The 288,358-nt window shown below is 40.8% G+C and overlaps 14 protein-coding genes, 1 long non-coding RNA gene and 1 other non-coding gene across 20 annotated transcripts; 9 read left to right on the top strand and 7 right to left on the bottom strand.

Annotated features, from left to right (window-relative positions):
- Positions 1–11,805: 11,805 nt before the first annotated feature.
- eme1 (essential meiotic structure-specific endonuclease 1) lies at positions 11,806–21,079 on the bottom strand. Of its 3 annotated transcripts, none has more exons than XM_051416801.1 (9): positions 20,963–21,079; positions 19,603–20,355; positions 19,274–19,401; positions 19,031–19,120; positions 16,718–16,839; positions 15,780–15,918; positions 15,115–15,230; positions 14,851–15,040; positions 11,806–13,601 (listed from the first exon to the last, which is right to left on the bottom strand). In XM_051416801.1, exons 2-9 carry the CDS (start codon positions 20,327–20,329, stop codon positions 13,425–13,427), a joined length of 1,689 nt encoding a protein of 562 aa, XP_051272761.1. In that variant the 5' UTR covers positions 20,330–20,355; positions 20,963–21,079; the 3' UTR covers positions 11,806–13,424. The 3 variants fall into 3 exon arrangements, with proteins under 3 accessions (XP_051272761.1, XP_051272763.1, XP_051272764.1); XM_051416803.1 differs by having other exon boundaries at positions 20,826–20,978; XM_051416804.1 differs by lacking the exon at positions 20,963–21,079 and adding an exon at positions 20,813–20,955.
- Positions 21,080–21,458: 379 nt separating this feature from the next.
- On the top strand, positions 21,459–24,075 carry mrpl27 (mitochondrial ribosomal protein L27). Its single transcript, XM_051416860.1, has 4 exons — positions 21,459–21,553; positions 22,419–22,547; positions 23,369–23,436; positions 23,529–24,075. The coding sequence occupies exons 1-4, from the start codon at positions 21,514–21,516 to the stop codon at positions 23,733–23,735; spliced, it is 444 nt and encodes a 147-aa protein (XP_051272820.1). The 5' UTR covers positions 21,459–21,513; the 3' UTR covers positions 23,736–24,075.
- Positions 24,076–27,940: 3,865 nt separating this feature from the next.
- LOC127372921 (uncharacterized) lies at positions 27,941–32,767 on the bottom strand. The gene is made up of 5 exons (XM_051416856.1): positions 32,526–32,767; positions 31,177–31,283; positions 30,617–30,712; positions 30,341–30,502; positions 27,941–28,762 (listed from the first exon to the last, which is right to left on the bottom strand). Exons 1-5 carry the CDS (start codon positions 32,560–32,562, stop codon positions 28,550–28,552), a joined length of 615 nt encoding a protein of 204 aa, XP_051272816.1. The 5' UTR covers positions 32,563–32,767; the 3' UTR covers positions 27,941–28,549.
- Positions 32,768–36,822: 4,055 nt separating this feature from the next.
- Positions 36,823–55,987, top strand: LOC127372917 (ras-related protein Rab-37-like). Its single transcript, XM_051416852.1, has 9 exons — positions 36,823–37,164; positions 46,629–46,739; positions 48,202–48,243; positions 48,422–48,488; positions 48,615–48,667; positions 49,582–49,647; positions 50,796–50,852; positions 50,940–51,016; positions 52,058–55,987. Exons 1-9 carry the CDS (start codon positions 37,009–37,011, stop codon positions 52,161–52,163), a joined length of 735 nt encoding a protein of 244 aa, XP_051272812.1. The 5' UTR covers positions 36,823–37,008; the 3' UTR covers positions 52,164–55,987.
- A 1,121-nt stretch (positions 55,988–57,108) lies between these two features.
- Positions 57,109–81,171, top strand: nherf1a (NHERF family PDZ scaffold protein 1a). Its single transcript, XM_051416829.1, has 6 exons — positions 57,109–57,808; positions 71,727–71,897; positions 74,873–75,026; positions 75,208–75,248; positions 78,739–78,843; positions 80,343–81,171. Exons 1-6 carry the CDS (start codon positions 57,338–57,340, stop codon positions 80,496–80,498), a joined length of 1,098 nt encoding a protein of 365 aa, XP_051272789.1. The 5' UTR covers positions 57,109–57,337; the 3' UTR covers positions 80,499–81,171.
- A 503-nt stretch (positions 81,172–81,674) lies between these two features.
- On the bottom strand, positions 81,675–138,846 carry LOC127372860 (caskin-2-like). The gene is given in 23 exon segments (XM_051416735.1): positions 81,675–84,201; positions 85,271–85,508; positions 85,640–86,213; positions 86,215–87,872; positions 88,275–88,413; positions 88,644–88,745; positions 89,735–89,845; positions 89,952–90,025; positions 93,807–93,888; positions 94,201–94,322; positions 95,493–95,579; positions 96,276–96,404; positions 98,298–98,415; positions 100,662–100,756; positions 100,933–101,041; positions 101,376–101,484; positions 104,308–104,441; positions 106,684–106,779; positions 107,309–107,454; positions 109,238–109,335; positions 113,390–113,441; positions 134,456–134,897; positions 138,757–138,846. Coding segments are annotated over 22 exon segments (4,464 nt in total). The 5' UTR covers positions 134,550–134,897; positions 138,757–138,846; the 3' UTR covers positions 81,675–84,104.
- Positions 138,847–143,085: 4,239 nt separating this feature from the next.
- Positions 143,086–147,686, top strand: wu:fb74b10 (uncharacterized). The gene is made up of 5 exons (XM_051416809.1): positions 143,086–143,283; positions 144,212–144,381; positions 145,516–145,798; positions 146,519–146,688; positions 146,785–147,686. Exons 1-5 carry the CDS (start codon positions 143,106–143,108, stop codon positions 147,247–147,249), a joined length of 1,266 nt encoding a protein of 421 aa, XP_051272769.1. The 5' UTR covers positions 143,086–143,105; the 3' UTR covers positions 147,250–147,686.
- Positions 147,687–148,296: 610 nt separating this feature from the next.
- On the bottom strand, positions 148,297–153,239 carry LOC127372873 (zinc finger protein 91-like). Its single transcript, XM_051416775.1, has 7 exons — positions 153,099–153,239; positions 151,710–151,912; positions 151,490–151,582; positions 151,312–151,407; positions 151,105–151,215; positions 150,683–150,806; positions 148,297–150,555 (listed from the first exon to the last, which is right to left on the bottom strand). The coding sequence occupies exons 1-7, from the start codon at positions 153,121–153,123 to the stop codon at positions 148,397–148,399; spliced, it is 2,811 nt and encodes a 936-aa protein (XP_051272735.1). The 5' UTR covers positions 153,124–153,239; the 3' UTR covers positions 148,297–148,396.
- Positions 151,840–157,186, top strand: mettl9 (methyltransferase like 9). 2 transcript variants are annotated; one of them, XM_051416834.1, is made up of 6 exons: positions 151,840–151,956; positions 153,612–153,773; positions 154,460–154,650; positions 154,725–154,934; positions 155,079–155,263; positions 155,356–157,186. In XM_051416834.1, exons 1-6 carry the CDS (start codon positions 151,951–151,953, stop codon positions 155,583–155,585), a joined length of 984 nt encoding a protein of 327 aa, XP_051272794.1. In that variant the 5' UTR covers positions 151,840–151,950; the 3' UTR covers positions 155,586–157,186. The 2 variants fall into 2 exon arrangements, with proteins under 2 accessions (XP_051272794.1, XP_051272792.1); XM_051416832.1 differs by lacking the exon at positions 151,840–151,956 and having other exon boundaries at positions 153,597–153,773.
- Positions 157,187–157,728: 542 nt separating this feature from the next.
- kdelr2b (KDEL endoplasmic reticulum protein retention receptor 2b) lies at positions 157,729–164,754 on the top strand. Its single transcript, XM_051416853.1, has 5 exons — positions 157,729–157,996; positions 159,622–159,722; positions 159,946–160,104; positions 161,625–161,877; positions 163,382–164,754. The coding sequence occupies exons 1-5, from the start codon at positions 157,906–157,908 to the stop codon at positions 163,414–163,416; spliced, it is 639 nt and encodes a 212-aa protein (XP_051272813.1). The 5' UTR covers positions 157,729–157,905; the 3' UTR covers positions 163,417–164,754.
- Positions 164,755–166,948: 2,194 nt separating this feature from the next.
- On the top strand, positions 166,949–173,023 carry LOC127372875 (zinc finger protein 665-like). The gene is made up of 7 exons (XM_051416779.1): positions 166,949–167,137; positions 167,740–167,942; positions 169,134–169,235; positions 169,373–169,468; positions 169,557–169,667; positions 169,779–169,902; positions 170,131–173,023. Exons 1-7 carry the CDS (start codon positions 167,110–167,112, stop codon positions 172,089–172,091), a joined length of 2,625 nt encoding a protein of 874 aa, XP_051272739.1. The 5' UTR covers positions 166,949–167,109; the 3' UTR covers positions 172,092–173,023.
- Positions 173,024–173,599: 576 nt separating this feature from the next.
- LOC127372874 (zinc finger protein 271) lies at positions 173,600–181,582 on the top strand. 2 transcript variants are annotated; one of them, XM_051416777.1, is made up of 7 exons: positions 173,600–173,794; positions 175,115–175,317; positions 177,962–178,063; positions 178,270–178,365; positions 178,474–178,584; positions 178,835–178,958; positions 179,142–181,582. In XM_051416777.1, the coding sequence occupies exons 1-7, from the start codon at positions 173,767–173,769 to the stop codon at positions 181,208–181,210; spliced, it is 2,733 nt and encodes a 910-aa protein (XP_051272737.1). In that variant the 5' UTR covers positions 173,600–173,766; the 3' UTR covers positions 181,211–181,582. The 2 variants fall into 2 exon arrangements, with proteins under 2 accessions (XP_051272737.1, XP_051272738.1); XM_051416778.1 differs by lacking the exon at positions 175,115–175,317.
- A 1,216-nt stretch (positions 181,583–182,798) lies between these two features.
- trnar-ccu (transfer RNA arginine (anticodon CCU)) lies at positions 182,799–182,871 on the bottom strand. Its single transcript has one exon. It is a non-coding gene; the product is annotated as a tRNA-Arg (tRNA).
- A 207-nt stretch (positions 182,872–183,078) lies between these two features.
- wdr45b (WD repeat domain 45B) lies at positions 183,079–194,549 on the top strand. Its single transcript, XM_051416830.1, has 10 exons — positions 183,079–183,463; positions 184,668–184,742; positions 187,438–187,539; positions 188,283–188,370; positions 188,778–188,872; positions 189,563–189,753; positions 189,864–189,949; positions 190,714–190,815; positions 190,961–191,082; positions 191,982–194,549. Exons 1-10 carry the CDS (start codon positions 183,397–183,399, stop codon positions 192,086–192,088), a joined length of 1,035 nt encoding a protein of 344 aa, XP_051272790.1. The 5' UTR covers positions 183,079–183,396; the 3' UTR covers positions 192,089–194,549.
- A 1,057-nt stretch (positions 194,550–195,606) lies between these two features.
- Positions 195,607–205,262, bottom strand: foxk2a (forkhead box K2a). The gene is made up of 9 exons (XM_051416800.1): positions 204,767–205,262; positions 203,331–203,525; positions 203,071–203,212; positions 202,530–202,676; positions 200,676–200,869; positions 200,361–200,563; positions 199,940–200,197; positions 199,632–199,829; positions 195,607–197,261 (listed from the first exon to the last, which is right to left on the bottom strand). The coding sequence occupies exons 1-9, from the start codon at positions 205,060–205,062 to the stop codon at positions 197,023–197,025; spliced, it is 1,872 nt and encodes a 623-aa protein (XP_051272760.1). The 5' UTR covers positions 205,063–205,262; the 3' UTR covers positions 195,607–197,022.
- Positions 205,263–210,280: 5,018 nt separating this feature from the next.
- On the bottom strand, positions 210,281–213,200 carry LOC127372928 (uncharacterized). The gene is made up of 2 exons (XR_007886752.1): positions 212,742–213,200; positions 210,281–212,648 (listed from the first exon to the last, which is right to left on the bottom strand). It is a non-coding gene; the product is annotated as an uncharacterized LOC127372928 (long non-coding RNA).
- Between the last annotated feature and the right edge of the window lie 75,158 nt (positions 213,201–288,358).

Below are 288,358 nucleotides of genomic sequence, written 5' to 3' on the forward strand. Positions count from 1 at the left end.
TGTAGTGAGTTCTTTCTACTGTTGACCTATAAAACTTAACTATTGGGTATTAGATAAATGAATGCTAAAGGTTAATTGTTATCTTAATTGTTGCATCCTGTGGTGGGAGGAGCTACCGCACATATAAGCAGGAGTTGAGGGTTCTCCAGGGGGAGACTACTTTTGAGGATGTTGGTGAGCAGGCCACACGGTTTGTTAGCTGCCAGGGGCCCAAGATTAAAAGGAGCATAGCCCTGAGCAGAGTGGAGGTTATTGTTGATACCTCTAGTTACTTTTTTCCTAAGTTGTGTCGATTCGTTTTCATTTCTATTTAGTTTGTTGTTTTCTTCGGTTTGGGCCAAGCTGATCCTCACTGTGAATAAGGCTGCACTGAGCCACTGCTTGGAAAAAAGGGAAATAAAGAAATTTGGACTGACTGAAGAGTTTCAAGGTCCCTTCCTTCCTGCCTTCGCCGCTCGAGCAATCTTACAGTTAAACTCACAGCAAGTTCAGCACCCTATGATCCAAATCACAAAACTCCATGAAGCTGCAGATAAACGTGATAATTCTCTGTAGGTTCATCAATAAAAGTGGCCCAAATGTTTTCCTGTTCTGAATTGATACATTGTTACTGTAGAAATCAATCAGCAGCTGGAACTGAAGTAATATTACAAACTATTTTTTGTGTTCGCCCACACAGATTTTGCACCTATTAAATTACACTTCTCACACTGTAAAATATCAAAAAGTCTCACTCCTAATTCATTAATTTATTAATTTTAATATCAATTTGGCTTTAAGCTCACTTCCCCTGGCAGTCCAGCCATAAAGAGCTCAAGAAGTAAAGGAACCAGGGTGAGTTGGAGTGAAAGGCCCAATTCAGTCACACCTGAGCAGAGGTAGCCTCTCAAACACCAGACTGCCATCTCTTTTCCATCAGGGTCATTTCGAAAGTGCCACTGAAGCCTGAATTTATCTGGCAGCCCACATCAGTCTTTCTAGTTACACATAGCACTTTGCCAATCCTGGCAGAAGAAAATGACTTAGCACTTTTATTTCCACACACTTGAGACTGCAGCCCGGCTCAGCGGCAGAAGGCATTATTTGCAGGCAAAAGAATTCTTGTAACTGTTTGAGATATTTCTGATGCTGCCTTTTGTTGTTTTTAAAGAGAGGAAAAATTAGCAAATCAAATCCACAGGGACAACAGCAACATTACCCAACTTAATAGCAGTTACATCCGAGTCTATATTTGATAATCACCTCATTATCTTGTTATCAGCCAACATAAGGGTTCAGTAAAGTATATGAAGTGTATGAATTCCCTAACTGATTCCTAACATGACTTTTTTTGCGCAATATCTACCAGTGTCTGTCAGCTGATGGCTGAATGGAGCAGCCAGTTGGAGTGATGGATCTTCCACTCCATCATGGGTAATAGGGTAGAGACGGGGGAGTAAACAGGGGCTGAAGTAGAAATAGGTCTGAACAAGAGCAATGCCGGGGGCCAAGGTTGCGTTCAATACCATTTATTCAAGTTTTTATGAAGCGGAAATCTTGTGCGAAGGTGCTTGACAGGAGTCATTGCTTGGTTTTCAATCACAGGGGCTAAATGGGGGGGCATAAAGACCCGATGTGCAGTCAGATGCTCCTTAATCAATATATTTTTGTATTAACAATGGATCCAATGTGCATTATGAAAGGTGTTGCTCATAGTGACAATCACTCAACTCTCTCAGATCTACGGTGCCTTTTAGCCTCTTTTAGCTTCTTGTTTTTCCTTTCTGGCCCTCTAACTCTGCTCATTGCTCTTTTTTAACAGCAGCAGGTAGCTGATACACCCACTGTACTACTCAGCACCAAACAACAGACAAAGTAACTAGCAGATGAACACAGTGGAACATTTAGCAGCTAAACAACCAGATATTTATAAAGAGGTGGTGGAGACCAAAACAAAGTGTAAAGAAGAGTGAACAACATTCATCCAGCGGACACAAACACGACACTAAATTCATTCTAATGTTGCTCCTTGTCAGCTCACACATGCGATTACGATTTTCCTGGTAAACTTAGGTTTTTCATTCCCCTTTCACAGTTTTTCTCCTGTATTTCTCCTTATCTCTAACAAAGTTTCACTGTGAAGTGTGTATCAGTGCCAAAATATATAGGCCCTGACACATCATGTAGGTGGAGTGGAGCAGGCTTTTTTTTACGCAGACTATGTCCATGTTTGCAGCTTTAGTTTATTATATGGACAAAAAATTAGAGCAAAATATAATGAAAACTGATGAATATTAGTTCATGCCAGAGGGCCGAATTATTTCCTGAGAATTAAAAGTATTCCATGGTCCAGTGTGTAGGATTCAGTGGCATCTAGCGGGGTAGTTGCAAATCGCAACTCCATGCTTCACCCTTCCCTTCCAAGTGCGTAAGAGAAACTACGGTGGCCACAAAACATGCGCAAAATGTGAATGCCTCTATCTAGAGCCAGTGTTTGGTTTGTCCATTATGGGCTACTGTAGAAACATGGCGGCTTGTCATGGCGGACTCAATGGAAGGCTAAGGTAACAAAAACACAACAATTCTTATTTTCAGGTGATTATACACTAATGAAAACATACCTTTACATATTAAATTCCATTTCTGATAATAGATCCTTCTAGATGTTACACACTGGATCTTTAACATAAAAATCCTGTTATATATAAAAAAAAAAAACAATTAGAGTTGACAAAGATATAAAGACACTTTGTGTTGGAGGCTTGATGATAGTTGATTTTTGAGTCTCATTCCCAGGGACCCAAAGTGTCAGTGTTTGATGACATGGGAATGAAACAAGAATCAACAATCAACATTTCTTTTTTTTCTTCCAGGCCCACTAGATTCTTGCAAATGTCATTAGGAGCACTAGGCGGAGCCAGAAGAACCAGGATATAGTAAAAATTTCACCAAATATGAAAAAGTTGTTTTTATAAAAATGACCTACTGCAGCTTTAAACCTTTACAAGGAGTTTTTAACTGGTTATGAAAGAGATCACCTGTCTCAGAAAATATGACAAAAATGCTTATTTCAACTTTCAAATATTTTTGTTGGCTTAAAAAATCCAGTATCTGGCTCTAAAGCTAATGTTCCTCTGTTTCACTGGATGTGTACATCTCGGATTGTTTGCCAACACAATTAGCAATGCACACAAATATCATAAGGTGATAATGCGATATTGTTTTTTTAGCTTTCAACATTCATCTGCCTCTGAGCGGGCAAAAAAAACACTATTAATACAGCTTTAAAGCTGTAGTTCAAAGATAATCTCCTCAGTGCTTACATGTAATAAGAACAAGCTTATTTTAACATATTTCTATCAGGCCCTTCAAACCATACATCACTGCAGGGCATTGATCACAACACTCCCCTTTCCCACCATGTGTCTGTGTTATCCTGTGTTTGTCCCTCTGTATGTTGCTGAGCTCCTTCGGGTATGTGTGTGTGATATTTTTTTTTTGCCCATGCTTTATCTTTCTGCTGCTCAGTTTACAGAGGCTCGCTAGGGAGGGAGGCAGACCAGTGGAAAAGAGGCGATGATGAATGACACAACACACATTCTCTCACTCCTTTCTCTTTCTCTCTCTCTCAGTCCACCTTTCTTTGTCCGCCTTCATCTCTTTATCTCCCCCGGTCTCCCTGTGAGGAGGAAGAGGCCTTGTCTTCTTCCTGTCGTGCGCGGCGGATGTCGCTGTGTAGCTGCATAAAGAGAGGAGGACGCTGTCTAGCGGCAGTAGAGCCAGACATGATGGTGCTGGCAGCCGGATAGAAAGAAAGACCTTACACATCACTTCAAGGGTCTGTCACTCTCTGCCATGCATCTCAAGGACTATGGGGAGCAGGCCACTTCATGTCCAAGGAGCTGTGGTGTCTTATTTGAATAGAGCTCTCTGAATGGCGCTCTGTCTGCTGAAGGCAAGCCAGGGGTTGACATATAACAACCAGTGTGGCAGTCATAGTGCATCTCCTCTCAACCGGGGCTTGTGCATGTAAAATACATGCATCTTTGTACTTTTTACCATTTATTTGCGCCTGCCCTTGTGCGATTAGGCAGCTGTGCTTCTTGTGTCTCTGTGAACTCCCTGGGAGTGTTTTCAACTCCTGTATCAAAGGCTATTCCCAATTTGTTTCTGTGGATCAAGCAACCAGGACGGCAGCTGAGTGGAATGTTAATAAAAAAAGATTGCCCTGCGGGAGCACCCCGGCCGCTGTCGTTACCGGTGCGGAGTGAATACTGAGTGCTGAGGCTGCAGACAGCAGCGGGGCGGGGTGTCCGGTTTGATTTTTCCACTCGCCTCTTCAGGGATATGCCAAAACCCCTGAGAGGGGCTCTGTTTGTGTATTTTTGATGAGATGAAAAGTTCTATTTCTCCACCGGGGCCTCACATTGTTAATTTCTGAGTAAACAAGCACAAGAGTATCTGACAGCATGCTGATAAAGAATGAGGAGACGGCTACTGATTGGGTGGGACAGGAGATCAATGGAAATGTGATGGGTGTAGTTTGTAGCTCCCAGTGTCTGAGGCAGGATGCGTGGTTGATAATAGATCTGCTGTTCCAAAGGCAGATTTCAAACGCCCCCGCCCCGCCACCGCTGCTGGTAAAATTAGGATTTAGGAATGTATGCTGCCTGAGGGCAACTTCCACCATGACTTTCCAACAGTCCTGGTCCTGGTGTGTTGAAAAGCTAACGGAGTAAGCTTGGCTGTTAGCACTCGGTCATGACTTCTCCAACAGCAAAGAAAGAACAGTAGACACTAACACACTCCTAATGCTGACCAGAAGAGCTTTCCCTCCATTTTGCATTTCCGTTAGCCTCAGCATGCTTATTCTTACTACTCTGCTGTAGCTGCATACTGTTCGCTCTGTTCAAACTGAAAGTTTTCACATTACCATCAGCATTAGCATGCTATAGCTATAATATATAGCTAAAAATGCCTCACGACCCCCTGAGAAACTTTGGCGGCCCCTGGTGCGGGGTCTCTTGCTATTATAGCTAATATCACAACAACAGCACATCTTGGCAAACTAGAACAAATGGATTTGAATCGCATTACCCAGAATCCCTTACCGCATCTTTAAGTCTGAACACACCTTTACACACTGAGACACAGTCTGGTGGAACAGTTCTTAGGCCTTCAAAACACTGAAGCGATTAGCCGATAATTGATTCAATTTAATCAGCAGCTAGTTTGACAACTAGTCAATTCTTAAAAGAATTTTTCAAGGATTATTATTACTGTGAGGATTTGCCACTTCTCTTTCTCTACTGTAAGAGTAAACTGAATGTTTTGGGGGTTTTGGACTGTCGACTGTTTGATGACCTTGGGCTTTAGGACTGAATAGAATTTTCTGACATTCAGTGAACCAGACTTTAATCAATCAATTATAGTCTGTGAACAGCAAAAATATTTATGATTAAGAAAATACTCAACAGGTTAATGTGTCTCTGCTGTGGGTTGTATCTGACATTTTGCCAAAATAATGTCAGTTAAACCTCATAATAAGCATGGTTTATAGTTACACAGATAAAAGATGTAAAGTAGATGGGTAGGGGGAAAGTTGTAATGGCATCTTAATTCCAAATAAGGGAAATGTTGATGTGGAAACATACAGTGATACTGGAGACAGTAGTGTTCTTCCAACTGGGTGGCAATAGTCCTGCACAAAGCCAGGTCCATAAAGAAAATGTTTTCCCACTTTGGTGTTAAAAAACACAAAACTCTGACAGATCGGTCCAGCAGTGTGTGGGGGTCTTGCATGTTACTTGACTCGCATCTGAGGCACAGAAGATGAAAATCCTCCAAATGTAGTACAGATCGATGGCTTTTACTTCCATTAAGGGTCCTCGATTGGTAAATTTTAAGATTAAGATTAGGGGTTATAATCCCTGTAATTATAATAAAAGCCAGAACTGTCAAGCAGCCAAGTGGCTAAACTTATGTTAAGGCTTATGTGTGTAAAGGGTAATGTCATGCAGGGAAAAAAACTGAAATGTTCACCACAGGTTGAATATATCTAGCATGTCGCACATCTGGCCACATGTCAAGCAGTGATGTCACAGCGAGTATTTTCCATCAGTTGTCAATGGCAATATACACGCTGTGACATCACTGATAAGTGCATGGAGTGAATGTAGTCTGGAAAGAATGAATGGATGCAAAAGAGGACAAATAAATCTGAGAGAGTTAATGTTTTCCATTTCAGGTTTGTCTTTACATGCAGCCACACAAACACATTGACTGTGCATGTACACGCTGAGACAGCCCAATCCCCTTGATAGCCTGACAGTATATCACACTCTATGATCATACATCTTTAATGGGGCAGACAGCTAGGTTGAAGAACCTCTTTCACCTTTATTCCGCGCTGGTACCTCCTCCTCATTCCACACTGAGCCCTGGAAAACATGAATGAGCCTCTCTTAAAAGGCCCCATGCTGAAAAAGCGAGGCAAGCTGCGAGACATTACGCATCCCGTGTAGAAATAAAACACTAGCTGACACGCCCTTCACTTTGCAATCTTATCTTAGCATATAGGAAATCCTCCCAAACTTATCTGAGCCATTTATCAAAATCTTCAGCAGTTTTTTCTGTGCATATTTATCTTTCCCCGTCCTTCAGTTTACAGGATCCATTTTCTGCCTGCCTGATAATTTTTCCAGCCTCCAAAATCCTGACACATGCTGATGTTTTTCTATCTCCCTCATCTGACTCTGTAGTCTAAACCAGGTTATTTATGTAGCGCAAGCCTGCCCCCTAGTGGCTACACATCTGTGAAGCTGGCACAGCCACTCACACAGTTCCCCATATGTCTAAACATGATAATGTGTAGATCCATTTACACATTCATCTAATTAGTTGGTATGCTTTTATGTTCTGCAACATTCATTCACACAAAGTGCTTCAGATGGGAAAGCTGTCAGGAGACAAGAAGAAATAACATACTGTAAGTGCATGATTCATACAGGGGATAGTAACATGTAATTAGGCATGTCATGTTTAACATACAACACATTCTGCTAATTAAACATCATCAGGGGTTTACTTAGAAACAAGGCTGGATTTCCAATCAGGCAAAGTAAGAAACTGCCCCAGGGCCTCAGGACCCCCAGGGACCCGAAAAGGTTCTAGGTTAACCATCAGTTTGTGGAAAGTGTCTCTGTTGTTGTGCAGATTTGATCACTGGAACTTTTTGTGCTGTCCGTCAACCCAAACAGCCGATGTACTACGCTAGCTGTGAGCTAGGTAGCAGGCCGTGAGCCTTTGTGTGCGTTCTGCTCTGGCTGAACTCTCCAGAAACCCCAGTTCTATCTGTTATTTCCCTCTTATGTCTGCATGTTTATGAAGCACACTCTTAAAGACTCGGGATACTCACACAGTTTTCACTTAAGTGGAAGCATTTTTAATTTGCCAGGATGCGTCTTTGTCAGGGGTGTGTCCAAGCTTTTTTGACTGGGGTGGCACAAGTGAGGAACTTATGCAGGGGTGGGATGAAGTATGTGTCTCAGCATGCAATTTATGCAATTCTAATACTGTTTATGGACCCCAGTATGCAGGAATATTCAAATACACTTGGAGAAAATAACACTTTTATATCACATGCAAAAAAAAAACTGTAAGGTTTTTGCCCAAAACTGGATGGGATTAGCATAGTGTTATGTCTGCAAAGGGGAGACTCATGGGTACATAGAACACATATTTCATTCAGATTCAGTTGGTCCGCCCCTGATCTTTGTCTCAATGTTTGTGAATGTGTATGAATTTCTGTCATTTCACTGACCTTCAAAGGATCAGTGTGTAGGATTTAGTGGCATCTAGTGGTGAAGTTGCATATTGCAACCAACTGAATACTGCTCAGCCAAAAACTACGGTGACACAACAATTCATATATTCAGGTGATTATACACTAATGAAAACATACCCATGAATATTATATTCCATTTCTGACAATAGCCTCCTAAATGTTACACACTGGACCTTTAACATTTGCTTCATGTTCTGTCTGAACACAGTGACACAGCACATATGTTGAGGTCCAATCTGCTGTTAAAATCTAGTATAGAAACCATTATTATTTCCGTTTATATTGTGCTTACATAGTACACATTCCTAAATAAATGAGTATTTAATCAAGTTACCACAAACTACATACCATTAGTAACAAATGACATTGCTGCCTTCATTTATCTATTAAAGTGACAGCTTTTTGTTATTAAGACACACTGTAGGCATATTTTATATTAGCTACAGCTTCATTCACACGTGACAGCTCATTTACAGTAAGAGACACAATTGTAGCATGATATTTGGTGCACAGAAGGGAGCGATGGTAGACCATTAGTTATGATATCACAGAAGAAGAGTTCTCTCAAAAGTGATGAATTTTAAAACATATTTTACTGTGAGAGCCTTAAAGTCGCCCTCCAGTCAGAAATGTGTTTCTTGTTCCAACAGTGTGGTGTTTGATCTTCACTGTGCAGAATGCTGTCAGTGCAGAGTTTGACACTAGAAGGATGTTTTCACATTCATCTGCTGAAAGTGGAAAGTTTCTCTGTGCTCATTGAACATCTGATTTTAAGGGGTGTGACCTAATAGCAGGATTTGTGACATCACAAATAGTTAGGAAGTCAGTCCTGGTCCAGTATCAACTTGTACAGTGTGATGTAGAAACTTGAAGCCACCAGTGCACATCCACTGAGAATGGACTTTACAGTGAAGTAGGAGACATCTTGTGTCCAACAGCAAAACTTTAGAAATGAACAACATTTACATATTCAGAGATTCTGGAGTTTTTAATGAAGTAGAAGGAATAGATGACATTTTAAGGGTGTTAATGTGGAAATTAAATATATCAGACACACATTATTGTTCCAAGCAGATTATTTGTATGTATGTCTTGATACTGGAGGGGATCTTTAATTAATGACCATCGCAAGCACAAGGGACACTCATCACTCTCACAGTGAAGCCCCTAATGAACGTTCTCAACCAGGCTGTAAACATATTTATTTCTGCTGTAAAGTTGGGCATTTTAATATGGGCCTTTATAGAGACGGACTCACATCTGGAGCCAGCCTCAAGTGGCCATTAGAGGAACTGGAGTTTTTGTTATGTCCGTGTTGGCTTTAATTGCCTCAATCTGTCAGTTCAGACCTGAACCGTGTTAAAATGCTACTTTGTTTGACCTAAGAGTGCTGTCAGGATGACGAATATGTAAAAGACATTGCATGTCTGAAAAGCGTGTAATACAAGGGCCCACAGTCCATGAGTCAGTTAATGAGACCCTGCCCAGAACCCCTGCATTTGTGTATTTTGTGTTCTAAAATTGATGAAAGTATTCCTTTATGAGCCTGTTATGTCAGTGGAATAATGGTAGAATATGATGGTGCAGTTGCCCTGTATAAGGCTAAAATGTTGCCTTTTTAAGTGCAGTCTTATCACTAAGTGTGCTGTGCCATACATAAATGCCACGTTTACATGTTTTCGTGTGCATCAAACAGAATCTTAAAGTGAATATGTGCCCGTTGTAGATAAACTGACAGTGAAGCTCTGAAGCATTGCTCTCAATATTTCTCAATTTTTAAAGATGAAACCATCTTTCCTTTTGAGGTGAGGTCAAAGAGACACACACATCTCCTGCTTTTTGCCCCGCACCATCCCTTTTTCTGTTTTCACTCTGTACCACTGGCATCTTTGAAGTCTCCCCCACCTCAAAGCAAACAAGAAAGGATGAGAAGCCTGTCCTGAGGTAGGGCAAAGCTGTGTATCTTTCACTGTAATTGCCAAGTTCTGTGTCCTGAACTCAGGGTATCTGGAGAAAGCGCACTGCTCCTCCTGCATGACTACATGGACTAAAAGCTACTGAATCATGTAATGTAACAATAGCTTTGGGGCAGTGATGCCAAAACCCATTATAGATCACACTCAGTTGCCATACACAGCTGATGTTGCAGTACAGTATCCTCTACAGCAGTGCCGTGTGTATTCAGTTCAACAGAAATGACTGAAAAAACAAATTTTTCCCTGGCGGTAGTCATGAAGATGGTTTTATGGTTTTATTAGCCTAGGTTTTTGAGATGTGAGGTTTCTGGCTTCATCCCCATACAGTATGGTGGTGAATGTACTAAGCTGATATGTCTCTAAAGATCCTTGGGCAGAGGTCTCTTGCCTGATCCAGTCAAACTGCCAGAAATAAGCCTTGCTGAATCATGATTGTAGTGGAGACTGTAAACTTAAATTTAGTTTACTTATTTTATGGTGTTTTACTGAAATTTGTTATATCACTTGCATTGTGATCCTGCTTGAAGCTGCACTCATCTTTTTTGGGGGACTTTGGACTTTGTATTACAGGCAAAGAGGGAAAACATCTTTTCCATGAATAAAAGCCTTCAGCACCGTTCTTTGCTCTTCTTTCCATGAGAAAATACTCTCCAGTTCTAATAGAACTGATGCTAGCAGCATCTCCGCTAACCTCTTTAGCAGTTGCCATTGTTGTATTCCAGCAAACACACGTTAGGCATTAAACCATGGCCGTAGCTCGTGCCTTAGCTAATAGTAGTTCCATATAGGATGCTGATTGGTCCCAGCTTGCTTCTGGTGACTCAGTGAATCACTATACTTTAAGCTTTGTTTTGGTTTCCAGAAAGGAAAATAACTGACAGATTAAATCAAAACCATTTTTTGTAATTTGGTAAACCAGCCCTTTAAAGCTGCAGTAGGTCATTTTTATGAAAATAATTGTCGTTCATTTTTGTCATTTCACTATATCCTGACTGTAGTACATGAGACAGATAATCTGTGAAAAAATGTGGTTCCTCTGGTTCGTTCTAGTGCTCCTAATGGTATTTGCAAGAATCCACCAGGCCTGAACAAAAACAACCAATCAGAGCCAAGAACAGTAATTGAGTCTCATTCCCAGGTCGTCAGATACATATGCTTTGGGACCCTGGGAATTAGACAACTATCTTCAAGCCTCCAACCCAGATCCTCTCTATATCTTTTGGGGCTCTGATTGGTTGTTTTTGTTCAGGCTCGGTGGATTCTTTCAAATACCATTAGGACCTCTATGAGGAGCCAGAGGAACCTGATGTGATTTTTTTTACAGATTATCTTTCTCATGTACTACTGTCAGAATATAGTGAAAGTTTCAGCAAATATGAAAAGTAATGTTTTTAATAAGAAATAACCTACTGCAGCTTTAAGTCCCCCTGCAAAATAGCTCTGCTTTCTTTTTATTTAGAAATAACTCCAATGTGGAGTGTAAAATCTTGTGTGCTAAGATCACACTATTACCTTGCTACATATAAAAGAAAGTCTACCTTTAAGGGATCACTGGAACAAAATTGGGGTTCATTACGGGAATGAGGGTCTATGTGGTCTATGTACTGTACGTTCTATTCATTTCCCAGCTTATTTCAGTCCTTTCCCTTCTCTGAACCTCACTAGTCACCATGGACTGTTGTACCTCTCAATGTCTCTCTGTATGCAGGACCTGGGGTGAGACATGTTGCTCATCTCTTAAGCCCATTTAACAGCTCGTTACCCATTCGTCTCTTTTGCCCTCTTTTCCTCTGTTCCAGGCACTCATCACTTCTTGGTCAGGTTCCATTTTTGCTAATGCGGCGGAAATGAGCCGTGGGCACTGCAAAGCAGAGTAGAGCAGATTTGTGGCGGCATTTTACCGTTGCACTCCATGAAAACACAAACAGGGCCAGGTGAAACAAGGCTCGACACACACAGGCGGTGAAGACACGGGAGCACCCAATGACACAGAAAGCCCAGAGGTTGGCCACATGTAATTTAATTGGACAGCAGTTAAAACACATAAGGGGTGAGGTGTTACACTGAACATAATGCTTCATTAAACCAGATTAGAGGTGAACAACAGAGATACTGTTCCACACAGAGGTGAGTGTCTTTATTAGTGTGAATGACACTGGTTCGGCCATTCTTGCCTAAATACTGAAAATAAAGATACTAAAATATAAAAAGAAACATACTTGTTAAAGGTACAACTTCAAACATTATTAAATATACCAGAACATAGTTTTGAAAAATGACTCTTTGATGGGAAAGTCTTCTCATACAATGCTGAAGGGATAACGCATTTTTATAGTTCAAACTGGAAGTTAGCATTGCTCTGGGTTCTTCAACAGAAAGTAAATGGGATTTTCCCTTTGGATTTTGGATTTTGGATTATTGCGGAAAATAAGCTGTTAAAAACCAAGGTTTCAGATCTCTTCAAACTTCAAACTAAATTACATTTACTGACATGCAGTGTGACTTCAGGGCATCTAACCAGAAACGCCTCCAAAACAGTCCCTGACTGAGGCGAGGGAACTGGAAGTGGAAACATGCAAACTCATTTCTAGATTTTGGGACTCATGCAGCGCTCCGGCTGAGCTAACTGTGAGCCATGCTCAAACTTGTTACCTACATCTCGGCTCGTAGCAGAGTCTGCTAAAACCTTCCCAAGAACTTTCAATTTCACATAAAACATCCAAACTGAAGTAAACTGAAATGTCTAACTGCATAGTGCTCCAACTAGCTTAACAGCAGTGCAAAGCTATAGCAATATAGCGGGTGAACATGCTAGAGTAAAGTTGTAGCAAATTAGATTTTTGTAATATATTTTTATCTTCATTGAAGTAATTTATATATATGAAGGAATATGTCATACATTTGTATTACTCCAGCTCTGGAAATAGATCCCTTAATAATTGTAATTGTTCATTCAGGAGGCTTTGTTTTTCTTCAACCATAGCCATGCTACCTAAAGCTAATGATGCTAAATCAACAGCATATCACAACCTCACGGGTTAACAAGTGAGAAGCTAGTTCGGTTAGCCACAACGTTACCCTAGAAGTAGATCCCTTAATGATTGCAATCGCTAATTCAGGAGGCTAATTTCTATGTTTACTTCCTTTAGCATGGCCACATTAACGTAGCATGAGGCTGGGATATCCTGGTGATTTAGCTCATTAGCTCTAAACTAACTGACAGATAGCTAGCATGTTAGGAAGTAGATTCCAATGGTGTTAGCCGTTATTCTCTTTAGGAGAGACTCTGAGACAGGTGTTGGAAACAATTTAGAAAACGTGAACATTTATATAAATGCTTCCCCTGGTGTATGCTACAAGAAAGATGGCGAGTGTAAAGTTAGCATGAACAACAGCCAGCATGAGAATAAAACCCACATTGAAAAAAATGAAACTTTCCCTTTATTAACTGTGTATGAGGTTTCCTAGAAATTATTCCTTAATGATAATGTTCTTAAAAGATTTCATAAAACTTAAATATATACAATACATGAAAAACAGAATTCTAACTACTTTGTATCACATTCAGTGTGAACAGTCCGAAGCTGTTGGGAACATGATTAGAAACAAACAGATTTCAGAGGTCAGACGGTGGAGTCCAGAGTCTGTTCGGGGTCAGGACAGTTCATCATGAGGAAGAGGCGTTTGGAAAGCTCCGGACCGACCCGTCGAGACGTGGAGGTGACGCCTTCTCCTCTGCGGATCAGAAGGTCAGACAGCAGGGAGATCTTCTCGCGGTCCGTCTTGCACAGTTTATAAGCCTGTGGAGAGACAAGGAAATATTCAATATAACGAAAAAGAAAAAAAAGTTGCATTATTCGAATATGTTCGCAGATGTTCCTCTTTAGATAGGACTGAAAATGTTTGCCTTGACATTTAAGGACTCATCCCCTTGTGGGCTTAATGGACACCCTGATTCAAAAGTGTACCAAAGTGTGTTATTTATAAGATGCATTTACAATAGGAGGGACGTGGCACTTGCCTCGAAGCTGCTTTTAAAAATGCAGCTATGATGCTTTTAACGAGGAGAAAAAGCAGTTAATAACGAACATGTACTCAACAGAAAACGCAGGACAGTTTAAAGTGCTTGAATTTGAACAGATTTGCTTTCCTGCCAAGGTTGTCAGACTGAAGTTGAGGTCTGGACACAGTTGTACAGTCTATATGTTAGCAGTTTGAGGCCAGTAATAAACACAGGAATTACAAATAACATGTAAAATGGGTCTGAACTAAGGCTGCACTCTTACTCAGTTTAAAAGCAATGATGAAACAAAAGGGAACCGCAGTATATTGCTACCATCCTAACAAAAGAAATCAATTCAATGAATCATTACACAACAAAACAAGATATTTGTATATTACAATAAGGTATTTTTAGTCATTACTGCACACCAAATCATTCATTTTTAATAATAGTAAACAAAAATGTTAACTTCCTATATTCTTATATTTTCTTGTCCCCCCAATGTAAATATGATTGTCTATGTCAGCCACGGAGGTCATTTTATTTTCCATCATCAATTGACAGAAAAATCTGAAGGTTGTCCGTCATTATGACTGATTAACACTGATGGGGGTTCTACTGAAACGTTAAGTAATTCACATCATATAGACCATTGGTTCCCAACCTTTTTCATTAAGGAACCCCTTTTCTATCACTGAGTAAACTGACCCCTGACTGAGCTTTTTTAGTTTTTTTGATATTTTGGGAACTTTTTATACAATTCTCTTTATTGTGAACAATCATACACTCTCAATAGACTCCTTTTTTTGACAAATTCACTGTTTTCTTTGCCCTGATGCTTGCCATTGCTCTATTAGCTGAATACTTTTCAAATGCTTAAATAATAATATAAACTTTTCTTCACAGAAATGAATGAAATGCTGAGATATAGGCTTACTGTGTATGTTTTTTAAACAGGAGAACACCAAGCTGATTACCTGGTCTGGGGCTTTGCGACCAAGCATGAAATAAAACATCGTAGCATTGGGCTGCAGTGATTAGCGTACCTTCTTGAGCAGCTGTGGGGAGGGATACGCTGCCAGGATGGCGGAGGCCATGTCTGGACTGACTCGGTTCAGCTGCTGGATCTGTCTCTTCCACACCTGCAGTAGCCCCTTCCCGGCTTTATCCACTCGCTGCCCCCCCGCCCACTCACTCTCCAGGTAGAAGGAGAAGCCCGTCTTCTCCCTCTCTCGCCTGAAAACACGGGAGGATGAGTGTTTGATCTGACAGGGAAAAGAGACGGGCGGAGTTGTAAAGAGCTCACTCACTTGAAAGGGGCTTCTGCGACTGCTTTGGTTGTCATGGCGATGTGATCCGAGAAGTCCTTCCAGGTGGACAAGAAGCGGACCGAGGCGCCAGTGTGAAGCTGGAGGTGCACCACTGCCTGATGGGATATTGAAGGAAGCAATGTGAGTCACTATGAAACACTAATTTACTCCTAAATCTAAATCCTTAAAGCCGCAGTAGGTAACTTCTATAAAAAGAACCTTTTCTCATTATTGCTGAAATTTTCCATGTTCTGACAGTAGTACATGAGACAGATTAAAAAGTCTAGTTTTTTTAGATTATATTAGGGGGTTTTAATGGATAACCTGTGTGTAGGATTTAGTGCCATCTCACATATGTGAGATGGCACTAAATCCTACACACTGCACCTTCAAGGGATGGTTTTATTTTACTTTTTGGGTCAATCTTAAAGGATTTATACCCTTTATAAAGCCCATTAAAAATACATTCATATCTTAAAATTCCATTTGCTTTCCATTGATTATTGTCCCTCGTTAGTTAAAGGTAAATTAATGGAACTTTAAGCTACAAAATCTAGTGAATACTTTAAATATATATTAAAATATAAAGTGTTTTCACATTAAAAACATTTTTTGTCTCTACATAGTGAAAAATGGGGATGTACTTCCTGCAGCAACTGACCTACCTCCTCCACTTCAACTCGTGACACCTCAGGTAGTGCCTCAGCTCCGCCATTCTTCCGCGTCTTCTTCGCTTTCCCTCCCCCTCGCCCCTCGCCCACGACTGCATCTCGGAACCTCTTCTGGGTTTGTGACTTGTGGGATCTGAGGACATAAAGTTGATGAGTACTTTCACTCCGGACATCGTCTGTTTCTCAGAGTGTGTCCATTTCCTTCTCTTCACACATATTTCCCCTTTCTGACGACTCTCTGCCGATGCCGATAGGTGACATGTTCCCACATGCTAAGGTGGCAGTACACACGGTACACAGTGTCTGAGTGCTATTCCTTGTTGTTTTTTTAACATGTCATTGAGTGCTATACTTCACACTATTGTGCACATTCACACCGAGAGCCACTTGTCTCCTCTGCCCTCTCCACCCAATCAATCAGTCAAACACTGCAGCAGCTTTTAAGAGACTGGACTCCAATCTGACTGCAGAAGGATTGCTGAAATGATTGGTCAATTATTGATCAACAGAAAATATGTTTTGATAGCTGTTTAATCGGGTCAGCAAAGACTGACTGGGGGTGGGGGTGCTCATCAGTTTACTCAATGATAGAAAAGGGCTCCCTTAGGGAAAGAAGGTTGGGAATCACTGGTTTATGATGGTTTAAATGGTTAAAATCTCTGATTCCCAGTTCTCTAATGTGAAGATTTGTTGCTTTTGTCAGTTTTCAATCATTGTAAACTTATATGTATGAGTTGATCTGTTGGTCAGACAAAAAGATACATGTAAAGATGGATATTTCATTGTTTTCAGACATTTTATAGACTAAATAATGCATTTCTGAAAAGTCAAAAATCAATCAAGTAATTGCTACTTGCAGCCTTAAAATGAAATATTGCTGAATTTAAATGTCCAGCAGCTCCAAATCCAGGTCCTAATAGATCCTTCCCTACCTGAAGTATTTCTCCATGTCGATGACCACCAGGCTGAGGGTCTTCCCGGGGTTACGCCTCTGCTGCTCCTGCACCCAGGAGGTCAGAGTGGGGCCGGAGCCAGGCCCGCCGTGCCTCTCCTCCTGCATAACATGGTATGTTGGTGTAGCAGGAAATGTATTGATGTATGAAACAGCTGCAATGCAGCTATAATCACAATATTAAAAATTCAAAATAATGTTGAGTGCAGTGAACCGTTTTTATGCACTGCAGAAAACAAAACTACGTGTACAACTAAAATGTTAATAACACAGTCTGTAAATACAATTTGCATGGAATCACTGACTTGGACAAGAGAATTTAATAAAGCAATAAATAAATAAAACTTAATATGAACAGAATTGTGTATATGAAACTATTGCATTTCTAATTTATAGCGTACTGCCCCTGCTTAAAGGACCTGATGATATTCTGTGTTTGTCTTACTTTCAACAAATGATTTCTTTACTTAATCAGAACCAGTAGTTTTTATAAGAAATAACAGGTGTATGTTTATCAGTTCCATATACCTTTTTGAGGAAATTAACTGTGTAGTGAAAAGACCTGGTTTGATCTGTTTCTCCCCTAAACAGCTCTCATTTCATTGGTTCATTTAGCCAACAATTTGTGCCACCTGATTGTATTTTCCTGCTCATTTTAAGCAGCTCAGGGTTCACTGACTTTTACCCCTATTTTTAATTTAGTCTTTTCATTAATTTCATCAAAATAGTATACAATAGAATACTAATTGTTCACACTGTATCTACAGTAGGGCTGTGCGATATGGGTATGCAGAGTCTGAGACGGACCAGAAAACCGTACTGTAGGAGCCATTTTAGTTTGTTTATTAAAAGAACTACAAGGTGTTGCATTTTGAATTAAAAATGGCTGCACGTTCAGAATGAGATAAAAGCAGACTCGAGTTGTTTTGCTTTACTTTTTGAACATATATATTTATTTCTATACTTTTGAATCCATATATGACAGTTTTGAAGCGTTCATCCAGTCTTTTTTTCTATACAAGGTTAACACACAGCACAGTTGCACGCACTTCATTCATTCAGTCACACATTGGCTCTGCTGCAACCGAAATACAGACCTTCAATCAAATCATCTCTTCAGGTAAGTTCCAGATATTGTGGATATAAAAGAAACCTGTTGAAATCAAGTCTGCCCCTATAGGTGTCCATTAAAGGGATGAGACGATATACGATATTATCATGCATCATGATAACATTTGTGGTGAATTTCCATTATCGTGATAACCATGAATATCCTCACATGGCTTGAATTCAAAAAACTGCAGACCGGTCCCCACGGCAGACTCAAACAGCTACATGTGCATGTAGTACCCTTCATTTGTCAAGTATGTAATTAAAAAAGTAATAAGATTGGCCATTTCATGTGGTCATTTATTTTACAGAAACTATTTATTCATTGAATTTACAGAAAATGGGATTAGCTGACAGTTAGAGAAGAGAACAGTTTTGATATTTTTTTTCTATAATAACACAAATCTCAAGCTCATCTCAAACATTACTCCTTTATATTTGCCTTTCCGTACTGTAAAGGATGAGGAAAATGATCTCGGATGCCACTCGTGAGTTCTGCCTGTTGTAGCTGCTGCCATGTGGGAGACGCTATAAATCACTGCTCACCAAGACAAAGTCTTTCAACAGCAGCAGGTTTATTCCGGCTGCAATATGGGCTCTCTCTAACCCCTCCTCCTGCTGCCCTCTGAGAGCTGCTGGATATGTAATATGTTGTTGTTTGAAGCTGATGTATATTATGGCCATTTGTTTTTTGCTGTTTCACACTTTACAGGAAACAAATACCATCTGCTCAGCATTAAAGTGAATTTAGTTCTATTTATTTATTATATTTATCATATTTTTAATTAACATACTTCTACTTATTACTTTATTACTATACTCTGATGTCATGTTTGCATTAAAATTTGTATATACACCAGAGCTATGTTCTATATGTATATGAAATCTGTAATTTTATTCAGGTAACGCTGCGTTTCACCGGTCGCCTGTCACTGGCGTCATATCCCCTTTGTGCCTGCGTCAGCGTTGTGGTTGTCTGCCAGAAGCTGTCATACATTGACTGTTTATCCAGTGTGAAGCCACATTGTTACCATCCACTGTTTAGATCTTGGTGCTTTTTAACTCTAAATTTGAACTGGATGAAGGATTTTAGTCATCAGACGTCTGGATCTTAAGTTATCAGAGGAACAAGCTGTGTTTAAAGCAGCGAGGTCAGTCGCTCTGTTAAACTGTGACCACCAACCTGAATGTAGCTGTGGATCAGAGTGATGATGTCGTCAACTGTCATCTGCATCACAACGTGGTCCTCTGGCACACACGCTCCATCATCTGGCTGAGGCACACAGGGAACAGATAGGACTTCAGCTGCTTCTCGTTTGTTTAAGGCAATTACAGCAAGGAGTCACAAGAAATATGACAAGTGTATATTCATGCTTCACCTTGAACAGAACACAGCGGCGGGTAAACGATGTGTGTGTGTTATCACCTGTGCACAGGGAGCCCTCCTCATCCAGCTGACACTGCGTGGGAGGGGCTGTTTCTCGATGGCGCAGCTGCAACCCAGAGCCTGCACTGTCGCCAGCAGAGTCCCACCTCCTTCCAGCTGCAAGAGAGCTGCAAACACACACACCGTTAGCAAACAAATCAAGCCCACAATAAAGCCACGACACAGCTTCAATAAGCACAAAACAATAAGCACACAGGATTTATTTGCAATATAAAATCATCTTCGATAAATCTGCAGACACCACCAGGGCACGACTGGCTTCAAACTGATTTTGTTATCCACTTGTGCACAGTGCCAAGTATCCTCACCTGGGTCCACAGCCACCACCATGTGCTTGATGCACTCCTCAGGCCTCAGGGCCTTGGCAGCCTCAGCCAGAGCTTTCTTCTCTGCTTTCTGTCTCTCTTGTTCCTGCCTGAGCGCCTCCTTGCCCTTTTGCTGTCTCTCCCTGGCCTGCCTCTTACTCAGAGCCTCCTCCCTGGAGGCCTGGATCTCCTCCGCTGTCCGCTTGGAAGGTTTCTTCTTGGCAGGAGACGCGCCGGTGCTTCCTGTGCCGGAGAGAGGGTTCAGAGGGAGAGCGGCCACCTCCACTGAGCCGTCTGGGACCCCGTGGCTCGCTGTTCTCAGCTGATGGAAGCTGAGCGGGCGCTTTGGCTCTGGAAAGTCGTTCTGGCAAGAGAGATGCAAGCCGGCCAGATTGGATGGCAAATACGGCTCAGCATCTTTCCCATTAGTGACAGCGGAGGAGGCACTAATCACATTGTCTTGCCTCTGTTTGAGTCTCTGTGCCAGAGGGACATAAGGTGCATCGTCATCAGAATCGCTGCTGATCATCATTACATCAGCCGTTCCCGTACGTGCGCCCGCACTGCCCTTTGCCGAGAATATGGCTGCCATTTCCGCGTCAGAGCCATTCCGGTGTGGTTTCTCTGTGTGGTTCTGGGAGGATTGGCTGAGGCGTCGACCCCGCTGGAGGAAGTCAAACACGGGCAACTCCTCGTCAAGGTCACTGGTGGAGTCACTGTAGCTGTTCATGTTCTGTCATGTCCCAGCAAAAGTTACTGTGTATGAGATATGAGACCAGAATGATTAGAGCATCAATAAAAACAGGCCTTCTCGTAACCTCAGAAATTCCAGCCCACCAAACTTCATTCAGAAATCAGTCAAATTTATTTTTCTTAGTGTTAGTAAGTTATTGTGTTATCTGCCAGATCATAACATATAACCCACCAAGGAGAACGTATTTCAGTTCAACTGTGTTTTTATATTTGGTACATTATATATAGCTTTGGCCAAATCAGCAGAACTTTCCGACAAGAAATAAATTACTTTTTTATCGCAGTTTGGCACAGAAACAAATGTTCCCTTAAAAAGAAAAGGCGAAACACCACAAAGGGCAAGCCGAGCTGAATACACCTGACTACGGACATCCAAAACATGAAGTAACGTTAGCTAACAGCTACCACTAGCAAACGCTGTGTCAGCTGGAAGTGGCTTTATAACCTAACGTTAACTTACTTTGTGTACTCACTTTGAACGAAACCTTGCATACAGACGTGAGTTAATTCATTAGTAACGTTAAGCTATTTCGGTTAAAAAAATAAAAACAACTGCTACTTGTACTAGCTGCTAGCTCTAGTTTGTAATGATGTAATGTAATAAACACACCGTAACGTTACATCACGTTGTGTCTTTCTGTTGAGCTCGTTTGATTTCCCCGGGTTGTGAGGTAATGGTGCATTCACGTACATGGGACGACCCTAAACTTCCGTTCCAAAGGCCAGTCTTTTAACATTTAACCTCATTCGCATAGCGTACTGTTCCGGAAAGTAAAGACAAATAATAACATTAAAACAGATAAAACATTTAAAAACATTCAAAAACATTCAAACAATTAAAATGACACAAAATTAAAAAAAGAAAATACTCAACACTAGTATTACATTAAAAGCAATCATTGTAATAAATACGAAATTAAATATAAGTGTCATCTCGGCTCGCCCACAAATATCCATGCGTTTAAAATACTATTTGTAGTCTTTTTTATCAAGCAGACGCACTTTTAATGGCATTTGGCTACAATTTGGGTCTAATAATAGTGAACAGATTCTCAATGTGTTGTTTCCATACAGTCACAATGTTGTTCCAAGGGAGCCCTGAATGCAACCAAACGTATCCGGATGTGACGCAAACGCGCAAAGGACGTAACGTTTTTCAAGATGGCAGCGCTGGCGTCCTTGATGCTCAAGTCCAGAGCAGGTATCAAAAACACTTAAATAAGTATTTCCTAACGTTACATTGTTCCGGTTTACAAATAGCTCGAGAGAACGAGAGAAGTTTGTGTATTTTTTCCCAGCAGCCCCGTGCTTCCTGTGAACGTGCGTTTTAAACGCGGGAGGGTCGCCATGCTAACGTCACTAGCTGCGCTGCTAGGTGTGAATGAATGATAATAGCTTCAGTAACAGTATTACAGTTACCGCCACGAAACTGATGTAGTTAAAGCCTTACTTCCTTATAGACACATTTGTAAAAGAAAAAAATCTCTTTATAGCGTACATGAACTATTATTCTGTTGTTTCAGTTGGTGTTATATCTTGTATATTTCTGTTCTGTTTGTTATTGAATTGAATAATTTTGTTGTATCTGAAGTTGTTGCAGCGAGTGAATTTCCCTGTGTGGAATCAATAAAGTCTTATTTTATCTTCGGTTGTCACCCCCTACTCATTTGAAATCCAACAATCCAATCCCATTGTTGGATTCGTTTTTGTAGTCATAGAGGAACCAGGTTTGGAAGATGGAATCATTCAGCAGCTCCAAATACTCCATTACTTAGATCTTAACAAACTACAGTGGATTTTAATTGTCTTTAATTGAGAGGAGACAATTACCAATTTTGTGGGGAATAGCAGTAATATAACTGGTAGTGTAACTAATTACTCTTGGCAGGAAGTAATAAGTAAAGTAATAATAGTACTTTTGAAAAGAGTAATGAGTAATAAATTCCATTTTGTTTGAGTAACTAGCCCAACACTGGTCATTAGTTACATTGAGTGAGCGCCTGCTAGATATCAGGGCTGAAACTGAACGTGTGTGACGTCCCATTCATTGTCTGTGCTGCTTTCAGGCCTGCTGGTGCCCGGTCAGTGTGCTCTTCTGGACTCTGTGAGGTTCGCCTCTAAGAAGTCTGGCGGAAGCAGCAAGAACTTTGGAGGAAGGAGCGCTGGCCGAAGATACGGCTTCAAGAAACAGGATGGTAATAACAAATGATGTCAAACCATTTCAAAGTGACAACCATGTGCTGCCCGGATAAATGTACTACAGTAGCTGCTGATTACTCAGTACCTCTTCATCGTCTTCCTCTGTGCCATAGAGCTCCATTGTTGTCCAAAAATAATTAAAATCTCATTAGAGACTCATTATTTTTCTGAGAAAAAGTAGGCGGATGCAGGTTTTCATTGTCAACGCAACTGTTCTATTCTGTGTGTGTCTGAACACGGTGGAGAAACAGAGTGGAAGAAAGGCATCTGGTGGAGCAGACACTTTGGATTTAGATTCCCATCCCTAACTATATATTTGTGAGAAATGGTCTTTAGGGCTGACAGCCATAGACAGGGTAGGGAAGTCAGAAAGTACTTATTATGGGATTTGTTAACAATATAGATTAACGGGCGCCCGGTTAGCTCAGTCGGTAGAGCTGGCGACCCATATATAGAGTTGCTGCAGCGTCCTGGGTTTGAATCCGACCTGCGGCCCTTTGCTGCGTGTCATCCCCTCTCTCTCTACCCACCTTTCCTGTCTGTTTTCGGTTGTCACTATCTAATAAAGGCATGAAAAAGCCCCCCCCCCCCAAAAAAAAAGCACGGGCCTTCTAATTTAAAGCACCAGTGTGTGGGATTTAGTGTCATCTAGTAGCAAAGTTGTAGAAACATGGGGGTTTAACATGGCGAACTTCACTTAAAGAAGATCACCAGAATGGTCCTTTATATTGGGTTAGCTGTGAGAGTGTCTAACATGTTGTCTGAATAGTGAGCTTGTAATGCTGTAACGAGAGATCTCCTTTCATTCGCTCACAAGGTAACTTCGTCCATGCCGGTAACATCCTTGCAACACAGAGGCTCCTGAGGTACCACCCTGGAGCTTACGTAAGTCCCACTTCCTAACATCCAGAAATGGTCGCTCTGACGCAGTGAAAACACACACGTTCTCATCGCGTCCCCCACTTTCTCTCCCGCAGGTCGGCCTGGGAACCAACAACACGCTCTACGCTCTGGAGGACGGCCTTGTCAGGTTCACCAAGGATGTGTACATCCCGCACCCCCGCAGCCGCGAGTCCACCAAGATCATCACCAAGCTGCCGAGAGGAGCCGTTCTCTACAAGACCTTCATCAACGTCCTGCCAGTCAAACAGGAGGGCAAGTTTAAACTGGTGGACATGGTCTAAAACTAACAGGACTAGACTGAGAGCTCATTATTTCCCAGGTGTTATTGCGGTGGTCCAGGATAAAGAGGGACTGGCTGACATTTTGGCTCGCGGTCTGGAAATCAGCCAGTCAGTGAAATCTCCTCAGCTTCCTGTGTCCATTATTATGTGACACTCTGTATTGGACACATGGACAGGGTAGAAGTGTGTAACTATGTGCTGGTGTCATTCATTACAGTTCATGTTCACTGACATCCTTCATGTTCACCCAGGACTTCCCACCTTAAAGAACTGAGGTGCCATTGCCGTAATACTGAATATGTACATTATTTACTGTATTAAAGTTTTATATGTAAAAGTATCATCTGATGACTTTTGTGTTATCTGTTATATTGGAAGTACATAAAGAACCAGAAAACTATGCTGTAGTGAGTCCTTAAAAAGAATCAGAATTTTAGGCCTTTTAAAATGTCTTAAATATGATTTCACAGGTCTTAAAGTCTCAATGAAACAAGATCTGAGTGCTATTTCTGTATTTCCTGTAAAAACAGGCAGTAATGGAGGGGCTTGTCGCAGTAGCCATGCTGTTGCTAGCTCACTAACCAATAAATGACTAATAAGTTGAAGAATGATTGACCGGTTGAGATTGGTTAGATCATGCTTACATAGGCATGTGTCACATTTTGTTTTACAGGAAGAAAAAATGATTGGATCTCTACATAAAAATACAAAGAAATGTGCACATTTTCCCAGACTTTAAAAATGAATTGGATTATGAAGTTAACATTTGTTTTTAAATTAAGTAAAAGTAAATGTTTTTGGTAAAAATGTGTGTTCATGCTGTAACTAGGATTAGGAATAAGGAACTTTGGCTGTAAAGACATTAGAGTTGCATTGGAAGTCAGAAATGTTCAGTTGAAACAGTAGTTCCAGGACTCTTTTTTTCCACCACTATGGATATGAGGTAGGTCTTAAATTGTTTTCATAATGGTCTTAAAAAGGCCTTATCTAACTGTAGCAACCCTGTCCTTGCATAGCCCACAAACCATGAAATACTTCTTTAATGCCTAATAGTCATTTCCTTATTTTCTCACATTCATCAAAGTTGCAGGCTGGTTTGTAGCACAGGGGAGACTTCTTATTACATAGATATTTAAACAAAGGTTATTGGTTCATTTTGCAAGATTAATGGGTACATAGATTTTAGTTTTTCAGTCTTAGACTAATAGTAATTTATCAGAGGATGGGTCTTTCAACTTTAACTACAACTGTTGCTAATTTAACCACAAATATTAAATATAATTGAAGAGAGTCAAATGAGATTTGAAACAAACTTATGTTATTAAACTTAGTATTAGAACAGTGCAGTACCAGAAAGTAAACACTAGATGTCATACAACCACTACTGCATTATGTGCTCCCTTGATTTTACCCTTACACTATATGCATCAGGGTTGGAGTCATAATTGCAAACGTCACTGTCCTACAAAAAACAGCAGTGAAGTCTTCGGTGCATGCAGATGGACAGAGGGGACGCTCAGATTCAACATCAGGCTGTTCCATTCTTCTCAACTTTTCACTTCCATTATGAGCTAAGTATGAGCAAACCACATCTCCACAGTCCTTTTAAAGCAGGTTTTTTTAGTGTTTAAACATTATTGATTTTGATTGTTGCTCATTTTGATCACAAACATTTAATGTTACAGAAAAGAGAAATTCCCTTTACTTGGGCCTTCCCCGCTTTTCATTAAGTAAATGGTAAATGGCCTAGCCTCTTTTCATTGGTTCCCTGTTCATTTTAGACCTCTGATTACCTTCAAGGCTCTTAATGGTCAGGCCCCATCCTGTATCACAGCCCTTACTCAGTGGCACTCAGCTCCTAGCTCTCTGAGATCTGACATGATCTCTTCTGAATGTCCCACATGTAACAGAGTTACAGAAAATACTTGTAATGAGAGTACTGTTACATTTAGTAAAAATAGGGATTATTTAGCAGATTACAATTTTAAAATACTTGAGTTTTTCTTTAAACATAGAGGAGCAGAGGACGCATTATTGATTCAGATCTTTCCATTTTCCATTTTTTCTTTTCTAAAGTTACATTGTTCTGTTGTCTTATAGAATACACTTGCATCAATAGTTATTATTGTTTTCTCTTGTTTTTATTCACATATTTAGTGTTGAGGTAATCCAAAAGTAACAGAAAGTAAACCTTAATATTACTTGGACTAGGTTACTGACAAATCTTTCAAAAGGTATTTAATAATTTGAACCGGTTAGCATTTACATTACATTAACCCTCCCAACCCTGACCAAAGGCCCTGACACACCAGGCCGATGGTCGGGCCAATGTTGGGCCGTCGGTGGGGGTCTGTAGCTTTTGTGGTGGCGGTACGAGATATCAGTCTGATCGGCTTTTTAGCTCTAAAACTAAAAGGGGATTCTTTGCAGTTGCTGCTCTACAACTGTGGAACCAGTTGCTGTTAGATATTAAACTGTCTCTCTCTCTCTCTTTGTTTTAAAACACATTTCTATTCTTTGGCCTTTTTGACCTACTAATCTTTTAATCAGTTAGTCGGTTGTCATTTCTATGACCTTGTCATTTATTGTTGTTTGTTACCTTTTTACTGTATATGTTAATGGACTTTGTACAGCACTTTGGTCAGTTTAAGCTGTGTTCAAATGTGCTTTATAATTAACCTTAATTAAGATTTGACAGCAAGTTTTCAAGTGCTTCATATTGTTGGAAAGATGCAATACCAATACTGACCACAAGATGTTGAACAGTCACTGCTGGAGTAATGCATGAGCTCCTCAGCTTGATTTTATCCCAGTGTGCAGTCCATAATGCACATTGATAATGACTGAATTTACAGAAAAAATAAGTAATAGTAAGAAAAATAAGGTTTATGATGACTCAGTGACTGGGGTGATTATCAGTCTCCCTTTATCAGCCTATGTTCTTCTAATGAACTTTCCCTGTATAAAATGTGTTGTGAATGGTACGAGCTTATCAGCCAGATATTTTGTCAGCATTTCTTTGAGAGAGCTTTCAGCAGGAACAGTTGTATTTCAGAGGCTTGTGGTATGCTGAGGGAGTGTGGGTAACGCCTGGTACACTGTATGGGAGTGGAAACGCTGTCACGAAGCAGAACCAATGATGGATGTGAGGAGTTTGCAGACATGGCGCTTTAACTCCTAGATGGCGGGGGGTAAATCGCTGTTTATGGGTCAACGTGCATTCCGCTGGCTGATTGGATGATGTGTCAGGGAGAAACTACTGAGGAGTATTTCTATAAATAAGTGTAAGCATATAGATTCTTTGATATCTGCTACTTCGTGCGTGTTTTTCCAAAGAACAAATGAGTCGTGAAGTTACTGAATAGCCAATGGCCATTGTTTGAGAGCCGCATTCTTGGTTCAGGCCAGTATCAGGGCAGGTCATCCTCAGTGGATGCACAACAGAAAGTACGTGCAATCTAGTCCTCCCAGATACTTCCTGGTTGAGGTGGGTTTGTGTTTTCTGTGGTTAGTGTTTGATCTGGGTTAAAGAGTAACCTTGCACAGTCGTACTTTACCTCTCAAACTCAAACTAACAGTCATTAGTGATGAGTACAGGCCAAACAGAGTTACTGTTTAAGCAATGCCTGGTCTTACCTAAGAGACCTCTTTGAGAGTGAAACATAGTATTAGTACTTAGTGTTTTTTAGTTAACCAATAAAGATAACAATTTTACATTTGCTGTCTGGAAATTTGTGTAAAAAGTCCGTACAAAAGACAACACTGACCTTAAAGGAAGAAATGGAATATAATATTCATAGGTATGTCTTCATTAGTGTATAATCACCTTAATGTAAGCATCATTGCGTTTTTGTTGTCTTAGAATGAGCAGTTGTTATCTGAAGAGGGAGCGGGTCCTCTTCTACAGGGTGCCCCGTGTTTCTACAATAAACCAAGCACTGACTCTGGTTGGGGCTTTTTGTGTTTTTTTCGAGTTTTACTGCCACCGTAGTTTTTCCTACACGTGTGGAAATCCAGTGGTATTTAGTTGGTTGCAATCTGCAAGTTAGTCTCTATTGATAAAAATGTCAGTCTGTCTGTCTAAGAGTCAGTTGGTTGACCACTTTGGTCCAGACTACTACTGGATAGTTTGCATTGAAAGTTTGTTCAAACTTTGATGGTTCCCAGAGGCTGAGTTATGGAATAAATGCACAGAAATACGGTACTATGTTTAGATATAGACAGATGCTGTCCATATCCAAAAGATTATTTCAGTTTTTATTTTTATTTTAATATGATATGATATGATACACTGATCTGGATACATTTCAATACCATTGAATCTTTCTGGATGCAGGTCCTTTTTGTCCACTCAGTACAACTAATGGAATGAATGGACTTATTGTCTAGTGCAATCGGCAGGTCAAAGCTTTTGTATATCCACTGAAATATCTTGACATCTACTTAACAGATTGGTGCAAATGTTGATTGAAATTGAATAAAAGACTTCAGTACAAAAATATCTTGATCAGTATCAAAGGAATCATATTTTTCAAACCTTTAAATCCAACCTTCCATTAGACCATTTAAAAAAAATAAAAAGTAAAACCTTCCAGTATTTGCATGGACAATGCAAAGATATATAATTCTCAGCTTGAGTCACACTCATTATCACAATATCTTCAAGCAGAATCGCCTATCAACAGCTCTGCCTCAAAGCACAAGCATTCCCTTCCCAAAAACTCTCTTCTTGTCCCTGTTGACGTCAGTCTCTTGGCACTAACAACAGTAGTCCTTTTCCTCATGCTGTGGCTTGGCAGCGAAATCTAGGACCATCAGATAGACAGAAACACATTGCTCTGTGCTGGGCAGTAGGAGGAAGACGGCCCCTGGAGTGCTGTGGACGGTTGATGGGGGTTGGTTGTGTCTTCACTGACGTATGAAGAGTCATCTTGGGTGTGGATTGACAGGTGAACATCCAGAGTGTGCAGATGTACAGGTGAAACTTCATAGGACTGGCGAAGGGTTTCCTCATACGTTGGTGGTGGCTAGAGTGGAATGTGACAAAGGAAATATTATCATTACTTTATAGGGGAACTCTAACTGATTTACAAATACAGCCAGTGCAAACAGTTATGAATAGAGTGCTGATGGGTTGATCCATTTTTGTAGGCCAACCTGGAAGTTAGCATTGTCCTGGTTCCTAAGGCATAATTGTGTTGCCCGCAGAAAAAAGATAACGTTAGGATATAAAGAAACTGCACCACAGTTGCAGGACTTCAACGTCACCACTGCTTCCAAATGTAATTCAATCTTGTAATTAAAATCGATCTCCTCATTTAGCCACTTCTTAGCAACCGCCTTTTTTAAGATACGTAATAGCTTCAAAATTCAAGTATGGGGTGTATACTGACATATTTTATGGCGTAGAACAAAACATGAAAATCTTCTGTTAACCACAGATCTTATTTCAGGCTTCTAACCAAAAACCCATTGACTTTGAGACAAGGGAACTGGAAGTGCTAATTGCTCTCTCAGTTCCAGGTTTTTGGATTCCTGCAGCACTCTATAACTACTGTGGCTGTGGAGACTACAACAGAAAAGCTGTGTTACAAACTGGAAGCAAAGAACTTGTACGACATGAGCATTTCCCAGTCGGGGAGGATCTAACTAAAAAAGATGCGATTCATAGCATTATAGGAAATGTTAGCCAATTTCTTTTGAATGACACCAACATCTCTGACTTGTTTAGCAATTGAAAGTGTATTGATGTGTCTGGTGGACTTTTTGATGAATTGTCTCCTATTTAGTCTTCCCAAATAGCTCGCTAGCTACCTAGCTACATACTTGAAAAATAGAGACAGAAAACTGGCCACGAAAATGTCAACAAGCGTGAATGAGATCGACACAGCTGTGCAGTTAAGTTGACTTAGAGAAATAACACATATTTGTTCAATCATCCTGAAAAACGTTGTCCGGCTTACAGAGCTGGAGATTGAATATGATTAGCATAGCATAAAGACTAGCCTGACTGTGTCCAATGTTAAAACACTATGCCCAACGCCTCTAAAACGAACTAACATTTTGAATCTTGTTTGTTTAATCTGTACTTCTGTGAAAATGAACATTTGTGGTTTTGGGGAAGTGAAATCAAACTATATTTACTAGAACTCTTTATTGGTATACACCAGCTCCTTCCCAACGTCTTCACAGTGAGGTTGCCAGGTTTGGTACCATCTTTCTTAAATATAAACTGTTCTTCAAGAAAGTAGTTACATCATGTATCTTTAAAATGACAAATTATCATTGCTTGTTTTAGAGGGCCTGTTCTAGAGTGCGTATTCTTAAACATTAAAGGGGGCTAGGCTGGCTGTTACGCTCTGCTTCTAGCCTTTATGCTAAGCTAGGCTAATCGCCTCCAGCTCCATAGCCCACAGACACAAGAGTGGTATCTATCTTTTCACATCACTCTTGGAAAGAAAGCAAATAAGTGTATTTTCCAAAATGATGAACCACCTTTTTCACATCAAGGTGAAGTGTATTAGAAAGTCTTTTTAAAGGCATTTGTCTGGGGAAACTACCTGGAACCTCCTGAATGACCATACAGTAGGGTTCTGTCTGCTCACCTCCTCCTGGCAGCCACTAAGGCCGAAGCGCTGGGAGATCATGCTGTGGATCTGTCTCTGCCGGTCTTTCTTGCGGACGCTCTCATAGGAAGGCAGCCTCGGCAGAGCCTCATTCAGGTGGTAGTCATTTGGCTTCCCTATTATAAACAGCCTTCCAGGATGCTAGATTACACACACACACACAAATATGTGATATGAAACTTCTGGCAGCTGCAAATAATCCATTTCAAATATTTGCAGGAATCAGTTCTCTGTAAAGTCTGACAAGTCTTTTACCTGTAGTCCAACAGCTCCCTGGTTCATGGCCACCCTGTGCTCATTACGGCCGATGCCAATCAAAGAGTGCCGGCTGTGGTAATGGGGAGGATCATCCTGGAAAGAGAGATCATCAGGGATTAGTTCTGATTTTAGAGTTCATCATTCTGCTGAGTTACACAAAGGGGACTTTTAGAAGTAATCATTTTTGTAAACCAGCTCAACATTTCATAGTGAACGCTGAGCAGTGTTAATATTGAAATAATTCAATTCAATTCAATTTTATTTGTATAGCGCCAATTCATAACAGAAGTTATCTCAGGACACTTTTCAAATAGAGCAGGTCTAGACCGAACTCCTTAAGAGGAAATAGAATCAGATAGAATTCAGAAAGTATAAACTTTATTAGGTTATTTCACAGTCCAGGGTTACGTTGTCTTATTTTTAAAAAAGTTACAATAAAGATAAATATATAGAACTCGAGCACCTAGAGACAATCTCATCCATAGAAGCTACAGTAGTATGAAGGGGTCGTAGTTGATGTCTGAAGTCTTTCTGTGGTTACTGTAGTGGATTCTTACTGTATAGTGATCTGTCCTGTGGGGTCTGAATCTGCAGCACAGAGGATCTTTTCTGTAGAAGACCACCACCAGCATCAGTATCACTAAACAAAAAGCTACACAGGACACTGAGGTAGAGGAGAGAGACACACTGTTACTGCTTCAGAATAGATTACACAGCAGGCTACATGAGGAGACAGAAATGGTAGATGGGTAATATTCATTTATCTCCGTCTGGACACCAAGTGCCAGTTAAGTTCATGTCTATGTGACGCCAATGTACGTGAGGTGGCTGCCATTTGTCCTCTATAGTTTCTGTTTTGCAAAAAAACAATTTTGGGGGTATTTAAGGATCTGTGTGTTTTGGTCTATGTGGAGAACAATTCATTATTATGAAACAATGTACATTAATGTTAATAAAAATGTAAAAAGATCCCCCTCATTGGTTTGGGGCAAAATCCTCCCAGCACTGACAAAATTAGAAGCTGGAAATGTTGAACTTCTATATGTAATAACTTAAAAATGTCAACACGTACAGTACAATATTTGTAAAGTTACTAAGTTGTTACACCTCATATTAATAATCATAAAAATAAACATTCAAATATCTTTTAAATCATATAGGCTGTATGTTCCTTGTTGATATAATTCCTCTATAATGTTCAAAAAGCACAAATGATTCCTGCTGACAGAAATGCCCAGTCATGTGACACATTTATGTTGTCAGGTTGCTTTTATGTTGTGTACGAGCTGCTTCCAGTAAACGTTTGACTAGAGGAAGCAAATAAAAAATGTAAGTCAAGTGCAACTAGAGAGCTTGCTTACAGCAAAACCTGCAAAGCATTTGTGAAAAGCATAACTGCACAGCAAAACTTGTTACTAAAAATTAGTTACAAAAATGTTACTACCATAGTTTACTTGATGAGTTTTGCTCAATTCCTGGATGCTGGTGGGATCATGATTATGTTATTTGATCCCACAGACAATTGAGCCAACATAGCCAAATATTGCTGTTTGACAACTTTAGACTACACCAGATACATAAGAAACGTCTGTAATCTTTTTTCACTTCCATTAACTGAGCCTCTGAAACAGATTGCTTCCTCCCACTTTGAAAACCTCTGATCTATGCACCTTATTAAAGCAGACTTTAAAAAGACTTGAAAATAACAAATACATTACCCCCAAACTAGGCTACCCCTGTGTCATTACTGATGTAATGTAATGGTAAATAAATCAACTCCTAATGGTGGTCATCAGCCACTAAGGAAATATTAGTATAAAAATAAGCAGAAAAACATGATGCCTTTCCTCACTTGTTGAGCCAGTGGAACATGAAGGTAAAGAGAAATAAAAGGAGCTGAACTCACCTGACGCCACAATGACAGTCAGCAGCTCTGGGGCCATCGCAGGAGAAGATATGAAACTTGAATCTTTCTTCAATCAGTTGCACACATTATCTTCCAAACAAATCACTCCTTTGCCCTCCAGCTGGAGGAAAACAGCTGATTCTCTGGCTTTCTCCAAACTCCTAAAGACGACAGCAGATTCCCCAGAATCAACCAGCAGCTAAACATTAACACCATGTCAGGAGAGTGGTGGAGCTTCCAGCAGAGATAACTAATCTCAGACAGTCTTGGAAACACTCTGCAAAGCTGACTCTTGTGCAAACTCTAGTGGAAGTTGTTGGAGACGCGCCCAAAATCGACCTTTTCAAAAAGAATATAGTGCATCCACTCACTAAAATCACTGCTAGATACAATAAATAAATAAATACATACTATCACATTTTCACAGTTAGGGTTGTACAGAATGGCCACAGACTTGAGATTCAGACTTAAGTTGTTGTGAAATATTCAGATTAGTAAAAGTAGCAATCTCACACTGTAAAAACAACTCTATTAGTCTTGCTTAATTAAAAGTAGGCTACATACAGTAATAATTATCAGCAAAACATTTTAAGTTTTTTGAAGTATCATAAAGTATTAATCATGCAGCAGGATTAGTCCTATCAGAGTTGTATTGGTATATCATATCATATCATATTATTGATGCACAAACATGTAAGAAGGGTGTGTAACAGGTTGAGGTGGAGCTCATTTGTACTGTTGGACATGTTTCATCTGTAAAAATGCATCAAATGATCAAATATCACTTTGATAGCAAAATGTTTAAAAAACTTTTGAAAGCATTCTTTAATGATATTTTGAGTGGTTTTCAGCAAAGATTTATAATTGTAATTGTTATTGTATTAAGGGTTTCTAGCAGATTTATACTGTGATACTAGTTTGTGAAAGAAGGACAGTACGTGGGGGGAGGAAGAGTCAAAGTTGAAAAGGTTCAAAGACAATATGCATAAAATGTTGACAAAAAGAACAGAATAAACAACAAAGTCACAATAAAGAGATGTTTAATAATGTGGAGATTAATAATAATGAAAATAGAGTGTCCTAAAAGTATGAGGTAGACTTGGATTTGACTGCTCAGACCAGACCCCTTTAAGACATTTGAAACAATCAGGTTCCTCTAGCTCCTCATAATGCTCCTAATGGCATTTGCAAGCAATCAGAGCTGAGAAAGATAGCTGATTGTTGAGTGTCATTCCCAGTGTCAGTATTTGTCAACCTTCCTCTACTCTGATGGCATTCTTACAAATACCATTAGGATCAATTCAATTCAATTTTATTTGTATAGCACCAATTCATAACAGAAGTTATCTCAGGACACTTTTCAAATAGAGCAGGTCTAGACTGAACTCCTTATAACATTTATAGAGACCGAACAGTACCACCATGAGCAAGCACTTGGCGACAAGGGCAAGGAAAATTGCCTGTTAAGCGGCAGAAACCTAGGACAGATCCTTCGGCTCTAGGTGGGTGGTCGTCTGTCTCGACCAGTTGGGGTGAAAAGAGTGAGAGAGAGAGAGAGAGAGAGAGAGAGAGAGAAAGAGAGAGAGACAGGTGCACAGCAACAACAGTAACAACAACTACACTAATAGTAGTGACTGATGATGATGAACATGACAACAGCAACGATGGGGGACAATGAGCAGTGACAACAGCAACAACAGTAACCGTAGCTATAATAATACTTATAATAATAATAACAATAATATCAGTGATATTAGCAATGGCAGTCAAGCAGGACCATGGCAGGAGGCTCCACCAGGATCCATGAGAACCTGCGAGACGAGAAAGCACAAGAACTCCGGGGAAGAAGTGAAGTTAGTAACATGCATTAATGAATGAGTGCAGAAAGAGAGAGGAAGAGAGGAGCTCAGTGCACCATGGGAAATCCCCCGATAGGTCTATAGCAGCATAACTAAGGGATGGTTCAGGACTCATCTGATCCAGCCCTAACTGTAAGCTTTATCAAAGAGGAATGTCTTAAGCCTACTCTTGAATATGGTGAGGGTGTCTGCCTCCAGAACCACAACTGGAAGCTGGTTCCACAGGAGAGGAGCTTGGTAACTGAAGGCTCTGGCTCCTGTTCTACTTTTAGAGACTATAGGAACCACAAGTAGCCCAGCATTCAGAGAACGTAGTGTTCTAGTGGGGTAATAGGGTACTATGAGCTCTTTAAGATATGAAGGGGCCTGACCATGAAGAGCTTTATAGGTGAGGAGGAGGATTTTAAATTCTATTCTACATTTTACAGGGAGCCAGTGCAGAGAAGCTAGTACAGGAGAGATGTGATCTCTTTTTCTAGTTCCTGTCAGTACTCGTGCTGCAGTGTTCTGAATTAATTGGAGCGTTTTAATGGACTTATTGGGGCAGCCTGATAATAAAGAGTTGCAGTAATCCAGCCTAGAAGTAACAAATGCATGGATTATTTTTTCTGCATCTGTCTATGACAGGATGTGTCTAATTTTTGTAATATTACGTAAATGAAAGAAGGCAGTCCTGGAGGTCTGCTTTATGTGGGAATTAAATAACGAAACCTGATCAAAGATAACTCCAAGATTCCTGACAGTGGTGCTAGAGGCCAAGGTAATGCCATCTAGAGTAACTATATCTTTAGACAGTGAGTCTCTAAGGTTTTTGGGGCCAAGTACAAGAATTTCGTTTTTTTCTGAGTTTAACATCAGAAAATTGCAGCTCATCCAGGATGTTATGTCCTTAAGACATGTTTGTAATTTAGATAATTGATTAATTTCATCGGGCTTGATCGATAGATATAACTGCGTATCATCTGCATAACAGTGAAAGTTAATGGAGTGATTCCTAATAATGTTGCCTAAAGGGAGCATATATAAAGTAAATAGTATTGGTCCAAGTACAGAACCTTGTGGAACTCCATGACTAACTATAGTATTTATTGAAGATTCATCGTTAACATGTACAAACTGCGAACGATCTGATAAATATGACTTAAACCAGCTTAGTGCGGTTCCTTTAATGCCAATTTGATTTGCTCAAGTCTCTGTAAAAGAATAACATGGTCAATGGTGTCAAATGCAGCACTAAGATCTAATAATACAGATCTTAGTGCTGCAACTATAGCAGCACTAAGTTTTTATTTTAGTTTATTAATCATCATAAGACCAATATGCATCTAAATAATTCTTAATGATCCCCCAAAGTGTAAAGATTTGATGTTAGTCACATAAAAAATCACAGAAAATGAATAGGCTACCATTTTGATAATCAATTAATTATAAATAATTTTTATCATACGTCAGCTCTTTTGACAGGTAATAATTGATCATGAATAATAATAATAAAGAGAAAAAGTACATTTAACATCTGTAACATCTGTATAAAGAAGATGCTTAACATTTCACCACTCCTTACTCACTCTGGAATATGAAATATTAGACCTCTGCATTGAAAAAACCTGGTCTCAACTATTTAAAACAATCTATTGCCACAGTATAGAAAGCAAAGTATTAAATGCTGCGGTGTCATCAGGTTTAACAGTGTAACTGTACACTGTAAAACCTGAGGAGTTAGTTCAACTCAAATTGTTAGTGGAAACCGATTGCCTTAAACCATTTAAATACATTACCTCCAACAATTTGATCATGAAAAAATTTTCAATTTGAGTAACTAAGATATGTATTGTTAAGGTAACATGGATAAATAAAGTTAATTATAACAATTTCATTTTCAATCATATAAAGTCAACTAAAAGAAAATTCGATGGAACAAACTGAAACTATATCACCAATACTTAAAACACTATAATAATACACATATGTAAGAACAAAACAACTGAGTTATTACTTCATTCATTTTTGAGTTGGGTCTAATTCATCGGAATTAGTTAGCTTACTTCTTTTATTAAGATATGTAAAATATATGAAAAAAACAGACTCATGTACCTCAAATTAAAAACAGTATTGAAGTAAATGTACTTAAAATTCCTCCTTCCTTCCACAGCCAGAATGTATGAAACATTAGACCTCTGCCCTGAAAGTAAAGCAATCTATTGACATAGAGAGCGAAGTTTTTATATGCTGCAGTGTCATATTATTACTCAGCACTCAAAGACCTGGAAGACTTCAAATATCAAGACTCCTGACATGACACATCCTCCACATCCTCATCCCCTCATCTTCCTCACATCCTCCCCGTCCTCTTAGTAGCTGCCGCTCAGCTCAGTCTCATCATCATCAACCCTCCATCCTTTTCACCCTCACCTCCCCCACCGTTCCTACTGTTTTCTGCGTGTCGTGGGTGAACGATCACGACGCGCCTTTTAAATGTTAAGTGATGTGGGAAGAAGACTGTGATTCACTGCACGGGAAGGAGGGAGGAGCCTGTGGAGGAGCGAGAGAGAGAGAGAGAGAGAGAGAGAGAGAGAGAGCTTTTATTCTCCTCTCCGGGCTCCGCCGTGGTGAGAGCGCACAGGATGGAGCGGATGGAGTCGATGGAGCCGATCTCGGCGCACTACACCACAGCTTACCCGGAGATCCAGCCCGATAGCGGCTACGAATCCAGAGAGACCACTGACAGCCAGGCAAAGACCCCACCAGCTCCCACCTATGATGAGGAATTAGTGCACAAGGTAAGGTGGTACTGATACCATCATACTGTAGCTTGTACATCCAGGAAGTGGCTCGTTTTGTGGCAGCAAATTTTAAACTTTGCAAGATTGGGTTCTGTTCCACTACAAAACAACAAGAAAATGACTTTAAATGTGTGTGCTTTCTTAAAATGTATTTTATTTATCTGTTTATTTGCTGGCGTTTACGACATGTACCCTAAACCTGAAAGTACCCGGGTCCTCCAGCCGGGTGTACGCCCCCGCTCTGGGCAGGTTCTTGCGCTCTCCGTGGTGCTGATCTTCTCTTGGACGCGTTTCAGTTGGTCCGCTTCCCTCTTGTTGCGTGTCAAATCTGCCTAAAACACATAATTCCAATTCCAGTAATGAACAGTCAGCTTTTAAGAGTGCTGCCTCAGAGGAGAACAAGGCTGTAAGAGAGCACACTTTCTTCTAAAGTGCTCCCCAGCAAGACACACAATCCCTCCATCCAGGAGCAGATCTACAGAAAATTGATGGGGTGGCAAGAGGGTGGCACTGACACTTTAAGTGGTCTTAGAAATATATGCTGATTTAACCACAAATAATCAGGTATGTCAAAATGTGCTTGGACCCTAACCCTAACCCTAACCCCCAAATGAAGATATTTGAACTAAAAAACATAAAATGATTGTGGCACATTAGTAAAGCACTGAATAGAAAGGTGGCATTAGTTTTATTTCCAAATCCAAATCAAACATTTTCACTTATTGAATTTAATGCATCAAATCTGTTAGCATTTGTCACCAAAGTGAGGTCTATTCCCAGCTCCTACAATCCAGCCAAAGTGTTCTTTTTTTTAAGTATTTGTTGGGGGCTTTTATTGCCTTTATGATAGTGACAGCTGAAGACAGGAAAGGGGGGCAGAGAGAGAGGGGATGACACGCAGCAAAGGGCCGTAGATCGGATTCAAACCCTGGGCTGCTGCAGCCTCAGTACATAGGTCGCCGGCTCTACCCACTGACCTATCCAGGCACCCCTAAGTGTCCTTGAGCAAGATACTGAACGCCAAGTGTGTGTGTATGGGTGAGCTTTTGAGCACTGTGGATAGGAAGCACTGTATCACTCCTGATGAGCAGTTGGCACCTTGCATGGCATCCTCTGCTGTCAGTGTGAGAATGGGTGAATGTGGCAATTGTGGTAAAGTGCTCTGAGTGCTTTACAACATTTGCCAGAGAAAAACACAACCAGAGAAGTGCTGTATTAATACGAGTCCATATAAAATATAATGTGCTCCAAAGTGACAACTATTTTTAATAATAACTGTATTTGTATTGCGCTTTACAAGCAAGGAGCATAAAGTGCTTTCCAGTGGTCAGACAAGCAGGCGAGCCTATAAATGTGTATTAAGAGAGGATTTGAAAGCTGAGAGAGTCAGCAGACGGAATTGCAAAGCCAAGATGTCAGTACAGCAAAGATCCATCGTCTTTAACCCTGGAACAGCTAAAAGACCTAAGCCAGCAGATCTAAGGCTACATTCACACTGAAGGCTTTCCTTTGAAGGATTTCCCCCTGGGATTATTAAAGTATTTCTGATTCTGATTCTGATTCTGAAGGCACAAGTGACCCAAATCGGATTTTTGTTTGCTCATATGTGAGTGTGAAGAGCACAAATCCCATGGAATCTGATGTTTTTAATTCTGATTCAGGCCACTACCATATGTGGTTACAGGTCAGTGGGACTTCAGTGTGGACAGTCATATAAGAATTCACATGACTTTTAGAACACTGAAGACCGACATTCGTCATGCAGGTCAATTCAGGACCATGACCTGTTCACAATGGAGTCTGATATGGGCCACATTTAAAAAAAATAATGTAAACCGCAAAGAAAAAACAAGCCAGACGTGATGCTACAACTTAGTAATGTGTAGGATTTAAAAAATTGACTGAGATGAAGTTGAACATTGATACGGGCAAACAAAGCATTACAATAGACCAGGGAAGAATCATTTATCTGGTATTGCAGACATTGGAAATATTCCAGAGTTGGTAAAAACATGATTGTACAATTTTTTTGTTGAAAGTTTAGTTAAAAAATGTCACCCAAATTCTCAGCAATACCCTACTTGGAATAAAGGGACAGAGCAGAGGCAGGATTGCAAGATACAGCTGGAAGATAAGGAAGGGTGTAAGTGTGCCTTTGGATGTTCTGTTACACATATTCAGTTGCAGTAATATGAGTGTTTGTAGAAGCTTTGGGCTCATTTTTTTGGAACAGTGAGTCAAAACAAGCCGGCTTGTTTAGAGTCCAGACCACAGTGACCCTCCGTACTGCTCAGGAGGACTGGCCTTTGACCTGACTGTAGATGGAACAGAGAGAGAAGAGACACTCCCTTTGGGCTTCAGTGAAATGTCACTTGATATTATGAAGCTGTATTGTAGGAACAGCTTCCAGTTCAGCGTGAGGCAGCTGGGTCAGTGTACTTCATGGCCAATGGATTTTCATTTTGAAATGAGAAAACCTGAATATACCAATCTATCGTTTATAAATAGGAATAACATAACATTTTTAGTTTTGAATAAAAATAGAAAAAGAAAAATAACCCAGTTTTGTTTTGAAAAAAAAAACAACAATTCTAAAAATAGAAACCGAATAAATGACCTAAAAAATTTTAAAACTGCCATTTCCATTTTTTTGTTTTGAAGAAATTACCACTGTTTTGTTCCCCGAATTATAAATGGTAGTCCGAATGAAAAATCAGTTGGCCATAAAGTACACTGACCCAGCTGCAGTCAGTCAAAGCTTTCTTATCCACTTGGCCTTCAGTATGCATTGCCCTACTTTTAAATATGTGAGAACTGAGTAACCTTTTCATTTCTATACTAAAGTGAACATGATATGTAGTAAATCACATCCTACTTAAGACATTTCCCATTTGTCTGATGGTGTTAAAAGAAAATATCATCACTGCTCTTGTCATTTAGATGACACAATCTGCTATAATGTCATTGCATTTGAAGTAATTCTTTTAAAGAGTGATTTTGGTTATCAGGACTGCACACTAAGTGAATTTATGTCATTAGTGGGAATTTAGTGAGAGTTTTCCCAAAGGCTAATGATCCAATGAGACATGGACCGGGGTTAGCCTAATGCAGCCATTATGCACTTTGACCAGCTGCCTTTAATTGCCTTGGAAGCAGTATGCGAGCGCGTGTGTGAGGCTTGTATTGTAAGGGGGGTGGGCAGGTGCTCTGCAGAAGGGCGAATTAGAGCAATACAAGCCGTTCTTTCAAACATCACAGACAGTTCTTTCAGGTAAACACGAGTGAGCCAGTCGGTCCGCTCTGCCCTTTGTCTCACTAATGCAGTATTTCTTTTTACATTGTCTCTTTTTTCTGGGGCATGTGGTAGCTTTTCTTTCACTCTATCTCACCTGCTCCCACCCCCCCTGAGGGATCATGATTACACAACAAAAAAGAGGTGGTGCTTTGAGTGCTCTTTGGCTAGGGTAGAGCTTGTGGTAGGGTAGTGGAACTCCTCCTACATCTTAACACAATGGTGACACTTCCAAAATCAATAACAATAATGTTATAATAATACTACTTTGTTTATGTAGCACCCTTAAAAACAGTGCCTTGACAGACAAAGCCAGAACAGGCCATATAACAACATACAGCCAGACAAAGCAAGACAAAATTAAGATACATAAAAAAAAATACATAAAACAAATAAATTAATGAATTAAAAAAAAATGAAAAGATGGTATCAAGTCTCTGAGGCAGGCTGTTCCAATATAACACTGATATTGTATATACCATTCAATATCTTATGGAATTTGGGTTTAATAATCATGATATAGTTTATTTTAATGATAGGCTGGTGTTCTTATTGTCAACAATTCCTATTGAAAGACCAAAACCAACATGTCTACTGTATCTACTCTCCCCAAGCCCATTGGTTCCTACTGAAGGCTGATCTTTAAAGCTGCACTAATCTATATTGTTATGTGAACACTGGATTAAATGACTATATGTAATGTGAAAATGGTCACTCAGTGATACAACCACAGAGAATTATCACCCAACCATGCAGTTCCCCTCAGCTCTATACAGCAATTTAGTGTCTTTTAACTCATTATTTTGGTTTCACTCTCAACACTCTCAATATTTGCTCCAGCAGCAGCAGGCAGCTGTTTTCAGTATAAAGTCGTCTAATAAACCCTACTGTACACCACCTGTCCAGCACTAAACAGCAGACAGACACTGTTAGCCACTAGCTGGCTGCTAGTAGTTGGTGGAGAACAAAACAGAGCCAGCAGGAGACATAATATTGGATTTTCATTTGTCAGGTGAACAGACACAAGACTCCAAATGAATGGTAATGTTTAAACATGTCTGATGGATGTGCCATAAAAAAAATGTAAGGCCATAATATGTCAAACTTGGGTGCCAATGTTTTTGGTAAACATTACTCAAACAATATGTCATAGCTTAGAAAAAACTGGATTGGACTCAAATGCAACACAGTACATGCAGCAGGATGTCTTCTGTGATTTAATGAAAGTAACTTACAAGCATCTTAGGCAGGCAGGCAGGCAGATAGATAAGTGTAAGTCTATGAAAAGCTAAAAGTCCAACATGAGAAAACAGGTAAAATGCAACCAGAGACAAAGTAACCAAGGATGAAAAAACCCAGGAGAATACCAAGAGCATGTTATCCACAGACGAAACCAAAATAAACTGACAACTGACACAAGGGGACACAAAGACTGAATACACAGGTGACGGGGAAGGACAATGAGACATGTGAATGTGAGAATAATCAAGGCGTGGCAAAGGAAAACCAGCCTATTTTCAGCCACACACTGAAGGTCAAGTCTTTTTACCACTAACACCGCAAAGGAGTTTTTTAAAAAGGGTCTCCATTTTGTTTGTATTTTGAGCATGTGCATGAGGCACCATGTGCACAAGCATGGGGTTCTGCACTATTGCTTCGGTTTATGCACCAAGGAACACAGCGATGCATTGGACGCAATGCATTGGACAGGTATTAGATGTTGAGATTTCCAGTGTGTAGGGTTTAGTGGCAAAGTTGCAGATTACAACCAACTGAATACAGCTCAGCCTCAAGAAGAAACTACGATGGTCACGACAAACAATCTAGAGCCAGTGTTTTGTTTGTCTGTTCCTGGCTACAGTAGAAACATGGTGGTTCAACGTAGTGGCCCGCTCCCTCTGTAGCTATAAACAGCTCATTCTAAGGTAACAAAAACAAAATGATAATTATTATATATACTGGACTTTTAAGATTTTAACATTTTCAAAGAATTAGCTTTGCAAATATGTGGCTCCTTGATGTGTTTTTAATAGTTTTATAGCACAGAGGAATAAGATATACCAGGCTTTTGACACATGGGCACTACTATACTTATTTCTAGAAGATTAATTAATAGTTGGTTTTGGTCTTTCATGGTATTTGTTAACAATAAGAAATAAGTATCACCAAACACAAGCTTTAAGAACTTTAAGTGTTTTACACTAATTTCCTGAGCTTATTTGAGTGTTCTAACCCATTATGTTTATATTACAAATTATTTTGAAAGTACTTCTAAAGCCCTAGTTGTCATCCACACACATATACATCCATATATATATTGTGTTACACTGATATTAAGGCTTTTCAGTAACACAGAGTAATTCCCATCTGGTTATTCTATCTATATTTTTTATATTTATATTTGCGTCAAGCATCAGATCGACTTTTAATATTGGAAGCTACAGTAATCTGCTACCGCTCTGTGGTTTCAACTCCCAGCTGTGCAGAATATTGCACAGTTTAAATTAATGCCAATATGAAAACTGTCAAGCTAAATTACATTCTAGCCTGTGTGACGCAGACTTCACACTCTGCAGATAGATAAAAGTGACATTTCCCATTGCTCAGGCAGAGGAGATCAGCACATCCTTACGACTCCAACTTCCCATACAGTAAACATGTTTATCACCACGATGGCCTTCATGGAGGCTCTTATACTGAAGCTTCTTGGGCTCAGAGAGAAAGAATGGCACTTAACAATCGGTGTATTAGCTCTGGAAATGAATAATCAAATTCTCTCTCTTTCTTTATAATTCTCTCTCTCTCTCTCTCTCTCTCTCTCTCTCTCTCTCTCTCTCTCTCTCTCTCTCTCTCTCCACACCACACATACACACAATATACTGCATGCATCATCCACAGCATCCATGTCTTCTTCCCGAACATCTGCGGTTCTTTCACCTAATTGCCTCCAGTGAGGTTTTATGAGACAGACTCTCTTCCCAGCTAACCTCTGTTACCACGGAAACAGCGTCATATACCCCTCACCCACCTCAAACACACATACATCCTCATCACCATCACGTGTACATGTGCATGTATAATTCTACAACTATGGTTGTTTCACTCCACTGGTTGTGTCCTCACATACACACATGCATGCATTAAGTAACATGCTTTCAGTGATGTACAGTAAACAGGAAACAGATGCCATGAAGTCCCAGGAGGATCAGATGAAATATGATATTGCTCTTGGTTTGTACTCTACATGTTTGTTAAAGCTACTCTGTGTTTACTTTCTGATTTTTTTTTCCATTTTGAAGGCATTCATAGTATGTAAAATACCCAAAACCCTAAACCTAAGTGTGATGTTTTAAAAATGTGTTTGCAAGGTGTTTTTTGCCTTTTCCAAAACACAAACACAATAGTGTAAGGCAGTGGTTCCCAACCTTTTTTCTTAAGGGACCCCTTTTCTGTCATTTAGTACACTGACAACCACTGACTGTATTTTAATATATTTCATGGATATGTTATGATACTACAAATAGTGAACTCAGTAACTGCAAACTGCAGTTTGTGTAAAAAGTGATTTGGATTAGTTTTGAGCAGATTATTTCCTTTCTAGGGGACATTTTGTACAATTCTCTGTCTGTATTTTGTGTTTTTAACAAACTTAATTGGCTTCTTTTTCTGATTTCTTGTCCCTGGCGCTTGGCCATTGTTCACTGTAATGTGATTTTAACTCAAAAAAAAATCTTGATTCCCCTAGAGACACAAACTTGGTTTAGTAAGTTACAGAAGTATTTTGTTTTCACAAAATTACAAATGAAGTCAGTGTCACTTGGATGGATTAAACAGTGTGATTATCTGCTCTAATGTAGGCTGCTAACGTAAGCAATGCATGCACGGCTAATATACAATCTGACAGTATTAACTAAGTGCATTGTTTTGTGGGGTTAGTATGCTAAAATGTGCTAATTAGCACTAAAGACCAAGTACAAGTGAGGCTGAAAAGAATAAAGGTTTATTAGTAAGTGGTATCCATATTATATCCATGTTAGAATGTCACCAGCAAGATATGTAACTACCTGTTCACTGCTAGTCACATCTCCTATGCTGCGCATCGTCTTTCATTATTTCAGCATGCACAAACACTTTTTGTGGTTAGGGGTTAGAAATAATAGATATAAAAAATATTAGATAGTTAGCTTTTTTTTCGAGAACATTTTTAAGGTGGTAGCAGGTTCAAGGTTTTCATTCATTAAAACCCTGTTGAGTCCCCCATTGTTTTCATACAGGCTCCAACAAGCCTTGAACATCACAGTGCTCTACCTTTTTATCACTGACTAAACATTAGGATCTCTTAAGCATCATTTTTCTTTCCAATGCTGCACCGACTTTCCGACGAGAGAGAGTAACACAATGAAGTTATTACTGACGCCTGAGTAGAGTTGATATGAAAATTCAGAGGATGATGCAGTATCCATATTTTATCCACAACTGAGCTGTGACACATTTCCAAGAGTTTCTGCAATCCTTCTAAATAGTAATACTGAGATCAAAGGCAGGCTATAAAACCTGTAACTGTTGAGAAAAGCTGCTCCAGCTTCTTAACTATAATCCTTTCCTCTTTCTCCCTGCTTCCACTTCTTTCAGCCTTTATCCTTCTTTCATTCTTTGTCTTGCTTGTAGAAAAAGGGTCAATATACATTTTTTGCCTACATAGCAAATGGTGGAGAGTTGACAGAAAATGGAGTGTGAATGACATGCAATATTTAATGCATTGTGGTTCATGGTTGGTTCATTCACCCATAGGCAACCGGGGTGCCCCTGCATTTGAAATTCAATGGAAATTTAATACAAGCCCACATCTAGATGTCTAGCCAAGACCACTTCTCATAGTCTACTGACATCAAATACCATCAAAATCTCCTTGACAAGACCCCCTTTGAGCCACAATGATCATGACAGAATGAGGTCAAAATTTTGACCAAGACACAGACATATCATCTATGGAAATTTTAAACAGCAGCAATATGTAAAGGTCTTTGTAAGATGACTTTTGAGCATCAATAAATATTCATTTGATGCTCACAGTTAGACATCTTGTTAAAACAACCTCTGAATATCAGAAGACGTTCGCAACAATTAACAGGTCAAAATGTATGTTTTTTAAAGGCCACTTTTGAATGTCAATGTTGAGTTCACAACAAGTTTACTATTAGATATTCAGCCCAGACCACTTCGAACATACAGAAATCCATTTCACTCCAGTGACAGGATAAACAAACAATTACAAACATGGATTTATAAAAGTAAACCCCAATTTACATTGTTGCCCAGCACTGTCCAGAAATGTACACCTATTCTCTGCCTTTTTTGGGAATTTGGGAGGTGTGCATCCACTCTAACACTGTTCTCTGAGAGTGATGTCATTATATGTCTTGTTTTGTCAGTCTAAAATCCAAAGATGTTCAGATAGAAGCAGGAGCATTTTCTGCCATTTTTGCATGAAAAATTACTTTAACAAGTAATCAGTTCTCAAAGTATCCCCCAGTATTTTATTAATCACTGCAGCTCTAATCATCCAATACTGATGTTCTTGTCTGACGGCAAGGTTGAACGGGCTCACAAGTACACGTCTTGTTAAGACCAATTCTGAACATCATCAGACATTCACAACACGATCAAAATTGAATGGTTTGGTCAAGCCCACTAAAATGACCCATAATAGCCACTCAGACTGGATTTCAGCATGAAAACTTCTTTCTTGAGAGGACAGAGAACAGCTCGGCTCTGGCTCATTAACTATGTGTCACAGTTGGAGGACATTGTGTGCGTGGAGACGGTGGGTACCTCAGTGTGACTTTTCTAAGTGGGTTTACAAATGAAAGACCATGGCCTATAGAAGATGAAGTATTGACTCATGGACCTGCTGACTAAATTGGATGCTTCTGAATGCTGCCTTTCATTCATTTCATTGTCTTGAAGGTTATCTCCTCCAGCTTGTGAGTCACACCATAATAGCAGAACACTGCCAAGCTCTTGTTAAAAGATAATATTATTTGTGCTGTTTGGAAGCAGAAATGTCCACCGTGACGCAGGCACTGACTCACAACTCAAAATTATAAAATGACTGCGAGGGCTGATTCTGATACCAATATAGTTTGTATTAAACCTGACTTTCCTGCAGACAATCCTGGTCGGAGACAGCGGAGTGGGGAAGACGTCTCTGTTGGTGCAGTTCGATCAAGGAAAGTTCATCCCCGGCTCCTTCTCTGCTACAGTGGGCATTGGATTCACGGTGTGTGTGCATGCACAATCAGTGTGTGCATATCTTTCACATACAGGACATTCTCTTGTTGAAATTAAGTAGGACAAATCACACATGTCAGTTCAGCCAAAATAAAGCCATGTTTTCTCATTTACCTCAAGTGATATGTTACATGATATGTTTTTTTGCTTTAAGTGGCCCAGTTTTTGAACTATCTGTATGAGATTTCTGCCTCCACTCCTCTACAATGGAAGTATGGAAGTAATTCCACAACACTGCTAAATCTCAACAGCAACAGGCCTTTACAGATATAGTTTGCCCTGTTATAGATGATTCACAGAACACTTGGGAAACAGAAGTACATCAACTTAATTACGTTATTAAGTCCTTCAAGCTAAATATAGGACAAGCTGACGTCACGATCACTGGCCAACTGCCAACCTGTTCTCTATGATGTAAATCTAATGAGCTATTGGTATTACCAAAGAACAATGGATGCTCTGGAAATAAACTACTTTGTTGTGCACCAGCATAGTGGCTAATGAGAGGTGAGCCTGTCACTTATTGCCCCTTGAGAGTGAGTTCTATTTCCGTGGCCCAGAGGTAACATGTTTGACTCTTAGCCCATGTACCGGACTCTTTAACTCCCAGTAACACAATGTCCTGGTGGTAATAGTAGCTGCCAGCCAGCTCTTCTCTTGATGGGAAGTTCAGGTTTTATTTTAGATGCAAAATGGTAGATAGCGTAGTTCAGATTTGTTTCACAGTCCAAAACAACAAATGTTTAATCGTCAAACATAACTCTGGTTGCTCTCTTGGCGTCAGCATGCCGAACATGGAGGCTTACCTTCTCTCTAGTCCGCCTTTACCCCTTTTACTTGTTGTAACTCAACTTTACAACAAGTGGTGGTGATGTTGAAATCATGTGCCCAAGGTGTAGTTTGTAGTAGTTCTGCCATAATCCTGAACAGAAAAAGAAAAAAGTAACCAGGGCGATGCTAACTTCCAGGTTGGCCTACAAAAAAAAAAAATCCCTGCAGCACTCTACTTCCTCAGAGGCGGTTAGATAAAAGTGGATGTTGACACACAGATAATGAGCTATGATAGCTTCCTTGATTATTAATGAACACTGCAATTTCCAATTTTAGAGTTCACAGAAGTTTAACTTAATGCAAAAGATTCAGAAGGATTGCAGTGATTCCACTGAAATTACTTGATACTGCCATCATTTTGCATTCCAAATGCTGATGTGACCGGGCCGAACAAACTAAAAGACTTGAGTAGTAGTTCCAAAGATGACAGTGAGGTGTGTGGATTAGTAACAAGGACACTGATTCTTGTATTGGAGTGGAGGCAGAATTCTCACAACCTGGACAAATACAGGAAAATCATGTTTGTTTTTTGTAATTCTGACAAATTGTTCCTTTAATCAGCCTTTAATATGAGTAGCTAGTGGCTTTTCCAACATCAGTTGTGTTTCTCCTCCTCTCAGAATAAAGTGGTGACTGTTGACGACGTAAAGGTCAAACTACAGGTCAGTAAGTGAATCAGTTCAAGAGAAAACTTGGATGTGCTTTCACAATAGAAGACCTATTTTTAGAGCACAGGCTGGTTTCCTCTTGGGCACCAGTGTTATAACTGAAAATTAGAGTTAGCCAAGTGGAACCAGGCCAAGTCTCCATGTACAGCTTCTTTTTCCTTCTCTGCTTCAGATTTGGGACACGGCGGGACAGGAAAGGTTCAGAAGTGTGACACATGCTTATTACAGAGATGCACATGGTAAGGCAAATATACTACGTCATCAACAGCGGACTCTACTTTTATCCACAAATGTTACTGCAGTAGAGATGTGCAGCAATGGAACCGTGTGTTCATTCATCTTTTTTATTGGTTCTATCTCCACAGCTTTGCTCCTCCTGTATGACATCACAAGCAAAACCTCCTTTGACAACATTCGGGTAAGTCTGGGATATGTCTCATGCCAAAGTATGTAATAGACCAGCCAATCCACTAGAGCAGGGCTGTCCAAAGTGGAGCCCATTGGCCAGTGCCTGAATTGGACCAAAAGAGGTACCAGTACCCTAATTCAGCATAACCCTAAACACAACATAACCCTAATCCTAACTCTTTTGGCATTTTTTATTCTTTTTAACAAGGCCATTTTCAGTGCTGTTTTCTTAGCATAAAGCTATCTGCATGTTTACACAGCGACAACAAATACTGTGTCAGCGCCACATTTTGCCTCACCTAGTCATGAAAAGCACTTGTGTATGAAGGTGCAGTATAGGTCAGACAAGCACAGGACTTTCACCCATGAGACCGCTGTTTGTGTCCTGTGTGAGACCAAAATCTTATTTTAAGTTATACGTATTTGTGTTAACTTACATAATGTACTTAACTTACGTCAGATATATTATCTTTTCCTAAACATAACCAAGCAGTTTGGCACTAATGCTAATCAAACAGCAAGCTTTATTTTGGAAGTGTAACAGGATGTTGCATATTTATTATTGCTCATTTGACCATGGAACAAGAACGCCTTGAAAACGTGACACTGCCACGCCTAGGTGAGGCAAAACATTACACTGCCATGGTGGACCAGTGTGTGTATTACATGCTTTGGCTTGATACATGGTTGGATATGTCTATTGCCTGGAGAGATATGGAATAAAGCTCCTGGATCAGTTATACAAGTGTTGGCACTCATGTATGTCTGTGTGTGTGTGTGTGTGTGTGTGTGTGTGTGTGTGTGTGTGTGTGTGTGTGTGTTATTAACCTGCCTTCAGGTTTCAGCCTAATGCAAACACACTTTCTCTCAGTTATTGTTGGACTGTCTGTGTATTTATGCATCTGTCTGTCTATCTGGTTTCAGGCATGGTTAACAGAAGTCCATGAGTATGCACAGAGCGATGTAGTCATCATGTTGCTGGGCAACAAGGTGAGTGGAAATAGACTGTGCAGCTCAGCAAGTGAAAAGAGAAAGTATGAAGAAAAAGAAAAGGGATGTGATCTTTAGTGAAACCTGTTACTGTTTTGATTCATTCTCAATGCTTTCATCAACCTGGCCAACTGCAGCAGCAGCTGTTTCCAGAAAAAAGGCTTTTATAAACCCACCGTACACTACCTGCTCAGCTACCTGCTCAGCAGACACAGTTAGTGACTAGCTGGTTGACTTAGTGGAGCTTTTAACAGCCAGATATTTCTCTGTTTCTCAGGAGATCAGATCCAAACTAGAGGGAGAGTGACTATTGGACAAATAAAAGCTGACGTTGCTCAGTGTCTGCTGGGTGTGTTCAAGCATTCTTTCCCAACATGTGGCTTGTTCCACTGCCCCCAGGTTGCTTATAAAATCTATCTGGACTGCTTTAGCTAACATTATTTGTCATTTTCATCTTGGCTACAATCAGCTGCTACCTACAGGCCTCCACTTCAAACTCCCCCATGTGATGATAAATGAAACTTCTGTTTAGCTCAAGGACTGGCTCCTCAATTCTAAAGTTTCCTGCTGGACACAAGATTCCTCCTACCTCACTGTAATAATGTAAATCATGCTGGTAGGCCTCGCCCCTTAAAATCAGCTTTTCAACGAGCACAGAGAAACTTTCCACTTTCAGCAGATGAATGTGAAAACATCCTTCTAGAGTCAAACTCTGCACATACAGCATTCAAACAGCACGCTGCAGGGACAAGGAGAAACTGATTTCTGACTGGAGGGGGGCTTTAAGTAACATAGCAATGTGCCAGCAATAGGCAAGGAAGATGTAAAGGCCGATGTATGAATGTAAACAGTGCAGGTTTGAATAATATTCCAAAAGAGATGTATTATGAGGAATTATAATAAATGAATACTGTTTACAAGAAAACTCCACAGGTACACTTTGAAATGTATGTTAAAAAGTGACACCATGTTTATTTGTACACTAATCATCCTGTACGAATTCTGTGGCTAAAAATAAGGATAGGATAGGATGCCACAAAGTATACAGAAGCCACATTTTTCAAGCAAAGTAAATAGTATATTAATGATGATGGCATTTGTTAGCTAGCATCCTATTCTAACCATACTGCACTGTGTCTCTCTGTCAGGCTGACATGAGCAGTGACAGAGCGATCAGGAGAGATGAAGGAGAGAGGCTGGCCAGAGTGAGTATTTCATTCACTGCTCTACAACCACAGCTGATGTGCTGTACTCTGCTGCTCACTGTTGTTTGCTCGTCTTCACGTCTTTAGGAGTATTCAGTTCCGTTCATGGAGACGAGTGCCAAGACTGGAGTCAACGTAGAGCTGGCCTTCACTGCTGTGGCCAAGTATAAAACAATTATTATTATACCGGTATGGTAGGGTATGGTATGGTATTGTTAATTTAGGTAATAACTCATAAGTGATCGATTTAATTAAATAATAAAATATTAAAATAATAAATTTCTTGTACGTTAGATCTAGATCCAGAAAGAATAAACCCTTACAAAAATATCACCAAAGCCATCCGATAATTTATTTCTTGAAAGGCCCTTCAACTTTTCAATTCATGCTGTAATGCTATAATGCGATTTTGTACATTTTAAGTGGATATAATTCATAAATTGACCTCAAATTTGGAGTGAACCCTTGAATTTGCATTTTGTCCTTATTTTAATTAGATTTTTCAATAATAAAGTACAAATGAAGGGCTATTTTAAATGGGCTATATACACCAAAATAATGATTATGAAAATATCAATATATCACACTTGAAAATATTTCAGACCTCTATTTTGAACCCCAGTCCCAATCATAACATTTATTTCTTTAAGTAAAACATAAAAATTGTATTGATACAGTTAATATGAAGAATATTATGCAAAAAAGCGCCATACGTGACCATTTATTAGGAATAATACATTTTTGACATGATTGATATAATTATTTTGATTTACATAAGAGTAGAGTGATCATATAATATACAACAATCTAATTCATTCACTTACATCATCCAGAGTTAGTCACACTCGCCTCCTATTAAACTGCTGAACTGTTAAGACTGAACCACTCCTCATTCTCCTCATAGTTGCTCCATGTTACTGCTTCCAAGTGTTCAGAGCTTGCCACGTAATTTTTTTCTTCCCACCATGTAAAATCCTCTAAAATGGTAATAAATAAAATCTGTGGTCAGCAGCCCAGCAGGCATGGTGCTGCAGCTGACACAGCAAGCTTCACAGATGGTTAAGTAAAATTTGCCCCATGCTTCATAATTTACTATGCCATCCAAATAATAATGACATCCCCAATGTAGTCATTTGTGTCACTTAAGGCAATCTAAGAAAAGTCCATCGGTACTGTTTTCTAAACTGTGTGGTCCTGTTTTTCAGGGAACTGAAGCACCGGGCCGTGCAGCATCCCAATGAACCCAAGTTCCAGATTCATGAGTACATTGAAGCACAGAAGGAGAAGTCCGGCTGCTGCAGCTACTTCTAAATCTCCTCTCCTGAGTCCTCCTCCCACCGCTCTGGGTGAACAGACTGTCAGAGACACACGAGAGCTACAGAGTGGGAGGATAGCCCTATTAACTCACTGCTGCTCCCAAAATATGATGCTGCCATTCATTCAACACTAAAAGCCAAAAGTAGATCAGTGGAGTGAGAGGAGGAGAAACTGAGCTACAGACTCACAAAACCCACAGTTTTATTTAGCTGAGAAAAGTTTACCCAACTGTTTTCAGACTGGCATTTATGATTACAGTAGTTTTAGAGAATAGAAGATTATTGAAATGATATGAGAAAATAACCTTGTTTTATTTGTGAGAGTTAGATGAGAAGATCAATACCACTCTGTGTGTGTGTGTTAAGTATGGTGCTGAATCAGGAAGTGGTTAGCCTAGCTTAGCATTCAGACTGGAGGCGGGAGAAAACAGCTAGTCTGGTTCTGTCCAAAGGTAAAAAAAAGATGCCTACTACAGATTTAAGCCATACTATATTAAAATCATATTGCTTGTTAACTTTTCTGAACAATAACAAACACACAGCCATTTATGGTTCTTTTTTTTTTTTAAATGTAATTCATTCATATATTTTGGCCTACCCTGTTATATTTCATGTTTATATTGTACTATTTTTCATATAGACAACTACATATAGGTTTCTGCCTCTTAAAAGGAAGTTTTTCTTTGCCGTCAAGTGCTTGCTCATGGTGGTACTGTTGGGTCTCTGTAAATAATTTTATAAGGAGTACGGTCTAGACCTGCTCTATTTGAAAATTGTACTAACGTTTGTTATAATTTGGAGCTATACAAATAAAATTGAATTGAATTGTAACTTCTCAAAGACTGCGCAGCCTTGGACAGGGTCTTGACTGCTGTCCCTTACAGAGCTCATGTCGTCTGAGCTAGTTTTGTCATTCTCACGCCCCAGTTCTGCTTTTGAAACGATCAGATTCATAAATGGCACAAAAACACATTTCTCATCAGCAGCAGCCTCAGGTACATCCTCATTTCCTGCCAATATCAAAGAAAATGCTGCTCTGCACTAAATCTGACTGTTACTGTGACAGTAAGCTATAAGCAAATGTTCCTACATTGTGTCTGTAGTTACTCAAAGTAACAGTGAAATGAATGGACTGGGGGGGGGGGTAATTAAGACCCAGGTTGCTAAAGACCCCAGGTATGCATTTAAAGGTTCACCTGCACACTAAAAGAAATACAATATTAACACTCTGCAGCAGCTATGTGAGATTGTATATCAGTGGTTTGAGCTAAATGCTGACATTAGCATGCTAACATGCTAACAATAACAGTGCTAAAATGCTAATATAAGTAGTATGATGTCTACCAAGTTTAGCATTTTAGTTTAGCATGTTAGCATGCTAATGCTCATAAGGGATGAATAAGTATTTGGTCATATAGGACAAATTCAAATGTTGACCTGATGTTGGCATTAGATGGAAAGTTAAGGGATCATCAAAGTCATTCAACTCGTCTTCACAAACAGGACTGTCAATACCCATTTTAATGACATTCAATCCAAGTGTTGTCAAGACTAAAAAAACAGAACGATCAACCTCATGGTGGCGCTAGAGATTTCATGGTAACCCATCCAATTGAGCTATTTTCAGTCTGGACCAATGTGGTAGACTGACAGACTGACCAACATAGCCATACCTAGAGCTATCGTGCTAGCATGGCTAAAGCAACAATTTATTGTGTGAGGGGAGTTACATGTTTCAGCTAACGAATGCTTAGCTTAGCATGCTAAGCTAGACTACCCACAGCGCGACTGAACCTCCTCACTTAATGCAGACACATGAGATTGAATTGATCTTCTCATCTAACTTTTAGAAAGAAAGGGAATATGCATATTTTCCGATTTTTTTCTTGAAGGAATTTTATAATTCATGCTTCTTTGAACAATATTTTTTCAAATATATCTTAGGTCATTTGCCTTACATAGATCTCTGACTGGAAATAGTTTTATACCTACATTTTAATTGACCACTAAATCCTTGCTGATGGAAGTACAAGGATGTTACAAACACCAATTTGCCAAAGTGAAACATATTGTAAAAACTACATACAGCCACACAACATTAATAGAAGCCAGAAGAGAACACCACAGAGTTATATAAGTTGTGGATCCACAACATTGCTACAACCTTATGTGTCATACAATCTACTGACAGATCTAGACAAAGGCCATACACTGTGTCATGGATGCAATTCAAAGCCAAGTCCGTGGACAAAAGCCCTGTTTGTTTGACTTAGTCAGACTGGTTCATTCTTGACAAACTGCTCTCGAAGTGACTGTCAGCTGCTGCTTAACGCTCGCTGACTCAAGAAAAGCTCAGGGACACAGCTGGAGAATAAGCTAATGTTCTCTGAGCGCCTGGTGAGGACGACTGCAAGACAACTCTATTTCTGAACATGCACAGGAACGCATTCATGTGGTCATGATAAAAAATGTTTTGGTCACCTGAAATGTGTCTCTACAGGAGGAATGCTGCAAAAGACCAAACATAAACTTGCCAATGATCTGTGGTTGGATTTCCAATTTTGTCTTTAATGTATGGAACATCTATGTACATACTGAATTTGTGAGTGAGCAGATTTTTGAAAAATAATTTTCCTCCCTGAAAAAAAAAAATTGCTTTTATAGCCTGATTTTAATGCTTAGTTGCATGTTCGCTGGATTGCATGAACCAAATCTCTGCACAGTGCCTCCAGAATGTATTAAAGTTGGTTTATATTTGTATCAAGATTAACGGAAAAATATGAACAAATAATCAGCATTTCTCTTCAGATTTTAACTCAACACTCAGGGTTAAATTTTGATTTGAAATATGAGATCTAGATATATGTATGTGTATCAAAACATTAAAGCTGCATAAATTGATTCATAAAAAGACATTTGCCACTAGGGGGCAGCAGAACAAAAGGTTTTTGGCCACCAAATAAATGTATTATTTACTCTTTAAAGGCTAAATGCCACGCTTTGTTTATCAGCTAGTTGCTAACTTTGTCTGACACTTGTCGTTAGGCAGGTATGGTACGGTGAGGTTTATCAGAATATTTGAACTAAGCTCAGTTTTAAATACTTAAAGATCCAGTGTGTAACATTTAGGAGGATCTATTGGCAGAAATGGAATATAATATTCATAGGTATGTTTTCATTATTATATAATCACCTGAAAATTAGAATTGTTGTGTTTTCGTTACCTTAGAATGAGCTGTTTTTATCTACAGAGGGAGCAGCAGCCCAGAATGGACAAACCAAACACTAGCTATAGCTAATGGCTTGGAAGGCAAGCAGTAATCAAATGGTGATGCAACTTCACCGCTAGATGCCACTAAATTCTACACACTGGCCCTTGGCTTTAAGACAAGCTAAAATGCTACATAGAGCTAAGGAGAACTGCAGAGTTGGATTGTAATTCTCTGTGGGTTGTTCATTACGGCAACACCTTTTACATTGCACATAATCATTTAATCCATTGGTAATATTAAAATATTGATTAGTGCAACTTTAAGGAACCAATGATGTCAGAACAACAGCTCCATGTTCAGGTTTTACACAAACAAGTCTATAAACTTTGACAACAGTATGCAATGCTCTTCTGCAAATATTTCATATTAGTCAGTTACGGGATGCTCTGACTCAGCACAGCTCAGGTCTGACACAATCTAAAATTATACATATTGTGAACATTAGACCTTGTATATACTGAGCAGTTGTTTGTTGTCAGACCACACTGCCAATAGCTGTCTTTGATGTGCTGTATGCTGCATAAAAAATAAACTATTTTTAACTGAACACACTTTATATGAAGTCTCCCCTGCAGTCACCCACCATATGGTTGTTAACTGTAGCCAGAAGGCTGCTCATGTGTATGTGTGTGTCTGTGAGAGAGAGAGAGAGAGAGAGAGAGAGAGAGAGAGAGAGAGAGAGAGTGCCATCAATGAAATACAGACAAACCAATGGACAAACAATGCCTGTGAGGCTTTCCAGTCCCTGTTCCATTGAATTCCTCTTATATCTTTGGCTGGGTTTATACCTCACTCATTAAACAATCATAAAACGTGTGTTTAATGTGTATTAAAGCTGTAAGGTTATAAACCTACAGGAATAAATAACTTCCTATTTGCAGGTCAAGCCTTCAAAATAAAAGGGCAAGCATTGCAGGCCACGTAATAGCATGTGGTATCACTATTTGCGCTCTTGTCTCGAGAAGCCATATGAAGTTGTGACCAAATCGTACTGCAATTTGTGGTCGTTGAAAGTTGTTGAAAAAGTTAAGATAGCTCAACAATCTTTCAAAGAAACCCTTCAGCCATCAGAGGTTTTAAAGATGATAAAAAGATAATGAACTCATTTAGAAATGAACATCATTCATATATGTTGGTCACACCTACAGTATCCTGCACAGTGACAACCTTGTAGGAAAAAGTAACCAAAGAAAAGATTACATTTACACAGTAAACAAGTCTAACCAGAAACCTGAAAATCAATTTTTTTTATATATATATATGTTGAATTATTTCACCTGTTCAGTTATTTCTTTTGTGTAATTGAATTTCTTCTACATAATGCTCTAAAAGCCAATTGTCTTCTCTTTCAGGAATTAATTCTGATTTAAAATGTGTTTTAAATTGTTGTATTTATTCTGTTAGTGGAGGTAGCCTATTTCTTCAATTTTCTTAGCCTGAAAATGTTTAAGTGTAAGGACAGTGGGTCTAAATTTTATTGATATAGAACACACTCTAAATAACTGTAGTTGGGATACCCATATTCTCAGACAGTCCTGATTGCTAAATTAAATCTCAACAGTCTGAAAAGTATTAGCTTTTATTTTGAAAATCTGATGGCACGTGTTAAGGCCTTTGTGGCGGCTTGCCTCTGGTACCGCTGTCGGATTGGATGTGAACAGAAGATTGCAACAGAGCAGTTTGGAGGGGAGGACCTGTGAACCAGGCGGTAGGAGTGAAAACGCAACAGCGGAAAGTTTACTGTGAGTCAGGTCAGCGGAAGTGGAGCTCTAGCAAAGTCAGTGTGCGCAACAGGTGTTAGTTCTTCGTATGGTTGTTGTGTGACTCTTTTTTTAAAGCTTCGAAGTGGTTTGGACAGTGAGGGTAAAAGTTTTTTCTCGGTTAGAAGAGTAACAACATGTCAAATCTCCGACCCCGACTGTGTGTGCTGGAGAAAGGATCCAGCGGCTACGGGTTCCACCTGCACGGAGAAAAGGGCAAGACGGGGCAGTTTATCAGGCTCGTGGAGCCCGACACTCCCGCCTCCGAAGCAGGACTCCTCGCGGGCGACCGTCTGGTATTCGTGAATGGAGAGCGCGTGGAGGGCGAGAGCCATCAGCAAGTGGTCGCCAGGATACGGGCCACCATCGGGGCTCTAGAGCTAATAGTGGTGGACGCCGAAACGACTGAGCTTCTGATGAAACACAACCTGCAGTGCCGGAAAGAGTTCGCCACGGAGGGGATTCCCCTGCCCGGCCGGGACAGCGACTCAGACCGCGGGGACGCACAGAGCAACGGCACCCCGAGGGAGTCCAGCCCTGTCCCGCGTGAGAACGGGGATGCCTCGTCCGAGAGGTCGGATAGGCTGAGTGTTAGCTCCAGCACCAAGGTACAGTAAAGCACACAGCAACTCACTGTGTTCAAGTTACTGCGCACTGTAAAACCAGACAAGTTCACTTAACTCAAAAACACGTTGAACCTGATTGCAACAAAAGTTTTAAGTAAAACGAAGCCAATTTGTAAGTGAAAAAAACATTCTTTATGAAGTAGCTTTAGTTATTTTACTGACTTTATTTTGGAATTTTAATTTGTACTGTGAAAACAAAATACCTAGTAAAAAGTACTTACTAAGCAATATTTCTGTTTCTTACAAAACAAAGTTAGTTGTCAGTTCAAATTAATAGTAAAAGCTGCTTAAGCAAGAATCTTATTTAACTTAAAAAAAAATTTGTTTGTGATTTCAGATGTAAAATAGCGTATTACATTACAGTGTAGTGTACTATAGACTTATATTATGTTATGTTTTTTGAGCAAACATATTTGAAAAATCATAATGATAATAAACCATGACAACTGTCAGGTTAAAATGTCAGCTGTTGACCTCTTGAACCTGTTGTGAAGTCAATAGTATTGGGCCATATGGATCAAATCCTCTATCATTTAATCAGGATATCAATATATACAGTATTATAATAGAGTAAAACGTCAGGAAAATCAGTTGAGCAACTTGATTGTGGAGGTTTGTTCTTGGCCTTTGGATCAGTGTGTGTTTAAAAAAACACCCTCACCTTTACTTTTATGTTACATCACTTACATTTGTTGTACCCACAAACAGTTTCTTAGGTGAACTTTGTTGACAAAATATCCAGGTAGAAATGTCTATTTTTGGCTAATCCAACAAGTTAGGTGAATTATAAATAAAGGTATTTTATCATGCAAAAATCATATACTTAAACAATATTGCCATAAAATATTCTTGATCATTGATTTGCAGTATCATTTACAATGCCCCAATACATCCAGAGATGTTACAGGGATAGCTACCACGGTATATCCAACAGTATGGCAGTGTGTGAAAGGTTCTCCACCTCTTTGAAAGACATTTCATCCCATATTACAACACTATAGGATTCAGACTAACTTCATATACATCAACTAAAACAGCGGTTCCCCTGGCTTACATCCTCCTATCTGATCTGAGGCCAGCCCTGCCTCTGAGCTGCAAAGGTTATGTGGAAATAGATCCCCTATTAAGTAGCCACTTCCAGTGCCAGTGAAAGGCTATAAGCTAAGACAGAGAGGTGACACAGCAGAGGGAAACGTGCCAGGCCTCTACTCATTCCTGTTGAACAGGGCCTTTGTCATATAAATGTCTGTCAGTCTCCCCACTTCCCCTCTTGAATTCCCCGTCAGGTTTGGCTTGTCAGACCAGAAGCTTTGTTACATTATTGCATGTCAGTGAGACGGAGCATCTTTTTATTTTTAATGCTATAATTATTATCTCATAGGATTCTGAGAGATATGAACTGAAATTATTGTGTGTGGGCATTAAAGGCACTATTTTTACCCCCCGAGTGTCTAGACTTTCAGTGTAGCATGAAGGTGTTTGTCATTTTCTGATTGAGCTTTGTTGATAGTACTCACAAAAAGAGCTAGATTAACAACAATAATGGTTTGACGCCCTGTCTAGGAATTCCACCACATCAAAATTTGAAGTACTTTACATGCATTTCTTTTCTTGGATTAGCATAATCCATGCTCTTTAAAACACCAGGCTTTTGTTGTCCGTTATGAAACAATTTTATGAGGTTATTCTTTAAAATGGTCCACAAACATGGTTCGATTTAGGCTACTTAACTGTCTTAGCCAGTGCAATGTCTGGGTCCTGATTTAAATGTTGTGTAAGCCTCATTGTGGAGGTGTTCAGCAGTGTGGAGCTCGGAGAATGGGCAAGTGGTTTTTATTTAGGACTGGCACAAATTGCACGCAAATACCGATGTGTTCCATGCAGCAGCACAATGAACGGCTGTTCCACTCTGCGTCTCACATCTCGGATGAAAAGAGAAATAGGCATGGCAGAGACACTTATTTTTATTATTTTTCTCTTTTTATAGCACAGAAAAATATCTGTATCATCCCAGAACCTCCCAATCTGTGGCTCCCTAGTTGAAAGACTCATGCACAGTGGCCTCACATGTGTTTCTGTTACAACTGTACAATGCTAATTATTTGCAGAGATGTGCAGATGGCAGATTGGCAGATAATAAAAATGTATGCAATGTATGCAAGTCTCTTTCTAAGCCCGTAACAAATAGTTTGAGTCTTTGTTGTTAATGTTGGCGTTCGAATTCTATATCAGTATTCGAATGTTTCACAGGTAAGGATGCTATACAAATGTAGCAACCAGGTTACATTGCTGACTCCATTTGCATTCACACAGAATCCGCCATTGTGGCATACTTCCTGAAGGGTTGTGTGTAGCTGTTGCCATGTTTATTTGTACGTTTTATTTGTACATGACAAATGACATTTTATTTCTCTGATTCACTGCTCTGTTCCTGGTAGCTCCCTCACTTCATTCTCTCTCTATGTCGCTTGACCACCACTGGCTGTTTCTCTTTTTCAGCATGGGGCCAACTTTAATGCGTGTTTTTACAATTGGCAACCAATAAATCTTACTCATACTGTCTTTAAAGACTAACTCATTTAATTTGATGAACCACTTAATTCAAATTGAGGATTTTGTTAAAGGATTTACATTTTTTTGTAGGTGATGGCATCATTTCATCATCAGCTTCATTTGAAACCTCAATATAAGCCCCGCATTTTGGTTGGCTACATTCAAATTATAATAAGCACATTCTGCCTCTGTTCTGCTGTTATAAATGGCTGTCTAGGTCTCTGTCTCATTCTACGTAGGTGGCTCCCGCCCCGTCACTAATACTCTGACCTCCAGTAAGTGAAAAGCCCAGGCTGGCTGGGATGCTGCACACCTCCAGCTACATTCCTCCCTGATGGGAAATTTGGCAGAGCCCGACTGATGGTCTGATACTGGCCTCTGATACCAGCCTCCCAGTGGGACACACTTGAGTGGGCCGGCCAGTGATGACGTGAAACTGACCCTGCCCAGCTCAATCCTGGTTATGCTTCTAACAATAGTTCCTTTCACGTGATTGTCTTTGGTTAGACTTGGCATTGCGGGCCAGGCCTCAGTCACCAAACCTTTTTCACGCAAGATTAGGCAAAATCCTCATGGTGATAGTGTTAACAAAGACTTGGATATCTAATTCTTCAGAGATTGCTTTTTTTCCTGAAAGATAAAAGCATGAACTGAGTGAGCATGTCATCATATTATGGTAACATCCTGGCCTCCAGCGGCTCAGTCCTCCACACCACACCAAGGGCCGTCTATCGGTCACCATAGAGACCCCCGGCAGCAGAAAGAGGCTTTGTCCACAGTGTTTGCATGGGGAGAAAGGCTTCTGGGCCAGGGAGGAAAGGAGAGAGGACTCTCACGCCTCAACAAGGAGGCCATGCTGACCCTGAAATACCTACACCCTCACTTAACACACACTGTCAATAGGGCTGGTGTGAAGTGAGAATATGTGTGTGTGGGTGTGGGCAGGAGTGGCCTGGCCACGGGATTAAACAGCAATTTGTTCTCCTCTACTTGTAGATGTGAAAATGTCAAACAAATGATGAAATAATGGGATCCTAAATGAATAGGTGTCAGAAGGGCCGAGGCCATTTCGCTCCCCACAATCCACTGGTTACTCACTGGAGAGGATACAGACAGATTGAGCCTGTTGTTGTATGCTTGTCGCCCCCACTCCCTGTTTGTAGAAGACTTTGATCCTCAGAGTGAAGGCCTTGATGCAGCCCTCATCTTTCCAAGGGTTCATTTCGTCTTCGTTGTTTCACAATGTCTCTTATCACCCAGCTCATAAAAGCCTGGGAGAGAACAATTAATCTGCCTTTATTGATTCAGGAGTAGTGAACACTATAAATCACAGTCATGTTACTCTGTGTCGCCACAGTTGCTGACGTTTATTCCATTAGACACTTGTTCCATTCAGTACCGAAGTTGCAGCCTTTAAGTATAATATTTTGTTTCCCAATCACTGAGCATATCTACAAGGCTCTTTCGGGTCTTACAGTGCTGAAATGAAGAGTGAGTTGATCAATTAGTGGACCATATAGCTCAACCAATGGTGGAAACTTGTGAATGCTTAATAGTGGACAGATAGCGATGGAAACATTGTTTCTAAATTACCTCGAACTATCATACCATTTCTTTTTATTGCAGTTTACTTATCGGTCGGCAAGTATTCCAAATACCCTTATCAGCTCTAATCAATAGGCAGAAAGTCAATAGCCTATTTTGATCACTAATTAACCGTTTAAGCAGTGTTTCCTCTAGGATTTTTTTTAGCAGTGGGGGCAGGCCCGTCCGAACACCCCCAATTAAAACGGACCCACCGCGGTGACGTCTTTGGTGGAGCTTTTAGTTTAATAGTCGACTTGGAAGAAAGCAAACATTTTGACAATAAGCTACATCAACACAACAGTATGTGGAGTTAAACTGGACAGCCCCAATAACCTCTGAATAGTTCTACTTGTTGTTAAATTGCAATGTGAGCTGCAGCCAACATTATGTCGGCAGGGTCATTTAAAAGGCAACCGTGACTACATTGTGTGTCTGCCCCATTTCTAATACCGTGGCGGCAGAAATTTAACAGCGGTGGGCCGCCGCTCCAAAATCAACATAGAGGAAACACTGTTAAGTCATTTATCAAGCATAATGCTAAACATGCTGGTTCCAGCCTGTCAGATTTTTCTGATTCTCAGTTTAATATCATAGTTGCCTGGAGGTCAAAGGTCCTTTTTAATGGACCCTGCAGATGGCTCTTGGTGCACACATGCAAATTCTCATAATGTACACTGAAAGAGATTTCCATGCTATGTTGCTGGAACTGCACTTTTTAAATGGCGTCTCCCACTGACTGAACGGAAATGAAAGGTCTTGTCGGTGAGCATTGTTCGAGCCCTCAGCAGTGATCACATAATTATCGTTATTACCATGTATGTGCTGAAAGGCTGTTAGATGTGCTTGTACGATACACACATAAAGACTGCCAATTAAATGTTCAGTTACAATCAATATTATTATAAAGCATCTCTGTTGTTTAAATTAACTGACACATTTTCCCACTGATGGCTGGACACCTGGGCCATCAGTTGAGAAGCTGTGCCTATTTGACGATACATTATAGCCTATTATTATCAACTGTGTGTGTGTCTTTGTTACTTAGCTTATAGTTTATTTTTGAATTCCCAACATCAGAAACGTCTTTAAAGACCTGTGTGTAACAGTGACATTTTTAATGACCTTTAAATAACAGTTGAGTTTCATGAACAAAAGTGAGACATAAAAGTCAGAAACTTTTATTATTGAGACCAAACTTTGATAGCATAGCTTGCGGGAGCAACTTTGCATCAGATGGTTCTTTATACGGGCTGCCATCCAAAACAAACTCCATAAAAGTGCTGCTGGCGTCATCTGACTGAGATCCTCAGTCTCACTGTTTTCTTAGTGACATAGTCTAAATAAACATACACAGATACAAAATAGGCTGGCGCTCATCCAAGCTTCCATTGCAGTCCTTTACTCTTAGCAATAGAGAAGTCGCAAACATCCATTCATTTTTTCCACTTTTTCTGCTTGAGGTTAACCAAGGACATGTTTCTGAGATGATCATTTTGTTCCCTTCAGCTCAGACTGGACCGTGAAGTTAAGCTGTCCAATGAAAGCCTGCAGAGCCGTCAAGATTTAATCAGGGTCTTTGGCATGACAGGGATTATAATTACATTTGGTGCAAGCAATTAGGAAAGTGTCTTTGAAGTCCCTCCTCTTCTCAAACTCTGAATACATTGATTACATATAGAGCTTTGGGCTCAGCCTGTCTTCAACTCCAGTCAGAAGCTGCTAAATTGAGAATTCAGGATGACCAAACAGATTGGGATGTTTATATGCATAAACAGCAGGGCAGGTGTGTGTGTAAATAAAAATACAATATGTTCTGAAATGTGGAGACTTAATACACATCATACATTCTGTTATGGTGTCAAATAAAGCTGTGTGGAGCAATCAAAGATTGTAAATATGAAAAGATCCATCCATTTGCTGCTTATTTGGGTCTAGGTCGTGATGGCAGGGGGATTAGCGAGGTAGTCCATCCTTCTTCCTAGTCACACCCTGCAGCTCCTCTTTGGGAATTCTAATTCTTCCAAAATGTCCTGGGTCTGACCTGGAGACTTTTACCAGAAGGATGTGTCTGGAAAACTTCCACATTCACAAAGCACCCAGATCAGATGCGTGAACAATCTCAGCAGACTCCGTTTAATGTGTAAAAGTGCAGTTCTACACCAAGCACCTTTCAGATCTCTGAGGTCTTATCCCTGTCTCTCAGGGTGAGCCCAAAAGAAAGCTTATTCCGGCTACTTGCTAATGGCAAGGTAACAGCAATGTTGGAAGACATTTCAGTGAAATAACAGGTTTGAATTTTTCCTGATGATGTTTCATTGAAATGACGGTGAGCTAATTTATTTTAGCCCAACACTAGCGGCTAACATTTGATTTACAAACCTAGCTAACATTAGCACAGCGACTGGCACCTCAGTTGACATGGTCAGGTCTTACTCTGTGCAAAGTGAACTCGATTGAGCCGACAGCTAATGGCAATGTCAGCAGACATTTCAGTGAAACAACGTATTGTAACACACACAACACACTGTCATCTCAATAAAATGTCTGCTTAATAACATGTTAGCCCAACATAAGCATTTTCTTTGCTAAGTTAGCTAACATTAGCGTTACACTAACAAATATAGTATACCAAGTATACCAAGCTTGTTCCAAATATCTGAGAGTTTAATATCTACTGTCACCTCAAAAAAATGTCTGCTTGATCACATTTAATTTTATATAAGCAAGAATTTTCCTCGCTAAGTTAGCTAACATTAGCACTATCCTAACAACATCAACACCTTGACTAATTTGAGTTCAATATGACGCGCGCTATACCGAGCTGTCGAACGTGTGAACTCTTCACTCCGTCTCTATGAGTGAGCCCAGACACCTTGTAAAGCAAACTCGTTATGACTAGATGCTAACGGTGATGTCGGCACTTGGCAGAGAGTGGTATAGCTTTAACAACATTTGCAAGATGTTAATGTTTTGCTAGCTTAACTGGTTTTGTTAACTTAACTAGCAGTATGTTAAATCACAACAATAAACAAAACTTGTTGTGGGTGTCTATTACCTTCTTACACTCCACTGAGCTTAATTTGACTGCTTACATTCTCCCATCTTTTCTCTATAGAAAGATCCTTTCTGTTGTTTAGTGCTAATTCATGTGGTCTTTCTTTCACAGCTTTGTTGCACTCATTATGAAGGCCTGGAGAAAACAGTTGAGGAGTGGTATATGAATTAGAGACCTATTTATGACTTAAGGATTGTGTTGATGGAGGTCACTTCTGAAACCACAAACACACAATTCAAAAATACAGGAGACACACACACACACACACACACACACACACACACACACACACACAGAGCCGGTTCCTCTGTCAGCACACGAGTGGTTAGCTGCTAGGGTGGAGCCAATGAGGAAACCACTTCCTGTCCTTTTTAGCGAGTTGCTGTTGTGCTGAAGCTACATTGTTTGTTTTTGTCTCAGCCAGTTAATGATAACCATAATGCTTCATGAAGTGGCAGCTCTGTGTAGTTTGTGTTCATTCTGTAAGCCTATAACTTCCTCAAGCAATAAACACAAGACTAAATGTTTCCACATTCAGCAGCCGTCACTCAGTATGTAGCAAAACAGAGTGGACATATGAGACTTCACACACCATGATTAATGTACTGCTAAAACTAATGTCTGCAACACGCAGGGAAAGACTATACATGTAATACTGTCATACTATACATACTAAACAGCAAGTTAAGGGAGAGTTGAAGGAGGAAATGGGTTTTAGAGCGAATAAGAGAATAATGTGGAGCATTGAAAAATATAGACCTTTTTCTAGGTCGATAGCAAAAACAAATAACAAAATGTTTATTTAAATCACAAACTGTATGATCACTGAATAAAAGCCACACAATATCAACTTTTGGTACTTCACCGCTTTCAATACTCAGTGCTGTTTCGGTTAGTACCAAAACCCCACTGATAACCAGCCCCAACTGTGTGTGCTGTTAAATTCATTGAGGAACTGTTAAAGTTCATTGCACAACCCTTGCGGTTGAGGTATACTGTGGACTGTCGCAATCTCTGGACTCTTTTGGAGTTGATTATTTCAGTTGGTGTGAGAGGGGCTGTAAACTTCACATATACAGCACATACAGAACTCTGTGAGTGGATCAACAGAAATGCTTCACTTCCCATACTTTGTGTGAAAATGTACACCATCATTGGGATGTAGCTTTTTTTCTCTCTGTGGAATTGTGCCCAGAGATAGTCGTAAAGGTTTCACATCACACACTGTTAAGTGCTTCACCCTCAGTTCAAGGTCCTCCCAACAAGTCAGCCCTCTTTATGAGGTACTAGGTTGGAGCACAGGATCTGATGTTTAACTAAAGCAAGCTGTAAAACCATTAACCTTTGATATTCACCAAGCTTAGAGAATGTTTCCAAAGGCTGCCTGCAAGCTCTTGTACTATCACACTGAAACTGGGCTAATTGTGTATTCACACTCTCTCTGTGCCAGATGTTATTTCTGTGTACGAAGTGTCATCCATTGAGCCTGCAGCCAGATCTCTGCAACAGAAGTTGCATTTTCAGCTTCCTTTGTGCTGAATCATCAGCAGGCTGCAGGTGCTTCTCTGGTTGACCTTTAACCTCCCTTGCAGAAGGCACTTTTCCAGTGATGGATAGACTGTAAATGGTTATGCAACTGTTGTTTTTATTAAGCATATGCCAATGCTGACACCGGTTGCAGCACTGGGCACTAGGTATTAGCCCTGTACAGCTAGCAGGGAAAGCATAGCCTGTTGGTCCCAGGCACAGTTTAAAGGATAAGGCTTGTGCATTTTATTGTCAACAAATCCTCAACATTTGGATCCCATTGGTTCCTGCTGAAGATGTAAATCTTTAAAATTGGCTTTAAAATGTATAGTTTATTTTTTTCAAAGGCTCAGTAAAGCTAGCCACTGTAGATTTTAGCAAACCTTACTCAAACAGGAGACGAGTGCATTTGTTGGGGACTATTTTCAGCTGCGGAATGAATCCGCAGTCGGTGCAGTATTTCCCTGACACCCATTCAAAGGAAAAAGGAGTCACCAAACCTGCAGTAGAACATGCATACATACACAGATACTTATCGTTTTTTATTATATTTTACATCAAGGATATTTTTTTATATCATTACACAACACAAGGTTGTACAATACTTATCAGTGCGAAATAAAATATTATAGGCCCATTCTCAATCACTCCAGCTCTGCACTTTTTCAGATCAATATTTAACTTAAAAAGTTTTAAGTTTTAACAGTAATAATAAAAAATTAGTTTATATTTAACGCACTAGGAAACAGAACAAAACAAAAAAGGTTGCAGGTATCTTGATGCTATTGATGTGGGGAGAGGGAGAGCACACGGCCGGCAGGACTGACTCCACTGCAGGAGCTTTATCGTCTTGTTTTTATGTATACAAGGGAGAACATAGCCACATCATACATCTAAGATGTTGGAAACAAGCAATTCAGCAGTGAATCAGACAATGGAACAAAACCTGTCCGTTATTATTGTTATTGAGTGCTGTCAGACCGTGTTGAGGGCTGAGATGTATCAGCACTTCTTTAAGCTCTGTGTCAGATCTTTCCACTGCTGCTCTGAGGGTCACTATCTTTCTGACTGCTGAGCTCATGAAAACCTCCTGAGCCGGAAAGCGTGTTATGTTACTATGACAACCAGCAACTGAGAGTTGTCATGTGCAGCTGCAGCATAACAGCATGTTAAACAGAGCTAATATGGCAATTTTATATTTATGGCTTTTTTTCTTCTGTTTCAACATGTTTCAATAGATATAGATGTGGTGCAATATGTTCCACTGGTAAAAACTTCCCAACAGCATTTGCATGATAAGACATTGCATACCACCACAAATGAGTGTGTGCAGCTGAATTCTGCCGTGCTACAACTTTCACTGCAGGGATCATCATTAGAGTATCGTATTATTGTTGGCCAGGAGCTTGTAGGAGGGTTAGAAACACTTTTCCTCTGATGTTTATCTTCAGGAGAGGGTTACTTTCGCAACAAAGATTGTAAATTGTATCAATACCTGCATGTTAAAGAGACTCTGTGCTGGACTTTACTTAGTGGAGTCATTATCATACAGCACTCGCTGTCACTGCACTGCTTTGCGTGGCTCTGTGGTTTTCCTGTGCAGGCTGTGAAAGAGACAAGAAAACAACCCTGAAAATCTGATAGCAGTACTCAAATGTCTCTTTACATGCACACATTATGACTGATGATGATTTGATAGAGAGATTTATGGAGATTAAAAGCAAAGCACTCGTCTATTTCCCTCTGCCTCGTCCTCCCAGGGTCTTCTTCATATAGATTCACTGTTATGCAGTGGTAGTCTATCTCTGGTCACCTCCTGTGCCACAGGGAGATCCTCTCTCCCCCTGTGGTGCAGTAAATGGATTATATCGAGCTGGTTCACCTTACATGACTTGTTCAAATACAAATCAGTAGCCATACTTTATTTGTGTGATGGTAACCAAAGTGTTTGTCCCATGATTTAATGTCTGAACTCCCCTTTTTGATGTTGGAATTGGGGGGGAAGAGCTGGCTTACTTGTTATGAGAACTTGAAATCTATGTACCTGTTTAGGTAACTGTGGTCTAAGTGGCAATGACAACAAACCCATGCACTTCTGTGGCTGTGAGTGTAATGTTATCAGCTAATGTTACATCTGTGTAATTCTCTTTCTGGAGATTCTTCTCTCTATGAGTCAAGCAGACATCTTTTTATCATCACTATCAGATTTTTGAATCATATTTATGTGTATGATTAGCTAGCTACTTTTTCTTACTATTTTTACTAGACTCATCCATTTTACACACAGATTAGGTTGTAGATGATCAAATAACAGCAAGGCAAGGGACTATTGGTCCCGGAGATTATCTTCAAATCAGCTTTAATTGATATTTTGGCCACCTGCAGGCAGCGGATGATGTGGATGTAACCCAAAGATTGCACAAATCACACAAGTACATCACACTTGATCAAATTTTGATCACTTTCAATTTTTTAATTTTTATTTATGGGCCAAGGTGCAGTCTGAACGGATGAGTTTTGGGAAAGAAGATGTGTGCAGTTTTGCTGTTCCTTCCATCATTGTGGAGCCAGGACAAACCACAGTCTGGATTTTAGCTGGGCTCCGTTTGTAGTGAAGGAATAGCAGGTTGATTGGCAGTAGCCAGTAGGACGTAGTGGGCTCGGCTGTTTGGGTTGGTCATGTCCTGGATGTAGGAAGGGACCGAGCCACTGGCAGCATGGTAGGCATGTAGCAGTATCTTGAATCTAGAGCCAGTGTTTGGTTTGTCTGTTCTGGGCTACTGTAGAAACATGGCAGTTCAACATGGCGGATTCTGTAGATGAAGACACCCTCCCTCTGTAGATATAAATGGCTCATTCTAATGTAAGAAATGCACAAAAAATATTATTTTCAGGTGATTATACAGTAATGAAAACATACCTATGAATATTATATTCCATTTCTGACAATAGATCCTAATAAATGTTACACACTGGACCTTTAAGACAGCACTCTTCCACAAGCTTAGTGCCATTTTAGGGTGGAACCTATGTTGCCTGATGGGAATGACACTGCCTTAAAGGCTGAAGTTGGAAAAAAGAAGCCATTTCCACAGAAAATGCCACAGGGATATCTCTAGATATATTTAGGTGTGTATACAGTATATGGTACATCCCCTGGCCCAGAAGGAGGTATATGACTCTGCTCACAAGATGAGATAATTGTGGTGTACAGCATTTCAGTGGTGGACTTTGCACCTCACCTGTTCGATCATCCTTATCGTCTTCAATAACAGCCACTGGGCTTTGTCATAAACGTGTGATCCCATCCAAAGGTTCAACCAGACTATCCTCTGATCTCAGTCCTCCCAAGATCACACTGACTCACTCAGAACGTTTTAGCAATCATCAACCATGCTGATTTTATATAAACCCTTGGATCAGTGTGCCTGGCTGTCTCTGAGAGAATGCTGATGTTGCAGTGGGAGATCTTAAATGGTCTCTTGGCAGGGCCTCACTTACAGATAGCCGCTGATAGCTGAGGGTGTTGCATAGATAACTGTGCTTTTATTAGGAGATGGAAGTGCAAGGTGGGTGGGGAACATGTGTTTTTTTTTTTTTATCAGAGCCACAGATGTTCATTACTGTTACTGCTTCATGCACATGTTAGCTGTAAAAGGGTGTAGAGACTCTGTTTTCTCCTATGTATAGGGAAGCCAAAAATAGATTAAATGTTGAAAAATAAAAAAAATAAGTCAAACTTTTCAGATACTATTTTGAAAGAGAGAATTTCTAAAAATATAACACAAGATCAAAATTTTAACTTTCAGAGTCAAGATTACTTTTACTTATTAATTAGTATTTGACTTACTATCTCATAACTTGGACTTATCTCATAATTAAGTATCTCAGAAATTTGATTTGGGCAAAAATGGGCTTCCATACATGTTTTCAATACATCCCACAAGCTGGACCATATGTCAAATGTCACAGTTAAATTAAGGACAGAACTGACTTATTATCTTGATTGTGCATGTTCAAAGGATAGTTGGCAGTAATGCACTAGGAAAGGTTTTGAAGCTGAGGTATTGGAAAATGACAACACATTTATTGGAGCTATGGACCTTTTAGTAATAGGAACCCATTCAACAATTATTTCCAGGAGCCATAAATATGTAACTCATGGCGTAAGAGTGCTAAACTGCTTGTGTGATTACAGTGTTAAAGGGTTAAATGAATATACAGGTCCTTCACCCACACGTGAGATTAGACACTTAACTTGGAGCAGGGCACAGCAGGATAAGCCTCTGCAAGAGAGCAGGAACATGCTACTGCTTCAGTGAGGAAAGGAAGTCAGCTGTAGTATACAATATGTTATTATGTGCCTGAACATATGTCTAATGTCCACGTAGATCTCGCCATAACAGAAGACTGCTCTGCCTACGCATGTTTATTTTTTAAGGCTGACTCAATATGTTATTTGTCCAAATAAGCAGCGTGCATACAGTATGTGATTAGGGAAGTTACATGACGTACATACCTTGTAACATAGAGCAAATATTGATTGACGTAAGACACATCTGGAAGTGGATTTGGAATTGGAGAAAAGAAGTTTAATTGCAAACTGTGTTTAAGTGGAACTGGCTGAAAGCAGCCACTAAGTAGCAAATGTCAACCCTCCTCTTAATCAGAAATGGCCACATGGTTATTGAGCTCTGTCCCTGCTGTTTGTGTTGTTGTGATTCACTCCACCCTATCAAACCATTAAACCACGACTATGTGAGATTTACAGGAACCACTTTCACCTGTTCTATTTATTGCTTTTAGACCTGCTGTCTTTACAGCCATCTTCAAAAGAATCACTTTTTTCCTGAAAAGTTATAATTCTGACTTGACTCATCATAAAAGTAAAGTTATCTTTCTAGATATATATTCTAGTAATATCTCATAATTACATTTTTTGAATATAATATTGACTAAAATTGCGATCTAATAATTTGTTAATTATTCATTCTGACTTGATTTATTCACACTTTTAGACACACAAGTATCATTTTGACTTTGATTTTGACTTCTGTTAGATGCTAAACTGCATTTCGTAGTGTCAGTACTTTGTGTACACTGTGCAATGACAGTAAAGTATAATATTACTGATTACACCTTTTAATCAACTGTTGACTCTCTCCTGTGTGTGTGCAGGAGGAGAGAGGTGGGCCGCGTCCTCGCCTCTGCCACCTGAAGAAGGGAGCCGGTGGCTACGGCTTCAACCTGCACAGTGAGAAGTCCAAACCAGGCCAGTTCATCAGAGCCGTGGATGAGGACTCTCCGGCACAGAGGGCCGGACTCAGACCACAGGACAAGATCATCCAGGTAGCCACATACAGTCCCCTTTTCACATTGTTCTTGATTGCTGAGACTTTTGCCTGATTGTGTGTGCGTGTGTGTGTGTGTGTGTGCGTGTGCGTGTGCGTTTTTTGTTTGTATGTGTATCAGCTGTAATCCTATTACATCAGTGGACAAACGGGAAACTGAAATCCCAGAAGCTGTTGGGTTATCACATCGAGTGTATGCACATTGTTTTTGAGTGTGTCTGTGTGTGTCCGTGTGTGTCTGTGTTGTGTTTGAAGCAGAAATGGGCATTTTCTCCCTCACTGTGTGTGATGACCAGGCCTTCTGGCCATGTTGAACATGGCAGGGTCAGAGTTAATCCACTTACTGTGTCTGTGGGCTGAATTACAGCCTGCCCAAACAGTCTGTAGGGCCTCTCACATGCAGGAGAGAGTGGGGGTACATGGTGGTGTAAATGAAGTAACACCACAACTGTACATAATGTATTCACATCAAGATAGAAGCTATACACAGGACATTGTGGGGGCATAAAGGCGGGTTTCTGGAGCCAGGACGCTGGGAATTTAATGAATTCTCTGTGGGAGTCAGGGGGAGTCAGTCAGACAAGGGTCACTGGGGGGGTAGTATAGTGTTCTGTACCACCTGTCCGATGTTCACAGCCAGTGTGGGAGTTGGTGAGACTGAGAGATTCCTGACGGTACTCCCACCTCGGATCGTCCTCCCACAGGAATTCCTCAGTGGCTTATCTCCCTGGATTCTTGATTCGTTCCAACTCTTGGCGTATGCTTGTGTACCACGCCCTGAGGTGGTAATGCTTTTACCAAATATTTTCCATCACTGGTACCATTGTTCTTCTGCCACTCCATTTATTATTTTTTAGTACAGTCACAAAGTTGGCAACTACATCTTTTGTTTAGCCTTCATCATTAGTCTTGCAGGGCCCTCTGTGTCCACTGTTCTTATCGTCCAAGTGTTTAGAGTATTTCCACCTGTGCAAGCAAACCTTTCTGTCATTTGTTGTGGAAACAGCTGTAGGGTACTATAGCTTCAGTCTGATAGTTAGAGGCTAATGGTGCTTTTGATTATTTTGAAAAAAGAATGCCGTACACCACATTTGTAAAAAAAAAAAAAAAGAATGTGATAACATGTTCTGGCCTATGGAGCCACTGGGGTCAGTATTAAATACACGAGTAGGAGATTCGATAATAATAATCATAATCATAATCATAATAATAATAATAATAATCATATGAATAAATAGGGTTTACATTTGTGTGTGAAATGTATGCACTGTAAACTGCATTACATTCCCAGTGTAACAAAAAAGTAGTTCCCTTGTTGTCTACAGTTTGTTCCCCTAACAAACCCACAATGCAATGTGTCACATTTTATCAGTCATGATGCAAAACGATTAGTAACTGTAAGAAATCTCACTATAGACTAAACTAGTGTGTCAGTCGGGTCAGCTCTTAGATTTGATACCGAGTAATAATTCAGTCTCACAAGACAACTTAGCTAGTTAGCTGACTAGCTAAATAAAGAGAGTTTAGTTGTTGTGACTGTATTTATGAGCTAGTTGGTGGATTCACAGTTTCTTTGGCATTGTTGTTGTTCTGAGCTAACAAGAGCTAACTGGCTACATTTGGTAGCTGTCGCTGAGCCTGCCAAGAGAGGCTGGGGGCATGTGTTTCATTCATTTTTTATTTGTATGTGTTTTATTTTTGACTTGTCATAGCAGGTACAGCAAATGTGTTACTAATAGCAAGAAGTACAGCTGTGTTCTATTCAAGTGTGCCAGGGAGCCATACACAATACCAGGACCCTGAAACTGAAGCAGCTAAATGGAATTCAGCCCACACAATTAATTAGTTCATATTTCTTTATCTATTTATTGCCATAATTATTAATTTAATAATGTATTAATGATGTAGTTAATGTTGAACATCTACTTATTCACCAGTTGTAAATTATCACTATAGCCTAGAAACTAGCTCCACAGTCATTGTACTGAAGGCCAAAGGGATTTTCCTCTCAGGGATCAATATAATGGAATAAAGCGGAGCTGCTAGTTTCACTCACTGGTTCGTGCCACCGAGGGTTTAATGCTGCTTTTGGAGATTTGTGATACTAAAATAGAAATCTTAGGTAATTTCTCCAAATCTGGAGCAGTTTGTTTGGTCTTACAGTGAGTGGAAATCACTTTATTTATATGAAACCTGGGTCATTTAGTGCTAGTGCTGTGAGTGCTTAAACCTGTAGAGGAATTAGGATTAGAAATGATTTCATCAGCTCATTATTTCAAAAAACACTAAATAAACTGCCAACGATTTTTCATATTATTTTCATATTTCATATTAGGTTCCATGTTGTCCTTGAAAATTGTAATTGTATTTTAGCCCCTCACTCTGACGCATATTTAGTTTGGAACTAGACTATTGTTAGGATGAGCTGTGCGCACACTTCAAAATGAGTTTACCAGATGCTAAGAGGAAATGACTTGTAGCGATCTGTCAGAGTTGCGGTTAGAGGAAAACTGTAGTCAATTCACGGGGGAGACCCCGGCTCCACTGCACTGTGACTGCAGCAGCTCTCATAAAGGCTGACCACTACCTGTAATAAAGCTGAGACTTCATCATGCTCCCTGCATCATTAATAAAGAGTTAAATGTGTCAATAGCAGGCCTACCGGTAAATGATATGTCAGTTTGTGAGCAAGTGCTGTCCTGTATTGTCAAGAACTCTCCTGGAAAATGATTTCTTGTGAATTGAATCTTGGGGTTTTGAACCTTTTTGGTTGGACAAAACAAGACTTTTAAAGATGTCACCTGAGGGGATCTGTGATCACTAGTTTTTGTCAAAATGAATGAATCAAATTAATTTGTTGAGCTGTGGTAGCAGCTTTTCAAATAAATCTGCTCTTATACTGCATAATTCATCTGAGTCTGTGTACGATTCAGAGAGAGTCAGACAAACTTAAAGCCTCTCCTCCTATCTCAGGTGAATGGTGTGTCGGTGATTGGCATGCAGCACTCAGAGGTGGTGGCAGCCATCAAAGCGGGAGGAGACGAGACCACTATGCTGGTGGTCGATGCCGAGACTGAGGAATTCTTCAAGAGATGCAACGTCCTGCCCACCGTAGAACATGTCACTGGTATGTCACAGAAATGCCCAGACAGTGTCTGGAACTCGCCAGAATCAGTGTGATCAGAAATATATATGCTAACTGATGACGATGATAATAATAATAATAATAATAATAATACTACAGATAAATATAAATATGGGTGAAGATAATCCCATGCTAACTCTATATGTCTTGTTTTTCCCTGTAGGACCTCTTCCTGAGCCAGCATCAGAGAGAGCATCAGAGGAGGTGAGGACCACCGCGCACACACGCGCACACACACGCACACACACGCACACGCGCACACACGCCCACACGCACACACACACACACACACACACACTCACACACACACACACACACACACTCACTTACAGATAGTGGCCTGGAAAAGCCCTGCTGATCCTCTCTGGACATTCCTGGTAGCAGATTAGGACTTCTGGACAGTGTTGTGTGGAGCATTCTGTCCGTCTTCATGTGTTTCCTGTCTGGACTGCACTGTAAAACTCTAAAACGCACACACAGCACACACACACAGACACACATTTCGGAGGGCTGACACTGATAATCTGTGAAGGTATTCAGCATTCCTGCCTCTGTTTTTTCTCTTCAGTGCAGACAAGCAAAGACATTTGTGCTGTAAACTAGTGCTGGGTGATAGCGGCTGTGTGTCAGTTTAATTCAATTCAGTTTTATTTGTATAGCGCCAATTCATAACAGAAGTTATCTCAGGACACTTTTCAAATAGAGCAGGTCTAGAGTGTACTCCCTTATAACATTGTGTAAGCTCTCTCCGAGGTTAGGGAGTAAAGTCGACACTAGAGTTACTAGTCAGTTAGTTTGTAAGTAAATCATCATAAAAATGGGTTGCACCACGTTTGGCCAGCAGATGTGTCTGAAGGCAATTTTTAATGATCGGCCTTGTGAGCACAGACATCGACTGATCCCTGACTGATTTTTTCAAAATGCCAGATAATGGGCCCAGATAATCAGCCTATCAGTGCTGCATTAAACACCTGAGACCAAGAGTGGTCACATGGTAAAAGACAGTCAGTGGTGTGGTCTAGTTCTAAACCACTGACAGACGAGCAGTAATATGAACTGTATCAGACCTGAGAACTGCTCAGCTGTGTTCACTTTTCTTTTCTTTGTCTATATTATATCATCACAATGTATGTGATATTACATATGATAATACTGAGTTATTGACCGGTGCTTCTAATCACAATTCTATTAGCATTGTTCTATTTTCAATTTTTTTACCCAAAGATTTATTTATTTCATGTGTGATTTAAGTGACTGTGAGCTGCTACACATCTGAGGAAAAAACACACAGTCTGGCAAACTGCATCACAGCAGACAGAAAGTAAAGACTGGATGATGTGAACTAGTGTTTAAAGGGCTATTCTGTGTTCCACTGCCATAAAGTTTTGGGTCTTGTTAGAGACAGACTTAGAAAAGAGTGGTTGTTGGATGCAGCAGAGGCCGAGATATCCTGGCTTTGAGTTCTTCATATGGGCCAAGATCCAAAAACACTGCATCCTAAACTTCCCATAATGCAACACAATAATGTCTTTCAGTAGAATGTCCCTGCTCTTCAGTGCTCCCACTTTGTAACGGGCTTTCTGTCTCTGAGCCCTGAGATAACCCTAATGACATCACCAGGGTTGTTTTTCCAGACCCCTGATGATGTTGATGTGTACAATTGGAGGAATGCCCCTTTAATTAGCTGTCACTGTTGGTGTGACATTCCACAGGCACAGCAGTTTATCAAAACTAAACACCTCCTCTCTCCCACACACACACACACACACACACACACACACACACACACACACACACACACACATATATACTGTCAACATGGGAAAAGTGGATTGGCCCCTCTGATGACATTGTGGCTGACCCTTCACCATGGCAACTGGAGCTCACCAGTGTGCGCTTCCCTCTCTCTTTCTCTCTCCCTCTCCTTTGCCCCAGAGGATCATGGGATTGAAGTGGCTTTAACTCTCAGGGCGAGTTGGGGGATTATGCTAATGAGAACCCTAACGAGCGCTGTTCACATACTCACACATGAAGGCAGATTCTGCTCTTCTGCAGCAGGAACAATCACTCATTCACCAGCTATTACATAACGCAACGCTCATGATCACCTCTGACCTTAAGTAAGAGTTAGAGTGTGTGTGTGTGTGTGTGTGTGTGTGTGTGTGTGTGTGTGTGTGTGTGTGTGTGTGTGTGTGTGTGTGTGTGTGTGTACTCTGTTTATCAGTTGACCACATAAGCTGATGGGTCTGATTTACCCACGCTGACATCGGTTGATTTGAGCTAAAACAGTACACAGATGTATCATAGCAGCTCAGCTCAGAACAATAACATAAACACTGCTGGACAAATAAAGTCGGTATCTTAAGAAATCTTTAAGTTGCATTAGTGGAAGTCCATTAAAATGCATTTGTGTTAAAAGCCTCTGGTAAAAACCATGACCACAGGCCTCTTGTGTTATTCAGCATATTGTCCAAAGCCACTTAGAGAGGCCTGAGGTGTATTTTTAGAAGAGCAGCTGCTAACCAATTGGATGCCAATTTCATCCATACATGAAGAAGTGACTCACACAGAGATTGGTGCACACTGCAGCTTAACTGTGTGTGTGTGTGTGTGTGTGTGTGTGTGCGTGTGTGGGCGCGGTTAATATTTCAACCAGTTTTCCACCGCGCACACACAGATTAGCGCTGACACTGAGCCTCAGCTTTAATAAGTGAGAGATTGAGAGTATGATTAAAGCTGCAGCACTGAGGCCTGCTGAGTGTAGGAGCTCTGCTGCCCTCTGCTGGACAACACAAACAGTCAGCCACAGAACTGACCACTAGGGGTGTCAGAACCTGGAGTTTTTGTAAAAGTAAGAGTTTTCTGCCTCCACCTGTTGTGCTGGTCAAAGTATGAAAAATTAGATTTTTTTTAGATTTCTATTCTATTTAGTTAATATTCTTATATTGTGCTTCTTATTGTACTTGTACACTCTGTACTCCTTGTACTACATTCCCTTATGCTGCTGTGTCTGACTTGAATTTCTCCTACAGGGATCAATAAAGGAACATCTTGTCTTCATCAGTTCAACAAAACAAAAAATAAAAAAACCTGACTGGATGAGTTGTTAATGTCCACTCAGGGTTCATTTCCTCACTTTATTCTGGAGCTTTCTCCTTGAGTCGTTTGTTTTATCAATAAGCAATACAGAGATTATTTCCTAATAAAGTTCCAGGACCAAATCTAACTATACAAGTCTGATTGAGCCCTTTTCATTGTCAGCCCAGCAGATACAGGATCTTTGAGACTGATACTGGTTTGTTTGTTTTAGCTTTTCTGTGTGGATTGTGCACTGATAGGACTGCTTTATTAAACAAATAATGGAATAAATACATTGTCAACCAATTCTAGTCGACATTGCTGAGAGCTGCTTCTTCTCGTTCTCTGTGCTGTTTGCCACAGTATTGTAAATCACAGCGCACTCTGCTGGAGAAACCCCTACATTCAATGTTAAAACCTCTTATATTATAATAATCTGCATTATACTCATTTTTTCGTTAAGAATGAAGGTTGTGAAAAATAACAACAAGAAGCATGTCTGTCCAATAACAGTGTCCCAGTGCTGTGGACAACCTATGATTGGACAGTGTGAACTGACCCTTTAATGTCCCTCAGTTTGGACGTTGTGCTCAGTGCTGTTTGTTCTGTTTGGCAGGCGGCAGCCGAGAGGAACCCCAAAGTGTCTGTGAGCTCGTCAGCCTCCAGTGCCTCTTCCAACGCCTCCCTGCCAGCAGCCACCAGCAGCTCCCCCCCTCCAGAGGTACGCCACATGTTCACTGCACGGAAACACTCCGAGATACACTACAGGACAAACGTCAACAGTGTGCATGTAGCTGTAAACGAGTGAATGTAAAAGGGTTATCTGTCTACAAACAGGTCTCTTTATCAGAAACAATGAGCAATACAAACAAAATAACATCAATTAAGACTAGAAAAGACGACAATAATACATAATCCAGGTCTGCTGGAGCAGTGTGATACCTCATGTCTCCTCTAAAATATCTTTGAATGTTGGACACAGTGAAAGACTTTAGAGTGCATTAAGCTGAGTTTCCTGGTGAGAGGAAACCGATTTCACTTAGAGCTGCAACTAACAATTATTTTCATTACTGATTCATCGTTTGCTCTAAAACCTCAGAACATAATGAAGAGTGTCCATCACAATTTCTCCCAGCACAATGTGAAAGCCAGTTGAGACGCTGGAACTAGTGAATGTGGCATATTTGCATATAATTATTAATTATTATCTGTCAGTTAACTAGTTGATGAATAGACTTCCAGCTCTAACCTCAATGAGAGGGTGTAAGGGTGTAATTATGTCTCCTTTCAGGAGGAGGGGGATGTCTTTATGATGATTCACGCTCTACAGGAGAGAGCAGTGACCAAGCTCAAGATATCCACATGAGGGAGGTTGGATTTTACTGACAGGTTATTGAAGGTCATTATATGAAATCCACTGCCACTAGATCTCGCACTAAAGCGCCGGCATCTCCAGCCAAAACAACGGGTGCTACACCCGACCAGACTCCATTTTACCATGGAAACCAGTGATTTTACCTTGCAGATAGTCAGTCATAAAACACACTTCAAACTGCACATAAAAAAAGTCTGTTGTTGGCAGTGCATGGGGAGTTTAGGAGTTAGTCAGGTGTTAGTCTTTCCACTGTTCCAACAATCACCAGCTCTGGTTTGATCAAAATAGATCCTTAATAAACTGATGTAGATGATAAAAACGCTTTCAGTCACTCTCCTGCAGGGACTCCTGCACTAACAGAGGCAGAGCGGGTCGTCCACCGCCGGAAGGTTGGCGATCGATCCTGACATTGCTCCCGATGCTGTGCGTGCGTGCGTGTGTGAATGATTAGTTTCCGTTCTGGTGAATTGTGTCCGGTGTCAGTGCCATCAATGTATGAATGTGTGTGGCGTGTAGTGTACAGCACATCGAAAAGACTAGAAAGGTGTATAAGTACAGTCCATTTACTATTTAACATGCCCACATGGCCAGCCTAGCTTTGTAAACAAACCACAGAGAGGCTCCGATAGCAACACAGGCAGAGGGACAGGTCTATGACTCCACTATATCTTTACATAGCAAATAGCTTGCTGCTGTATTAATGTTCTCATATGATCTTTAAAGTTTGTAAATCTACTGTATATAGTGTATTCATCCTCAAAACTATCTGACATGTAAGTCAAATGTATGGATTAGTCCTGATATTCTGAAAGGGCAACAATAATGTACTCTGTGTGTGTGTGCAGGTTGAGAGGGCCCCGGAGCCGGCCCCAGCAGCTGAAGGCCTGGGTCTGAGCATGTCACTGGCCCAGGCCAAAGAGAGAGCCCGTCAGAAACGAGCCGCCAAGAAAGCCCCGACCATGGACTGGAGCAAGAGAAACGAACTGTTCAGCAACTTGTAAACGACATCATCTTCATCTTCATCATCAGGTCCACCTCTCCCAGACCGCCTGTACCGCCCTGTGTCTGTCCTCTGGATTTAGTTTTTACGTTGCCACACTGAATGACAAAGACACAGTGTTCATTTAGAACATTAGAAACTCCCCTGTTAAACAGTATTATATGATGATTTTATTTGTTTTAATTTAGGGTCTTGCCACTTTTCTTTCATGTTTAAATGATGTTGGAGTCACACACAGGAATGAATGTTAATATATTAAAAAAGAATGTTAAAAAGAAAAAAAAAAAGTAATGTACAGTTTCTCACATTAAAAGGACCATGTAATGGGGCATAGGGAAATATAACCTATTGGCAGATCAACAGTTTAAATGAATGTCTGCAATCAGCAACTAGAATGAAAGGATCAACAATGCTGAATAACCATTCCATGACAATCTGTTTTCCTGTTGGGACACTGTTTGAGCAACATCAGCGTGTTAAAGTCTTAAGATGGTTGAAGGGACTCTAGTTATTGAGATGAAAGCTCTGGTAGCCTTACTGGAAACACTTCATGTCTGTCCAGTTGTCTTTCCCTCCGGGGTTTCTGTCATATATGATTCAAGGAAATTACAGATTATTTTCTTCATGTTGCTCGATAGAATTTGTACATACACGAATAAATGATTTTAAGAAGACATTTTATTTTGACTGACTGAGAGAAATTAAGCTCCTCGCTAAGTTGCGTTGATTCTGCTTGCAGGAATTTAAAGATGCACCGTTTGGTCCGAGTATCGACTACACTTGAGACGTTTATCATGTGAAAGTAAGCAGCTGTACTGATGTTGGCTCTGTGCTGTACAATGTATTGAGCTTGACAAATATAACATTTGGATCAAATGAAATTAAGTAAGTTGTAAAGTCTTCTTCTTTTTATTTTCCTCCAATCTTTCCTCTTGCATCTGCAGATTCATAAAGCTTCAGAGGAAATGGATGGAAAGCCAGGCAGGCCAAAAACTTGCACTCAATCATGTCTTTCCATTTGACCACATTAAAAACCCACCTTTGCTTTCCTCAGTACAAATTCTCCTTTTAATGATTTTCAGGATGATACAGAATTCAGTTGAAATATTAATAAAAAGTAACAGACAACCATCAGAATAGAACAGAGGAACCAATAGTGCTAAAACTCAGTTTGTCAATGTCAAAATGGTGTACACATCTAAATCTAAAAAACATGCCAACACCCTGATTTTGTAACAGTGAACCATAATCTCCTCCCTGCAAAACTTTGGGAAGAACTTTGAGTGCTGTTTAAAAAAAATCCGAGTGCATTTGTGAGGACAGATGTTGGTTGAAAGATGGCTTTTCTTTACTGGCCTCAAAAACAAGAAGATGGCTCACAAACATTCAACCACACAGTTAGTGCTTGGCATGGGTTAATGACAGTAAAAATAAAAGCATCTTTTTGTGCAGTGAATACTCTATAAGGTGTGTAAAGAAGGATAGAAATGAAAGGGCGCCCGGTTGGCTCGGTGGGTGGAGCTGGGGACCCATGTGCCGGGGCTGAGTCCTTGCTGCAGCGGCCCGGGTTCGGGTCCAGCCTGCGGCCCTTTGCTGCGTGTCATCCCTTCTCTCTACTCCCCTTTCCTGTCTATCTTCAGCTGTATCTATCAAATAAAGGCAATAAAAGGCCAAAAAAATAACTTAAAAAAAAAAAAAGGATAGAAATGAAAGTGAAGAAGTAAAATGTAACAAATTCAGAGTTTTGGGGACAAGTTGAGGGACAATAAGAAAACAACAGTTCCTTAACTGTAAACTCAACTTACAGTCCCTTTGAAACAGAAACCGGCTGTAACACTGATGATCCTGAATAACTCTCCTGTTAACTCGGTTTATCGATCCAACTTGTGCACGTGGAAGACGCTGGGTTTGCCGATCACATATTCAGAGACGGAATGAAACTGTTGGCAAATTCATTCAAATTCATTCATTCATTCCAACAGTAAAAAGTTATTATTCAATTATGTAAAAAAAGGGACAAAGCCACAGTTAACCCCAAAATTAGCTGGAGGTCCCTGTTGCTCTACGGAGTCTGGAGTGCGCCGGAATAATTTAACTGATGCTTTGTAAAACTTATAAAATAAAAAGACAATTAATAATTCTATTTTCTCTAATTCTGTCTCTTAATGACCAATAATATTAAGTAAATACAACAGTTACAATTTTAATTGAATGATTGCATCAGTTTAAAGATGACTCTTTTAATTAAAGACATGTAAGCAGCGAGTCCAACCAACAGCTGGATCTCTGACTGGCCAGCTGGTATATGTTGGCAGAAGTGTAGCCAATCACAGCTCCTTTTAGGGGACACACTGCTCACATGTCTTTAAATGCAAGCAATCACACAATGGAAATGTTAAAACTGAGGGCTCCAGCATACACACTGCACACACTGCACACACTGCGAACCGAGCTTGGGAACCCATGAGCCAATCATCAAGGAGCAGCACGCAATTAGTGCAGCCACAGACCTCGATGTTTCAGAGAGGAGGCACATGCTGGGTTTTACTTTTACTTTTAGAATGTGTTGTTTAAATGTTATTGTAATTCATAGATTTACAAAAGCATTTTCAAAATGTTCTATTAATTGATTCTAATTAAACATCTAAACATCTTTAATTGTTCCAGTGGCAGACTCCAGACTCTTCACTGTCAGAGACTCCTCTATACAGTCTACTCTCTTACAGTGTTCAGTCACTTTGAAATAATGAACTAGGATCTTTCAGAAGGACCTTACTTGAAATGCTTTGTAATAGACCACGGTTGAAATGTTCAAAAGCATCTCCCATTCTTTGGAAAAAAAACCCTTACAGTAAATTCACTTCATAGCACCCTGAGGCGAGCTGTAAAACCTTCCAAACTGTGAGTGGGAGGTGGTCTGAGCTCAATAATGCTTTAAAGAAAGGATGTTACCCCTTAATGTGCCTCCTGAAGAGGATAAAAGACTTTGGTAAAAACATGTAAAATCAGATCTAGTACATACAGTACATATGGAATATGCTGCTTTTAATACAATAAACAATATTTTCCCCACGTTTTAGACAATAAGCAGCAAAATATATAACACAGTAATGCTAATATACACTAGAATGATTCAACCAGTCAATAAGAACTCCATTTGTTAAAAAACAAACATATAGAAGTATAAATATACTCAGTATAAAGATATCTGACTACACACATACACAGTGCCACCATAGACTTGTCTATACATTTACAGGTAACATGAACAAAATGGACCCTCATTCCCTTTAGTGATAATATGCTGAACACACACAGAGACATCTGGCAGCTGCTGTTTGTTGCTCCAATAACATTCCCAGGTGTGTGTCCTAAGGCGAAGTGCTCGCGTTGATAAACTGGGCAATATTGAGGAAAAGTTGTGCAGGAAATCCTCCAATGTGCACTTACTGAGTCATCCAGAGTCCAGAGGAGGTGCCGAGCCCTCCGCTGTCTCTGTTCTCACCAACATCAAAGGTTCATCTCTCCTGTTCGCTGGCTTCTCTCCATTTTTTTTTGTCTGTCGCTGTCTTAAGAGAGGAACTCTGTCCATGTGAGTTTCAGGATGTCACTCCAACATAGCGTCCAGCTGGTCAGCCAGGTCATCAAACATGTTGCCGATGTCATCCAGAATGTTTCCTGCTGCCTTCACTGTGCTGCTGCCACTGGGAAACAGACAGACGGTGTTACAGGCCTAACCAGACAGTATGGAGTCACAAACAAGTCATGTAGTGCTTTGTTTTTTTCCTTCAGTAGAACTTTTTCACAGCAGCCATTTGGACATGAAATAGTAGGGTAAACACTGCTGTTACCAATGATACTAATGGACGCTTCGTAAGTCCTGTCCCTTTTGGCTCTGGGCTCCAGTAACAGTTGAGCTCCTGTAGACTGTCTATGTTGAAAAGACAACCAAACTCTGATGATGGTTAAGAGATAAAAGTTAGCTAATGTTAGCAAAATGCTAGTAAACTAACTAGCTAATGTACATTATCATTAGCTACATCTGACAGCTAATGTTAGCAAAACGCTTGCTACCTAGCTAATTCAACCAATTGTCAGTTAGCCAGTGTATTGGTAACATTACCTAACTTAAGATGTGTCACTTTTATCTTTTACAGTAAAGGAAAGGAGAGAGTTCACCGAGGTTCCGACTGATATTGACACACAGTCCAAAAAGGGGCGGGACTAAGGAATCAATTATAGATCTGCAACTAACTATTATTGTCATTACTGATTAATCTGATGACCATTTTCTTGATTGATTCATTAGTTATTTGGTCCATAACATGTCAGATTGTGAAAAATGATAAAATAATAACCCAAAGATATTCAGTTTACTGTCAAAGATGACTAAATATTCACATTGGAGAAGCTGAAATCAGAGAATTTGGACATTTTTAATTAAACAATTAAATATTGGTGATGGTTTTAATAGTTGATAACTAAACAACTAATGGTTGCAGCTCTATTCAGTTATGATAACATACTAACTGCATTAAGTACAGTGTTACAGTGCTGAGACGAGGGTACATGAACATCGCGACAAAAAAGTCTGACAAGCAGTCAGTCCATCTGACGGTTGGTTTTGTTGAAACCGACCTGCAATGTTTTGTTTTGTTTATAATGAGCTACATGAAGAGATGTAATACCTCTTCCATATATTGTATATTAAGTGTGAAAGGAAATTTTGTAGCTCACACAACCGTACACTCGTGTTACATCAGTAATCCTTACCCGTCCACGCTGCTGCCCTGCGCCAGTTTGTTCTCCACCACTTTGAGAGCAGCCTCCAGTGACGTACTGGTTTGCTCCAGCCTCTTCTGAGCCAACACCTCCAGACCGGCTATGCCAACCAGGGGTGTCCCCACTTTCCCTGCCTGACACAGTGGTGCCGAGGTGGGGTGTGAAGGGGAAAGAGCCGGAGAGGATGGAGCAGCAAATGCGACACTCTGGACCGCAGTGAGGTTGGCTCCTGGGGGACAAGAAGTGTGGATTCATCCATCATCCAAAAGAAACTAAAACATCTTGAAGCAGTTTTGGCTAAAACATTATTCATTAATGATGCAGATATTGTCACAAAATTAGTTTTTTGGTCAGCGTTACCTGCTGTTGATGCCGAGGCCATGCCGGGCTGAGGGAGTCTTGGTACAGACAAACCAGCAGTTTTCTGTGGACTCTCTGGCTTGGACGTCTGTGGGTGTTTGACAGGTTGGGGGCTGGGTAAACATGTCTGTGTGTGTATGCTGCCACCAAGCTTTGGGGAGACTGTGTGAATCTGTACGCTGGTTAGTTTAGGAATGGCTGTTTGTGCACTGGCTTGACCTGAAGACATTGTTTTCTGGGGGGTTGTTGGTTTGCTGTGAGGGGGTTGTTTGAGAGGACTGCAGGGTTTCGAGGACACCAGAGGCTTCGGGCCTTTTCCCATGGAGCCTACTCTCTGGAACACATTCCCCGGTCGCTGAGATTCATCGTCGCTCACCGTGCTGATGTCATTACGTGTGTGGAGGCTGTCGTCTCTGTTGGGGTTGGTAGCCTCCTCAGGTGTCGACGACTCTTTGGGTTTGTGCCGTCTTTTCACTGTGTCAGACTCTTTCAGGTTGAACTCTGGGAGCTCCAGGCTGTTCGGGGTCTGGACTGGACCCTCTGGAGGAGCCTTGTCTTCAGTGTCCGTTCGGGGGGACAACTGCTATCCTGGGCCGCTGTTTGATAGTGAGGTTGCCCTCCTCAGCGAAAGGGAGGTGGTCGGCGCTGTGCTTTGGAGATGCAGTAACGCTCTCTGATGTTCTTTCATTTTTCCTTGCTTTCTCCTCAAGAGTTCCTTCTGCGCCTCCACCTCTCTGTCTGTCAGTGTCCACTTCTGTCCTCTCGCTTCCTGTCCTCCTCAAGCCCGCCAGGCCCAGAGCAGGGACGGGTTTGGAATGCTGTACGATGATGTGAGGACTCATCCCATGTGGAATCGGGGAGGAAACGGGGCTGAAAACAGGTGAAACATGGATGTGAGTTGGTGGTATATCGATCCTCCTGGATGGACTGCTGCTGCTGCTGCTTCCCTCTAGTCTGGCTGTGATGCTCCTCACACTGCCTGTGCTCTCTGTCTCCACCCCTCCCTTCACCTCTGGCTCCACCACTTTTCCGTTTCCCGGCTGGCGTACTGGGCTGCCACTCACCGAGCTCATCCTTTTGGGAGGTGGTGGGGGCGGGCCCTTGCGTCGTGACCGCACAGCAAACGAGTGGCTGCGGTTGATGTGGCGTTGGGCCCCTGTGGCGCTTGTGTGCCCGCGTCCCGGCCTGCGCGACAGGGTGGCGTAAGAGGGCATGGCCATGGAGGAAGAAGAGGTGCAGGAGGGAGTGAGGTCATCGTCTTCATCCGGTTCACCGTCGGACAGAGCGTAGCGAGTCAGGCTTTGGGCACGCTTCTTGTGCAGGCCCTTTTGGGCTTCAACAGCTGGGCCCTGTCCCGGCCGGGGTCCCAGCAGAGGGACCGCACCAGGCAGAGGCTTGGAGAGCCCCCATGGAGCCCCGTTGACCCCTCCTGCCTGGGCGTTGAGGTAACTAAAGGCCTTCTGTGTGGGGGAAGGCTGTGGGGATGGAGAGGAAGGGGAGGAGGGCGGGTGGTGCTGAGGCTGATAGAGGCGGTTAGGGGACTGCTGCATGTGTTTGGCCTTGGGTGGGACAGCTGGGTGAGCAAAGCGAGGCATCTTGCTGGGGGTTAGCGGAGGTGTTAGGGGGGAGAAGGGGAGTTTGTTGGGGGTAGCAGACCGACTCTGCGGCTCCCACATGTCTGTGGGTCTCTGTCTACCTCTGCCTCCAGGACTGCTCCCTCCACGCTTGGCCTCCTCAGCCACACCACTCCCCAGACTCTCCTCTGACCGGCTGGAAGTCCTGGTCGAAGATGGCGCGGCTTGGGGGTCATGAGAATATCCCGAATTTGAATTTCCAGAATTCCCAGAGTTCCCTGATCCCCGCGATCTCATGCTAATGCTCTCCTGACTGACTGACATGGCTGTCACAGGTGTTACGCCCCTGATGCCAAACGCCTCGGCAGCTCCTCCTGCCCTGCCCATCATGGCGCTCTGCAGCTCAGCGCTCAACTCGCTGTCCTGGAAGGAGAGGAGGGTCTTGGGGGTGCGTGGGGAGGGGCAGCAGTCGTCAGAAGGAATGTCAGAGCGAGTGTGAGCATGCACGTTGTGTGTTGGCGTGTGTTCGATAGCCACAAGCTCCAGGGCGGCGGGGGGCTTCCGCCGGAGAGTCCCACCTCCAGCTCTGTCGGCATGGTTACGAGAGCGCTGCAGGTCACAGAGTCTTTTCACTGCTAACATTAGCTTCTTCTGATGGCCTGAAATAGAGATAGCATCGTTACAATCTCCTGACCGAAGTACACGCAGCAGTAGACTTATGCAGAACAGCGCCCTCTGTGGGCGAATGAATGAATGTGAATGTTCCTTCATGACCTCGAAAACAGTAGTTAAACAAAAAAAATCTTTACTCGCTTGCTTTTTCTGGAGCTTTCAACTACATATAAGGGTCTTCCTCACCATATTTTTCAAACATGTTTTACACCTTGTGATGCAACCATTAAAATCATCATCTGACACACATATCCAACCATCTGTGCCTATTGTCAAGCATAACTAGATATCTTGTATACAGTGCATGAGGGTGAAGAGTAAACTGTCAAAAAGGGAAGAGAGCACCAACTCTACATCGAATTTCAAAGAAATCTGGTGTCATTCCTCACCCAGTTTGGTGATGCCTATCTCCTGCAGGTCCTCCCAGGTGATGTCTTTGACAATAGTGATGGAGTCGTAGCCATTGTCACACAATCTCTTCTGGTATTGAGGCAGTCCAATCACACTCAACCACTCCCCCAGGTCCGACTGAGCAGCAACAAACACAGACAGGACAGGGGCAATGAGTCAAAGAATTCACATAATTCATGAGTCATAATCATTTGGATGCTTATCTAATTACAAGTAGCAGTTTTAATTGTGTGACCGTGATGGCACACCCAGTTAGATACTAGTGGTATTGCAAGAAAGCCAAGAGAAGTAACTGCATTTCATCAATGTTACAACATGCGAGTGGGACATCAGAGGGGTTTTCTCACAGGAATGTAGTCAGGCAGCCACTCTGGGATGCTCAGCTTGCTAATCTCCATTGAGATCTTCTTTCGGTGGCCTGGTTTGGTCACTCCGATGGCTGTCAGGTCCTGAAGAGCAAAACACATGTAAGCAGCCAGTGAATCAACGGCAAGAGAGGAGACTTCATCATTCAAATATTGACGATTCACATGTATTAAGGATAGTCATGCCAACTCAGTTTAATTTTAACCATTACAACACAGCACTCAGTGTTCCTGGTGAGCCTCCTTTGCTGCATACTGGATCATATGCTAACACATCACAAAGATGCCACATTTTCAGGTCAGTTTCTCCTTAGTAAATTAAAACTGACAAGAAAATGCAGCACACGTAAGAAACTGCAAGAAAATATCAATACATTTGAGTATGACGATATTTTGTTTTGTGATAGCAGTGCTGTAAACTGAGGGCTATGATGTTGGAGGTTACAGGGACTGTGATAAATAAAAGTCCGATTTGATGTGTGTTATTTATACTATGAAAGATTTCCTAAATTTTTTTTTTTTTAAATCGCAATTTATTGAATCATAACCCTGTATCATGATACGTAACGTATCACCAGATTGTTGCCAATACAGTCATAAAAAAACTATGGAGCTAGAAGTTGGAAAGAAAAGGGCAACAGAGAGGAGTGTGATAGCTGAGAGTGCTCAACACACAGCAACTGAAGAAAACTTGAGTAAAAGCTTATTGCTACTGTAGGTGTATTTTACTGTCAATAATATCAGAACTATGCAATGAGATTGTTTTAGGGTTCTCTGGAAATTTCCATTGTTCCCTACAACTTGCAGCATTTCTGTATTTGCAAATGTGTCTGTGCTGCACATGTGCTGTCAGATTAGTACATGTGTTTCTCAATTCAGATTTTATTTACTGACAAATCTTTAAATACAATAAATATATGAAAATGAGTTGTGATATCCTGGTAAAAAATACTTACAGAAACCAAAACCATCACTCAGTAGCCTCTATCTTACATATTTTGTTTAAATGTATTATAAATAAAATATATATTATAGAAATGCTAATTGCAACACACAGACGCATACACACATACCTCAGGGGTCATCCTGCTGATGGTGGGTACATCATACCCTGCGGTGATGAAGTTGGATGTGTACTGCTCCAACTGGAACTCACACAACCACTGGTAGATGGCCTCAGAGTCCTAACAGAGGGGGGGGTGTTTACTGTATGAGGCTTTTCTCTCACACGCACGCACGCACGCACACACACACACACACACTCACTCACACTCACAGTACTCATCTCACCTTGCCCTCCATAAGATGTTCTGGTCTCATGAAGCCTTTCTGAGGAGTGCCGTTGACCTGACGACGGGAACCACCTAAAAAACACACACAGCCGATCAATTGTACAGGACGACAACCTCCACCTGCCTTACTCTGAGACAAAGACAGCACAAAGACTCAACAGTAACAAGCTCCTGGTAAGTGAATCAAAGCTGTATGTAAAACAATGCTGAAAATAAACAAGTGATTAGTTACTAATATAATGTACGTTAATCTCAGTGAGTTCAGTCATGTTGAATCAGTGTCCCCCGTGCAGCTGTCTGGGTGAGGGGGGTTGTTGTTGGCTCTCACTCCAGGTGAGTAAAGGTGTGTTATCTACCTGATCTGAAAACCCACTGAACACACTCGTGACTCATCTCTCTTTCAGTCGTGACACATTACCACAGATCTCTGAGGAATGCACCTTTCCTCCCATTTTCTCCATCGTCGCCTCTCTTTCGCCCGAGGCCAGCGCTTTTGATCGCTCCCTCGCTTTCTTTATGCTCTTTCTGTCATCCTTCCTGACAGGATTCATCTACCTTTTAACTATCAGTTTGCAATAACCCTTATCCATAAAGCACCTTTCTAAACATGCATACACTTGAAGTTGGAGCAAGTGGTGGAAGAGATAGACAAGCAAGGTCAAAGAGGTCAAGATCAAATGATAACAAAAAAAGGTTTTTTTAAGGGTCAGTTCACCCAAATTATAATCAATAAAACGGTAACTTTTTAGTGGTATCTTGCCATGCACATTTTGGTTTTATTAGTCCAGTTAGAGATATCTTTCTTTGAGATTTCTGCCTCCACCTTAATACAATACTGAAACCTACTTTGCATGGCTGGATATGACTGGAGGTCTGTCAGATAATCTGATCTTTTGTACACTTAGAGGAGACATTTGAAAGCCAATGGATATTTTTAGCCCAAGGTGCTTGATTAAAGACATAAGTCATCATTTGTGGTTTACACTTATTTGCTTTCTTTCTGTTACATGGGAAGATTAATACTCTCATGTCTATACATTAAATACAAAATTTGAGCCAGGAAGCTTAGCTTAGCATAAAGACTAGAAGCAGGGAGGAAACACAGTTAGCCTGTTTCTGTCCAAAGTTCTGTGTGGTTGTTCATTTTGATCTTTACCTAGAAAGCCCTGCAAACCACCAGCATCTGACTGTTACTAGCTGTGCGTGAGGAGTTTTGTTCACTAGATACACAACCAACATGTCTAGGGCTCACAAAGTTGTGTCTAAGTGTAAAAATAAGATGTATTTTTGCATATTTTTGATTTGGTTGTTCTGATTGGTTGAAGTTTGCCCATAATAGACTTTGATAAGTATTTTTGAATATATTTTTTGTTTCCAGCGAGGATGTCACAGATGGTTCTGTGTAACAAACCAGTCAGGTATGACTATGCTATGCTAGGCAGTGTTTGTCGGTTAATCTGAGAGTTTAGCAAAGAACCTCAGGGTTTTTTTTAGCCCCGACACATTCCGCTTCTGTGCTGCTTTTCTTTCTGTATTTCCTTGGCTGTTTTTTTTAGCACTATATTTCTCTTCTGTGTTGACGGTCAGGGGCCCTGCTCTCCCTAGAGAGAAAGACAGCCTAATAGAAAGGTATTTGGCCTCAGGGCAACAGTCAAAACTCCATTGACTTTTAGATTGAGAGAACCAAATTAGAGAGATTGTTTGATGGTCTTGTTTATTCTCTGCACCCCAATAACAGGAGCGAAGAATTATTTGATTGAACAGTATCAATCAGGAGCATTTTCTCTGGCTTTATTTATATGTCTCACTACCTCCACATCACAATCTCAATAAATAAAGGTGAGTAGATTCCTCTGGTCACATTTAACAACCGAACCTAGCGACAGATATGACCTAAAATATGAATAAATGCTTGATCCGAGACAAAACATCAAATCCATACATGACTTCTTACCCTTCAGGAGGAACGAGAGCGGCAGACCACCTGATGTTTGGCACTTCATCCTTCCTTCTGCCTATCCTTCATGCAGAGCGGACATTACTTCAAGCCAACTGATCTGTTCCCCCTCCTCGTCTTTCTCCTTCATTTAACAAATATGTTTTGCTCTCTCTGTTCCTGTCTCCTCCCTCTGACCCCTCCCTCCCATTCCTCATTTCTCTTTTCTTCACTTTAACCCTGCTTCCTATTCAGCCTGAGGTCAACAGAGATCCTCTGCTTCTACTAACATGTCACTCTTTGACCTTTTTAAAGAGCCTCCCCAGTAGAGAAAGCTTAGGTCCAGAGAATAGCTGCACTTTCCTATGATATTTCTGCACCTGTCGGTCAGATCTAATGGCGTGCATGCACAAAGACACATCATTCCTGCCTTTAGTGTTTCCTTAGAGAGCTGATCGGGTGCTTTTATGGGCTGTGTGGTTGAGAGTAGATTGTGGTTTTATTGGTTTTTGTGGTGAGGTGAGGCAAGTCTTTTCTCCCTCCTTCCATCTCATTTCCTTTCAGACAGACCGCAATAACAGCTCAATCTGCAGAACAAAAGCACTAATGCTACGTTTATCTTTAATCGCATTCCTCTGGTATAAGTAGGTACAACCATGTTTACAGTGTTACAGTAGTGGTATCTAGGGCTTTGATGCTGTTTACAAAGCTATATACCTGGCAAATAATGTGATTTTAGTTAGGTTTGCTCTCTGGCTTGGATTTCAAGACTGGGCAAAAACATTTGAATACCCCAAAATAAAAATGACAAGTATGACAGATTATTAGGACTTGGCTTAGGACAAAACATCCAAAATTTAAGTAAAAATATTTAAAGGAAAAAGTTAATAGAAATATCTTGGAATATTTAGAAAAAGTCATAATATAATGAGAAAATCTGTAATACTTTGAGAATAAAGTTAAACATATATGATAAAAAGTCAAAACATTCAATAAAAAATGTGTAATACTTAAAAAAGACAAAGAAATCTTCAACACTTAACTTAACAATACTAAAAAGTCTGTAATACTTTTTCAAAATAAAGTAAAATATTTAAAAGAAAAACCTGTATTCATCCTGTATATCAAGTCAAACATTTACCAGATAAGGGCATTATGTTAAAAATTAAAAATTAAAATTTAAGTGCTATTATTTCAAGAGATTTGAGTGCTTTGTCAACAGATGAGAAAACAGGTGAAAGCAGTCGGTCACCTTTTATGTGTCAAATGAGGGATGTGACCAGATGACCAGAATTGATAACAAAGCATCTTCTGAGCATATATTTTAAGATATATAAAATAAATTACGTAATGTACATAACTGGACATGTTTTGCAGCTAAAGCACAGCAGGGAGGGTGTTTTTTTCAGACAGCTGTGTCAAAGACTGCAGAGATCAAAAGCCAAGCTTGTGGCATCAGAACAGGATTAAAGCTTCATGACTCTGATGATATGAAAGGGAAGAGCCAGAAGCTACTGAGGGAGTGTCTGTGGCTGTGTGCTGCACTTTATCTGAGGAGGTGGGAAAGTAAACCAACCAATGCCTTCCAGACCTTTGTAAATGTGCAGCTCAAAGCTGCTTTCCTGAGCTTTTCAATGGATGTGATAAGACAGTTGCCAACATGGCTAACAGGCACCTGTCGCAGAATTATAATGCTGAGTGATCATAACATATAACCTAAGTTGTTCTCAAAGCAGCATTTTATTGTGATATTGACTTTATTCTCATAATATTATGACTTTCTCAACTTTTTACTCAAAATCTCAGATTGTTTTTTATAGGAAGCAGCAGACATGAAGAGAACACTTACTATTAGAATTAACAGTAATATTATTAAACCCAGGAAGAAGACGTACAATGTTCTATTCCCTGACTAACCTGTGGTTCCGTCTGCCTGTTTGCTGTGGTCTGCTACTGCAATGTGGAGATGGTCTCCTGATTCACCAGCAGAGGGACCCAGCTGCACACAAAAAAAACACGAATAAGTACGCACTGAAGAACACCTCTGAATGTCTTGAATTACTGAGATGCACTGCAGACAATATCCACCATAGCAACTCAGATAACCTTGTATTAAAATGAAACAAGAAAGATAGAATGGCAATGTGTGTGAGCAGAAAGCTGCTGTATTCCGGCATGTTTTAAGATATCTCAAATAGGTACTTTATAAACTGCATCGGAAGACTTGGTAAAGTTTTTACAAATCAAGATTTGTAATGATCCTACATACAATTTGCATGTAATGTCATTGCTCTTTCTAAGCAGATCTAACCTTGCCAGTTTCAGTATTGTGACGAGTCCCATTCTGTTTGTGGCTACTCTCTGAGCTCTGGCCGCTACCAGCGCTGCGGCTGCTGCCCACACTGCCAGCACTGCCAACACTGTTCCTGTCACCTGAGAGACAAACAAAGAGAAACAAAAAGGGAAAAAAGAGAAACAGAAAGCAGAGAGAGGGAGATTACAGTGTAAAATGAGACTTCTGAGAGAATCTGAGAGTTACGAAATCAGGAAAGAAAGCAAGTTTGTAGGGTGTAATTTGTAGGTAAAGGTATGTGGTCAGACTGCACTGCAAAAAACAAAATACAATTTTAATAACAAGTCATTTGCAAGTCCTATTCACCCTTAAAGGATTAGTCTGACAATTAGGAAATACACTAAGCGCTTAGCTTAGCATTAAGACTGGGAACAGGAGAAACACCTCTGTCCAAGTTAAAATAATAGGCCTATCAACAAGTCAAAAGCTCCCTAACTGTATAACCTTTGTTCAACCAATACATTGACTGAAATTAGATTGCACAACTATTTCCTGATTAAGTTTATTCATATCCCAGCTAAAAGTTTCAACATGCAACTCTCCCTAAAACTGGAAAATGCCATATTTACATTTGTGTTAGTCTACAGTTTAAACAAGATACAACTTGTTAATTAGTGAACTTTTATGCTAAGCTAGGGTAATCACCTGCCGGCTCTGGCTCCATTTAACACACAGACATGAGACTGACACCAATCCTCTCATCTAACTCTCGAAAAGAGTGCGATGTCAAAATATAAAAATGATTCTTTAAAATGTTTAATAATTTCAGGAATGAAAAGGAAGAATTAATGGCATTATCTCTCTACATATGAAAAACACTAAAAATTTACAACAACAATAACAACAACTAGATGAAATGACTTGGTAAGATCATTGCTTTTCAGTTTTCTGCCGTGCAGGTTTTTTAGGATGGAGGAAGTTGCACCAGCAAGCTGCAAAAAACCTGGGACACCAGTCAGGAGGAACACAGGAGTCAAAGAAGAGGCTCTGAAGGAGTGCTTCTCACTTACCATTATATCCCGCTGCAAGACAAATATGTTTGGGGTTACTGGATTATTGTGGGTGGCAGTGGGGGTGCATGGGATTTGCAGGCTGGAATGGTAAGGTGAAGACTTTGAAATATAAAGGGATATATATGGGAATAAGCTTCCTTAAAGCTGCACAGTTTATCAGAATGGCTGGGATGGGATCTGGTCTATAAGTTCACACAGGGTCGATGGGGGCAGGGGTTTGGGACCACACACCCTTACCAGTGGGAGAGCTCCTGAGGACCCAAATGTCCTGAGTGGGGCTAGCAGGATTAGCTGGGGCTGAGAGCTGACTGTCAGGTGGAGCACCTAACAAACACACACACACACTTTAGGCACAGACTCACTGTATACACCCAACACACTGTAGCTGGGAGAGGACCTATTGAGCTGACACTGAGCACCAGAGGACTGATCGAGAGGAGACTGGGATCAGGGTGCTGTTTGGGAGGGAAATGGGAAACCTGGGAACATGGACGGAGGAGGAGGAGACAACAGGCCCCTGGGCACAGAGATGTAAAAGGCCCCCAACGAGACAGAAAATTACAATAACAACAATGCGACTGTGTTATTTGTGGTTGTTTTGTGTCTCTTAGCGGTTGTTTGGTTTGTTTTTGTGGTTGTTGTTTCTTCTCTTTGTGGCTTTTTTGTTTGTTTTTCTAGTCATTTTGTGTCTTTTTGTGTTCTTACTATGTGTCTTATTTTGTGTCTCTGTGGTCGCTTTATATCTCTTATTGGTTGTTTTGCCTTTCTTTGAGCTTGTTCTGTTTGTGTTGTTGTATTTCTCTCTCTTTAGAGTTGTTTTGCATCTTTTTGTATTTGATTGATGTTCCAACAAGAAACCAGTCAATTCAAACAGAGGCCCTGGCCCAGGTGCCCCCTGACCCTGCCTGGGTATCTGGGCCCAGTAGGCCTGTTCAGTAATCCATCCTTACCTAGGAAGTCATGAAGGTGGTAAACAAAAACCAAACAGATGGGAGGAAGTTGGTGAGTGTGTGTATGTACCTGTGGGATCATAGCCAAGGGTATATGAGTCGTCATTCTGAGGGCCGAGGCCGTGGCTTGAGGGAGGAGCTCTGGATGCAAAGTGCTGTCGTTTGCAAGGCATTGAGGCTTGGCGGGAGAGGGTGCCCCCTAGGGTCATGGAGACAGGTTTGGGTTGAGGCTGGCATGCATGAGTGAGGGAAATCAGTTCATGTACATGCATGTGTGTGTCAGTTTGAACTGCATGCACAGGTATGGGAACAGTAAGACTGCAACAAAAACTACCTTTTGAAGTCTTGTGATCACATTATGAACATTATCATTATTCATGTTCATTGAGTATATGGGACAACAGCTGAAAAAGGGCAAATTCACTGTAAATCCCTTCTGGTGTTACGTAAGAGGCTGCTGAATGGGAGTGTAAGATCACCAGCGACGCTGAGAGGGCTTACTTTTCCTTTGTGTGTTGTTGGTCCATGGTTGCTGACACCATTGACATTATCACAGAGCTCAAGCACACACACACACACGCTGAGTTTGCCTCATAAGCAAAGAGCCTGTCACCGACTTAAAGTCAAACTCTCGTTCTCTTGTCTCTTCTCGCTCAAGCATGAGCAGACACACACACACACACACACACACACACACACACACACACACACACACACACACACACACACAGACACACAGACACACAGTACACAATATCCCAGCGTAGACTGTGAGGGCTTTAGCACTGAGCTGACACTTTGCAATCTGGCCATAGTAATCCTATTAATGTGTGTCTCTGAGTATCTACGTTTGTGTGTGTATGTGTGTGTGCTGCCTGGCTTGTTGAGGACCTAGAAATGAAGTGTTTTAGCTTGGTGTGTGTGCGTCTGTGTCTGTTGCTGTTATTGGACTCCTCACTGCGCTTGTCTCACTGTTAAATGTCAATGGCTTTACAGCTGCAAAACAAGTATAGGGATCATATTCCTTTTATTCACAGGGATTAAATCCCATGATTTACATGTATGCTGAACCCTCCAGTGATCATGCATGCCAACATGACAGATCCTGCTGAAGTACAAGTGTCGAGATATATTCTTAGCCCAGATATAACCATGGCCCTGGGTTAGGTTGGCCCTTTTAACAACCCTCTGTCAGCTCAAGCCCCCAGAGTATGAGGTCTAATCGGTCTGAGAATGATACAGTAAACATTTATTCTTGCTGGACCCGCCACTCCCACATACCACCCTCTTTCACTGTGTATGACAACCAGTACTCCTATGCTGCAATAACATGGTTGTTGGTCATTTGATTTAACGCTACTTGGGAATATTGATAGTGTACTGGTGTAAATTCTTAAAAAAAAAAGAGCAAATAGTTAAATTACCAAAAACAATTCATTTTTATTGAATCTGCTGTCTTTAGGGACCCATTTGCCTGGTTGACGCGGACAGGACGGTTAAGTTAAAGTGAACATTAAGTCGCCAGGTATGTTTAAATATGCTTATAATGCACAGGCTTTAGAGTGTCTTCAGTAGTGGAAGAAGTTTTCAAAATGTACCTTATAAAAAGTGGCCATACATAAATAAAGTAAAACGGTGCATTCAACATTTTATGTAAAAGTACAGAACTATTTAAAAAGTAAATTTGCTAATTATGCTGAGCGGCCCCTTTCAGAGTGTTAAATTATCATATACTGCATTACATTATTATTATTACTGACTGCATTCATGAACACATAAGCAGCATTTACTGTTGAACAAATTCCATCCACTGATTTATTTTCACATCGTTTTCAAATTTTATATTTATATCATTATAAGAATTGTAGGTAAAATCTTAATCTGCAAAGTACTACTACTGACTATAAGTGTAACTTAAAGTATGGAGTAAAAAGTACAATGTTTCATTCTACAAGGTAGGCATGAAAGTGGCAAGAAGAGAAAATATTCAATATCAAGTAAAGTTTAAAATATTCAAGTAAAGTACCTCAGTGCTGTACTTTTCACCACCGAGTGTCTTTGAGTTTATGCAGAGGTGTGCTCGTTTGCCTACCTGCTCGTCTGCTGAGGACCTCCACCACTGAAGGGGGGAAGAAGCCCACCCGGTCCGTCCCCCGCTGGGTGTCATGGATGTGACCTTTCCAGCGGCCGTCTGAGTGCTGCTCCAGGACCTGACACCAAGAAATCATGGGCACGCTTCAGCTGCAATGTTTGTGTCACTGCAAACAGCATTAGCCTCGCAACGATTCACAATCACATTAGACTAGACGGCGGAAAGTAAACAATCACTAACAAATGATTCAATGATGTGAAGACTGAGGTTTGATTAAAGCTAAATATAAAAAAAGTGGAACATTTGGAACTTTGTAGGGGTCGCTTTCCAAACATTCTGCCTTGTCAACTGTAGATCAACTCTAAGTAAGCATGTCGTGTGTGACTCCTCCAGGCATGCTTTTAAGACCATAATTAGAGAGCCAATGAGCTGGAAATACACAGTCTATTCATTGTGAGTGTTAACAAAATGCCCGGAGAGGACAAAAACAAACACCTCTGCCGTCTGTCAGGATACCACACAACAGCATACGAGTCCATACAGGAGTCTGTGATGTCACATGGACTTGTATAAAGATATCAAAATACGCAGAAGTAAGTGCATAAACACACGCAAATGTGCACACACATGAATTAGTGCAAACAGTGTGTGAGGGGGAAAGAGCAAACAAGCTGGTAATGAGAGAGTGACAGAAGCAAGTTTGTGCCTGTTTATCTACTGTGGTCTCCCGCTCAGGGTACACTAAATTACCCTGCAACATCCCACACAAATCCTAACAACAAGACTTTACTCACAGAAGTCTTTATCATATAATCCTTACACTGCCTGTGGTTCCCCTGCCAATGACAAGGCAGAGTGAAACAGCTGCCAGCAGGTATAACATGAAGTTCAGTTCAATCAATTTTGCAGGAGCTCTGTTCTATGGAAATATATCATGGTACACCTGGATATGACCAGTATTACAGGAATTCCAGTAACCAAGCCTTCACTTGGGAAACTAAAGGAGAATATCTTATGTTAAATGAGATTTCTTAATCTGAACCAGAAACGTTTTTTGAGGTGTTCCTGGGGTGTTTCAGCCATCTCGCTGAACAGATGAACTACTATTTTTACTAAAGTATCAATCCACACCAACTCCCAAAGGTATGAATGTGTGTGACTTGAATGTAGAAACAACAATTCCTGAGAACTTCACACTTCAGGGGCCAGATGTTCAAACAATGCATACTCCGATAAAACCATGAATACTTCATTTCCCACACATAGCCTGTGATTTATAAAAGATGAATGTTTAGTGAGGATGTATGAACTTCACACATACTTCAGACCAGAGGTACATACAGTTTTGTAGTGTGATCAGAGGGTGATATGATGAGGTGGAGGTGGAATCTAATAATAAAAGAATTATCCTTTATTGTTTGTCTGGTTTCATAGTGATCTGTAAAATGCTTTTGATTAATTACTTTTATAATTATCTTTATTTACATTTCATGTGTGTTCATAATATTTTAATTTATCCTTTATCATTTGTAAAGTCTCTTTCAATGTGTGACAGTGATGATTATGAGATCACTACTGATGATGGGATACAGATACATGTAATGAATTAATGACAGGAGCTGTATAACTAGTTAGAGGACTGTGTAATGATCACATGTAAATCAGGACCTCTGACACTGCCCTCCAGCTTTACTGCAAGCTATCCTATTTTAATACAGTGGATGTGGGGAATAAAATTAATGATTAAATGAATAAAAACAATGCTGTTTTCTTCCTGTATATAACCCATGGAGCCTACCTACTAAATATTATTGTCCATTGAATTCCTAATACAAGACAGGTTTACCAGTCACTCTTTTCAGTAGCCCAGTCTAGCTGTTCTGCTGACAGGACATCAGAGCGATGATGTAATAGTGGAGGTCACTGTCTCTGTGTGGTTTGAATGGATGGCTGTTTGAATAGCACTTATGGGTCTGGTGTGAATTTGGTGTCAGGGACAAATGAATGAGAGCCTAGTCACCAAAACATCTATTGTTTTATTTTAAGTGTGTAGGATTTAGTGGCATCTAGCGGTAAAATTGCAGATTGCAGCCATTTGAATACAGCTCAGTCTTCCTAGAGAGTAGGAGAAACTACGGTGGCTACAGAACTCATGCACCTGGACCACTAATTTCCAGCAAACAAAAACCAATACCATAAGATTAATTTTGAAAATGCCAATATATAAACAAACCACTGCAAACAAAGCTAACAAAGGGTAAAAAGAAAAGTTGGTATTGGAGCCACAAGCAATAACAAGAGTACTGCTGAGTGAACCAATGACTCACTGTAATAGATGGCTAGTAAACAGACAGAAACAAGTACCATAATAAGTTCTCCAGCCCGGAGATTAAGAGCTGTGGGGTCGTGGAGGTTCCAATAGTCCTTCACCGCTCTGACCTGGAGAGAGCTTGATGCCTCTGCAAAGAGACAGATAGATACAGACACATCATCAGGAGGCTCCTTTTACTGATCTCTCTTTGGGATTTACCAATCTCTCCCCCACTGTTTTCCCCACCCTAGTCTCAACCAAATATCCACATTTCATAAGAGCATCAATGAACTATCAAAAAATGTTTTTCTAAGAGATATCAACCTCTCAGCAGCTGTTTGATTTCCCGGCTGGCTGTGGAGGTGGTGAACTGGTTGACGATGTCCAAAGCTGTCTGGTTGTACGTGTTGCGCATGTTCACATTGATGCCCGCCTAGATACACACACACACACACGGCACACACACACACACACACACACACACACACACACACACACACACACACACACACACACACACACACACACACACACACACACACACACACACACACACACTGTGGGATTACTTCGGGTGAGATAAGACTTTTTAAACAAACCCTCCCATAAATGCCCCCCTCCTCTATTAAAGAATAACACTGGAATTGTAGTGTGAAGTTGTGTTAACTTTACACAGTTTTTCTATCTACACCTTCACTACAAATATATGAGCCTTCAAAATCCCATTTCAGCTGCAGTGAAATTGTAGTTATATCGTCTTTGCTTACATCAAGCAGCAGCCTCACAACTTCGGTTTTGCCATAGAGGGCAGCCTCGTGCAGAGACGTCCCTGCTTTGGTGGCTCTGTTGATGTCAATGCCGGCTTTGAGCAGCAACCTAGGAAATCAAAGCAGAAACACTGATGTAAAGCCTCAGGCGACACTCAGAAAAAGATTCATCCATTCAACTGTTACAGACATCTGCAACATCTCATTAAGCCATATACCCCCCACTCATCCACCCACACACACACACACAGAGACACACACACACAGAGACACACACACACACAGACACACACACACACACACACACACACACACACACACACACACACACACACACACACACACACACACACAAGTTAACCAATATTTCTCTGGTTCTGTAGGAATGCTGATGGCGTCGTATCCAGAGAGCGGTGCAGGAGGAGGAGGAGGAGGAGGTCCTAAGCTCGCTGTGTGAAGGTTGAGTCAGATTTTGAAGAAGTAAACAACACTGAAGCATTGCTGTAGGATATTAGCTGGATTCATGTGCATGGTGTTTTCTTAGCGTTAACCCACTCCAAGCACATTCTTGCCACCAGTGTGTCCGCTGGATAATAATACACACATACACCGTATGTTTCCTTTCTGTCAAACAAGAACGGGTTAAACTAAAACAGACAATCTGCAGTATTCTAAAGCTTTAATTACAGGCTGTACAACTACAGCAGGGAACATTTACATCTGTAAAGGACTGAGCAGGACAGATACTTTACAGGCAACCTTTCAGCAAGCTCAAAAACGGTCTTCAATTGTTGTGCAGTAAAACTGTTAAGACAGAAAATCATATTTTGAATGTCTTTTACTATAGTTTATATATACTATAGTATAGTATATATATAAAATATATAAATTTGTAATATTTTGCTCAAATTTGTAATTTTACAGTTGCATTTGAAATTGTATCATTCAATTCTTTATCTTACGAGACAATTGTGAAAATAATTTTATGGGCAAAACCCTCCTCATATCTGACACGTAAAATAAACAAAATAAATAGAAATTTAATAAAAAATAACTTTTCTCTCATAAAATTACAACTTTTTGTCATAATCTTTTAACTTCACATGCAAGCTGTACTTTTATGAGTGGGTAGTCTATAGCAAGGTCCAGCTTATGTAGGACACAGCAGAAGGGTTGGACAGATAGGATAAATATTAAACCATGCAGTATGTTGAAAAAGGAGCCTGAAGCAAACCCATTGTGGCTGATGCCTTTTTCCTTTACTCAGCAGCAACAGTTTTAGTCTTCCTATTAAACCTTGAGAACTATGAATGTCTGAAAACAGCCATAAAGCTTAAACTTCTCCATCTCTGTCCTGAAGATAAGCAGCTGGTTTACTCTCATATTCTCTACATATACAAAATATATACAAACTGCAATGCATGTCCACACATGGGGTAAACTATGGTTCTGAGGATCAAATTTAATTATGAATTATACCAATCACAGAATTCTTGAGAATTGTATTCAATGTATAATCATTACTGTTATTTTTCCCAAAGTGTATACATATACGACAGTAAATCCACACCAAAAATCTTTCCTGGGCCAAAATCCTTTCTTCTGGTTGTCTGTGTGCAAATATTTGCAGCTGCAGTTTTAAGCAGACCTCAAAAGCTTCTCCAGCTATACAAAAAGTAGGTACTATAAGACGTCTGCTGTATAAGTATGGCAGTCTCTGAAGAGAGATAAATCCCTTAGTGAGCGATCACAGCTGAATTCTGCTGAGTAAACTCTGAACAAACTTGTGTGCTAAATGCAGTGGATTCTTTAAAACTCCTATTTGTGTTGAAAGCTTGCCTTTTCTCCTCCATCTCTGCTTTTCAACTCTGCAGCTCGGGAGGAGAGAGGAGGATGGGAGGGTATTGCAAAAGAGATCTGATCATTTAGGATGGAAATCGTTAGCAGCATGTCTGAGAGGCAGGGTGGAGTTGCTTGGCTAAGTACGTACATATTTACACAGATATGCTGACATAAAAAGTGTGAAGTCACTGGTATTAAATATCACTTACTGGTTTTACTTTCTGGAACAACCTAAGGGGATATATTTAGCACCTGCAGCTGTGAATTAAGGACTGGCACAATATGGTATTCTGTGTATTACCAGTACTGTGCAGTGGAGTAATAATAGCAGCACTAATGGTAGTAGTAGTAGTAGTGGTACTGCAGTAATTGTACCAGTAGTAGCACCAGTAGTGAGTAGTTTTGGTAGTAGTAGTAAAGTAGCAGCAATAGTAGGAAGTAGCACTGACAGCCCCAGTAGAGAGAGTAGTAGTACTAAAAACTGTTGTAATAGTACAAGTAGTAGTGGTGGTTGAAGTGGCATTATTAGCAGCAGTATTAGCAGTAGCAGCAGTAGTTGTAGAAGTAGTTACAGTAGCACCAGTAATAATAGCAGTAGCAGTAGCAGTAGTAGAAGCTGTAGCAGTAACCATAGAAATAATAGCCATGGTAGTGGTAGCAACAGTAGTTATAGTGTTACCAATAGCAGCTGTCGTAGTGTTATCATTAGTAGTAGAGATTGTGGCAGCAGTAATATAGTAGTAGTAGCAGCAGCAGTGGTAACAGTAGTAGTTGTAGTAGTAGAAATAGCAGTATTGGCAAAAGCATTAGCAGAAGTCGAGGTATCAGCAGTGATACACAAGCAGTAGTTAGCAGCTGTAGTAGCAACAGTAATCCTAGTATTAGTCGATGTAGGACCAGTGGTAGCAGCGATAACAGTAGTAGCAGTAGTAGCAGTAGTAGCAGTAGTGGTATGTGTCATTCCTGTAGCAGCAGCAGTAGCTGTGGTTAAAGCAGACAGAAGCTGCTGCAAAGATGAAAGGGCAGAAATAGATATGTGATGGAATTCTATTACAGTACATTTCCACACTGCTCCCCGCTGTGATCTTACTTGATGATGTCTTTGTGTCCATTCCTGGCTGCCAGGTGGAGGGGGGTGGTAGATGGCGAGTCGAGGCTGTCCTGCCCTCCTTCCCCTTCTAACAGCACTGCCACCATGTTACTGCTCAACAGCAACTGAGCCACCTAAAGAGAAATCAAAGACAGCAGGATGAAGATGAAGTGTGGGTTTTGAGAACAGAAGAGTGGCAGAATCAGGGCAAGAATTAAGGCATCAGCTATACTTCGATATATATGCAAAGCCAAGCTAGCTGAGGTTGTGTGGCGAAAATATGGATTGAAATAATATATATATATGGTAACTTATATATAGGGTCAAGCTAGTACATAGAGGCTTATCCACAACTCAGCAGCTGTCTAAAGATACCACAGCCCCTCTCTCACACTCTCACTCACAAAGTCTGCATGTCACAAAAACAGCCCAAAGCCTTCTATTCTTTCACAGCTAAACTGCAAACTCGGACCAGAAGAGAAAACATTTAACAGCCATAGGGAGTGTGTGTGTGTCTAATTCTGAATTACTGGGCCAGCTATACATCTCACAGCCAGGCTTATCCGGTGACGTGACAGAGAAACAGTAAAACACAGTGCAACGTGCAATCCCTTTAACGTTACAGTGTGCGTGTGTCCTGAAAGAGCCACTGAAGCCTATTTTCCTTTCGCTCAAACAAGCTTAATATAGCTGGGTCACTTCATGTAAGCCATGGTTCATGTTTGACATAGGCCTTCCCCATCTAAAAAAGGGCGAAAAGGGCCAAATGGGGTGTTTTCACATGCAGATAATTGGATTAGAATGAGGAGATTAATAAAGCATATCAAAGCGTCTCTTGGGCAAAATTTCTCAACAACTATTGGATGGATTGCCATGAAATTTGAATCCTAAAAACTTTGGTAATCCTCTGACTTTTCTAAACAGGGCCACCATTAGGTCAGCTTTTTCAATCGGATGCAATTCTTTTACATCACATCCACATCGTACCGTATCGTATTGCACTGAATCTGATCGTTGGCAATGTGTCGAGCTGCGCATCACATCGGCCTCGGTGATGAAGCACATCCGTAATAGAATATAGGGCTGTGCTCTTTTTCCCCAAAGCTTAATGTTTTATTTTTTAATAGAGTAATCATTTCTATAGATAGGCCAATTAATTGGTCGATGTCTGCACTCACAAGGCCAATAAACAAAAAATTTCGGCAGATACAGCTATACAAAATGCGGTGCTTTTGTTTTTTCCTGCCATTTTTGATGCAACGCCTCTCTGTGAGCTGTAGGTTAAACTCACCGACTGACAGAATCACCACTAGCAAGGCAAACTCAAATACTTCGTCTGCAGTGACGTAATTCAGATGACGGTTGAGGTCATAGTGACCTTTGACTCAAGTGTCACCAATTCTTTCTCCAACCAATTATGAACTATGGTCACCAATTCTTGAGTTATGGCCAAAAGTGGGTTTTGCGAGGTCACAGTGCCAAATTGGAGGAAATTCCCTCAAGGCATTCCTGAGATATTGTGTTCACGAGGATGGGACAGACAGATGGACAACCCAAAAAATATAAAGCTTTCAGCCAAGGAAGCAGAGTCATAATAAAAAGAATAAATCTGAGTACACAACAACTATTAAAATATATATTAACATAATATTCTTTGACTTATTACTTGAAAATGTTGTGTACAACATTACTTTTCATTTTCCACTTTACCACAGTGTACCACACCCACATCACTCTGAAAGTGCACAACTCACACATTGAACTGTGTGTGAGGTGTGCACTTTCCTACTGCGCATAGTTTTGTGACTACCAGTGCGGTAATGGTCTATGCATAGCACTGATATTTTTGTACTGATGATGCTAATGATGGCAGGGACGATGAATGTCTGGCTTTTATGTAGTGTTTTATAATTTTATGGTTTTAATATTTGTACTTATTTTATTTACTAATTTTATTCTGTTATTAACATTTCACTGTTCTATTATAATCAATTTATTTTGTGTAGTATTTCATAATTTGATTTTTTATTTTGATTATTGCCATCTTTTATTATCTTGTTGTCTTATTTGACTTTTTCTTTTTGTTGTTGTTCTCTTGGTGTGCATTAGTCTCTTAATCCTTTATTGTAACATTATATTATAATTATAGTATAATTATCTCTTTAGTCAGTTTCTTGTTTTTAACTGCATTTTATTTGTTTGAAAGATACAATATAAATAAAACTTGATTGGTTGATTGAAGACAGAATATCATCTTGAGGGCTACAGTTAAACAAATTGTGTCAAATCCATCATGCTGTAGGTGATGAAGGTTTTTAATGAAAGATTGATATTCATAGATTGATATATGAAAACAACACACAAATATTCTCATACCTTCAGTCTGCCGAACTCACAGGCCAGATCTAGAGGAGTCTTCTTCGCCTTGTTCATCAGACAGGGATTAGACTGGTGCTGCAGCAACATCTCAGACTGAGAGAGAAAGGGAGAAAGGATAACGTAAGTGATATCACCTCATATATTATGCACTGGCACTCACATGACAGTCATCCCAACACATTCTGTGTGTGTGTGTGTGTGTGTGTGTGTGTGTGTGTTGATATTTTGTCTTTGAACAGAAGACATTAACACATGATAGCTCTGCTGTGGCCTTTGTTTAGGATTGCCAGCATTGTGTTGTACTGAAGAGGTCACCCTCAATATATATGACGGGTTGAGGTTTGTGTGTGTGTGTGTGTGTGTCTGTGTCTGTGATATGTGTATCTATCCATTAAGACATTCCAGGAGGAAGAGGCTGGAGGAGAGGAATGTGTGTGTTCACTGCCTGTAGACTCTTGTGAAAAACCTATGTCATGGCATTAATGGTATTACTGGTATTGTTGGTGGACAATACAGGCTGAGACACAAAGGGGGTAGATTTCAGTGAAATGGGAGGACTGGTAATGCCTTGGAACTTTGCCTTTGGCAGCTGAGGTGTCCTTGTGTGTGTGTGCGTACTCACCACCTCATAGTGTCCATACTGAGCAGAGAGATGTAACGGTATCTGTCCATCATGGGAAGGGGAGTTGACTGAAGCTCCAGCTCTCAGCAACAGTAAAACAGAGTCAGCTTTACCCTGCCATGCTGCGTAGTGCAGGGGACGCATGCCTACAGACAGAAACATGAGTGAGGGATGGAGCACTACTGATTAGACATGTCAACTTCAATTTACTATTCATGGTGGGTACTAATCAGCCTGTGAAAACAGTTGTATAATGTCTTCTGTTGCTCTGAAGGATCTTTGTTAAGTCTGACAATACAAGCATGATGATATCATAGTGATGTCATCAGGGTTATCTCAACTTGTGCTGGGGATTTTTAACAGAAAGTCGGTCAGGGTTAACCAAGCAGGAAGGGTCTAACAAAAGAAAATATCAAATTGCATCATGGGAAGTGTAGGATCAAGTTTTTTGACCCATATTAGGAACTCAAAGTCAGACTATCTTGGCCATCGCTGCATTGATTTTGTTCTTGCTTTATCTGTCTCTGGCAAGTCATCCAAGTTTATGGAAGTGTAATACTAAATCATTGGGAGTGCTCCACTAAAGTGACAAAAGGCTGGCATTACTCTATTTTTCTTACAAATCCCACAAAAAGCAAAAAAAATGTTTGGACTACCCTGACTTTGGCACTGGGACCCAAGCCCATTGGTTCCTACTGAAGACATCTTTAAAGCAGCATCAGTGTATTTTTCTGGCCACTTGACAAGCTGCTTAAGGAGAACCACATTTTTTATCTGCATTTGACTAGTAGGAGCAGTGGGCAGCAACCATGCATTGCCCTGGGCACTGACTGGAGAATTGGCCAAACTCCACACATAAAGGCTCAGCTCCACCCAGGATACGAACCAAGGACTTTCTTGCTGCGAAGCGACAGTGCTTAACACTGACTAACTGTGCCGCCGTACAGTATATCAGATCCCATTGAGATGCATACAACATTGGCCTCAGTAATGAAAATGCACATTCCTAATATAGTGCTCTGCTCTTTTTACCCAAAGCTTAATGTTTTATTTCATAAAAGCATCTGGCAATAGTCGTGGTCTTTATTCTGTTTTGTATTACAAAATACACCATTGTAAGTAAAAGTGATGCATTGAAAAGAATAATCAGGAAAGTGCACTACAGTATTACTGTACTTAATGCAGAAAAATGCCACCCCCATTATGCTGTTGCATTAATAGATTATTATTTCTTATGCATTAATGCAAAAGCAGGATTTTACTGTTGTAGGTGGTTGAGGTAGAGTTCATTTTGAACTATTTTGTATAGTTGTATTATTATTATCATGATGATTTTCCTCATGGATTAATCTGCTGATACTGTATTTTTCTCCATTAATCCACTGATTGTTTAGTTTCTAGAAACTCTAAAATTAGTGAGAAATTCTGTCACAATTACCCAGATCCCAAATTGACACTTGTTTCGTCCAACCAGCAGTCCAAACCTCAAAATGATTCCAAATAAAAGGTACCACTATACATTGTATCTTATGTAGCGTTATGGCAGGTTTTAAATATTTTGGCCAGTACAATATTTTAGTTCAGCAGCCATTGGCATATAGACCAAAAGGTTAATTTGGAACCCTGCACATACGGTTATGAACACTATACGCCTCTGGTCACAGCCGCTGCCACTCCCGCACAAATTCTACTATATCTGTTCCGCTTGGAGTCTGTCACTGCACGGCAGACAAACTTCAAAGTGAATCATATTTATTCATATGGCTCAAACTTATTTTCAGCTGAGAGTGTCAGAAAGCTGTTGAGGAAGTTTCAGGCTCAATATGAACCCCAACTGACTTCCCAGGCGTGAGCATTTTTGTTTTTTAAGGTCTGGGTTTGTCTGGTGAGACTGGTTCAGCAGGTAAAGCTGTTCTGCCATCATGATACCGTTGATGTCCTTGATATCCACCGTGGCCTGGGCCTCCAGCAGCAGAGACAGGAGCTCTGTGGTGCCCGTCAGAGCGGCATGGTGCAGCGCTGAGAAGCTGTGAGCGAGAGAGAAAAGGGGGGGAGGGTGGGAGGTCAAGGGAGAGCGAGAAGGGGACAAAACAAGGAGATGAGAGGGGTTATAAATCATACTGATGAGTTTACAGCTGCAACTCTTCTCAGAACTCCAGACGAAGATGATGTGAGTGTGTGCTCTCATCAAAACTCCACACTAAGATGTGCGACGTTGTGTGTGTGTGTGTGCGTGCGTGTGCGCTGTGAGATCCCATTATAAACTGCAGCCTCAGATAAGAATTTATGTGTGTTTTATGAGTGTGTTTCCCCATCCGCCCATCAACACTTCAGACTGAGAAGGCAACTCTGTGTGTGTGTGTGTGTGTGTGTGTGTGTGTGTGTGTGTGTGTGTGTGCAGTATGCATCATCACAACTATAGGCTAAGAAATGATGTGTGTTCATTTGTGTTCGCTCCCACATCAAACTGCAGATTGAGATAAGGATCTTTTCTGCGTGTGTGTGTGTGTGTGTGTGTGTGTGTGTGTGTGTGTGTGTGTGTGTGTGTGCACGAATGCGTCTGAGTTCATCAAAGCTTCGGAGATGAAATGTGTGTGTTTGTGTCTGTCAGGTCGCAGTATATTCCACAGAGGGAGAAATTAAAGGCATAAATAAATTCTGGGCGACGAGTTTTGCTTTTGCTTGGAGCGACGCAGACAGTGAGTGCTCCAGAGGAGGTGACCCTCCAAGGAGACACACTCCCCATATGTGGGGATAAAATAGCAACTACAGCACAGAGGGCTTTCAGATGATTTCACACAGCCTCAGGCAGTCATTGAGGAAGCCCTGAGCACCTGGGCACCAGTGGCAATAAACAGTCTGGATGCATTTGGAAAGAGAACTGAATGTAGCTTTCTCAGCAGAGATCAATATAGGTGTTTAAAAATGTTTCCATTGGTTTTTCACCAAAACACACCAATGCCTAACAAATATGCTGACTACATATCCTTTCTCATATTTATCTTGCATTAATCTGATTCATTGTTTGTTGTCTGGTCCGAGTTTGCAGTTGTCCATCATGTGTTAAATGTCACAGCCCGTAAAGTAAACTCAGGTGAGTGAGGCTTTTCCCATTTTACCTCTGCTATTTACATCTTGTCAGCAGTAAGAGTGCAACTGACTGGTGATGCTGCACTAATAATATGAGGCCTATATCAATAAATAAGGTTTGTCAGTTAGCTAGCTAACTGAAACCTTGCGAGACAGCTGGATTCGCAAGATCACAAAATCACAAGATGACGTGAGAATCCGTCTTGCCAAGCTCAAAGTTACGTGTTAGTCAGTGATATAACTTCTACAGGATCCCAAGATGGACAGGGAGATGGAGGCTGTGTATTTAATAAGGCCTGTAATGCAATTCAGTCTTATTTAGAGCCCTAGGCTAACTTGTAGTATTTGGTCATTGCATTATTTCCATTTTAGTTGTTATCTTATATTTCATATCATTCACATTGAATGTAATTAAATGCTGTTGCAATAACCTGACTTCCCTTTGAAATTAGACTTAGGTCTTGTATAAATACTCAAGAACTCTACCTCTAAAATATGAACACATTTAGAGCTGTGCAGTTTTGTTTGACTTGAGTTATCCAGGAAGAGTATCCAGGATTACCAATGCAAGGATTAGTGAAGCCAGCCCAAAGAGAGCCTGACTAAGGTGAGTGAGGCAAGTTAGAGGTTATCAAGTTTAGACATCAGTCTGTGCTGATATGAAATCTGAGGGATCTCCAGACTGTGAAGTGGCTTATCTTATCAGAGTCATTGTTTAGGCCTCCATGCCCCTCAGCCACAGACACACACACACACACACACATTCATTTATCCATCCATCTACTCTTCTACCAGACCATACCCTGTCCATATCCTGAGTCACTTAAGCCACTTTCTACAGACACACACACTGTGTCAATCTCTCTCTCTGGGATGGTGTTGACTCAGTGACAAGCGATTGTTTGCTAACCTTCCCCTCCCCTCTTCCATCCCTCTGCACTGGTTTCATATATCACAGGTAACCCCTTCCTCTGTACCACTCTCTCTCACACACACACACACACACACACACACACACACACACACACACACACACACACACACACACACACACACACACACACACACACACACACACACACACACACTCCATCATGGATGGACATGTTTAATTTCAACACCCCTATTGTGTATCACCTCCCACGTACTGCATTGACCCAGCATGTACACACACGCAGCAGGTCTAAGTCACACAGTGCACACACTGCACGTAGGCTGACACATTAACACACACAGCAGCTTGCAGAGCGGGATTCTTTGCAAGTCTGATGGCCTTCTTTGATAGATCTCAAAAAATACATTTGATGGATAAGAACAGAGACTAAACACCTTGAATAAAGTGTGTGTGTCTGAAACGAAAAACAACAAGCCTCAATCTAGGGAGGGTCGAAGCAGCAAGTGGGCAGAACAGCCAAACACTGTAATCAGGCAGAAGTAAAAGTTGTCATCAAAATAATTACAGTAAGGTTACAAAAAAAGGAGAAAAATATTGGCACAGAGCTTTCACCCACATTTCACCCAATCTATAATTTTACTGAAAATACATTTGATTCAGAACTCGCAGATTTTTCTGCCAAACTAAGTAACCCCTACCCCAAACAGCAACGGTTCAATAATAGCTTAGCAATTAACTAGTAACTAGGTAGAGCAGTGTCTTTCAAGCTTTGTATTTCTCCACATGCTGATGTGTGTGCATGAGGCTCTAGTGGGAGTGATATCTACAAACTTTGGAGGGTGGCCAAGAAGCATCTCTTACTACATTATTTTGTGTGTTTAGGGTTCCATTTAAAGAAAAAAGCCCCATTGTGTAGTAGAAGACAGTCCTGGATGCTAAGGCTATGCTACTGGAGGTATTGGAGACAGTGTTACGCCAACCAAACACTTGGGCTAGTACTCATTCTAAAAGTTTTTCTTTTTTCAATGTTAAAAGTAAAACTTACTGTTTGGACATAACGACATCAAAACATACATTTAATCTCTGTATCTAAGCTAAGCAGGTAACGCCAATTTTTACTTTCCCCCTTCCCCCTGTGGCCCTTTGCTGTGTGTCATCCCCCCTCTCTTTCTTCCCTCTTTCCTGTCACTCTTCAGCTATCACTATTGATTAAAGGCAATTAAAGCCCCAAAAATATGAAAAAATAAAACAACTCTGTTTTATCTGCCTAGTTTGCAAACTTGCGGCAAACTGCACAATACATAGTTAGAGTTTCACCCACATCCTCTAATGCCACTGAACTAAACTCTTGTTTCCAGGGTAACTGAAACTCCCGGTGGCGCTTCAGCTCATAAACATTGTCTTTACCCAACGGCATTTTCTCTGCCCGATCGGTACTGAGCATGTGTAACTCTCAACAGAGATAAGAAGGAAGCATGACGGCTCACTCCTTAGCTACTTTCATCATCAACTCCGGAAAGAAAAATTTCCTTTATTTTGGTGTATTTTATTGTTCAGCCCTGGCAACTATAAACTGAATATATGCCTTGCAAGAACAGAGAACTTGATAGATGTAGCAACAGTAACCAAAGTTTCAATGCTTCAACTTCTGCTACTATTTACAGGTACAATTGATTTAGAAAGATTAAGTACAGGAGTAAATGTACTACGCACCTCTGGAAGCAGTTGTTGTGAATCTAAATGAATATTTATGACCAAATCGAGAACTTTTCTTTCTCAAATTCTTCAGCTGTCATATATTAATTATATAAAATTTGTGTCTCTAACTATAAAACCTGATTTTCCTGTAATTCTCTCCGTCTCTAAAGGGTTTGATACTGACTCTGAAGGGCACTATATGTCGAAACATGCGGGTGATTACATGAGTCACACTGGTAAGACACCGGTTTGTCTTCATCCACAGGTAGGGCGCTTTTCTTTCAATCTGCATGTCACTCAAGACACGGTGACTCTTCCATTGCATTCTTTTGACTTGACTTTGTGCTTATCTCACAGGCTGACACACACAAACAGAAGCCCACACACACCCCTCTTACCCGTCTGAGTCTTGGTAGTTGATGTTGAGTCTCTTGGTGGAGCCCAGCAACTCTGGAAGAAGACAAAAGATAGAGGGGAGGGGGGAGGGAGGGAATGGAAAAAGACCATTAGTATTTGGTGACATATTTTTCTTTTCATCAGAGCACTCTCCAGAAATCCCTCCATCCCTGCAGGACCCTATGTGTGTTTTCACAGTGGGTTTTTTTCCCCGTCATCACTCCTTCCTTCAAACAACCTGACAGCCCCGACAGGATGGTGAGCTTTCCTCACCTCCTGCTGCCTCACCCTTCCCTCTATCAGCGTGTCTGACACCCTCATGGCAGCCAAATGAATCATAAACAAATGATTCTGCCTCGCAGAAATGTACCATTCCACCTCGTTTACACCGCTATCTTATCACAGCTCTTTTGAACTGAAAGTGACAACCTTAAAACAAACATATAGGTCTTTTTTCCACAGCAGCAAAAATAGGATAAGTCTGTTAGCAAGACAGAACAAGTTTTTTTTTCCACTCACCTTGAAACAGACAGACTGCTACTTGTCCCATGTCTTAGTCATTCACTGTGTACTCCAAGAGGAAACATACTTTAGTCTACTCCTCTATTCTGTCTCTTTCACAAGTCAAATTCAACATTTTCTATTGATTTAAAAATATTTTCTCCAATTGTCTTCAATTGAATACCAGTTTCCAATTAGTTTACAAATGGTCAAAACTGTTATGTAATGGATATATTTTCCCTGGGAAGCACAGAGACGGCTACAAAGCTGTCCAAGGGTTGCAATGGAAGCATAGTTGTTTAAATTTTTGTTTTAATCTTAAATCGAAATCTTTATTGTGACAACACTAAGTTCCTCTTCTACATGCATAATCCTCTTTCTAAGTATCATCCAACGCCAATCGAATCTGGCCATCATCCCAATGCCCTACTCAACCCTTAAAGCCTCATTCTCAGTCCTATGATACTTCAAATATCTATTTCTATCTCAAACGTCCATCTCCAGCCTCTAATGAGGGCAGGAAACTGTCCTCACACGGCTAAATATCCTTGGACAACCTACAGCCGAGACCTACTTTAAAGGCCCTACTGTCCACCAAGACCCACACAGGAACCGGACAGCCAAGGCCTCTGAATACAGAACCATTCATCGCACTCAATCTCCCTCACTGTTTTCTCCCACTTAGGTGTGGGAAATCACATTAGTGTGTGTGTGTGTGTGTGTGTGTGTGTGTGTGTGTGTGTGTGTGTGTGTGTGTGTGTGTGTGTGTGTGTACATACAGAGACAGGAAGAGAAAGAAAACTATACCAGGCGAGACAGTAAGTCTGCAGATATAGCTGGTAACTGTCATTGATCTAACTGCCATTATAGATTAGTGCTGAAACAACAATCAATTCATTGATTAATTGATTGACAGAAAATAAATCACCTGTGACCCATTATAGCTTTTCTGTTTCATGTCATTGTAAACAGAATCTCTTTGGATTTTAAACTTTTGGTGAAACAGAACAAGTAATTGAAAGACATTAAATCAGGCTCTGAGAAATTGTCATATTTCACAATTTTTCTGAATGGTGTCTGAATACCCCCTTCCCCTGGGAGCTGCATCAACCAATTTCTGTAACTTTCCAAAACTGACAATCCAAAAAGCTTACCCACTTCACCTAGCACTGCTCATGTTTATTGGTCCTTCTTTTTAGTGATGTTGCCGCAACCCAGATCTCAGATATTGACTTGGTAGAGCAATGTTATTTGTTATCCATAGGTATGATGGCTAAAACTATGAAAATGAGACCTAGTTTGTAATAAATGGAAACAATCCTTTAAAGGTCCAGTGTGTAGGATTTAGTGGCATCTGTGGTACAGTTGCAGATTGCAACCAACTGAATACGCTGAATATCTAGAGCCAGTGTTTTGTTTGTCTGTTGTGGGCTACTGTAGAAACATGGTGGTTCAACATGGTGGACTCCGACAGTAGAAGAGGACCCGCTCCTTCTGTAGATACAAACAGCTCATTCTAAGGTAACAAAAACACAACAGTTCTTGTTTTCAGGTGATTATAGACTAATGAAAACATACCTATGGATATTATATTCTATTTCTGACAATAGATCCTTCTAAAATGTTACACACTGGACCTTTAAGTATAAATGTAGGAATAAAACTTGTGGAAAAGACTAAATGGATTACATCATCAAAAGGAAATGTTTAAACGTAAGCAGCTTTAGCAAAACAACTTTCTGTGAAAAGGCTGTCTAGAATAAATACTCAATATAAGAAGAATAAGAGAATATGAAGCAATTTGGGAATACATAGCATTTAAAGTGGTTCCCACTGGAGCGCTGATTAAATATTTAATTCTGTCTTTCTTTCTGGTTTATTGATGTTATTTTTCAGCTCAGAAAAGTCATAAAGGGAAAAAATATTCTGATTGCAGTTAGGTTTTCTGTGCATAAAAAAACTCTACTAAAAAAAAACTAACAAAGACGTTTAAAAAAAAAAGATATTGTGCTGCATTCCATAATGTAACCAATTAGTAAATTCTACTGATATTCCTCACTATGCCAAAATGTACGGACAGATGTGGATACAATTCTAGGATATTTAAGGAGCTTCATATAGGATGTCTACCATTTCTCCTAGAGCTAGGAATTCTCACTTCCCTGGTCAAGAAATCAATTCCCACTGGAGGCTACCGTGTCAGAAATGCAAACATTCACAGCCCTGCAGGGGAGTTTTGGAGGAAATTCTCCACCAAAATGCCAACATCAATGCGCACAAACTGGGTACAGTCATGCTAGAGGTTTACATGCAGGCCTACAGTGGAGCTGTAGCTGCTCAAGACTCGCATGCATAAAAACAAGAGCCTGAAGGCACAAAAAGGCACATTGATAATGAGACAGATAGAGGGGTTGGGCGTTGGGCTGCTTGCCAAAACGGGGTCTAAACTGTCCCAGCGGTATGGAAAGAACAGGGCCTTTCAGGAGTTCTAGTTACAACATGAGCCGGCATTCCTTGCATAGCACACCCACCATGCTATCCTACTCGCTCACTGTCTCTCTGACTATGTATCTACAAAACTGTCAACTCCCTGTTCTCCCTTCTGCTTTCCATCCCCTCCCTCCTTCCCTCCTCGCACAAAAGTAGTAGGGGGCTCCTTCTGACAACAGGATCAATTAAGTTACCAGCATGTTGACTCTATGAGTGTGTGTGTGTGTGTGTGTGTGTGGGTGTGTGTGTGTGTGTGTGTGTGTGTGTGTGTGTGTGTGCCCCCATCCCTCACCCCTAGAAGTTGGTGCAAACAGATGTGTAGTAAATCTCATGCATTGTGCTTTCTTGCAGAGACAGGGAAATTACAGGCTTTGCTCCCTGCTGAAAGCTGATGTCCACCGAAACAAAAATTATTGAATGCAAAGAGCCGAAGAGTTGACAGCGTGGAATCCCTCTATTGTTTTCTATGGTTGCGACAAACAAAGAGAAGAAACCATGTGATCCTGTGTTTTGATAACCTTATCAGATGCATAAGCGATGCTCTGAACTACTGTTGTTATGTTCCTCTGCACCTTTCTCATCAGCTGAAGCATCCTGGACAGAAGAAAGGGATCTCAGTGCTTTGAAGTAGAAAACGTAGTTCACAGAGGAGCAAAGCAACGCTGAAAAGAGGAGGGAAATAAAGAGAAGGGGGAGGAGAGGATGGGGAGAGGGGGAAAGATGAATATATTCCCCCATTCAAGTGAGGTGAGGGGAGTGTTTTTTTAAGTGTGTGTGGCAGGTGCGTAAACAAGAAAACACACTTTTTAAAACCCTCGCAGTGAGATCAGACAGGTGAGCAAATACCTCTGAACCTCTTCAGAGAAGGGAGAGAAGCTGGAAAATGTAAATAAAAAATAAAAGAGAACAAAAAAGCTGGCTGGCTTGTATTTGTCTCGTTCAACAAGGCTGCAGTTGGCAGAGGCGTGTGTTGGTTTGGTTTGCACGGCTGCAAAAATCCATTTTAAAACGTCTTTGATCGCGGTCAATGCATGTAAATACTGGAAGGCTAATGCATAAACAATTGACAACAATCAGCATCGGTCTGTAAAGGCACACTACGTAATTGTACATGCCGGCAAGAGATACCGGTGTGAACATGAAGGAATTCAATATTCAGAAGTCTATCAAGTCTGGGATCAGAAAACGCAATATCAGCCCAACAAAACAGGGTTATCTGGAACAAAAATGAGCATCAGGCGCGGCAATGGCTCATGTAGTATGTCACGAGGATCACTGCTGACATCTTATCTAGCCAAACAACATCTCAGCAAAAAGGCCGTAGCATGTCCAAACTTTTTGCCTTCTCTCGTCCAGTTAGACAGTAAATGGTTCCAGCAGAGTCACTTCCATTCATGGAACCGTGATTATACCTGTAAACACTCCGATTCTTGAAAGAAATACCCGACTCTTTATCTGCTGAATGCAGAATGCTCCACTATGCTCACCAGCTGGTTGCTACAGGGCAGGTAGTGTACAGTGGGAAAAGAGCATTTTCACTGAAAACAGCTGCCTGTTTCGACTGAAAATACTGAAAACCCTGCAGAGCTAAATGGCAATTCTCTGTGGTTTCCTCATGACGAGCAACACCTCTTCATTTTTCATAGTCTTGTGTAGTGTATCTTAAATGTTGCTTGGTACACAGTGCTTCTCATATTGTACTGTTGAGTGCAGCTTTCTGACATTTGCCCTTTTCTTTTACTATCTGGCTATATCTGAGTTACCTTGTCTTCCAGTATTATTACTCCACTTTGCTGCATCGAGATTGACTTAACTTTTTTAATGTTTTGGAAAAAGACAGAAAAGCCTTTCCACTGGTGTTTTGACAAAAAAACATCAGGAATAACAGTGGTTTCTTACAGGCTAGGCTCTTTGGAATTGTGTTAACTGTCCTCTATATCTGGAAAATATTCCTTGGAGTTATGCCGCAGGGAATTTAAACCCACTTCCACCCACGCCAGCTTCTCATTAACAAAAGCCAAAAGGGACACTCGGTTCGGGAGTTGTGGGCTGGCCCCCACACCGCGAGGTAGCCAGCATACAAACAGTGAAGCCACAGCGGCCTGGGGCGAGACCAAAATACAGGGGAGCGACTAAAGGGGGGTAATTTAAGGTCATCATACGTCTAGGGCGATAAATGGTTTGTGGTCAGGTAAGGACCTCATCAAGGGAAACACTTATCTGAGGAACACATCCATCTAACTGCACTGATTACTGAGAGGGTAAACACAGTCCCTCAAACCAAACCACCAAAGCAGAGCAGGGTCTTGGCTTCACTCCAGCTGTCCCACAGAATTCCTAATAAGGCTCCAAAAACATGATTAGGAATGCAGTTTCTGCACGCAACACACTGTTGTTGTTTATTACAAGTCTAATTTATTAATTGCACATGTTTAATGTTACCTATAAATGATTTAAAATGGAGGAAAAGAAATGTTTTAAGGTTTATAATCCATAAAGGTGTCTGCAACCTTGAATTGACTGTAAAATCCCAGCTAACAGTGTCCCCAGCAGTGCCAGCATCCTTGGCAAGTGGTGAGGTGGTCACCATATCCCCGTAGGAGTGTGTGTGTGTGTGTGTGTGTGTGTGTGTGTGTGTGTGTGTGTGTGTGTGTGTGTGTGTGTGTGTGTGTGTGTGTGTGTGTGTGTGTGGAGAGAGTAAAACAATGTGATTAAACTGGGATGTTAAGTCTCACCAAGTGGGAGTCATCCTCCAGCTCTCTGTAGTGAGGAGGACAGGGAGAAAGAGTGATTGCCTGTGTCAGCTTGAACTGCTGCTGCCACAGCTTTCCCAAAAAAAGAGAAGAGTCAGTCCACCATCAAAAATAACAGTGAAGTGGTGAGACTTTTAGCAAGGAAGGTGATAACGGGGTTTCAAAACCAAAAAACACAATAAAGTAGTGCTGCACGACATGTTAAAAAATAATAATATCGCGATTCCGATATGATTCACAATTAGTAGGATTCATTTTCACTGTTGTCTATACCAACAAACATGTTTTCTTGAATCTGGAGAGCAAGATTTTGGCCTCTTCAAAACTACAGTACAGTACTACAATAAAGCTGCTAAAACCAGCCTAGTTCCTGTTAAAGATGGTGAGTACATGTTTTGAAAGGCAGGGAAGATTAGATGTTTAAAACCCTGGTTGGGCTTGAGCCTAACTGCCACAATGGTCCTCTGGCTTCAACTGAAATGTCGAAGTCAAATATCAATGCCTGAGGGCTGAATATAAAACAAAAAAGAGCAAATTGGGGGGGAGTATCTCAAAGAGTTCTGCAGCAATTTAGCACTGCACTCCTACAATCATGATGGACAGGTTACTAAAAAAAGAACCCAAACTGTTTTACTGCACAGATTCTTTGTCAACACCTGCTGCCTACATTACCCACAATGCAACTTGACCACCGACAATTTGGTCAGAGCTTCAGGTGTGTTATGCTTGCAGCGGCTAATGTAGCCTCATGTAGAGATGAGAAACAGGCTACAGAACTCCCCACCCCCAGATTCTTTTCCTTTTCAAACTTGTAGTCTTCAGACCCAGTTGATGCTGACTCAAGTGACATCACTAGAGGACATTCATCAGCTCCCTCTGTAGTCACAAAAGGTTTTATACAACTTCTTTCACACATGCAGTAGCACTCCTGAAGTCTTAGAACCACATGTTCCTGCCACAAAGTCACTCCACTGCCAGTTTCTTACATCTGTTAGCAAGGATGAGCTAAATACTTGGAGCAAATGTGCAGCAATTACAGAATAATGCTGAAAATAATGTTGTTGCTTAATAACACTTCTGTATTATAACATGTGCATAACTGTAATTGCCAGGGCTCATCATGTAATCATCTGTGTACTCGTCTTCTTTACAGCTTGTCTTCCTTTCAAATGTATTATGAATCATTTCAACAATAAGGTCCTGTGTGTGTTCAGGGAGAAAACCCAGTTTTATTTGGCTCAGAGTAGCTGTTCTCCTTCACTATGCAAAGATCTTTCTGATATCATTTCAGCACTCTTTCCAAAGTTTTTTGCCCTCTGTCAGGAGTTTGAGTTGAATCTGGACTTCACCAGAATGTCACTATCTGTCAAATATGCTTAGGAGAGACATCTGATTGTCAGGCGTAATCAGCAGTAATCCTGCTAAGTCATAGACCCACAGCCTGATATGTGATGAATGCTAATGCTGTCGTGCGATCGGAGGCTCCTGCAGAGAAAAACTAACCCTGAAGCAACATCAGCACCAGCCTTTAAATAGGTGAGCAAGCAGCAGCCAAATGGGGTTTCCTGCCAGAGTTCTACCTGCAACAAAACACCTTTTGTTTACCTCCAGTTGTGCAGAGACACTATGAGTCTGTGTTGTACACTGCGAACGGAAACGGAACTGGTTTGCCTGCTTGTACGCGTATGTGTGTGTATAAATGACGATGTGTTGAAGTAAACACACAGTCATAAAAAAGTAACAATGTTGATGCAGATGGATTTTTGAACACTAAGAAGGGACAGTATAAACTGCCACGCCACACACACCCAAAGGCATACACATACACCAAATTTGCAAAGTGACACACTTTAGCTTCATCAATTCTTCATCAATTGCTCCATCGCCGCATCATTTGCTATACGAATAAACGCAGGAACTGGGTCTTGATAAAAACCCTTAACATCAAAACAGCACCAGGATGTATTATCCAGTAAATTTGCTCCATTGTTAAAAATGTAGAGAGTAATCTCCCATGGTGCCGCTGGCAACTAGGTCAGGAGCATTCAATATTCGCTGACAATGAGGCGGTGTGGGAATGAAACAGATGATCTGCACTGTTTGTTTGTGTTGCATCACATATCATTTTGTGCACGTGAGCTCGCGTTGCTCCATCTGTATACTTCCTCCTAGACAACAGGAGATTAGAACAGGCGTAAACACACCTGCAGGGTTCATATTACATAACATGTCTCGACCCTGCACCTTAGGGACAAAGCACTTTACATACCATTCAAATCATGTGTTTACTCTACTTAACCAACTCAATGCAGAGCTCCACCTTTATTTCCATGCACTCTTCATACAGCTGGAAATGAGGCTCTGGGTTAGACCAGTTTGTATTATAGTATATACCTAGGGTTTGGCAATAAGATGGTAGATACTGTACCGTAAAATAAAATACATTTGCCAGCCATCATTAAGGGAAGATTTGATATTTGTATGATTTTTGTATATATTAGTTTCACATTCTAAACATTTTATCCATCTCATCGACTCCATCATCAGTACTTCCCTGGGTGTGTTTTGGTACTATGAAATCAAGTTTTAGTATTGAAATTGTATCTAAAAGGTGAAACTGGATTTGACCCAAAACATATCCTAAAATGCAGTAAAACCCATGATTATTCTATTTCTGTCACATTCAACTGAGCCAAGTGTGTCTGCTGGCAGGACACAGGAAACCTAATACTGAATGTGTACAACCCAATCCCACTCTCTTGAGAGCAGCACATAAGAACACATTTAGCATGTGTAGTAATATATTTGGATATATCTGCTTGGGAGGATGAAACAAACATTTACTATAATGGGCAACTATGCAAAGTTCTTTTAAAGAGGCTACGAATGTCCTGCGAATGACAACAACAGCTATACAAGTCTGTGCAGCCAGAGCACATTTCTGTACTGAAACATTCATCTTCACTCGTATGCCATAACAGACACGACAGGCTCTCATGAGACCATGTGAGAACATTCTAATCAAACACTACTCTATTACATAATAGAGTAGCATTAAGGGCAGGACTACTACTAACCATTATTTTCAATAATATCCAAATATCCAGAGCTCGAGGATAGGTGTTTTAGGTCTGTTGTTTTATACCATTGTAAATTGCATATCTTTGGGTTTGGGATTTGAGAAGCTGGAACTCTAGATTATTTAACTTTTTTTTAAATTGATAAATGCCTAAATTAAAGTTTGTACAAGCTAGAATTGGGCGATTGGACTTATATCAACTATTGCGACTGGCTAAGTCCATTGGCGGTTGTTCTTTTTGGGCAATTTGGGGAATCGTGATCGAAGGCATCCACAAACAATTATTTCAGGAAAATCGTAGAGATTGTGGTATTTAATGTCCTCTTCTATTCTCTGTTTCCTAACTTCACATAACTCAATTGACTATAGGAACCACGCTATGTGAATAAACCAATAGAGTGATGTAGCAAGGGGGTTGATTGGATGAAATACTTCACATGGCTCTTCCTTGGGTGACATATTGCAAACAACACAATTGAGTTGTGTGTACTGTTAGATTGTAGAACGTGACTGTAATTAAAGAGATCGTGATAGTATTTCCTGGCCAGATTGCCCACTCCTAGGGCAGACATTTTGCCATTACATATCCAGTTCTTTTGAAACTTCCAAAGACACATGACCTGGTGATAGGGACAACAACTGTAGTGCAGAGATAAATAAAACAACAAATTGGGAGAAAAAGATTTAGATTTACCTAAATTGACATTTTTTGTCTGGAAGTTACATTTTGAGCCCTCGTGTACATAACAGTACTTGGTACTAGGTAAAGATAGTCCTTTATTTTATTAAATTTCCTAATAAAGTTTTTCCAGAAATGTTGTGGAAATGTTAGTCCTCCTAGAAGCACCTACCTGAATATGATACTGCACCGACAACAAGTATTTATTCTCAATGAGCAATGAGATCACAACACATTTGAACATGTTTAGAAGGAGAAAAACTACTCCACTTGAATATTTCATGAGACTATCCTCAACCACCTACAGACACTCCTTGCCCATCAATGTTGGTCTAATGAGATAATCCCTTTCCTTTTCTTTTTCCTTGCTGTGTGTTTAGTAGCAGGTAGCAAGACATGTCAGAAACAAATCCCTGTCTCAGAAGCATGGCTATTATTGAAGAGGACTGGGGTGTAATGAGAGGAGATACGACGGTTCGTGGAGAGTTCATCTGCCTGGAAAAGGAAAACTTTTGTGTACTTGTTGCACAGCTTTTGCTGGCTCATCACCGTCTCCCCTCCGCTGTGTGCAGCAGTTTACCACTGTCAGTTGGCTTTTTTAATACCATTTTTCAAGCCAAGACTTTTCCATCTCCCTAATGATAAGAGTTTTCCTTGCCAAGTGATTTGCTATACTTGTGTTACAATCTCTAAAATGAATTCACGCTCACACTGGACTTGAAACCATGGTGAACCAGAATGTGAAGACTTATGTCCTGTTTCTAGTCAATTCCCGAGGGTTTACACCAACTCTGTGCTCATTTCCGTTTTAAAATAGTGAGAAAACTGTAGCAAAGCCCAGAGCCCATTTTTGATTATGCTGCAGAGGTCGAAAAAAACACAAACAACAGAATCAATTTCCCACAGGCTACTTTGCTCAGTGACCCCCTCCAGCTAGTTAGTTGACTTATTGGACTTATGCCAAACACTAGCATGAGGTCACATGGTCATACATGGATGGAAAAGTCATTACAATTCTCATTTAGCCTAAGAGGCGAGGATCAATATGTTGTTGTCTCTACATTATGTGGGAATTGCGTAAGTAAGTGTATGACAGTAACAGGTTGACTAACCATAACCTTCTCAGCACAACACATACCCCACTGAGTGATGCCATTTCCCCAGCATCTATCAAACTCAGGGCTGGGAATTGAAACTCAATATTTAAAATGTGTCTGTAGCACTGGGTATTGTAAACTGTCAAGTTGAGCTGCAACTATTAGTTAATTAATCAATTAGACACTGGATTAAAGTTTGAGAGTTACAGTTTTGCAACATCTATATCAACATCTTAAAAGCCGGTATACACCCTCCTTCAGTCTGTGGGGAAGCAAGATGAAACAAATTGCAAAAACTTTGCACTGAATACATCAGTGAGGCAATCTCTGATTCCACTTGTTCCTCCCATGTCACAAGTTTGCCTAACATCTCGACACACACACACACATCTGTAAGTCCTAAATATCATCCAAGACACTGTTTCCCAGACAATGAACGGTATCTGATTCTGAGGCATAGTAGCTTATCAAACAACTACAAAGTCGGGAGATATGAGCAGCCACCACAGACAGCCATTTCTATTTGCTTCCTATTCGGGGAAAGAAACTTGGAGAATCGGGGGATGAAATTAAGGTATAAAAAAAGGAAGGAGAAAACAGTGCGATAACGTAGAAGATCAAAGCCAGAAAAGCAACCTCTCCTGCTGATTCTCATTACCGCTAGCAGGTACTGATACAGCCCAATTCCCATTCGGGAGCCGTGTTGCTCACCCATTCTTATATAGTAAACACATCCATGTAAATACACACACACACACACACACACACACACACACACACACACACACACACACACACACACACACACACACACACACACACACACACACACACACACACACAAGACCTCCTAGTCAGACAATCACATTATGCTTGTCTGTACAAGCACAAAAACAATTCCGCGAACTCTGAACACTCCGCCATCAGATATGTTTTTTTTTTTGTTTTTTTCAATCTTATCACAGATTCAAACCCAAAACACATGAATACAAAACAGTGTTGCGAGGCATGTAGAGGCAGGGCAGAAACCAGTGACACCGTGCCTCACAACTCTGAATGCTACATTAATGCACCTGCCTGAGTGATGGCTTGTTTTTTAGTAACAGGAGAGAAGAATAGAGCTCAATAAGGATGAGTGCCAGACTCAACAATGTGCAGCCTGGAGCGAGTAATAAAAGGCTAGTTATGTTGGATAAATGTCGACTGCAACCACACACACACACACACACACACACACACATACACACACACACATACACACACACACATACACACACACACACACACACACACACACACACACACACACACACACACACACACACACACACACACAGCTTAATTCCTTTGGAAAATTCCTCAGCAATCCTAGACAGGCTACCCCATCTGTCAGGGGAGGAAAGGGGTCAGGATTAATGTGTGTGTGACTGTATGTCTAGGTGTGTGTGTGTGTGTGTGTGTGTGTGCGTGTGTGTGTGTGCTGTGATAAGAGTGCAAGACTAGATGAACTCAAAAGCTGTTCACACTCTACTTGGCTGCTGCCCAACTGTCTGGCTAATATAGTAGAAGGCTGATTAGCCCAGTTAGCCGGTTAGCTAATGGGCTAACTACAACGCTGCTGCTATACGCTCAACAACACAACAGATGAGACAGGACCAAAGTTGTAGAGTTTAAAGGAAATCAACTATTCATGTGTTTTGGCATATGCAGCATATGTGCATGGAGACAATCCACACAAGCACACATTCATACAAACACACATACAAATACACCTCTTCTTACATACTCTTAAGTCTAACAGACTTCTAATCTGACACTAGGCCAGATGGGTCATCCCTAATTCAAGGTACAGGGATGAAGGAAAGAGGGGGGGGGGTTGGGAGTTGTTGAAGAAAAGGCACTTGTTCCAGAAGAGGAAAAAACCCAAATGTCATAAAACAAACAAATCAAACATTTTTGGAAATAGTTTCTTTCCGAGGGTGAGATGAGAGAAGTTTGATATCTGTCTCATATCAGTGTGTTAGGAGCAGGGCAGGAACCAAGATGTGATTAGCCTAGCTTAGCATTCAAACTGGAAGCAGGGGGAAACTGTCCAAAGTGAAAAATTGTGCTTACCAATAGAGGTGTTGAAATTAATCAAATAATCGATGCATCACGATGCAGACATGGACGATGCTGCATCGATGCAGTGGCCGACCATAATCGATTATAACGCAATGATGTCGCTCGTTAATTTTTCCGGCCACGGCATAAACATTCAAATGAAAAATAACATTCTCAATAGCCTAACCCGTTTCATCTAGACCAGTACTTCTCAAATAGTGGGGCAGGCAGGGACTGACGGGGGAGGAGAGATGGAGAAGTTTCTGACAGGAGTCAGAGGCAAGAACAGCAAGTGACGGTAACCGGCATAAACTTAATAAGAGCAGGAAATACGACAAAGCCTACATAGCCCTGGGTTTACCGTGAATACGGTCGGAAATGAGGAAAGACCTGTGTGTGTTTTATATTTAAAAACTCTGACAGCGGACAGCATGAAACCAAACAAATTAAGACGGCACCTGGAGACCTTACACCCAGTTATGTCAATAAGCCACTGGACTTTTTTCATCGAAAGCTCGATGAGTATCGCCAACAGGCCGGTCATTTAGTGAGCGCGGCATCAGTAAATAAATACGCACCGTTAGCCTCGTACAAACACCGCCACATCGCAAGGTGCAAAAAACATCACACAATAGCAGAGGAGCTAATACTCCGGCAGCATTGGACATGGTCACAATCATAGGTGAGAAAAGTGCTGAGACACTGAATACTGTCCCTCTGTCTAATGACACGATCGGGAGACGTGTGTGTGTGTGTGTGTGTGTGTGTGTGTGTGTGTGTGCTGTCTGCTGTGTTCAGACTGTTAAATAAAAAAGATTGTTTATATCTTACTACTTGTATTTTTGGATGAAAACAACCATATGAAGTAATATAGAAAACTGTATTATATTGAACTATACAGTATCTTAATGCATTCCGTCAAGTCAAATATCCTATATGGCTTTAATAGAGAAATGTATTTGAAGCATCGTGATGCATCGTGATGCATCGAGGAATCGAATTGAATCGAATCGCTGACATGATAATCGTAATCGAATCGGGAGATCAGTGACAATTCACACCTCTACTTACCAAGCTCTAAAGCTCTAAACATGTTGTATCTTGTTTGTCGAATCTGAAAAAAAAAGGAAATGGAAAAATAACAATTTGTGGGTTTAGGGGGAGGTACATGATCAATTTCTAGACGAACGACAGTTTATCTATCCAGCCTGCGTGTAGCATGGCCCACTATAGCAATGTATTGGTACGCGGATATGATTAGTGAGCACAGGTTTTGGTATAGGTGCAAACAAACCTGGCAACCTCACTTTGACGACAGGACTTTAAGGACACTATCCAGAGTCAGTGCACCTGACTGCTGTTCACTCAGAAATAATTCCAGCACATAACTCTACTACAACCAAAAAATGTTGTTTTTACATTTCTGTTTATGTATGGATTAAGCAAACAAGAAACGACTTGTTAATAAGTGAGATTTAGAGGTGCTGCTAGGCTTAGGCTTAATATGATGTAAGTCCTGTTCAAACAGGTTGTCGGGAGCGTCACAACACATCGAGAGAAGATTCCTAAGTGTAAACCAATGGAAAATAAGTTAAGGCGAGAAAAGCTGTTTGATTTGATAGAGGGGAAGGAGGGCCATGTTTGCTGAATTAATTATATTGTATGTTTGAGCCTGAACAACAGGACTACAATTGTTCAGTTCAATGTGTCTTTAAAGAAGACAGAGCACAAAGGTAAAGAAATAAAATAAAATCACTGATGAATGAGATGATCACCAGCAGATCTTCGGATGAGAGACTTACAGCACAGGGATATAAAATGGGGGAAACAAAGATGTGAATAGAGAAATGCTTCCAATGAAGAGGCCTGAAGTTTGCTCAAGAAACTTGGAAAGTATAACTTATTGTAGAAAGGTCATTAAAGATTAATCAATAAGAAAACACTACCAGTATGGATTGTGATTTTCTACTTTTGAAGAGTGAACAGAATTCTTGAGCAAGTTCCCAATGGGAAGCCCCAATTTACAGCAGTGAGTTTCACTGGTGTTGAAGCTGATGTGAGGATTTCAGAAAGCGCTTTTCTTTAGAGGGGAAAAGCAGCCTCATAAAAAGAATTATCATATTAAATCTCAGTGGAGTTTCTTCATGGCGATGATACATCACTGTTTCCTAACCATAACTCGAATATAAAGATGTTCCAGCACATGGCTAACACTCGTTGTGTTGGTTTGGGTTTATGCATTATGAGTGAGATTTGTTTAGGTTTAGGGTAAGCAAATCAGGGTAAGGCTAGCAGGGCTAATAAATTATGCTATGTCGGATGAGTGCATAGACTTGCATACTCGCCAATACCCAATACTGGTATCAGAACAACCCTACCCTAATACTCAAGTAGTAAATGAGTTAAAAAACTAACTGCCAACCCTAATATCAATCGGTTAATTATATAATATATATAATTATATAACTTTGTTTTTGAAAGTAATGGCGATGTTTAAAAATAAATAAACCCAGATTTTCTTAGTGTCATACATACTTAATGTGTGTAGGCCTCCCAAAACTGTTTAATTCAGATGTCTGAGAGATTGCAATCCATGGTGGGTGATCAATATCAATATCAACACATCTTATGACAGATTATTTACTTACATACAGCGAGGACTCAGCTGATAATATCGTAGCAGTGATGTGATTATGATGTGCTAATCGCAGCTACTTTATGAGTCAGCCTGCAGACTTATGCATGGCTTACCGCTGTCACCTGTGTGTTTGGGAGAAAAAGTGCTCAAGACTTGTGAAGGTCTGAGTCATCAGTATATGACGCACGGATCAAATGGCTGACACAATAGATGTTGAAATATGATCTTTTGGCTTTGTGTCTTGGCTGTTAGGTCCATCTGTCCGTTGAGAATCACCTAAAGGCCTTGTATTTACCATGACGGAGGAGAGGGCTGGGCTGCGGGGCAAGATGAAAGCAAGCATGTGTTGCAACAAAAGACATTGTAATCACAGAGGCCTTTGAAGAACCTCTAGTCTCTAATGGTCCCCATTCAGGGAGGGGCAAACAACACCCACTTCAGTCCACTCCTAGTCAAGAGTATGTGAGAGGGGTACACTTTGGGGCGAGATGACTTTACGAGTCAAGCTGTCATTCTAAATGCAGCATAAAGTGAGTGGAGCTGGACAGAAGCTGCAGCCTTCTGTATATCTATCTACAATGACTCCGCCTGATGTGTCAGCTTGCAACAGCTAAGCAAAAAGAGGGAGGCTGAGGTAAGTCCACTTAAATTGACTGAGCACCCAACCTGATGTCAGCAGATGGCTGATCGGAGAAGAAACCTCCCATCTCAGCTCCCTGTCCATCAGCCGGCCTCAGTGCCACTGCTAATCCCCTCGGGACACAGCAAGTCTCCTCTGCCACCTCCCAGCCAGCTCTACCAGCAGGTCCCCTTACCCAGCATCACAACAGCCACTGCTGCCATAACACAAACAATGCTATTTAAAGGCTGATGCTGCTTTTATTATGACATGTTAGCAAAGGCTAATATTTTGTGATGATATTCAGACTTTCCATCGTTCTGATGTCATTCCAAAACAGCATGATGTGACAGGTGCATATTGAAGTTTGGCTGCTGATTTGGCCCGATTACTAACATAGTCAATAGTTGCAGCAGCAGCAGTAGCTATGAAACATAGCTCATGGAGGCAATTAAGGTACTGTAATACCCCTAGCACCTGATGCGTCCATTAAATGTTCAAAACGTCCATTATTCCGCTTAGAAATCACAGAAAAAGGACACTCCTTATAACTCCAGAATTTGCTTGAGAATCTTTACAATTTTAAGTTTATCACAGTTTTATTAAACAAAGTTTATTAAAGTATCACAGTAATCCAGTGATAGGAATTTTTTAATGTTGCCATTTTGTGTGGCTCAGGGTGGTAGCCCACAGAATAACTCACTTAATCCATTGTAATAGAAATTTAAACTCTTATTGTTTAATGATTATGAGCACTGTCTTGTGTTACACTGCCTTTTGGCTAAGCACGCAGGGTGATACTTTGTCTTTTCTGTTACGCGTGTGAAGGTGTTCAACAGCCGGTTCCCAACAGTTGCAAAGTGTTACCAAGGGAGAAGCTGTGTCTTTAACTGTTTCTCAGCAGACAGAGGTGGACACCTCTCCTGGGGAGGAAAGACCGAGCTATGAACAAACAAGGAGCAACTGTGTATCTATTAAAAGGTCAATTGTTATTCTCTGGGGGTGACGAAATGCTCTGTCAGACTGTACGAGTGATGAAATTCGCCACAGTATCTCTCAGCTTTGAGCTCCATTTGCGAACGTAATTCTGATTATTGCAATAAAATTCTGAAAGACAGCCGCTCTATGGGAATTCATCTATTATTACCTATAACAATTCCCACAATAACTTCCTGCTTACAAAGGCATGGGGGGGGCACACAAACGCAATTGGGTGGTTTTGACTAATTAGTACTAAAATGTAGTTTGCACATTCCTTTTGTGTAACCACCTCATTTGTAGGATTGTAAAGATTAGGTAACTTACTGATAGTATTGAAAAGCAATGGCTTAGTATGAGACATGAGGCAGTATCTTCTAAATACTTATTTTGTTCAACCATCTCCAAAAACTAAAAATATTCAATTACCATGATATAAAACAGAGAAAATCAGCACAAGAACCTGAAATCAGAGAACTTTTTGGTATTTTTACTTCTGTCGATCAACTAGTCAATTAATCTACTAAGCACTAGTCTCAGCAACAGATCTTTGCAATTTACTGCAGCAAAATATTGAGTCAGTAGGGTTAAAACTCAGTGCTAAGAGAAACTCTAAGATGCTTTAGTTTTGTGAAGAGTTCCTTTGCAGAAATACCATTCAGTTAAATCGTGAATATAGAAATAAAACATGGCATTTAAGGCTTTAGAGACTACTGCCTCTCCACGCCACACTGGGATAAATCTTTAATCAGCCATCTGAAATATAAAACAAATAAATAAAATAAACAAAAGGATGGAACAGGAAGCAGCCTCAAGCACAGTTACAAACCAGACAAATACTGGATGTTGGACCGTTGCTCTGAATAAATACTATATGCATGCACCAATGTTGTACTGCACTACATGTGAGGTCCTGTTGTGTTATCCTACACCTGGTGTGTCCGTTTTGTATCACATAGTTGTCACACTCCCCAACAACCCACAACATGAGGACACACACGCAGCTCAGTCCCGTACATCCATGCAGACCAGCTGACAGCACACCCTCTACTAATACTTAGTGTTTTTGTCTGACCACCGCATGTTTGGTCCCTCCCTGACCCCCGAGTCCCCCCACCACTCCCTCCAGCTACAGAGTTCAGGCGCAGGTGCCTCCCTCCTCCATGCGCACTCAGCCCCGGCCCGAGGCTTAGCCTGGAACCTTGGGTATGTCCAGCATGTCAGCCTGACACCACAATAACAGCTTAAAAAGCACCTGACCTCTCCCGAGGCTTTGCACTTATGGATAAGTTGTGTTTGTTATCATAATGTCACTCAAGCACAAAGCAGCGCAACAGTTCCACTATCACTTGATCAATACTTTGGTTTATGACCAGAGGCCTGAAGAAGATCATTAATAATCCCATCAGCCTCAACTTTACTTTGTTTTTAGAGCTGATTAGCAGATACTAGTACGCTTACACCTTACACAAAGAGGAAAATGGTAAACATTACCTGCTGAATATGAGCATGAATGTGTTATGAATGTGTTAGCATTCTGACATTAGCATTTGGCTCAAACCACCACTGTGCCTAAATACAGCCTCACAGAGCTAGTGTGACTGTAAACTCATAGTCTTGGTGTTACATATAGAACAATGGCGATAGTTTTGATTTTCACATATTCTTCCAACTCTCAGTGTTGTGGCACTCTATATTCTATTGAATATTTATTTCTGCTTCCTAGGAAGGACAAATAATATTGAGTCTGCAACATAAACAAGCAAGAATTATTTTTGCGTTAGTAAAAGTGCAAAGATGTTTTTTAATTTAACTGTGATTTAAAGTTTATGAAACAATTCAACCGTCAGAATTTAAATGAATAGGTAAGTAAAATAAATAACCTGCCAGTTGTAGATTGCACAACCCTATTTTTGGGGTGGCTGGTTTTAAAAACCATTCAAAGCAGGTCACTAACCACTAACCAATCAATCAGCCCCTACTGACAGGGCCGTTCTGTAAATGGGAGACAGTGGAGGTCATGTGCAGAGACCTCACTGCCAGCCACAGCATCTGTTGGGCTGCTGTCAGACACTGCAGACTCTGACTGAAGTGACAAATGACTATACCATTGACAACGTCCTGTGAGAGTCCTCGAGGATCAGCAGCATTGAAAGCGGCATGTGCATGCATGTGGGAGTTAGTATGACAGAGGGGAATTAAAAGAGAACATTTGTGCAACAATTCAACCTTTCCAAGCACACATTTTTGTCCAATGCTCTTTGGGTACAGGTGCTAAAAAGACAAAGAGCCATTAAGACATAGAGTATACATCTCAGCTACTGTGTTTGCCTGGTGAAGGTGCAACCTTTATTTAACTCAGGAAAATCAACTGAGCAAGTAAACTGACACCCCATAAATAATTACAAAAATATTTATAAATACAAGCATAAATATAATATGCTGACCGATCCTGCTTTTGAGTGAGGTTATGTACACAATCTACTTCAACTGCTTTCAGTGCTTACACTTCAGCCAACCATTAACTGACATTGTCTTTCATTTTATACACTTGAATTGGCACGAATTTATTTCAGGACTCAATTTATTAATAGTACTTCATCTGACATTTCAACTCCTTTCAATGCTTTAACTTCTACTGAATTGAACTCCTTTCAGCACTTTCATTTAAACTAGTACTTCATTCAGTGCTTACACTTCAGCTGACACTTCCATTTAACTGCTACATCAGCTTCTTTCAGTATTTCTATTTCCACTCCTACTTCAACAAGACTTGGTATTGTTGAAGTCATGTGACATGTTGTGGTACATTTATAGCCTAATGTTAGCTTTTTTCTTCTGGCGATCACATTTACACTAAAACTCATAAAAGTGGAGTTTATTTAGTGAAGATTATCTTGCTGAACAAAATGTGTAAGTATCATAAACATTTGTTCACCTTGGAGCTTTTTTAAATAACCCAAAATCAAATGGAAAAATCCCATCTGCCTTTTGTTGAAGGAACCAGGGTGATGCTAACTTCTGGCTTGGCCTCAAAAAGATGTCATCCCTGCAGGACTTTCTTTCACTAGCTAGCACATTTGAACTTCTTTTGCCTTTTCTAACTAGTAGAGAAAGCTATTATTTATTCGTTTAACTTTCATGTCTGTATTTATTCTTTCATGTATTTATTCAAATGTTTATTTAATTTTTCCTATATTTAGGCATCTATTTATTTTATTAAACTATCAATTAATGAATAAGCCATTTCTTATCTTCCATATTAACTGGGAGCTGGCCAGTATAGTTGTTTTTTTGTATTTGTCTACTGAGCCACTCTTCCAAAATAGATGGAATGCCTTGCTCAAGGGCACCTTGGTGGTAGTTTATAAAACAGCAGAGAGCATTATTCATTCCCTTTTCCCAGCCTGATTGGCAGTCTTTGGCTGTTCAAAAAACAGAAGCACACAGCAGTACAAAAACAGACAATATCACTTTTAATATTCTCTGCCAAGCAGTGCTCGCTGTCTGTGTAGTGTGTAAAGTGTGTAACAGGCTTTTTCCTGACAGCCACAGCTCTGTTCCCAGAGCTTGTCACTGAGCAGCCAGCCATACTGATGAAAGCCCAGAACAGATAACGCCACAAAGAGAGGCTTCAACTTCACAGCCTGCTTGGCCTTAACTTTCCCCGGGCTTGGATAAGGGAGAACCCTGTCATTTTACAACAATGCTCCTGTAAAGCGAGCTCGCTTGTCGCCTGGCTTGAAATCTACACAGATAAGAAACTCTGAAAGAAAAAAGCCACGTACGACCCACACAGAAAGGCGCACAAGCTGCAGGGGTCTGCATTTAGGAGATTAGCTCTGGTTGTGCCGCAGTTTGAATCCACTTAGTTTCAAATTGGCCCTGACCTGACTGCCAGAGGGGGCTGTGTTTTTGTGGTTGACAGCTGAACCTGATCCTGTGGTGATCGTGAGGAAACTCGACTTGGTTTAGAAGTATAACAGCAACACCATCCACAGTAACAGCTCTGGCTCTGCTATCTAAGTTCTACTCCAGAGTGGAAACGATTACAGTCCCAGGCCCAGAGCACAGAAAACAATAAATAAATTGCTTAGTAAAAAAACACAAAACTGTCGGCTCCATACTCACTGGTTTTGTTGCACTTGACTTTAGAGAGAAGTTTGTGGGCCAGCAGAAGATCTCCACTCTTCACTGCCACCAGCAGATCCTGTTCTTTCCCCATAATTACAGACCAAACCACAGACACACAAACTGCTCGTGGTCGACAGCCAAGGTCTTTTTTTTTTTTGGTATTTTCAGAGCTCCTTCAGGGGAACAGTTCAGCAAACATTTATCAGACAGATAACAGGTAGCTGCTGAATCCCAGCCATGAGATGACGTTGTTGTGAATAGAGCCTGAGGTCAACTGGTCCAGGAGGTCTTCTTCCTCACACAGTTTGGGTCCATTATCTCTGATGGGTGCCCGGCTGTTTGACAGTGATCTCAGATCTCACAGTAAGACTTGTAGAGGTTTAGTCGGCTGCAAGGAGGCAGCAGCTGCCCAACCTGCCATTACACTGCAAAGGGAATGCTAGAGAAAGAAAGAGAGAGAAATCAGTTCAAGTCTATGATCATTTACAAAATACATTCAATGGAAAGAGTAGCCTCTTTCTAACACTACCATTAGGGCTGCAACTAACAGTTATATCATTATCAATTCATCTTTCAGGACCCTGAAACTGAAGCAGCTAAATGGAATTCAGCCATCCTTCATTTCACTATTTACACCTCTGCTTTTCCTCCTGTGACATGTCAGAATGTCTCCAGTGAAAAAGGCCTATAGACCCTGACCAATAAATTTGCCTTAGCTTATTTCACCGAGATGTATCGCATTGCACATACGTGGGCCAATAAATAACAGCTGCTGCACATGCATGTTACAGTCATATTTGATGTATTTCAGAAACTGTTTCTCCATTACATAGCAGCATACACATCAGAAAGCACTGACAGGTTGGTTATTTAATTGTAAAATGTCAATTCTTCAAATAAACTAATTTGGAGGCAACCTGTGGAGTTTACCAGAGGAGGATTGTCTTTTATGAGTGGTTCTCATTTTGCTAGGCCTAAGTTTTGTTATTATTGACTGTCAATTGCTTTTTCTGATAAATAGATAGTTAAATGCAGTGGTTCCCAACCTGGGGGTCGGGAAAGATTCACAGTGGGTCGCAATGCCTTCTTGATTTTAAGAGTTGTAAGAAAACATTTACACAATTATGAGCATATTTTGTTCATTTTTGAGAAGAAAACTAAATAAAATGTTATTTTTATTGTTTTAATTATTATTTATGATCTAAATTTTAAAGACCTGAGCACAAGCTATATTCAGAAAGTTTATTGACCAAAAAAGAGAGCTCATCTTGGACATAATAATCTGCTCAAACTTTATCAAAATGGTTTTACACAATCTTCCTGCAGTTATTGTGTTCACTGTTTGAGTTTGTTGTACAGTTATTGTTATGCATTGAATAGAATATGAAATATCCATAAAATATGTCACCCAGTCACTTTACTCAATGACAGAAAAGGGCTCCCTTAAGGAAAAAGGTTGGGAATCAATGCTTTAAATGGTAAATGGACCTGTACTTGTATAGTATTCCAACCACGCTTTTACTCTACATGCCACATTCACTCAGTGATGGCAAAGCCCATTGAACAGAAACTAACTAATTCATACACATTCACACACCAATGCACAGCATCGGTAGCAATTCGGGGTTCAGTATCTTGCTCAAGGATACTTCGACATGTGGCAGGAGGAGCCGGGGATTGAACCAACAACCTTCCAATTAGGGGACGACCCGCTCTGCCTCTGAGCCACAGCCGCCCCTTTAATGCATAAAATGTCAACAACCAATGATGACACGCTGAAATGTCTTACTTCGTCCGACATACAGTCTAAAATCTGATTCAATTTACACTGATGAACAGTTAAAAACCTGAAACCAGTAAATGTTTGTCATTTTGACTTGATAAATGACAACTATGTCAATAATTTTGTGCCAGTAGCCCCATTCAACAGCATGAGTGCCAAGGTAAAGTGTTAGCAATCAACGCAACCCTTTCTGACAGATGAATGCTGTCAGGATTAAGCATGTGACTCTAACTTGACCCAACTTCTGTTTGTTTTCTCAGATCCAGGAAGCCCCGTCCCTCAGGAGCGTGCAGCTAATCTGCTACCCTTCCCGTGCAGGAATAAGGTCTCCGACCATTGATAACACTCCCCCTGAACTTCTAGGAAGCATTCTTCAGTCTGGCGTTCTTCCAGCTTATGTTTTTGGAAAACGTTTGTTATTTTTCTCTCCAAGAAGGAAAGCGAGGCAGGGCAGCGGCCGCCGCTTTAAAAGCTAATTGCCTGAAATCTCAATCACGTGGGACAGCAAGTGAAGAAACAACACTAGAGGGACACAAAATAACCTGGATAAATGCAGTCCCCTGGTTTCCACTACTGAGGCAACATCAAACACTAAGGTTTCAGTGTGCCAATTAGAACAAGAGTCCATTCTATGTTAGGACTCCCAATGAAGCGGAGAGGCAATCTGGGAGGAAATAGTGCTCTGTTTGTACTATTATCTTGTCTCTTAGTGAGTACTTACTCTGCTAGCAATGGAGAAATTAAGCAGTCCCCAGACGTTCTGAGATTTAAAAACATCACCTGCAGACCTCAGGAGCAGTTTTATTCTGCTGGACATCCCAACAGACCCACTCAAGCAAACAACGTGTTTCAGCAGCAGCAGGCCTCTGTCTGTGGCTCAGTCTGAATTCATAGTCTATGTAGGGCTGCACATTTTATCAAAATATTATCGAAATCACAATAGGGCGGAATATGCAAATCGCAGAAGCTGCAATTTGTTAGATAAAAGGTCAAATATGTGACAAACAGCATTATAATTAAGTACTGTAGTGCTGCAGAGATTGTCTGGCATAAAAAGCTTCTTCTCCAGATGTAAGTAAACAGTGAAAATGAAACTTTCAGTGGAACTTGTGACGCAAAAATAATCATTCCAACTAATCATGAATCATATCACAATATCTGTCAAAATAATCACAATATGTTTTTCCCCCACATTGTGCAGCCCTGCGATGCTGTATCCTGGGTACACTTATCAAGTCAAAAACTGTCTGCCAGCTTATTCGGGGCTGTTAGACTGACAGTTTGGTTATTCCTCCGGACTACTAGGTGATCATGCAGCAGGGTAGCCCAGCAGCAAATGCCAATGCATATCTGAGCACTGACACATGATCTAAAACTAGCCAGGCACCTTGCCAGGCAGTAAACAACTGCCTAGCCCCTCACTGACACGAGCCAGAATGTAAACAAGGAGTCTGAAATGGACTTGTTAGCCTAAATGTCAGTGGATAGAGCAGTAGTTAAATGGAGTTTGGTGACTATGGGTGAGTTTCTTATGAAATCTTGAGTGGCAGGTGGCGCACATGTAAGGAAGCCAATGATGAACCCCTCAGCCTCATGTTCTGTTGTAAAATATTCACAATAATGAGAGCAAAAGCATCTCAATTTACTGTAAGTGTTCTGATTTCTTAAAAATAGGATTTCAAGTCTTCATAATTGTTAAAAAGCTTGATAGTATGTTTTGAAGCACTTATTTCTTTGTAAACTCTCATCACAACCACATGCAGACAATTTCAGACCAAACTCCTGTCTCAATTCTGTCAATTTAATCCCACCTTGCTTATACGCAAAACTTTATACCAATTATAGCAAATTCAAGAGTTCATTGCCATTGCTTGTACATTCGGCATACATCAAATCCATAAATCTGTAGTAACATCCCAGTAACACCTCAAGTTTCCTAACTGGTTCCCATGCTATTTATTCAAACGTCTTCCACCAAAATACACCGACTGATGCTAACGAAAGAGATGGAATAGTTGCTAAAGTTGAGATTTTATTTCAGTAAGGTTTTGTATGGTGTAACGTTATATGCTGAATTTACCAGAAAACACTAACGGTTCGTTAAAAGCTGCCACTGTTAGTTTAGAAAGTCACATAACAGGAATGGTAGATTTTTGACAGCGCTGGGATAGTTTCCCCTGGAGAACTGGGATTAGGTCTGGAAACAGCAGCCGGTATATCCAGCCTGAAGAGAGCTGGTTTTTAAATCCAAGCAGTCAGACAGTGTTTTCGGTCACATCCATTAAGGTTTGCCCGCCCTGCCACTCACCGTATAACGCTAAATCCTCCGTACGTTTAGCCTCTCCTCGTTTGCTAACTTGTCACTCTCAACTGTCAAGGTGTTCGACTCCCGGTCACGAAAAGTCCAAAAACACTCGTCTTTCCATCCACAACGCGGCATTGTTTGTCTAAACTGAGGTCGTTTCAGTTAGCTTTTCCCGAGTAAAGAAGTTTAGAAAGAGCGGGCTGTTCTCACCTGTTGTAGACGGTGAACTGCAGGTGGTAGCGGACACACTCACCGGAGAGTTACTGTGGGAACAGCGCTGGACAGCACGAGACGCCGGAGGAGCCAGCGTCAAGTGACTGACTCAAATGTATTCAATTTCCGGTAGTCACTTTCAAAGTAAAGCTCTTGTTAACTAAAGAACAACATATATTCAAACTTTGGTTGTCTTTCTACTTGTTAAGAATATGCTTTGCAGCTGAGTGTTAGCAAGTTTTGTATATACAGGAAGTTTTACCGTCAATTTGTGAAACTACTGAGCTGCAACCTTTCTGTAGCTCTGCCCGCCACTTATTTATGTTTTTATTTTGAAGGCTCTATTACATAACTTGTGCCAGTACAGCATCTAGTAGTCTTCTCAACTCCGACTAACTTTATAGTTATATTCCTGGTTAAGCGGGATCCCGCTGACAGAGTACAACACAAATTCAGTTTTAAAAAAAATAATAAATAAATAAATTAGGCCTTTCATTAGTCAACCCCTGACACCTCCTTTTAGTTTAATTTACCTTCAGAGACTCAAATGTAACTGTTTAGTTGAGAGCAGAGAATGAAACCTGTAATTGTCGCCTGCATTATTTCTAATGTAGACCACTTCTAGCCAACATTACACAAAAACAGTTGCTTGTTCCCTGCATGGGACCCCATGGAGCCCCATCAAGGACCCCTGGAGATATTGTGGAAGACTCAGTGGACACCCTGTGGTTGTGTGCGACATCTGCTGGTTATAACTGGTATTGACATTAGTCCTCATCAAGTTCAAGACTCTTCAGAATCTGGATCAGATTTATTGCCAGGTAGGTTTTTACACATACGAGGAATTCGTCTTGGTGCAGTGGTGCATAAAATATACAAATCACACAACAATCACACACAAAAAATACTTTAAAAATATAAATAAATAAAGATAAGAAACTGTGCATTGCTGTGTTTGTGTATTTTGATGCATAAGCCAACAAGTATTGAATAAACTGTGCATTTGGACAAAAAAATATTACACAGCATCTCCAGGGGGCATTATTGTACAAAACTTTTCATCTGGTTTAGAATTATATAGATTTTATAATCTTCTTTTTTATAATCCAGGCTCAGGGGAATTTTGTTCATTCTCTTTTTTTCTAAACTTGCCAGGATGATTTTGGTACAATTTATAGTCTATAAATAGACCTCTATGTTAACATAAAAGAGACTTATTAGATGACAAAATAATTCAGATCAAAACCTCCTATTTCTTTGCAGTTTGTATGAGACTTAAATTACTCAGTAAAGGCAGGTTTGGACCCAAAAGCACGACACAGAGACAGATTTTACTTGTCAAAAAACAGGAGTCAGGAGAAGGCAGATTTAAGCAGGCAGGGATTAGGCAAAAAGGCATGAGTCGCAGATTTCAGCAGCAAGTCATGCAGGCAGGTAACAAGCAGACAGGCAAAATAGCTGCTTAGTGAGGAACACATGAGATGATCTGACAGGAGACGGGTGCAAATGGGCCGGTATACTGTACAGCAGGGCTGATGGGGGAGGCGGGAATATGTGAGTAGAAGGGTGGGGCAGTCAGGTGATGGGGAATGGCAGGAACAGGGGTTACTGCAGGTCAGGAGGGAGTGGCAGTGTCAGAAATGACAGCAGAGTTAGTTGGTTCATTCAATATATTGTGTGCATTAAATACTCATTTAAAATAGGGCTAGGGCTAACATTTTCATTATCGATTAATCAATGAAGTCATTCATTTTCTCAACTAATGGAATAGTTGTTTGGTCTAGGAAAGGTCAGAAAATGGTGATATCCTCAAATGTCTTTTGTCCACAACCCAAACATATTCAGTTTACTGTTATAGAGGACTAAAGAAACCAGAATATATTCACATTTGAAAAGTTGAATTCAGAAATTGTCTTAAAAAATTCTCCAAACGAACAACGGACTATCAAAATACTTAGAAATTAATTTTACTTGATAACAAATTGATTAGTTAATCCACTAATTGTTACAGCTCTAATTTTGAAATGTACTCAAAGTGTACCAGTGAACTTCTCTTGAATCATTTAACATCCACCCTTGTTTTACAGTCAGAGGTTTTTTTTACATCCTCATTAATGAAACTACTTTTAAAATTATTTATAAAAGATGTTGAAAATAGGCTGCAGTATGTTAGATATGATTTTCAGCTGTTTTACCTCACTAAAATAAACTTTTGAAAACTTCAACATCGATAAATTACCTATACCATTGTCAGAGTTTCATAAACAAATTCTATTATATTGGAAAATGCTATATGTGCATAACTTTTCACCTCACACTACTATGCTTTGGAATAATAGATATGTTTTATACTGAAATAAATCATTATATTATCAGGATTGGTATGGGAGTAATATATGGTCTGTGGTTGACTAATGGATGCCAATGGTAATCTCTTAGATTATCAATAATTTTGCATTAAACATAAATTCAACCCTTCCAAATCAGACTTTATTAAATTACAAAAAGCACTTCCCCGTGGATTTATATTTCTAACAAAAAATATATTGGCCCACCAACCTATAATACCACAACTGGGCCCATTGTCAATACAGGGGATTTTAATCATGGACAAAAAATGTAACAATCATTTTATAAGAAACTGCCTCACTGAAACATTGTTCCCTGGTAGACAAAACAAAAATAATATCCTACATACATTTGATAATAAATCAGTTGATAAACTAAGAACAATGTACCTAAAATTTCCTATACCCCCCAAAATGAAAGAAACACACTTTAAAATTATGAACAACATTTATCCTTCTAAAGAATTACTTAGACTACGCTTTAATATCGGTGACAATTTATGCACATTCTGTGAAAATGACATTGAAACCATGGACCATATCTTCTTCTCATGTGATATAATACAAACATTCTGGGTTAACATTCACAATTGGATCAAACAAAAAATAGTATTTCCAGCTGTTATCTCTAGAGATGATGTCACTTTCGGTATAATCTTGCAAAACAAAAATGATGAACTCTGTTGCAATGTAATCTTTTGTCTAGCCAAATTTTTCATCCACAAGAACAGAGGTATGAAGTCATCACCCAAATTTATTGTCTTCATGAATGAATTTAAATTGTACATGAAATCTTTAAAACTTCTAACAGAAATTAAGGCACAAAAATTATATGATAACTTAAAGAATTTTCCCACTGAAATGGATAGTTAAAATTGACTTGAATCCCCCATATGAAAGCAATGTTTATTCTATTTTATGTATATTTTATTTTTGACTATTTATTTTGAGATGTTTTTTTTAAATTTTCTTTCAATTGCTCCGAATTTATTGTATTGAAGCACTAATGTGCATGTTGTTATTATGAGTTGGCTTGCACTAATGTTGGATGATGTTCACCTGGCATTCTTTTTACACTTGCGAAGTGTATGTACTATGAAAAGTGCAAGAATTGTTTATTGTTTATTTTTGTACTTTTTTTTGTAATAGTTGGGCAGCACTTAGCAGTATCAAAACCATGAAGTCATGCAGGCAAGATCTATTCATGGAAATACATCAAATGTTATACGGCCTTTATAACACAGGGAGGACAGTCTGTTTTATATGGGTTCCTGCTCACGTGAGGATGCAGACATACTCGCTAAACAAACACTCAGGTTACAAACAGTGAATAATATACCAATAGGGAAAGCAGAAGGAAAGACCATCATTAAAACACAAATGCAAAAAGTTTGGCTGGAATATTGGGACATAAATGAGACAGGAAGACACTTTTACAATATACAAAAACAGGTGGGGAAAGGAGGCAGGAAGGAGGAGGCGGTCATTACCCGTCTCAGGTTAGGGCACACAGAGCTTTATAGCACATTATACAGAATTGGAAAACATCCTACTGGTAAATGTAGATTGTGTGACCATCCTGAGTCTGTGCAGCATGTTCTCATGGAATGCAAGGGATATGAGAAAGAGAGGAAAGAACTTAAAGCAGCAATGCAAAAGGAAAAAGTGAGCTTCAGGGTAGGGAACATGTTGCAAGGCTTAGAAAGCATTAGGAGATATGTGAACAAGTACTTGAGGAAAACAGGGTTAATGGATAGGATTTAATATAAATTTATATATATATATTATTATTATTTATTTATTGTTTTTTTTGTTCGTTTGTTTTTTATGTTTTTATTTTATATTATTATTTTTTTTTATATTTACTTTTCCTTCTTTATCTGTCATCTAATGTACCACACTCCAGTCCGGTAGGTGGCGGCAATGCACCTATAAGCTGGATGCCAGCCGCCAATCAAATCAAAAAGAAGAAGAAGAAGAAGAACGGGATTTTTAAACATGGCGGTGAACGGTGTTTGTACTTCTCGAACGAAATGGTCTGAGGACATGGAGGACTTGCTTGTGGACTGGTGGCAGCAGTACGAGTGTCTGTACAACGTGTCTTCGGATACCTATCACAATAAAGCCGAGAAGGAGAGGTGCTGGGAGGAAATAGCCGTTTCTCTGGACCTACCCGGTGCGTGATAGACACACCTCAGAGTGTGTGTGTGTGTGTGTGTGTGTGTGTGTGTGTGTGTGTGTGTGTGAGAGTGTGTGTGAGTGTGTGTGTGAGAGTGTGTGTGAGTGTGTGTGAGTGTGTGTGTGTGAGTGTGTGTGTGTGTGTGTGTGTGTGTGTGTGTGTGTGTGTGTGAGTGTGTGTGAGTGTGTGTGTGTGTGTGTGTGTGTGTGTGTGTGTGTGTGTGTGTGTGTGTGTGTGTGTGTGTGTGTGTGTGTGTGTGTGTGTTTTGTTTGTTTGTTTGTTTTGTTTGTTTGTTTGTTTGTCTGTCTGTCTGTCTCTCTCTGTCTGTCTGTCTCTGTGTCTTTCTGTCTGTCTGTCTGTCTGTCTGTGTGTCTGTGTGTTTGTGTGTTTGTGTGTCTGTGTGCCTGTCTGTCTGTGTGTCTGTCTGTGTGTTTGTGTGTCTGTCGGTGTGTCTGTGTGTCTGTCTGTCTGCGTGTTTGTGTGTCTGTCTGTCTGTCTGTCTGTTTGTGTGTCTGTCTGTGTGTCTGTCTGTGTGTCTGTCTGTGTGTGTGTGTGTGTGTGTGTCTGTGTGTCTGTGTGTCTGTGTGTCTGTCTGTCTGTGTGTTTGTGTGTCTGTCTGTGTGTTTGTGTGTCTGTCTGTGTGTCTGTGTGTTTGTGTGTCTGTCTGTGTGTCTGTGTGTCTGCGTGTCTGTCTGTGTGTCTGTCTGTCTGTGTGTCTGTCTGTCTGTGTGTCTGTCTGTGTGTGTCTGTCTGTCGGTGTGTTTGTGTGTCTGTCGGTGTGTGTGTGTGTGTGTCTGTCGGTGTGTTTGTGTGTCTGTCTGTCTGTCTGTGTGTCTGTCTGTGCGTTTGTCTGTCTGTCTGTGTGTGTGAGGTTCTTATGGCTGTAACAGGACACTGACAGAGAGGTTGTTGGTCTTGGTTGCAGTGGAGGAGGTGAAGGTGAGGGCAGTCTCTCTACGAACTCAGTACTCCAGACTGCTGAAGCCTCTGCGCAGCGGGAGGAAGAATAAAGCCCTGACACCCAGACAGAAGAGGATCCTCACGTCCCTGAAGTTCCTAGAAAAACATGTCATCTCTCGCTCCACTGACAGCAACGTGAGTGTTAGTAGTTGCACAGGCTGCTGGTGAGTGACTTGTTATGTTAAAGCTGTTGTTCCTACAGTAGCGCAGAGAAAGCAAACACTGGCTCTAGACAGGGGCCCTTTCGCGTTTTTCTTGAGTTTCACAGCCACCGTAGTTTCTCCTACACACTTCACACAGCCCGTTCTCATTCCCAGGTCATCAAATACAGACGCGAGTGGTGTTCAGTTAGTTGTGATCTGCAACTTCACAGCTAGATGCCACTAAATCCTACACATAGGTAAGTAGTTTAAAAACACCAAAGGTCAACCATTTACAGAACACTGTCGTTAGGAACTGACTACAATAAGTATTAGTAATCAATACACACACTATTAAACCATTAATCAAACAGCAGTTAACGTCTTTAGCAGTTACCCAGTGTTTCTGTAGTGATAAGAAAACGTTAAAAAAAATGAGCATTTGGAATGAAATTAAAAGCTTCCTGCGCCAAACTCTCTTTAAGAAATATAACATTTGAACAATTCCTCATCTGTCCATAATAACACGTAGATCTAGAAACACAAGCTTAAGCGCATCGTTTGTCAACAGTCCTCTCGTCAATTCGGCATCAATATAATCCACAAAGGTTGAATTTATTCTGTACAAACTTCATAACTGGCTCAGCCCCCATTGTATGCACTCTTTCAATGGGAAGAGTGTGGGAATGAAACTATCTTCACTACTAAATGCCACTAAATCTTACACAGTGGTCCTTTTTAAGAGAACTTTTTCAACCCATTAAGGAACACTTAATCCTTCAATTTATCAGAAATAGCTGTGAAGCAGCTCTAAAGCTTACAAATGTAATGGAGTAAAAAGTACAATATTTGCCTCTGAGATGTAGTGGAGTAGAAGTATAAAGCTGCATAAGATGAGCTGTTTCCCCTGCTTCCAGTCTTTATGCAGGGCTAAGCTAACCAGCTGCCTGCAGTAGCTTCATACATGTGTAGAGACATGGCAAGAAGAATGCATTCCCCAAAATATCAAACTAAAATAATATCAAACAAAGTTGTGAGGCCTTCACGTGTGGTTGATAGACAATTATTTTGAAAAGTCCAATGACCTGACTATACAGAGGTCTGACCTTACACACAATCTGTGTCACAGCTCGACCAATCCCCAAAAGACATGCTGACTACACAACAGGACAGCGACGACAGCGAGCCAGACAACACAGCCTTTTCCCCGGACCTGGATTCCGGCAGGTCCCGCTCACCTGCAGAGAATGCTGCTGCTGTTAGGACCACCTGGTCCGTGGAGAAGGAGGACCGCTTTTTAGAGCTGTGGCAGCAGCATGAATGTCTGTACAACCTGACCGGAGACAGATTTTACGACAGGATCGAGAGGGAAAAGAAATGGTCTGAAATCGCTACTGCTCTGGAACTTCCAGGTAAGTGCTTCCCCCTGCTTTGTATGTGGTGGGAAAATGTTGCCATAAGATTCATCAGAAATAGTTATAAATTGTTGATATTGTTTACAGCTGCAATTAATTATTATTTCTAAATCAGCTGACGTGGATTATTTCTTAATTCATGGATTGTTCTGCTAGTCTATAAAATATCTAAAAATATTGAATAATGCCCATTGTCATTTCTTAAAGCACACGGTGGAAGTCTTCTGATTACTTGTTAATACAACAACAGTCCAGACTGATAGGAAATCAAATCAGAAAATCGGTTGCACACCCCGTTTTCTTTTTTCACAAAAACAAAGAAAGGAACTCCTCGTCTTGCTTCTTGGAAGAAAGTACAGTGGCCCCGAAACATGCAAAAACAGTTGTATCAGTATAGTCTGATGACTAGAATGTCAACAGTTTTCAGTGACTAAATCTATTCTAAAATAGCTGTGACTTTTTGTCAACTAAAACTAAATAAACAGAATGGGGTTGTCAATGATAAAATGACAATGAATTTCCAAATAATCTGCTTTAAACGTTTGTTAGACCTCCAAGATACACACCATGTGTTTTAGTGACCGAATGTAAACAGAATTTGAAGACTCCACAGCGTCCCTTTAATCCATTGCTATTGAATAAAGTGCAGCTTTAATGTCAGGGTGGCTGCTTTCTTTGTAAGATATGTTACGTGTTAAATTTTTTGGCGCTTTGCAGTTGAGGATGTGAAGACGAGGGCCAGCACGCTACGAACTCAGTATTCCAAACTGGTGAAACCGCGGGGTTCTGGGAAGAAGAAGAGGCCGCTGACATTAAGGCAGAGGAGGATCCTGAAATCCTGTGAATTCCTCAAAAAATATATCAGCCATCGCTCTTCTGAAGACAATGTGAGTGTTACATTAACATAAGCCCTGATAACTGGTGTTTAAAAAAACCCACACATCTGCTCTACATATCATATTTACACCTATTCTGTGTTACAGCTTGGCCAGTCGATAAAAGAGGCGCTGATGACACAGCAGGACAGCAGCAACAGCGAGCCAGAGAACACTGCGCCGTCCCAGGACTTTGATGGTGCGGCGTCACCTTCACCCACCGAGAGTTCCTCTGTGTCACCTCTCCCCCCTCAGCCCGCCAGAAAACAGCCAAAAACCCAAAACAGAAACGACACGGAGAGGCAGAAAGTTGCGTTGTTGCAGCACATGGTCGATGTTATTCAGGAGACCAGCAGACAACCGGAGAGAGACTGCGAGGACTCTTTTGGCGTCACCGTCGCAATGGAACTGAAGAGGATACGGAACCCGGTGCTGAGGAACAGGGTCAAAAGAGAAATAATGACTATACTGTATGATGCGCTTGACTCTGAGCATGTAACTGACCCAGTCTCATACCAACCCCAGCTCATACCAAAGGAAGAATCCCACTCTATAACCGTAGTCACTCTATAACTGTAGTCTCTGAATGTAAATATCAGGTGGAGTTCAGAGATTTTGTTCATTTTCTAAGTTGTGCGTCCAGTTTAATTTCCTGAGTCTGAAATCAGATAGTTACATTACATTACATTACATTACACAAAGTTGAACTGAAACTCTCAATTTTCTTTGTTAAATTAAATATTAAAGCAGCTATAGTGGATATTTTTACAATAACAATGCATAAAATGACTGTAGTGATAAGTCCCCACAGCCTTATGGAGCTTTATAGTGAGTTTCAGCTCATTGTGAAGCTGTCCGGCTGCAACTTTACTGTTTTGGTTCACTCTCCCTGTTGTCATGGCATCGTTTTTACTGAAAGAACACTACTGAACCACACTACCTGCTCAGCAGCAAACAGCAGACAGACATGGTTAGCGACTACCTGGTCAATAAAAGACGATTGGGTGGTGCATTTCTCTTTCATTTTGGTAAAGGCTAGCTGCTTCCCTGCTTCTTCAGCTCCTGTGTTAAGCTAACACAAATCGGACCAGTCTGTCAACTAACCACCAGCAGACCAAAATGATTACCCTTCATCAAACTCCTGGTAAGCAAACAAGCCAATCCTCAAATTGTCTTATAACAACATTACTGGGATTTGTTACTGTACAGGGATTACTGATCTTCAAATTTCTCATTACTGAAAAGTAATCACATTACTGTAACATGTAATGTGTAATTTGTTATTGCCCAACACTGATATTGTAAAAAAATTGATTTAAGGATGTTCCAATTGTGCAGGAGAAACTATGGTGGCCAGAAAACACGGGAAAGCCCCTATATAGAGCAAGTATGTCTTTTCTAACATCGCAGACTCTGTAAAAGAGGACTCACTCCCTTTGTAGATAAAAACGAAAAAACACTTATGAGACTATACACTAATGAGAACATACCTCTGAATATTATATTCCATTTCTGCCAATAGATCCTCTTAAATGTTACACACTGCACCTTTAACAATGCAGAGACAAACACAAACAATGCTGATAAATACCATAACAATACCATAAATCGAAAGGCACATTTGAGATTTCTTCCAGTAATATTTTATTTTATGGATCATGTGAAAGATTTGGGTTACTTATGAAAAAAACAAAACATAATACAAACCAGTTTCACAGATTTAATGAAATTTCTTCATATGAGCTTTAACAAGCTCTGGCCGACTGAAGGCCATTTCACAGACTGAACATTTGTGGGGTTTCTCTCCTGTGTGGGTTATTTGGTGCCGCTTCAATATACCTGTGGTTTTAAAATATTTGTCACATGTCAGACATTTATACGGCTTTTCCCCTGTATGCATCCTCATGTGTGCAGTGAGGTAATAAGACTGCACAAACCCCTTGCCACATTCTTGACACTTGAATGGCCTCTCCCCGGTGTGATAGCGAGTGTGTATCTTCAGTTCCGACGCCGATCTAAAACTCTTGCCGCATTCACTGCACGAGTATGGTCTTTCCTCCGTGTGGGTCAGATCGTGTCTCGTCAACGAGCTCGCACTTCGGAACAGTTTGCCGCAGTGGGAGCACGGGTAGCGCACGCCGGTGTGTAGTTTCGCCACGTGGAGGTCCAAGCTTCTTTTAAGCGCGTAAGCTTTCCCGCAGTGCTCACAGCAGAAGCGCTTGTCCTTGGCACTGCTGTGACAACACAATCTGTGGATTCTGAGGGCGGCGTTGGACTTGCAGCCCTTCCCGCAATCCCAGCAGAGGAATGGAGCCTCTTTTGTATGAGTTCGGTCATGCAGCGTTAGGGCAGATGCGTAACTGAACGCTTTGGGGCACTTGGGGCATTTAAAAGGGAGCTCGCCTGTGTGGAACCTCTCGTGCCTGATCAGACCTCTTAGATCCGTGTAAGTTCGTTCACACAAGGTGCAGGGAAAAGGTCCCCTGAAATCATGGACTTCAACATAGTGCTGGTTGAGGTCTATGAAATCTTTGAAACTCTCACCACACTTAGTGCACGGACGAGGCTTGTGTCTCAGATTATGCGTTTTAAGTCTTGCCGTGTCTGGGAATGACCTGTTGCATTCCACACAATACAGTGAAGTATCAGCAGGGTTGCGTTTATGTGTTTTTTTCGACTTAATACCCTTTGATTTCTTGTCTCTCCGATTGTCCTGATGAGGTTTGGGGCTTTGCTCCTTTATGTCTCCTAACTGGACTTTGCTGCTGAATGGTTTGAGATCTTGCTCAGTAGGAAGAGGGACTACCTTTCCAGAATGAACCTCTGCTTGTTTCTGATTGGCTAGACATTCCTTTTCATGAGTCCTAACAGCCAACGGTAGAGTTTGGAGCTGGCCACCAACCTCCCCCTTCTTTGGATCTTGAGTGTTTTTGTCTTCAAGTACCTCAGAGGACCAGTTCTGAGGCTGTGGCACAGTGATTCGACACACATTTAACTTGTGTCTCTTCAGGTCGTACTGGAACTGAAAGCATTTTTTACACTGCGAACATTGGAAAGGCCGCTCTCCTGTGTGGGTCCTCTGATGCCTTCTCATATCTGACGCACGACTGTATGTCTTACCACATGTGGGACAAGTCTTGCTGGTTGACGGAACTCGAGGACCCCTCTTTGACTGCTCATATTTGGGCGTTATTGAAGCGTTTTTCATCTTCATACCTCGATACTGTCTGACCGGTCTTTGGGATGCGATCACAACAGGTGCATACAGTACAGGTGACAGCACTACATTAGATACATTGATGTTTTTCACTTCTTCATCAATTATTGTACTGGTACTGACCTCCTTGCTCTCTTCTTTTGAGTGGTTTTTGGTCTCACTAGCGCTCATGACTTTGTAATCACTGTCATCTGTGGGTCTGACTAATGCCTTAACTTGCTTGTCCTCTCTGATATCCGTAGCTGAGTCTTCAATAAAAGGCTTATTGTCTGTGGTAACAGTTTCCTCAGCAGGAATTTCAACATTATAACCTACCTGGACCTCAACGGCACATGAGTCTACACTCATCTTATCCCCATCCAAAGACCCAACATTTGGAACAGAGTATGAGATCTCATCCTCTACTCCTTCCCTGTTATTGAAGGACTGATTCTTCAAACTGGTTTCTGCTTCTCTGCTTTTTGGTTCGTCACTCTCTGTCTTAACATAATCTGCACTTTTCCCCAGCATAGCAGTCTCCACTGTCAGTTCTTTGTTGAATGCATCCATGTAATCAGTTAACACATTCGCTTCTAGTGGTGTTTGTTCTTGTTCTGTCAAGACTGTTGTCAAAGGTGGCAGACAGAGAGCTGAACGAATGCTGGCACCAACTGTTGGGTTATCTGAAAATTTAAATACATACAGTTACCATTAGATAAACAGCCCGGTGCCTTCACTGATATAATAGTGTACCGTAAATCTGTAACATCATTATGTCGGTTTTCCATCATGAGTGTACAGCATGCTTACCATTTTCATTTAGTTGCCTCAGATCTTTCTGATATTCCAGAAGAGATTTAAGTTCCTGGGATTGACAGAAACACTTCACGCATTCGGACAGAACTGAAGGTTCATCGCTGAGCATACAGGCAACCTGCTCATGAGAAAGATCATATCAATGGAATAGTTGAACGTTTTGGGAAATATGCTTGCTTGTTTTCTTTCCAAGAGTGAAATGAGAAAATTGATATCAGTCTCATGTCATCTACGTTATAAACAGAGCTGGAGTCACAATATGGTTACCCTAACTGGCAGACTACAAAAAAAATCTATTTTTACTCAAGTCCTAGTACGATTGGAGTGTAGAGTTAGCCAAATAACACAAAATTCAGTTTTCCACCAGTAAAATGATCAACGTCATAACTTTTAGGTCTCAAAATGTTTTCACTTACTTGTTTAAGATTAGGTACAGTGAGTAACTTGTCAAGTTGCAAGAGGAAGATTTCCACAAGCATCTTTATATCTTTAGAGTATTTGTCTCCAAATCTTGCTGGGAAAACCTCCTGAAATTAAGCGAAAGATCTCAGTGAACATTGATTAAAGTTTTCAGCAGAAAAGATACAAATATCTAAAAGCTTCAAACAACCACAGATACAGACCTGGAAGAAGTGCTGCCTCTCCTCCTGGTCTTTAATTAGCGTGTGAATAAGACCAAGCAGGTTAGATGATGACGATCCATCCCCTGAATCACTTATCTGTGATAAAGGGCAAAGGTTATTAAGTTCTGGCTGCCAATTATTTGGAACCACACAGTGCATGAAATAAAGATAAATGTACCTCTGTGTTCCATAGCGAAGTGACTATATCCAGATGTGGCTGAATTGTCTCAAGGTCTATTGTCTGCTCTGGGCGACACAACTCCAGTGTCAGCTAAAACCAAGAAAAAATTTTAACTGTGGCAAATTTCAGCCTTACATGAAGAGCCAGCATTTTAAGTTGTAGTGTCAATGAAATACTGCACTTAATAGCTCAATATTCCTGCTTCCTCATACAGTACCTGGACACGGAGGCCAAGGCTCAGCAAACACCTCTGTCTCCGATTAAGAAGCTCCGGGACAATCTCTGTGACTGCTGTCACAAAGTCATCCAGCAGCCCGTAATTGGCCACAACTTTCTGCTGGACAGTTTCCCAGATTGCTGCAGAGACCAGCCGAAGTGGTGGGACCAGGAGGCGCACACAGGACAGGGGCAGAGGGGGCTCTAGATAATGAGAAACCTGAGTCGTTTACAGAGTAGTGATGCAGGTAATATAGAAAAGAAAATCACTTGGTGATCCAGGGTCAATGTACTTTGCAGGATTTTAGTTTTGAAATGAACAGAAAACGGCTCCTTTTTCAAAATGGAAAATGGGTCCTTTTCAGTTTTTTATTTGCAAGACAAAAAATAGAAAACGGGTTGTTTCCCGATTTTTGGTTCTCATTTCAAAACAAAATCTGTTGGCTGCAAAGTTCACTGACCATCCAGGAAAAACAAGCTTTGATAAATAGGCAAGCAGGAGAATTCTTCACAGCAACCTACCATAGCAGAGTAAACACAGGTGTTATCAATGATACTAATTATGAAACTGAGGTTAAACTGGTATTGTTTGTAACACTGTGTTTACCCTACTTTCATGTGAAAATGGCTGCTGTGAAAAAGGTCTATACACTAGTATTAAGAGAGGGAGGTCTTTCTGAGACCAGTCTTTTATGTGCAGATAATGTAGAAAATAACATTCAAAATTGTGATATTTTAACACCCAATGTAACACCCAATGTCAAGCATCATTTGGTCATTTTGGTATGAGTATTAGATTTTGGCAGATACATCACCAACAGCAATTTATTTTTGTTTGGTAGAAACTCAAAAGCTTGCTACAGCCTTCAATGTAATGTGGAAGAAAATCCTCCAAATGACACAAATCAGACTTTTTCTTAAAATAGATCTTGTTAATCTCAATATGCATGCCGAATTGTAGAGCCGTTGTAGACAGTCCTGTAGTTTTATCTCAAGGGTCGTATATATCTCAAAAATGCAATGATGCCTTAATTTGACGGATTCAGAACAGAGTTCGGCATGTCATGTTTAAATCAGCTCTAGAACGCTGGGTGACGTTAGAGCGAACCGTAACAGCGTCCTGCCACAGGCCTGCGCAACACAAAACCAAAGCTAATAGCAACAACTGACCCATGCACTCAACCCGGGAAGAGACATTATGTAATACATCGTTTAAATGTTAGGTTTTTCGTTGAATACGATACACGTGGGCTATAAAACATTGAACATTTCCCACGCAATGTAAAGTCTGCGGGATGTTTGAGAGGTTATGGAACGAGGCCACAGCGATGATGTCACACGATATATATATAAAAAAAAAAGAATAATTTCGGTGAAACAAAAGTGCTACCTGTCTTCTGAGAAATGTGGGGCATGTTTCGGCTTCACCAGTTACTCTCCTCGGCAAAATAAATGGCAATAAACAAACGACGAAGTTGCCGTTCACGCCAAGCAGCGGAGAAGCATTTGGACAATTCCGCGGACACATTTAGCGGTAACTCAGGAAGCGCACACAATGCGGATGTCAAATTGTGTTGTTATAATGGGCAGAGAGCACACAGGGCAAACACCAGCTGTAAGAAAATAAAAGACAATGGATTCACAATACTAAGATGGCGAATAAATAGCAGCTGGCTTTCTTAAACCCGCCGCACCCTCAGGTTGGTTTGTTTGTTGTGTTGGAACTGGAGACATGCACTGGCGTGTTGGTTTACAATTGGCTGCCATTAGCTTCTTCTTTATCATCATCTCATATTAACGGACCCCTCAGTGCTAGCCACTGGCCAGTCTGTCCGCGACCGCAACCGCTGTCTGTCCTTCCGCTTTCCTACTCAGGGTTGTTGTCATTATGTGTCATCTACAGCTGAGGACACTGGTTTTTGTAGCGTGGGTGCTGGGCTACATCGCCTTTCTGCTCTCCGTCAGGAGGATGTGGACGGGGAAGTACGTCCGGAGTCCACTCGTCCGGTCCCTGTTTGTGAACATGGTGAGCGAGAACGAAGCGGCCGCGGCTGAGACGCAAGAGGTATGAATTCTGAATCCGTTATGAATCATTATCAGTCCTGTAGATGAACTTGTGGGCCGTTTTGAGACACTAACCGCAGTCAATGCACAGGTGAGGACTAGACTCATATGTGTGCACCGTCTCCAATTAGCAAGCTACAGAAGTTAGATTAGTCTCATTTTTAAATGGACTTTGGCAAACAGAGAGGGGTTGATCACTGCCCGGCTTTATTATTATTAATATTTATTTAACACCTTCGGGTAGTTGTGTCTATTAGCTGTTTTGAGAGTTCTTCTGTAATTTTAACACATTTTAGTTGAGTTGAGTCTCATTTGAACATGAACCCTGGATGAATGGACTTCTGATAAACAAATCCCAGATTTTTCCAGTCATAATGCAGTCCTGGTAAAACCACCATTAAAGGACAGCTCATTTGAAGAGTTTCAGGGCTACAGATACTCACAGATAATAAATAAATAAATTAATAAACTGACATTCAATCATAGCCATGTCTTTGAAAACTGCAAGAAAGGGTAGAATAGCCTAAATATATCAAGTACAGCTTTCATGCCATGTGTACATATTAACAGTAGTTTTAAAGGTACAAGGTGCTGAGGATCCAATCCAGGTTTCCTGCTGTAAAAGGTTCTTCAACTCTCTTTAATTTTAACCGTTCTTTACCCTTTCCTTCTTGGCTGTGGCTCCAGTGGTACCAGTGCTGTCCTGACCTGCTCGGAGAATCAGTGCAACCCCTGTTCGTCCAAAGCCATCTGGACTCTGGCACCAAGGCTTTTCTCAAGCGGAGCGTGGAGAAGTCTGGCTGGCTGTTCACCCAGCTCTACCACTCTTTCGTATCAACGGTCCTCGGCCCTCTGGTCTCCCGCACTTCCATCAACGGGTGAGTAGTGCAGAGACATATCTGTCTCCGTCTCGCCTGTAGCGTATCTCCCTCTGACGTGTTCCCTGTCTCAGGTTTCTGGGTCGGGGCTCCATGTTTGTGTTTTCCGCGGAGCAGTTCCAGCAGCTGCTCCGGATCGGCCCAGAGTGGAGGGCTGAGAGGCTACTGGACCTCGGAGCTGGGGATGGAGGCGTCACAGAGGTGATGGGGGCCCATTTCAGAGAGGTCTATGCAACTGAGGTCTCATTACCGATGAAATGGCATCTTCAAAGGAGGAATTACAAGTGAGAAATGTATTATGCTGGATTTACAATGTGAGAAATGATGGTATGCAATGTACAAAACAGGCAGACTGCAAAAATGATCATTTCTAGCAGCTTAAAAGTAACGTATTACCGTCTGAAAATCTTGTGTTCTGTCATGCTCAGGGTGCTAGGGATAGATGAGTGGCAGCAGACTGGTTTCCAGTACGATGTAGTCAGCTGTCTGAACCTGCTGGACCGCTGTGACGATCCTCTGCACCTCCTGCGGGACATCCAGCGATCGCTGGTTCCCAACACCGGGAGACTCATCCTGGCTGCGGTGCTTCCCTTCCAGCCTTACGTGGAAATCGGTCAGTCGGGCATACTGCCATACTTTACATGATTTCATTTTAAACTTCCTCTGTGATCCAAATAAAAACATTCTGTCTGTTTTTGTTCTTAGGAGGAAGATGGCAGCGTCCCAAAGAACACCTGAAAGTAAAAGGAAAAACATGGGAGGAACAAGTAACCGAACTGTCCAATGAGGTTTTCCGAAGGGCGGGGTTTGAAGTGGAGGCTGTGACCCGGTTGCCATACCTCTGTGAAGGGGACATGTATAACGATTACTACGTTCTCGATGATGCAGTTTTTGTTCTCAAGGCCTCAGAGGATAGTTCAGAGCCTGCACACTGAATACCAAATGCATCATGGGACTGTCGGAGGCCCATATTTTACTGTGTCTTGTTTGTTTACTCCGGGCAGGATTTTAATGCAATTCTCATAAGCTTCATTCATAAAACACAGTATTTCTGACTTGTTTAGAAGTGGTGAGTCAGGTGTGAAGCTCAGGTACTGTAGTTCCTACATTTACCAGCCATTGTGCGTGATACCTCCTACTTTTTAAGCAAAAAATAACTGGATAGCAGTTTGCCTGTATTGAAACTCCACTGAAGATCAAATCTTCTAAGACATATCACCATGTTGTAGGTGTTTGTTATGTAGTCTGTTGTTTGTGGGGAATGTTTACTGTTAGTTTGATCATTCTGTAATATCAGTGGGAGAAATCATGGTTGATTTTTTTGTTGAATTTGTAATTTGTTCTGTGCCTAATGCAAAGCACCAGTGTACGCACACACTTGATTTAATCCCTCTGAATTGGGGTTGTTGTATTTTAAAGGTGCTATCAGTGATATTCTTTTGTTACAATAAGTGTTAAATAGCTCCACATTCCGACAGCCATCACTGTGTCCAGTCAGTATCATGGGTCTCCCAGTCCCTACTTTCTGCAGGAAATGGAGAATATATTTTCTATCACCTGTTCCCACTTCATCCAATCAAGAGAGAGAACTCCACAAAGAGGCGGTCCTAAAGGGCAGGCAGCAGAATTTCCGTGTGGTGACGTTGGCAGGAGGGAGGGCACTGCTAACTGCAAGAACGAACAAAAAGTCAGCCAAAATGCGAATTTCACTTACAGCACCTTTTAATTTAAAAGAAAATCTGTTATCAGTGATGATAAAAGTAATACGAGGCCTTCTTAAAGCTAGCCTATGAAACTTATGTGAAACAACGGCTACAAGTGACTTTTATTGATTCATGTTTAAAGTTTATTATTGAAGAATGTTTAAAGCTGCATTTATTGATATTTGTGCCACTAGGGGGCAGCGTAGCAAGCTGAAAACATACTAGACATATCATGCAATGAAGTTGTTACGGCAAACTTGTTAGCAAACAGAAGCAGGAGCAACATTAGCATTAATGTGGAGCCGTGTTTCTTGCAGCCTGTCTTCAAATCCTGAGAAAAATGTCTGGCTCTTTTGCTGCTAACATTCTGCCCTACGTTCACATGCTAGTTGCTAACTTTATCTCCAGTGTGTTCGTCTATTTGAGCCATTGTTAAACTGAAAAACACTGATTAGTGCAGCTTTAATGCTAAAACATAGTTTAACTGAGTAGAGAAAAAGCCATAAAGCTGCCAAACTGATACTCGGCAATATCTAGCTACGGTTTTCTAACATTAGCCACCGTATGCTGCTGGGCATACCAGACCAAGTACGGCTGTAGCCTCAAAACTCCCCCGTGCATTGAATTAAGGAAGTGTGCGTTTTATTGTTTTTGAATTCAACTTTTTATTTGTAAGAGGAAGGTTGCGTTATTTGTACTTTCTAAAGTTACATGGTCTCATGTCAATGTACTGCACAACGGACTATTCAAAATGTGCCACAACAAATGCAATATTTGTATTGAGTGTATTGAGAGTATAATCTGGGTTCCAGAATAAAAAAAAATATACATTATTTTCTGCACTTCTCAGGTGATAGAATAAATGAATGTATGTCATGTGTAATGAGTTGAGGTTATCTTATATAAGAACTTCAATGGAGCTCAACCCAACTTGCAACTGGAAAAACTCGATGGTGTGTATTCTGTGAGTGTTTCCTGCTGCTGATAGGAGTTTCTTTTGCTATACAAATGAAACATTTGCAAAATAAACCACAAACCAATGAGTCGGAAGTAAACTAGTGGTTCCCTGACAAAGCATTTCTACACGTTTGTGATAAACCATGAGTTATGTTTTAGTTGGATGAAAGTATTACTCTGTTCATGTGACGTGTGAAGTATTTTCTCTACATAGCTGGGTTGAAGTTCCTGGTACATTTCCTTGTACATGGCAACTAGAAGCTGAAAGAAGAAAGTCGGATTTCCGATCTTATCCACAGAGCTTGAAGGCAGCATTCGTATAGTATAATTTATGCAAATTAAGCATCTCGCTGTTCTGATTGGCTGAGCGTCCGGCCGTTTCCCGTCTTGCATTGGATACCGTTGTCTTGGCCACGTCCCCAAGCCACGTCGCGCTTTGCTCGCCATTTTCCCATCTTCTGAAGCCAGAATCATTCTATTCTAGTATCACGGTGTCATTCAGCACTGTCAGCTCATAAATTACTTGTTACCGGGGACGAGTTGAGCTCTTTATAGAGGCTTTAATCGCTTTGCTTCTGCTGGCGCTCCCACAAACATGAACATTTTCAGGCTAACCGGCGATCTCTCCCACCTAGCAGCCATCATCATCCTGCTGCTAAAAATATGGAAAACCAGGTCTTGTGCCGGTGAGTAGTCGTACACCTTTACTTACAGGTTGCATGAGCCCCCTGACTTGCACAAAATGTGCCCTGTTCTGTAATTCTCCAGTGGAACCGGACGGAAAGGGTCTCTACTGTGTAACTTCTGTAGTTGGAGCTCATTAGCCTCTTCTTGGCTAACGTGAGCTAGCTGGCTAGTAGCTAGTTGTTCATTGCTGAGACTGTCACTGGGACAATATGGCTAACGTTATATGCGACGTGAAACTGAATCAATGAAAGAGAAGTAAAGTCCGGCTAGCAGCAGTTGTCTTGCTAGTGAACAAGCCTTGACAGTGCAGTGGGTCCCGCAGTAACGCAACGTTGGGGACAAGGGGACCTGAGGGCCACAGCTGTTAGTTTGACATATTGGGGCCTCGTCATTTGAGTTGTTGGAGGAAACTGTGGTAAATCCACGACTCACGCTGCCCACCTGTTTATCCCCGTACGTTAACGTTAGCTACGTTAGCCAAGTGTGACCTTTCTGACGTGGCAGCAGTGAGTACTCACAAGTTGGAGATGTAAAGTCAGTGAGTGCATTCATGCCTTTGCATTTGCCATGGGGAGAGTGGATTGCTGTATTATCACGATGGAACTTTGCTGTGTTTCCCTGCTCTTCCAGGGGTCAAAGGTCTGGGCTGTATCACTGCAAGACAGGCGGTCATCAGAGTTATGTCATTACTGCTGTTTGCTTGAGATTAAACCGACAACTCAAGTCAATCATGTTCAAGCTTTAAGATTCTGAACAGTTGCATATCAGTATCAGAGTTTACCCGTCTGCAGCTGTATAGCTGATGTGTTATAACTCCCAGTGCTGGGCTAAGGATAGGATAATGATAACGTAGTGATCACTGATCATACGATCATAGATTTCCATTTGGTTCATTGTATTGCAAATAACATGTTTGGACTCTCTAACCTGCAAAGATAAGCAAATGTTTTTGACCACACTGTCTGTTTCAACTGATTTCACCATTGAACTAGTAACCTCTATATCCACAGGTTCCCTTAAAAAAATCATGCAAGTTTGAGAGTTGCTGTGTGAGGAGAAAGTTAATAAACTGTGCAAAGCGGCTACGGCAAATTTTTAATCATTGGGGCTTTCTTGCAAAATTGGCTTTGAATTTTATACACTAAGTTGTTTCTCTCCTTGTAAAAAACATTATGTCTGTTTCTCCCAGCATGTTGGCTACTTCCATTGTAGAATATAAAAATAGCTTACAGTACAGTTAGGTTGTGCAAGCCAACTGCAGGAAATTACCATTGGAGAATGAATGAATAAAAAGAGATAAAGTGGGTGGGCATATTTTGTTAGAAAGTAGAAGAGGGAGCTGTGGAGCAGTGTGTGTGTGTGAGGTCTGTGGTTTACTGTGAGTAACTGTAGGTTATTGTATTTGGAAAGAGATGTTGGTGTTTGCTTTAAATGCAATTCCTTTAAGTTTTAGCACAATAAACCAATGCAGTTTTGGATCCTGTAGTAGGGTGAGCTATAGCTGCAGAGGGACAGATGCCCTCTAGATATGAGTACATTCTGTCAACTGTCTGTTTAATTGCTGAGAAGTGAGATATTTCTGGAATGTAAAAATGTTTGAATGTCCTCTGCTGTCTCCTCACAGGTATCTCTGGGAAGAGTCAGGTCCTGTTTGCATTAGTGTTCACCACCCGCTACCTGGACCTGCTGACCTCCTTCATCTCTCTCTACAACACCACAATGAAGGTGAAACACGTTGCTCCTCGTTCTCACATCCTGTAGCCTTTTTTTCCCCCGCGCACTAAGCACACAGTGTTGAGGCTCAACCAGTACGCCGGTGTCGACACGCCTCTGTTTGCTGATGGCTGACGTTGCCCAGCATGATGTGTCACTACTGCTTGATTGTATTCATGACACACCAGTGAATATTCATGTTTCTGTTTCTGACTGTGTTGTCTGTGTCTTTCAGATCATCTACATCGGATGTGCGTACGCCACTGTGTACCTGATCTACCTGAAATTCAAGGCCACTTACGACGGGAACCACGACACATTCAGGGTGGAGTTCCTGGTCGTCCCTGTCGGCGGCCTGGCTTTCCTGGTTAACCATGACTTCTCTCCCCTGGAGGTCAGAAATACTGCCCAAACACACCCCCTTTCAAACAGCAGAAATGCTTATGGTTCTGAAGGTGCTCTTGACCTCTGTTTACATCAGACAGCTGTCAGAGACTCCAGTCATACAGGTCTACATGTGTCATTACCTAATGTAGTTATGTTTCACTTCTCTCCTTCCGTATATGCACGTGTGTGTGTCTCTCTCTCTCTCTCTCTCTCTCTCTCTCTCTCTCTCTTCAGAAGTGTTAAATTCTTCATTAAAGGGACAGTTCACCCCAAGATCAAAAATGCACATTTTCTCTTCCCTGTAGTGCTGTATGTCACTTTAGATTGTTTTGGTGTGAGTTGCTGAGTTTTGGAGGTATCCGCCATAGTGATGTCTGCTTCTCTCCAATATAATGGAACCAGATGGCACTCGGCTTGTGGTGCTCAAAGCACTATTTTCTTTCTACGTATCACCACGCAGAAGGGAGCGTGCGTCTACTCACGGACGAAAGGCTCATGCTCATGACAGCACAGGATGTAAACGGTAATGGCGTCCTCCTCGGCCGAGCTAGCCCACCTAACACCGCTGAGATAGCTTAAGTTCAGCTACGGTTGGCAGGTGTAGTTCAGTAGGAAGAAAATAGTTCCTGCTCACAACAAGGTCGGTGAATCATCTTGAGTAACCGGGTCATGATTTCTGGAAAGGGATGTTGCTGTTGAGTTTGAGTCAAATGTGTTTTTTGGAGCTTTGAACACCACAAGCTGAGTGCCATCTGGTTCCATTACATCTACAGCCAATATCTCCTAAACTCAGTGACTCACACCGAAACAATCTAGATGGATAAACAGCACTGCAGGTAAGAGGAAAAATATGGTTTATTTCTGGTTTACATCAGTTTGATCAGGTCAAATATCATAACAGTATTCCATGTCATCTATTATTATAGTTTCACTCTAAACAGGTCAAACACTAGCAGACTGCAGTCATGTTGTCACTTGGTTCTGTCAGCTTTGCATCAGTTACACATTGGCATTTAGAAGGTGTCAATATTTACCAACACATCTCTGCATAAGTACTAGTTTATGTGTCAGTCCCCACCTAGGAAACACTTGAATTATAACTAGGACTTGGACTTCGAGACCGCTGTTGTGGCTTATGCACGTGTCTTTAAGGCTCAACCCGACCTGTTGTATTTTTTTTTTTAGGGGAGCTATGCTTGCTCTGCTAACTGCAAGAACAGACAGGAAGTTAGCTCAAATGCTGATTTAGCTTACAGCACCTTTTTAAATGTGTTTTTAAGTAGCAGCCAACTATCTGCTCACAACTATACCATGTCATACTGATAAAGTGGAATTTCATGTGTCAAGCAGTCCTAATCCAGAGCAGAATTCTGTACAGGTGTGAACACAGCTTCATACAAGCTCATAAAGCCCTTCCCAAATGACTGAGGCTCCTACAACACATAGGCACTCTGTCTCACTGTGTTTTTTTGCCTACCTGCTGTTATTTTTCCACCAACACTCCCTCTTCCTCTTTGTTTGGCCCAGATTCTGTGGACGTTCTCCATCTACTTGGAGTCGGTGGCCATCTTGCCCCAGCTTTTCATGATCAGCAAGACTGGTGAGGCCGAGACCATCACCACCCACTACCTGTTCTTCCTGGGACTCTACAGAGCCCTCTACCTCATCAACTGGATATGGAGGTTCTACTTTGAGGGATTCTTCGACATGATCGCCATTGTCGCTGGGGTGGTGCAGACCATCCTCTACTGCGACTTCTTCTATTTGTATGTAACAAAAGGTGAGTGCCACTGCAGATTTCTTTCATTTTATTAAACAGATAAACGGTGAGAGTGTTTTCTTTTGCTCTGTTAGTTGGTTGGGTATCAAGAAGTTAGAATCAATGTAGGTTTACGCAATCAATAGAATTATTAGTTACTTAGTTAGCAATAAACCAGCTTTTGCTAGTTTTACTGTGGATGAATCTCAAACTGGAGACAGAAAACACACAGTCAAACATTATCATAATCTTTTAATATATCTCCAGACCCACCAGGCATCAATAAATATTTTATGTAAAGACATACTATGAAGGATTTTTACATTGCTGTTTGTAAACGCACCATTCACAGTTGGCTGGCTGGCTGGCTCAACTGAGAGCAATGATGGTAGAACAGGGTAGAGGGTGAATGGGAGTGAGGAAGCGCCGCTACGAAGAACAAAGTGGATCAGAGAAATAAAGCATTATTATCAGATTGTTTGGCAGCGGTTACGTCTAATGCACCTCCACAGTGTCCGCACAGTCCTGGAGAAGGTGCACATTGCTGGATTCTGTGCCGAAGCTGCACTGATCGGTCAAACAGACACCCAGACCTGCAGCCCTGTATACATTCATAGTCTCGCATAGACCGATCTCCACAATTCGTTTTAGCGCTCTGCTAGCACTGGAGAGCAGAGAGAGAGAGAGAGAGACGCCTGTGTGCTGCCCAAAGGTTGACGCCCAGAAACATCCTGAACACAGTCGAATAAGAAAATCCAGGGCTGCAGGGTCTGCTGATACAGACACTGCCACACCCTTCTAAACAGTCTATACATTGTTTTTTTTAGGAACAATGGACTATACACTTCTCACACCATACTTGCATTGCACTTCTCTTTCTCATGTATATCACTGACACTTTCTGGACGCTTTTTTAGTATGGACAGGGTATTATGTCTGCAGTTGGACGGATGCAGACTTAATCAGAGGATGGGAATAGAAATTTAGAAACTCTTTCCTGGTCGAAATCTGAAACATAAACCAAATTCAAAAGAGCTTTGTAAAGGTTTAATTTACTACCATGTTTTCTAATTCATCCATTTAATTCAGATTGTTTCACTTAAACATTTGTTGCTGTTGTTAAAGCTGCAGTAGGTCACTTTGCTTGAAATAACTTTTTGTCATATTTGTATTCCTAATGGTATTTGCAAGAATCACTAGGAGCAGCTTTAAGCTAGTTTAAGCATCAGTTTTAGATTGTGTCTCTAAATATCCTGCGCTGGCTCCAGTGTTGGATTAACATTTAACAGTCTGAGAAGAAAACGTTCTTTGCTCAACGCTCATAGACAAAGCATTGTCTTGCATTAAAAGGTCATTAGCTTAAAAAGTTTGGAAGCAGCACATAAAACCACATCTATCTGCATGCAGTGAGAAAATATGCCAGTCTTTAGTGAAGCCACCCGCAGTAATATGAAACAATGCATGTGTGAATGTGAATGTGTGATATGGTCAGTGTTAAACATAAAGGCATCCTGTCTTGTTTCAGTACTGAAAGGAAAGAAGTTGAGTCTGCCAGCTTAAGTGCCAAAGAGGAGTGTTTCGCAGACTCATAGAGGGGGATCGAAGGGGAGGAGGAGTGGTAGTGAACACCTCTGACAAGCCCCCCCACCCCACACCCTCCACCACCGCTTTCCTCCTCTTCCCCTCCCGCCAGCGTAAGATGCCTGAGACAGAGAGCGAGTGGGAGCTGCTGACTGCACTTTCTTCTGATCCAGAATCAGTGGAATCAGAACACCTGCAGAGGCTGGTCCATGGCCTTCGGATTTCTGTTTGACGCATCTTGCCTTAACTTTTTTTATTACTGTATAAAGGAAGAAAAAAAAAAACAAAAGCGAGAAAAGTTTTCTACAGAAAAATGTGTACTCCTGAAGATTTGACACATTGGTAAATAAGAGCTGAAGATGTAAAATTGCCTCTGATTTGGCACTGTATGATATTGAAGCGGACCTCTTGTGGTGGGATATTATTGACTCAAGCGTTTGTAATTATTTGCAATTGAAATAAATGTGCATTGTTTTTCCTGAATCAATTTGGGGAGGAATTTGTTAAATCCTCGTAGGTTTGGTGGTCAAATTATTCATGTTTTGCTCTTCTATTTTTGACCACTATGCATTCCCATGTATAAAGAATCTTTTTTTTTTGTTTGTTTCCCAAGCCCTTGTTAAAATATAAATTAAATTTAGAAGCTGTGATTTAACATTCTCTTTAAAAAAAAAAAAAAAAAGAACTCGCACGTAACTCTCGAGGTGTGTTTTTGTTAGAATCCCTTCAAAATGGAGAGGCATGGGTTGCTTCTGTGTTATTTTACTTCTCCATGTTGAACAGAATGCTCATTAGGAAACAACACATAATGCAAGCAAAGGGTTAAAAGGACGCCAGTGCATTCTTATCACTGTAAATTGCTTTATTCATTTGAATAGCCAATGAGAACAGTATATCATCTGTAAGTATACATCATTGCCCAGCCCATTCATTTCAGATGGCTCCTTTTTTAAACGTTTGAGATCAGTGAATTCACTAGTATTGTGCTGTATGTGAATAATCATGACAGAAATGGAAGTCTTTCATTTTTCCTTTTTAGGTGCCGATGTATTTATTTTTAACTTTCTTCCTGGTTTCCAATAAACAGAGTCCGTGGAATTGTCCACCTATTGTGCATCATTTTAACAGCAGGGATTAAATCTCCCCATCTGAGATGAGCACAATCCTACGAACGCTGTCACACCGAGTCTTAAATACTTCTACAAACATATCTGCTTCCAGTTAAGTTTTACTGCAGATCATTCCAGGCTTCCTTTTCATTACTTACCAGAGATTTTGCATGATGTTGCCACCACAAATAAAGACTCTATGGGAATATTTTGTCTCGGTGCTGTGGTTACAATGAGCCTAAAGGAGTACTCCACTGATTTAGCGTTGCAATCCTACAGCACTGTCGGACTCACAAGATTTTTTCTAAAAGAACCAGAGCTGGGGTCTTTATTCCACATGTTGTGTGTCAAAACTGCCTACATTACCCACCATGCCACTCAACCACTGACAGCTGCCGTGTTATGCTAGTAGTGGCTAATTGGGCCTCTTGCCTCAATCAGAGATGAGGAGTGGGCTACAGATGTTTGGTAAGCTTGCTTCTTTCCACACTAACAGATTTATAAACTCGTAGTCTTCAACCGAAAATGACTCAAGTGACATCACTTGAGGCAATTTATCAGTGGAGTTCCCTTTTAAAGGTCCAGTGTGTAACATTTAGGAGATTTACTGTCAGAAATGTAATATAATATTCATAGGTATGTTTTCATTAGTCTATAATCACCACGTTTCTACAGTAGCATAGAACGGACAAACTAAACACTGCCTCTAGATAGGACTTTTCGTGTTTTTTGTACAGTTCTCGTAAATGCTTGGAAGGCAAAGGGTATTCAGTTGTTTGCAATCTGCAACTTCACCACTAGATGCCACTAAATCCTACACACTGGACCTTTAAGGAAACATTGCAGCTGCAAAAATGCAATTCTGAACAATCCTTTAGTGTTTACATTGCAGCTTTAACTTAGTTTTACATTTTGTGAACAGGGATATGCAGCTTGACATGCACTCTTATAATTAAGAGCATGGTATGGATGTTTAATATATGAAGTAACAAATAAAGCAGGGTTGTGTTCTGCCTTACAGCAGTGTTTCAGTGTTTGGGTTGGACCCCGGTGTAGTGGCTTCATATACATACGAGGATGCAGCTGAAGACTGACATACTGTGTTTGTATTTATGTGGTACACATTTCCAATTAAAATACGTCAAAATGTATTTTCTCTCTGTGTTGTTAAGAACTGACTATAAATATAATTTTAAATTGATATGAAAACTTGCACATCAACAGTAAAAGTGTGTGGAGAGAAAGTGTTCACGGGGGACGTAGGGAGTCTCAAAACTCCACACACACACTGACCCCAGTCCATGTTAGGTGATCCATGCACTTCTCAGACATTCATAAATCAGAGACCAAATGTTGATTAATCAACTTGAAATTGGAGATATAATGTTGATATTCATTCAAGTGAGGTGGTATATATTGCACCATTCTTTTATTTATTTATTCAAGTTGGTGGTATTGGTGAATAGGAAAACACTAATTTATTCAAAATCTTGCTTTTACATGTAGATTAGACACTTTTGAATCTAATTTCTCTCCATACAAGTGGCCAACTATGGAACCTCAAGGTTCAATCATTTTTAAATAAAAGACATTGTGAAATAAATAAAGGAATAAATGAATTGTAAAACAACTCATTATGTAAGACTGGCAGAGAATACCGGTACAGGTAGACGGCATTGCTGTCCAAAGTTAAAATATTTGCCCTCCTCTGAGATGGAATTCAAAACCAGATGTTGCATAGCTCCCTCACAGGATGCGAAAACATGGGCCCTCAAGACAACAAGACACCAATAATTACACTAATAATTGTATTTATTATATTGTAATAAAGTTCGGTCAGGAATATTTCCACCAGGGCTAGCAGGCCTGTAAGTAACCCTGTTTAACCCGGGGTGAGACTGAAAAATGACATCTGGCTCCACTGAGAGCAAAAATATCAGTTCATCTTTATTTCATGAATCACAATATTGAAACAAAGTCTCTAAACCGGCTCTGCTAGGACAGTACCGGGCATTAAGACCCTTAATGTGAAAGAGGTGCCCCTTCTTTACATTTGCCCCTGCCCCCAAAGAGTCTCTGCACGCCACTGGTCATCAGTCCACGTGTAGGCAGCAAACTCCAAACACATTGATCATGCAGGTTTCTAATGCTATACAGCGGCCAGGTTAGATGTGTGTTCAGCAATAACACAACCTGTGTGTAGACAGTTTCTGTATGAGTACAAGGTTTTTTCAAAGGTTCCGCACATTAAGTATCTGTCTTATATATGAGGTATAAGATTAAAATGCTTCTGGTATTTACCACACATAGTAAAATACATTGTGATTGGACGCTCTGTCGGGGCTGGATCATCATCATCATCATCATCATCAGTTGAGCTGGGAACCATCGACCCGGACAGCCCGGAACAAAAACACTGACGGACCAATCATCGATCTGATGCATATATCTAACAGACCGAAGAAAAAGGGAAAGGAGGAGAAATTCTTCAGTATTTTTAACATTTCCCGCTAACCCGCCACAACACACCGTGGTCGAGTGCAGCGGATGAGACAGTTACAGGATGGAGGATAATACTTCAGAGGGGAACTGTGAGTAACTGTTCACCCACACTAACTGAGAGCTAGCTAACAGGCTAACTTCACTTATTGTTAGGGAGGAATTGTGACTGCGTGAAGAAAGCACTGTTAGCTAATGTCAGCATTAACCCCTGCACTGCTGGGGACCCGAACTTAAAAACTATCCTGGTTAGGAAGTAAACGCAAATATTCTGTTTGTTAAACATCACTTGTGAACTGATGATGTTATTACCGAGCCCTTACTGCGGGAGTCGTGGGTTCGACTCCCACCTGTGACTCCTTACTGCCCCCCCCAACAGCTGCTGTCAGTATTAATTAAAGGCAATAAAAGCCCCCCAAAAAAAAAAAAAACCTGTGTGCTGATAATTGATGAAGCAAAATGTTTAATTTCTTATATGTTTTTTTATAATCTTATATTATTGTGTTGTTTGTTATATCATTGTTTATTTGGTCATTTCTCCATGAGGAAAAAAACAGTTTCCACCACAATAATGTGTTAACACTACGCCTGATCCAAGTCTCTGCCTGTTAATGTTGACAGTTAAAAGTTAGTTGAATTAAAAGAATCGAGACAATGCGTGGTGTGAAGGTAACCTACTTCTGCTGACATTCAGGTACCCGTCTCCCCCTCTCCGCTCTGCGCCTCCTGATCCCACCGGTTCGGCTGGTTTCAGCAGCGATGTGGCAGACCATCCAGCAGAAGGTCGTGGCTGATTATGGGATGCTTGAGGAGTTTGTTTCCATGGTTACAGACATTGTTCCAGAGCTTCTCACCATACGCCAGAGGGTCCAACTTATCCTGGGCCTCAGAGCACGGGTGAGAGGGAGCAGTAGTCCAATACTGACTGTTAATAATGACCAGATATGTGAATATGTAATACCATCAATAAAATGTTGTCTTCTTTCATAAATGGTGAAAACAGTTGAAACAGTGTGTTCAGACACCTAGCTGCTGAATGTTGGCATGTAAGACGCACTTTAGACACAGAACAGGCTGCCGTGACTAAATCACACAAAAACACAAAACACAAAAACAACTTGGTGTATATTGCATTTAATAATGAATTTACAAGAGAGCATGAATCATCAAGAGTTTGCCCTAGCTGTTTCTCCTCACTCAACAACTCTCAACAATGTTTTAATACTCAATGGTGAAAATCCGTTGAAACAGACAGCGTGTTCACACCTGCTGCTTGTCTTGTGAGAGAGCCCAGACATGCTATTTGCATTACAGTGAACCAAATGGAAATCAGACAGCATGTTTCGTGTGCTTACGGGATGTCACTTGAGGACATTTGGCCCTTCAATGGCCCTGGACACATTTGTACACAAAAGAATGTGGTCATACGCGGCCCAGCTCACCGATGTGTTCTGAGCAGTCTGTTACCTGCACATCTTCATCTGACCGCTCACTGTGGCTCCTTCCATTACTCCCTGTAATATTTCCAACTGGTTTGCCATTTGCCATGGCCAAAATAATTCATCTGTAGAAAATTAAAAAAATCAAAATAATGCTATCAGTTAAATTCATCTTTAACTTTTATTGTGTGGTTTTCTCTTTTCTGGCAAACTCTACAGGAACACTGGCAACCAGTGTTACACTACTGCCACCTGCTGTGTTAGAGTGTGAACCACAAAGCAGGAATGAAAGAAAACAATCATTTAAGAGGCTCTGGATTATTTATTATTAATATGTATTATTAAATGATCAATATTTCACCTTTAAACATAGCAATTATCAATCACGACACCCCTACATTCATCAATGGGCCTTAGGCGCAGTCACTATTATGTTACCTCATTCAATGACAGATAGTTGAGTTAACATTTGTTCCTTGAACGTTATTAGTCATTGTTCATTTTACAGCTGGCAAAAATATGTCACTAGTTTAATAAGAAGTGATATAAATATAGTTCTACTTATAAAGCTAGAACTGGCCAAAGGTTTACAGCTAACTGTGCTAAAGTAGTGTTTTCAGAAGTGTGTTGCTGTTGTTTGTTGTTTTAGCTGATTCTGGAGCTGTGTCAGTTTGAAGCTACTGCTGACTTTCAGCTCCTTCAGCCACAACTGGACAGAGTGCAAACGCTCATCAAGGCGTGGGTAACGGAGGTTAGTTTAAAGTGTTGTTACTTCAGATCAATGAGAAAAAAAGCAGTTTATGTGAAATAAAGTTCCCTTTAAAAATAACCAATACAGCCATACAATGGAGGGGGATTGCTTTATAATGGTCGTGTCATGTTCTGCAGGTTGGGGCTGCAAATATGGAAGCGCCACACTCAGAGTTTGTGGATCTAGTTAAGAACTTGCTGACAAATCCTGACGAAAGGGAACACTTCTTTCAGGTCAGTGTTATTGTAAATCCTGTATTTCTGATTCTTTAATGAGGTCAGTCATTATAGTTTTCAAGTGTTAGACTGAATATACTTTCAGAACATTTTCCCTGAAGAGTTTGGTCCCACATATGATGAAGAACTTCACACCTTGATGTGGATGTTCCTATCCAGACTTGAAAGGTTCCTTCCTCTTCAGACTTTCCAACAGGTACATAAATGATGGACAAAGGTTGTGACACTGTCATTTTGGTATCTCTTTGGGCTAGCTCTGATTTTTGCTGTTTTCATAGATCTAATCTCCCTTTCTGTCTTTCTTCAGGTTGCCTCCATGTTTGGTGAGGTGTCCTCAGTTCTGGAGGAATGCATGGACTCTGTGTGTCGACGCGAGGACCTCAAAACCCTCCTGCATTATCAAAAAGACCTCAGCCAACTGGATCACAATGGCAAGCCTTTCTTTCCCTTTTGCTTGATGAATGAGTTAAACGACATAAAACATCAGTGAATGCAGCTTTAGATATTTTAGACAAGTCAAAGTTTTCTCTGAATAATTGGCTTGGAAAGATTTAATGTGTAGCATACTGTTTGAATAATGAATGACACTGAACAGCGGGTGTCGAGCTTTAGCCTTTTCCACCATATTATTATTATTTTAATATTTTTTCTCATTTCAGATGGGTCCTTGGATGGCGCCTGCATTATTTCAGCTCTCAAACTTCCCTCTGTAAATAGAACTGAGGCAGATGAAACACAACCACAGGCCAATGTCTTGAATAATGTGCTATCGTGTGCATCAGATATGGAGAATGAATCTTTAACATTGCCTCATACAACACAGGTAACAACAGATACGATCACAGAAGGCCAGATAAGCGATATAAAGGTTGATGAAACTAATTGGACTCCTGGGGAAAACGGAACAGCGGTGCTTTTGGGTGATGTCATGAGACATAAAGAAGCAATAGGCCCTGTGGAGAATGCTCCATACCATGTAAAACAGTGCCATGTTCAGCTCAACAAGCTGACATCTTTACAGTCTAGACCTGTGAGACGAAACAGAGGCCTGAAGATGAAAAAGATCCTGTTAGAAGAGAAAAGAGGTCTTCGTGAAGAGGGCCTCTCTGCCCGCAAATCCGCTTCTAAGAAAACAAATCTTTCAGAGGGCCCTGGCGAGGATTCAAGCAGCTACATCAAACAGTCGTATTTGGCTCCTGTCAGTGATTGCAGTGAAAACGACTCATGGTCTTACTACTCAGATGAGGGCTCTTGCTATAAGACTGCTAGCAGCAGTCCCAGTGTGGCTGACTCATGGTCTAACTACTCAGGCGATGAGTGCTCCTCTGTCAGGGTTTATGCTGAAGATGATTCTTTGTCTAGCTGCTCAAATGAGGACCCTTCCTTCACAAGTCCTAAAAAAGTATCAGCTACCAGCAGAAAGCAGGGTACCTCCAGCATCAAAGCCAGCGCTCAGAAAAAGCCCTATAAAGACCCATGCTTTATCTGCAAGGAGCACTTTAACACTACCCTGGGAACTCACATGAAAACCCACTTTCCCACTGGTGATTACGCCTGCCCGCGATGCGACAGCAGGTTTAAACTCCTCTCATCTTTGAAGCTGCACATGAACAGAGTGTGCTTTGAGTACAGCCAGCAGCCGAGAGTAGATCCGGAGAAGCCGGATGAAGCTGCGAATCTGTACAAATGTGACAAATGCCAAGAGGCATTCAGGTACAAAGTTTCACTGGGCAAGCACAAACTGACCCACGACGAACTCTACTGCAGCGTGTGTAGGAAGGTGTTACGGGACGCAGCAGCATTGGCGAGGCACAATGCTTCTCACACCTCGTTCCAGTGTAACCGCTGTGAGGAGACCTTCACCAATTTCAAGCCCTTGGTCAAGCATTGCGAAAACATCCATAAAATCAGCAAGCCTTTTAAATGCAACCATTGTCCGAAGACCTTTTCCAAGCTGCGCCTTTTAATCAGACACGAGTGGAAACACACGGGTCATCTACCGTTCCGGTGCGCTCAGTGCGGCTGGCGATTCAAAAACGACGCAGATCTCATTTCCCATGAAAGAGTGCACACGAGAGAGAAACCCTACCTGTGCGCAGAGTGCGGCAAGACTTTCGCCCAGAGTTCCAACTTGTTGCGGCACTTGAATTTCATCCACAGCGAGTCTCGAAATGAGAAGAGGCATTCTTGCTCCGAGTGTGAGAAATCCTTCAAAGACAAAGGAGCCCTGAAAAAACACCAGAAAAGCAAACACTTGCACGAATTGTTCCGTCACCCGTGCTCGTTCTGTGGAAAGATGCTCTCTGCATCAACAATAGCAAGACACAAATTAATCCATACGGGAGAGACGCCTTTCAAATGCACCATGCCTGAATGCAACAAGGCCTTCAGGTCAACTGCTGAAGTGAAGAGGCATGTCCTCATTCACCATACTACAGAGAGACCATTTAAATGTGATGTCTGTGGGAAGGGCTTCATAAAAATGTGTTATCTCAACGCTCATGCTAAAATACACTCCGGAGAGAAGCCATTTGTTTGCCATATCTGCGGCAAGGCGTTCCCCAAGCTCTACAGCATGCGAAGACACAAAAAACTTCTACATACTTTTGTAACGCAGTAGCCCCACATGGTTATTCATTGTTAAACCGAGCAACAATTTTACACATCAAAGTGTGTTTCGAGCTTCTGGGTAGTAGTACAGCTTAAACAGTTGTACAAGGCCATTAGTGCCTCTAGAGGGAGCTGTGCAAACTCTGATAAATCTCCCCAATAGATGTCACTTGAGTCGGTTACGGCTGAAGACTACAAGTTTGAAAATGAAAAAAAAAACCTGGGGTTGTGGAGTTAATTGAGCTTACCATAAGCAATGCATTGGGTGACATCACGATAGGTTTACATTTAGTTTTGAGAAGGAAAAAGAATGTGTGGAATAAAAAAGGCATTATATGTGGTTCTGCTGCATTGATTTTGATCCATTTTTAAAAAATGGCCATTGTGAGTCCAACAATGTTACAGAAGTGTAATGCAATATTTCTACAGTACTTTTTTAAGCATTACATTAGTCAAATCTGATCTCGTCACAGATTATGTGTATCACTCACTGCAATTTGTGGCATCTTTGTTTACTGTGTAGCTAGTTTCTATTTTTCTTTATTACATTAAAATGATTGAATTAGTCATATTGACTGTGATTTGTAGTTGCTGACTGATCAGTTGTGACAGTCCCTGTCCAACATGCTGATGTGCTGATGTGGTGGACAAGTTATAGTTTTTCCTATGTGTCCCTGAAGGTACCATCAGCAGCGAACTGATTTGGAGCATGTGGGTCAGGTGCTCCTAAAGGATAAAAACCCTGTCCCAGCTTTGCCCGGGTCTCTCTCATTTGGCTGCATCCCCGCCAGCAGCAGCATGTTCTCAGCTTTTGTTTGATTTCTGCTTTGTTTTCACTTGACAACATTTACATTACTGATGTTACTGACTGACACACTCCACATTTGTACTTATTACCTCAGTTGTTTAAGTTACTATAATAAATGGCTGAGGGATACTTCATCCACTGTATGTGTTTATTTCCTGTTTTCTGTCTCAAACATTGCCAAACATCATACATCACATGAGGTTAAATTGTAACAGCAGGTCACATTGTTGGGAAATTTGAATCAACCTAATGTGGCATTGCATAAAACAGGTGAATGCTTGCAAACTAAAAGGTTGTGGGTTCAAATAAATACATGACGTCTCTGTTGGGACTGCGTTTATATGATGTGATACTATTTTTAAAACTATTTCATGTTTTTAAAATAGTTGTTTTTAGATGTTTTTTTTAATATTTTGTATATATATATACTTTCCTTATTTCATCAATCGTATTGTTTATGTTATATGTGTTTATGAGTGGAAAGATTAAAAGCACATTGAAACTGTGTGTATTTATCCTATTATATCAAACACATGGATACTGTTGTTGTGTGTTGCTCATTTAGAATTCAACACGTTGCATGTGTGGGTGTGAAACTATTTTGAGGTTGAAATCTAGAAGCTTTACATTATGTGACAGAGGTAAAGGGAAAGCGGAACACAAAAAAAAAAAAAACAAGATGCGGAACTTGTCATAGCCAGCTGGCTCCCGTCGGACTGTTATTCCGGACGGAACGCAAAGCAACCGTTGACGCACAAAGATCGGCTGAGTGACTTCGGACTCTGGGACACCAGCACCGTAAAACTCTCCAGTTTGACTTCGGTCGAGCGACGGACATTGCTCTCCCTGCCTGTAATGTGAGTGCAGTGACCGCAGTATGGACGGAGCTATTTCACAGTTACACGGTGAGTAGTAGCGCGCATAGACACAGTTGTTTGGCTAGGCCGTGACACAGCCCGCGCGCGGGAATGCCATTGCTAACTTTGTCGGGAAATCGCAGTTTTTAAGTCATAATACACTACGTACCTCATTTAAATTGAATTCAGACCTTAATTGGTATCCCTTTGTTCGTCCTCCCATGGAGACTTTCAGCTAGGTTCCTGGTTTTGCATACATTAAGTGGCAGTTTTGGTGTAGCTACGTGCTAACGCTAGGCTGTAGCTTGTGCTATCTCAGCTAACGCCAGCTAAACTGGCTGCAGTGCACTCAGACCATCAGACTACTAACGTTAGACTAATGTTAGACTAACGTTAGACTAATGTTAGACTAATGTTAGACTACTAACAGCTCTCTGCTGATTTTTAATGAACTGACGCAAACTGTTGTCCAGACAAATATATTTACGTGGTTGTTGTTAGTAAATACATTTATAAAGCACTGTTTATGACGTAGTCGCACATCGACGTGTGATATTAAGTCAATGTTAGACTTTATCACAGAAATGATAGTAGACACATCCGCCTCAACCAGAGGCTGGCTTTTTATTGGTTATGCGTAGTTTCCAAAGAAAAAGTAATCCTTTGAACATTAGATGAGACCACAGCTTTGTCATCCGTTTATTGGTTTATGGTGGGCGTATCAAAGATGGGTAAATAAGATCAGGGGTAAAACATAAAGCTTGGTTTATCTGATCCACCAAGATGATAGACCCTAGCTTTCCAGATGAGTGTGATAATGGTATATTTGTTGCATTATCTCTTACTGGGAAACTGTCAATGGATGAATTGTGGAAAGAGGCTTTGGATTAGTTTTTTATGCCTCTTGTTTGTGCCTCTGGTGTTATTACATCCAGATCACTGACATTAAATGCTGTTTACCCAAACATTAATACTGAAAACATTTTCTAATATTCCTGACTTAGTGTCAGACAGTCACAGTTACAGTTACAATGATCTTTAAGGAAATGAAAACAAACACATAATCTATAACAATCTCTCAAAATATTAAGTCTTATACTTTAATAACGCTAATACAGTCGGATTTAATAGCTTAAATTAATGTGATAGGAAACAAATATTCTGCTGCATCCCTACTCTCAGTATTGAAAAATTACCTTTTGAATAAAGAAGCAGCAATATTTCTGTCCATAAATTACACAGGAAACCCCCACTCTATCTTGGACTAAACAATGTATTCTCAGTCTACACATTGTGTTCGGTCTTGATCTAATTTGAAAGTGTTACTGTGTCCTCCTTTCAAACAACAACACATTTCCCTGTTTGCAGGTCCCTCTCTTCCTCTCTCTGCTCTGCGGCTCCTGGTCCCACCGATTCGGCTGGTCTCTGCAGCCATCTGGCAGACAGTGGAGCAGAAGATTGTGTCAGATTATGGGTTGCTTGAGGAGTTTGTGTTCATGGTTACAGAGATTGTGCCTCAACTTCTCTCCACGAGGCAGCGGGCGGAACTCATTTTGGGTCTCAGAGCACGGGTGAGGAAGAGTTCTTGGTTTTCAAAACCAAGAATATGTTTAGATTGAAGATTAGATTTTTGTGAAGAAGCTATCACAATTGGCAAGTAAAGGATTACTTGTTAACATCACAGAACCACCAAAGTAGTGCTTGAATGTATTAGTCTGTATTAGGGCTACACAATTGTTCAGTCTCCAAATCGCAGAAGCTGCAATGTTTAGAGAAAGGTAAAACGTTGGACAAAACCGCATTAGAAAAAGTTGTTGCAAAATGATCATTCCCACAAACACAGTATCTGTCAAAATAATTGCAGTAGGATATTTTCTCATTATACCGTGCAGCCCAAGTGCAATTTTGGCATTAAATGTAAGGAGGAGACACATACACACACACACACAAACCAAAACACTGGAGGTTAAACAGAGAGGAAGTTTGTGGAACCCGGGACCTTAACTTGTTTATTTTGCTGCATTTTTGAAACAGCACGGATGGATGATGCAAGCTGTCATATTCCTTTTATCTGTCGCAGTGCTGCGACTCACCGCACATTCATCTAGATGATGCAGCAGTTGGCATCGCTGACAGCCTCAAATTTATATTGGACAGTTTGACGTTGATTGCAACCAATCAGTCTCAGACTGATTTTATTAGACCCATCTTGGACAGTGACACTTGCATTAAAGTTACACTGCTGTTGTCACAGAGTGTAAAGGTGGCTTAAGGCTGATAGTGATTCTTGCAGGCAATTTAATGGATTTTAGACCCCAAACAAGCCCTCATTATAACAGGACATTACTGTGCTTCGATCCCAGCAGTGTGTGTAGGCCTTCAGAAGGAACATTTGCATTTTGTGTGTATGCTTTACTTCAGGTGAATAATGATGTTGCAGTGTGATGGATTACTTTTAAAGAAGCTGGATGGGACAGAGCTGTTTTTAAATTGATTACACTGAATTTGGGAAGATCAAACTGGCTTGCACACGTTCTCCCTCTCATCTATACTCATGTGTTGGGAGAAAAAAAAAAAATCTCCTTGTTGTCTTGGGAATAAACATCTCCTTTTCTGTACTTGTGTTAAAATGGTGCAGAGGCCTTTTCGAACTAATCCTACCCCTGCAGTATTAGTATTTTTTCAGCTAGTGTTTGTTTTACATTACCCTGTTGGGGCTGTATCAGCGTCACTCCTTCTAGCAGCCTCTGCTTTTTGCATGGCACGCCAATACTGGAAATAGTATACAGTGGTGTGAAAAAGTGTTCTGAGTTCTTTTTTTCTTTTTGCATGTTTGTCACACTTAAATGTTTCAGATCAAACTAATTTAAATATTAGACAAAGACAACACAAGTAAACACAAAATGCAGTTTTTAAATAAAGGTTTTTATTAAAATCTAAACCACATGGCCCTGTGTGAAAAAGTGATTGCCCCCTAAACCTAATAACTCTTATCAACTGCAATCAAGCGTTTGTGATGACAGTGAGCCTTTCACAGCGCTGTGGAGGAATTTTGGCCCACTCATCTTTGCAGAATTGTTTTAGTTCAGCCACATTGGAGGGTTTGAGCATGAACAGCCTGTTTAAGGTCATGCCACAGCATCTCAATTGGATTCAGGTCAGGACTTTTACTAGTCCAGTCCAAAACCTTCATTTTGATTTTTTTAAGCCATTCTGAGGTGGACCTGCTGGTGTGTTTAGGATCATTGTCCTGCTGCAGAACCCAAGTGCGCTTCAGCTTGAGGTCACAAAGAGAACATTCTCCTTCAGGATTTTCTGGTAGAGAGCAGAATTCATGGTTCCATATACCACAGCAAGTCTTCCAGGTCCTGAAGCAGCAAAAGAGCCCCAGACCATCACACTACCACCACCATATTTTACTGTTGGTATGATGTTCTTTTTCTGAAATGCTGCGTTAGTTTTACGCCAGATGTAACGGGATGCACACCTTCCAAAAAGTTCAGCTTTTGTATCGTCAGTCCACAGACTATTTTCCCAAATGTCTTAGGCATCATCAAGATGTTTTCTGGCAAAACTGAGACGAGCCTTTATGTCCTTTTTGCTCAGCAGTGGTTTTCGTCTTGGAACTCTGCCATGCAGGCCATTTTTGCCCAGTCTCTTTCTTATGGTGGAGTCATGAACACTGACCTTAACTGAGGCAAGTGAGGCCTGCACTTCTTTGGATGTTGTTGTGGGGTCTTCTGTGATCTCTTGGATGAGTTGTCGCTGCGCTCTTGGGGTAATTTTGGTCAGCCGGTTTAGATTTCTTCCCCCCTTAATAATAAAAACCTTCATTTTAAAAACTGCATTTTATGTTTAGTGTTATCTTTGTCTAATATTTAAATTTGTTTGATGATCTGAAACATTTAAGTGTGACAAACATGCAAAAAAAATAAGAACTCGGGAATGGGGCAAACACTTTCTCACACCACTGTATTTATAACAAGATGTCAGTCAGGAGGCTGTCACAGACCCACTGTTTTGCATTAGCATGAGGAAATATAATGCATATAATGGTGGGACTTTATATAACTGAAGCATTGAGATGTTGTAAAACCAGTCACAACGTGCAGAAGGTTATTTAGACCCAGTGAATGGGAACAGAACAGCAGGCTGATATTCAGCTCTACACTGCAGAATCACTGCTTCATTATTGCTGCTGTTCTCTTATTCTAGCTGATCCTGGAGTTATGTCGCTCTGAGGAGACTGCTGACCTCCAGATTATTCAGCCACATCTTGACCGAATGCAGAACCTCAGATCCCTATGGAAAGTGGAGGTGAGTCCAAACCTGCAGTCAACACTAAGTAAATGGTGTGGTTCTTTTGAGGTTGGGGTTTTACATTTGTTTATGACACTGTTTGTACGGACCCAGGGGTTGGCTTTTAGCTGTTTTCTTTCTTATTTCAGTCACCTGCTATATATAACAGAGTATGGCATTATAATACTCTAAAGTGACACTTTACACACAATCTTTTATTGCAGACTGCTAATGTCGAACAAGAGGCCTCTGACTCACATTTCATGGGCCTTGTCCAAAATCTGCTTCGAGATCCTGAAGAGAGAAGAAACTTTTTCCAGGTAAGTCCTTTGTTTTATGATGTACTGCTGTTTGCCCTGTACTTAAAAATGCATGGTTTGTATGGACTGCTCAGGTATTTGACACGTATGAATTACTTTATGTTCCAGGATGTTTTCCCAGGAGACTTTGGCCCCACATATGACAAAGCAATCCAGACATTGATGTGGCTGTTTCTGTCCAGACTCGAAAAGCTTCTCCCCACCCAAACTCTCCAGCAGGTACACATCACTATCAAGTTTTGTGCTTGTGTTTTTTTGTGTCCAATTGCCATACACAAAGTCTGTGTCAAAGTCCATATCTGTTTTTATAACTTGTAACTTAGGTTGTTATTCCAGTGTTGTGAAACGTAAAAATGTGGGATGTTTTTTTATGCGTTGCTTCATATTCATATGTGTATATAACAAATTTCACCTCACATTAGGATTCGGTGCTGTTGCCTCACATTACTTTTCATTGTGTCTTTATCAGATTGCATCTCTGCTCAGCGACACCTCGTCTGTTCTGAATGAATGCATGGAGAGTTTCTCTCAACCTCAGGAGCTCAAAACCTTGCTGGGCACTCAGAAAGACCTCAGCCAGTTAGAAGACATAGGTAAGCTCATAATTTCAGTGAATTGTTCACAGAATAAAACAGATATTCAACACTTTATGGTTTCTTACAGAAACCAAACACTATTGCAAAAGTGGTATTGTAGATTTGCAAGTAACATCCATCAGAACAATCCAAATCTGTTTGTGTCAATTTGACAGTTCTTGTGACCTCTTCTCTTTTCAGAATCTTACATTGTTGACAGCGGCATCTTGTCAGCCCTGTGTCTCCCTCCTGTGGAAAGAGTTGTGATTGTTAATGAACAAGCGGAAACAGATGCGGAGAGTGGACTCGTGTATACAGTCTGCACAGAGATGGAGGTGGAATCTGAGAACAAAGAGGTGTACATGGAGGGAACTGGCACATCTGAAGATTGTGCACAAACCCAGTGGTTTGGTCTTGGCAGCGAGGTGAAAGCAGAAATGGACAGTGTAGTAGTTACAGATCCCGTAGAAGGCGCTGAGGCCAGCGAGAGTGAAGTAGCAGAGGACCAGCAGGACGACCAGTCTGGAACGCTGATCATCGGGGAGGACGGCCAGGTGACGGTGCTCGACAGCACGGAGAAGAAGCCAAACAGACGCGGGAGGAAAAAGAAACGCCCTGTAGATGAAGACTTTGAAGTGCAAACCAGAGCGAGAGGCAAACAAGACGATTCAGAATTTGAGAGCGTGTGGGATAGACCCGTCCGAAAGAACCGCGGACTCAAGATGAAACGCTATCTGTCGCAGTGGAGGAAATCGGGAAAGACACAGGGCAGTAATACTGCCAACAGCAGCCCTAAAAAGTTTGCCAGATCCCAGACTTCAGCCAAAAGCAATGACTTGGACGAGAGAACATGCAAAGTGTGCGGCAAGGTGGTGAGTCGTGCCAAGTTCTTGGAGCGCCACATGAATCGACACTCAGAGGAGCTGCCCTTCTCTTGTCCTTCCTGTAAAAGGTTTTATAAGAGCTTGCGTTACTTGCAACAACACAGATGTCCAAACATGACGAAAGCAAAGGCTGGCCGGAAAGCAAAGGAGCAAGACACTGCAGCAGAGGAGGGTGAACAATCATCCAGCGGGGTTCCTTGTGAGGCAACCAGCGAAGATCAGCCGTTAGACAACACAGTCCAAGACCCCGATTACTCGCCCCCTGCAGAGAGATCTTCCAAAGATTTGGGGCAGAAAAGCCCTGAAGGAAACAAAAGTGTGATAGAAGGGCCGTTCTACTGTCCTCACTGCAGCGTCGAGTTTAAGTGCAAACAAACGTTCAGGTTCCATCTGAGAAACATTTGCTACACTGAGCAACAGGTGGATCCTGAGCAGCCCGAGGATGTGAAGCACTGTTTCAGGTGCGATGAATGTGACAAAGCATTCAAGTACAAATCAACGTTGGATTCACACAAACAAACTCACAACCCGCTGTACTGTGAGGTGTGCATGAAACTGGTACGTGACCCAGAGGCGCTGGCAATGCACAAGGAATCCCACACTCCATTTCAGTGCAACCAGTGTGTGGAGAATTTCCCTGTGTTCAAGGCCCTTCACAAGCACTACATTGACGTCCATAATCCCACGGAGCCTTTTACCTGCACCCACTGTCAGACAACTTTTGCCAGTTTGAAGCGTTTCATCAGACACGAGTGGAAACACACCGGCTACCAACCATTTCAGTGCCCTCACTGCAGTAAAAGATTCCGGTCGTACTCCGACCTCGTGGAGCACCAGAAAAAACACACTAAAGCGTATCCATTCCTCTGCTGGGAATGTGGCAAGAAATTCCGGCATGGCGTGACACTGACGCGGCACGTGGAGCGCGTGCATCACACCGGCGAACCCGTATCCGAGAAACCTACGCCAACCTTCACCTGCGCTCAGTGCGGGAAGACCTTCACTTCCAGAAGATGCCTTCTGAAACACGACAACTTCCACCACAAAGGGCTGCGTTTCCCGTGTGAGCACTGTGGAAAGGGATTCTTTGGTAAAGACGCTTTGGTGAGGCACACTTTGATTCACACGGGCGAAAGGCCTTTCAAGTGCGACGACTGCGACAAGTCTTTCAGATCGGCTGCAGAACTGAAGATACACAGGAGGTACCATACTGGGGAAAGACCATTTAAGTGCAACGTCTGTGAAAAGGGTTTTGTCCAGTCTTGCTTTCTGACTTTACACATGCGAACCCACACAGGAGAGAGACCATATGTTTGTACAGTGTGTACCAGGGGCTTTACAAGCTTGCATGGCCTAAAAAGACACAGGAGACTTGTTCATGCATAGTTAATGTTAGTATGATTCTTACTCCAATGGGGATGTTCTGTTCAGCATTCCCCTACTGAAGGAAGACAGAGGTTAACAACAGCTGTAGACCTGAACTTGAGGAATTTGATTCGACCTTGCTCTAGGACACTTCAGCAGCATGGATGTTGAAGGACCTTACAATGTCAGTCACACTATCTCTGTGGCTGTCGCAGCTCGGACTGTCAAACTGTGTAACTGTATAATGAATTATAAAAATGTATCTTTGTATTTTTTACAGAAATGTTTGCTGTAGTTCTACATAAGATTTGTATGTTCAAATGATACAAACCATGGTTCCTTGAGGAATTCATGTCTTTTTCTTGAATAAATGGAACATTTGAACAAGTGTCATTTTGTTTGCTCCTGAGGTCGTTCATGTGATTTTGAACATTGGTGTTGCTTGCACAGGGTTTGTTGTTGACAGAACTTTGGGCTGGATTTCATGCAGGGAGGCAGCAGAACGTCCACGTTTCCACAGTTTATGGTAACCACTAAATAGACTTTTACAGGAAGGAATATGGGATTTTGTCCGGTGTAGCCATTTAGTTTGAAGCGTGGTCTCTTGATTGTAAATAATGGCGTTAATGTTACAATTTTTCAGTCTCGCTTTTAAATGTGTTTTAAGGAAATGTTTTTTGCTCATGCTGTAACAACTACAAAACTAAACCAATGTGGAACCAAAAGCGGTATTCCTTCATATCCTTCATACTTTAAAAAAAAAAATCATTATGGATGTAAAATAGGTATTAGATTGCATTCATAATGGTTTTTAAAAGTAAATCTAACCTGTTTAAACCTTTTTAGCCTGTTTAGTGAACAAATGTCTAATAGTGTTGCTTAAAATTGTGATACTCAACCAATAGATTGCTTGTACTTGGTGTAAGCTATTCTCCAGAACAGTAGAGGAACTGCAACTGCCCCATGACCAGCAGACAACAGGATATTTAATGTCAGGGTTTCTCTTTTTAACAGCCTATTTTACTCAGAATAACAGATATTACCCACGTGGCACGTGTAATGAATTGCATTAATAATGGCTGTATTACGTTATGGTTGCCAGTGAGTCTTGTGCACGCTGCCTCAAATGCATTGCTTTCTAGGGCACTATTGGAACACAGCAACCATTACTGTTATTAGGCACACCTTTGGTTTTCCTGCCAAAACATGTTGAAAAGATATAACAGTGGAAACATAAATAAAAACTAAACAGTACAATATGAGAGACATGCTATTTAAAAGTCAATTTCATCAGCTGAACATGGTCACTGCATACATTTCTATACCTTTTATACATTTATTTCATCAACCACAGATTGTGTCAAACTTCATTACAAAGCTATCCCTATATCACTCATTCAACTGATTCTGTGAAGTTATTGCAGCACCAAATGAATAATGTAATGTTGCCTAATTGACCGTATAGTACTGGATGAAGCATTTGTACTTCATATCTATTGTATAAATGACACTAACAGAAATCCATTGCGGTGGTTATTTTCCGTATATTTACAACATATTTTATTCACAAATTCAGCAGCTTTTAATCACTGAAACCTCAAAAACGTTTCACCCCAGATGGGACTCGAACCCACAATCCCTGGCTTAGGAGGCCAGTGCCTTATCCATTAGGCCACTGGGGCTAGATAAATGAATGTAATGTAGCGTCTCATTAAATACAGTACATGATCTCATAGATCTCAACGTCACCCCCCATATTTCAATCTACTAGTAATCTAACGTTAGCTACATTTAGTGTGTGTTTGGGTCATTGATGTCGATATGCCACGTCAGTAACCACATCAGATCCGTAATCAAATAATGGATAACGGCTGCTGAAGTCGCAGTTAGGTGGTGATTAAAACTCGTCTTTGATCAGTGCTCTTCTCACAAGCACTGATACGTGTTTACTTTTAGTTAATACCATTAATGCAGATGATTATGAGATTATTTTAGCGTCAGATATTTTTTTTTTTATACGTTATCAAAGTTGAACGAAAACTCCCTTTGATCTTGAGTGGTGACAGCTCTCTACAAGCAGGAACCAGCCTCCGTTGTTTTCCTTCTTTCTGCCCAGCAGACTCTGGAGGAATGGTAGCCGGTTAGCTGTTCAGGCAGCAGCTTTTGGATTAACCTGTTATCTGGCATTCGGTTGTTCTGTTAAAATAATGAATTTACTACCGTCTAATCCTCACGGGAATGGGCTCCTTTATGCTGGATTTAACCAGGATCATGGTATGACATGTGTTTTTTATCCTCCCAAATGGAAATTGGCAACGTCGTTGATGCTAAGCTAACGTTGCTAAACAGATGTCTTCCCAGAGCATATATTTACCATGGAACTGTTTAACAACAAAATAAAACTTATATTTTATATGCTTGACGGTATCTACCGATAATACTGCTGCGCCGTTTTCAAGCGTTAACTCAAAGTACCGAACATTAAGTTAATGTTAGCTTTAGCAGTAGCTAGCTGACGTAGCTAGCCAGCTACTGCTAACATGAACTTAGCTTTTTTGTTGTCAGTTATAGATAACACTTAAGTCAGCCAACCAGCTAATGTTAGGTCAACGTGACATGGGTCGTTAGGTTGGATACAAACATCTGTGTTAAGTTTAAGCACTCAATAAGAACAATGTATATGCAGCTAGGTGAACTAGCTAACGTTAACTAAAAGCTGAATTTCCATCGACCATGACACGAGCCGTGCGTTACTAACGTTACAACGGAGTAACCGCTAGCGTTAGCCGGCTAAGCTAAATTTGACAGTTATTGTCGCATTATTGGATTATTGTTGTGTTTGCTGCGTTTAATTTAACCCCAGTCCTTTTATTAGGTTGCCAGTGTTCAAATGTAACGTTAGGTAAATGTATATGTTTTTGTGAATCCGTGTTCTGTACATTGTAACACTCAGGACTGTTGTTGAGTGTTGTCTTCGCTCCCCACCCACACACATTTACACAGGCCGTGAAGTTTAAGTATTCTTTTTATTTGGTCTAACTTAACTGCAACATAATGAGATTAGTGGTGCAAGGTAGCTTTGTCAGAGGTGATGGTAGTGTAAAGTAAAGTAAGCTAAGCTAACCTAACCTCTTGTGACCCCACAGAGAATAGCTATGGCACTCAACATCACTGTCATGTGTCAACGGTGTGTCACTTTTATATGAATTCCTCCAGAGGTTAATAATTTGTCCTATGCTCTGTGTCAGCTCTGTGTTTGTCTTTTATCACTGCACTAGGGCCAGTTGGTCCAGCTGAAATGAGCACCCCAGTGTCGTTATGTTGAGTGTTGTCATTACTGTAAAGGTTGAGGGTGTTAGGGTGATTACATGGTGAAAGATAACTGTGAAAAGCTCCTGATGTGATAACAAGTGTTGATTGCCGTCATCTTTCGTTAGTGATCAGTTTCTGACGGCTGCTTCTTCTTCTGTCTCTCTAGGATGCTTTGCCTGTGGAATGGAGAATGGATTCCGTGTCTACAACACAGATCCTCTTAAGGAGAAGGAGAAACAAGGTAACAAGCTCTGCAGACATTAATGTTTATAATTGCAAGAATATGTTTTATGGTTGCCCCACATTTTATTAGAAGAGTGTATACCTACATGCATTTTCACTGAAAGTTGCGACATATTGATTGTCGCTTTGATCAGGCTGGTTGAACTGAACCCTGGTGTGTTTACCCCCTTGGTGTGGTTTGTTTAGGTCAGTGTGAACGGCTGACTTGAGTGGTTATTTTTGGTGTGAACACCATTCGAACCAGCATACCACTGTACCGCATTTGTCTTTTAATTGTTTTTAAAAATCCTTTTTTTCTACTGGACTGGTGAACTAGTAGTGCGTTTTCTCATCCAGACGTCTTATGTGATAAGACGGCACAGCGTCTTCCTCGAAATGCCTGCATTATTAAATCATTTAATACCCGGTGCAGAGCTTTCCATGCGCGCCAGCTCCCAGCCAAACAGCCAACTTCTCATTTAAATGCAGTCAGCTACTTTTATTGCAGTAAAAATGCAGTGTTATGTTACAGAGTACATTTCTCACCACTTTAGCTTCACAAAAGCAACTGGTGAAACACAAGGTAACCTGTATTGTGAAGTAGTCACAGGAAATCCAATGTGCTTGTCAGTGAGGTTAGCAAAATGCATCTACCGAACAAGACAATGGTCCTTTTTTAAACAGGGAGTAATGGAACAAGAAGGCAGAGCATGAACCAAGTATAAATATAAGTTTCCCTGGTGTTACCTCATTTCTGTCGGGCTAGACTATGAGAGGAAAATAGAGCCACAATTTTCAAACTAAACACACTACATGTAAATATCGTGACACTGATTATAGGTAAATCTTTTCCCCGAATGAACTGATGTAATTCTAAGCCCATTTAAAGTTGAATTGTCAGAGCACATGATGTGGACAACCAACAGTTGGTTCTGTTGTCAGTTTTTTTATTTTCTCAATCCATCCAATAACAGTTTAGTCCATTAAATGTCAGAATATAGTGAAAAAAGCCAGTTGCAGTTTCCCAGAGCCCAAAGTGGTGTCATATGTCTTGTATTTTCTGGCCAACAGTCTTAAAACCTAAAGTTTACAGTAATATAAAGCAAAAAAAGCAGTATATGAGAAGCTAGAACTAGGGTTTTTTGGCTTTATTAAATAATTAATCAATTAACAAAATACTTGCTGATTTATCTTCTGTCAGTTGACTTCACACCTCTACTGCTTTGCCATAAAACACAATCAATTCATCTACTGAGGATGCTGCTCCTTTTTCCAATCCTTCCTCTGCAGCTGCACCAGGCCGTGAAAAACCAATCTGCCACATTTTTATCAAGGAGTCACATTTACAGTATGATTTAGCTGATGGCAGTCAAGTTCATTGTTCTACCTGATGTCGTTTATTTGTTGGCTCCAGCCCTTTCTGTTGATACAGGAATGAGAAGGACTTTGTTTTTGGTGCCCTGGATGTTTAGTCTTATTGTATTTATTCCCTCCAGAAAATACTATAAGTGGTGCAGTACCATTATGTTTAATCTTTTACATTTTATTTTTGTTGAACAATGACAAGGTGTGTGTGGTGTGTGTGTGTGTGTGTGTGTGTGTGTGTGTGTGTGTGTGTGCGATGGCATCATTTTTTTTGTTACTTTAGGTTTCTTTGTGCTTAATGTGTGATACAAATACCAAATCTACTGTGATAGTATTGTAAAAATAGACATGTCCCTTGTTTGAAACCAGTGGTTCCCAACCTGGGTTAGTAAATTGTCTGATAGAACAATGGCCAACTGTCAGGGACAACAAAACACTGAATTAGTCAAAAAAGAAGCTTATTCGCTATGTATGATTTGTTAAAAAAAATCCGCTCAAAATACATCCTAATCACTCTTTTTACACAAACTTCTTGCAGTTACTGAGTTCATTATTTGGATCAATTGTACAGTTTTTAATACAACATGAAATATCCATATAATATGTCACTTAGTCAGGGGTCTGTTTACTAAATTATAGAAAAGGTGTCCCTCAAGGAAAAAGGTTGGGAACCACTCATTTAAGTAAAAATATCATGAAGGAAAAACATGGATTGGCAAATTAATGACAAATTGACATTGCAGACAATTTGTTAAACGGTTCCTTTCCACCACAAACTGTGACAATAGAGGAAGGCTCCGTGGTTGACAACTAATTTTAAGTCCTCGCTCAAAGCTATTTGGCTTACGACTGCAGAAAAATAATCCTAACCAGCCACTTCTGCTGCAGGAACAAAGCATTGAGGCAGAATTGCAACTCATTAAATCTGAAGGGATACAAGAGGAAGTTCCTCCCACATGACTTGGCACATGACCGCCTCCAAACGTTACTTCTCTAACTCTAAGGAGTGAACTGCTAGAGGTCAGGAGCTGACCAAGTACTCACACACAGGACCAAGTGTGGTCTTTTTCTATTTTATCCATGTGCAGTTGTTTGATGAGGCCTTTACAGCAGTCCTCTGTCCTGCTGATGTTATGTGTGCTGGGGGTGGGTTCTCATTGTGTGGAATGCAGAGGATTTTCTCACTGTGGCTCTGTTGTGGGGAGCTGAGCCATTAGAGATGAGTAAGCAGTATGCAGATGTTAGAAGCACAGTCAGCTGTGATGATAAGGGGCCCATTCTTTTCTTCCAGTAATTAACAGTTGTACTTGTTCTTATTGACGTTCACCACCGATGACGTTGACTTTCAGAGTTCCTGGAGGGCGGGGTCGGCCACGTGGAGATGCTGTTCAGGTGTAACTATTTAGCCCTCGTGGGAGGAGGAAAGAAACCCAAGTACCCAACCAACAAAGGTATGTTTTGGTTTGTTGATGGATTGCATTTTTTTGTTTCTTTTTTACAATGCCAGCAGTATTGTTTGCAGTGGACTTCTGCCAGGCCTCTTTTCTGACAAATGATGGTCTTGTAAAGTTTTAAAAATTGGTGAAGTTCCTCAAAAAAGACAACATAAGAAAATAAAAAGACTTTAATTAAATTTCTAAAAAGTAAAGAAAGTTTTCTGTTGCCTGCAGTAGGCAGTGATGTTACCTATAAAAATGTTTGTGTATGTGATTACAGGCCTTTGGCAGCCGTTACACACCCATAAACTAAAAGTGGGGTTATTGTGACAGTGGATTGTGTTACAGGAGGCTGTTCAATGCTTGTTTGTAGCGTTTCAGTCAGCACCATCAGACCTGCAGCAAACACTCTCCCTACTGCAGCCAAAGTCGCTACAAAGCTCATAATGGGAGTTAATTTGAGCAATAATGTAATCTTTTTGTCAGCTAATCCATCCATGTGTTAATTCAATTAATTACATCATATGGAGTTATTTTTGAATAATAAAATAAGCTATGTTCTAGGTCATATTATCCCTACTGGATTACCATTATACTAGCACACTTTTGGCCAGTATGATTGTGACACCGGTATCAAATTGCTGTCTATGTAGTATTAAAAGATTTTGTACTTGGTGAACCCTGCAGGAATTAGCACCCCACTTGGCCCATTTTACTTATGTCACTGTGTTGAATATTCTTCCTTTTTGGCACTCTAGTGATGATCTGGGATGACCTGAAGAAGAAGACCGTTATTGAGATTGAGTTCTCAACAGAAGTCAAAGCAGTGAAACTTCGGCGCGACAGGTAAAACTAAAAGTCCCACCCTGAAGGCTGAAATGGACTTGAAAGCAACTTTTAAAGCTGTTCAGGGATTGTCTTCTGTCATTTTGTCGATGGAATTTATTTCATCATTGGTGTTGCAAAAGAAGTGTTGTAATATATCAATGAGCAGATGGGAGGTTCATCTTAAGGCACAGCTTTGTGTCAGACATACAACGCTCTTTCACAAATGTTTCTGGACTTAATCACACAGCAGTACTGAGGTAATGAAGCAGCCATACCAGTACTTTGCTTGGTATCTATTGATTCTCCCATTCGTTGTGAGTTGAGCTCTTTTCATCCCTGGAGGTGTCAGATTAATAGTACACTTGAATGCTATGAGAGTAGATTTTTGGACATTAAGTTAAGATTTTAGTGTGTTTTGTTCTTAGGATTGTGGTGGTCCTGGACTCAATGATCAAAGTCTTCACCTTTACCCACAACCCCCATCAGCTGCATGTGTTTGAGACCTGCTACAACCCCAAAGGTCAGTCCACTCTGTTTAAACTTTACTGACTTGAAATCAGTGTGTTCTGCTCTACACACTGGTTACACTACATGACTGTATCAGAGTAAGATCACTGTACTGTTCACACTACACAACCATCTGTCTTGTAATCGGGAGTCTCGAAGTTATTGTTGTTTTCACTGCGGTGACTGATCACCAGGAGGTCCCACACTACAAGATCTTTCACAACGAGTCTGTCTGGTCTCCAAACTATGTTTCATCAGGAGTCATTAATAACAAGCACATTGCATTTGATTAGGAAGGTAGTTTAAAAACACACACTAGAAGCTGAGTACAATATGCTGATAATTCTCATGATCACACATTATTGATGTATTCATTTCCAAATTCTGATTTCAGCTTCTCAGATGTGAATATTTTCATTTGACATTTGAGGACTTCACCTTGGGCTTTGAGAAACACTAACATTTTCTGGACAGCAACTAATCGATTAATTGAGAAAATAATCAACAATTTAATAGATAATGAAAATAATCATTAGTTGCAGCCCTAAGAATCTTTTAGACCCACATTTTTTTTATTTTAAGTTGCAGTCTAGTCTAGTCTTAAATTTTCAAAGCTTCCTATTGAATGCTGCAGCCATAAAGAGTCAGTATAAATGTGACACAGCTGTACATTGTGACCAAGTGTTTCCCTCGTCCTCCGCAGGTCTGTGTGTGCTGTGTCCCAACAGCAACAACTCTCTGTTGGCGTTCCCCGGGACCCACTCGGGCCACGTGCAGATAGTGGACCTGGCCAACACAGAGAAGCCCCCTGTTGATATTCCTGCCCATGAGGGGGCGCTATGCTGCATCGCTCTAAACCTGCAGGGCACGAGAATAGCTACTGCATCAGAGAAAGTAAGTCAACCTAGAGCAAAAGTGAACTGACAACAAAAAAAACAATACTGCATGTTTGAACACTTCTTCTGTGGTTGCTGACTTGCGACTAACCCGTGTTGTTTCCACAGGGGACTCTCATTAGAATTTTCGACACATCTGCAGGTCAGCTCATACAGGAGCTAAGACGAGGCTCTCAGACGGCGAACATTTACTGGTGAGCATTGAGCATTAATGCTGATCACATCTTTACTTTATAACATTGCAACAGTTCCTGTGCATGACATTAAATGAACAACATAGCAAGATAAAACTGATGCTGATGTAGAAGATTGCTGAAAACATCTGCAGAATTGTTCAAAAACAATTCTTCTACTTTACAACACAAAGACAAAGCAGGCTGTGTGCAGACAGCTCTTCCAGACATTGTCGTCTCATTTGCACCACTTGCTCTTCAAAGCCTCGAGCACACTCATATTGACGAGTTGCGGCTGCACCGGCTGCACTGTGACTAAGAGTTGCATTTCTCCATCTCCTCTTCAGTTCTCTGTAAGGTGTGTCAGATCACTTCCTTGCAGAGTCACTGTGAGAGTGTGGATGATGTAATGACACTAAAGGAAGTCTTTATATGGTGACCTCATTAAAAGTTGATGCAACACTGCATGTTTTACAACCATATTCAAAGTGTGTGAGATTGAGAGGGGCAGGTTTTATGGGTGATGGGGCTAGAATCTGCTGCACCGTATCAGTGGTTCCCACATGGTCTAGCTTTAGGGTCTATATTTCCCATTAGACTTCAGTCACGGTCCACACATCAGTTCAGTTAACAACCCAATCTTTCTATTTCCATTCCAGTTTTTTGTTGTTATTTACCAAGTTGACCCTCTCAGAATGGACACATGGGTTATCAGTACGTGACTGAGCTCATGAAAGCTTGTGGTTGTATTGTTCTCATCATTCCATTTGCTCTGTCTTTTTCAGCATTAATTTCAACCAGGATGCTTCCCTCATCTGCGTGTCCAGTGACCACGGCACAGTGCACATCTTTGCTGCAGAGGACCCCAAAAGGAACAAACAGTCGAGGTCAGTCTCTGCTGAAGGCTTTTTATATAAGTTATCTGTCTACTGCATGATAATGAACTCTTGTCTTTATCTGGATTAAGATAAATATAAAGAAAACCTAAATGTTGATATTGGAGCCTGTGTTCTGTTTGTGTCCTCTCTGCAGTTTGGCTTCAGCCAGCTTTCTCCCCAAATACTTCAGCTCCAAGTGGAGCTTCTCCAAGTTCCAGGTCCCCTCAGGCTCTCCCTGTGTGTGTGCCTTTGGAACCGAGCCCAATGCTGTCATAGGTGAGCTCAGTTCACAGCGCACAGCTTTTCAGGATACAAGGCTGTCTCATCTTGTCACAGAGTCAGAGGGACTTTACAGGAGACTCATGGGTCGCTCTGTATGTTGGTTGACATTATCAGGATCGCTGCAGGTCATGGGATATCTGTACTATGGTATTTAAAGGATCACCTCTCTCTTGGCTTTTATTTTGGTAGTTTTTGGCCATCATTTCTATCAGTGATAATACTGTACATTAACTGTTGACTGCTAGGTCAGCGCAAGAAACACAATCCTACTTACTCAGATGAGAAAACGAAGAGGAACAGTAAGATTATTCCCAACTTGATATTGAGTTCTCTAAGTAACAAGTAACTCACTGATCAAAGAAATGTGTTGAAATATGTTCTGTAAGTCGAGCTGCATCAGTCATGACTTTCATCATTTCTATGCTGTCATTTCTTATGTTGTCAGCTAGGTAGCTTCTCAGCTATGTCGGAAAATGAAATTCCCATTCTTGATCCCGCAGACAAAGCTGTGTAGAAACAGCCATCAATGAGGCCAACATAGTGCAGACGCCAAATATCAATACTGTTCATATTCTACTTCCACACAATAATCCATGCATCAGGGGTGCCTGACTGTATCGCACCAGTACAACTGACCAGTATCATGAATTGTATGGAGTTGTGAGTTGAGTGTATCGTTACCTAGCAGACGCAGTGTTTTTGTTACAGTGGGGGCAAAGAGAGGAGGTGTGGATGGTGACATTGCCAGTCACTGTTGGTCATTTTAGGGTCACCCAAAAACATGCGTTAACAACGTCGCTCTCTCAGCAGCACGCACTGTAACATAAAATGCCCACAGGTTGTCTGTGTGTGGCCTCAGTTTGCTGACTCGTTTCTCTCCCTCCACCATGCAGCCATTTGTGCTGACGGCAGCTACTACAAGTTCCTGTTCAACCAGAAAGGGGAGTGTTCCAGAGATGTGTACGCCCAGTTCCTGGAGATGACCGATGAGAAAATATGACCTTTGACCCCTCCGGAGACTCGCTATTACACAGCCTGTTTTTTTTTTTTCTCCCCTTCTTCTCCCTTTTTTTTTTTTTTTTAACGTTGGAGGAGGCAGGAGAGGTCCCTTGTTTCTGCTTATCTTGACAGACTCTGTGAAAGAGCATCAGATGAAGGGAGGACAAAGGAAGAGAAACACAGACTCGGGGAAACCCTCGCAGCAATGACGAACGCGTGGAAGCACAGACAGAGACGCAGACTTTTGTCTCTCACAGACTCCTGGGGATTGTCTCTGGACAGAGGGGACACGGGTGCCCACTTGACTCCCAAAGCAAACACTAGAGAAAAGAGGGAAAGTTATTTTTTTGAATGGACAACAATGCCGCTTTTTAAGACGTCTTCCGAGGAATTTACAAAGGATGGCTATTTTTAATCAGAAAGATGATTCTGATAGTTAGACGGAATGAAAATATTGAGATTTTTGTCAACTAACACCACCTAACCTAACTATAGGGAGTGCCTCGAGACAGGAGAGAATCTGTATGTGTGCACTGTTGTCATATATACATATGTGTGTTTGTGTATATACCAATGTACCATATTAGGTGTTTACAGAGCAGGATCAGAAAGGTTTTTCCCCCTTCTGTCTTTGAGCTTCATCGTACCACGTGGAACTGACTGATCCTGCATTGTAAAGCGTCACCTTAGTATTACTAGATTTTCTTATATTCACTGTATAAACACAACGCGCCAGACTGAACTTGTAACTACATAAAACTGTACAGAATAGTAGCAGCAGAAGAATTGAACACTTTTTTTCCTTTTTCTCACATTGTGCAATATGTTTCCCCTAATTGTTTTTTGTTAAGCACTTATGAAAGTTGAGTTTGTTTCCACGTGACCAAGAAAGCTTAAAGAAATAGTTTTTTGGGAAATACGGTTATTTGCTGTCTTGCTGAGAGTTAGAGGAGAACATTAAGACCACTCTCATGCCTGTATGCTACATATGAGGTTACAGCTAGCAGCCGGTTAGCTTAGCTTGGCATTAACAGCTAGCCTGGCTCTCTCCAATGGCAACAAAGTCTAGCTGTGAAATGAAAGGCGCTGTAAGCTATATTTTTTGTGTTACATAGCCTCCAGGGCCGGCAGCAGGATTTCAGTGTGGTGATGAGGGGAGCGCTAACTGCAACAACGGACAGGAAATGAGCCAAAATGCAGATTTCACTTACAGCACTTACATGCTAGTTCTTGTTGCAGTCTGTACCGAACCAAACAGAAGTGTACGCGCACGGGGGGTACTTTGTCGACTATTTTAGTTTCTACACTTTGAGTTTTGTATGGATTAAACAAATAAGATATAACGCGTTCATTTGGAAGCGCCAGGCTAACTTTTTCCCCATGTTTCCAATCTTTATCCTAAGCTAAGCTAACCAGGTGCTAGCTTCAGCTTTATATTTACCCTGCTGACCCTGCAGTGGTAGCGATTTTCAACCTTCTTAGCTCACAGCAAGAAAGTGTATTTCCCAAAATGTTAAACTGTTTCTGTAAGTTTATTAAAGTTGGGTTTGTTGTTCCTACCTGAACAAGAAATCTTAAGAACCAAACACACACACACACACACACACACACACACACACACACACACACACACACACACACACACACACACACACACACACACACACACACACACACACACGTACACACACACACACACACACACACACACACACACACACGTTTCCATCTTAAATCACAAAAATCTTACAGATCTTAAAAATCTTTTGGATGAGATTGTTTGTTTCTACTCCGCAGTCCACATCAACTGTAAAAATATTTGAATATTGAAATAATTGGAATTATTTTGAAAACGGTTGAAGACTGCGCTTTATGTTGAGTGTTAATTGGTTATTAGCCCAGTACAGTTGAATGAGAAATCTTCTGAAGGTTGATTGGTTCAGTGGTGTGCTACTTTGTGTTTAAATCCTGACAACACTCGTAATTTTGAGTGTCATTTATGTCTTGTGTTGGTATATCTCCGTAAACCGCTTCACCGTGGCCCCTAACAGCGTTGATAAGTTCAGCTAATGCAAATCAGGGACTCTGAAGTGCTTTGTAGAAGCCCGCGGCCATAAACAGGAAGATCTGTTCAGTGTGGATCCACCACATAGGGATAAGTAGAACTGTGTTAATGTAAAATTCAATCTTACCGTTTTGTTCATATGTCATGTTAATTGACAGCATTTTTTTGTTGATTCAGTGCAAAAACACATTTCATTTGTGTTGCTTTCTGCATCGGATTGTACAACTGCAGGTGTCACTCTGTTGAACGTACACCGCACTCGGCGGTCACCGACCACAGTAGGGACGCTGCACAAACTGAAAAGCCAACTTGTTTCTGACACACTCAGAATGATTGTAAAAACCTGCATTAAAATTTGTGAATAAAATGTAACATCTGCTTTTACAGTTAAACTTTATGGGCTGTCTCGTACCTTTTATACGGTCAGTGTTGTACTTAAGGGCCCCATAAACATTTTAGAGTGTCTTAAAGTCCAACTGAAATGAAATGCTCCAGCATGCATAGCATAGCTGTAAATCTCTAAGAGGAAATTATTTTTTTTTTTTATATTTTGTAGTTTCATGTTGGCACTGTTGTCCCGAACCTATCTCAAAGATATTGGTATCATGGCCAATCAATGTATCAGCTTTACTGAGCATAAACCTAACCCCAATCCTTTGCTTTAATGGGTAGAACAAGTTTTAGAACTGGTCCAGTACATCACCTCAGCCAGCTGCAGCTAATCGGGCTACAGTGTAATCCTTAAATCATCAAAGAACGTCCAATGAAAGTGCTCGTTATTGCGTGACAGGCTGACATCAGGAGTGGCTGGTAGTTTTGTTGGGATTACTCATTTTGAGTGTTCTAGTTTTACTGCAATGAACAGCTCATTCTAAATTAACAAAAACAACTATTCTTATATTTAGATGATTGTACACTAACATACCTATGAATATTATATTTCTGCCAATAAATCTTCCTAAATGTTACACCCTGGACCTTTAAGTGACTCAGATTGGAGCATAAAAACTTGATCAGGACATCCATTGTTAGCACCCTCTAGATTTGCATTCATTCTCTGGAATACTGTTGTGATTTGATACAGCCAATCAAATGTTCCATAAAGCAGTAACATCAGTGTTCTATCGTAGGCAGAGCACAGTCAGACTGAGCAACAGCCTGATACACAACACAGTATCAGGAGAGGAAGAGTCCAACTGGTACATCCTTGGTATGAAACCAGTAGGTTTAAAGCTTACTGAACCCCTTTAGTCCTTCCATTCAACAGCTCTAATAATGGGAATAAGTGAGTCAAGCTGTATTTGTTCCTAAAGGAAGCTGATGGTGTTCAAAGGAAGCATTTCCACCCCTGTGGTACAGCGACTTCCTCCAGCCTGACCGACCTGTGTGGAATGCATGCTGAAAGTCAGATAACCCTTCCTCGTTGTGACAAAAAGAATTCTTCACAGACAGAACAGAGTTTGTGGCTTTTACTCAAAGAAATACAAACTAAGAGGTTATGTGTTTTAAATAAATTTATAAAAAAAGCATTTACCCACTGAAGCAGAACAAACACCTATCACTTGTTTTTCCTCGTGTAACATAGAATACAATCTGAATAGACTGTTTAGTAGCCTGAACAGAATAAAATTAATCAAGCAAAGAGACTGCCAACTTCAACACAAAAGGTAACAAACAGCCGTGATGACAGGGGGGAGAAAAGAAACAGAGCAAATGAAAATACAAAAGGAAAACAAAAAAAACAAAACAACTAAGAGGGTTAAGTGCAGCACTGGTCAGAATCATATAGCGTAGATTCAGTCTAAATTTTCTTCAGTTCCATATTCAGATAATCTGCATCAAGTACATTGTCTCTAGATCCGTAACATGCAAGCTCGATAAAGCATATGGTCAAATACGCATGGGAATATACTTTTTTATCTCATAGGATATTTGTAAAATATGAAAAAATCTGTAGATGTGCAGTGATAAAGAAATTTCTTTTGCATGAATGAGCAGAAAAATAACAGAACATCCACTCCATAGATAGTGTTTTCTTTAAAAAGGAAAGGAGACTACATTCATTTCACTGAACAAAGAGTCCACGTACAAAAACAACGGAAGGAAAGAAAAAAACATTCCCAAAATGTTGTGATGTTTAAATGTTCTTAAAGACCCCACTTATAGCTTTTAGTTATCTTAATTATTACTAGATAGTATCTGTGCCTTGGGAAACGGAGAAACACTCAAAAAAGATCCAAAGATACACTTGTACAACAGAATACTGCATATCTACTCACGACTGGGTTAGGTAGGTCGACATGGAGGCTAGCTGCCGAAGATGGGAATGTCCACACGTACGTACACACGCTTCCCTTTGCGGAATACACTACTGGTGATTTCACTTGGTTGCTTTTTCTACCCGACACAGTTAAGCGCTTGTCTGTAATGCTACCAGGATGAGGCTCCTTTCCGTCTTCCGAGGGAGTGCCGGGACTCCTCGCTTGTCCCATAAGTCATTTCTGATCTGGAAATGTGGATTTTTTTTCTTCCTGTGCTTCTTCTTGCCGTCTGGGTCTCGAACTTCTGGGGATTCACAGTCGTCAGCAACTCTTTGACTCCGTTTTTCAATTTGGTCTTTTTAAGTTTTTGCATCTTATTTCGTGGTCTTAAATATATGGAAGAAGGATTGGGGGTGGGGGGGGAGAGAGGTTGGGGAAGAGGTTTTGAACATTCTGTAGTCCCGCAGGTGTTTTCCGCGTCTCTTCTCTTTTTTTGGCACCTTGGAGTAGATGATAACTGGGCAGGATGGAGGGGTGAGAGTGAGGAAGGGGGTGAGGCTCAATGCGTACAGGAGAGCAGGGGGTCAGGAGGCGGACCGGGTGGGGAGGCTACTTGTCACCGATCCGTTCACTGACCGGCTCTCCGGCTCTGTCCGTGGTGCCGTTGTTGTTGGCGGTGTTGTTGTTGTTGTTGTTGTTGTTTTTGGCTGCGTCATCTCCCTCTTCCCCCTCCGTTTTCACCCTCTTTGATCCGGGCTGGTCTTGCAGTTCTCCGTTCTGCCTCTTGGTGGGGAGGGACGCCGAGGCCGAGGCGTGGGCCGCCAGGAGGTGAAGAGGGTTCGCGACGGCTGGTGGAGAGAAGACAGGATTCGTTAAAAAAAAAAGGCTAGTGCCGCTGAATGTAGGGATGCAAATAATTATTTTCATTATTAATCAATTAGTTGTTTGGTCCAGAAGCTGATGTCCTCAAATGTCTTTAGTCCCCAATCACAGATATTGAGTTTACTGTCATAGAGGACTGAAGAAAGCAGAAAATATTCACATTTGAGTTTTGAATTCAGAAAAACACGGCAACGATTCGTCGATTAACAAAGTAGGTGTCGCTTCATTTAATAATCGACTAATGGTTGCAGCTCTAACTGTATGGAGGCTGAAGTGTGCCACAAAGATCAGTCCAAAACTTGGTTGTTTTATGGACCTATGATTGATCTGACCCCACACATAACTCCTGCCGCCACGGAACAACCAGCCAATCAGAGCTCCTGTTGCTGCTCTGTGGGTTGATGACAAACACGTCTTCCATGTCTTTAAACAGAAGTGACTGCTATAAGGCAGACACATCATTAAAATGGTAGAGTCATTGATAAGTTGATGGACGGAAAATTAATTGACAACTAATCTGATAAGTTAATAATTAAATAATTTTAAAAAATGACAGACATGTTGGTACAAGAGATTGACAGTGTGCAGGGTTCTTTAATCAATAAAATGATGATCAATAAAAAATGTATGTATAAAAATAATTGTTAGTTAAACCTTCAGTTAAAGCCTTAAAATTGTATTAAATTATTATTTAATCATTTAAAAGATAGAAGAAAGAAATAAAATTGAAAATCTTAAATCATCAAATTGTACATACAATTGGATTGTGTATAAAAATATATGTGTAACGTATTTTTGTGGCTTTTTATGCCTTTATTTGATAGCGACAGCCAAGACAGACAGTTAAGGGGGAGAGAGAGAGAGAGAGAGAGAGAGAGAGAGAGAGAGAGAGAGAGAGAGAGAGGACAATGTGCAGCAGAGGGCTACGGACCGGAATCAAACCCGGGCCACTGCAGTACTAGGTGAGCTAATTCTATCTGCAAACTGTAGTGGGATGAAAAGAGGTGACGTCCTGAGAACAGGCCAAACAAGACTTTGCGACACTGCTGCAGCTGGGCCAAACAAAGCTGAAGTAGATTTTTCCACAGTACAAGTAACGCCAGACTCTTGTAGTCATGTGATGTTGATTGGAGGGGATTTCTCCAATAAAAAGTGTATAAATAACAGCTTGTTCAGCTCATAATGAGCCAGTATGTGTCTGCTTGGATCTGAAAGTTCTGTTCAGCTAAATTCACTGGCCCCTCCCTTACCGTGATGAACGCCCCAGTCTGTGCCTCTCTCACATACTGTAACTGCAGGTAGCATTAGCGAGACTGATCAGTGCTTATTTGTCTGCAGTGGCAGTAAACACAACACACAGTCCTGCTGATAACTGTTCTATATTAGGAGCTTAAGATATTTAGGGCTGACACACAGTAACACCTACAACAACAAACAGCAGGGCTGCATCTATTTACTGACACACACACACACACACACACACACACACACACACACACACACACACACCTCTCATAATAGAGCTGTTCATCTACAACAACAGGTACCCACACAATGACTGTCTCAATAAGGACACACATGTGCTTCTAGTGACAGACACACACGTCTGATAGCAGCTGCTACCATTCTACGTCTCTGCCCACGCTGCACTGAGCGGGGATCAGTCAGTGGCTGTGTCTCCTGACCCTCCGTGTCACACACTGTGTTGCCTCAAGTCCCCCCTTCAGTCGCTGCCCCTCACTCCTCTGTTGCATGTTTTCAGTATGCTGGGGAGGGAGGGGTTCTAGCAGAATTTAAGTGTGTAGTTATCCTATGAGGTCGCTTTGGGCGAGGTTACGTCACTGAAGCTCAATTGTGTGTCAGACGGAGCGCAGACCTACTTAATAATCAGACCCTATCATGTGGATCAAGGCTGAAACATCCTTCTGCAAACAGACATTACCTAAAGCCTTGCGTTTGCCAGTTGCTGCTGCATGTAAATTCAGTGCTGGGAATGTGGGCTTTTTAACACACACAGCCTAGTACATAGCATATCTAAATACACCAAAGGAGAAAGGTTCTCACCGAGGCTTGCTCAACTGTTACCGGAACACAGAGCAAAAAGGGGTGCACTCACCGTGTTAGTTAGACCTCAAGGACACGCACAATTTGTTTAGGTAAAACAAAAAATGGAAACATGACTTTTATTTGTTTACATGAAAACTCCACAGGGCCTCTTTAAGTGCTTCGTTAGACAGGTGGCTGCTGGGACAACAGGGCCTCAGGAAAGATTTTTAAATGGGGTTCCACTGGTCTGTCTGTTTGTGTGTATGTGTGTATGTGTGTGTGCGCGTTACCTGTGCTAGCAGCGGTACCGATGGGGACCAGATGGGTCCCGTTCTGTGTGATGGCCTTTATTGGGAGCTGGTGCTGGCCGAGCGGGGCTTGTTGCACGATGGTGACCGTCGTCAGAGGAGCAGCCTGAGAGCTCTGGATGATGCGACTGACTCCACCTATAGACGAGGCTGTGATGGATGGTACCGGCTCCACTTTGACTACACACATGGAGAAAAACAAAATATTAACTCACTTCACTAACAGTCACCCCATAATGCTTCATGACTACACACCAACACTGATGTCCACCGGAGGACTCGGGTCTCACCTTTGATCTCTTGGTGCTCTCCGCCTCCGTTCTCCTGAGGTTCCTTGCTCACTTTAGCGGCGGGCTGTCCGGCCACAGTTGCCATAGTGACGGCTGGGATCTGGTGGACGACGTGAACCGTTTGCATGACGGGGGCGGAGCCACCTGCTGTCGTTACTATGGCTGGTGTCGCCATGGTGTAGGTCACAGGCTTCATGGTCGTTTGAGGCATCTGGCGCTGCACGGCGATCAATACTGGCTGGTTGTTGAGGGGGGAGCCTATCAGAGGGCAGGGCTACAGGTTACTGACAGACTCTTTACTGTGCCGTCATTAAAATGGACAGAGACACACATAAATACTTATTCATACGGGCTTCCATGTCAGCCCTATAGCCGAGACATGTGTTTGGTGGTTCAGATTGAAGCTTGAAGGACGTTTTACCAGAGGAGTTCTGTGCAAAGCGGGCCTCTTGGATGACTGCGAGTTTGGGCTGGACTGTAGTGGTTTGGCTGGGGGCTGGCGGCGGGGTTGGCTCTGGCTCCATGGGGACTGGGGACCCCTCTCTGGACAGGCTGTCTGGGGTCTGGACCCCACTGGAGTGGGCAGACAGTGCCCCTGTGTGGTTGGGAGAAGCTGGAGCGCTCCTGGGACAGGAAAAGAAATAAGGATTACTGACAGATATTGTAGCCCCACAAACTCAGACACCGTACTGAAGTTGAACACATCTCTGAAGTAACACACTTCAGATTAAAGTACCTGGAGGAGAGAGGTCCCACAGGGGTCCTGAAGCAGGGCACTCCCCTGGGCCTGCGCTTCCTGAAGGCTTGTTCAATCAGCTTGCCTTCTGAGGCGGGGTCGATCCTCCAGAAGGAGCCTTTGCCCGGCTCCTCCTGAGAGCGGGCCACTTTGATGAAGTACCGGTTCAGGGACAGGTTGTGGCGGATCGAGTTCTAAAACACACATAATTACAGACACACACGGAGCGTTACTAAAACCTGCTTAGTAGCATTTGTGCTATATGATGTTAGAATATTGCTTGGTGTTTTTGGTTGTGTGGATGGAGCAGTAGAGTACAAAACCAGGGTTTAATACACTGTCTGAGTATTTAAGATAACACAAGTATGTTTAGATAACACATTTCTCAGTGTTTCTGCTTCGTGTGCTCGACCGGCCAGATTTAGAACAACGATGAGACTTCACATCACAAGGAAATGAACAATCTTGCAGAGTGGTGCGCAGAGAACAACCCCCTTTATATTAAATCGACTACAATATCTAGACCATTAAACTTTGCTGAGGACCAGACTACATTAACCAAGTAAACCAAAAGAAATATAAAACTCTTAAGACTCTAAAAACTCGACTCTGAACTGTTAATAATTCCTGAACAACAGACTGACTAACATGCACGTATGAAGAAGGCAGGTTGTAGCAGAGTCCTGTAACATTATTCTCTAGGCTGAGTAAGACCACATATCCACATAGAGTAACACTCATATATCATTAGTTTTCACTATGGCCTGAATCTGCAGTGAGAGGCTGCCTAACAGTGTCGGGAGAAGGACTCGCCTTCCGCTCTGGATTTGTCTCGTTAAACTAGTCAACACTTTCAGGTGCAGGGGTGGAAGTACCTACTTACAACTACTCATGTTAATGTAATTAAGTCGGTTTTTGGTTACTTTCACAATTTGATTTCTATCCTTCTGCATTTTTGTTGCCAATCGGCATAAACACACAGGAGGCGTAAGTGCCGTGAGACACCCCGTAGAGCTGCCCGTTAACCGGGCTGTTCAGACCAGCTCGCAATCCGCACTAATCGTTTAGGCATCTGCTCAGTTTTTTCTGCCCAACGCGGGTAAATCTGGTATGAAAACACACTGGGCCAATAAAAACCATGAGGCACAGGTCTGAAGGGACGATTTGGAGAAACAGAAACCAAATAGAAACAGATTAGGCTGGTTGTCGGGAGGAAGTTATACTAAATACTGTTCAAAAACATTTGCTTTAAACATATGCATTAAAAGAAATACTTTTCAGTCTAAGACTTCAGTTGAACAATGTCGGCTCACAGTTTGACACTAACCGCGGTCCATTTTCGCTGTAACTAACAGGGAGACGACGCTCCATCAGCTTAGCCAACTAGCATGCTACAGCTGATACACAACAACTGGTTCACTGCTCACACTCTTGCTCTACAATGCCAGCGTGAGTAAGTGTGTGTATATTTACAAAACACAGCTGGTACCGCGACACTGGAAGATGGAACCGCAACTCGAGGCCGTGGATGTTTGTGTCACGGTTTATGTCCCGGTTTCAACACGCCTATCCAAGACCAAATTTACATTGACATAAAAACAGAGAATCCTAATATTGGAAAAGCTGGACCGTGCCAGCATAAATGCTTGGGAAACTTACTGATTATAGGAGAATAAATGTTCAGTGGTATTTTATGTTTAAGTTGACGATTAATAATTTCAGCACTACATGCATTTATAACTGTAACACTTATCCTACTGTCCTTATTAAGAGAATAACTGAACTGTGTATGCACTACCATTCAACCACATACATACTGTAAGTATCAACAATAGTGCCATATTTAAGACTGACCTGCCAGCCTTTATCGGCTGTTCTGTAGTAGGGGTAGTTCTTGGTGATGTGGGTGTATATTCCATTCAGCGTTAGCTGTTTATCCGGGGCCATGGTGATAGCTTGGACTATTAGTTGTGCATATGAGTACGGAGGTTTGGAGTCATCCTGCAGAAAATAAAAGACAGATTAATTCATGTGATTTTGGAAGTAAATGTGTTTGGTCAGTGACATACAAGGCAAGTCACATGTTTTGTCTCTAGTTTGGTCACGTACACGGCATGAACACACACAGACATTTGCAAAGTTCAACCAGGTGCTGTATTCCAAAGTCTATGTTGTTGTGAGCGTTGGGCAATTTTTAGACTTCAATGAGTAACCAGGGATGTTCACAGTGCTCACACGCACATCCACTGAGATTCTCTGAAGTCTGCTGCCTTCATAACACACCCTGGTGTTTGAGATACCCTCTTTAATTCCAGTCTAAAATGAAGCTGACGCTAACAGTATTCATCCACAGTCTCACGGCCCAGTTCTTTGGTCCACACTGCGCCCCTCTCACCTTTGGGCTGTCTTCACCTGAGGCTTCTTTGTCGTTTTCTGATTGGGAGTTGTCTCCTATTAGGTCAGAGGCCAGAACGCGACCAGTCCTGTAGCTGGAAAGTCCCGCCCCACGTGGACTTGATGGACAGGAGTTTGCCGCACTGTGAAGTTGATTAAGAAAATTTGTAATTCTAAATTCATGTCTGAAACACTGATAAGACACTTTAATTAACATTTAGACAACACTGTCTTTGAACCCCACTATCAACCGATTCTCACCTGATGGTGCCGGTAGGCGAAGGCAGCGGGCTCATGAGGTGGGCGATGTTGTCAGGAATGTTGATGGTCAGGGGGGAAATTTGGGGTTGGACGGGCTTGACCGGTGATTCCGGCACGTTCCTTGGCTCCTTCTTGTCATTGGACAGGGCTGTGAACGTGATCTTTATACTGGTGCTGGGGAACCTGAAACAACACCTGAGAACAAAAGACAAGCACCAAATGAACACCAAAATAAGTGGGAAACACAATGCTTATTACAATGCCGCTGTACGGACGATCCCCCTGCCTGGCAACAGGGAGGTCTAACTGAGTCCTAGAGAGGAGCACTGAGATTCAGCCTCACACAGTTTAAATATGGACGTCCACCATGGCCATTATGTAACACATCATGTCTGACATGTATCATTTATTATTAATAAGATATATTTGGACCAGTTGCTGACACCTTGAATGACTTTATGGCTTGGTGACAAGATGACAATTCTTACCTACACATTTATGAATGTAAAATGTGAGTTAGGTACCACAACAACAATTCATTGGGAGTTTTATGGGGCATTACAACTGAAAGAAGAAGAGGCTGACGAACAAGCAGAGCAGTGTAAACATGATAAACATGAGGCCAAACTGTCATTGAGCCAGATCAAATGAACTACAGCACTAACCTTAGCTTGGTAGTTCCTGTTGTAAACACTATGCTGCTGGTAAAAATGGTGTTGTACTCAACATATGACAACTCTTGCTAAGTAAAAGAAACGTACGTTACAGCAGGTCAGAAACATTACCCATGAAAGCACAACTATTAGCCTGCGTTGCTAGCATGTAAGGTGGGACAGCAGCAGTTGAGCGTTAGCCCAAAATACAAGAACTTCTATTGAACTCAAACCAAATTCCATTACGAATTCGACCATTTTAATGTTTCTTACTTCGCCAGCAGTAAAGACAAACATTAGGGGACACGTATTTAGACAGTTGTAATTTTTAGGAGCCACTCTGCAATTCGGCGCATGTGAAGATACAAATAAATACAACTAACTTAGCTTCCACATAATGCAAACGGGTGAATGAATAATACACATAGCTGTAGCTAATGCTTAGCTCAAGCATGACTGCCTGACGTCTCATTGACGTCTGCTTGATGGACTGTATATCTGCCGAATAAAACAGATGCCCAAACAATTAACAAAAGGTCTTTAATCAACTTAAATATGTTTTTGTATTTGGCACTAGAGCGCCGGCATGTTTCCACCAGCGTATTTCACATGGAGATTTGGTGTGACGTTATCGCCATACAAACGAGCAGCACGTATCAGCCTTGGTGTTGCTTAACACAGCACGTGCAACATCGCTGCAGGTCAACAAAACAATAACAACACAATAAGACATAAATCCGCAGATTGTGTTTAGTCCAAGCCAACTGGAAATATCAATCTTACATTCGTGGAAGCTGGAGAGGTGGAGCCCCTCTTCTCTGGAACACCCCATCAACAAACACCCCGTTTTTTCCGAGGCATCGGAGATAGAATTCCCCCGTGCCTGTGCCATCTTCTCCGGCGGTGAATATTTCGAGGTGCCGCCGGGAGATGAAGCTGGAGTGTCCCATGCTGACGTCCACGGAGCCCTGCGAGGAGTTCCGGCCGATGGTGACCGACCTTTTCTTTATCAGATACTCGAATTCTCGGCCCTCCAGCCGGGCTACAGCCGACCCCGACATCCCGCTTACCACCGCCATCTTCAGAGCTATCAGGTGGAGATTTGGAGACGTGTGTGAAGCGGAAACGTAAAAGCGGTTGCAGGGAATTGAAGAGGGGATATTTTTTGGTTTTGTGATAAAGGGGGGGATCCAATTTTACACCGTGGAGAATTTGGCTAGGAACGTGCCAGACCGGGGACACAGCGGCTCCGACCCACCGCCGCGAAGAAGAGGAAAAAAAGAGGAGCGTCGGCCAATCAAAAGCGGCCAAACGGACGGAAGTACTGCGATAGACAATCCTTCCAACCAATAGGAATCCGGCCTGGGTAGGCAGATGTGTGGTGTTTACCAATGACAACAATAATAAAAATAGCCGTAGAAATAGAGCTCGGTTGCAGCGCAGGCTGACACGCAGATGGATGGAGAGATGTAAAAAGCGGTGCAGTGATTTCAGGGAGGGGACTTTGATTTACACAAGACCAGAGGAAGAACATATGTTACATTTATCCTGTCTCTGCTCAACCTTCAATTCTTTCTCTAAACTGACAGAAGAGCAGCTGTAATGTTTATTATAAAATAAGTCTTATAATAGATGATACCACCAAACTTCAAAGTATACATCATGAATAATTAGTTTCAAGCCAAACATGTGGACTGTTTTGGTAGACCCTTAAAAAATGTCAACTTCTTAAACCCTTAGTGACTTATTTTCTGGCCACTTGGGGGCAGCAGAAACAAGCTGTAAACAGTGACATTATATCACCTTATAGAGCACCAAATGTCTAGACCACAAGCATCATGTCAATGTTGTGTTTGATACTGAAGTGTCAGTCTATACAAAAATATTTAAGCCAAAGCATCTAGACTGCCCCCTGGTGGCTGGTTGCAGTATAGGTCATAAACCCGTCAAAAAATTACACATCAAATTAAAATTTCACAAAGATAGTTTCTGGCAGTTTAGGTAGTTCTTAACACACTGGTGTATGTTCAAGTGTTCATTTTTCTAATATATTTGGTTTTAATTAGTTAGTTGATGCTACTAAAATGGGGTTTTACATCATATTTGACAGCTGAGTACTGCTTGCGATTGAGTCAGCCGGCTGACTGGCTCCAAATTACATCGCAGTGCAACATGGCAACACCTGTAGCAGGGATATTTTGGCTGACATTCTAGATATGCCATTGTTTATTGTCCACAATACAGGTGTAAAATCAATAAAAAGATTCAAGAAGATATTTTGGCTTCATTTTTGTGCAGTGGAAGGGAGGGAAGACGTGTCGTCCCTCTATATATGCCTATGGTCTATGGTCTATAGCGGTTCACATGGTTTGATGAGTATAAAAAGGATGTGACTCATATGCTGTGGCCTTCACAGTCACCATCTCAACCCCAATATGCCATAATGTTATGGGGCTACAGCAGTGCAAGTGATGTCAGGTGAATCGATCACTGATTCTCAAATTGGCATCATTGAGGGGGCTCAATGCGGTGCCAAGCAGTACTATATATTTGGTTGAGGTTTAAAAGATGTCCCTTCAGTACCTCTTAACCTAGGGTGTGGGGACACCAGGGGTCCTTGAGGGGGTACCCAGAAAAATGGGGAATATTTTAGTTTCACTATCATTTCATTGACTAGAGGTTATCACAGTGAGAGAATGTATAAGAATGATTATTCTGTTCATAGCTTTCACTCTCTTCACTTAATCTGCCAATCTACAGTATCAACAGTTATGGAATAACTCAATCTTATCAGACAGGGACCTTGAGACCGCTGCCTGATGTGTATACATTTGGGTGTCCACCAAGAAGGTTCAGAATCACTGCAATACAGTATATTATATAACATATGTAATACCACATACCAACATATCAATAAGTAGTCCTATGTAGGCCCAAAGGGAACTCCCTTTGAACCTATATATCATTTTTTCACATGTGAAAAGCTGTTTCACATCTTGTGAATTTCTCATGTGTAAAAGGACCAAATGTGAGAATTAAAGACGCATGAAGTAACACGTTTCTGAATTTGGGAACAGTTGTTTGAAAATCTTGAAAACTAAAGGTACACTTAAAAGCTTTTTTCTGACCACATCTTATAGTCTTAAGGAGTTTGCTAAGTTGTCATGGTATCACCTGACCAAAGTCCCATGGGTCATGTGATGATAACTGAGCTATCAAACCAAGTGTGCAAACTTTATCCACTGATGAAGACCATGAGATATAGTTGAAAGCGTTAGAGAAAAGTTCGTAAGTGGACCTTGATTTAAGATTTGAAAACCTGTCCTGTAACTGGCCTCCAGAACTGTATATATTTATATCATAATAAATAGTTTGGCATATTGTTACTGCAATCATGTAGATATCATGTAGATGTCTTTAGTAAACCAACACTGACCGTGTGTGTGTAGGCTACCGCATGAATCCGGTTCCGTGCAGGGATCCATGCAGCCAGGGTTTCCGTGCAGCGGGTTAGTTTACTAACTGTAGTACAGCGGCCACCACGCTGCGAGCTCAGTGTATGGAGGTCGTGTTAAATAATACATGTGAAGTCACTCAGACTGTGTTGACACTGCCACAGAGGCTCACTGTGATTTTCACTGAGCCACAGTCTGTCAGTGTTGCGCTGCTCATTAACGCTGCACCAATATGAAAGCAACCGTGTTGCACTGAAGAGCCACGCGCCACGCCACACGTGTACCCTGACAATGACGTAATCATATCTCACTGAGCTGCATTCAGGACTGATACAGTGTACAGCAGGGTTATGAATTACTATGTCTATGTCGATACAGTTTACCAAAAAAAAATGATTCTATGTTTGGGTCATAATTATAATCACAGTGATGTGTAAGAGAGTTATTATTGTAACTTTTGCAAAAGTATATAAAATACTGGTAAAATAATCTCAACTCAAGGGCCCATACTAGCTTTTTTTTTCAACCTTATTTTATGGCCTTCACCAGTGAGTTTGTTCAGCTGATAATATAAAATACATTATAAGTTATAAGATAATATATATTAATATACAGGTCATATATAGGCTAATATGTTATATAACATAATGTTTAATATAATAGACTAAATTCCATTTGTTGATGAAGGCCATGAGATGAGGTCAAAAGCTCGAGAGAAAGGTATAAATGGATTTAAATGATTTACTCTACTCTCTGTATCATCATAATTCCTGTTACTACTTCTTTATGACAGAGCGTTCCCTTTATTTTATACTTATTACATTCATTGCCTATGGACATGAGGCTATGTATATTTTTCAGTGTATTTATTTTGTATTATTATTATTTTCCTATTTATTCATTCATATTTTGCTGTGGGTGGGATTGGGAGGGGAGCTGGGAAATGTAAATCACTTGTTTATTTTGCCTAAAACAATACAAATATTATTGAAAATTGTTTTTGATTAATATTATTTTCTCAAACTACTGTTCAAAAATGTATTAACTGACATTCTATTTTTATTATGCTTATTCGTCTTCATAAAAACAACAGTGTTCAAGCACAAAAAAACACAAGGCAGATCTAGAGGGGTGGCATGGGGTGGGAGCTGCCACCCCTAAAAAATGCCTGGCTACCCCAACTGCCAGGTTGGTGTTAAATTGAACACATTAATTTAGATTCATTTTAAAAATCAACATGTTTGTGATTAATTCAGCATATATTTCTGCCCCCCTCTGGCCACACCATGAACATTTCTCTAGATCTGCTCCAGGAAATCACATTTAAAACAAACATTTAGTGAGTCACATAATTAAACATCATTCAAATATTTTAGATTAGAAACTTCATTCTGCATGATGTGGAAAATTGTCCATGGCTGGTATCCACAGTCAATATGGATTACAAATAAGACGTGTAAAAAAGCAACAGTTATCTTAACTTATTAACTAATTTATTAAATTATTACTTTTAATGTCAAATGTTTGAGTTCTGTGTTGCTGATACATTTAATATTAATCCTAGTAAATATGTATGTAGGCAGTGTTTACTGAATTTCTTCATAGGTTAAAGTATGGTCAATTATAATGTGCATATTTAAACAAATGGACCTTAGGCCAGATCAAACAACACACAAAAGCCTTCATGTATTACCGTTACCCTAATGGAACCACCTCCAATGAAAAAGATTTAGATGATGATGATGATGATGATTATTATTATTATTATTATTATTATTATTATTATTATTATAAGTAGTAGTAGTAGTAGTAGTAGTAGTAGTAGTAGTAGTAGTAATGGTATTAACAGCAGTAGTAGTGCCATGAGCAGACCTCAGCTGCAGTGAAACATCAGTCCAGTGCTGCCACCTGCTGGTCTTTGTATTGCCATGCAGGGAGGTCTGGGTTTTACTTGGCTATGATCACTGCTTGTGTACTGTTACCAGCACTGTATGTTTATAGAGGTGTTTAGGTACTCTATTACTAACTCTAAATCTGATTAACAGCATGTGGATTCATTCACAATATTCCATATCATCAAAAGTTAAATGCTGTATTATTGTTCTATTTGGCAGCTATGCAACACATCTGCATGTCCTCAAAATGAATCATGCAAACACTTGATTTGAAGCTTGTCGGTAGCAGAGGTGAGGATAGAAGTGTGGCACAGGGGGTGTGGAATCTGATGGGGCTCCCTTGGGGTCCTCTCTACCAGGGTAAGAAGGCGGTAGGTAGGTGACCTTTTAGTATTGCAAAACAACCACAAAGTGATGCAAAAGACCATAAAGTGACAGGAAACAGCCACAATTACATGCCTGTGTCTAGGTGTCCCCTTGTCTCATAATCCGTCTATATCCGTTGGCTACTTGCATTTACAATAGCAACTATTTATGGATATTATTTCATACTGGAAGAGTTAATGTTATTTATTTGACATTAATTTATTGCAATGAATAAATATTGAATATTGTGATAGTTACTTCGCTGAGAAGAACCAGGAAGCTATAGACTCTACCAGTGGTGGAAAGTAACTATGTACTAATATTCTGAGTTTATAACTGGTTATGAAACAACCTCAATTCAACATGATGCCTCTATAGGACCTACATTAACAAAGAAGACCATCAGTGAGAAGATTGGCTCTTTCTATATAGTTATTTTTAATGCCTCACTTCTAATCTTTGCCAGGTTATGAGTGGAGTCTTGGATAATGTGTCCTCTTTGGGCCCTTAAACATTTTAATGAGATACATGAGATGTTTTGGGTTGAAATGTATTTTTGGTGGAACAACAAACAACTCATAAACAGACCCCAAAGTGCTTTATTGTAAGGGATTTGGGAACCACTGCTATAACAATGCCTTATATTTCATAAGCTTATAATTGTTTTAAATGTAAAATCTTAATCTGAAAAGTAATTAAGCTACAGCTGTCAAGTAGATGTAGTGAAGTACAATATTTAGCACTGAGATGTAGTGGAGCAGAGGCATAAAGTAGCAAAAAGGCCCCTAAAAATTGTACTACAGTACATGAATACTTTCCACTACTGTCAGAGGGAAATATTGTACTTTTTACTCCACTACATTTATCTCACAGCTATAGTTACTAGGTATGTTTTAGATTAAAGGTTTTATGCAAAAGATTTAACTTCCTCTAACACTGGACTCCATCACATCAAATGCCAGCACGCTGCTGCTGCTACGGTGTGATGTGCTGGCTGGAGCCACAACAACCAAACACTACACTGACAGGCCCTGCAGAACTTAATCCCTGTGCCCTTTGTCACCACAGCACTGAGTCAAACAGTGTCATGTTCCAGTGATCCAGAGCAGGTGTAGGAGTGTGTTTGCATGTGCACGCTGGCCATGCACTGTAAAGCAGGCTGGCAATAGCTAATAGAAAGACACGTTAGGTGTGAGGTGGAACCTGAAGCCCCAGAGACGGAGGGATTGTGACACATAAGAATCACCTGTCGACCAGCTCAAAGTAATTCTTATGGAGCTGTTTGAGCCGTTAGGGTGCAGTTATGAATTAGTAATGGTTGGCTGACACATTTTCCCTTATATTCCCCTTGTGCAAGGCTAAATAGCTGCGTGGGCCCACACCTTGAAAAACACTGCAGCTTTTAGAAAGAGGCTGTGAAGAGTAAACATGGGTTATGCAAAGAGTTTTAAAATGCAATTAACAGTAACTACTTTTTGAAATCTCTATTATTCTCTTAAATCAAACATATCATATCAAATAAATCACGTGTATATGTAAAGACAATAAACAATTACAAGTGTAACTTTCTTTAGAAAATGGTTAGAATCCTTTGTTTTCTCCTTTGTCTCTTTGTTTGTCTTGTTGTTGAAGCTCTATTCTTGTGGCTACTGTTGCTAAGCCTGAGGATTATTCTGTCTTGTGTTGAGCTTAAATATCAGCCCCACTGTAAATAGGGTGTGTCTAAGTAACAGAGAAACAAGTTGTGCCACATACTTGAGGAAAAAGATTATACAAGAGTACACATCACAAATCTGTGCAAATAGCTTCCAAAAGCTCATTTCCACCATATTTTTTTGTCATTATAATATTTTATAAACAGGGGAAAGAAAATCCCCCCTCCTCCTTGTACAGAAACTCATTCTTGTAAAATGAGAGCTCTTCCTGCCCCAGCTAATGGACCCAGTTTGACTGGTTTCTGTTGAATGGATTGAATGACCAATACTCAGATTTCACAACAGGAAAATCACCACAGAGACCGGTCAGGAACAATGGCCTTAGGAAGAAATTGATAAAAAAGAAAGGGTGTAAATAGATGATAAATGGTGTCATCAAAAAAGAGAGGAAGTTGTGCAACTGGAGGACAGAGTTTTTGGTCCTGATTTTAAGGTTAGAGTGAGACATCATAAGAATGTCCAAAATCCACATGATCTGAAATGAAATAAACAAAATGTATGCTATTAAACACAGAATTTACAGCGTACAGTCTGAGCAGAGGTGAGGCAATAGGGATGTAATGGTTGCCTCCCTCTAATCTGATCAACCAACCCCTTTCTTGTTGGACAGTCAATCACATGACTACAAAGAAGTAAAAACCTACAAAGAGACACATAACAGCAAAAAGAGATGCTCTAGACTACAAAGAGATTCCAAACGACTTCAAATAAATGTACTATGACTACAAAGAAACACAAAACAACTAAAAACAGACATAACAACTACAAAGAGACACATAAAAAAAAAGATGTGTGAGGCTACAAAAATGACAAAAACATTAACATTAACAACTACAAGGAGAAGCTCTAGTCTACAAAGAGATTCAAAACAACTACAAAGAGGTACAACATGACCATAAAAAGGCTGTGGCAACTTAGAAATGGCAGCTATTTCTTGTTATTTAAAGTTGTTTATTTGGCATTCATTTATTGCACTGAATAATGAAAGAACAGTGTAACTATTATTAATGTACAGTTTGTTGTTAAACCAATGTGAAACTTTTACTAGTTTCACAAATGTCCAACAGTCTAGACCCACCATTCAAAAGTTTCTCAACCTGTCCCTGAGTCTGAGGTGTCACCTTTCAGGTTAGAGTTCCATATTTGTCCTTTGAGAGTAAAGTCCCATGTTTCTTTGGGTGGTGAGGCAAATATACAAACAGCTACCAGTGAGATGGGGTGGAACCTTTTCACCCTACAGAGAAAGGAACAAAGCTTTGTTAAAGGAAAATCCTTTACTTCACAACATGTCCTGGGTGTGTTATGCTTTAAATGTAAAGATCTGCACCTGTTGCTGTAGCTTGGGATTCATTTTCCAGCACCAGTTGCCAGACAACTGTTTTGTGCTGCAAATGAAGAAGCCATAAATCTCATTTGGGGAGCAGCTCCTCCATCGGCAACTCCAGGTTTCCCAGGTACCAGAAGATCCAGAACACCAGGCTGAGGAAGATAATGAGGGATCCGGAGAAGACAAAGACATCCCAGAAGCTGAGAGGAGCAAAGACCCCAATGAAGAAGAGGATGAGGCCTGCTGCATCCAGGAGGATGGCGATGATGAAAAACAGCAGGCAGCGGCCGAGATAGGCGGTACAATCCATGACAGGAGTAGTTGACTGTGCTCACAGTTTCAGTAATTATTCACAGCTTTACAAGTTTATCTGTGTGACATGTGGAAAATGTTAGGAGGGAAATAAATTCAGAAGAAATGCTTCTTCCCGTCTCAGTGCCGCCTGCGAGTCTGCAGAGAGACTGATGAGAAGGAAGAGTTTAAACACTCAGGTCACATTCCTTCCTGTATCTACATCTCACATTTTTTTCATGACGCGCTCTGACAGAGGAAAAATATGTTTCCTTAATGATGACAAGAGATTTTCTGGCTCTATCGTTGGATGTGGCTTCATTTCATAAACGTGTTACATTCGGGCAACAGATCCAGGCCTTATCTCGGGCCCACAGGTGGATGTGGAAAAGCTAGAAATATTGGACTGGTACTTTTGGCCTTGATGATTTGGAATAAAATACTGGGAGAATACCTACTGTGCTGTTTACACCTTTCAAAAAGTAACATTAAAAATGCGATGATGAGAGAAATATCTGTTTCCTGTGTGGCTTATAAAAATTATTAAACAACAAAGGCAGAACCCAGTCAAGGAAGAGAAGATAAGAAAAACTGTCCCTTGCGCAACTCATGGGCGTCACTGTGTTATCTGACATCAAACAGTGTCAGTCACCTGTATGCAATACCAACCCTTAAATACACTAAAAACAAACAACTACATCCAATGACATATACAACTTTATTCCCAGGAAAAATAATTTACATTTGTCACAAAATCGGCACATACAAATAAAAAATTGCTATGTACAGTACATGTTAAAGACCTTTTCTTCCTCTGTGCACAGCCCTTCTGCCTACAGTGGATGCAGGGCTTTTCCCTGATTAAGAAATTGTCTTCCCCATTTAAAAAAAGTGACTTTAGTTCATAAGCTCAGTGTTTTCAGTCTGTTGGAAAGCAGCACGCGGAGGGAGTCTGTCCTTCAGCACCAGGAAAGCCGGACGTCACCTGAAAAGAAGGAAAAGGAGGGTTTTATATATTTGTACAGGTTAAAATTAACAAATGACATTCAAAATGTTGAAATGAATGTGAAGGGAGGTGAAAAACACAATTTGAAACATGAGTTAAAGTCTCTGATTAATATGCTCTGTCAGACTTGAGGGAAGATGTAATTTCATTTAGGAACCCTGTATTTTATTGAAACATTGCCTCTGCTTGTGAGATGTTTGGGAAGATGAAGAGAAGATGATTATCTGGTAGAGTGAATCTGTTAATGCCTTTTTAAATTAACACATTAAACGATGTGGAAGATTTCCCTCTTCAGATATAATATGAATAACATTAAAAACATACATTTTAAGAAGTTGACTGTCCGTTGAAGGAAATGGGTAGCAAATTTAATAACATTTGTGGAAATGGAATTTGGGGGTTTTTTGAAAATGTACTATGTTGTTGTATGAGAAGTAAAAATAAATGAAGAACAATAAATGGTATAAAAGAAATAGTTTTGTCTATTACTTACTTTCCTAAATATACAGTTTTTTATTGACATAATCCATGTGTTCTCTCTAACTCAAGTAACAATATATGGACCAAACAGATACACAGAGAGTTAGCTTCTTCGGTCAAGTGTGAAGATTTGAGTGTCAACCAGAAAATGTGTGAGCTACAAAATTTACAAAAGCACAATGTAATATTTTCAGAATTCTTTGACCAACAGTACAAATATATTCACTTAATTTTCACAAAAGACACAGAAAAACAGCAAATTCAACAACTGAGAAGCTGTAAGTAGGAAATGATCGGAAAAAAGACTTGGGCAATTAAACAACTCTAGTTATCTCAACATTACGAAACTATATTTATATTTTTATATAAATATATATATTTATATATATTTATTATACAATTCTCTGTATTAAAAGCCGTTAAAGCCATGTGGAGGGAATGGTCTTTAATAGAAAATATTAAAAAACCATTAGTATTTCATGCAAGTATGGAGCTGAAGTCAGGACTTGGGGTCTTACTGGAAACAGCATCAAGCTAAATAAATACACCTACCAACAAAATTCACTAAAATTCACTAATCAATATTTTGCATTGCTTGATCCATACACAAATAGAAATGTTTAAAACAATTTGTAGTTTACACTCAACTTTATCCATCTGCTAAATATTGTTCCATGCATCCAACCCATCATCTAACACCACCTAAAACCACAAATTGTCACTTACGGTACATGTAGGCTACTTAAAGCTAGGTTAATCGCCATATTTAACAAACAGACATGCGCGCAGCATCAATCTTCTGATATGAAACACTAACACTTCCCCCTCCTTATGTTGACATTACACAGCAACATGAATACATGTGCAGATAAGGCAATCATCACTTAAACCTGAGCCTCCCTCTCTGTTACCCAACTGTTTATGGCCTCACTTGTAATTGTTGGGAAATTCTTGTTACACCTGAGCAGCACTGTTCCAACAGTTATCCACACAAGCCACTGTCAAATGTGACTGATAAACATCTCACCTTATGACTCATGATGTAGATAGGCAGGTTGTGCTATAACAGTAATGTTGTCCTTAGGTGGAGGCCCTAACCCTGAGTTCATTGGAGCAACGTCCAGTAATAAAACCTTTAATAGACAAAGCTTTCAGTCAGGCTTGTATTCAGGATTTTAGAAACACAAACAGGTCCAATTTCCCCAGTGTTTTCCAATTCCATACTGCAGTCTAATTCTAAGCAGGTTTTGTGTATGTATTGTGTTGTGTTTGTGTGTGAATCCAAGTTGATCACTAAAAAAAGAGTTTGGTGTTAACTGTTAATTAAGGCAAAGAGAAATTGCAGATTGTGGTGAGACAACTTCAGAAAAATCTTTGGAAAAAAAGCTTGCTTGTCGAGTGTTATTCTAAAAGTTGCTATCTGATTAATGTTGTACAGTACACACACACACACACACACACAGTTTAATTTTTGGTTGGTATAAAAAGTGTTAATTTCTTCTATTATAACTGCAGATTGCAGATTGTAACTCACTCCCTTCACCCTCCCTTTCCAAGCCAAAATGGAAACTACGGTGTGCAAGAAATGCTCCCCTTTGTAGAGCCAGTGTTTGGTTAGTCCTGTAGAAACATGGCGATACAAACAGCTCGTTCTAAGTAACGACAACACAATGATTCTTATTTTCAGGTGATTATACACTAATGAAAACATACCTATGAATATTATATTCTATTTCTGACAATAGATCCTCCTAAATGGTACACACTTGGACCTTTTAAAGTTCTCAAATGCAGCACAATGTGTTATTACAGAATGTAAAGTCCAACTCTCAAATTCCAAACAACAATACAGGATATGACCTTAAGTGGCCTCAGTGGCAGCTACAGCTTGCTCTCTTTGTGTCTCATCTAACACTGCTAGGTTACAGTAAAGACCCAGCCTCATTGTTCAGTATGCAATGTTTGTTCTTGACCACACCATTTCACACAATTCCATATCTCAAGATCATTAGCCAGGTTAGATAATACGGGAATCAGGCAAGGCCCCATTAGAGTTAACTACCCGGAACCAGTGGATGGAAGGAGTGTGCATAATGCAGACTTATATATGATCCTAGCTTTTGGCGGTTGAGTGGGAAGGCCTATCCGTACCTATATAGCTACCTACCACACTCCATTCCACTGGATCAATAAGCACCGCTGAGTTCCATTAAAATGCAATTGCGCCTTTTAGCCCAAAGGGTGTCTGGCTTGCCACCCGGTTACAAGCAAACTGACGGCTGAAATAATGCAGAGCTGTGAAGGTGAGCAGAAACGGTCAGGCTCATTAATTAAAAGCTGCCACGGGCCACTGAAGATCTTTTCACAGCAGCCGGGGAAAGAGAGAAAAATTATTATTGCAGATATTCATGAGCAGAGTGAGCAGACAGGGTCCTGAAGGGGTGGGGGCGGGGGACATTGTTTGTGTGCCCATTCCTCAGGACCGGCCTTCACTGTGGGTTGTCATCTGATCACCTGACAATAATGTGAGACATTTCATAATTATGACTGGGGTGAGAGCAGAGGGGGGGCTGCCATGCCAACGTGTAAGAAGGATGCTAACAGTACTGATGAAAGAGTTACAGCTGTGGCAGCGAGCAGCTAATGACAAGCAAAGCAGCAGCAGACTGACAGAGAGGGTGAAAGCAGGGCAATGTGCTGAATATTTATGACTTTCAATTATGATTGTTTGTTGGGGCCCAGACTTTCAGAGGATCATGCATTTTTCAGAGGATTGCTGTAACTTTTTAGGGACTGCAACAGGTTATAGTGTCAGGAGAGGGAGTGGGTTGGGGGGAAATGGGTTTTCAAAGTCTCAACAGCAGAGATGAAGTAACAATAATAGACTCTAGACAGGGAGGATGGTGAGGTGGCCCCGGGTTGGGGCTAATACGCACCAGCTCCTGTCAGAGAAGCCTTTCTGCTTTGCCATCCGCTGCCCGCAGAGACACGTCTGAGCTCCTGAGGACCCCCAACTCCACGTTTTTGTCAGCTGGAGATGCGCACTCAGTCTTTCTATCAAAGCCTCTGTTGTCGTGACCCGACACAGCTCCACTGCGGCCGCAGTCTTCCCACGTAATCCGAGATGGCGCAAAAGCACGCACTGTCCCAGTCCCGTTCATCTCCTTCCCGTTCTCCATGCTCTTCTTCTTCTCCTCCCCGGCTTCCAGCGACTTCATGCCGCCGTTGGAGAGCCTCTCGGACAGCTTCCTGGCCCAGTGCGTAAAGTTGATGTCCAGGGAGCCCGCCTTGTCCTCCGCGTACAGCTGCACATTGCCAGTGTACCACAGAACCCACCACACCAAGCTGAGGGAAATAATGACCGAGCCTGTGTAGATGAGGAAATCCCCATAGAAGCGGCCGTCCAGTTTTAGGTTGCCGAAAATCCCGACCAGGAGTACAGCCAGGCCGGCTGCGTCAAAGAGAACGGCGAGGAAGAACAAGGGCGCGCAGTTCCCCACGCAGCTGTGGGCCATACCGGAGGAGAGAGCAGAGCCCGAGTAACGGCGCTGAACGCTTGGACTTGTTTTTCAGGACGCACATTTCCCCACCTTACACCTGTGCGGTGTTCACCTGTGCGCACGCCCCGCCCTCGTTCCACGTCACTGTATCCAGTGGGCACCCAGGGGGATCAGATCAACATGCTGCCTTCAAATGCACAGCGGAAATTACACACTTCGACCCTCTGGAGACTCGTTTGCGTGGGGAAGGTAACATTAGATACTGCTCACTTCATCTTTCAGATGGACCAGGGTTTGTCACAGAAAATAAGTCAAGCCAACTTTATTTATAAAGCACATTTAATACGCCAGGCGTGGAGTCAGTGTGCTTTAAAGTGAAAACTGCAAAATGCATGACCAAAATATGTAAGATAAAAACATATAGAGAAAGAAAGTATTAAAAATATAAAAACACGTAAGATAAGACAATATTATTATTATTTAAAAGGGAATAATAATAATACTGATTGTAAAATAAAAGTTTTACCTTCCTAAAAACTTTTTAAAACAAGTATAAGTAAATAGATATAAGTTAATTAACACAAATAAGCATAAATCATTCAAAAACGTTTTAAGGGGTCTCTTTATAGTTATATTATATAATAATATGCCGTGTCACTGTTTCAAAGCCCTCTTCACACTTCCAGGAATTCAATACTGAATATTTTATTTAGTTATTTTATTTTGATGGTTTAAGCTGTTCAGGTTAAATATACTGCTGTGTGGACCAGTGTGTAATAGTTAGTGGCATCTAGGGGAGTAGTTGCAGATTACAACCCCCGCGCCTTACCCTCTCATTCCAAGCATGTGGGAGAAACTACGGTACATAAAACAGCTCATTCTAAGGTAACAAAAATACAACGATTCTTATTTTCAGGTGATTATACACTAATGAAAACATACCTAGAAATTATATTTAATTTCTGCCAATAGATCCTCCTAAATGTTACACACTGGACCTTTAAATTAAAAATAATACTCAGGCTTTTAAAAATGTACTATTTTTAATTAGACAGTGTACAGTCCCCAAAGATGTTAAAACCTAAGTCTCAGTGAAAATACATTTGATGTGAGCTTAATGTCCTCATTAATGGCCGCAGCTCTGTGCAGTGTTCCATCAGGATACATGAGAAAATGTGAACTGAGCCTTTACCTGACGTCAAAGCAGTTGTGCTGTCATTGCTTTATAACGTGACCTCGACTGCATCACCGAGTAAGGTACAAAAGGTTGAAGGGGAAAAAAATCTCACACATCAGCTACAATTAGGATGGTTTGACATATTGTATCAAGTCTGACAATGTGACATCAGGCAGTGTGCAAACTATACCATGTAGCATATAGCATATTTTCAATATTTTAGAGACCCCAAAAATTTCATAAATCATGTCTTCAGGGGAGCCCAGCTCTCCCTGGCTCCCCTGTAGCTCACACCCTGACATCAGGTAGAAAGCCGTTCACACTGTATTTATTCAGGGGAGTTTCACTGAGAACCACACTCGCCCTGTTCACACTCACAAAGTCTTACACATTCACACCTGGAAGCTGCCCAGTACAACCACAGTTGGCCACTGGGGCAGTAAGGGCCTTGCTGAAAGCCGCTCAGTGGTGGTAATGAGGGAGGGGCGAGCTCGCTGTTTCACTCTCTCCAGATTTATCACGCTGGTCTGGGGATGGAACCTGGTGATGAAAGGTTTGGGTCCCACTTAGCTTCATAATTAGTGGAACACAGGTAGCACACAGTGCAGTGAACTGGCCTGCAGTCTAAAACAACAACAATTAGTCACTTCCATAGCTTTCACCGTCATCAGCAGTAATGCCCCCTCCAGATGTATATATAAGACATATACAAACAGTCTGTTTGGAACAATAATGTGTGTCTGACATGTTTTTTTCTGCAAAAAAGTATTATTTCCACATTAAAACCCTTAAAAAGTCATCTACTCCTTCTACCTCATTAGAAATTCCACAACCTGTGAATATGCACGTTTCTAAAGTTTTCCTGCTGGACACAAGATGTCTCCTACTTCACTGTAAAGTCCATTCTCAGTGGTTGTGCACTGGTGGATTCAAGTTTCTACATCAGGACTGACTTCCTAACTATTTGTGATGTCACAAAAATCAGAACATAAAATCAGATGTTCAATGAGCACAGAGAAACTTTCCACTTTCAGCAGATGAATGTGAAAATATAATTTTAGTGTCAAACTCTGCACATACATGATTCAAACAGCACACTGTAGGGACAATAAGAGAAACACATTCATGACTTTAAGATTATTTTAGAAGTAAGGTTCTAACCTAAATACACCTCCAAGCTTTAACAATGACATGTACATGCAATCCCATTTTCCTCCAATAATATGTCATCATATCTCTACAACATGAATGCAGCATTTTAGCCTGCTTGTAAGTGATTTAGCAGACCCATTAACAAAAGCAGTGTTTAAGAAAACGGAGCATAACTCCATGAGAAGACATACTGCACCAGACCCAGTTTAATAAATTCATTAAAACTAACAAATGTGGGGCAACTTAGAGTGAAACAAGGAGTTAAAAGTGAAACACACAGTAGGAATTATTGAAGGAGAATTTTCAATTTGCTCGGCTGAAGAGTCTGCGCCTAGCTACTGAGATAATTAAGTGTAATGATGGAAAAAGATGTGTCAAGACATGCAAATATTTCTCTAAGCTATTCACAGTGTGCTTGCAGTCTGAAATGTCACACAAGCCGGGGGCAGTAGACCCCACCTTTCCGCTTGTATTTCACCTCTTTTCTGGCTGGACTGTGTGTGTGTGGTCATGTTGAAATTCTTTAAATTTCCAGCAACACTTGATGACAGCACTTTAACATTTTCCCTGCAGCCCAGCTCAGTGACCCCTGCACCTTATTGAAACTGCAACCAAGTCACACTATGAATGATTTCATGACTTATTAAGCCCCGTGATTAACTGCAAGACGCGGCAGATTACATGGATTTCCTTCAGTGAAGTCCTTCATGGCTCAAAGTGATTTCTCTGCCATATGCAGGGCATCTGCTGCAGAAAATTACAAGAAAATAGGAATGAAATGAGGGATGATTATGTTGTCCTCCTCGCAGCCAGCAGATAGAGACAGAGGCATTTCTAGTATTACTTATACACCAAATCTAAACCTAACCTGCCATATAGGCCTTCTATGTGTTTAACCGTATATAGTGACAATGACAGATACTGACAGCATGCATGGAGAGTAAATCTCCTCATTTTGATGGGCCCACACAGTATATGTGCACATTAATTTGGCTGCTAGAGGGCGCCAGTCATCTTTAGAACACATCTGTACGTGCCTGGAGCGCTGCATTGGAAATACACTGCATTACTTAAGCAGCACTACCAAAGTAGATCTGGAAAAGCAACATTTTTTACTGAGCCTTGTCAAACTGAGCTAATGTCGTTTTTAAATGTTAGCTTTGAGAAAAATGTCTGATTTGGTACATCAAAAATCCATTATCCTCCCTCATGCAGGGATTGAACATGCACACACATAGATATGGACATACATATAGGACAACAACACACAAGTCAGCAATCCCCTTTTGTGATCTCTAGGTTGGAAATGACTCAAAAAGCTAATAAATATTCCCTGTCATTTTCTAAGCAGATTGTTCATGCACACACCCAACCCCTCTTAATACACCCCAACACACACATGCACCATAGAAAAGTAATTACTTGACACACATACTTATCAAAGTTCAGCTATCAAACAATAGTCTACTAAAGCTGAACTGCAGTCTGTTACTTTAAGTTCAGCGGGGTGTGTCCCTGAGGTTAAAGTTCTAACTCTGCATTAATACACTGCAATGCAGCCATGCTGCCGAGTCTGGTTTATTGGTAACTGGTTCTTTTCTGATCAGCCTCCTCCAGACAGCTCCCGTTTCCTGGAAGCTGACATTTTCTCAAGAGTAGTCTGCATAGGGATACATATGACCTCCTAATCTGCCTTTACCTTTTGCCCCATTATGTGTAGTCAAGAGAGATTTCTCAACTTATGCATGTGTATCAAGCTTTAATTTAAATGTACAGTATGTAATTTTCTGCCATTAGGGGGTCTCTTACATCAAATAATAACAAAGTCTAGCCTGATGACATTATGAAATAGTGTAGGATCATGGGAGTTGTCTTCATTGTTAAACAACCATCATTGCTCATGAAAATCTATCTGATGTGAAATTGTTCATGGATGATGTCATTTAAAAGTTTCATTCACATCAAGTTTCACGTTCCCGACTTTCTCGCTTTCTGATGTATTCAACCTATCCTGTGTTTACCTGGAAGTTATAGAAACTAGAAAGAAATCGAGCCAATGTAGATGTCATTTTAGACATTTGAATGCGGAAATGTTACGTATTATACTTTCAATAATAGATCAAATGACTAAGTGTAATGTGAAATTTGTTGCAGATTGTGACAAACCAAGAAAAAAATATTTATCATTACCCAACTGCAGTTCTTCTTAGCTGTACTGAATCTTTTAGCCTCCTTTAGCTTATTGTTTCCGCTCTAGTTAATCTCGATTCCTGCTCCAGTAGGAAGCTGTTCAGAGCAAATAAACCCACTGTACACTACCTGCCCATTCCAAAACACCACGCAGGTAGCCGGTGAGCTTCATCACAAAGAAAAGCTATATGCTGCAACTGAGAAGTCTTCAAAGTCTTGTGACCCATACTGAGCAAAGAATTTTAAAATCATAATTCAAGCAAGGAGCTAATATGCTACTAATATGCATGCTAATAAGCATCTAGTTAATGGTGAATATGTGAATATAACGTGTTACCCAATAATGTGTATTTTTCACACCCCTACTCTGGTTTTTAGTGATGGTCTGCCACCCCAAGATTTTCAGTGGCCCAAGAATTCCTGGGGGCACCACTGTGTGTTTATTTGCTGAGTCATGCGATGATTCTCTGTGGATTTGTCACTACAAGCAAGCCCTTTTCACGTTATACACTTGATTAGTTTATTGCAGCTTTTATAAGCATTTCTTACAAATCATTTCTGAGCTTTTAGACATTTTGTTGTTGATTATTACAGTTGTTATGTGGCTAGTTGAATGCAAAATGTATGTATCAAAATCCGTCAGTGTCTCTATTTCCTTGTGTTTTTCTTAGATGTACAATATTTTTGAGTATGCTGATGAGGAAACAGGAAATATCTGTAAGAGCAGTTTTTAAACTACTATTTGGATGTGAGTCAGATCAATACACATGAAGATTTTTGATATTAACGCACAAATAACCCACTTTGACTTGTTATATGGTATTCCAAACCCCAGGGTGGTTGAAAGAGATGAAACAAGCCAAATAAAATTCTTCAAACATGATGTCTGAGAGACATTTGCACTTAAAACAGCCTGAACTTGTTTTTCTCCACTCTTCCTATAAAGGCTCAGTGAAGAGGAGCTCACTCACACTTCTCTTTGGGGTGCAACATTTTGATTGACTGCTTAGGAAGAGGTGCCAGTGCTGCGGGGTCGTTACTGAGCGCACAAAGTTCACTTAGTTTGTCTTTAGCATGCGAGGGATTTCAATAAAGTCAAGTGTGCTGATAAAGCCTGGTTGATTACAGCACTCTTTCATTACTGTTTCCTCTCTCTGCTCTCTGGCATTTGGCGGGTTCTCAACTCACATCACTCCTGCCCATATTTTCTTTTTATTATAACCACATATCACGGTCGGAGCCCTGCTTTCTGTCACATAGCCTCGGTAAAATTGGATAATAATACAAATTGTTCCACAGGCAATGCAGTAAATTAGCCTTTAAAGACACAGTGGAAGTATAGGCTGCAGAGACATTATGAACTGCAGAGACCCGGTCACCTTGGTGGTCAGTGTGAAATAACTTGGGAAAAGCTTGGTTTACAAAGCAAGACCCTGGAGATTGCATTATAGTGCAAAATCAATCAGAAAAGACATGTAGCACAGAAACACTTTATCTGTGCCAGGAAGAGGCATGATTGGAGAGTTAAACCTGCTTCTCTTCCCTTTGAACAACTTCTGGAAGCAAAGGAGCTGGAACTGTATTAAATAATTGAGAGTTGGAAGGTAATTGAGGACATAGATCAATAATATCTAGGGGGTTGTTCTCATTACAGACATACCCAGACACTTCCGAAAGTTGCGGCTCAATGATGATGAATCTGGAGAGAAAGGCAGAGAGGAAAAGAGAAAGAGAGGAAGGAGGAGGAGAAAGGGAGCAATGAGATCTGAAAATTTAACAAATGAGGCCCATTTCCCATCCCTGTCGGTCTCATCAGAGCCTCATATCAAACCTTTGGATATGGCAGGTGGTTTGGCCGCCTCACATTTCAAAATGTCAGATCTCTGTGCTTAGAAATGGGGATCTTTCCAGGGAGCCTGACGGCTTCCCGGGCCCTGATTTCCCAGAGGATTGGCAGTCTCGACACGCATGGGCGTCTGTGAGCGTTTAAACAGTCAGCCCCCCCATCTCCACCCCCACCCACCCATCCAGCCTCCCAAACGGCACCCAGCTCCCTATTACAGCCTCTTCCATCCTCTCATCCCACTCTCTCCCTCCTGTTTCTCCCCCTCCATCAAGCACGCTTCGTTTCTGCCTCTATCACCTGTTGGTGATATAAAAAGGGAGGCGCGCTCAAGTTTTAAGGAACCTGCGGGATTAAACAGACTCATTTCATTAAATGTTTACACTGCCTTAGCCACGAGTGAGTGATGTGGAGTCGATGAAGCCGGGGTTTCAAATGAGAGATTGTATCTTTTCCCCATCTGGGGTGGAAATTGGAGGGCTGCATTTAAACTGATAGAGTGTATTCCTACCTGTTTATCCCCGAGGGGGTCTGGGTGGAGAGGTATAGATGCTATTCATGCTCGCTCCCACACATACACAGCCACCCACAGACATGAACACACACTTTTGTTTTCCTACACACACACACACACACACACACACACACACACACACAAGGACATTGAAGTGAATTACATCCATCCACTGGTGACTCAAAGTCTAACCTCTGCTTTCATCACTACATATCTACAACCAAAAACTAATCTTAACCTAAACCTAATTTAACCCATAACCCAAGTCCTGAACTCTTGTTAAAGTTTAGTCTGGCCAAAATATTCTCAATTTGAAGCTCTTAAAAAACATCCCATAGCCAGATTAACCTGCTATGGGGCCCTGGGACAAAAATAAGCTGTTGAGCCCCTATTGACCCCTTTTCCCTGCTATCTGCACATTGTGTATGCATCTCCTCACTTCCAAATACCCATCAGGTTTGCTGTTGTCAATTAGTTTCTGGTCATTTAAGTCTTTCAATCTCAACTAACTCACAGCCCTTCCTCTCACAGTCAAAACTCCTTCAGTACATATATTCAGTTTTATATCAGTTCATTGATATAATGCATAGTCCCAAAAACACGGTTCTGGAGCACTGACAGTCTCCTATTTCCATTCATATACAGATATTTGTGATGTCTTGAAAACCTGCAAACATACACAAAAAAGTTTTAAATCTCCATAAAACTTTTTTTAATCTAACTTGACTAGCAAGGGCATGTAGTGACAATACAATACGCCTGATTAAAAAATGGAGTGAAAATTGAAAACAGCGACAGTTCATATGGTAACATGTTAATAAAAAAAACTTTTAAAAACTTGCATTCACTGATTTTTTGGACACTTAGGAGCTGCACTGCTCCTAAGAGTCCAAGCTGTAAACAGAACATTTATATACTATCACCTTATGTACCTGTAGCCTCGGTCATATGGCAAATGTATTGTCTTCTAAACATCCAGCAGACACAAAGCAACATTAGTATTCAAGCCTGTATGTGTGTGTGTGTGTGTGTGTGTGTGTGTGTGTGTGTGTGTGTGTGTGTGTGTGTGTGTGTGTGTAATAAACATGCTGGTCCAACATGGCAGTGTCAAGTTGTCAACATGTGCTCATTCTGCGCTCAAGTTAGCAGTAATAAATATGCAACATAAATCCAAATCAAAATAAGGCTTGCTGAGGTCACAGGCAACAACATTGGTGAGATTTAGGAAAAGATCAAATAAGAGAATGTTACATGTTATGTAAGTTAAATTAAAATAATTCAGTGTTGACATTTGGCTTTATACAAGACTTGGTTTCTCCTCTCAATGTGTCGTTCCTCATACTACACCTTCATACGTGTGTACCTTTTACATATTGGAAAAACGTGACACTCTAGTAAATTGGCAGGTCTGTAGCGTTAAATTAGAGTCGTGTTTTTGTCCACCTGGTTAATGTCAGTCCAATATTCACACTCCTTTAATCTCTAGTCTCGACCAACTCCTGAGAAAAATGTCTGCCTCTTTAATGCTAAATTCTCCACTGTATTTGTGAGCTTGTCTCTGTGTCTATCTGCTGTTTGGTGCTCGGTGGGTGGTGTACAGTGGGTTTATCAGAGATTTTGTGCTGAAAAGAGCTGCCTTCTGCTGCCTGAAACAACAAGGCTGCTGAGAGCAGGGAGAGTGAACCAAAGCAGTTAAAGAAATACAAAACAATGAGCTGAAAGACACTAAAAAGCCCTGAGGGGAACTGCAGAGTTGGAAATAGAAACGGGAAATAGAATATAATATTCATAGGTATATTTTCATTAGTATATAATTCAAGATTCAAGATTCAAGATTCAAGATCCTTTATTTAAATTTTGCTGTGCAACAATTGCGACACAAAAGTGGAAAGTAATACAAGAGTAAGAATCAAGCGAGCATAAAAATAAAACAAGTAACTAAATGCAACAAAGTGCAAAGCACAGTCGGATAAAGCTAACATAAAATAAAGTACAACAGTAACTAAATGCAACAATGCCACAAAAATGACAGTTAACGTAGATATATATAATATACAACAATACGCACTGTGCAGTTAGCCGCATAAATGGAAATAAAATAAGTACAACTAAATATAGTGAGCGATTGTTTAAAGTGACAAACAGTGATAAAGTGATAAAATTGTATCAGCATAGTACACACAAAATAAGTGATATGATGGGTAAAAATGATAAAGTGACAAGTGACATTTGGCTCAGGACACAGTGTCTCCACTGTCCCTCTCGCGGCCGGAGGTACATGAGTTAAACAGTCTGATGGCCACAGGAAGAAAAGACTTCCTCTGGCGTTCAGTGTTACATCGGGGGGAATGAGTCTGTTGCTGAAGGTGCTTCTGCTCGAGGTTAGCACCTGGTGGAGAGGGTGAGCATTGTTGTCCAGGATACCCTGCCCTCAGCCTGCTGCCAGGTGGCAGGACTCAGAGAGGAACTGAAAGTCTGAGGTGTACAGGGTGAACAGAAAGGGGGAAAGAACAGTTCCCTGTGGAGCCACAGTGTCAGACACACCGTCCTGCAGTCTGACATACTGTGGTCGACCCGTCAAATAGTCCGTAATCCAGGAAACCAGGGGAGGGTCCACCTGCATCGCCATCAGCTTACTCCCCAGCAGAGCAGGCCGGATGGTGTTGAACGCACTGGAGAAGTCCATGAACATGATTCTCACAATGCTTCCTGGTCTGTCCGGAAACATGAAAATGAGAATTGTTGTGTTTTCGTTACCTTAGAATGAGCTGAAGAAAGAAGAACAGAGAGAGAGAGACAAAGGTTCACAGCAACAACAGTAGCAACAACAACTGACAATGACAATGACAACAAGAAATGACAACTAAAAATGAGTAAGAATTTAATTTGCATTCTCTGTCTTTTCATTTGAACCTTTTATTGCTCCTACATAAACACACACCTACACACAACATACATTCAGCCTCTTTAAGGTCAAAGATCACCTCCTATCAGCTGTTGTCCTGAGAGATCTGTCTCCCAAGGACAGCGGTGGCTGTTTATAGTCACAGGCCTTGGCGTCTCTTGTATCCACTCCACTCTAACACAGCCCAGAAAACTGACTGGGAAAGTGGTGACGCCAATGAAATCTCTCCCCCTCAACTCCCATCCTCCACTCTGAGTGGCTATTGTCTTCACCCTGGTCATATAAATCAGTGTGCAAGAGAGGAGGAGGATTAAAAGAAGAAGAGGGAGGGAGGGATGGAGAAAGATGGAGTGGAGGAGAAAAAAGAGAAACGGGTCTTATGGCCAAACTGTCCTCTTCAAGGTCGTCACGGTGATTGGGTTGGTGTGAGGAGGATGGGACTCAGGGAAATGAGAAAGCACAATGTCCATTCTGCAGTGTGTCATTTGCTCCAAAACAAATTTCTGGAGCCCTTCCTATTGCTCACACCTCTTAAAGGAACATAACAAGGATTTCATCACAATCTTATGGTGAAATATACATGACCAAGTTTCATAGCATTGCATAATTTTGGGTGGATCGCTCTACATTGAAGAACTGCCGACCCATCACTAAGAATTTCATGACTGAGGTATATTTTTTAGTGAACAGCATTTTACACCCTGTCAAGAACATTCTTTTCCTCTAAACCTCTGCTATGGTATGGTATGCGATGTGTTTCATTGCATCGTCATCCATATGTCCATATGTCCATATGTGTTCTCATGCACCGGGTGTGATCTGTTCCTTGTGACAGCAGACAGATGGCTGTCACTCCTACTCTTCGCTCTCATTCGCACAAGACTTGCTGTTATCTAACACAGTGGTCCCCTATAGGTGGATTTGAATGGACCAAAGTGTATCAGGTTTGTAAAAACAACTACAAAAAACACATTTTCTTTTTAAAGTATAGTGAATTTCTGACACAGATCTTTTATTTTTGAGTACTGTTTACTGCTGTAGAGTGACAGAGAAACCTGGCTAGGTCCACAACATGGTCGAACAAAAGTATGACCCTGACTACGTTAAAGGTAACATTATATTGTCAGGAATGGAATACAATATTCGTAGGTATGTTTTCATTAGTGTATAATCACCTGAAAATAAAAATCATTATGTTTTCGTTACCTTATAATGAGCCATTTTATCACATTGCATTAAGTACAAGAAAGCCCCCACTATTGCAGAAGACCTTATCTTACCTGCTGCCATTGACATCGCAAGACACGTCCTGGATCAGTCGGCTGTGGATAAATTGAAAACCATACTGCTGTCCAACAATACCATTCAGAGGCCAATTCAAGATATGTCTGATGACATACAATGATTTTTATGTACTGCAGATGGATGAATGCAGGGATGTTGCGAATTGTGCCATTTTACTGGTTTATGTGAAGCATGTGTGGGAAGATGACTTTCAGGAGCAGTTTCTCTGTAGCAGAGAGCTTCCCACCACTACAACTGCTAAGGACGTTTTCAGTTCTGTGGATTTGTACTTGGGTTCAACAGATCTGACCTGGGATTCATGTGTTGGTACAACAACTGATGGTGCAGCTTGCAAGACTGGAAAACATTGCGGGTGGTGAAGAGAATTCTGGAGAGAGCACCAAACACAACATGGAACTATTGTTTTTTTTCACAGAGAGGCCTTAGCAGCTAAGAATATGGAGCCAGAGCTACACGAAACACTGAAAGATGTCGTCAAAGTAACGATTTACATATAATGTAGCCCCAAGAAAAACAGGCTCTTTGCTGAGTGTCATCCCCTCTCGATCTTCAGCTGTCCTATCTAATAATGTCTATGAGCTTAAAACCAAGATTGCAACTTTCCTTTCAGCATCCAAGGCGCCTCTTGCGGACCTATTTAGTGATGCAGTTTTGCTTTGAACTGTTTTGAATGTGTCTCTGGAAGGGAGGGAACTCAAACTTTCAAAAAGAAGATTGGACTTTGGGCAGGTCATGTTCCCAGTGGAAGATGTAACATGATTCCCAACAACTGGACACCGATGGGAGAAATGCTCTGACAAAAGCTGTGACGCCACATCTCGCCTAGTTGCAGGACCAATTACTGGCTACTTTATCAAGAAACGCAGGAATAATGAGTGGATATGCAATCCCTTTGTAGTGGTAAACGCTACGTTGCAGAGCAATGAGGAAGCTCAGCTGGTTGACCTTTCACGTGACAGCATGCTGAACAGGAAATTCAACAAGGTGCGCCTCTCTCAGTTTTGGCATATTGTGATGACTGAGTATCCTTCCCTTGCAATCAAACATATCCTACCATTCAGCACAATGTATCTTTGTGAAAGCAGCTTCTCAGCTCTGATCCAGCTGAATACTAAGAACAGGAACAGACACTGAACACAACTTTAGAGTTGCTTTGTCAACCTTCACCCTCAACTATGAGACTTTAATAAAAAAGTAAAATACATCCCCAGCTTTCCCATTAACTTCCCTGCAGTTTGTGTGCATCTGCTCTGAAAAGACATACAGACCTTCAGACTTTGTTAATAGGCACCTTATTTTCAAGCCAACCTGTCTTTTTTGGTGCAGCACAGCAACAATTTTTATTGCCCTGTTCTCGGTATTATTTGGCCTATTAACATGCTGTGCCTTTGCAGTGTTTTCACATCCCTGCTGGTGTTTAAGCCTTAACGTGCACTTTTGTGGTTGCAGTGCTATTTATTTACTGAGTTTTAAGCAATTGCACCACTTTTTCTAGCAATGTGTTTTATTTAATTGTGCTTTAAGCCCACATGTTGTTTATTGTAACATTTTGTGAAATATAATTGGATGTGTGATAATTTAGCTTATGTGTGGACCTTGAACTAATGACTATGGTAAAATATGGATCCCGAGTCAGGGCCAATTGGGAACCGCTGATTTAATACATGATGGATGCACCAACTGACCTTTCAGGATCATCAATGCAATGCTAAAAGTGTCAATTTATAGATTTAGAGGTTTAGTTCACCCAAATTACAAAAACAATTATTATTTTATGGTATGTCAGGCTATATTTGTAACGTATTCCCATTTTCATCTAATTGTTTCTAGTCATGAAAATAGTTTTGTTCAGATTTTGAGAAATCTGTATTTGACATAGCTGGTGCTATCAACAGTAATCATACATCAGGAAACATTTATTTGTTAGAAATAATTTCTAATCAAAATTGTTAAAAGCGAGTAAAGAGTAAGAGGAACACTATCTTGAAATAGATGTGAGCTCAAAAAATGAAATTTCATTGGCCTCCACTGAACTAGAGACAGATATCGCAAATCCTGGACACATAAATCCAAAACTATGTGCATGGCTAGATGCAACTAGGGACAAATAAGAAAATATTTATAAATATGTAAAATATGTAAACTGATACCATGATCAGCCTGAGCCAGTTCCCAGCATGCTAGCAAAGTAGGGGGTGTTAGCTTCATGATGTAGTGACTACTTACAGGGCTGGTTAGCAAACTACTGTAGCTGATGAGCTATTTGCTAACTTACTATCCAGCCGGGCAGCGCTAGTCAGTCAAATAGCTCTCCAGTTAGCAAACTAGGTAGCTTGGGGTTAGTTTACTCAGGAGATGTATTTGTACCATAGACTCATACATGTCCACAAACTATGCAATTTTTACGAGTCAGTTCATGAGATGAGCAGTAGGTGACGCTGTTGGTTTCATATATTAATGTGAGGAAGATCTGTAAGGAGTGATCATGGATGTATTATATATATCCATGGGTTTTTCTATCTCCATCTTTTTCGAAAAAAGGCAAAAACCACCTTAAGTGAACGGCAAACTTTTTTTGCAAAAGTGAGGAAGTATTTCAGAATTTTGGCACTTCCATACAACTTTTTCTAATGCAATACTTCTAATCGCGAATAAAGAAGTGTTGACATAAAAAAATGGATTTTACTGTAGTTTGCCCCACTGATTTCATTTATTTCAACCCCTAATTTCTATCTTTTAAATGCTGGTGTGACAGGGCTGTCAAAAAACCCAATTTCATCAATCCCTGCGTGGAAAGTCTCTATTTGTTTTCCTGTCACAAAGGAAGTCAAAGGTCAGGGTCAAATGTCTTACTCAAGGACCCTTCAATGGGGCAGAAGACATCCTCATTATCTGACAACGATAATGCCCTCAAACCAAGCCGGTTCTCATACTGAGGTAATGTTTTTTGTTTAAGATTTTGCTTTGTTACACCATTCCAGGATAATGATTCTCTTCTGGTAGATGCATGCTGGGCTACAGAGTGAAAGAGCTGCTGGAAGGAAGAGCCTGAAAGGGAGAGAGCAATAGAGACTGAGAGAGAGAGAGAAAAAAAATTTAAGCTGGTGGCGGGTTTGTGAGAAAGAAGATGGGGAGGAGATGAGATTCCCCCTTATCTTTCACGGCAGTTACACTTTGTGGATTTTTATCTCAGCTGGCAGAGAGGCATGTGAGGCTTGCTTCATGTAGCCTCTAACTGATTATCTATTTGTCAACTTTCTCACCATTTCCCCTTTTCAAAGCCCCAGGGAGGTCTGGGAATATTGACTTCCACTCCTACAGAATGTAAAGTCAGATCCCAAATAGAGTGCTCTCCTCCTCCTCTCCTGCCAGGCGTGATTCTGTACCTTCAAGTTTACACTGGGTCTCAAATCAACCCAGTATTTAAGGATCGACCCTACACTCAACAATAGTGTGTCAATTACTGGACATCTTGTGTATAACCTGCAGGGAACATCCTGTGATTGAGGAGGAACGCTGGCAGCGGTTGCCTGAAGGAGGCAGCAGCCCCCTCCCCCCCAGCTTTCTGTTGAGTTTTAATTCATCGGTTATTAGCCAGTGTCATTTCTCTGTCCTCCCAGAGACCACGTTTCTGGCCGATTTGAAACAAACAATTGAAGGAGCTGAAAGGCTTAATATGATTAAAAAACGATCAGCAACGTCGGTGGCAGGAGCCAGTGTGCGTAATTGGATTACTAATGGGGAGCACAAATGAATAGTGGTGGGGAGAACGGACCTGGATGAAGTGTGATTCCTTTTCTGATGTGGTGGGCATATTGTGGTGAGAAAATAAGCACTATAAATCATGTCACTGTCCCAGATGTAAGGAGTCATTACATTTTTCAAATGAGTGAATTTCAGATAACCTCAGTGCATGTCCCTTTAGAAATGAATTCCAGGACAATAAGGCCATGTCTCATTAATTTGATGAAATGAATTATTTTCCAGTGGAGACTGTCCATTGCTGTGACCACGGCAAGAAAGGGTCAGTTCACTCAAATGACAAAAAGCTGATTTTTTCACTTACCTCTGAGGTTATCTAGCCATGCAGATAATTCTGGGGGTATTTGGACAGGTTGTTAGACATCTTTTTTGTCTACACTCTAAAACAATGGAAGTGAATGGAGTTCTGTAGTGCTCACAGCATTAGAAAAAGATTATGTTTAAAAAATTCAACTGCAACATATCTTTTGAGAAACAGTGTCCCATTTACTCTGGATCTGTGCTCAAATTGGAATAACATAGCTGCCAGTACTCTAAGCAAGTAGCCTGCATCACATTCACATGCAGAAACAGGCGGCAAGAATTGGCCCGTAAGACTGAGTAATTTGACGGTACAAATTGCTAATTCATTATACAAAATGCAAACAGTAATTAATGCTAGCAAATAATCAGTCTGACCATTTCTGGCCGGATGAGTTTGAGGCAGCAGCAGAAACGCAGCAGAAATCTCTTATCCGGCAGCTTTCTGATTGAACTAGACCACATATTGTGCCTCACACAGCTGCACACTTTAATTCTTTCACAGATTGTTTGCCTGACACTTAAAAAGAACCCAAGCCTGCAAGCTATTCCAGGCTGTCAACTTGAGTCCGCCATTACCTTCACATGGCACACTCTTCTCTTTGCAACATATATCCAACACACCCCTTCCATACTTAAGCCGTCAAAGCCATCTTTTGCTGTGTGCCTGCTGCCACACTGCTCACATGAAAACTTTGTTATCACTTGCTAGTATTGCTGCTGGTTCCATGATCCAATACCATGCATTGTATGTATTCATGTATGTATGTATTTGATCATTCCTGAGTCCCACTCCTTTTGGAACCCCAATCAACTTTCTCCATTCCTGTTTTTAGATATGCTATGGGCTAGGCTTTTCTATGTGAAAAAGACAACAACATTTTGAAGATGGTTAAAAGGTCTAAGCAACATAGTCCCATCTTAAGTTAGCTTATGTTGTTCGCTAACAGTAGCTATCAGATGTAACTAGCTTACAACTAATGTAGATTAGCTAGCAAGATAAAAGCAACATATATGTACTCATTAGCTAACTAATGATTGATGTAAATTAGGTAACTATTTAGTGTTTAACTAAAATTAGCTTTCAGATAAAACTAGCTAGCTAACCACTGATGTAGACTAGTTAGCTGGTTAGATAGCCTTTTGCTAACATTAACTAACTTAAGATGTGACTTGTGTCCCTTTTATCTGTTAACGGTCTTCCAAATGTGTTTGTCTTTTCAACATAGATGAGCTTAGGTAAGGCATGTCCATACGTTGGTGACTACTTTCCATTTTGAAATCCCCAGACGATTGGTTGGCGCTGAGATCTGAGAACAACTCAAGCACCGCAGATCTGTAGACCTGACTGTTTTCATTGGAACTTATTTGTACGAAGGAAGTAGTCCCTAGGGAACTGTCCAAGGCATGTGATTATTAGGACTTATTAGGTTTGTGGAAAGACACGTTGCTCTTTAAAGTTTTAAAGGGCATTTTTTCAATGCTGTTAGCACAACAATCAAAATTCCATTCACATCCATTATACTGGGGTGGCAACAGATATCTCAGAGATAAAATACCCAGACAGTGCTTGTAGATCCAAATATCAAGACATGGATTTCAAATTACAGATCTATAAAATACCCTCTTGAATTCAAAGGTGCAATATATTAAGCCGCTATCTCTTCTCCCAAATGGCGGCTCTCGTCTATTTACTGTTCTCTGCAGATCCTGGATTTTGCAGAGAAATTTGTTGAGGACAACATAAGCTATATTAGATGGTGGCTTATGTGTTTGGGGACTGGATAGATGCTATCCTCTGTTCAAATGTATCCTCATATCAACTAGGCTATTTCTGCTGTTTTCCTCTTTTTTCACGGGCCAGAATGTGGAGATCTGTCTCCGGTCCCTCAGATTCTGCCATGCCCGCAGGCAGTAATAAACTACAGACATGTTTCCTCAGCTCAAACTCCACCTTCGTTGCCCCCTCTCTGCGACACAGGCCATATCATTATCCTCACAAGTAACAAAAACGCCTGTGCAATCTTGGTGTTGGGAGGGATTTCTCCTCCTGCCTCCTGTCGGGCGGCTCTATCGGCTGTCTCTGCGGTGGAGACTCGCACTGAATGCACAAAATCACAAAGAAAGTCCACACTGTGATGAATGTGTCTTTTTGTTCCCTGTGAGGAAGAAGCGAGGAGGAGAACATGTGAGGATTTACTGGGAGCTGACTTACACCACAAAGCTGGTTGAAAGTGTTTGTATTGTGAGAGATCATGTTGTCTAATAAGAAAATAGAGCCTAAGCTAGTATAGAGCTCCTCTGTTAACATGAATAAAGTGACACAGAGAGTGAGCACAGACTAACAGCGTGGATACAAGTGTTTCTGGCTGCGGTCCCAGTAAGCTATTGATCCTAGATGTTCTGTGCTATGAGTCTGTCTGCCGCTGGAATTCTGCGGTGTGCATCTGTTTGTCTGGCTGCGGACCAGATAAGGAAACAGAGAGCAGAGCTTGAGACGAGGTGGTGCAGATGACAGTGTGCAGTGGCTCTGAAGGCTTCTTTCATCCTTTGCAACGGCTTCTGATTGCTCATCCGCAGGCATCATCCGCAAAGAAACACTAGGTGGCGGTGTTTATTTCTAGTAGGGAGCTTAACTTTCCATGCACATTAATACTGGAAAAAAGGCTGTACTCTTGTATTCAGATATTGATACTGATGCACTAAAGCACCCATAAAACCTAAACTGATAAATGCTCTTGTTTCTAATGCTGGTTACTTTAGTATTTCATATGTTGATTATTGAATGAGTCAGTACTGGGATAAGCTCGCCAGCTTTTTTCACTTCTCACTCACACAATTTGAGCATAATTCTCACTTTCCTTCATTTGCCCCCTGAGGATACCGTAATCGGTGATGCTCTGAACAATACGGACATCAGAACTGCTTTGTGTGACGGAACGTCTTCTGCTGCCATTAGACCCAACGGAGGAATGCAGACTGAGCTCGCCATGCCAAGTTAAGCGAACCATCGATATGCTATTGCCTGGCAACAATGATTCGCCCGGCATAATGTGAAAATTGGATTGCAGGACTCGTGATGAGAGTCTCTCTGTTCCTGCTATCACCAAGGTGTTACTGAGCGTGTTTATGCTCTCAGCATCACCACGCTTGTTGGAACTATCAGAGCAAATACAGCCACACGTACTCGGCTAAGTATCGGCGAGCTAATTTATGCCCAAGAGGGGGTGTACGTAGGGTTAGATGCACGTTTTAAGCATGTGTGCAAGTGTCTACTTTCCCACAGGGGAAGCTGTTACAGAAGGGCTCAACGAAGGCATGCATGGGTTTGATTATTGGCCAGAGAGAGACAGAGTCCTGCTCTTTCCTGATAAGCACCGCAGCTTAACAAAATGCAATGCCGGGGCCCTCTATTGACAGCCACTCGACCCCCTTGTTTGTCAGTAGAAGGCATTGGACCAGTCTTGGATCACTTTCCATGTATCGATCAAAGCAAATGGAACAGCTTGAGTGGAACACAGCGGCCAGACTTGTGATTCTGATATGTGTGTGTGTACATGTGTGTATGACAGGCCAGTTGACGTGGTGCCTGGGGAGACCTGATTACACCAGACCTCTGTACCTGTGTGAGACAGGAGCCCTCACCTCGTAGCCTTGACAATTTTGTCACATCCACTGCGCACACACATGCACAAGCTTTGAGACTGTTCACATTTGTGAGATTGGAGAATAAACTCATCAATAGAGAGCCAATGCTATCTGTCATCCTGTCCACCTCTAAATGTTATCCTGGGCCTGGAAATTGGCACAGTGCACCTTGTGACAAAAAGGTAGATTTGTCTCTGTCCTGTCCTACCTTAAAGGACAGTTACGCACTATTATGACTTTGGTCTTATTGAAGTTTTGTCCATCGTTTCTGTTGGTTATGATAACACTCAGCAAATTTAGATCTGGGAACACAAGAACCGACATTTAAATAAGGCAACAGTTCAGCCAGATTATCTGAATCATGTTATTTGGACACAAAACACAACTGCGGTAAGTACCATTTTACTGTTCACCTTCATTTTCCCAACCCGAGGGTTTGATTAAAACATCATCAGGCTGCTCATGTTTCTTTACCCGTGTGACTTCTCGTGATGTTCTCAGCATTGAACATTGTGAGTACAATGTTATCATTATCAGCTAGGACTGAATACAAGGAACTGGAATCCCCATTTTACAAAATAGGATTTAAAAATCTGGTCCTGATTCTCAGGAAAAACTGAGGAATATGGCATGTACTGAAACAAAGCACTCCACGCAACTGCTATAGATATATTAACAGTTATTATATATAACAACTGTTAATATAACATTAATATACCTGGATCAGCTTTTCATCTGCAGCTTATTTTTCATGTAAAACATTAAAAACACAGACACCCCTATCTAGAGCCAGTGTTTGCCCCTTCTTGGCTACTTTAGAAACATGGCAGTCCAACATAGCGGACTCCATGAAAGGCGACCTGCGGCATCTGTAGATAAAAACGGCTCATTCTAAGGTAACAAAAACACAACAATTCTTATATTCAGGTAATTATACACTAATGAAAATGAAAAATGAAAATGAATAATTCTAAATATTATATTCCATTTATGCGAATAGATCCTCCTAAATATTACACATTAGACCTTTAAAGCGGCTATATTAGATATTTTATAATATCAAATGACAATGTGAAAGTGGTCATTCGTGATTAACCTAAAGAGAATTATCATTGGAATCTGCAGGGTTAGGCTTTATGGAGCTTTACAGTGAATTTCAGCTGCTAGATTATCTCTCCACCCCAAAATGTACTGTTTTGGTTCACTCACATTGCTTTAAAAAAAAAAAAAAGCTCTAAAAACCCATTGTATACAGAAGTTAATAGAGACCCAAAAAAAGAGCTAAAGATAAGAAAATATTGGACTTAAACTCATGAGGTGGACTCAATAATAATGTTGTGCCACAAATGCTTACTAAATAAGCAACTCTTTACCAACAAGTAAGCCATATTAACTTGTCAGTATATATTCACAACTAATTTCTGCTGCCCCCAAGTGGTCAAAAAATCGGTAACTGCAAAGCAAATGAGTGCAAAATCTGTAAACATAAAGTGCTGATTGCAGGGCATTCAACACATACACCACCCTAATATTACAAGGGATGTTCATCAAACCACTGAAATAATATCCCAGCATGGCTGCATGCTTATAGATATTCCTCCCTGCCCCTGCAGGTCCTTATCTTTAACAGCAAGTCAACAATAATAAGTACAGAGTAGGAAACACACTCACACATGTGTTCCAACACACACAGCCGCAGGTACGACAAGACTCACACACCCCCACAGGGAGGGTGGTTATTATGAAGACAGTGATGTGGCCACACATTTCACCTCTGCCATGTGAGTTGTGCCATAGGAATACTGACATGGGTGTGGCATCTCATTCTGCTGCGTCTGACCTCCCGTCAGCCCTGCCAAGGTGGGTGTCACCTCATTCAGAAATGAGGCGTCGCTCTCTCCGCCAGACCGCTGCCCCCTCTGCTCGGTGAGAGGCACAGGTACGCAAGTGATAAATCTGAAGAGGCAGTGTGGAGAGGAGAGGGGAAGGAGGGGGAAAACAGAGGGATGGAACGGTGAGAAAGGAATGGGGGAGATTACAGGGGTGGAAGAGAGACAGGGAAGAAGGCATATGCAGAGGAATGAAGGGTGTAGAGGTGAAAGAGCGCATCAACCCCCTCTGTTTCATCTCAGCACGACTGCCTTGTTCAACCTCAGACAGCACAAAACACACCGGGCCATTTATCTGTGTAAAGAACTGATGAGCAAACCTGTATACCCTGATCTGAGGTCAGTATTCTCGCTCAATGACTGAGTTCAGAGGTTGGTGATTGGAAAAGCGGTCCACAATCCACAGTCTGACACAGCGCCGCGACTTCTACAAACAATCAGGAGAATCCGTTGAGTCATTGTGGTTTCTGAATCATGACCCAGCAAATCATAAATATGATGACCTGTTAGTGGAGATCAGGCTGGAGAACTGTTCCTACAAAAAGACTGGTTGATTTATTTTCTGTTCCCTTTAGAGATGATAAAATATTTATTTTCAGTATTTGTGGAATGAACACGAAGAAAACCTCCCATCAGCATTACCTGAGACTGTCTGCTTTTGCCCACAAACTGCTGGATGCAAATCTGAACACACAAGTGACAAACCGAAACTGATAAATATTTTATGAGCATTCAAGGTGTCAAGTTGGCTTTTAGCTCTTCATCTTTTTTAAAGGCAGACTATTTTCAGTTTTTAAAAGGAGGACGTTTTCACTCTCATGAGAGAGAGAGTTGAATCTTTTGACCTCTTTTTACTTTTATATGTTTTGCTAAAGGCTTTGCTAATCACAAATGTATTGTGTGTAAGTTACTCGTGACAAGTCAGGTGGATGTGAGTATCTGTTTCTGACAGAAATACTGTTAATAAATAAGGTTTCAACCATTCAGTTTCTTACCATCTATACAGAAGTGTCTGAAACAAGAATGGTTATGTCATGTCAGTCAAAGTCAGTTGTTCAAGGTGATTAAACGCTAATTTAATAGACTTCAGACAACTGTTGCTCAGTGTTACAGGATGATGATGTGATTTATTCAGGATTTTTTAGCAAATCTTTGTTTTACTGTAATATACTATGGTCCAGTGTGTAACATTTAGGAGGATATATTGGCAGAAATGGAATATAATATTCATAGATATGTTTTCATTTCTGTATAATCACCTGAAAATAAGAATTGTTGTGTTTTTGTTAGAATGAGCGGTTTTTATCTACAGACTCAGCTGGGCCACTTCTGTATTGAGTATTTCTTGTATCTTGAGTATTTCTACAGCAGCCCAGAACAGACAAATCAAACACTGGCTCTAGGTAGGACCTTTCAGATTTTTTGCGGCCACCATATAATACCTATTATTATTATTATTATTATTATTGTTTATGGAAAATAATAGCTAAAACACATACCTAAACTTAGGGAAAGATTGGTGGTTTAAGAAGAGCAAACAGACCCTACAAAGAACTTTGATTTTGTGTTGATTCTGTCTCATTCTCTCTGATGGTCTTGTTTGTTTAGGTAGGTCATATAAAGGCCAGTTAACCATCCGTTGGATTGTTATGGGACGCAAACCTTCCGCTTTGCTACATAGAGGCCTTTTCCACCAACAGGGAAACGGATCTGTTACAGTTAAAGCACCTAGTTTGGAACCATTCAGAGCGTTTTGTGCACTGCAGAATTTTCCAATATGCAAAAAGAAAACAGCTGTCATTTAGGTATATGAGGTATTGAACATGCCTTTGAATTACTGCATTCTAACACAACTTATCATTTACAAATGTTTAAGATGCATGATGTAAAAGTAATTAGTAATTATCAGTTGATAGTGATTTTTTAATTTCATGTGTTTGTCTGACTCTTTTCTTCTAAGCTGTGGATACAAGCAAATCTCTGTTTATTCAAGTAAAAAAAAATCCTACTGTTTGTCTACAAGTTGAGCTATGAACAGAACCACAGCTTTCCCTGATTGCATTTTTAAAGCATCTTTAATGTAACATATCTGCATTAAAATGTCTATAAACACTAGAGCTATGTTCTATATGTAGTTGTGTACTTACATTATCCTAAATGTTTCCAACAATGTTTACACAAACAAATGTGTCATTTTATTCCAGTAACTGTGTGTTTCACAGGTCGATTAATGGACTTTTTATCCAGTTTTTAGCCTAATTTTTTCAAGAATTCTTAGATCTTGGTAGTTAACTATATTTGAACCGGATGAAGGATTTTAATCATCAGACCTGTCGGTTCTTGTGTTCCAAGATCTAAATTTGCTGAGTGTTATCATAACCAACAGAAACGATGGACAAAACTTCAATAAGACCAAAGTCATAATAGTGCGTAACTGTGGATAATTGGGCTCCCGGTAGAAACCTCCTGAACCATGAACACTGAAGGAATCCTAACCGAGAGAAGCTGCAATGATGGCAATGGTGGTGAAGACAACAACTCCCATGATCCCACACTACTTCAAACTTAGTCTTTTATTATTGTTAGATCCCTTAGCAGCGTAAATGACATATTGTCCGTTTAAGCAGAAATAGTACAAAGATAGATGAGGGGAAAAAAGACACAAAATATTACAACTAGCTAAATCCACTAAGAATATGATAGCTAAATCTCTTTGTGTCCCACTCTGTCACACTCTCAGCACACTCTTATTAGCTTCCATCCTTTCATAAACACTAATAAAGACAACAAATTGGGACTGTGTCAACTATGTTCATGAGAAGTTAGCAAGGGAGAGCGAGAGCACAGGAAAGGGAGGGGAAACAAACCAATTATGGGCATTGATTTACTTCCAGGCTGCCTTATGGGCGGCTTAGCTTGCCGGTCAGGTTCCAGGTAATTCAGGGGATTGCATCCATCGCCATGTACTTCAGTTATCACTGCAATCCCATCTCAGCCTCCATGAAAGCGCACGCTGAGACAGGAATATTAATAAGCAGCCTTGACGTTCAAAGTCTGGGCCCGTAGGATCTTACATGATCCACAGTGACACCTCGTCCCTCTTTCTCCACTGCGAGGGGGCCGCCATTTCATGTTTGATATTCTCCCGGTGTGTGCGGCGAGTTGAATGCAAAGATACCGCTTAGCATGTTTCTTTTATACTCTGGGTCTCAGATGTTTCTGTATGAAATCCTTTCAAACATGCCACAGCGCACTCTTCTCTCAATACATGATTGATTAATGTGGCACACACTCTAATCATTCATGTGAAGGACTTTTTGTTGTTGGGTGTCTCTAATTGTCGAGAGCCTACAAGACCTCATTCCCCTCTCCGTTTGATGGTCGAACGCTCCCGTTACGAAAAGCACTATTATACAGTTCTTGGGTTTCAGAGGCTGAAGGACGAGATCTGAAGGACGTGAGACAAAAGAGAGGCTTGAGCGTCCATTATGACCCCCTCCACCCCGGCTCAAACGCGTTCAAATGCACCTTCTTCCTATTCCAGCCATCCACTTTCTCACACCCCAGCTTCATCTTTCAAACTCGTCCTCTCACCTCTTGACTTTTCCCTCTTTTTTCTGTCCTCTGACTCTTCAATCACAAGCGTTGGGCTGCCAGTGGGATCAAGCCACGGTGAGATGTATGAGCGCAGAGAAAAATGGATGGCTAATTCAATCAAGTCTATTATTCCTGAGGCAGCGCCGCGTTATCAGCAACACTGCAAAGGCGTTTTGATGCATTGCCTTCATGCTCAGGCTCGCCCCCTCCTCACTCCCACTGAAATCAAAGTTGTTGTGGTCCAGTGGGGGGGGGAGGGAGGTGAGCTTCACAGAGTCATCAGAGACTAGGGAGGGCTTGTTTCAGCTGGGCGATACACAGCAGTGTGCCGTTTACCTTCGGCACCAGGAGGCTGCTGTCACAGCAGTGAGAAGTCGAGTGTCAGGTGTCAACATGATGTGCAAACAAGGAGAGAATCATATCAGTCTGCGTTTAGGTAGAACGATCAGTTCAGCAAGCGGCATCAAACAGATGTTGCACCTCTGAACATAATCTTTATTATCATAAATAAATGAATATATGTTTTTGTCCTTTTTATGATTGTTGTATGATAATTGACTGAATTTCGTCATGATTTCACCTTTCACATAGTATCTCAAACTCTCACTTTTAAATTTCACTAGTTTTAAAATTGCACTACTCTATATTTTTATGGGCTTTCCCAGGGCATCATCTGCACTGTGACAGCCTTTTGGTACCCATTAGTGTCCGTATAAGATGCACTGGGCTGTCATCTAACTAATCCAGCCACGCCAGGTGACGTAGTGTAAAGAGTGACAAAAGAAACCAAAAGTCAACAGAGACTTATTTAAAGTTTTTAGTTACATAACGTAACATACACGACCAAATTCAAGAAAATCTGCTGTATAAAAACATGCAGACGTACCAAACTTCTGATTCCATAACCAGTATGAAGCTATGTCTTTTCCAGTATGTAAAGGGTTTGGTCACCTGCTGTATGTCACATAGACGAAAGCACAGAGTAGCAGGAAGAAAGGGTAGGAAATGCAGTTGTGAGATGTAGGGGTGTGTGAATGTAAGCTGGGAAATCTATGGGGGCAACAGTTGCCAACATCCAAGAATATCACAGGTCTGTCTGCTTTCCATGTAAATTTTTCTCAGCATGTTGATGAAACGTGTATGAATATATACCGTATATTGTATTTTCTTTGCAGACACTGTTATGTAATTTTGTTGACTTTAAGAAGAGTTTTAAGAATATGCATTTGCTGTTTAACACAGTTTTGGTGTTTTTGTCACATATTATCAAAAGTGGGCCTTTTCTTTCAAAATTGCATCTGAACAATGGGTATTTGCTCAACATGCATTTGTGTGGATGAATCCACCGGTGGGTCCTGCAGGGCTGATGGTTTTATAAGACTTGTGCTTCATAAGAGAGCTCTGAGTGTTGACGGATACAAATCCTTTATAAAGTCTGTAACACCTCTACAGCATACAGACAAGGCTATTAACTCTCAGTACCAGGTCAGTTTTTTCTTACCAACTGTAATGCCTGGCACTGTATGTGCAGTCATTTCCCTAATAACTTGTTTTTTTCTGGAGTAAAGTTTGACTCAGAAACAGTCTACAAACCTCCGACCCCGTCTTATTTGCACTCAGTAGCAGTTTTTCCATCTAACTGTCCCGTGAATTTGAAGGGAACTTTTGAAAAGGCGCAAAAAAGAAGAAAAAAAGAAAATGGTAATTTGTTATTATACAACCACCATTGCTAATGTTAATCTTTTTGATGTGACTCAGGCAGAAATTATGTTAAAGGACGAGCTAAATTAAAGTTTTTTTCACCTAACATTTACTAATTAACTCTGACTCTTGGCCATGTTTATCCGGAAGTCATAGCAACCAGAGGCAAGTAGGAAACACACCACTACCTGAATAAAATTTTGGATTTCTCTGGGTTTGAGCATTGTTGGAAACACCACTACAGCAAAATATATATAGGACTGTTTTTAGACATTTTAATGCTGAAAAGTTAAATATTATTTGCTTAAGTACTCATCTCGAGCCAGGAGGCGATTAGCCTAGCTTAGCATTAAGACTGGAAGCGCAGAGAACTAATAAATTCAATCATATGTAATATAAGAACAACAATATGAAGTATGCACAGATAGATAAACTGTTGTTAGTCAAGAGCTAGCCAAACGCACGTCCCCCCATAACCACATGTCATTTAACTTGGACACAAACAGAAATGTGCATACTACATACTACAAACAGAATATGTATATTTGTAGACTTCAGATGTGTTCGGGGAAATATTTCACTTTAGACACAACCTTTATGCTAAGCTAGGCTAACTGCATCCTGACTCCAGCTCTGTACTTAACATACAGACACAAGAGTGATATTGATTTTCTCACCTCACTCTCAGGAAGAAAGCAAATCATTTAAATTACCACCATCCCTTTTAAATTGAATGATTAAAAAACACAAAAATATATTGAATTGTTTATGCATAATGGAACAGAAAAGCCCCTAGGGGCTTGACTGAACATCCCCCAAACAACAACAAATGAAAATGACAAGCTTAAAGACATTGGATAACAGTATGTAAATGACAGCGGTATCAAGACAGTTGGGAATAAATTGACTGGGTTGAGCAATGTGAATGAAGAGACAATGTAAGTGAGAGTAAATGGGTTTGGACAGGGTGAGAATTGAGACTAGATACAGATATAGACTGAGACAGGAAAAACACAGGCACTGAGTGAAATATGGACTGATGGCTGAGTAGAGACAGAGAAAATCAAAAGAACAAAAAGACAGGGAAGGGATGAGTGTAAGGGCGGCGACGTGCAAGTTCATAAACGATATGAAAAATGAGAATGATGAAAGAGGAAGAGAGAAAAAGACGCAGAGAAAGGGAGGGGGGGAGAGAACAGTAAATAGAATCTCTCTATTTAAGACAGGCTGTGTGAGAAATCATTTTCCCTCACGTCCAAGCTGTGTTTCATTTAGGCCATTAATCACAGCTATAATGGAGAGCTGAGCCCTGTGCTCCTACACACTCTCTTGACATCGCACACACACACACACACATACACACAAACAGTAACATGCTGTATGGCGAGTACTAAGCAGCAACCCTAATGGCCACCTGGGAGGGAACTACAACACTATTGAAAGCAAAGCTGATTTCACAAAACTAACTGGTTGCCAAAAAAGCAGTCTTGTCCCCCCTGTGTGTGTGAATCAGTGCATGAGATGGAGGAAATTGTACAGATGGATTTTCGGTTGGTTTTCAGTGTAAAAATAACCGCTGCAGGGCTACTTCATTTTCTTTCGGAGAATGTATCAGAACCACAGCTGTTGATTTCGTGATTGGCATTGAAAGCCAATGCCTTTTCAACAGCTTTGTTCCACAGTGATATCAAAAGGAATTGCTTCGAGGGTTTCTGTAAAAAATAAATAAATTAATTAAATTTAAAGTTGAACTTAAGCAAACTGTGATTTTTTTCAAAAGATAATTTTTAGACATATTTGTGGGATCATGTGAGTGATTGCAGGGAGGCGGCATTGCAAGCATGCTCTTATTAACGTTATTAAAGGGGGGACAATAGACCATTTTCAGAGCAGCCATTTTGACATGAAATAGTAGGGTAAAGACAGGTGTTACCAGTGTTACTATTTAAGGTTCAGTTCCATTTAGTGTATCAGAGCCAACATAGTAGTATTACTAGTACTAGTATTAATACCACTTGTGTTTAACTTAATATTTCATGTTAAATGGCTGCTCTGAAAAAGGTCTATAAGGTCGACTAAAGTCAACAAAGCATTAGCTGTTTTTAGAGTTAGGCCATATTCTGACCAAATCAGGCATTGCTGTAATTAGCCACAGGGTTATGCAGCGTATAGGGATGTGGGCGTTTATTTGTGCTTTAAATTTGTAACCACTGTGAAACAATCAGAAAATAACATTTTATTTCTCTGATTCACTGGCGTTCTTTCTACCGCTGCTCCTTCTCTTCATTTACTCTGTAGGTCACTCAACCACTGCTGTCTCTGTCTCTCAAACAAACGGACACAAAGCAAAGGAAGCTTCTGCCACCGCAGCTTGACGTTGGATTGCATTTCTCCAAGAGTTGACTTCTCTATCGCAGGTCTTTGGGTTCCTTCATCCCCTGGGGCACCCACTGCCACTGCCTAAACCGACTTCACCCACTCAAATGAATGGGTGGACTGGCGATTTTTGCCGCAGCGCCTTATTTAGTCTGAATCAGCCCTAAAGCTGTCTGTCAAAAATCTGGTAGGGTGTTAGGAAGATAAGCCTTTTTGAGCATTTTGCGATCAGAATGCAACAAATATTAAGTTTTATTGCCTTTCGATTCTTTTAATACCTGTTGTTGTCCAACAACAGGTAAGCTGGGCCCCAGGATCAGCTGACACACTGGTGGACACACACACAGAGGAGAGAGCACAGAGGGCCAGAAGCTGAGGCAGAAGGATGAAATCAAGGAGAGGTGAGAGAGAAATGGAAAAAGTGGAGACAGAGGGAGGAAGAGAGAGAAGCATAGAGGGGTGAGAGAGGTTAATGTTACATTGTTATATGGCTACTGTGCCGTTACTGGCATTTGCTCAGGCTGCAGGTAATCAAACTGGACTCAAACTCTCACATGCTATCATTCTTGTGTAATTAACTTTAGCTTGACAATGCCGCACTGCCTCCAAACATGCCAAGAGTAAGAATGCATGTTAATGTTCGCCAAGAAAATAAAAGCTTACCTCAAGTCAAGGTTGAGGGTAGAGTGTCTTCAAGTGGGTGTCATGGGCAGACAATTCTGGTCAGTTAGGCTAGCTAGTGCTTTTGTGTTGGTAGCAAATGACCAGGCGGTCAAAACTAGTGCTGGGTATTGTTTTTTGTTTTTTTCAGATACAATGACACTTTAAAAATGGTACCAGGGCCTAAACGTGCCTGAAGCATGACCTTTTAAAAAAAGAAGCAGAAAAGGCCAAATTTAAATTTGAAATTAACAGTTTAAAGAATACTTATTAATATCAATGTATACAAAACACTTTTTTGTGTTTACATTTACATAACAAATTCACATAAATAAAACCTAACCCAACTGCAATAATTAAACACTAAATAACAGTTACAATATATTTTGAGTTTGTATTCTACAATCTCCAGCTTCAAACTTCAGCAATTAATTTGCAGAAATTATATCATATTTGCTAACCTAACTGGCAGGTCATTATGAAATGTCGCGTTTGGTGTTGTATATCTATGTGCACCATCACCGGGGCCAGGCATACCCATGCTGCTGACTAATGTGCTTGGCCTGGGGCCTTCTGCTTTCCAGTGTGTCCTGTGCATTGCCAGATACTTCCCCCTTTTAGGCACAATTATTTTTAAACACTTGCAAATCTCACCTTGTGTTGGAATCCTTTTGAATGAAATACAACCACAATCTGCATTTTAATCGTGTTTAAGGTAGATGACAGTAGGCTACCTGCTGCCAGAGCCGTAATGTCTTGTAACCAGAGAACAACTTTTTTCAGCTCTGGTACCAAAATGAGGCACCGACATTCCCACTGTGATTCGGTCCGGTAGATACTGATCACATATGAGTTCACTCACAGCAACGGGTAGTCCTGTAACTTCAGCACTCATTTGTTTCCCTGATTTTAATCATTACATGGAGTGGGGCCATGGAGTAATGTAAAGTGCTCAAATCACAGATAGGGCTAATCAACAGCTAATCAATGGCTCAAAATCTGCAGCTGGTTGACTGTGGCTGTTGGAGTAGTCCCTTTTCACAGAGGACATTTTGACATGAAGAACCACAGGTATAAATAATAAATGTTGCACCAATCAAATTACTGACTTTGTCAGTCTGTACTAAAAATCCAAGCCCCCTGGAGAACACTTGTGCAGGTGACGCCATCACAGAAGAAACACAAGTGAGGTGATTACAATATTAATCCAATAAGAAAACAAGTCAAAACAAAGACCAAGGTTATATAAAGTGATTTCTTGGCGAAAAGGAATTTCCATTTCACTTAAACTTTAATGGATGGGGATAAGGAGAAAAGGTTGGGTTTGGCTTTTGCTGGCCACATAAATATTAAGAATGAGGATTAGACAAAACCTGGTCTGCGGAGCAAAATGAACAAAGGAGTCAAAAGATTGATATTTTACCTGTGAAAGGAAAGAAAAACTGAGTTTTCAGTGCCGCCTCAAAGTGCTACCCTTAAGAGAAGCCTGGAGTCTGTCCTCATCTGATGATGTCACCTCCTTCTCCCCAGAACTCCTTCATCAGCAAGGTCAGGAGGCTCTCAGCGTGGGGCTCCACTGTGCCAGTGCTAATGCAGTCAGCTGGAGATAATGGGGAGTTTTTTGGGAAGCGGACCTTCAGCGTGACCCTGGAGGCGAGGTAGAAAAAGCTGACTAAATTATTCATCAGCCGTCACTGATCTCAATGAAAATAATAAATAAATATGCGATGAGTCTCATGCAAATAAAGACGAGTGTTTTTGCCTGTTAAGGCCCTGGATTCTGCAAAGGCCCGGAGTGAAGTGCGTAAACAAATCAAAGAATGCATGCACGCCCACCACCTTAGTAGCTCCTTTTAAACAGAAATCAAAGTAGAAAATTTATTTTTTTGACTCTTTCATCACTCCATTTCACCGTATGTTATCCCGCATTGTGTATAAGAGCTGCTAGAGAGGACACCTCTGTGATGAGACATTATCTCTGTGCCAAAACGTGTGGGCGTCCTCATATACAGTGCAGTCACAAGCATGTTCAGGATGCCATTGGGAGTGCATACACAGTGTACGGAGAGATCAGTGGGACATACAGTATAACACAGCACATGAGACAGACTGTAACATTTTGTTTATTGGCTTTTTTCATTGAAACTGCCTTCCTCCTGTCCAGCGTAGGTTGCATAAATTATTCATAAATTTGCTGTATTTTGAGTGCCCTTTATATATTTATACTGCCAGCGTGATGTTTGGGAGTGTAAAGTTTGCGGCCCATTTTTGTGCAGCAAAAAGGCCACCAAGTGCTCCTCCATCCTCCAACATTATTGTTTGACAGTCTGCTCTGAAAAGGGGTTTTGTTGGGATCCATTAGCGTGTTTTGTACCCTGCAGCTTTTACAGTGAAAACCCCTCAGTACCCCCGCTGCGTTGCATATAACCCACATGCAAGCACAGAAGTAGGCATACATACACCCCCATCCCTGGCCCATCCCCCACGGCACACAGACACACTCACTCAGTGGGGGGAAATAGGTGGGAGGTCAGGCTCGGAAAGGATGCAAGTCTGTGTTAGTTACTATGGTAGCCAGTCAGACCCAGCTCCCCTGAAAGGACGGCGTACAGGGTGGCATCACTGTCAGTAAATAGATTTCTTCATGGGAACACCACTTTACCAGATCGTGTCAGAGGCTTATCAGATCCACACAAACTAACACTGAATGATTAAATGTGTTGCGCAAAAAAATCAAATGCTTTGCAGCCTACGCAGTGTCAGCAGATTGCAGAGTTGTTATTCCTATCTTGGTGAGGCCACCTGGTAAGTGGTGAAATATGGGACAGGTCATGCAATGAGCTAGCACTTGCCTGGGGGGGTTGCAAGTAATGCACAGCACACACTTTATGATTTTATCCAAACTGACAGTGTGTCTGCTAGTCTGATCATTTAAGTACTGTAGGCTTCTTTGTCATGGCTATTTCATCTACGAGCTTCCTTTTACTTAAAGTTTTAAAGGATGTGCTTACCTCTAGCCATGAAGATACCTTTGTTTTATTCTGATAGATTTTGAAATACAAACTGACCACGTAACGTTAATGTTACAGGTTTACCAGGTTACCATTACACAAAACAACACTGTTGATTGTTTCTACAAAAAGGTTACTCTTTTGTTAGTAAAAAAGTCAAGATAGCCAATAACTCCACTGATATTCCATTTTGAGTTTACTTTTATGCAAGGAATAATTTTTGTCATACAAGGTGCCTTTTGGAACAAAACTGGTCCTCACCAGTTTATAGACTTACAGTATATTTCAGATAATATGGCAGCAACAGTTTTGCTTTTTTTTGTGAGCTAATTTTTAATTGCAAATAACACAGAAGTAATGCCTGGGTGTGTATGACTATGTGTGTCTATGTATGCTGCTAATAATATTATATGTTTCTACTTATTTTGTTAGGTAACACTAGCACTTAAATTTATTATTTATTATTTTATATATAAAGTGTGTTAATTACAATGTCTTTGACTGGGTGAGGTGTAATATTTTCTATATTTGTTCTTATTATGGTTCCACTGAGCCAGCACAATAGAGGAAAAGATATACTGTAACTATATGTTCATGTTGGAAGAATACAGTTTCCTTTAAAGGAAAGCATTCATTGTGTGTTTTCTTCATATTGCATTGCAATAGCCTGTTTAAAGTGATCATATAACAAACAACTAATCAGATACTGTATGCTAATAGATAAAGGAGTGATAATAATACAGTAAATGCTTTGAATTCCTTAGATATAGCTGTGTAGTATTTTTAGTAGACCGGATAGCAGCAGATGACAGAAGGCTCATTACAACCAGAAGAGACATGACATTTATTTTTTAGAGACTTGAGACTTGACTTGGACTTGTGACCAAAGACTTCAGACTTGACTTGGACTTGCAAAAAAAGACTTGTGAACATCTCTGCCTGACAGTAGCACATGAGACAGATAGTCTGTGAACAAATCTGGTTCCTTGTGCTCACTGTAGCACTCCTAATGACATTTGAAAGAATCCACTGGGCCGGAACTAAATTAACCAATTAGAGCCACAAAAGATAGTTGATTGTAGAGTCTCATTCCAATGGTGTCAAATATAGATTTTATCAGAGATTATCTGCCTCATGTACTACTGTCAAGACAGTGAAAATTTCTTCAAATATGACAAAAAGTTATATTCATAAAAATTACCTACTGCAGCTTTAAGTTAGAATGATTCAGATTCTCTTATATTTACAGACGCAGGTCACCTTCCATGGGGTCTGCCATGTTGAACCACCATGTTTCAAAACCAAATCGCTCCAATCACTGGATTTTGTTCAGAGTGACAGCAGAGTCCAGGGTTCACATCCAGACTCTCATCTGTGGTCAACTTAGGCAACAAACTAAACTGCTCATAGTACTTAGGAATGGAATGAATTTCCCTACGGAGATCAATCAGTCAATAATGGATAAAGAGCACTTTGATTGAGGTTTGAGAAAGGATGCTGTTTCTGTTAAATATTGATAGACACGTTTTGCTTTAAGTACCTGCAGACTTCTTCTCTGTTAAACCAGAACATGATTTTTTCTAGTCCATAACCAAGTTCTGCCAGTGTCTAGTCTTAACCATAAAACAGTTACATATTTTTGTAGTCACTACAAGTGGCTATTTTGGCATAAAGCGAATGAAATACATTGTCTGAACATGTTAAGTAACAACCACTTTTCAACAAATTCTATTTTGTTTCTAGAAGACAGGGTACTTCTAGAAACATTGTTCTTGGTTGCCACCATACTTTGTGTGTACCCAGAGTAGTAGTAAGTATATCCACTAATAAAATGACTGAACTGAACTGAACTGAACTGAACTGAACTGAACTAGGGGGCAGATCAGAGCTGAATCATTCCTGGCTGACACTGAATATCATATTTAAGAACCGATTTTGCACTCTGGGTGCTTTAAAGGATCAGTGTGTAGGATATAGTGACATCTAGCAGTAAAGTTGCAGATTGGAACTAACTGAACACCACTCATGTCTGTGTTTGACGACCTGTCAGATGAATGAGAACAGGCTTTGAAGTCTGTAGGAGAAACTATGGTGGTTGCGAAACCTGCAAAAGCCCCTATCAACAGCCACTGTTTGGTATGTCCATTCTGGGCTGATGTAGAAACATGGCGGATGCCATGGAAGACAACCCAGGGCATCTGTAGATAAAAACAGCTCCTTCTGAAGTAATAAAAACACAACAATTCTTATTTTCAGTTGATTATACACTAATGAAAACATACCTATGAATATTATATTCCATTTGTGCCAATAGGTCCTCCTAAATGTTACACACTGGACCTTTAACCTTGAACGGTTCTGATGAACTTCATCAAACTAAACCACCTTTTCAGGTCTTGGTCGGTTTTCAAGCAGACTCTTGTGTGTTTAGTTTGTGGTCTGAAAGAAAAACAAATCAACCACTAGATTTTCTGACAGTATATACAGGATTTTAACATGGAAAAGCCAAAATACCTTTAAATCAATCTGCTAATTGTCACCTGTCAAGAAAGCAATCTTATAAGTGATCTATATAAACAACATAGGCTATACATTTTAAGAATTTGGTAACTATGGTAACACATACAGTACGTACAGCAGCATGCAAGTGCGGGGATTTTCCCTGGCCAGTCAGAAAATGATAAGGCCTTAACAGAGGCTTGCTGGTTGTCAGTCACCAAAATTTGTTTTTTCCCACGTGGGTCCATGTAGCATTGATGATGCAGGATGACATGAGTTACCTTACTTATTCCATACTGGTCAGTGTGAACACAAACACGACCAGAACGAAATTATTTGGCAACCTGTATAATTTTTTTCTCTCAGTCCGGACCAAATGAACCAGACTACGAGTGTAAAAGCACCCCAGTAAATATAACTACACATAGTAACAAACAAAGATGCTACTGTGTTGTTAATGTTGAGATTGGAGCAGTAAAAGTAACAGCTGGCCAATGTAGATTCCATGTTAGTGGACGATCAAACCAAGATGCATTGCTGCAATCGCAGTGAAACCATTCTGTTTCTACGGTAGCACCTGGCATATGCCCCTCTCCTGCACCACGTGTTATATTTTTTGCGGGTTTTTAGACGCGCTCGACAATTAAAATACTCGCACCTATCAATGTCATACTTGGCCCAGTCGACATTCATTCCCCCTTCAGGGGGAACTGTAATCACTTTAGTGAACTTTAGTTTGTATTCAACCTAATGGCAAAATGGCCTAAATCTCGTATTAGCTTAGTTTCCTAATGAGTTTATGGTCTCAGCCTCTAGTTTCAGTCTTTCTTCCATACAGCATGTTGTTCATTGATGGTCCCATTTAGAGTAAAATAGACCATAAAGCAGGGTATCCTTTTGGGCGTGGCTACCTTGTGATTGACAGGTCATTCTTAGTGAGTCCTTCCAGCTCAACGCACCAAACCCAGAACAATCTGTCAAACTAGGCAGTGCTGATAAAATATGGATCCAAATTATGTTACTGCGTTGACTATTTCTTATCTAAAATGTTTTCAAAAACATATAATATACTGTTTATCTGTATTATGAAATGTTCCATGCTCTCGTCCAAATATGGTCACTTCTGGCTCGAAAAACCAAGATGACAAACTCAAGGCTTCAAAATGGTTGTCCACAAACCAGTGGGTGACGTCACAGTGGGTTTACACTTGACTACATCTTTAAGACGCAGTGAGTGTTTTGGAGGAATGCAGGACACACTGGGTAGCCATCATGCGTGCACGCAAAAGCGTAAAGAACAGCAGTTGAAAACTTGGACACTGATGGAAACCAAACTTAGATGAATGAATATTAACAGTCCAGGACATTGGTAGTAATTTGGGAATTAAGTCTGTGTAAGCTCCAAGTGTGTTTAGTGCAGTTTATTCAACCACTGCAGAGTGTTTACTCTCTCCGTTTGGTTCAGTTTTGGTCAGAGAACAATTTGAACATCATTGAATGTTTTCTGGGCAACGAGCCCAGAAAAGTCCATCATGGCCCACTAAAATAGTAGGGATTGGAATCAGATTTGTTTTGATTACGCCATCACAAAACATCAACCCATGCTGGATCACAGGTTAGCAAAAACTGACTAAACTTCATCTTGCTTTCAAACACCGGTTCTCTTGCAGTAATCTACACAAACCTAATTCAAAAATACAATAAAGTAAACTTTTCTCCTGTGGTTAAAGACCAAAGAAAGCCAACTTCAGGCTTCATCACACCTTGAAATGCTGTTTCTTGTAAGCACAGGAAGCGCTACTAGGCTACAAGTTTTTACTTATCCCTCTTCACAAGACACCATTTGACATTGTCTTAGAACAAAAGTATATTTCTTGGAGACCAGTACTTTAACTGAGGCACTTATCTGTAAGCTTTGTTCCAGGTTGGAATGACTCAGAAACGACCACAAAGGCCCTAGAGACACACTACAAACTCAGACCAAGAAAGAAAGGCTCTTTAAAGTGGTTGTGCTGCACTTCCACCCTGCTCTAAGCTGTTAGAGGCTTCCCTATGAGTCACCTGAACACTTCTATTTATCACTGTCTCTCTGTTGCAGTAAAGTCATTCCTCAGCTGGGACAGCAGGATATGTGAGAAATGTTTTTTGAGACTTTGGAAAGCAGTAGGCCACTGTCTAACCTTACCGTGTCTGTGTGATGTTGCTGAGCGGGCCCTTAGCATCAGGCCGAGCTGTGTCTCTCCTCAGTGTCAACATGCCACTCCTCCTCACACCATGTGAACTGGAAGCATCAAGGATGAGGGGCAGCAGACTCTCTGGCACCGTTTTAGCCACACTGGTAGTGTAACTGTAGGGATGGCAATGTTGGTGTGTTGATCTAACATTTTGGTGAAATATCTCAACAACTGTTGGATGGATTTTTGTGACATTCTGTACAGACACACTTCATGAAAAGTGACATAATTATGTGAACAAACAGGGACTAGAAATAAATGAATAACTGAGTGAATATCAAATGAAAAATACAAAAGGCTCCTGATAATATTAAAGATATTAGAATATTTGGACAAAAAATATGTTGCTCTCAGTGAAATAAATATACATACATTTCATATCAATGTCAAGTTGTTTTTTTAATATGTTTTAATAATTTCTTAGTAGCATTTTGCCATTAGTGCCAATATAATAAATCTAATGTGATCCCATGAATTTACATCAAGTGCCACCATAAGGTTAAAATATCCTTTTACACAAAACTACACAAATGTCATGTTAGAACTGTAACCGTGAGGATAATCCAGTTTTATTCTTCACATGGGTGTAAAATCTCCTCTATGCATGAGAGGTACCAAATCAAAACTTAAACCACTCTAATGTTTGTTACAGTGCTGGAGTCATAATGTGGTAAGCGTGAATTGAACTGAGGTGAATTTTAATTTAAATATACAGCCAACTTTATGTTCTTGGACACTCCGCTCTGTAGTGTATTAAAGACAACATGTAGAAAAGGGAATTTATCACTTCTGTTTCCCACAGGCTTCACTCCTGGACGGCAACAGTACAATCCTAGAATTACACCCGGCCCGGTGAATGAAACAGGAAGTGCGCGTGTGCGTGTGTGTGCGGTTGGCAGCAAACTGGAAACACCAGTGAGAGGATCAGGGGTACATGAAAATAGATTAAAGGGATTCATCCAGTTATCAAGCCACTGCAGACAATCTCTGCTAAGTGATAGCAGGGCCATTCAAAGAGGAGGACTACACCACCACCCCACCCCCAATCTGCTGTCCACCGCCTCCATGTGTGAGCTGTATTTGGATTCTACAGCCGTAACTATATATTTAATTAAACTTGGAAGAGGATTACTGATGAAATGCTGCAGTTTAGCAGTGTCCATGTGTGTAAGCTTACTCTGTTTCACTTTGAGCACTCTGAAAAATGTGATAGCTTTCAGTATGGACTTTTCATTCTGGCGACTGTGATGCGGACAGCCAATACTCTGGTCTCTCTGCTTAATGGAAGTTGAGCACGTAATTGCAATTGTGTGGAAGCGCTGCACCGGCCTTCTTTTGAGTCATATTTGTCCATATTTAAACATCTTTGCTGTCTAATAAATTCAAATATTGAGAAGTGGCTGCAGTAACAAACTTGTCTGCTGTTTCCACCTTTAGAATAGTTTGACAAAAAAATCTGCGAAAACCAAGTGGGTTCTGGAAAAAAATATCATAAGAGGACCTTGAGTTCTTTTTGTCAAATTACTGTTCACAAAGTTGAGAATAATCCTTCAGAATCAATCTAGATTTTATTTTTACAACACCCTGCTTTTCAGAATAAAAGTCGTTTTTTCCAATGCTGGACTACCAACAGCTCACTGCGTGTCAGTTGGTTTGTGGCAATCATAAGTGCAATGCACTATGTGCTATGTTTTGGTTTGGGAACATGACCAACTTAATTAAAATAGAGTTGCAAGGTTAGTGGGATATTTTGGGCTTTCAGGATTCTGGTTCATTTTCTTAGAAACAAGGTTATGTTTGCAGTTGGAGCAATTTTAAGGGTTGGTTTGATGTTAAACTGAGTAGGAAACTGAGCTGGTTCTGGTATGGTACAACCCTATGTTATTAAAAGAGGGGAAAAAAGTTAAACTCCCACGTGTCCATTGTCATATTTTTAAATCACATGTGCCAGAAATGACTTTTACAATATGTCACAGAAGATGGCTGACAAATTATTTGGCACTGTGGGTCAGATCAGAGCTTGGACATAATAAACAGCCTGGAGTGTTCCTACGCCCCTGCTTTCATCCCAAGCCTTCACTGAGACATCAGAGCCAGATGTGTCACACTGACATCTACATGAGAGCTCGGCCCCTCATGGTCTACAATTATGAAGCTTGGAACGCACTCTCCTACCTCTATGTGAAACCTCTCTCCCCTGGCTTTTTCTCTCCAAGTCCACACGTCACAGGGACTCCTTGGCAACCGAGTCAGCTCTCTCTCTCTGTGTTTCATTCATATTTTTCTGTGACCCAATTTTCCCTGGTTTAGGCAGCATAAAAAGATGAGGCACAAAGGCAATTTTTCACAGGGCTTAAAGCCTTTTTCATATGAGACAAATTGTGCGAATGGAAAAGGGTCACAAAATTGTTGTAATGTAATCACCAGTGCCATGTGAATTAAGCCCGGCTGTATCACACAATCATGTAAGAAATGATTATGGTAATCCACAGTGCTTGTATTTTTCAGGTATTTGAGCCTAATGTACGTACAGCAAAGGTGGCAAAAGTACACACTTTCTTTACTCAAATAGAAGAACAGATTCCGGTAAAAGTAGAAGTACTGATTTAACTTCTTTACTCAAGTCAAAGTGAAAAAGTACAGGCTTTAAAGCAAATGAGTAAAATGTTTCAATAACCGTACTTACAAATATCAACTTTTATATAAAATAAAAACTCTGTAAATAGTTCTGTAACTCTTGTAATCAAAAACATTGCTCTGGCGCCCCATTTTGAGGCTGTTCTGTAAATAGTTTTCTAACAACTTCTGATCAACCCATATCAATTTCAGGCTTTAATGATCAACTTCCGGTTGACCCCACCCACTTCAGGTTTAAGCACCACCCTTTCTTAGTTCAATGAACAATGAAAACAAAATCTAGCTAAATATCTTATAAATATATTTGACAACACTGAGTGTAGTCCTTCAGTGCCTCATGCTCTCAGGATGGAGACTGTAACACACAAGCCCCCACACTGCCCCTCTGAACAACTGATACATCCATCCGCTATTCAACTCATTACTTCAGGCTGCAGTTGTCAGTACATATGCCCTATTGTTTGTGAAAATCTTGATATTGATTTTGGGACAATGACATGCCTGAGCTTGTCGACCGTATGCACTGTTATTGACTTTGAATCTTGCTAGCATAAAATTAGCTCTCTTGCTGGTAGCTGAGCTAAAGAGCTCTGTGAGCAGAGGGAATGAGAAACATCTCCCATTGCCACGTCGTATCTAAGGTTGATCCTATTTACTGGAGTAGTGAACAATGTTTCCATTGCATTAGAACCTTATGGGATGGTAATGGTCCTTCCAGACATTAGCCAAACCCTCAGGTGTTGCCAGGAAAATTGACTTATAGTTTGTTAAAAACTATAGTTCAGTCAGGACCACTTTTGTCAAAATATCTTTTATCCCAAAGCAGAATATTACATTTGGCGGTATGGCTCTGTTCTGGGACCTCCTTGTCCTTCCACGTGCCTATGTGGAAAACCTTAAGGCAGGGAGAGCACACCTCCCTGCCCTTCCATGTGCATACATGGAAAAGTTTAAGACAAGGAGAGCGGCAGCAGAGACCCCCCAGGGTACAGAACAGAGCAGCATCAATGGCAATCAGAAAATGACATTGATTAATTAGATACAACATAAAAGGAGGAGCTGGGGTGGAGGTGGGTTGCAAAAAGGCTTGTAGAGGAAGCAGCAGAGATGGCAGGCTAAAGCAGCTTAAATAAGGCGCCATGAAGGATATTTGCCAATTGGATGCTTGAGGGAATCAGGTGATCCATCAGCTGATGTATGTTTATGACTAGCTGTGATCATATGATATAGCTGTAACTGAGACCTGAGCCTGACTTCGTGGCCTGCCTGAACTAACGCTATGCTCAATATTTTGATTGCAAAACACATAAAAAAAAAAAGCCCTTTGAGGTGATCACCTCGAAGGGCTGTGCGTCAGATGCTTCTGGCCTCCATGTCGTTGCTTATCCTTTAGATAACTCATTGGAAAACAAATGATCTGCAAATATATCTAACTGTGGAGAGGATAGTTAAGTTTGCAAATTTAAAAATGACTTTCATATCAAAGCAGAAGTATGGATTCACATATATGCACTGCAAAGATTGGACATGAGGTCATGAGAGCTATATGAAAATATAATGTATACTGATCCAAATGCTGTCTGCAAAGTGAGAACTTTGCTAAACAGATGGGCATATAGCAATGTGTTTTTCAAGCATTTTATCAGACTGATTGTATATTCATTTGAACCCACTCCTGAGACCTCGCTTAATGATCTGTGTACCTATTGAAATCAGCCTGGAGGATATTGACGCCTGTCCCTGATAAACTAAGGAGAGCTCGACTTCCAAAGGCAGCCTTTGGATCTCGTCCAGGTGAGCTTACTTCACTTTGTGGCTCAGTTGGCTGGAGAATTAAAATGAGGCTTCTATGTCTCGCTTTGGCCTATGGCCCTGAAACAAAATGATTATTCCTCACATTTCAGCTAATGACTTTGGCACATCAGCATATCCCGCTCTGTAACACATATCAATTAGTTGGGACTGCATGAATGCCCGAAACACTTATGTGGGCAGAGTGCTGACACCAGCAATGTGACCGAGTCATCCTCGCTTGACTCTTAAGTAGTCATGATAACTCCAGTTTCAGTCCAAAGTCAAAAGGTCCCAATTTAGAGAGCAGTAACAAGTAGAATTCTGCCCAGTAGTAGTCAAGTCAAGTATACTGAATTAGTTAAAAATAATTACCAGTACATCCAAAGTATTTATTATTAATAAGATTTTAGTTGCAGATAGAGACTTAAAGTCAAAAATCAGTTTCTTCTTGTAGCTGCAGTGTGCTGTTTGAATGATGTCTGTCCAGAGTTTGACACTAAAATTATGTTTTCACATTCATCTGCTGAACGTGGAAAGTTTCTCTGTGCTAATTTGAAATCAGATTTTAAGGGGGGTACCAGCATGATTTGTGACATCACAAATAGTTTGGAAGTCAGTCCTGGTCCAGTATGCAACTTGTACAGTGTGATGTAGAATTATATTCAGAGATTCTCCTAGAGAATTTATACCTTTAATGCGGAAAAAACATATCAGACACACTTTAATGTTCCAAGCAGATTTTTGGTGTATACGTCTTAATATGTCTGGAGTGGATCTTTAATTAGAAAAGAAATAAGTTAAGTAGGAGTGAGAAAAGAAATAATTAAAGGAAGAAAATAAAAGGAGGACTGAAAGAAGGAAAGAACAAAGGTCAGAAGTTAGGAACCATGTAAGAAATAAGGAAGAAAAGAATGAATGATGTAATGTGCTTATCTCATTTTCAATGTAAAATCCAACCTGTACACAGTCAAGGAAAAATAATTCTCAGAAAAGTAGACACACTCAAGTACCAGTGCTTAAATGTGTCCTTGAGAGGCTACTCAGTCAGAAATGCAACATAAGATTAGTGACAAAGCTGAATTCTTCACATCAGATTGTTTCAGTAACAAATATAGTAATTTGGATACTCTAAACATTTCCATCAGCCACCTTGCTCAGTGGCGGGAAACTGGCGGGAGTCATTTCCCATACAACCGGACAGTAGTTGTGAAGACTAGAGCTGAAACAATTATTCAATTAATCAATTAGTCGATTATATATATATATATATTATATACGTTTTTACGTAAAACATGCCAAATAGTAACTGGTTTCACCTTATCAAATCTGAATATTTCCTGGTTTATGTAGTCTCAATAATAGTAAGTGGATTTTCTCTTGGTTTTGGAAAAAATGGGGGGGCTTTAAATATTAAATAATTAATCAAGTAATTGAGAAAATAAGCAGTTGTTACCCTAGTGTAGACCCAATTTAAGTGAACAATAACACTGCTAACAGACCACCACTAATCATGGTATATGAGATATATTGCATTGTCCTGTGGCTGCTTCACAATAAAAGCCATTTCCTGGTTCAACAAGCTTTTAATGTGAAGCAGCAACAGTAGGAAATGTTCTGTTTGCATTAAAAGTAAGAGTATCACTAAACGGGCAGCCTCTGCGAATGGTGGACTCGGCCACTTACAATAAAAACAACTTTAGACAAAAGCCATAACTGAATGTAAATACATTGAATAACTATTGCAGAAAAAATGCAGACCCTAAATAATACTAATAAAAATAGGGTTTGATATAATGAAAAAGGAATATAATTATAAAACAATGAGATTTCTGGTGAACCCCTATAAATCTGTCTGCTGGAACTGACAATGTTAGGACCATTGATGGTACTTTTGCAGTCTTGGCCGTAACCTGGTGACCACGCCATGTATTCATCTGTATACATTACTACCCATCAAGGCTGATGTTTCATGTCTGCTGTACTTGTCCGTACACTCTCTTTTCCCTTCCTCAGTCCAGCCACCATATGCTGCCTGCCCTCCACTGGTGCCCTTAATTCCTAATGACAAGAACAGGAAGGTTAAAAGCAGCACCAGTGAAGACAAGTGACAAGAGTCAGCTCAGGCCTGAGAATAGCAACCAGGTTTTAAAGAGGCCAGTCTTGCTCTAGTCTCTATCTATTAGAAGAAATGTGAGAAAAAACATTTTTTTCTGGCCAGAGATGGCTCAGGTTGCTGGTAGCAACTGATAAGCTAATAACTGCAGGATGGAAACATGTTAAAAATATCCTTCTAAATGGGTCAAAAGTGTACGGACACTGGTTAGAGAATGATGAATAATGTCATCCCACTTCATGAATCATTACATGGTTTGTCATTGGTATGAATATAAGATTAAATAAGATTCAGTATTGCAGAATGGCCCATTTTGAATTCACATTTGAATCTAGCAGTTATGTTTATTTACATTCTGCTATTCTATGTTTCATTCCATTTGTCACACTGATCTCCAAGTTGTCATGACAATACTTCAGAAGACTCAGTTCACCTCTGTGGCAGAAAGAATAGAACTTAGTTCACAATTAAAACTTAACTTTCCATCATAATCGTTCCATTGAGGAATTTGTGGCACTAGTGTTTACTAGTGTTAAAATTTACATGCTAAGAATTCAGACACTCAGCTAAAATGGTGGACAGCAAATGTAGTGCACTGTAAAATAAATAATAAATAATTTCTCATGTTTCAATCCTAACTCCAGCATTTAATATCTAAGGGTGAAAGGGTAGCACACACACAGACCCTGAGGACAAAGTTGACTAATCGAGATTACGCCAATTTATTCTAGCTATGTTGACAAACATGCTAACGTTTTAGCCTTGTGGCCTTATCAGAGCATGAAGGGAAATTTATATTCAGGAATTGGCAAATGATTGGTTTAAAAGAATCACATGATAATCCTATAGTCACATATACATAATTTCTTAACATGATAATGATTAAAAACAGGTGAAATGGTAAAACCCTACAATTTAACTAATAACTGAGGTTCTAGGTTTTGTGATAAACATTCAATGTTTCCATATACTGAAACTTAAACCAAATACTGAAAGAGGAAGCGTTTGATACTAAAATCATCATACAGTCCAGCGGTTGTCCTTGTGTTGAGTGTTGAAAACAAGTACATCTCTCTCTGAGAGTAGTTTTGGTAGATTGTCCCCTCTGGCTAGAGAAGTTATGCTCAAGTCCAATAAAATGCAAAGTGGCTGGAGAGCCATCATTGGCTTCATGATAGTACTCGGCTGTGGCATATTCTATGTTGTCTGTGTGAATTTGTTGTTTAACTTTGTTCGTCCAATGTATTCATGTAGAATACTGATCAGTTATGACTTTGCAGTATGACTTTGGTTTGGCACCACAAACAAAATACACACATCCTTTCAAAGATCTAAATAAAACCTTACTCCTTGTCAACTGTTTTTCTTTTTTTTCCTTTACATTAAAAGCTTCCTGGCAAAGGGAAGGCCGGATTAATTTTTATTTTGTGTAGTAAGTGATGAGTTACATCAACATCACTGAAGTGTAACATGAATTCATTTGTTAATTAAGAGAGCCACAAAGTGGTGACATACTCCGGTGTTGATGGAATTAATGCTGTGAAATGTGGAATATACTGAATTTCATCAAGCCAACAGGTATTGTGGAGGAAGTTTTGAGTTTGCATTCATCTTGGTACAGAGTTAAGAATAAAGAATTAAAGCAGGTCTCTAATAGTTGCCTGTTCGAAATAAAGGCCTGCCTCTCTTTAAATAACTGGGAATAATTGGAAATTTACAGTAGCTAGCCAGCTATACTTGAAAAATAATGACAGAAAATGACCACAAAATAATTACTAGTGTGGATGGGATCATTGCAGTTATACAGGTTGTTTTAGTTTGGTATTTGATCTAACAACTCTTTAAGATAATTTCCACTTAATTAACTCAACAAAAAATGAGGCCATTAAGACGGATACGTCAGTCACTATTGACTATTGCCAGACAAGAACGTCTGCAAAACTCTTTTTTTATGTCGATAATGTAAACATTTTTCAAATTCTCCTTTTCTAGTGTATCTGATCAGGTTATTATGGTTGATAAAAAGGCCAACATTAATTGCCGCTCTATTACAGGATGAAAACTCCGGCCTCCTGCACTGTGAAGCGATGCAAAGTTGTTTTAACAAAAAACATTTTTGGAAATTGATTACAACGAAAATTTTAAAGTAAGTAACACAGACTCAATTTTGTAGGAAAATTCTTGATCTATTCTTGATTAAGGATTTAATAGGTATTTAGTTTTCACATTACAAATAAAAATGATAAAATCAAGTCAGTGCCAGTTAAAATTACAAAAGCTGCTTTATGAAGAATGTCTTTTTAATTTACAAAATTGAGTTAGTTTTACTTAAAATTTTCAATCTAGTCAGTTCCACCATTTTCATCTGGTTTTACAGTGTGTATGAAAAGCAATCATCCTACACACCCATCCAAACCCCCTGACCACAAAACCCATATTTTACACCCGGCTACATAAAGACACATTGTGAGATGCATAATCGTCCAATATGGGTGTTATGCCCAGTGATACTTGGCTGCTTGTTCACAGTATTACCCTACCCAGCCATTCTACTATATTTAGGTAACAGCCTAGAGCTGACCAGCTGTTGGAGCACCAGCAGTCCAAACCACTTTCTTCTTCGGACTTGGATATGTCTTGAAATAACACCTGACATCAGCTGGCTGTGTGGGAGGAGGGGGGCGCACAATGGTGAGAGAGAGAGTGAGTGACTGCAAGAAGAAGGAGGGAAGGTAATGAAAATGAAGACAGCCAGACAAAAGGAGGTCAAAGTGAATGAGCGAGAAGAAGAGATGCTAATGTCCGGATAGGCTGTGAGCTGGATAAAGGCAGGACTGTTGGTCTGGTAGTTTCATCACTGTGCTCAGAGGCTGATGAAAACAAGCAGTAACAAACTGTTGAAAGGCCGGCAGCTTGGATACAAAACACAGGTAGTCCTTTGTTTTTTGGACACTTACATGCCTCCCTTCCTTGCACTATTGCTGCTGTGAGCCTACACTACAAATCGACAGTTATAAGAGCCTGAAATTGGTCCAAAATCTCAGAGGCATCATTGTGCTGGCCATCAGAGTAATAGACTGTCTGGATGCATTATCTGCTTGCATTATCTCCCTCTGGCTGCGGTCAGGGCTTGGATTGGACCCAGGAGCAAAGTGATTGAAAAGCAAGAGGAATCAGGCATGGGGAGAGTGAGCCGAACCAGTATAATATGATAAAATACAGCAGCTTCACTACACTTGGAAGTCAAGAGGTGAGAGCAGGAAAAATATTCTTTGTAAGTATGTGCAGAAAGTGGAAGGACTGAGAGGAAAAGCCATAAAATGATTTAGGATGATGGAATGAGCTATTTGTGGGATGACAGTTTATGATGGTTTACGTGGCAGAGTGGTACCTCGCTCAATACAAACACATCCCACGCACAGGCTTTAACACTGTCAGGCTAACGTCAAGGCGGCCCACTTCTGTACACAGACATAGATGGATATGTTCAAAGAACATGTCATACTCCTTGTCGAACTTTTTAAATAATAAAAACTAGAAGCCACTCCCTGACAACACCCCTGTTGTGAATAAGTTGCAGAGCTTTATAATAACCTGTGTCTGCAACAGTGGAAGTAATAGGACCGAGTCTATGGACTGAGACCAGCAGCCATTTTATAATGAGGGATGGAATCGCTCAGCCATACAGCACCACTCTTCCTGTTAGGATCCTTAAATTAAAGAAGCAAACGATGCGTGCAGCAAATTCTCGCCCCTAAATCTCCAGGGCTACCTTTCTCTGAGTGGAATCTAACTCTACTTTCTACCAGCTCAACTCTCATCTGCTCCACTGAATCAGCCCTGCTCCTTGAAAAAAGGGAAACGACTCACTGTCATTGCTGTATCGTTGAATTGGAACTGTATTTATCCACGGACCATTTTTATCAGTGCGGGAGAGCAGTTACTTGTGCATTTCATCACTTGGAAATCTATGACACTTACAGCAACATTTCTTAAAACTCTGGATTGTTTACCCCTTTACTTTAGATTGTTGGGCATGCTGAGAACATGGAAATTCAATTTCAGATGCCACCAAACACTTAGAATGAGATGCGTGGAAAATTAAAGAAGCTTGTGACCACTCTTCAAGTGAGCTGAAGTGCAGATGATGATTTGTGAGGATGTTAAGTGAGCCAATTAGTAATGATGCCTACGTTTCAGCTCAGTTATGGTCTAAAGGTCTAACAATTTATCAACATACTTTAAGAGACTGCAGAATATTTATGTGATTACAGAATGTTTAAAGTTATGATGCTGGCATAAGTTTTGTAAAAAATAAATTAGACGATTATGGAGTTCATGTGTTGCATTTTGCCCATTATTCAGTGTCCTCAGGTCATGTGCATGAGTTGCATTTCTGTCTGCCTCAGTGTGTTAGCTTGCTTACATTTGATAATTTGCACTTAAAACAAAGCACAGCTAAGGCTGATGGGAATGTAATTAGTGTTGCAAGTGTTAAACCTGTATTTTGACCTGATGATGGTGGTGGACTAAAAAATTAAGGGACCATGTGATTATTGTTCAACCTGAAGGGGACATGAATGTATCACATTTCAAGGCAATCAATCCAGTAGTTGTTGAGGCATTTGAGTCAAATGCCTTAGGAAGAGATTATATTTATGAACTTAAGTTATGTTACATACCTCATGTACGTACATGAATAGGTATGTTACATTAGTTAATGTTACTTATAGGTCCAGTGTGTAACATTTAGGTCGATCTTTTGTCAGAAATTAATATAATATGCATGGGTATGTTTTCGTTATTGTATAATAACCAGAATATAGGAATCATTATGTTTTTCTTACCTTAGAATGAACCATTTTTATCTTGATGTGGGTCGCCTTCCATGGAGGCCATCATGTTGAACAAACAGGTTTCTACTGAAGCCCAGAAGAGACAAACCAAACACTGGCTCTAGATAGGGGCATTTATGTTTTTCATGTGATTTGCAGCTACCATAGTTTATCCTTTGTGCTTGGAAGGGAAGGAGCAACAAAGGAGTTGTGATCTGCAACTATACCACAAGATGCCGCTAAATCCTAGCATCATTATATCTTGAAGTGGACTGACCAACCAGTATTTGACAACTTGGGACTGAGACCAGGTTGGCCAACCACAGTTGCTTTTTCCACAGTGACTTCAAAGGTGGTGTAGTTTTCTCGAGTATTTTTTGGGGCTTTTATTGCCTTTATGATAGTGACAGGTGAAGACAGACAGGAAAGGGGGGCAGAGAGAGAGGGGATGACACGAAGAAAAGGGCCACAGGTCGGATTCAGACCCTGGGCCGCTGCAGCAAGGACTCAGCCTCGGTACATGGGTCGCCAGCTCTACCCACTGAGCTAACCAGGCGCCCATGACAAGTACTTTTGACTACAATTGTTGGTCATTGACACCAGGGAGGCCACAGCACCTATTCACCATCTGTTTATGCCACAAGTTCCTTGGAAAGGCTACAATAACTTACGCACCCCAAATCTTCAGTCCAGTTGATCTTGTTGACCAACAGGACATACAGTATGTCTCGTGAGGAGGTTTGATTCCTCCACTATTCGTTTTGGCATCTGGGTATCTCAGTAAAGAAGGTAGTGGAAACATGTTGAGTGTTGAATTTATGCAGCATATAATAACAGCTGAGGGCAAACTGCAGATTCCCAAACTCATGCAACTAGAGTACATCTTCATGTTTGTTTAACTCATATGGGCACAACGAGAGGTCAATTACAGCGAAGGTTGCAGTAGAAAGTTACAGGAGCATCAGGAGTATGATGTGTTCAGTGAGGTCTGGTTGGCTTTTATTGGGTACAGTGAACCTAAAGCAACTACTAAATTCCAGCAAAGTCACTTTTTCCACTCTGATTTAGAGCAAAGAGACAAAATTGCGGGTGTGAATGCACTTCCACTTTCAGAATATTGCACCCTGACCTGCACTCAATCCACTCAATCTTTGCACTTTGTAACAACAGGGAAAAGCTTCTTTTTACAAACACAAACCGCCTCTGCTCCAACCTGAGCAGGTTACGTCTACAGGCGTGTGGACTAATAGAAAACCTCCCAGCCATGCATCATAAACTTTGAAGCCTTAAACTGGGGAGAAAGAGGGGAGAATGAAAATAAATGAGGTATAAACATTCTGGATAAATGTGTGCTTTCAAATCAGCGCAAACACTGGTTATTCATTATCAAGTGGGCAGTTAATTGGTGGCAGAATATATGCCGGCACCACGGCTGGTATGAAGAATCATATGACAGCTTTGACAGAGGGTCGACTCCTCTGCGATTTCTTCGAGGAATGAGTTCCGCTGTTATGATTAGAATCATAAAGCAGGAGTCAAACTGGCAGCAGGAGCTGGCAAACCGGCTGGTGTGTGTACATATGGATTATGGGGAATTTGCATCTGTTAATCAAGCTTGTCGGAAATTATATAAATAACAATTGGCAATTGCTGTGGATGAAACTAATTATCCACATTCTTTATTAAGCACTGTTTGGTAATCCCTCTAAAGATTCTCTGCTGTGGCTTCTTTCCAACACTCGCCCCTGCAGTCAGCCAGTCACGAGAGAGAAGAAATTGCTTTGCATGTATACTTCATCAAATCCTGATTGTCCTAGTTGGCCAGATACTCCATTTACTGTATGCGTGAGGAGTTTTGTCCAAGACAGGCCTCAGAGAGGTTCACCACAGAGACAGTGATCTGTCACACAACCTATAAAAACTATTCACTCCACTTGGAGGTTTTCATTTAACATTGAAAATGATCAACAGAAATATACTCTTTAATGTCAAAGTGAAACTAGATTTGTAGTCAAGGGGTTTCAGTGACTGTTGTACAAATGCCCCTATATTTGAAAGGTCTAATTGTTGGAGAATAAATCAAAACTCCCACCAATGTTGCAAAAAAGGTGATGGAAAAGCACAAGTCAGAAGATGGATTCAAGAAAACTTCCAAGGCACTGAACATCCCTAGGAGTTAAGTTAAATCAATCATTAGAAAATGGAAAGAGTGTGGCACAGCTGTAAATCTGCCTAGAGCAGGCCGTCCTCAAAAACTGAGTGAGCGTGCAAGAAGGAGACTAGTGAGGGAGGGCACCAAGAGACCCATGACAACTCTGAAGGAGTTCCAAGCTTTAGAGGCTGAGATTGAAGAGAGGGGTGCACACAGCAACAGTTGGTCGGCTGCTTAAACAGTCACATCTTTATGGAAGAGTGGCAAAGAGAAAGCCACTTTTATAGCCCTTTGTAATATGTGCTGACTTGGCTGGACAACAGTTGAACTCAGCCCAGAGAAGCAAGGATTTGCATCTCCATTACAACAGGCCTACCTGCTTAGGTGTGTCTTTAAAGGTGAGCGAGACAGAGAGAGAGCAGCAGTGGTCAAGCAAGCTAGAAAGGGAATGAAGGGAGGGAATGGCATTAGTGAGAACAAAACCATGAATCAGAGCTGCACAACCTTGCGGGAATGCAGTGGAAGAGCACACTTTGTCCTGTCTGCTGCTCTCTGCTTTGCATATTTGTGTGTAGCTCAGCCCCAGACACACAAACCTGCAACTCTTTACACATTCACGTACAACAAAGCCCATCTGACGCAACCCACCTGGAGACTGGTCCATCCAGATGGTCAGTCTCTGGCATGACTTGGCACGGCTCAGCATGTTTAAACTGGTAATGGAAACACAAATCAATGTGGCATTGTTTGACTTGCCATGGCCAGAAGTGCCAATGGAAGAGACGTATTAGAGGCCCTACAGATCTGTGCTTGACCTACACAGTGTTCTTCACTTATTTGCCTGATTACACCTGGGCTGACGTGTGTCGTGTGAGCATGTACAGACTGCTCTGATTCTCTGATTAGCTTTGTGTACCTTTTAGGGTAGCAGAGGTTGGACCTTTATTGTTGTTATTGGTTCAAGTTTAGTGACCTCATGTAATTCCAACATACAGAGCTCCAATAACTTCTAATTAGCCAGAATAAGTGAAAACATATGTGAGTGGTGAGTGGTCTGCAGGGCCTTTAAAACAATGGTTACCATAATCGCTATCTTGTGCATGCTAGCATGCCAACATTAGCTAATTAGCACTTAGACAAAGTGCAGCTGAGACTGATGGGAGTGTAATTAGTTTAGCAGGTATTTGGTCATAAACCAAAGTTATTGGAGGAATGAAACAGTGGATAGATGAAAGGTCAGGAGTACAGTAGACTTTTTTCACAGCAGCCATTTTGACATGAAGTAGTCACAAACACAGGTGTTACCAATGATACTAATCACTAATAATGATACTAAGTCAAAGTGCTGCTATTGTGCTTTTATTGTGTCTATCACTGAAAAGACTACTACACTAAATGGAACGGACCCTTAATTAGTATCATTGGTAACACCTATGTTTACCCTATTATTTCATGTTGAAATGGCTGCTGTGAAAAATGTCTATTCATCCTAATGGTAACATGAATGTCTGTACCAAATTTCATGGAAAGCCATCCGTAGTTGTAGACACATTTAACTTAAAACCGCAACATCAACCAATGGCTGGAAGAAAGGGGGTCCCTGTTTTGCGACAGAGGGACCCTCTGATGTCGGGGACCCTGCGCACTGGCCCAAGAAAGCCATACATAATTTAGGTCAATTTATTGCGGAGCCAGTTGGCGGCTGATGAGCTGTCGAGAAACACAACGACAAAACCGGGCCTCTAAGGGCAATAAACAATCCCAGCTAACAAGCCTCCTCTGGCAACGTGGAGCACAAATAAACACAACAGTGTTGGCAGATTAAATGAAAGCAGACAAACAGAAAAGTTTCATGCGAAGGAGGTTGTTAGTAAGACACACAAATCATATGCGCACACACACACACACACACACACACACACACACACACGTCGTGGGAACGTAAATGTGCTTTTGACGCGATAGGAGTGCTGCATGAAAGCTGGAGTCAATGAGACTTACTGGAGTAGGCATGCACACAATTATATAATCAACACCATATTCTCTTGCACTTGTGAGTCATTTTGGAGATTTCGGGGCTCTCTGCTGTTGCCTGCCATCCATACGCTGTCTGTGCACTGCATCTCATGGTGGAGCTGAGGCATTCATAGTTTAATCAATTAAGCACTGTCAAGTCGCTGGCTGGCTAACAAGCAGAAGGGGCGGGGGTGGTGGCGGTGGGATTGGTGGTGGTGGGGGTGTGGGGATAGGCCTTTCCTCTTCAAAAGAGGCTTGATTTGCTGTGATTTAAGCTCACAACTTATTCAGGCAAAAGTTAGGGTGCATTTTGTAGGATCTGTGGGAAATTCTAAGGTTTGTTGTGTTGCAAAATCAGACGGAAAACAACATAAAAAGCCCCGAGCCAGAAAATCAACACATCCCTCTACTGAAGTGCTGAGCAGAGAGCCATCTTTGTGAAAATTGTCCCGTGCGTGAGTCATCATGCCTTTACCCATGAGTGTACAATTTGCATAACTAGAGTTGCAACCACCAGGGGAAGTCTGTTTCTCTAAGCTAAGTTCTGCCCCATCTTATTTCTTAGTAGTTCCAATCATTGCCAAGGGAAATACTCTGTGCTTGATACTGTACAAGGTTGAGAATTAAAGAACTTTTATCTAAACAGCAGATGCCAACATGATTAGATCATGCAGAAACTCCCTCTCGCTTCCCGATTGACTCTACAGGAGGGTCATGTTCGCATTTCACACTTGTGCATCTATCACACCTTGTATATTCAATGACGTTTCTCAACCATCTGTTACCTGTAGGTGTTTCATACATACCAGTACACTGCATCCCTATAGAGAGGGAGCTAATCTTAAGAAGACCGAGCACCCGATGCAGCCTTCCTGTTGGGAACGCTGAGATTTCAAGGCCGTGTGACTGATCAAGTAGGAGCAACTTCTGCTGACACCAGCTGAGGAAGGGTTGCTGGAGCTGCTTTAATACACTGTTCTACTACCTCCGCCCCCAAAGCACGAACAGATGGTGAGTTTTGGCAGCGTTCTGTTGGCTGGAAAACACCCTTTTGATTGAGATGCCCATTCTTTTACATGTCTAAAAAACAGAAAAGAAAAAAGCACGGAAGCAGAGCCAGATTATATCTTGCTATGTATGCAATGTCTTATAGACCATCTGGAAGGCTGTTCAGGTTTTACCGCACTTCTCTGTAAAAGTCAGAGTCAGTGAGTACGATCAGGTTTGCCTCTCACGCCATTCAGACAAACTGAATGCTGTTTCTGTGTTTATTGTAGCGGTGGAATAAAATCTAAATAAAACAAATAAGAAGAATGAAGAAGAAAGGCTTTTATTTGCCTGCTGTTCCACATTAAATGCAGTAATCAGCTAATGGCCACAGGTCTCTTCAGGACTGTGTTACAGTCTATATTAGCTTTATATTGGTAGTGACAGCGCATGTATGCCCGGGTTTCTAAGTGACTCCTGGTAGTGTGCCTTCTAATCCAGTAATTGGTAGAGAGAATGAGCGAGTGAGGGAGAGGAGGAGGAGGGGAGAGAGAGAGTGTGTACAGAGAACACACAGAGAGGACTGACCCTTTTCTCTCTTTCTCTAATTAGCAGTATTAGACAAAGAGCCCTGGGAGAAGACAGATTGCATCCCATCTAGAGTGTGAGATCACTCATGTTGGAGTGGCCCTCTGAGTAAACTCGGTGCAATGTGCCAGCGTCTGTAATAAAGCCGCTAACCCGACACACCTCCTGTGGCTGTAGAAGGACGGGGGCAGAACCTCTGAAGACGTATCAACATCGCTGGCAGCAGAGCCGAGACGGATGGGAAATAAAATGAGCGAAAAAAGTGACTTGTTATCCGCAATATTTTTGTCTGGATAAATGGCCTGTTGCTTTCTTAAACTGTAGACATGAGGCAGTGAAAACTACAAAAGTTAAAGACAAACTCTGATATGGTATAAACATATTTAGTAAATCTACAAAACAAAACAAAATATTTTATGAACAAAAACTTACCATCACAATCATTCTAAAGATGCTATCATCATAGAAAAATCAACACATGTCATGTTTCCACAGTATCCCAGAATGGACAAAAAAAAAGTCTCTAGATAAGGCCTGCCTGTTTGCGAGTTTTTCGGCCACCATAGTTTATCCTTGGAAGGGGAGGATGAAGCGTGGGAGTTACGATTGGCAACTACAACACTAGATGCCTCTAAACCCTCCACACTGAACTTTTAAAACTGTGTTACCTGAGCGAGTCCAATACTCACTCTCCTTTAAGTTCTGTTTTGGTTTCCTGAGAGAAATATCTGGCAGAAGCGTACAGTGAGTTTATCTGGAGCTTTGTCACTAAAAACAGCTGCCTAATGGTGCAGCCCTTAAAACCAAAACAATCAGCCAGAAGATGCTAAAATGCTCTGTAGAGATGAGGGAAAGAACATTACATGTTATCGTTTGATTCATTGTGAAAATAAAAAAATTGATTAGTGCACCTTTTTCTAGTATCCTGGTCCCACTTTATCCAATGAAGAGAGAGAACTCCACAAAGAGGCAGTCCTCAAGGGCAGGCAGCAGGATTTCAGTGTGGTGACATGGGGAGGAAGGGGACTGCGAACTGCAAGAACCCACAGGAAGTGGACAAAATGCCGATTTCACATACATGCGGATATTGTAGGCGTGACCTCTGAAAATGTATTGGAGTTACATATCCATATACCAGGAGTCATTATGTTTCTGCCATGCACTTGCAATAGAGGCTGGTTCAGTGTCCAGTATAGAGTGGTGTGTGTGTGTGTGTGTATATATATACTGGTAGATATATATATATATATATATAAGTATAAGTATATACATCATTAAACAGCAGGACATGATTCAACTAAACACTGTAAGATTCGAATTCTGATCTGAACAAGGAATCCACCCACTATAAAGTTTTTATAACAAGTGTTCAATGTGACTGATTGTGTTTTATATACGAGAACAAATTACTGTATATGAGTACATAAAATCTCACATTCATAAATATATTTCTCTGCATAAATATAGCTGTTCCCCTGAACCCCACACTATAAGCTTTATATCTGGATTTAATGGCAGGTCTTTCACCCAGTAAATGCATCTGTTCCATAAAACACACAGAGAGAAACACATCCCATCTCTGCAAAGAATTTATTTTCCAGTTTACTTCATTCATTCTGCTTATGTGTAGCCAAGAGACCCAGGGCAATTTTCTGCATTGCACAGAGGCAGTAACACAAAAAAAACATCCTCCTTCAAGTCCTGCGTCAGAGCTTTTAGCAGGATAATTTTGGAAGAAGCATCCAGTTGATCTGAGGACAAGAACTCTGCTGAAGGTGTCCTCCGCTGTTTAAAATGCAACAGCCTTATCCATCACACGAATGCATCCAAACCAAACCTGTCTGATTACCTTGACAAACAACATTAATCTGAGCTTAGTCTGGATAAAATAATGATGAGGCAAGATAAAATCGCTGACGGTCCGGCAATTGAATATGTCTTTATTATCATCCTCATCTCCCATGCAGAAATACAATGATTAGAAAAAAAACATGGAGATAGTACTTTTCTTCCTGATGATCCCGTATTGAAAGTGCTGAAGATGATGCCTGGAGGCTTACAGCGGGATGAGCGCGGGGGGGGTACGGCAGCCCATACATACCAATGACATTGATCCCCGAGCAGGGGCCTGTAAGAATGCTGAGACGGCCATATGCACATTTTTTATTCTGGTAAGAAAAGTGCGCTATGTTCCAACATCAAGTCGTCTCAGGGCTGTTTTGATGAGCTGGCCGGTATTTGGGATGAGTGGGCCATTTCTGTGTCCTTCAGTTCTAAAACAGCAGCAGAGTGGGCTGGAGATTGGAGAAAAGGCCCTTTATTGTGCTCTGTACAGAGCAGTGATCCGAAGTGACCCGTCGCCACTCCCAGGACCCCTGGGTGCTGTGCTCTACCAGGCCTTGAATGCTCTGTCACTCTTGCTCCAGGGACCCGCTTGGCTCCAAATGCTCTGAGCTTTATTCTAATATCCCCTCACACTTTCATGTACTGCCTTACGTGTGTGAGCAGCTGTTAATATTTCATCATATTGTATTATCCACATTCTCCACCTGATGCAATATTCAATACATGTGCACTGTATTACCAATGTTTGTTTCACGGCTTACAAACGCTTCTCAGAATATTCATGATTTCATTATTTTTTTCATGTGGGGAAAGATGCAGTACTTATTGATGTTCTACTCAAGGACTGTGGTTATTATGCTTAGTCTTTGTTTGTGTACTTTTAGGAAATATTTAAAGTATGTTTTGGCTTTTATTTTTCTTCCACATTATAATTCACATCCAATAAACTAAAATCATAACATTAACTCTTTTTCACAATGTCTTTAAAAGTGAGTGTGCATTTACGGCTGGGGCACAGAAACGGTAGCTTTATTAAGACGCTGACTGCAGGATAATGTCAGTAAATCTGAGTAAAATAGAGACTTTGCTTATCCCATGGGAATATGTCACACAAAACACAGATGTGTGAGGGGGGTCATTTCTAAATTACACAAGGTCCTCTGGTAATACTAGTCCTGTATGAATAGGGCTTAAGAAGCCCATTTGTAACTAACGCACTTGTGATCTATTAATGAACTTAACATTATGCTTTACAGTTAGCCATTTCCCCTTATATAATGCTTGCACAAATGAGGGTTAAGTCAGGAATAGCCATGGTTGCTTCTACTACTACTACTACTACTCCTGCACACTATTTATAGAAAGTTGCATCCTGTTTTTAATTCAAAACACCTTGCGTCTGGCAATTCATTCCTCACACCTTTAATTGATAGTTCCTATCAATTTGTTCATAGAGCTAATGCAAAGCCCATCGAAGGCTGCAATACCCCTACATAACCAGCAGGAAAGAGTACGGTTTTATAAATAACTACGTATACATGGTTTTCTGCATAAGTCATACTTAGAGGACCAATGTGTAAGATTTAGTGACATCTAGCAGTGAAGTATCAGCTCACCTTCTTAGTGTGTAGGAGAAACTACAGTTGCTCAAAACTTGCAAAAAAGGCCCTCCAGAAAATCAACAAAGGAAAATGCTAATTAATGTGCATTCCTATCCTCTACTGCTATGTTAATGTTAGGATGCATCAAAATCACTAATAGAGCTTTTTCACAGCAGTCATTTTGACATGAAATAGTAGGGCAATTGGCAAGCGTTACCAATGTTCCATTCAGGTCAAACAGAGTCAGGATGCTGCTGTTGTGCATATTGGCTCACTGGAAAGGCTCTGCTACACTAAATGGAACAGACCATTAATTAGTAGTCGTTGGTGTAGGCTAATAAACAAACACATACTGTCATGTACTGTCTGTGGTAAAAACTCATACAGGTCTAGGGTTTAGGTACGTGTAGGTAGGGATTAGATATGGGTTTCAAGGGTACTATAGGCTACTGAAAGTGTTCGGTGGGAACGCAGCTTATGATGTACAACTGTGGCCAATGAGAAGATGACTTCAGCTCCATCAAAGTTGAGTTTCTGTTAATGAATTATTTTTTGTTACTATTTTAAAACAATGGCAAAATTAGCCTCATCCCCTAAGAGCTGATAAAAATAGTACTTGAAGCAGGTTGATTTGTATTGTAATTTTGCTTTCTTGCTTTGAATAAAACTGTATTCAAAACCACTATGGAATAAATTTTCATGTTTAAAAGACAATATTGAGTTTCAACATTCACACAGAACTTCAGAGATTAGATGTATTAATTTTGATATATTGTGTGATGGATGCTGTATATCCCTGTATTTCCTGGTGTGGGATAACTGCAGGGTAAAGGCTCTACCGAGCCCCTGTGCAGCACAACCCCTGTCATTTCATTGTTTCCCCATAAGAGGCAGTGTCAGCAAGCAGACATCCTCTTTACACACACTCATAATGAAGGTCAATCTGAGGCTGTCATTCTCGGGAGTCTCAGCGGGGAGGATACTGTTTGTCCCTGACATGTCACACACACAGGGCAAACACGCACCTACCACATGTAACACGCAAATATATACATATAGACCCAAACCCATGCAAATATTAAAGTACACACATATGAAAAGTATGTCTTTGAACACTCATGCATGTAAACACACACAATCCCAGTGACACAAAGCCAGCTCAGCACAGCTGTGACTTGGTTTGATGTGAGCATGGCCATCCAGGCAGAAGAGGTCGTTTACCAGCATCACTCATGGGTACAACCTTTGATCTCTCTGTCTCTCTCTTTCTGAGTCTGTCTCATTCCCTGTCTTGCTCTGTCGGCCTTTCCCTGAGCTTCCGTTAGTGTTAGTTTAAGGCGTTACAAACCCAATTTAAAGTCAGTCACAAATCATGTCGAAGTGGTTTTTAATTTTGTTTTTGTTTTTTATTATTGAAATAAAGAAAAAAAAGGCCTTTGGGGATACATCAGAAATGCTCCGTTAGCCTACAAGCCTCTGAGTGGGCGTGCTGCTGTATGTGTTTGACTGAACCTAAGCCAGCAGGTGCACCAAGACACAATGTACAAAACCTCTTGCTGAAAACAGTATCTTGTGCTGCATTCATGCAAAGCTGGAGGAATGGAGTGTTCACGCATAATTCAAGATTCACCCCCGCTGCTGACCTCAGGTTGCACCAGATAAATATCCTACGTAGTTGGAGCAGTTTGTTAACATGTAAAACAGACACAAACTGTTCATACCTCGTTAAATTGGTTGAATTGATTGTATTAGTGTTAATATGGATTTTGTTCAGATGTAACTGCCAGCGATGGAGGCTTTGCAGCCATTTTGTCAATGATATGTTTACATTTGTTTAGTTCTTTTGGGAAATAACCTTGCTGTCAGCAATTTACAATATCTCCAACTCGGAAATTGACGTGAACGTTTCTCCCTACTTGGTTTCTCATGATTACAGTCAGATAACCACACTATTATGTATTTAAACAAAGCAGCAACCTCCGTGGCTGCAAATGAAGCCAACACAGAAGTAACAAAAACTGCAGCTCCTCGAATGTCCACTTGAGGCTGGCTCCAGAAGTAAGTCAATCTCCATAAGGCCAAATTAGATTTATGCTATAGCTTTATGATAGCCACTAAACGTTTTATCTATTTTACACTGAACCTTTTCAATTGTCTTGAATGGAGAGGTTCTGGACACTGGGATAAACTAACCCTTGGAAATAGAAGGCACTGAAGGGTCTTAAAAGTCACCAAATCTAGTGATAGAATAGTGATTACTGCGCTATGTAAATATACTGTAGTTAACAATGAAATGCTTGTCTATGCAAGGAATATCTGTGTCGCTCTAGGTTACATAGTAATTCACTCACTCACTACTCCATGTATAATACTGTCATTCAATAGCTGTCTCTGATAGGAGCAGTAAACATACAAATCATTGTCATTCATCACTGACAGATGTAGTGTCACACAATTTTCACACCTATAAAATGCCACAAATTGCAGTGTGGGATTGTGAGCAGAAAGTAGTGCACATGGCAATTTATTTTTTTTCGTTCTATTATGGCAATTTCTGTATATGGCACTATCTGATGCATACATTTCACATACTAACACAGAATTAGGACAAATAATGGTAACAACTGATAGATGCAAATGCAGGGGGCACCATCATGAAAGCAAAAAAACCAAAACAGATTATACATTTCTTCCACTCCTTTTTTTTCTCAAAAAGGAAACTTGTAATTTACACATCTCTATGCCGCAGCAGAAAAACAACAGGCAGTTTAATTTCAGATGGACCTTATTGTCTGTTTGAATGACAAGCAAAGATTCAGGCTCCGAAAAAAAAAGAAAATATGTATGGAGCACAGAGAATGGAGTAGCTTTGTTTTTCTGTCAGGTTTCGGGCAGCTTTCAGTCCCCACAGCAGTGGAACAGAAGCATTTGATGGGAAATACAGTAGTGGAGGCAGTTCACATCATATGAATATGGCCCTGGACATATGGATGATGCAGAAAAAGAGAGCCTGCAGCACTCGTTAGTATCTTAGTCATAGTTTTTGCTTTCAGAATCAGTCACTGTTTTGTTCTCTCCCTGTTCAATTATCAATGTCCACAACGTTGCTAAATTCATGCGCTGGGTTTTTACTGCAGAAGCACAAAAAAGAAACCAGGAGAGACACTGGATTTAAGGGAACTCTAGGTAATGAGCTAGAAAACGGCACTGATAATGTTGACCGTCACTCGCCGGACTTACAGGAATGTGTCAGGCTCGATAAATAATGTGTGAGGTGTGGTCTCAATTTTGTGGATGCTTCCCTCGCTGACCCTCTCGCTGGTCTATATCTCACTGAGGCTGTTTAATTATGTAAACTGATAGACAGAGACAGACAGGCAGGAGGAGAGCGCTGACAAAGAGGAGTTATTTAACTAGCATTTTATTTTGTGTTGCGTAATAAAGTGGAAAAAGAAATCACCTTCAGCAAACAAGAAGCACTATCTGAGGTGCTTGTTAGCTGTTTTAGTAACCACTCCTAATGATGTTAAATCTTCAAATGCAGACAGAGAATTCCTGCTTCGCAAATAAACCTTGTGGGTTTTTTATTAGTGTGTGCCTTGTGTGTTTGAAGACAAACACACAAGGCGGAATATGCGGGAAATATTCTCAGCCCAACAATCTGACCAGAAATTGAAAAGGCAAGACTCTAAAATGGATTTTCCTCAGCAACAAAGATAAGGCCGACCTGGGAAACAAGCCACGCTCGAGTTTGGAGAGACAGAGCCGATATCAAAGAGAAATGAAGGGATAGTTGAAAGGCCTGTGAAAGATAGAGGCAAGGACCCACATTAGTATGACAGCCTATTTGGAAAATTTATGCTCTGGCAGTGTTTCTCTCACTTCCATGAGAAAGAACATGTGGTTAGAGAGCGGGCTGAGTGAGAGCGAGCGAAGGACAAGGTTGATTGTTGGTTCAAGGAAAGCCCCTGGTTTGAGAAAATGCTCTTATTTTGGCAGCTGTGACCCACTTTCACACATTCATACTCAAGCTATGATACACGCGCGCACATACACACAACCGCACGCCCACGCATGCTGTAACGCATCAGTGAAGAGGAAAACAGAGGCATCTGGAAAAGTTGTCCTCTGGGAGGCATTGACATGATTTGCGGGGGCTCGCTGCGTTTCCCATAACTTTGGTAGTGCACATCTCTGCCAGGTGACTTCCCCGCACGTTTGCTGTGGCAACCGATGGCGGCACAACTAATTGGTGAAACACATAAGCAGACCTGCACAGGGAGTTGAGGAATGTACTGTACCATAATGTAAGGAGGCATGTGAGACCACACAATGTATAAATAATTGCACATTAATGTTTAACTCTGGTTTAAGTGTCTCCTCAGGAGTGAGGGGGAGCATTTAAGTTCCCCGAGGCTCGGCTGGAGCTGAATCGACAAACGTCATCTTAGATGTGATGGCCTTGTTTGTGCTTTTAGAGGTTTTTTTGAATCCCATAACATATACTGCAAGCTCAGGTTATTGTTACTTAAGGAGCTCAGGAAGAAAGAAAAAACATTTCACCGCACAATTTTCTGATGCATTCCTGCTTTTAAAGCTCCTGTGTGTCAGATTGAAAAAGTCTGACTCTGGCGCCCCCAGACATGGAACTGTGGTTCATGTGAGAGGGGTGAACTGACGACATGAAATAGGACGCCATTAATCTGATCACAAACACCAGCAGTAAACCATTACTTACTCAAGAAAACAAGATCAAATATGCTTTGAGCAAGAGACTGCAGAGGCTTTTTTCATCAGTGCAGTTTCTTAATGGGAATAAATTATCCATGTAAAAGTACGCTTCACTTGCTGATGCCTCAATGTGGGAGGTGGAGTTCCAACAATACTTTGGAAAATGTGATTCTCAGTTCTTAATGTGATGTCAATGGACTACACACGGTGAGATGATGATTACCAACCTTGTTGGTCTGTGATGCTTTTTCATCAAACGATACAGAGACATGGGATCCGTCCAGCTTTGTCTGTCAGGTGGTGGGATTGTAAAGAGCTTATTTCCTTTGTGGCACCACCTTGTAATATTGTTAATATGTTTACAGTATTTAGGAGGAACACAATTCTGTACGAGGGAGTACACCATTGTCTGTGTCTGTCTAGTCGCTAACTTTGTCTGGCCGTGGTTTGGTGTTGGGCAGTGTACAGATACGGTTTATCAGAGATTTTATACTGAAAATAGCTGCTTGGTGCATCAGTAAGGGAGGTTGATTAAAGTGGAGCCCAAAAAACACAACAAGGTCAGCTGAAAGGCACAAAAAAGCTCAGAAGAGCTGAGGAGAACTGCAGTTACGTGACAATTATCTGTGGGTTCGTCACTACTATAGACTGTAGTGGCTAATCTAAAAATGGAAGGACGTGGAGCATGGGTGAAGCTGAGGCAGGCCAAATGAAGCCTGATTACTAAAAAACATCTACCTGTGACAACACTCACCTGTCTCTGTGGTCATGCGCTTAATTATCCATAACTTTAGGCCTTGATATAATTTAAATGGGTGCATTATATAGAAATTCACCCCCGTTGTCATGGACGGGGAAATTAGCTATAGAGACCAAAACAGTTTTTTTTTTTTTTTACCCAGCTGTAAACATGTTTATTTCTGCTGTAAAGTTGGACATTTTAACAAGGGGCCTTATGGAGGTTGACTTTCATTCGGAGCCAGCCTCAAGTGGCCATTTGAGGAACTGCAGGTATGTTTTTCAGCCATGACACCTGTCACATTACACATAGTCGGTGATCACATTTATTGGTGCAGTTTTAAAAAAGCTGCTAAGAAAAGTTTGTATGTATGTTTGCATGGTCTTGTCAACCATGATGCCAAAAACACTATGTACATATTTTTTTACAGTGTAGATTGGGAATATCCAGAGATTCCCTGCTGACAATTGTAGCAGATTATAATAATCTATAACTGATTACACTTTGAATGAAGCCTTCCAATTCCTATATGAGGGAAACCATTCCCCCAGGCACACGCACTACACCATCAACTCCCATTCATTATATTCTACAAAGCAGCACTACAGTAATAATCATTTATAACCCCAACCACTGAGCTTTCTGAATATACGGCCCTGATCAAAAGCCAACACTAAACATCAAACTGGCTCATTCAGTTGTAAGTCTGGCTGTAAATTAGTGAGACATTATAGCGTGCCAGCACTGATGCCAGGGACAGGGGCAGGGACAGGATTTTAGACTAACAAGACAGTTATGGGAAGTGATGACAGCATGTTGGCTAGTGCCATCACTCCAGACCTGACCTACTATTCATTCTGAGAAGACTACTGGCAAAAAGCTGGGAGAAATATCGACAAGGTTAAAATGTTTTAGTGCTCGCAACAGTGATGTAATGCATTCAATTGGCTTAATTTGGCATTAGCACTCCATACAGAGGAGAGAATGTGGGTATCATTCAATTTTATTGACAGCATATGAGGCTAAAGCAGCGATACATGACACAAGAAACACCTCTTCATCTTGTCCTTTTTGTGAAGTGATCTGTTTCTGTGTTTGAGGGGCTGTCTGGGTTTTAATTCTCTGCCCAGCTCAACACTCTGCCAGCCCAAAGCCCATGGCTCAAACTTGTAGCCCTGTGGGCAAAAAAGCGAGCATTATCAGAAATTCTTGACAAAGCACTTTCTGGAGTATGACTTAGCAGCACGCATAGTTAAACTCAAGGGGACAGTTTCACTTAAAAGCTCTTGTACCAGCCCCGGCTCTTTCTGCAATTTGAGAAACACAGTTTTCAAAAGAAATTGGGTCATGGTAATGGCAGAAGAACATGGCATGTATAAAGGATTGGCCCCTGGAGAGAGAGCAAGAGGAGTCAAGAACAATGGCGGCCTGCTCAGACGGGGGCCGCGCTTCATTGCTTTGTCAGTGCTGTAACAGCAAAGTCTTGTCAGCTGAAAAACTGGTATTCCTCAGCCTGCCTCTCTGTTTCCCCCCACATTTAGGTAATGTGTATCATCTCAGGGCAGCGAGTGGGCACAGCGCTGATCCCAGGTCATTTCATAAACAAATAAGAAGCTTAAAGTGTTTCTTAGCCTTTAATGATTGTGAAGTTCAGAGCTTTTCCGGATGGAAAAAAGGGTATTTTGGTGGTCATGTGGAAAAAAGGGAAATCCAAGGCACTCGGAATGTGTCTGAAGCCTTTATTCTGCATGGCTAGTCATAATTGCAAGCTTAAAATTACAGAGGGAAAAAAAAGGCACTCAAAAATCAGTTAAAAAGCCTTTATTCTGCTCAGCTGGTCACTGTGAAGTTTTTAACTTGCAGTTATGACTACACACACAGAAATGCAGAAGCTTTTTAACTGATTTTTGCTGTGCCTTGATTCTTACTTTTTAACTTGATGAATAAATCTCAGAAGTTCCCGACAGTATAAAGTAGAGAACAGACTCCCCCTCTTTACCATTCATAAGAATTATATGATACACCCCTCAATGTCTCACACAGAAGCACAAGGTAGCCTTTAGCATCTGTATGAGACGCATTTTGAAACATTTGCAGCATTGTGAAACAGTCACAGTTTGTTAAGGGTTTAGGCAACAAAACGACTTGGTCGTCACTATGTGACATTGAGGGGCGTGACAAAACGTCTCTATTTGAGGACCTGGGGCCAGGTTGTCATCCTGAATCCTGTTGTAGCTTTAGGCAACAAAAGGTGCGTTGGTTAAGGTTAGTTAAAGATTGTAGTTTTGGTTCAATCTTAATGGAACATTGTGTAGGATTTAGTGGCATGGAGTGATAAAATTGCACATACTGCTACCTACTACTTGCCTTACAAGCATCTAGGAGAAACTATGGGGGGCCCTATCTAGAGCCAGTGTTTGTTGTGTTTATTTCATGGCGGCTCAACATGGTAGTCTCCAAAGAAGAGGACCCGCTCCCTCTATAGATAAAAACATCTTATTCTCCCCCGGGCATGGCTTTGTGATTGCACATCTTCAAACCCCAGCGAAAGCGTTTCAGAAGTGGAGCGTCTTTAGAGTATCTTGCCTGCCTGTCGTTCTTTACTTTGTCCTTAAAAAGTATACAAAATGGTGTGTTTCTCCACTTCAAATCTCCTATGATCTGCTGCTGACCGATTGACTTCTGGCCTGGTACCATAATGTTGATATAGCATGAAATTTGATCCAGAGTCTGCACTGGGTATTTTATTTTGAAAACCGAAAAATTCTCTCCAATGTCATCTGCTCTATGTTGCTTGACGCAAGTTTGTGCAGCTTCTGTCAAAAATAGACCAGCTACGTATTCTTACACGGAGCAGAAAATATACCTATAAATATGATATACAATTTTTGCTTCAGGACAATTTTTAATTTTTCAGTATCAAACCAAGTGCATAAATGAAAAATGTTGTCTGTGCTTTATTTTCTATGAGCAGATATTGTAGTAAAACCATTGAAATATCAGTGAACATCTAGCAGATACTTTCTGTATGAACAGTTTGCCACTATTGTGTTGAGTAAAAACATAATTCAGGTGACACTTTCTCTCAAAATTACTGTTGCAAACAAGTAATACATAAGACGTTGTCTGATAATGTGTTGGGACTCAATTACCTATTACACATTACTTTTAAAAAATAAATCTTAATTACTTAACTAATTACTCAGTAGTGAAAGTAATGCATTACCAGACTAAATATAACCGGATGGTTTGTTACACAGAACCATCTGGGAAATTATTGATGGAAACTGTTTGGAAAAGGGCAGGAACCTTTAAAAAATACATGGCAGGTGATTGGATGAATCATCTGTCCATCAGCTGCCATTGTCACTTTGCTCACACGTCAACACACACACCCACACACACAACGTTAAACCGCGACGTAGCTCATGCCGTAGCTGCCAGCTGTTTCTCAAAGGATACTGACTGGTCCCACTGTGGTTGGACATTCTCAAATTTTAGTTGCCTAGAATACAATACATGATCTGATTAAATTAATGCAGTCCATATTAATTCATACAATAATACCACCAGTAATGAAATCCCTGTAAGAAAAGAGCAGAGATGTAGTAATCACACCAAATGCAGCCTCATGCAGGATGCATCCTCAATCATGTTTATTGCAGGAACAGAAATGGATCTGAAACATTAATGGACCATTATCCCAGTCGACCACAAACCGCAGCACACAGATGTAGAAGACTCAGGCCAAAACATTGCTTCTATCTGCACATTTTGTCTGCTTGTAGCCCAGCTGTAGGCCACGTATGTATTTGGAGATACAGTAACATGAATCATGGAGAAGCAGTAAGGTCTGTTTTCCTACTGTGTATTTTGCATCCCGAGTGCTTTGTCGCCTTCCAGCCCCGATCCATATGTTTCAGAGCGCACCTATATCTCATGCTGAAGTCCCAGAGAATAGTTCAGTTGTGAGTTTAAATTTTTCATCACAACAAGTATGGATGGCATCGTAAAACGCCGTTACCAAGCAACTGCTTCTCAGTCTCCCAATCAGCGGCGTTGTTGGTTTGAGATTCAGACACAAATATCATCACTCTCTCTTTTCATCCTCTGCATGTCACTCAGTGTGCAAAACCTACACTCAATGGATTAATTTGCTATAATAAATGAAAAAAAAAACAAAAGTGCTTTTGATCAAAAAAGTCTTTCAATTTCATCTCCTGAAGGACAAATCAGTTTCCTAAGTCAGTCTTCAGCTTGACGTGCTGAAGGTGTATAAGCCATTCAGGAGATACTGTAAGTTTTATAGGAAAGGCTTAGACTTTAAATTAGGATCTTTTGGTCCCCTAACCTGCTGCCAGTCACACCACTGGTGATAGTGAAAAAAAAGATGCTTATGCAAAGCATTTTTCCCCCTACTGTTCCTGTCAGGGAGCTTTTGAAATCCCTTTTCTAATGAGAGCTGGCATTCCACCTTCCTTCAGTATTTCCTCCGGAGGGGAAGCAGGGAGGGTTAGCGACAGAGGGATGACAGCAGTGAAAGTGCCGCAGTCAGGAAAAGTCCTCTACTCTCAGCTCATGCAGAAGTCATACTTGGGTTTGAGGTTTGTCTGTTTTATAAACAATGTCATATGATTTGCGAGGGGGTGGTCAGCTGTGTGACCTCCATCTGCAGCAGCGATATCTGATCTGGCACCAGTGGCCGTTCACTGCGAGGCTTTGGCAGGCACTGCTGATGGAGGTGGATTCACTTTAAAAGGTCTCGTAATAATCAGTCTTTCTTTTGTTCTCAATTATACAACAGCTTGGAGAGGATAATTTTCTTTATATATTTTGTAATTATTGTAGTTTAGGTCAAAACATTTTATGGATGAGGTTGACAGTATTCTATTTATTTGTTTAATTAACAACAATGGAGCTCTATGGTACAGAGGAAGATTATATCTCAGGCTTTGATACACACACAATACTTGTTAGTACTGTACATACATTAATTGTTAGTTTGGGTCTGCACATGAAATTTGTTTACAATAAGAAAAATAAAGAATACGTTTTTTCCTTTAATTGAAGATGACAATTAAATCTGCACAGATAGAATAGTCGCAATGCTTTGTCCTGATTGGCTGACACTGGGTCACTAGTATCTTGTTTGATTTTAGCTCTGATTTGGCTGTGGTCATTTTTAAAATTGGTGTGAGTCTGCACTTATTTCCAGTGAACCGGGCAGGTCGTCATGGACAATCGGCACACAGTAGCTTTAATTAGTGTGTTCTCACCCTCGTGACCTGCTGAGTGCTGGCTTTCCAAAGCGAGCACATAGGCTACGCAGATCATGCCCAACCTAGCAATGATTTGAAAATCTAGCAGAGTGGTGTTAATCAGTCTTGCAGTTAGCAAGTTGCACTGTATATACTGGCTATACAGCAAATGCAGAGTTGGCAACTAAAAGTGCTCTGAATGTTTCATGAGCAGTTTTTGTTTTTTAATCAAAAACAATCTATTAGTGTACTCTTGTTAAAGCCTCAACACACAAAAAATACATTTCAACAGCCATAACTGAATTTGCAGTTGAGGAGGAGAGACTTAAAGCAACACTATGTAAAATCTGGTATTTGTGTGATTTGGCGCCCCCAGTTGGACAGCAATATGGACAGCTGTACACGTGCATTTGCTATGATTATATTACTTATGATCAAAACATGGTCTGGTTATGTTGCCTGCTTGCTCTCTGCCTGCATTCCAGCCTGTCCCGGGCCTGAAAACCTCCTCCTTACTGCTACCTGGTCTAGCTACCTGGCAGCAGTTAGTGCTTAACATAACTTAGCAGGTAGTAAAGCTCTCTGTCCATTAGGAAACTCTGAGAGCTGAAAAGATTTTCTCCATAAAATATGATCCAGTTTAACCAAAATGAGAGAAATAGCTGCTGGTGTGTGACTGCTGTAAAGCGCCATGCAATTCTAGTGATTGTACCTGGAGTTATATCGCGGACTACTACAGTATAGGCTACTGTAGAAACACGACAGTTCAACAGCCGCTACCCCTGTAGATAAAAACAGCTCATCCTAAGGTAACAAAAATGATTCTCAAAAATGTTATTCTTATTTTCAGGTGATTGTACACTAATGAAAACATAGCTATGAATATTATATTCCATTTCTGCCAATAGATCCTCCTCAATGTTACACACTGGACCTTTAAATATTTTTTTGGCCACTTGGGGGAAATGGAATAAGCTGAAAACACAAAAAATATCATATTATCACCACATCATCAACATCCAGCAAACACAGAGCAACATTAGCGTCAGGAGTTGGGGTTGTGTAATCCCAGTAAATGTAAGTCCTGTATTAATTCTCTTTTAGCTCTGTTTTTGGTCCCTACCAGCTCCTGAGAGAAATAGCTAGCTTAATGCTCCTCTATGTTCATAAGCTAGTTGCCCACAGTGTCTGTGGTTTAGAGCAGGGTAGGTAGTGTACACTGGGTTTATCAGAGCTATTTCTGCTGAAAACAGCATTCTGTTGTTGCTGCTGCTGGAAACAAGGCTGATGAGAACAGTTTGGTTTGAGTTGACCCCTTTCACATTACACGTAGTCCTTTGATCAATCTTTTAGTACAAACATATTTATTAGTGGAGCTTTGAAGAAATATCAACAAACTTTGTCAGTTCTACGACTCAACATTTTCTGCATCTTAGTAATGATGATACAGAACTTAGTCTGACAAGTTTCCAAGTGCAAAAATGAATCTTGGAGTTCTCTCTGCAGAGTATACAGCTCACTGAGCAGAGCTCCTTTACACAGCCATGACTTAATCTGCATTTACTTCTTTTCCCCTCTGCTTTCCACACAAAACATAGCACAAAATCCCCACACAAAAATGATACTCAACACAAGGCCAAGTCTGGCCTGTGATACGGTGCCAGGTCACCCTCTGACCATTTTTTACAGGACCAGGATGTGTAGGATTTAGAGGTATCTAGTGGTGAAGCTGCAGATTGCAACTCACTGAATACCACTTGTGTCTGTATTTGATGACCTGGGTGGCTGTGAAATGTGTAGGAGAAACTACAGTGGCAATAAAATGTTAAAGGGTATTTGTCAGTTCTGGGCTACTGTAGAAACATGGCGGGTTCAAAATGGTGGCCTCCATGGAATGCCACCCGCAGCGTCTATAGATAAAAACAGCTCATTCTAAGGTAACAAAAATGCGACGATTCGTATTTTCAGGTGATTATACACTAATGAAAACATACCTATGAATATCATATTCCATTTCTGCCAATAGATCCTCCTAAATGTTACACACTGGACCTTAAAGCTTTTGCACAGTTCAGTCTTAACTTAGAATTAGAGGACTGTGAAGCTGTGATAAGGTTTCTGGAAGGTGGATTTTGATAAAGTAAGTTTAATTAAACGCCATAAACACAATCACATCTTAACAATCCCTACAAAAACATCCATGATGACGTGAAATCACATCACACATAATATGAATTAAGGAAAAACTGGTATTTTCTCCAACAGGCTCCCTTTAGATTGT

Source organism: Dicentrarchus labrax, unplaced genomic scaffold (assembly GCF_905237075.1).
Source record: "Dicentrarchus labrax unplaced genomic scaffold, dlabrax2021, whole genome shotgun sequence".
Classification (NCBI taxonomy): domain Eukaryota; kingdom Metazoa; phylum Chordata; class Actinopteri; family Moronidae; genus Dicentrarchus; species Dicentrarchus labrax.

Excerpts from the sequence above, each read along its gene's own strand:
- foxk2a (XM_051416800.1), bottom strand. The coding sequence starts at position 205,062 with ATGGCGGTGGTAAGCGGGATGTCGGGGTCGGCTGTAGCCCGGCTGGAG. Across the intron at positions 200,870-202,529 it reads CAGCCGATAAAGGCTGGCAG|AACTCGATCCGCCACAACCT; the intron begins GTCAGTCTTAAA and ends TGTGTGTTTTAG. Across the intron at positions 200,198-200,360 it reads CTTTGCACAGAACTCCTCTG|GCTCCCCCCTCAACAACCAG; the intron begins GTAAAACGTCCT and ends GCCCTCTGATAG.
- mrpl27 (XM_051416860.1), top strand. The coding sequence starts at position 21,514 with ATGGCAGCGCTGGCGTCCTTGATGCTCAAGTCCAGAGCAG. Across the intron at positions 21,554-22,418 it reads GATGCTCAAGTCCAGAGCAG|GCCTGCTGGTGCCCGGTCAG; the intron begins GTATCAAAAACA and ends TGCTGCTTTCAG. Across the intron at positions 23,437-23,528 it reads GGTACCACCCTGGAGCTTAC|GTCGGCCTGGGAACCAACAA; the intron begins GTAAGTCCCACT and ends TCTCTCCCGCAG.
- LOC127372874 (XM_051416777.1), top strand. The coding sequence starts at position 173,767 with ATGGACGGAGCTATTTCACAGTTACACG. Across the intron at positions 175,318-177,961 it reads TTTTGGGTCTCAGAGCACGG|CTGATCCTGGAGTTATGTCG; the intron begins GTGAGGAAGAGT and ends CTCTTATTCTAG. Across the intron at positions 178,366-178,473 it reads AGAGAAGAAACTTTTTCCAG|GATGTTTTCCCAGGAGACTT; the intron begins GTAAGTCCTTTG and ends TTTATGTTCCAG.
- wdr45b (XM_051416830.1), top strand. The coding sequence starts at position 183,397 with ATGAATTTACTACCGTCTAATCCTCACGGGAATGGGCTCCTTTATGCT. Across the intron at positions 183,464-184,667 it reads TGGATTTAACCAGGATCATG|GATGCTTTGCCTGTGGAATG; the intron begins GTATGACATGTG and ends CTGTCTCTCTAG. Across the intron at positions 187,540-188,282 it reads CAAGTACCCAACCAACAAAG|TGATGATCTGGGATGACCTG; the intron begins GTATGTTTTGGT and ends TTGGCACTCTAG.
- LOC127372875 (XM_051416779.1), top strand. The coding sequence starts at position 167,110 with ATGGAGGATAATACTTCAGAGGGGAACT. Across the intron at positions 167,138-167,739 it reads TAATACTTCAGAGGGGAACT|GTACCCGTCTCCCCCTCTCC; the intron begins GTGAGTAACTGT and ends GCTGACATTCAG. Across the intron at positions 169,469-169,556 it reads AAAGGGAACACTTCTTTCAG|AACATTTTCCCTGAAGAGTT; the intron begins GTCAGTGTTATT and ends ATATACTTTCAG.
- LOC127372917 (XM_051416852.1), top strand. The coding sequence starts at position 37,009 with ATGGAGCGGATGGAGTCGATGGAGCCGATCTCGGCGCACTACACCACA. Across the intron at positions 48,244-48,421 it reads ACGTAAAGGTCAAACTACAG|ATTTGGGACACGGCGGGACA; the intron begins GTCAGTAAGTGA and ends TCTCTGCTTCAG. Across the intron at positions 51,017-52,057 it reads GCCTTCACTGCTGTGGCCAA|GGAACTGAAGCACCGGGCCG; the intron begins GTATAAAACAAT and ends CCTGTTTTTCAG.
- eme1 (XM_051416801.1), bottom strand. The coding sequence starts at position 20,329 with ATGAACAGCTACAGTGACTCCACCAGTGACCTTGACGAGGAGTTGCCC. Across the intron at positions 19,402-19,602 it reads GGTGGTGGCTGTGGACCCAG|CTCTCTTGCAGCTGGAAGGA; the intron begins GTGAGGATACTT and ends GTGTGTTTGCAG. Across the intron at positions 15,231-15,779 it reads CACGAGTTGAAGTGGAGGAG|GCAGTGGTGCACCTCCAGCT; the intron begins GTAGGTCAGTTG and ends ATATCCCATCAG.
- mettl9 (XM_051416832.1), top strand. The coding sequence starts at position 153,597 with ATGTGTCATCTACAGCTGAGGACACTGGTTTTTGTAGCGTGGGTGCTG. Across the intron at positions 153,774-154,459 it reads CCGCGGCTGAGACGCAAGAG|TGGTACCAGTGCTGTCCTGA; the intron begins GTATGAATTCTG and ends CTGTGGCTCCAG. Across the intron at positions 154,935-155,078 it reads CTTCAAAGGAGGAATTACAA|GGTGCTAGGGATAGATGAGT; the intron begins GTGAGAAATGTA and ends TGTCATGCTCAG.
- wu:fb74b10 (XM_051416809.1), top strand. The coding sequence starts at position 143,106 with ATGGCGGTGAACGGTGTTTGTACTTCTCGAACGAAATGGTCTGAGGAC. Across the intron at positions 143,284-144,211 it reads CGTTTCTCTGGACCTACCCG|TGGAGGAGGTGAAGGTGAGG; the intron begins GTGCGTGATAGA and ends TCTTGGTTGCAG. Across the intron at positions 146,689-146,784 it reads ATCGCTCTTCTGAAGACAAT|CTTGGCCAGTCGATAAAAGA; the intron begins GTGAGTGTTACA and ends TCTGTGTTACAG.
- kdelr2b (XM_051416853.1), top strand. The coding sequence starts at position 157,906 with ATGAACATTTTCAGGCTAACCGGCGATCTCTCCCACCTAGCAGCCATC. Across the intron at positions 157,997-159,621 it reads GAAAACCAGGTCTTGTGCCG|GTATCTCTGGGAAGAGTCAG; the intron begins GTGAGTAGTCGT and ends GTCTCCTCACAG. Across the intron at positions 161,878-163,381 it reads CTATTTGTATGTAACAAAAG|TACTGAAAGGAAAGAAGTTG; the intron begins GTGAGTGCCACT and ends GTCTTGTTTCAG.
- nherf1a (XM_051416829.1), top strand. The coding sequence starts at position 57,338 with ATGTCAAATCTCCGACCCCGACTGTGTGTGCTGGAGAAAGGATCCAGC. Across the intron at positions 71,898-74,872 it reads CACAGGACAAGATCATCCAG|GTGAATGGTGTGTCGGTGAT; the intron begins GTAGCCACATAC and ends CTCCTATCTCAG. Across the intron at positions 75,027-75,207 it reads CACCGTAGAACATGTCACTG|GACCTCTTCCTGAGCCAGCA; the intron begins GTATGTCACAGA and ends TTTTCCCTGTAG.
- LOC127372873 (XM_051416775.1), bottom strand. The coding sequence starts at position 153,123 with ATGCCCCACATTTCTCAGAAGACAG. Across the intron at positions 151,913-153,098 it reads CCACATTTCTCAGAAGACAG|AGCCCCCTCTGCCCCTGTCC; the intron begins GTAGCACTTTTG and ends CTCATTATCTAG. Across the intron at positions 151,216-151,311 it reads AGAGGCAGCACTTCTTCCAG|GAGGTTTTCCCAGCAAGATT; the intron begins GTCTGTATCTGT and ends GCTTAATTTCAG.
- LOC127372921 (XM_051416856.1), bottom strand. The coding sequence starts at position 32,562 with ATGGCCCCAGAGCTGCTGACTGTCATTGTGGCGTCAG. Across the intron at positions 30,713-31,176 it reads ACAGGACAGATCACTATACA|GATGATCCTCCCCATTACCA; the intron begins GTAAGAATCCAC and ends CTCTCTTTCCAG. Across the intron at positions 30,503-30,616 it reads AGGGAGCTGTTGGACTACAG|CATCCTGGAAGGCTGTTTAT; the intron begins GTAAAAGACTTG and ends TGTGTAATCTAG.